The 260,807-nt window shown below is 44.0% G+C and overlaps 1 protein-coding gene across 1 annotated transcript; it reads left to right on the top strand.

Moving 5' to 3' along the window:
• The first annotated feature begins 36,162 nt into the window (after positions 1-36,162).
• Positions 36,163-245,064, top strand: LOC121289235 (procollagen galactosyltransferase 2-like). The gene is made up of 12 exons (XM_041208464.1): positions 36,163-36,506; positions 167,377-167,487; positions 170,478-170,595; positions 176,208-176,342; positions 181,358-181,562; positions 214,188-214,307; positions 221,158-221,234; positions 224,489-224,595; positions 227,179-227,311; positions 229,701-229,828; positions 237,422-237,628; positions 244,190-245,064. Exons 1-12 carry the CDS (start codon positions 36,277-36,279, stop codon positions 244,461-244,463), a joined length of 1,845 nt encoding a protein of 614 aa, XP_041064398.1. The 5' UTR covers positions 36,163-36,276; the 3' UTR covers positions 244,464-245,064.
• Positions 245,065-260,807: the final 15,743 nt, after the last annotated feature.

Here is a 260,807-nt window from a genome sequence, read left to right as displayed (position 1 = left end):
CCTCAAGACGTCCCAAGCTATCCTGCAGCCTCTGAAGTACTTTGGAAGTATAGCCATCGTCGCAATAGCAAATGAGGCAGCCAATTAGCACACTGCAATGTGGAACAAACTAATGAGAGGATTGACCAGATAATCCACTTCACTGAGTTTTTTTTTCGCAGAAATTGGTCAGGACACTGGGGAGAATCTCCCTGCTCCTTTCTAGGCACCATGGGATCGATTACAACGCCTGAAAGAACTGTCAAGGCCTTTGTTTAAAACCTCATCCGAAAGATGGCACCTCCAACATTGAGGCAATCCCTCAATGTTGTATTGAAATGTTAGCTTGTTCATATTCTCACCTCACTGGAATAGGAATGTGAACATATAAACTTCTGTCTTAAAAGCATGATGCTACCACTGGGCCAATGCCAACTATAAGTGACCATCTTAAAGAAATCACGCAAGATTTCTAGTTTTAAGACTTTTACTGGGAAAAAACAAATTAAAGGCAACATCTACTAAACATTACTTAGTCAACGCCTCGTAACGTAAACTACAGAAATGATAACCCTTACTGCCTTAACTACCAATAACAACCCCCCACCCACCACATATATATCCTTTCCAGCACACTCTCTACAGGACTACACTCTTTAATGGACATGGTACAAAATCATTCCCAGCTTCCAATGGGTTCACATCTTCCCGTTTTGCCAAGTAGTAACATCAAAAGACAATTGAAAGGTGCTTTCCTCAGTTTCCAGTGAATTTCCAAACTGAATGCCAACATTAAAGTCCAGCCCAGCAATTTCTCCTCCCAGCCTCACAAGGTCAAATTCCTTTGCCTCTTTGACCACAGGTTGTTCTCCCTCCCCCATTCTGCCTTGTAGTTCACAGAAAGTCAACACACTCCTCTCTACTAACCACACTAGCTGCAGCCTTCTGTCTTTCTAAGAGACCTTTCTCACTCTCTGTCTAAAAAAAGCTCTGAGACAAAAAAATCTGTCCACGGTTAGCTCACCTGTTCTTGTCTTAGTTTCAGGTATGATCATTTTGCACCTTACTTTTGGTGAGTTTCAGTCTGAGAGTGAAGGTGGACTGTGTCCTTTAAAGACAGTAATAAGGGTTACCTTTTCTGTAGTGTAGAGTACCCTGGGCCCATGTTACAAGTTACCAAGGTTTGTTGTCGGGAGAATTCAGAACAGATCACATGTCTCTCTTCACTATCCCATTTTATTTTGAATGAAAGAGACAGTCCCGAAACATAATCATCTTAAAAAAGTTTTCAATCATAACACCTCCCCCATAAAAGATGAAAATTATTGTGATAATTTTCTACAACTCTACCAAAATATAACTTACTCCATACAGTACAAGCAATATCCTGTCATAGAAGCCAATTACAGCCACGAATTACTTATAGGCATATTGAACATTTTAAGGAATGTGTGTACATTTTTGAAGAAATACAAGCAAGGACACTTGGCTGATAATGTAAAGTGACCACTTTCTGGAAAAATTCCTCTGTGGATTATACTGACAGACCCGTCTTGAGAGAACATGGAATGTCGCAGCTGAAAAGTTATCCTGGCCTTCTTCAAGCAGAGACGCTTAAATGGGAGATAGTAAGAAGCAAAAGACTGAACTTTAATCTCCTGCAGTTGTAGAGACAAAAGGCTGATTACCACATCTCAGCAGTCATCTAAAATCCATCTCCTGTTGATTTATATCTCAATGTGTAAAATGAGGTCAAAGAAAACAGACTCTGGGCGCAAGACATGTTTTTTTTCCCTTACGAAAAAGTTTCCCTCACAGGAATACACAGGGAAAAATGAATTAAAAAGCTATCTGCAGAGCAATGCAGCTCGTGCTACTGTGCTGGGGTGTTGTATGTGTGACAGGAAGTTAACAAATTGGGGGACCTCACCCGGGTGCTGGTTATAACAATCCTCTTCCTTGTTACCATATTTCACACTAAAAAGTCCATCTTGGCAGCCTGACAAGGCTTAACCATCACATCCAATCTGATGTGACAGTTAGGATTTAAAGTTCAGTTCAGATGAGTCCATTAAAAATCCAATTTGATTCTGAACGAGAATTCATTTTACTACTAGTGGCTTCACTTTCCATCATCCATCATAGCAAAACACCTTTGAAATGACTTAGGTAAGGGAGCAAAGGCATCCAAATGATTTAGCTGAGGGGAGCGAAGGCATGGTAGCTAAATTTGAAGATAATACAAAGATAGGTAGGAAACTATGTTGTGAAGAGTACATAAGGGTGTTGCAGACAGATACAGATAGGTTGAGTGAGTGGAAAAAAATCTGGCAGATGGTGTATAATGTGGGAAAATATGAAGTTGTTTACTTTGGCAGGAAGAATAAAAAAGCGGAGTATTACTTAAGCGGAAAGCAACTGCAGAATTCTGAAGTGCAGAGGGATCTAGGTGTTGTAGTGCATGTGTCACAAAAGCTAGTATACAGGTAATTAAGGAGGCTAGTGGAATGCTATCCTTTATTACAAGAGGAATTGAATGTAAGTTTCAGTTATACAGGGCATCGGTGAGACCATATCATTTTTTTTTACATTTGTTCATGGGATGTGGGCATCACTGGCTAAGCCAGCATTTATTGCCCATCCTTAACGGCACACAGGGCATTTTTAAGAGTCAACCACATTACTGTGGGTCTGGAGTCACATGTAGACCAGACCAGGTAAGTACAGCATATTTTCTTCCCTAAAGGACATTAGTGAACCAGATGGGTTTTTACAACAATTGGCAATGGTTTTGTGGTCATCATTGAACTTTTAATCCCAGATTTTTATTGAATTCAAATTTCACCATTTGCCATGGTGGAATTTGAACCTAGGTCCCCAGAGGATTACCCTGGGTTTTGGGACTACTAGCCCAGTGACAATATCATAATGCCACCACCTCCCCCCAAGTGTGTGCAATTTTGGTCTCCTTATTTAAGGAAGGATGTAAATGCATTAGAGGAGTTTTACTAGATTGATACCTGAAATGAATGGGTTGTCTTGTGAGGAAAGTTTAGACAGACTGGGCTTGTTTCCACTGGAGTTTAGGAAAGTGAGGGGTGACTTGAAGTATGAGTTCAGAACTAGGGGATACTGTTTTAAAATTAGGGGTTGCCCTTTTAGGACAGAGATGAGGAAATTCTTTTTCACTCAGAGAGTTATGCAGCTTTGGAACTTTCTGCCTCAGTAGACAGTGAGGGTGGGGTCATTGAATATTTTTTAGGCAGAGGTAGATAGATCGTTGTTAGGCAAGGGAATCAAAGGTTATTGAGGGTAGATGGGAATGTGGAATTTGAAACACAAACAGATCAGCCATGATCTTATTGAATGTCGGAGCAGGCTCGAGGGGCTGAATGGCCTACTTCTGCTACTATTTCATATGTTCATATGTCCGTATGTCCTTTCTCATTTCAACTGGGCTTTACAGCATTCCCATTTCCCATGTTAGAAAGTTGTATACTATACCTGGTTTGGTCTGGTTAACTTTGTCAAGAACAATGTTGTCATCAGGGTGTTAACCATTTAAAACTGTCTTTGAACAATGCCGATCAGGGTTTAACTCCGGATCTCCATTCTTTCATGGCTGCAGATTTTTTAAAGTCCAAGTCTATAAAGAAAGTCTCAACCAGCCATACAGCTAAATTGTCCTCCTCTTGTTTAAATGCAAGATTACCTTTATCTTTATGATTCTTCCAATGATTTAAACTTTCAATGTTTTTCTTCAGGAGATGTAGGTTTAACACTTCCTCCTTAGCTGCTTAAGAACCTCATTAATATTACATCAATGGTCAGTCAAAGAATCCTGATACTCTTTTTCCATCAGTTCATGAATTCTTTAAAATGCGTTTTGTTTTTTGTTTTCCGGCTCAGCACAAACTTCCTCCAATATTTCTCTTGCAAGTGCAATAGCTTCATCATTCTGAAGTTTTAATTTATGTTCAAGAATACAAACCCTTCCTCCTCGCTCCACGGTATCAGTATTAGTTACAACAGAGCCATCTGGTTTTAAAGCATTGCTTTACTTTGTTCCATCATCTACTTTAAGTGCAGCTGTTATCTGCTTTGATACTTTTTGCTTAGAGTCTGCATGAGCTTTAATTTAGCCAGCTTTAATTCATTTCCAGCCACTATTAACTCTTTGTTGTAAATCTGATATTCCAGTGTCTCTGTAACCTCAGAAGTCTGAGCTTTTGACTCTTTGGTGATGGTGAGTGCGAGTTTTATTTACACACTACTCGGTGATGGTGAGTTGCTACAGTAAATCTTGTAGCTGGTACACACTGCGTCGGTGGTGGAGGGAGTGAATGTTTAAGGAGATGGTTGGAGTGCTAATCCAGTGGACTTTTCTATCCTGAATGGTGATGAGCTTCTTGAGCATCATTGAGCAGCACTCATCCAGCAAGTGGAGAGTGCAGGGTAAAGGGTTAACTCCAAAGATATCGACTGAGCATGTGCATAAGGAACTAGGTCACAGTGATGTCACTCACTGAGAGGAGATGAGTGTGAAGCATCTCAGAGAGTAGCTCCAGCTATGTCTTGCTAATTATTTACGAGGGTTCAATAAGACCAACCAAATAAATATGTTTGAACAAAAGATCATTGCCTCTAGCAAGATCTCTTCTGGAGTAAGAAGTGAATAAATCCTGTGATAAACCCACAATAACAGAAGGTGACCACAGAGACTGCAATCACAGAGAACAGTAGAAAACGGTGGGAAAAGCCTCAAGTGAAACCCAGTAATAGTACAGAGCAGCGGGTGAAGGACTTCAAGGCCAACCCAGCAACCACACTAGAGATGACCAAATAACAAGGGCAGCCCAGCAACTGATAGACAAGCAGTGTGGGAAAAGATAACCTCAAACCCGGATGAGAAACTACTTTGCCCCTACCAGAATCCTTTCAAAATATAGAGGGCCCCAGACAGGATGAGCAATGGCAAAATTGGTGAAGATATTTTACCCAGTACCATAACGCTTCAGTTATTGCGAGTGAAGAGGACAAAGATAAAATTAACACTTTGTTAAACGCTATTGAGAGCATAGCAGATGACGTGCTGGCCAGACAGACGGTGAACAAAGAGATAGCCTCCAACAAGGATGTTCTTGGAGCCTTTGATTCATACTTCAGTCTTTGTAAAAATATTTTCATAGGACAAAATTAATCAGCTCAGCTAAAAAAGGAAATGGATTCACTCATACATCAATGAATCGGACCGCCTAGCCAAAAAATGAGCATGGAACACTAAACAATCACCTAATCGGGGTTAGAATAGCCGTTGGCGTTTTAGATGAGACTCTCTCTGACTTCTTACCATCTCGGGAAGACTTAAATGTAAGCAAAACTGTACAACTGGCCACACAGACCAAAGAGTGGAAGCAGAATAAGGCTTTCATCAGAGATGTGAGGGAAATTTCTCAAGAACAGCCTGATGAAGTCATTCAATTTGTGGGTTGTAAAATTGAAAGTACAGCAAGGCAGCAACCAGGAAAATGCCCTGAAAAGGCCCTGACCACCATTTTCCAATGTCCCGGCTGTGGAAGATTAAGGTTCACACATGCGAAGAATGCCCCACCAGAGTTGTTCAGTGCCATGGCTGTGGCAAGGAGCCCATTTTAAAGTAGTCTGCATTCCAGGAAACCTGTATTTACCAGACAGAAGGAGAAGACTGTTATAGGAGCTTCCATTCAAGAAATTCTATTCGACTTAGAATGCTGTGAATTAGTCTTCACAGACAAATCTCCATCCTTACAACCACAGGAGGACATTGTAGATCTTTCATTTTTCTTTGAGAGGCTAGATGCAATGGGAGACTTGTGCACCAACGATGAAGGTGACCGGCCACAAGATGACATTCTAAATGTTAATTTGCTCTTTCGGGCAAGATTGGAAAAGGATGAAAGCCATAATGCTTCTGATGAAGATCCAGAGATGTTCAGGCTTGCTGAGGAGCAAACTCATACCAAAGAGAGTGTGCAAGCTAAACCACTGCCTACAGAAAAATAAATTCCTCCCAGTATTAGCAGGACAATCATCATTTTTCTTGGGAATATTCTTTGTCCTCCTCTTCATCTATTGATGCATTCATGGACATGGACTTATATTACACTTTGTTTGTTGCAGCAGTAAAAGTCTGTAGACTCTCTGCAGCTGTACAAATCTTCACAGGAGCTGAACAAGCTGCATTCTTTCAAACAAGAACAGTCAGCAATCCAACTTTTCCCCAAAGTACCAAGAATAAGGGAAGGAAAAAAGAGAAGCATAGGCAAATCTCGGTTCATTGCCTCTACACTGTGCACCATGCGAACACACGCCTACTCCGATAACCTTTCACCCCTTTGTTTATCAAGAATCTATCTGCTTCTGCCTGAAAAATATTCAAAGTCCCTGCTTCCACTGCCTTTTCAGGAGACCCTCTGAGAGAAAAATTTTCTCCCCAGCACTGTCTTAAATGAGCAAATCCTTTATTTTTAAACAGTGACCCCTAGTTCTAGATTCTCCCAAAGAGGAAACATCCTCTCCACAGCCACTTTGACAAGACCCTTCAGGATCTCATACATTCAATCAAGTCACCTCTTACTCTTCCAAACTCCAGTGGATACAGGCCTAGCCTGTTCAAGCTTTCCTCCTAAGACAGCCTGCCCATTCCAGGTATCAATCTAGTAAACTTTCTCTGAACTGCTTTCAGTGTATTTACATCCTTCCTTAAATAAGGAAACCAGTACTATACATGGTACTACATCACATGAATTCACCAATGCCCTATATAACTGAAGCATAACCTCCCTACTTCTGCATTCAATTCCCCTCGTAAATAATAATAACATTCCATTTGCTTTCCTAATTACCTGCTGTACCCGCATACTAACCTTTTGTGATTCATGTACGGGAACACACAGATCCCTCTGCACCTCAGAGCTCTGCAATCTTTCACCATTTAGATAATATGCAGCTTTTTTATTCTTCCTATCAAAATGGACAATTAACATTTGCCCACATTATACTCCATTTTCCAGATCTTTGCCCATCCACTTAACCTATCCATATCCCTTTGTAGCCTTCTTATGTCCTCTTCACAACTTACTTTCCTATCTATCTTTGTGCCATCAGAAAATGTAGCAATCATACCTTCGGTCCCTTCATCCAAGCCATTTATATAAATTGTAAAAATTTGGGATCCCAGCGCTGATCCCTGTGGCACACGACTCATCACATCTTGCCAACCAGAAAATTATCCATTTATGCCTGCTTTCTGTTGCCTATTAGCTAGCCAATTTTCTTTCCATGCCAATATGTTACCCTCTACACCATGAGTTTTTATTTTCTGCAATAACCTTTGATGTGGCACTTTATCAAATGCCTTCTGGAAATCTAAGTACAGTACCTCCACCGGTTCCCCTTTATCCACAGCACATATGACTCCTTCAGAGAACTCCAATAAATTGGTTAAATATGATTTCCCTTTCACAAAACCATGTAGACTCTGCCTGATTGCCTTGAATATTTCTAAGTGCCCTCCTATAATATCTTTAATAATAGCTTCTAACATTTTCCTTATGACAGATGTTAAGCTAACTGGCCTGTAGTTTCCTGCTTTCTGTCTGCCTCCTTTTTTGAATAAAGGAGTTACATTTGCAATTTTGCAGTCGAATGGAACCTACCCCAAATCTAGGGAATACAGAAGCAGAGATCACTGTCCAAGGATGTTGGTGCCTTCCAAGGAGAAGATTCTGGAGAGCACACATCCTATATGTCCTCAAAGAAAGCTGAGAACACAGTGGGAGATTGACACCACCAGCGTAAGAGACTGTGAGGGCGAAGTATGGGATAGTATGCATATAACAGAATGGGGATAAAGACTTGGGAGATGTAGAGTAAAGGGTTATCTCTAATGATAGCTATTGACCATGTGCATAAGGAGCTATATCACAGTGATGTCACTCACTGAGAGGAGATGAGTATGAAGTACCTCAGAGTAGCTCCAGTTATGTCTTGGTCTTATTTAACATTTGCAAATAGTTAGCATGTATATAAATGTTTTTGAAGAAAAGACCATTGCCTACAGCAAGATCCCTTCCAAAGTAAGAAGCCAATGAATCCTGAGAAAAAAACCATAATAACAGAGTATTCCATCACACACCTGACTTATGACTTGTGGACAGGCTCTGGGGAGTCAGGAACTGAGTTACGTGCCTCAGAATTCCCAGTCTCTGACCTGCTTTGTAGCCACAGTACTTATGTAGCTGGCCCATTCAGTTTCTTGTCAATGGTAATCTCCAGGATGTTGATAGTGGGGTATTCCGTGGTGGTAATCCCATTGAGTATCAAGGAGGGATGGTTAGATTCCCTTTTGCTGGATATGGTCCTTGCGTGACTGCTACAACTGCAACTTATGTTTCTGAAAAGAGTCATAGTCATCAGTCATAATTGCAGCAGCCGTTATCTTAGAAACTTTATGGTACTTTATGTGGGACCTTATTCCTAAAGGAACATTATTTTTAAATTCTTTCATTAGCATTATCCTTCTAAGGTTTTCAAATCTGGCTCAATCTTCATAGCCCAATCGTGACATTGGAAAAGCTGAAGTGGTTGTTGTGGAACTTGCTAGAGAAAAGGAAATGATAGTTGACAGAAGGAAGGGTTATAGACCTTCAAATGTGTCCAAGAGTCCCACTGAAGCTTACTCAGCATATCGGAAACATTTCCCAGCACAGCGTTCTCACTGGTTCAGTCTACAGATAATGTCTCCAGTGCTGTTCTCTCAAGTCTCAGAGTTTGTTCATCAGCCATGAGGTAGGGCAATTGCCTTCAGCACAGTGGCAGGGTTACATGAGCCGATGGCAGTGTGTCAGCCACCTTGATGTTCTGATGTTTAAATTTAGTACCATTTATTAGAGTCACTCACCCTTCAGCTACAACACAGGAAATATATGGGCCAATGGCAGGGTGTTTGGCTGAGGGTATATTCACTTTGTGATTGATTCTCCTCCCTGGTTACATAATCACAGTTTTCTTTCACCTGGAGTCTTCCCTCCATGAAACAACTACCTTTTTTGCCTGAAATCTACCTCATAACTTAGATGGTTGATGGTAGATCCAAGTCAGTACCTCTTCAATGTCTTAAAAAAAACACTTGTTGAACAGAGTCATTTTCTTGTGAATCTCTCCCTTGAGCCGTGTAGCTTTTAGTAATGCAATATTGACTTCTGCCATTAAGAGAGGAGCACACACAATGAAACATTGATTCCACACGTATGAATTGGATAAAATCAGCCAACAGGTCCTGACAGAGAGTCCTTTGATTGCATATCTATGAGTACAGAGATCCCCACCTTGATCAAATTGTTGCTCAGCAGCAGCAACAAGTTTCACGTTAAAGGATCAAACAAAAATAATAATGAATATATATGTTGAATTGTATGACTTATTTTTAGAGATTAAAATTGGGCTACAAGTGTCGGTGGAATTTTTATAGCGTGGGGTGAGAACTCATGCCCTACACTGCCCCTTTGAGAACTGGGTCAGGCCTGCAATGGCTGCATTTTACTGAGTTCACTGCTTAAGATATTCATGGTCACTGAGGTGAGGTGTTAGATGAGTGCCCAGTGCAATGAAACCTTACTGTAGCAAGAGTCTTAAGGGAGAGGGAGAAAAGTTGGAGGTTAGAGAAGAAACATGGAAACTGATGTTCCCTCTAGTTTCTCTTTGCAGAACACGGTCTGCCTGCAGCCCTGTACAGTCCCTTTAAGATTGTTGTGCGGTTGGGCATATGTGCATCTTAAAGGGGACATTGATTATGTGAGACTTAGTTACTCACTGAGCAGTAAGATCCAGATTCCTGGACAGCTGCGCATCCGTGCAGCTTAGAGGGAACATGGATGTGGTCCCTTTAATACTTGCATATGGTATGCAGTCTATATTTATCAAAATCTTCTGGTGTTTGTTGACAATGTATTTTGCTTCCCTAAGCACATCAGAAGTTGCACAAGCAACAGCATAACATAATGGGCCCATAATCTGCTGTAGTAGGACTTCTAACAACGCCTCTTGTTAGTTAGACTTGCCTTTGCATGTTTATATTTTTAATTTTTTTACGTGGAATTTTGCTGACTACAAGCTAATAATGTCGCTATGAGCGAGACAGGGAATCCTGAAGCTCACTGAATAGGGAGGGCACACAATTGTGCAACTCCTTAATCAATCATATTGAAGGATCATGAAATTCAGAGTGCAAGGTTTGAACAAGGACGTGTGAATGAGAGTGGGGGAATTCAATGTTAATTCAGGTGCAGAAAGAAAAATGAGAAGATAAGATACACTGGGTTAAAAGAGAAAGAAAAAAGAGACAGGAAAATTGAAAAACATAATTAAAATTTGACACTTTTAAAATCCCCAACAACAAAACCCAAAGGACAATTGTAATAGTCAAATTTCTTTGCCAGAGAGGTTGATTGACAGTAGCAAACCTTTTGTTAAAAGGATCCTTCAGTTTATAACGATAAGAGTTAATTTTCTGTGGAGAGGTTAGTTAATATCGACCACCCAAATGCAACAATTTCACACCATTGAATGCATTTCAAAGGTGAGGCAGACAGCCATTTTTGAAAATCCAATGGAGACGTGGCACAACTTAGGCTGGAATTTTCCGGACCCCCCCCCCCCCACAGGTAGTGCGTTCCCCTGTGGCGGTGTCAATGTATAAATAATCACACTGCATGGCAATCACCTGGTTAAACATAATTGCTAGTTAAACAGGTGATGGGCATTGATTATCCAACAGATAATCTAAACAGAATAAAAGGATACAGCTGGAGCATTTTGTGGGGAAGTCAGTAGTGCTGAGGAGTTGTCTTGAAAAATAAACAAGCTTGAACCAAAAGGCCAGCCTGGATTGATCCTTCTACTACAACCTCTTATTGTGAATAACATGGTAGCAGAGGATGAACTATAAGCTTTGGTGATTGATTGCTGTATATGATAAATTATTGTCTCAGTCCTCTGAGGGAAAAGAAGTGTGCTGTGGCTGACAATTTAAGTTACAGAATGGTGGAAGGATGGTGCAAAATTGCAAGCTATGACTACCCACCGATTTTTTCTGACTCTGAACCTTATCAGCAATGGAAGGCTGAAGTTGAAATGTGGACCCGGGTTACTTCCATACCCTGGAAAAAGCAAGGTATGGCTATGGCATCATCTTCACCAGCCAAAAGTCAGATAAGGAGTAAAGTATTTTCAGAGTGGAAAGTGGATGATTTGGATCATGAAAAGGGATTAAACCTTCTGTTATAATTTTTGGATAAGTTTTACTAAAAAGATGTTATTGGAAGCATATGAAGCTTGGATGATCTTTGATAAGTTTAGGAAATCAGATGATCAGTCCATGGAAGAATATATCATGGATTTTGATAAATGGTACAGGAGACGACAGAGATTTGAACTTGAATTTCCGGAATCGGTATTGGCATGTAAATTACTGGACTGTTCTCGTATTTCCCTGTTTGATAGTCTTTTAGTGCTAACAGGGGCTCAGTTCTGGGGGAAGGAACCTCTCCTAGATCAAATGGCTGTGACCCTGAAAAAATTTCTGGGGAAACAGTCATTCCCTGCCACTTTCTTAGCAAATGTGAATAGCTATGTTATGAAACCAAGGATAGAGGATTCAATGGTGGCCAAATTTCGAGGTCACCCAAATATTAGGCCAAGATTCCAATACAAAGATGGGGTTAATGACAAGAGGTCTGAAATGGTCGTAACCCTTTGAGCCAATTTGAGAGTCGGGACAAAAAGCGTGTCTTGGATGGTGACCATAGGCGTTTAAACACAAAAAATGCACAGGGAATGGTTAATCGGTGTTTTTGGCATAATTCCAAGTATCATTACATGATGAACTGCCCACAGGGAAGGAATCGCATTTTTGAAGTGACCCACAAGACGGATTCATCTGAAACTGAAAATGATGATGGTGACTGCTAACTGGAGTCTTTCGATGAGGCAGACCAGCAGAAGGTCAATGAGTATGAAAGCTCTATCTGCTTCAGATTCGGAGATAACAATACATTAATATCCTCCAAATGAGTGGTCCTTCCTTGAAAGATAGCAGGGATCAATCTGTTTATCAGTACTGATGTGGTTTCTAGTGAGATACCGCTATTGGTAAGTCAATCTGCGATGAAGAAGGCTCAGATGACACTAGATATGAAGAATGATAGAGCAGTCATGTTTGGAAAAAATGTGGATCTACATTTTAGTCGGTCAGGCCATTACTGCTTGCCAATAAGGAAGCCAGAGATTTCTCATCAAAAAGTTCCTGACGTATTGTTAACTGCTGAGAAGTTTGATTGGGCAGTTGAACTGGTTGTGCACTCAGACTAGGCCTAATGCTATTTATGGTGTGTTGGAGTGGAGTACCAGGTTGAAACCTGCCACAGTTCAGAAAGTTCTAAGAGCAAATAAAGTACTAAAATAATTAAATTTGGAGAGATATGCGCTCAGGTTTCCAGCCTTGGGTGATCCTGAAGATATAGTTTGGTCATTTTTGGTGATGCTTCACATGCCAATCTTCCAGATGGGTACTCTGGCGCAGCAGAGTTTATCATATCCTTGGTGGGAAAGAATGATAAATGTTGACTGCTGGCTTGGGAGGCCACAAAAAGAAAAAGGGTAGTGAAAAGCACCTTAGCTGCTGAAACGCTGCCCTTAGTTGAAGCATTAGATCTGGGGGTTTGCTTATCCAATATCATATAAGGGATAATGTGAGAAGTTTGCCCTTAGAATGTGGTGTTGATAACAGGTCTCTTTGGGATAATGTTCATTTGATGAAAAATATCACTGAGAAAAGGCTAAGAATAGACCTAGCCAGCATAAAAGAAATGTTAGGGAGAAGAGAGATCTCTAAGATAAAATGGATTGACACAAGTCACCAACTATCAGACTGCTTTACAAAAGGAAGTGCCTGCTCTAAGAAATTATTAAATGTATTGGAAGTGGGGTGTCTTATGTTATTATGAAATGAAAAAAAAATATTTTTTTTGTTTTATTGCTTATATATATATATATATACTTGATAAGTAAAATATGGGATCTATAAATGTGGAAATACATGACATTATTTCCTTCTGTTTGTTTCCAAAAGAATGTTCATTAACTTTTTTTCAAAGCTTTAATTAATAAAGAAAAGAGGGAAATCTGTCAATGTATAAATAATCACAATGCATGGCAATCACCTTGTTAAAGACAATTGCTAGTTAAACAGGTGATGGGCACCCGATTATCCCATCTAAACATACACAGCTGGAGCACTTTGTGGGGAAGCTACTTGGAAGTCAGTAGCATTGAGGCGTTATCTTGAAAAATAAACCAGCTTGAACCAAAAGACCAGCCTGAACTAATTCTTCTACTACAACGTCTGATTCTGAGTAACAGCGGGGCCATTGAAATCTCCATTCACATTGATGGGATCGGAAGATCATGCTGGCATGAGGGCTAGAAAATTTGGCTCCAGACAGCAACTTCTGGATTTCTGCATTTTACTGTGCATTTGCCTCGTATTTTCACTTAAGTATTGGTGAGTGCTATGAGCTTCACCATTATTGTCGGCAGCAAATTAAGGGGTAATGTGGTTTTAAGTGAGTAAAAAAAGCACAGGAATAAGCTGGAAATTTCAACAAGATGTTGAAGCAAACAGATTTCTACAAACCTTTTGCTAGATAGAAATAACTGATCCTTGGCTAGCGATTTATAGAATCTGTACTTACAATTACAAGAATCACAAACACGTTTTGAATTGGTGAACACTCTGGGTGAATGTCCTCACAATGGAAAATAATGGACGCCTGTAGTTAGTGAAAAGCTGGAAAAGTGAAATCCACAATTTGCTTGGTCCCGTGATTTTTTTAGAAGGTTTTGAAACAGTAGAAGGATTCATAGACTGACAGGCTGCAATGTGAACATTTCTTCCAAACCCGCAGGCATGTTTTTTATATCAGCTGATGGGGTGGTTATCAGATACAGTAGGCTTATTTAACAGGATCCCACAACTCACCAGATGCAACTATCCTGCTGGATGTCAGCCCAGAATGTGACCAGATGTTGATTGAGGAATAAATATTGGTCAGGGCACCAGGGAGAACTCCCTTACCCATCTCTGAAATAGTGCCATGGGATACTTTACATTCACCTGAAAGGACAGACCGTGCCTTAGCTTAATTTTTCATGCAAAAAAACAAACCTCAGATAATCCAGGACTCCCTCAGCATTCCCTCAGCACCAGAGTGTCAGCATAGGATTTGTGCTCAACTCTCTGGAGTGGTGGGTTGAACCCAGGACCTCACTCAGAGGCAAGACTGAGACATGACTGACGTATCATTTTTCAGGAACTGCAGATGGCCCTGATAAACAGATAGCATTCACATCTCCTCCTACTCCATTCCCCAAAAGATTTTGCAGCAAAGCTCCCTTAAGACCTACAGTGCTTTCTCCTCGTGTAAGGTCTTGTGTTGGGAGAGTCACCACCTGTGGCTTGAGTTCTGAGCCATCTTTTCCTTTAAGTGAAATAAAAAAGACATGATTATAGAAGTGCAGGCTGGTTGGAGTCTCTTGTAATAATATTTTGATAAATAAGGCTGTAATGAAGGGCTTGCAGCAGGAAAAGGCAGCTGTATCCAATTAAGAAGATTTGCTCTGTGTTACACAGGTTTTATTTTTCATTCCTGGGGTGTGAGTGTTGCTGGCAATTCCAACATTTGTTGCTCAACCCTAGTTGCCCTTTGAGTAGGTGGTGGTGAGCCACCTTCTTGAGTTGCTGCAGTCCGTGTGGTGTAGGTATACCCACAGTGCTGTTAGGGAGGGAGTTCCAGGATTTTGAACCAGCGACAGTGAAGGAGCAGCAATATAGTTCCATGTCAGGATGGTGAGCGGCTTGGAGGGGAACTTGCAGGCGGTGGTGTTCCCATGTATTTGTGGTTCTTATTCTTCTTGGTAGTAGAGGTCATGGACAGAATTTTTCAGTCGGCATGTGGGAGTGGGCCGACATGCCGATGCGTAAAATGACGCGCAATGACATCGGGCATGAGTCCCGACGTCACCACGTGCCATTACGATATTTTGTTCAGTGGGCGTGCGCCAGAGTCGGCTGTGCGCCCGCCAAAATGTAAACGGCCTATTAAGGCCATTAAGAAATGTCCCCTCAATCACATGAGGGGTCATGTTTAAATACATTTTTAAATCATTTAATTATTTTAATATCCATTCAATCTCATTGAGGCGTGCTGTGCTCTTTTGCGCGCATGCCCGAAAGAGCGCTGGCCCCGACTCTCCCATCTCCCCCCGCCCGCACAGGTAGTGCTAAGCGCTACCTGACGCGTATTATTGGCCCGCCTGTGTAAAATGGTGGCGCGGAGTCGATCGCAAGCAGCCCGCCCACCATATGAAAAATCCTGTCCCATGGGTTTGGAAGATGCTGTCAAAGGAGTCGGAGTACATCTTGTAGGTGGCACATATTTTGCAGATAGCCAGTGAAGTAGTGACAGGAGCAGGGGTCAGTGGTTGAGAGTCCAATCCTAAAGCACCATGAGGGTGATGACTGAAGGAATGTCACACACCTATAAGCAGAAGAAAAGAGAAAACTTGAATTTTTTAAAAGTTTCAAAATATGCAAATTACGACATTTCAGTGCAATTAGGCAGTAGGTATACCATAACAAAGCTTTAAGTGACACACTTCTGACCATTTGCTTCAATAAAATGTCTCATCCTGATGTATTTATTCACAAGAACATTATCTGTTTTTTTGACCTTTATCTTTCTCTTGCTAGGCTATCTTTCAGCAGGCACCAATGGCCTTTGCTGACTTGACCTAATGTGTATCTAAACAAGACATAGAAGCAGAAATTAGGCCAATTGGCCCATCGAGTCTGCTCCCCCATTCAATCATGGCTGATAAGTTTCTCAACCTCATTCTCCCGCCTTCTCCCCGTAACCTTTGATCCCCTTACCAATCAAGAACCTATCTATCTCGGTCTTAAATACATTAAATGACCTGGCCTCCAATGCCTTCTGTGGCAATGAATTCCACCGATTCACCACTCTCTGGCTAAAGAAGTTTCTCCTCATCTCTGTTCTAAAAGGTCTTCCCTTTAATCTGAAGCTGTGCCCTCGGGTCCTAGTCTCTCCTACTAATGGAAACATCTTCCTCACGTCCACTCTATCTAGGTCTTTCAGTATTCTGTAAGTTTCAATCAGATCCCCCCCCATCCTTCTAAACTCCATCGAGTATAGACCCAGAGTTCTCAAACGTTCCTCATATGTTAAGCCTTTCATTCCTGGGATCATTCTCGTGAACCTCCTCTAGACCCTCTCCAGGGCCGGCATATCCTTCCTGAGATACGGGCTCAAAATTGCTCACAATATACTAAATGTGGACTGACCAGAGCCTTATAAAGCCTCAGCAGCACATCCCTGCTTTTATATTCTAGTCCTCTCGAAATAAATGCCAACATTGCATTTGCATTCCTAACTACAGACTCAACCTGCAAGTTAACCTTAAGAGAATCCTGGACTAGGGCTCCCAAGTCCCTTTGCACTCCAGATTTCTGAATTCTCTCCCCATTCAGAAAATAGTCCATGCTTCTATTCTTCCTACCAAAGTGCATGACCTCACACTTCCCCACGTTGTATTCCATCTTGCCCATTCTCCTAACCTGTCCAAATCCTTCTGCAGCCTCTCCGCCTCATCAATACTACCCGTCCCTCCACCTATCTTTGTATCATCTGCAAACTTAGCCAGGATGCCCTCAGTTCCTTCATCTAGATCTTAATATATAAGGTGAAAAGTTGTGGTTCCAACACTGACCCCTGCGGAACTCCACTAGTCACCGGCCGCCATCCTGAGAGGGACCCCCTTATCCCCACTCTCTGCCTCCTGCCAGACAGCCAATCTTCTATCCATGCTATGACTTGCCTCTAACACCATGGGCTCTTATCTTACTGAGCAGCCTCCTGTGCGGCACCTTGTCAAAGGCCTTCTGGAAGTCCAAGTAGATAACATCCATTGGCTCTCCTTTGTCTAACCTACTTGTTACCTCCTCAAATAATTCTAACAGATTTGTCAGGCATGACCTCCCCTTGATGAAACCATGCTGACTTTGCCCGATTTTACCATGCACTTCCAAGTATTCTGAAATCTCATCCTAAATAATGGACTCTAAAATCTTACCAACGACCGATGTCATTTCTTATTTCCTTATTTCTTTTTTAGTTTTCCTCTGTTGGTCTTTGTAGGCTTCCCAATCCCCTGGTTTCCCACTGCTCTTCATCGCAAAGTATGCTTTCTATTTAGCTTTTCTGCTGTCCCTGACTTCCCTTGTCAGCCATGGTTGCCTCGTCCTCCCTTTAGTATGTTTCTTCTTCCTGGGGATGAATTTTTGCTGTGTCTCCCAAATTACTCCCAGAAGCTCCTGCCATTGCTGTTCCACTGTCTTTCCTGCTAGGCTCATCTCCCAGTCAATTCTGGCCAGCTCCTCCCTCATGCTTCTGTAGTTGCCATTATTCAACTGTAATACTGTTACATCTGATTCCAGCTTTTGCCTCTCAAATTGCAAGGTAAATTCTATCATATTATGGTCACTTCCTCCTAAGGGTTCCTTCACCTTAAGCTCCTTTATCAAATCTGCCTCACTACACATCACTAAATCTAGAATTGCCTGTTCCCTAGCGGGCTCCACCACAAGCTGCTCCAAAAAGCCATCTCGTAGACATTCCACAAATTCCTTTTCTTGGGATCCACTACCAACATGATTTTCCCAGTCTACCTGCATATTGAAATTCCCCATGATCACTGTAACCTTGCCTTTCTTACACACCTTTTCTAACTCCTGGTGTATCTTGTGCCCCACATCCTGACTACTGTTCGGAGGCCTGTACATATCACCCATTATGTTTTTTTCACCCTTGCGGTTCCTCAACTCTACCCACACAGATTCTACATCATCTGACTCTACATCATTTCTTGCTATCGATTTAATTTTATTTATTACTAACAAAGCAACCCACTCCCTCTGCCAACCTGCCTATCTTTTCGATAGGATGTAAATCCTTGGATATTTAGCTCCCAGTCCTGATCCCTTTGCAGCCATGTCTCCGCAATGCCCACCACATCATACCTGCCAATTTCAATCTGCGCCACAAGCTCATTTACCTCATTTCTTTTACTGCGTGCATTCAGATACAACACCTTCAGTCCTGTATTTGCCATGCCCTTTCTCATTGTCATCCCTTTATCTGATGTGCTTGAAGTTAGATTCCTAGCCCTTTCCAAACACTCTGTCCTATTTTGTGTTCTGGAGACTTTAATAGCCTCTCCTGGGCTCTCCTTTCTTTTCAGTTTTTTCATAATTTTCCATGAAGTTGAATCCACCCCCCGACACACTAACCTGCTGCTTTGTTTCCCATTAGTCATACTTCTTGGGGTTTTACCCTTCCCCAACCCCTCCCAACTTTCTAGTTTAAAGTCCTGTTGACCACCCTATTTACCCTTTTCGCTGGAACATTGGTCCCAGATTGGTTCAGGTGGAGACCGTCCCAACGGTACAGATCCCTCCTGTTCCAATACTGATGCCAGTGCCCCACGAAATGGAACGCCTCTTTCCCGCACCACTTCTTTAGCCACGTGTTTACTTCCCTTATTCTCGCATCCCTATGCCAATTTGCACGTGGCTCGGGTAGTAATCTAGAGATTGTAACCCTTGAGGACCTGTTCTTTAATTTAGTTCCTAGTTCCTGATAATCCCCAAACAGGTCCTCTTTCCTAGTCTTACCTATGTTATTTGTCCTGATGTGGACCACAACAACTGGATCCTCCCCCTTCCTCTCCAATATCCTTTCAAGCCGGTCAGAGATGTCCCTCACCCTGGTACTGGGCAGGCAACATACCATGCGGGACTCTCGATCCTGTTTACAAAGGAAGCTATCAATTACCCTAATTACAGAATCCCCTACAACTACCACTTGTCTTTTTGCTCCCCCCTCTCGAATGGCCTTCTGTGCCATGGTGCCGTGGTCAGCTGGCTCATCCTCCCTACAGCCCTCTTCCTCAGCTACACAGGGAGCAAGTACCTCGTAACTGTTGGACAAGGTCAAGAGCTGATGTTCCTCTGTTCCTGAACACAGGATCCCTCTACCTGCCTCAATTGCAGACACACCCTGCTGACCCTGACCACTGACCGGACTTGAGATATTTAATCTACTACCTCCTGATACAAAGCGTCCAGGTAACTCTCCCCGTCCCGGATGTGCTGCAGCATCTGGAGCTCAGAGTCCAGCTATTCAATTCTGAGCTGGAGTTCTTCCAGCAACCAACACTTGCTGCAGATGTGGTCACTGCGGCTCACAATGGGATCTGCCAGGTCCCACGTCATGCAGCTACAACACATCAGCTGCCCAGCCATCTCAACTTAGATAATTAATTTATTAATTAGCTTTGCAGTGTTTTTTTTTCAAATTTGGTGCAGATTTCCTACCAACCAATCAGGTCACAGCTTTCCTGTGATGTCACTTTTTCAGTTTTGGCTTCAGTTACTCTGTGCCCCGAGGTCACCGCTCTGGTGCTCCTCCCTCTGAGTCTACTCCCTAGAGAAAAGGCCGCGAATCCCCGAGGTGAGCTAGATTTATACTCACTGCTCCGGTGCTCCTCCCTGGAGACAAGGCCGCGTATCCCCAAGGTAAGCTAGATTTATCCTCACTGCTCCGGTGCTCCTCCCTCCGAGTCTGCTCCCAGGATTACTCACCAATCAGCTGCTTTATCCTTAAAATCCACTTTCAGAAGAATGTCCCTCGCAGGTCTGGTGCACTCCTGAAGGCACTGCCTCTTCCTCTCTTTTTTTTTAGATTTGACGCGGATATATAAGTGAGTGTCAGGAGGTTGCATGACCATTGAAGGACACTTCACTGAGCTTAATCTTCCTCTTATCCAATGTCCATACACACAATTGCTTCTCGGCCTTTTGGCTAAGATCAAGTGTGTTCGTGAAGCGATGGCTATAACCAGTCGAGCCCCATACCATGGGGTACCTAACACTGTCTGAGTCATGGTGAAGGACAGTGAAGGAGGAGCACCCATGGATTGAGCCTTCTTCATCAAGCAGATCCTGTTGACGGCGTGCGGATTTGAAGGGGAGGAAATCTACTCCCTACAAGACTTCCCCAGCGCTGGATGTTTCGACGTGACTTTCAAACATATGGCAGCTTGCGTCAAGCTCCTGAAGGTGTTCGAGAAGAAGAGAGACCAGCCGGAGATGAAGATCCTGATGGTGGAGCCGCTCTTTGCTCTGCTGTTGCAACGGGACCGTGTGGTGACGGTGCATCTCTTCAACCCCTACGTCCCTGTCGCCGACGTTTTCACCTTCCTTGCCAGGTACATTGACAAGGTTGGGAGTTGCACCGAGGTTAGAGATGCCTTCGGGATTTGGACATGCAAACGCCAGGTTAAGGTCACACTCAAGACCAATGGTAAGGGAGCCATCTTCTACCCTCCTTCCAGCTTCGCTATCGGGGGAAGCCGTGGCTACCTTGTCTACGCTGGGCAGCGCAAACCTTGTCGCTTATGCGGCAAGTCTGGTCATGTGGCGGCCAACTGCAGTGCCGCCCTCTGCAAGAACTGCAAACAGGAAGGGCACCAGACAAAGGACTGCAAACAGACTAAGTGCTGCAACCTGTGTGGAGAGGCAGGTCACCTCTACAGGACCTGCCCCAAGTGCTGCCGTACTTATGCACGGGCAGCCAAAGCCAACGAGGGGGAAGCAGAAGAAATGCATCGTGTCACTACTACCAAGGACTTGCAACACTCCAACCACCATGGCCCCCAGTGAGAACAACGGGACAAAGGAGGGCACAGAGAGAGACAAGGTGGAGGAAAACATTGAGGCAGCAGACAGCCAATCAACAGCACTGCCCCCTGAACCTCTCTCTCCTCAGGAGAGCGAATCAATGGAGGAGGAGGAAGCAGCGGAAAATCAGCAGGGGGAGTGGCAGCTGGTGAAGACAGTCAAAAGGAAGAAGGGGCTAAGAAGGGACCAAGCCACTTCCCAGACAAGTGGCAAGAGGCGTCTCCCATCCGACACGGATGAGAAGGGCAGCTGCTCTTCGGACGAAGAAGTGCAAGGTTGGCACCTACAGAAGAAGCGGCAAAGCTCTAAGGAGTTGGGGGATGAGACACCCAAGCTCCAGAACATTGGAGACAACCAGCGCACCCCAACTTTGCCCACAACCTGAAGAGGCCAGCGCACCCTAGCCCCAGGAATCTAGGAGCAGTGAAGCGCTCAGCGCACCCCAGCTCCCAGAAACCGGGAGCAGCAACATCCCAGAGGGGAAGAGGATTGGAGAAGCTTCTCCAACAGAGGACATTTCAAATCCCATTCTCTACACGAGCCCCCAGATGCCACCTGAGCAGAACATCTCCAATGGGGAGGTTCAGGACAGTTTCCTCAGCCTATCCAAAGTGAGGCAATTTGTGAACACTATGGGTATGGTATGCAGGAGCATACCAAAGGTCTGGGACTTTCAGAGACAACAGGTTTGGTAAGAGACTAAATGCTTTAAAATGGGTGTAAAGATTGTATCCATAAATGTGCGTAGCATTAAATCTACTACGCGATGTGTTGGAGCAGGATGAGACGTGCTCACGTTTCTTCTTCCAAAAGGTACACAGAGAGAGCTCTGTGATCAGCAGCCTGAAGGAAGAAGATAGCTCAGTAAAGTCATCACAGTCCGACCTTTTGAGGGTCAGCAAATCGTTTTATGCCGGATTGTATGACGTGAAGCCCACAGACAGCACAGCCTCTCAATCCTACCTGTCCTCTATCGCAGAGGTCTTAGACGACAGTACACAGGAGAGCCTGGACAAACCGCTAACTCCCAACGAACTGACTAAGGCCCTTGAGTCCTTCGAGAAGAGTAAAACTCCTGGAAGCAACGGCTTGCCGGCGGAGTTGTATTCGGCTCTGTGGGACTGGATCGGCCCAGACCTGCTAGAAGTGTACGAGAGTATGCTCCTGGCTGACAGTATGTCAGACTCCATGAGGAAAGGCATCATCACCCTCATCTACAAGCACAAGGGGGAAAGGGAGGAAATTAGAAATTGGCGGCCCATTTCACTGTTGAATGTGGACTATAAGATTCTGTCCAAGGTCATCGCCAATCGGCTCAAGTCCGCTCTGGAATTGGTGATTCACCCTTACCAGACCTGCACTGTGCCGGGCAGGAAGATCACTGACAGCCTTGCGCTGCTCAGGGATACAGTTGCCTATGTACAGGACAGGGGTGTGGACACCTGCCTCATCAGCCTGGATCAGGAGAAGGCCTTTGACAGAATATCGCACACCTACATGGTGGATGTGCTCTCCAAAATGGGATTTGGGGAGGGAATTCGCAATTGGATCCAACTGCTCCACACTAACATCAGTAGCGCAGTCTCAATCAATGGGTGGGAATCAGAAAGCTTTCCTATTAAATCTGGAGTCAGGCAGGGCTGCCATCTCTCCCCTGTCCTTTTTGTGTGTTGCATAGAACCCTTTGCTGAGTCCATCAGGAAGGATCCGGGAATAAGAGGAGTGATGATCCCAGGCAGTGGAGGCACTCAGTTCAAAGCCTCCCTGTACATGGACAATCTCGCCGTCTTCTGCTCGGATCCGCTGTCGATGCGCAGACTGATCCACATCTGTGACCAGTTCAAACTGGCCTCGGGAGCCAAGGTAAATCGTGGGAAGAGTGAGGCCATGTTCTTTGGAACTGGACTGACCGATCTTTTGTCCCCTTCACCGTCAGGGCTGACGGCCTGAAGGTGCTGGGGATGTGGTTCGGAGGGACCGGGGCACGCGTTAGAAACTGGAAGGAGCGAGTGTCTATGGTGCAAAGGAAACTGGGCATGTGGGGGCGACACTCCCTCTCCATTGCGGGTAAGAATCTGGTCATCAGGTGTGAGGCACTCTCGCTGTTGCTGTACGTGGCGTAGGTCTGGCCCATTCCAGACTCCTGTGCGATGGTGATCACCCGAGCCATCTTCCGCTTTATCTGGAGGTCGAAAATGGATCGACACGACGCGATGTACAAGCCTCTAGATAAAGGGGGAAAAAATGTGCCCAACATCACCCTCATACTGATGCCCACCTTTGTGTGTGGCTGCATCAAGCTGTGTGTAGACCCTCGGTACGCAAACACCAAGTGTCACTACGTGCTGAGGTTCTACCTGTCTCCGGTGTTGGGAAGGATGGGTCTGGCCACGATGCCGCGGAACGCTCCAAGTAGTTGGACTGTGCCGTACCACCTGTCCCTCGTGGAAAAATTTATGCAGAGAAACACCTTTGACCACAAGTGCATCAGGCAGTGGTCAGCACATAATGTCTTAGAGGCCCTGAGGGAAAAGGAGAGGGTGGATCCCATGGGATGGTTCCCCAAGCAGACCGTCAAAGTCATTTGGCAGAATGTCTCATCGCCAGAGCTTTCCAGCAAGCACCAAGATGTAGCTTGGCTGGTGGTGAGAAAGGCCCTCCCTGTAAGATCCTTCCAACACGCCAGGAGTCTCATCCTTGAGGTGCCCTTGAGGTGGCTGTGGTGGGGACGAGACCGTTGTTCACCTCCTTGTGGATTGTGCCTTTGCAAAGAAGGTCTGGAGAGAGATGCAGGGGTTTCTGTCGAGGTTCATCCCGAGCAGTTCTGTGACACAGGACTCTGTGCTCTGCAGGCTGTTCCCAGGGACACACACCAAGATAAACATCAACTGCAGCTGGAGGATCATCAACTCGGTGAAGGATGCTCTTTGGTCTGCCCGAAACTTGTTGGTCTTCCAGTGCAAAGAGTTGTCCCCGAACGAGTGTTGCAGACTGGCACATTCCAAAGTCCAGAACTACGTGCAGAGGGACGCACTAAAGCTTGGGGCAGCTGCCGCAAAGGCGCAATGGGGAAGGGTTGCTGTCTAAGACCTTTCTGCTACAGTGCACTGAGGGGCTGGGAACTGTTGAGAGCCCCTCGGGCTGTACAGCTCAAAATGAATGTGTGCAGTGAATACTAATTGTATTATAAATGTATTGAAGCACCTCAGATTGCAACATGATGTATGTTCATAACTCCAATACCATTGTCTGATTGTCTGCATTGACCATATTGAAATGATTGTAATATCCATTGACTGTATTGATGTACCTCGTGATCCATGTGTGAAAGTTGAATCTGATTGTACTTATATGATGGTGGTTTTGAAATGGTTTGGAATGTTCTTCCAGATATTTTATGAATAAAGTATATTTTTCAAAAAAAATGTCCATGCACACAATCACATTCTGACAGGGGTCTTTGGACAGTGATCGGGTGTGGAGGCAATTTCCCAGTCACTGTCCTGGCTGGCATCAGCCAACTCAACACAAGCCGGGAATTTTGAGTCTTTGCCTCAGCACCATTCTGGGACATGAACTGTGCAATGGATGCTACCAGAGGCGCTCAGAAAGCACTTCAGTAAAAGATCATTGTCGTCGATCTTTGGAGCTCTCTGTTCAGGCGGCCCAGTATTTAGTTACATCTTGCCAGATTCATTTGTTGGAGGCTATGCTTGAAATAAATCATAGAAACTGTTCCATAAAAGTGACTGAACAAAAAAGGGCTGGCTAAGGACTGGGCTGAAACTTCTTGCGGAGGTTTGGTGATGACTGTGTGTCTGTTTGGTTGGAAGTACAGGAATGTCGCCTTTAGAATGTGGTTGGTCATGCATGAATAATGTAGATCATAATATTAAACTGATATGACTCAATGATGATGTGAGAAACATGTGTTTATTTGTGATTATGGATCTCCCCCAGGATATTAATACACTCATCGCACTGTGATTTTTACTCCAAAATAGCCTCACAACAGCATAGATCCTTCTTGAAAATCATACTATTCATCTATACTACTGATGGCTTTATCCATCAAAACACATTCAATTTCAGCTGTACTGCCTTCATTGAGACCCACTCAAAGGGTGGAGAGTGGGAGGGACTGAGAGTTAGCAGGGTATTTGATATTGAGGATATCATGATTCTCACCCGATTATTTTCCTGTTCTTTATGCAAAGTGCTTTATTATGTTTGTGTTCTTATTGTGATAGCAAATCAACTCCTCCAATAGCTCAATAAGTATTGCTGAGAATCTGAGTAATATTAATTGGAAACCTCCCAGGTCTGCGTCAGACTGAGTCAATGATCTTAGGCTACAGAAGGAAGAAAATCAGTCAGGATCTCTGCTTCTACTCGCTATTTAGTGGTTCATTTACACAATTGATATGGGATTGGGCGTACAATATCAATTTCTGTGATTGGCTCTAAATTTGGGGCTTGGTTGGGGGGAAGTTGGTGTACTAGTTAGTGAATTAGTTAGTTAGTGAATTTCGGTGTAGTTAATACAGAGGAGGATTGCCACAGGAAGACATTAATAAACTTGCAGAATGGGTATGTAATTGGCAAATAAACTTCTACAAAGATAGGTATAAGGTAGAACATTTTGGTAGGAAGAATAAGGGGTTAGAAAATAAGTGTGTGCGTCAAGTAGTGGACAGCAGGATCTGGGGTGTGATTACATGAATCACTAAAAGAAGTGACACATTTTAATAAGGCCATTTAAAAAAGTAAAGAACTAACTTGGGTTCATTTCGAAACAAATAGAATTGAAAAGTTAAGTTAACTCTGTATAGAAACTTGGTTGGACATTTCGAGTACTGTGAACAGTTCTGATCGCTACATCATAAACAGGATACTGAGGCAAAATGCTATATGAACTGAGAGGTTATTCCGATCAGGAAAGATTGAACTGCCTGGGGATCTTTTCTCTAGAAAAAAAAAGATTGAGGGGTGGCATGATCGAGGTGTTTAAGATTGAGTGTTTCATAGGGTAGGCATAGAAAGATGTTTCTGCTTATGGGTGAGAACAGAATTAGGGGCCATCAATATAAGATAGCTACTAATAAATCCAATAGGGAATTCAGGAGAATCTTCTTTACCCAATGAGTGGTTAGAATGTGGTATTTGCTACCACAGGGAGAAATTCAGATGAATAGTATCAATGATTTCAAGGGGAAACTAGACAAGTAGATAAGGGAGAAAGGAATTTTATGGAGTTAGTTCAAAAGAGGTTGGGAGGAAGCTTTTGTGGAGCATAAACACCAATATTGACCAAAAGGCCTGTTTCCGTGTTGTAAATAAGTTGTTTTTTTCATTCGTTCATGGGATGTGAGCATCGCTGGCTAGGCAAGCATTTATTGCCCATCCCTAATTATTCCCTTGTTTAGAGGGCATTTAAGAGAAAACCACATTGCTGTGGGCCTGGAGTTACATGTAGGCCAGACCAGGTCAGGACGGCAGATTTCCTTCCCCCTACAGGGCCTGTAAGTGTGGGTGGTGAATGAGGGGAGGCTTGGTCTTAACCGTGACAATCCCCACTGGTAAACCTTCATTGTCCAGACTCACACATGAAAACTTGGGTATGATAGCAGAGAGCTGCTGCTGACCACATGCTAGTACATCCAAAAGAGAAGGTGAAAGTTTGAAGAGCAGCCTGTAAGAACATAGGTGTTCATGCTGTCGCCATACTGTGGATAGTAGGTTCTGAGGTTGGTGTCAATAAATGTTTCATAAGAGAGGAGGTTCACTTTCAAGGTTTTTTTGGATGACAAATATTTTGGCTGGCTTTGTGAACCCTAAACCCATAGCAAAGCTCAGCCCCTTATACCTCAAATTTGAACATAAAATTGGAAAACGTATTTATATTGTCACTGGATAACTCGGTGAAAACCCATGCGGCTGTGTCTACCCCATAGTCTCATTTAGATTTCCAAATGGCAAACAATTAACACAGCTTCAAGTGGAAATGGAACCACACCTGCTTCTCTGTGGTATAATAAAGCAATGTTGTAAACATTGTGGTGCAGACATTGATGTAATTGCCATTCTCCTAATCATTGCCCTTTGATTCTGATTTTAGTTGTGCAATCTGCTTGATCCAGCCTCTCATGTTTTTCTTTTGACTTATGCCAGAATTGGAGGAGTGCACAGTTCTGAGAGTTGAGCAAGCAGATGCAGCTACAAGAGGAAGGGAAGGTCAAGTCCATAGGGAAAAGTTAAACCAAGATTGAAAATTTTAAAATTTGATAAACTCTCTATATACATCACTCTATGCACTCACCTTGACTGAACTGCTTCACGTGTGGGCTGCAATATAAAAGCAACATGGGTAGTGCCTTTCAAAAGGAATTGCCTCACACTCACTTCCTTGCCTGGTCTTTACTATCAAATGGACACATGAAAAGGGGACATTGTCCAAGAAAGTCAATGGAGTAACCTGAAACGTGTCCTGAGCTTCCAGTTGTGTGTAAAAGTAGGGCAGCTAATAAACATTAGACAAGGCGTGATTGTTCAATGTAATGGCTAACCTACAAAAAGAACAATGTTCTGGAAAATCCTTCCATCTGTTCATTATACTCATCTTTTTACATCCATGGCATGGTTGAAGAGTCAATAACATGGTAGTTCTGGGTTAACTGAATGGACTCAGAAAGGAAAGATAAAAACAAAAAACTGTGGATGCTGGAAATCCAAAACATAAACAGAAACAGAAATACCTGGAAAAACTCAGCAGGTCTGGCAGCATCGGCGGAGAAGAAAAGAGTTGACATTTCGAGTCCTCATGACCCTTCAACAGAACTAGGTGAATCCAAGGAAAGGGGTGAAATATAAGCTGGTTTAAAGGGGGGGGGGTGGGGAGAAGGGGTGGGGTGGGGTGGGGGGGGGGTTGTTAAGATAAGCAGCCAGTGATAGGAGGAGATAACCAAAAGATGTCACAGACAAAAGAACAAAGAGATGTTGAAGGTGGTGATATTACCTAAAGGAATGTGCTAATTAAGAGTGAATGGCAGGACAAGCAAGGTACAGATAGCTCTAGTGGGGGTGGGGTGAAATAAGACTAAAAGGGCATAAAAGGTACAGATAAATGATGGGTGGAAATACATTTAAAAATGATGGAAATCAGTGGGAAAAGAAAAATCTATATAAATTATTGGTATGAACAAAAAGGAGGCGGAAGAAACGGAAAGGGGGTGGGGATGAAGGAGAGAGTTCAAGATCTAAAATTGTTGAACTCAATATTCAGTCCAGAAGGCTATAAAGTGCCTAAATGGAAGATGAGGTGCTGTTCCTCCGTTTGCATTGAGCTTCACTAGAACAATGTAGCAAGTCATGGACAGACGTGGGCAAGAGCGCAGGGTGGAGTGTTAAAATGGCAAGCGACAGGGAGGTCTGCGTAATGCTTGCGGACAGACTGAAGGTATTCTGCAAAGCAGTCACCCAGTCTGTGTTTGGTCTCTTTAATGTAGAGGAAACCACATTGGGAGCAACAAATGCAGTTGACTAAATTGAGGGAAGTGCAAGTGAAATGCTGCTTCACTTGAAAGGAATGTTTTCCCCCCCTGGCGGCATTCCGTAGGGATTGTTCCCTCCGTGACACCCTGGTCCACTCCTCCATCACCCCCTACTCCTCAACCCCCCACGGCACCTTCCCATGCAACCGCAGAAGATGCAACACCTGCCCCTTCACTTCCTCTCTCCTCACCGTCCCTAGGGCCCAAACATTCCTTTCAAGTGAAGCAGCATTTCACTTGCATTTCCTCCAACTTAGTCTATTGTATTCGTTGCTCCCAATGCAGTCTCCTCTACATTGGAGAGACCAAACGTAAACTGGGAGACCGTCTTGCAGAACACCTGCAGTCTGTCCGCAAGAATGACCCAAACCTCCCTGTCGCTTGCCATCTTAACACTCCACCCTGCTCTCTTGCCCACATGTCTGTCCTTGGCTTGCTGCATTGTTCCAGTGAAGCTCAACGCAAACTGGAGGAACAGCACCTCATCTTCCAACCAGGCACTTTATAGCCTTCCAGAATGGATATTGAGTTCAACAATTTTAGATCTTGAACTCTCTCCTCCATCCCCACCGCCTTTCCATTTCTTCTCCCTCCTTTTTGTTTTTTCCAATAATTTATATAGATTTTTCTTTTCCCACCTATTTCCATTATTTTTAAATGTACTTCCACCCATCGTTTATCTATACCTTTTATGCCCATTTAGTCTTATTTCACCTCATCCCACCCCCACTGGAGCTATCTGTACCTTGCTTGTCCTGCTCTCCACTCTTAATTAGCATATTCCTTTAGATAATATCACCACCTTCAACACCTCTTTATTCTTTTGTCTGTGACATCTTTTGGTTATCTCCTCCTATCACTGGCTGCTTGTCCCAACAACCCCCCCCCCCCCCCCGACTTCTCCCCCCTCCCCCTTAAACCAGCTTATATTTCACCCCTTTCCTATTTTTATTTAGTTCTGTTGAAGGGTCATGAGGACTCGAAACGTCAACTGTGCTCTCCTCCACCGATGCTGCCAGACCTGCTGAGTTTTTCCAGGTATTTCTGTTTCTGTTTCAGAAAGGAAAGAGATATGCAGTGATAATTACTTGACAACACTCTCCACTTCTTCTCAAGTTGCCTCTGTTCCTGAAATCCACCTAATTCCTGGTTCCACTTCACCTCTGTTCCTTTCCCTCTTGTTCTGTCTCATGTCAACTCTATCATTTCCATTTAGCTCTCCCTTTCTCTTTTTGTCTTGCTTATAGTTGCTGAAATAAACTGAATTTTAAAAAGGGTCTTATTCCTGACCATATACATGGCACACCTAAGGGGGAAATGAAACACTTTGAGAATCTAGAGATCTAATAGATTTGGCTATTTTTGAATTCACTCTCAATTTATGGGTGCCATCGGGTATTATGTAAATATATGTAAATTACATGACTAAATTCACGATTGTAATTTGTGACGCATTAGCATCATGGCATCTACCTGCACAATATTTACGTATGCTTAGGAATGAACATCACTTTATTTTTGTGCAATTTTATTTGGTTTAATTATGCATAGGAAAGATCATAAATGAAAGGTCAGGTAACTGCTGCAAAGCAGACTGTGCATGGAGAGCTTCTGAAAGAGAAAGCCAACTTAACCATTTAGGAGAGAACACTTAACTGATGGAGGATTCCACTCCCTTAGTGTTTCCATAAGATACTATCTGACCTTTGCAAAAGGTCATTACCTAAAGCCAAAAAAGGCTCCAAAAATGTATAAAATGTTACTCTCTCTTCATTTCACTCCAGCTCTATTTCCCAATTCTTCGTCTTGTTCGGCCTTCATTCTACCTGACTTATGTTTAACTTTATAAACCTCCTTTACTTAAGCAAATACAACCTGTTCACTGCATGACAAATTTTGGCCACTGCTGCAAGAACTGCATATACCAGTAACTCTGCAATGTCTATTACGATCTGTCCACAAAGCTTAGTATGAGCACAAAAATACAAAAGTACATGGTGTATTCGAAGAAACATATGTTTGTATTTTGGTTTTCTGATTATTAAAAATAAATCCCACAGGTCTTTACCCGTATTTTGTGGAGGTGAGTACAGGGATTACAACTTCACCTCAATAAAAGTCTACAGATTTTTATCCTGCCATGGTCAGAAATGTAGATTATTTTCATCTGGTGTGCAGTACGTCTTCTATTTCACTTTTTAGAAACAATCGCCTATCAGTACAAGATCCTGCCTTTGTATTTTGATTTTAAAAATTGGGCTGCTTTTGCAATGTTCTAACTTTACTGTCCTGAGGGTGCTAATTTATGCTAGGTCATAATTCTCTCTGACCTTATGGCACTCAGTTCTCTCAAGTCTAACTCTAACATTGCCATTAATCCTGCTGACAAGGATGGCACTATTGTTGTTTGGTGCTCTGACCTTGAGGAGGGTGACCACCAACTCCACGACACCTCCCCCTGTTGACCTAGGGTCTGGCCTATTCAGACCCTTCCCTCACCACTTTGTCCAACACATTGATGACTGTATCAGTGCCACTTCCTGCTCTCATTCCAACCTGGAAGATCAATTTTGCTTGCATTTCCTACCCCTCCATAGCTTTCTTGTGATCCATCTCTGACTCTTCCCTTACCTTCCTCAATTTCTCTCTCTCCATTTCTGGTGATAGGTTGTCCAATTTTTACCATAAGCTCAGTGACTGCCACAGCTAACTCGAATGCCCTTCCTTGCACCCATGGGGTGCATTTTCCTAGTTTCTCTGTTTCTGTTATATCTGTTCCGACGATGCAACCTTCCATACTAATACTTCCAATATATTTTCCTTTCTCCTCAGCCAGACGTTCCCCTCCACTGTGATTGACAGGGTTTTCGAATGTGTCCATCCCATTTCCCATACCTTTGCCTGCACTAATTCCTCTCCACCTCCGAACAATGATAGCATTCCCCTCATTCTCACCTTACCCCCCATCCCCATCAGCATTCACAATCAATGGATCATCCTCCATCATCTCCAATTTGATGCCACCACAAATCAAACCTTCCCCTACATCTGTCCCCCACCCCACCCACCCACACACCCCTCCCCTCCTCCGCCCCCCCACCCCAACTCCTCCCTTTCAGCATTCCAAAAGGACCATTCCCTTCATGACACCCTGGTCCATAACTCAGCCACCCCCAGCAATACTTTCCATTCCCTGACACCTATCTGCACAAGCACAGGGACACCCGGCCTTTTATCTCAGCCCTTCACATTGTCCCCAGTCCCAAACATTCAAGGTGAAACTGCAATTTACTTGTACTGCTTTTAATTTAGCAAGCTCACAGTTGAATCTTTTCTACATTTGCAGAGACCAAACGCAGATTTGGTGATTGCTTTCCATTTAGTTCACAAGCGTGAACTGCCAGTTGTCATTTTAATTCTACCCTACTCTCACTCTGACCTCTCTGCCCTTGGTCTCGTATCCTGTTCCAATAAAGTTCAGTGTAAGCTTGAGCAACAGCACCTCTGTTTTGATTAGACACCATACAGCTTTTCAGATTCAACATTGAGTTCAACAATTTCAAGTTATAACCTCTGCCCCCATTTCTTTTCCCAGACAGCAGCTGTTGGTGATGGTTCTGCTATCTCCCATTCATGCCTCTTTTAGGCCCATCTTTTGGTTCTTGACTTATTCTATTACCATCCCCTTTTGCCTTGCACATCATTATTTTTTTATTTGATCACTCTTGCTTTGCAAACTAGCATATTTTTGTTCTTTCCTCAGATGTCTCACTATCACCTTGTCAAGGGCAACCAGGGATCAGCAATAAAAGCTTGTCTGGCCAGTGATGAAAATGAATAACTAAACTAAATAACATTCAAAAATAGTATCCCTGTCTGATTGTTTTCTCCTTCCATTGCCCACAGGCACCGAGGAAGACTTTAGCATCCTCTTTGATAAGGCACCCCACAATAAACTAATGAATAAGGTCAGAAAATGTGGAGTCAGGGGGCCAAGTGGTAGAATAAGTTTCTAGCTGGCTTCAAGATAGAAAGCAGAGAGTGGGAGTAAAGGGTAGTTATTCAGGCTGGCAGAAGGTGGGAGGAGATGTTCCACAAGGATCACTGCTGGCAATGTTCACAATTTACAACAATGGTTTGGACTTGGAATCAAAAACACAATTTTCTAAATTTGCAAATAACACCAAATTGGGGGACGGGAATAGATGATACTGAGGACAACTGCAAGAAGTTACAGGAGGACATTAATAAACATGCAGAATGGGAAAATAATTGGCAAATGAAGTTTAACACAGATAAATTCGAGGAAGTACATTTTGGTAAGAAGAATAGGGAGGTCACTTATTTCTTGGAAGGTGCAAGTCTAGTGGGGGCAGAGGAACAAAGGGATCTCAGAGCACAAATACATCAATATCTAAATGTTATGCCACAGGTTAGCAAGGCCATAAAAAAGCAAACAAAGTTACACTACACCTGTATATAACTTAGGTTAGACCACACTTACAGTACTGTATAGTGCTATCAAGCTGCACTTGCTTAGTTTGTTCACTGACACTCAGTTTGGGTTCCGCCAGGGCCACTCAGCTCCTGACATCATTACAGCCCTGGTTCAAATGTGGACAAAAGAGCTGAACTCCAGAGGTGAGGTGAGAGTAACTGCCCTTGACATCAAGGCAGCATTTGACTGAGTGTGGCATCAAGGAACGCTAGCAAAAATGGTGTCAATGGAAATCAGGGGGAAAACTCTCCACTGATTGGAGTCATGCCTAGCACAAAGGAAGATGATTGTGGTTGTTGGAGGTCAATCATCTTAGTTTCAGGATATCACTGCAGGAGCTCCTCAGGGTAATGTCCTTGGCCCAACAGCTTCAGCTGCTTCATCAATGACATTCCTTCCATCATAGGGTCAGAAGTGGGGATGTTCGCTGTTGATTGCACAATGTTCAGCACCATTCGAAACTCCTCAGATACTGAAACAGTCCATGTCCAAATGCATCAAGACATGGACAATATCCAGGCTTGGGCTGACAAGTGGCAAGTAACATTTGCACTACACAAGTGTCAGGCAGTGACCATCTCCAACAAGAGAGAATCTAACCATTGCCCCTTGATGTCCAATAGCATTACCATCACTGAATCCCCCACTATCAACATCCTGGGGGTTACCATTGATTAGAAACTGACCTGCACCAGCCATATAAATACTGTGGCTACAAGAGCGGGTCAGAGGCTAGGAATCCTGCGACAAGTAACTCACCTTCTGACCTCCCCCTACCCCGCACACACACACAGCCCCCCACCCCCGGCCAACACCCAAAACTTGTCCACCATCTAGAAGGCACAAGTCTGGAGTTTGATGGATACTCCCCACTTGCCTGCATAAGTACAGCTCCAACAACACTCAAAAAGCTTGACACTATCCAGGACAAAGCAGCCCACTTGATTGTCACCCCACCCACAAATATTCACTCCCTCCACCACCGACACACAGTAGCAGCAGTGTGTACCATCTACAAGATGCACTGCAGCAACTCACCAAGATTTCTGAGACAGCAACTTCCAAACCTGCACCCTGTACCATCTAGGAGGACAAGGGCAGCAGATACATGGGAACACCACCACCTGGAAGTTCCCTTCCAAGCCACATACCAGCCTGCCTTGGAAATATATTGCTGTTCCTTCACTGTTGCTGGGTCAAAATCCTGAAATTCCCTCCCTAACAGCACTGTGGGTGTACCTACACCACTTGGACTGTAGCAGTTGAAGAAGGCAGCTCACCATTACCTTCTCAAGGGAAATTAGAGATGGGCAATAAATGTTGTCCTAGCAAGCGACGCCCACACCCCACGAACAAATATAAAAAAAATCTGGTCACCACGTTATAAAAAGGATATAGAGATGGGGAGAGAATGCAGAAAAGATTTACAAGAATAACAGCATAAATGCTTGGAATTACAGATCAGGAAAGGATTGACAGCTGGGTCTCTTTTCTTTTGATAAAAGAAGGTGGAGTGTGAACTAATGGAGGTTTTTAAAAGTGTGAAAGATTTTGATAAAGCGGATACAGAGAGAATGTTTCCCCTTGTGGGGAAGGGCATAACTAAAGGCCATCAATATAAAATAGTCACCAAGAAATCCAAGAGGGAATTCAGAAGAAGCTTCTTTATCAAGAGAGAGGTGAGAATTCCCACATTGAGTGATTGAAACAAATAGTATTGATGAAAATTGAGGGGAAGCTAGACAAACATCCAAGGGAAAGGGAATAGGGAATTGTGATGATAGATTTAGATAAAGAAAGATGGGAGGAGGCTTGAGCAGAGCATAAACATTGGTGTAGACTGTTGGGCTGAATGGTCTGTTTCTGTGCCGTATGTCCTATGTAAACCTATATATTTGCCACCCTGGATTAGGTCAGCTAATTTATCACAACTCAGGGATCGAATGTGGGATCTTGCTAAACAGCATGTCTCAGTACCACACTCTGTAATGCAATTAATCAGTGAACTAATTAAAAAAGACAACCCTTCTCCCATCATCTTTTTTTTTGAATACAAACTAGCAGCTTGTATTAGAAATACAATAAAACAACAAATTTAGTTGTATTCATGTATTTGATGCCCTTGTGGTTTCTAACTCCACAGTGGTGCATATAGCAGTATACCTGTGATTATAAATTTAATACCAGCATTGCCTATCTAATTAACACATTGGATCAGACACTGTTTGCATCAGACTAACATCTGTGGTAATCTCTAGTAATAAAAGAGAAAATGGGTGGACGATGAAGGCAGCATGGAATTCAAGAAGAGTGTAAGAAAGCACAGCACCGGGGAAGGATGGACAGAAATGAAACAGGACATCAGAAAGGAGAGAAACAATGATAGTGGCAGATAGTGGCCAAACTGATACCAAAAGCCAAAGATGAAAAAGAAAGTGTAAACAGGAATCAAATTATCAGGTAGAACATTGACAAAGTCAGCTAAAAAGATGAAAATATAATTACTATATATATCACACAAAAAGATAGTTTCCGTGAGGGGGGGTGGGGAACAGAGCATTTAATTTGTAACCGTGTTTGCCGTTACAGAACTAAATCAAAATTCAATCCAATTGAACGCCAGGTGTAACAGAGGGCAGGGGCGATTCATGACAGCAACAATGCCGGCTCGAAGGAGCGAACCACTTGATCCATAAAAAGTCAGACATCACACTATTTAAGTTAATTCTAACCGCCCCCCCCCCCCCACCCCCTGCCATGTGTAATGTTTCAGGACAGTCCTTTTTCACAGCACATTGTTCAAACTTCATTCGCCTCCGAGCGAATTGCTGTCCCCGTCACTCACTTCAGTGACTGAATTCACTTTGATGGGTCCCGAGCAAATCGAAATTCATTTGGCAGCTTAAAACACTGGCGTCCAAAACAATGTCACTCAGTCGACATAAATTCACGAAAAAAATGATCAGCTGGGAGTTTGAGGTGATCATTTTAGGGGGGTTGGGTGGCTAAGTGCAAGAAAGAAGACACATGAATAAACACATTGTCATCTGAGTGTGAGATTTATTCTGCATTTGGAGTTCAGAAGTAAATAGCTCGACTTGGAATGCAAATTCGCCAGGTACTTAAATACAAGCAGCAGATTCTAGCAGAGTTGGGTTCCCTGTGGCAGGTTTGACTGCTGGGTGCCTTTATAGTGTATGCAGATCGCCGGGTGATAAAAGTCAAGAGAGAGAGAGAGAGAGCCGGCAAGGCGACTCTTACCTAACAGCCAGCAGCAGCACATTGCCAGTCGAGACAGGACAGAGAGCCTCGCTTTAAGAGCGCTTAACTACAACATGGCTGCGTGCACACATCTCCCCAGACCTCTCATCTGCCTGCTGCTCTCACTGACAGCGATTGCAGGCGATGGGGCTAATTTTCCAGAGGAGATACTGGCGGCGGAGTCGGCCTTGCTGAGACCCAAGGTTTTGCTCGCCATCATTGCCCGGAACGCGGCGCGCACACTGCCCCATTATCTGGGCTGTATCGAGAGGTTAGACTACCCCAAGGACAGGATCGCTCTCTGGTGAGCAAGTGATTTACTTCAGTCAAAGATTCATTATTATTACTATTATTATTTTTTTTAAAAAAACAGCCGCATTCATTTGATTGACTACCGTAGCCAGGCGTCACATTTGTTGGGTTATTATTTTGATGACATCCATGTCCATTGTGAGGCAGGGCACTGGGTGAATTGTTGATTCACACCCGAGGGATTTATTTTTTCGTGCAGTTACTGTGTCGGTGGTGAACTCTGCTGATGTTCGTACCGACAGCTCAGCCGCTTCCAAATCTCTTTAACATACGGCTTAGCCCCCTATCAGGCGTGCATTTTACGCGAAAGGACGATCCGTCGGTGTTATTTTATTCTGGCGCTGCCAGAAGTCTTTCTCGACAAGACACCTGTGTGGACGTATTTTCAGCGGTTGTAGCGCCAGGGAGCAGACGGGATGGTTTTATTTACGTGGCGGGGGTCCGATGAAAGTGTGAATTGCTGGCGGACGTTCGGGGAGATGCCCCTTTTGTTGGAAGTGTCCCCGCGCCTTCTCTTTCCCATTATTGTCATTCATTCAGATATCACACCACCACACACACACCCCACCCTCCCACCCTCTCCCCAGTCAGTCTCCGAGTGGGATTGGCGCAAGGCTTTGCTGCCTCCGTTAACAGCAGGCGAGATGCTCATTAGACAGGGGCGGAAAAGCCGCCCGAGTTTCACATCAGGCCCTAGTTTCAAGCTGGGGAGTGAATATAAGCCAGTGTGGGGGGGGGGGGGGGGAGACGGATACCGCTTTCGTGTATCTAAGCGGTGGGGCTCTACTGGGCTGTGCAAGCGCCGCCTCCGCTGTTACAGGCGGGTTTAGGGGGCGGATTTAAAATCCTCCTCTCTTCCCGCCCCACTTTGTGTACAAATACCCCAAACCCCTATCCAGCTCACACTTTGGATGGTGAATGTGATGTTATACAATAACCCAGACTTCTTTCAGAGAGAAAGAAAAAGTGTCTGGGGTTAATGTGGAAGGGGAAACCAGTCACTGCTGCTCTGTATCGCAATGAAGTGTGTGTGTGTGTGAGAAAAAATTCCCAGGGCAGTACTAAACCAGGCTGACTGATTGACTGAGCTCAGAGCTCTGCAGTGAGGGGTCAGTGCATGAGGTAGTTCCAGAGCCGGGAGCAATGCTTGGGAGTTTCCCCCATTACTTACCCCAGCACCATTGTTTGAGCTGCTCCTCTCGTATTTCAGTGAAGTGTGCGTGTGTGTGTTTGTTGGAGGGTTTCCAGGTCTCCGCTATTGTCCTGCGAATCTCGTGTACGAACTGCGAACAACGCAGGAGAGGAAGAGAAATTACAGTCACACCAGAGGTGTGCACATTTTGCGCTTATCTTAGGCAGGAACGCTTGTTTATTAAGCAATTGCTGGCCAGAGAGAATGGGCGGTTGGAGGTGATGTGCAGAAACCTCCACAGGTATACCTCCAGGCGGCAAACTTAACAGTCCTGGTTTTGATTTTTCTCCCCAGCGCTTCCCAATACAAATGATCAAATACGATTGAAATGCGCTATATGGAGAGGGCTGTTTCGTCCGGAGCACGGGAGGCCGTGCTAATTTGTTTACTGTCATTGGGAGCCGCTCACCATCGCGGCAACAACCCACCCCACACACACACATACACACGCACAACCCCCGCCCCCCCCCCCCCCGCAACACACACACACAAACAGACACACATTCTCTCTCACACACACACTCCCACTCACTCTCTCACACACAGACACTCTCACACACAAATAGTCACACTCTCACAAACACACCCACACCCATTCTCTCACAAACACACCCACACACATACCTACCCATACACACACTGTCACACACACACCCCACACACACATACACACGCACAAACTCCCCCCCCCCACACACACACAGACACTCTCACTCACACACACACCCACACACACACACTCACACGCACCCACACATACTCACACACACATACACCCACACATACTCTCACACACACACACCCACATCCCCCCAACACACTCACACGCACACACTGTCGCGCGCGCACACACAAAGACTCACACACACATTCACGCACACTGTCTCTCACACACCCTCATACACACATTCTCTCACACACATACCCACACACACTCTCACACACTCATACACACATACACGCACAAAGACGCACACTCTCTCTCTCACACACTCTCTTACATACACACCATCTTACACACATACATTCTCACTCACACATACTCACACATACACTCTCTTTCACACACAAACAATGAAAGTAAGCCGTAAACTCCTAATGATATTTAGAGTTCATCAGCTGAGAGCTGGAGGCTGTTTAGCAGGAGGGCACTATGTTTGGGTGTGTGTCTCTGTGTCTCTCTCGCTACTTGCAGATGGATCTTGGACATGTGATTTTTATTCGGCTTTTCCTTGAGACTTGCTATTTAAATCAAGCTGAGGGTCTTGTAGTTTGTTAAGGGAGCAACTACGCTGGTGGTGTGTGCAGTCAGAGGCTGACAGCGGGGTGTGTGGGCGGGGTTTATAACATATTCAACATTTTGCATCAACGGGTTTGGGGTGGTGGAGATGTGTCTTTTTTTAATTTAAGTCCCCGGCTTGCTGCATTAAATACGCCAACTTCATTCATTCAATGGTAACAATCGGGTTCTGTTGAGCAATGACTTCGATGACCCCGTGTTCCCTGGGCCGAATCTTCGCAGCCCAGCAAGCAATTATTTTAACGGGTTAATGACTTAAATTTGTCCCAGTTTGTAAACATCACGCTCCCAGAGTCTCCAGGGCCGAAGGAAGAGACATGCACAGTGTGTGCCTAAAGTATAGTAGCAACTTGTCACCGGTTCCAATTGTAGTGACCGAGGGCTCCGGGTTATGGTGAACATGTCCCAGTGTAAGCGTGGATCACACTGCACTCAGCTTCAGTGAGCAGGAGCACCGCAGAAACCCTGCTTGGCTCTGGGCGGCCGATGAATGTGCTCTATGTTAGCTGTTAAAACTCATGCGATGCACACCCCTCTTCGGCGTGCGTCTTGCGGTTCTCAGCATGTTCGGCAGCCGCGTCCTTAGCACCCAACTCAGCCCATCCCCATCTGGGTAACGGTGTGGAGCACTCGCCATCCATTCAAACGGTGCCTGGGTGTCCAGGCGGACTCTCGAGGTTACTACCTACTGCCAGTCGGCGTGGAGACCCCGTTCATTGGGCAGTCGGGGGAGAGGGGGAACACACCATTAACAGCAAACCCCCCACCCCGCATCCCCCGGGGGTGTTACCCCCCAGCAGGCGCGATGGTTATTAAACAGGGGCTGCAATCCCCTCTCGCCCCCAGCTCTAGTTTTACCTGTAGAGAATGTAAGCCGGTGGGAGACAGACACCGCTTTCCTGGACCGAGTGGCGGGGCTGATTTAGCGCCGCCCCCGCGGATACACGCGGGTTTGGAGGCCGGATTTAATCCTTTAAAATCGCCCAAACCGACAGTTCACACTCCCAATCCTGCTGGCTCTCACTATGGATGGCGAACGTGACGTTAGAATAACCCAGAGGTTTTATTTTAGGGAAAAAAGATGTCTGGGGTTATTATGTGGGAGGGGAGACCATGCTCTATATTTCAATAAAGTGCGGACGTGAAAAGCTTCCCAGTGCAGTATTAAAGCAAGCTGAATAACTGAGCTCAGAGCCATGCAGTTTTAGGCAGTGAGAGGCCAGTGCATCAGGCAGCTCCCGGAGCCGAGAGCAATGCTCAGGGGTTGCACATGTACCTCCTACATTCTTTTTAAAACACATTTACTGGACTGAACGGCCCATGAGGCTTCCCCCTTCTCGCAGGGTTTTACATCCAGCAGACCCTGGCTTGTTTCTGTAGAGGGGTGTCTGATTCAGGTAGACTGGTGCTTAGCCTGACCTGTAGCTCCTTACCCAGAGAACACCCTTAGATACGGCGAAGTCATCCCTGCCCATTAGGGTTGGGAGCACTCCTTGAGGTTTGATCAGGCAACATTTTGGTCACTTGAAAAATGTTTTGGGGTCTCCCTGTCGACTCCGGTCTCATTGGAGTCTGGTCCAGACTCAGGTTTTGCATGAAGGTGAAAGCTTTGAACAGGGATCCTCAGTCAGAACCAACCTGAATTTGACTTCTGGGTGGCACACTGACCTGAACCAAACAGAGGGGAAAGGGATGGTGTTTGGATAAATTTTCACAGGACATGTCATCCTAAACTCAGTTTTGCATCAATGTTGCTAAACCACACCCTGGGCCGGTACTCAATAATTGGGATAAAAACAAAAATAAACACAAAAAACTGCGGATGCTGGAAATCCAAAACAAAAACAGAATTACCTGGAAAAAACTCAGCAGGACTGGCAGCATCGGCGGAGAAGAAAAGAGTTGACGTTTCGAGTCCTCATGACCCTTCAACAGAACTAGGTGAATCCAAGGAAGAGGTGAAATATAAGCTGGTTTAAGGTGTGTGTGTGTGTGTGTGTGTGTGTTTGGGGGGGGGGGGGCGGTGTTGGGTTGGGGGAGAGAAGTGGAGGGGGGTGGTGTGGTTGTAGGGACAAGCAAGCAGTGATAGAAGCAGATCATCAAAAGATGTCACAGACAAAAGAACAAAAGAACACAAAGGTGTTGAAGTTGGTGATATTATCTAAACGAATGTGCTAATTAAGAATGGATGGTAGGGCACTCAAGGTATAGCTCTAGTGGGGGTGGGGGGAGCATAAAAGATTTAAAAATATTTAAAAATAGTGGAAATTGATGGGAAAAGAAAAATCTATATCACTTATTGGAAAAAACAAAAGGAAGGGGGAAGAAACAGAAAGGGGTGGGGATGGAGGAGGGAGTTCAAGACCTAAAGTTGTTGAATTCAATATTCAGTCCGGAAGGCTGTAAAGTGCCTGGTCAGAAGATGAGGTGCTGTTCCTCCACTTTGCGTTGGGCTTCACTGGAACAATGCAGCAAGCCAAGGACAGACATGTGGGCAAGAGAGCAGAGTGGAGTGTTAAAATGGCAAGCGACAGGGAGGTTTGGGTCATTCTTGTGGACAGACCGCAGGTGTTCTGCAAGACGGTCTCCCAGTTTACGTTTGGTCTCTCCAATGTAGAGGAGACTGCATTGGGAGCAACGAATACAGTAGACTAAGTTGGAGGAAATGCAAGTGAAATGCTGCTTCACTTGAAAGGAATGTTTGGGCCCTAGGGACGGTGAGGAGAGAGGAAGTGAAGGGGCAGGTGTTGCATCTTTTACGTGGGCATGGGGAGGTGCCATAGGTGGGGGTTGAGGAGTAGGGGGTGGTGGAGGAGTGGACCAGGGTGTCCCGGAGGGAACGATCCCTATGGAATGCCGACAGTGGGGGTGAAGGGAAGATGTGTTTGGTGGTGGCATCATGCTGGAGTTGGCGGAAATGGCGGAGGATGATCCTTTGAATGCGGAGGCTAGTGGGGTGATAAGTGAGGACAAGGGGGACCCTATCATGTTTCTGGGAGGGAGGAGAAGGCGTGAGGGCGGATGCGGGGGAGATGGGTCGGACATGGTTGAGGGCCCTGTCAACGACCGTGGGTGGAAAACCTTGGTTAAGGAAGAAGGAGGACATGTCAGAGGAACTGTTTTTGAAAGTGGCATCATCAGAACAGATGCGACGGAGGCGAAGGAACTGAGAGAATGGGATGGAGTCCTTACAGGAAGCGGGGTGTGAGGAGCTGTAGTCGAGGTAGCTGTGGGAGTCGGTAGGCTTGTAATGGATATTGGTGGACAGTCTATCACCAGAGATTGAGACAGAGAGGTCAAGGAAGGGAAGTGTCAGAGATGGACCACGTGAAAATGATGGAGGGGTGGAGATTGGAAGCAAAATTAATAAATTTTTCCAAGTCCCGACGAGAGCATGAAGCAGCACCGAAGTAATCATCGATGTACCGGAGAAAGAGTTGTGGAAGGGGGCAGGAGTAGGACTGGAACAAGCATCGATGATTACTTCGGTGCTGCTTCATGCTCTCGTCGGGACTTGGAAAAATTTATTAATTTTGCTTCCAATCTCCACACCTCCATCATTTTCACGTGGTCCATCTCTGACACTTCCTTTCCCTTCCTTGACCTCTCTGTCTCAATCCCTGGTGATAGACTGTCCGCCAATATCCATTACAAGCCTACCGACTCCCACAGCTACCTCGACTACAGCTCCTCACACCCCGCTTCCTGTAAGGACTCCATCCCATTCTCTCAGTTCCTTCGCCTCCGTCGCATCTGTTCTGATGATGCCACTTTCAAAAACAGTTCCTCTGACATGTCCTCCTTCTTCCTTAACCGAGGTTTTCCACCCACGGTCGTTGACAGGGCCCTCAACAGTGTCCGGCCCATCTCCCCCGCATCCGCCCTCACACCTTCTCCTCCCTCCTAGAAACATGATAGGGCCCCCCTTGTCCTCACTTATCACCCCACTAGCCTCTGCATTCAAAGGATCATCCTCCGCCATTTCCGCCAAATCCAGCATGTTGCCACCTCCAAACACATCTTCCCTTCACCCCCACTGTCGGCATTTCATAGGGATCGTTCCCTCCGGGACACCCTGGTCCACTCCTCCATCACCCCCTACTCCTCAACTCCCACCTATGGCACCTCCCCATGCCCAGGCAAAAGATGCAACACCTGCCCCTTCACTTCCTCTCTCCTCACCATGCAAGGGCCCAAACACTCCTTTCAAATGAAGCAGCATTTCACTTGCATTTCCCCCAACTTAGTCTACTGTATTCGTTGCTCCCAATGCGGTCTCCTCTACGTTGGAGAGACCAAACGTAAACTGGGAGACCGTCTTGCAGAACACCTGCGGTCTGTCTGCAAGAGTGACCCAAACCTCCCTGTCGCTTGCCATTTTAACACTCCACTCTGCTCTCTTGCCCACATGTCTGTCCTTGGCTTGCTGCATTGTTCCAGTGAAGCCCAACGCAAAGTGGAGGAACAGCACCTCATCTTCTGACTAGGTACTTCACAGCCTTCTAGACTGAATATTGAATTCAACAACTTTAGGTCTTGAACTCCCTCCTCCATCCCCACCCCCTTTCTGTTTCTTCCCCCTTCCTTTTGCTTTTTCCAATAAGTTATATAGATTTTTCTTTTCCCATCAATTTCCACTATTTTTAAATATTTTTAAATCTTTTATGCTCCCCCCACCCCCACCCCCACTAGAGCTATAGTTTGAGTGCCCTACCATCCATTCTTAATTAGCACATTTGTTTAGATAATATCACCAACTTCAACACCTATGTGTTCTTTTGTTCTTTTGTCTGTGACATCTTTTGATGATCTGCTTCTATCACTGCTTGCTTGTCCCTACAACCACACCCCCCCTCCACTTATCTCCCCCAACCCAACTACCCCCTCCCCCCGCACCCCCCCCCCCCCCCACCCCTACACACACACACACACACACACACACACACCTTAAACCAGCTTATATTTCACCCCTTCCTTGGATTCACCTAGTTCTGTTGAAGGGTCATGAGGACTCGAAACGTCAACTCTTTTCTTCTCCACCGATGCTGCCAGACCTGCTGAGTTTTTCCAGGTAATTCTGTCTCAATAATTGGGAGTTTCATAGAACAATCAAAACTACAGCACAGGAGGAGGCTAGTCAGCTCCGAGTGCCTGTGACATACTGACTGTCTCTCCTGTAATCCCAGAATTGAGCCTGCAGAATTGTGGTTTTTAAGGTGAATAATGAAGATATCTTGGACAGGTCACACTGCCAATGAAGAGATACAAGTGAAATCTGAGACTGAAAGAACTCTGCTGACCAAGATCAGGAAGAAAGAGTTGGAGTTTCTTGGGCAAGTAATAAGAAATAAGATTTAGAAAGTCTGATGCTGATGGGAAAGATTGATGGTAAGAGAGATCGAGATCGACAAAGAATTATCTTTCTAAAGAGCCTTGCAACCTGGATGAATGTATCACCAGCAAAGAGGACCCAGAGCAAGATTAACATGGAGATCCGTGGTCACCAACGTCCTTTTATGGCATGGTACCTGAAGATAGAGAGAGAGATTCCCTATGCATGTACTTCATATCTGAATAAGTTACTACTGAATCTGAGATTGATGCATTCAGTTTCGGTAACATTCCATTAATGTATTATGACTCTGCATATTTCCTGTCAACTTTTTCTTCATAAATTCTCATGCTCAACATGGTGCGGATTTTGCAATCAGTGGAGAAGCAATAGCACTCACTGCTGATCTCAAAGAAAGCTGCTCATAAAGATTGAATAATCTCTATGTCATGGATTTCTTCTTTTCTAATGTTAGTTTGAATTTGGCACCAAGTCAAGGCGTCCAGCAGCAATGATATCATCAAGCAGGCTAAATAGCCAATCATTTTGAAATATTCTCATAGACAGCAAACCAGGAAGTAAAATGCTTTGATCATCCTTAACTTATTTTTAAACTAGCAGGGACCTGCAAAATATTTGCGGTCAGATTGGCATCTTTATTGAAGCAGGACTTCTTTAGAACAGGATTTCCAGGTATTCCTTCACTAAAGACTTTAACAGAATCAAAACTTCTTACTACGTAAAGCTGTTTTGTGTGAAAAGAAATGTAGGAATATAAATATAGATTTTGGTCAAGATAGTTTCTTCAGCAATGGTTATGACTTAGTTCTCTGTTAAAACCCAGTTACAGCTCACCAATAAAGTGTAACATTTTCAGGTAGATTTTAACATTGAAATTACAGAGTAAAAGGGAAAGTTTTCATCAGTTTAGTGATTTCTAATTGATTGCTGTGCACTTCAACAGTGCACCCCACTGGATTTCCATGTGTAACTGTACATGTGCTCACTACAGAAGTTGCTGCCAGTTTTAGAGAAGCAATCATTCCGATTGCTGACAGTTTTGCCTCATAACTACCACAAAATCCAGTACATTAAAAATGAATATTTTCATGTAAACCTGCCATGCTGCAACAATTCTCACCCAACAGTGGAAGCAGTGCAACACAGGAGGATGTAGTTACATTTTGAAAAGTTTACATCCACAAATTTGAGCATAGGAGTTTAAACTGGAAATTGATAAAAGTAAGAACAGAATGTATGAATTTAAAACAGGAACTGAATGATGTTTGCATGTCCTGGCCTAATTATCCCGCATCACATAACTGTGCTTCGTCTGAAGGTCCCACATGATCTTGACTTCCCAATGCATTGGTATGGGGGTGTTGGGTTGCTGGGAACAGTAACACAAATGTTAGCGAATGTAAATGTTCCATACATTTACACAGAATGTACAACAAAGAGGCATTTCATTCAGCCCAAGTAGTACATGCCAGTCTTCATCTAATCCTATCAGCATATCCTTTTCTTCCATCCTCCTTCATGCTTACCCACATCTAATTTTCCCTTAAGTGGATCTATGTTAGTCACTTCATCTACTCTCTTTTTTTGGAAGGTTCCACATTCTAATCGGTCGCTGAGTAAAAAAACATAACAACATAAGAAATAGGAAGAAGCCTGTGCTTCAGATGTGGTCTTATTCAATCGCAGCAAGACTTCTTTACTCTTAAATTCTAACCCCTTGCTGGCAAACTATTTGCCTTCCTAATTGCTTGCTGAAACTGCATGGTAACTTCTGTGATTTAAGGACAAGGACACACAAATCCCTTTGAATCCCAAGCTTTACAAGTCTCTCACCTTTTAAAAATATTCTATTTTTCCATTCGTCCTACCAAAGTAGATAATTTCATTCTTTCCTGCATTATACTCCACCTGCCACCTTCTTGCCCAATCACTTAACTGCTCTATAACCTCTTACAGCTTACTTTCCCACCTAGCTTTGTATATTCAGCAAACTTGGATATATTACACTTAGTCCCCTCATCTAAGCCATTGATATAGACTGTAAATAGTTGAGGCCCAACTATTTGCGGTACCCCACTAATTACAGCCTGCCAACCTGAAACTGACATGTTTATTAGTACTCTCTGTTTTCTGCCCTTTAATCAATCCTCAATCCACATTAATGTATTACCCCTAACCCCATAGGAAGTTTTTCCTAAATTTCCTATTGGATTTATTAGTGACTGTCTTGTATTTATGGACCTTGTTTTGGCCTGCCTGGCATGAAAACATCTTCCCTGCACCTACCCTATCAAACCCTCTCATAATCTTAAAGATCTCTATCATGTTATCCCCAATGCCTTCTCTTTTCTGAATTAAAGAGGACCAGTTTGTTCAACCTTTGCTGGTAGGTATAACTTCTCACTTCTGGCATCACCCCAGTATATCTTTTTTGCACCAGTGCCTCTATATCCATCATATAAAATGGAGACCAAAACTGTTCTGGTCTAACCAAGGTTTTATACAAGGTTAAAATGATTTCTCTGTTTTTCAATTCTATCCCTCGAGAAATGAACCCCAATTAATTTGCTTGCTTTCTTTAATGGCCTTATTAACCTGCAAAGGTACCTTTATACAAAAGCAAAATGCTGGAAATCTGAAATAAAAACAGAAAATGCTGCAAAAACTCAGCAGGTCTGGCAGCATCTGTGGAGAAAGAAACAAACCTAACATTTCAGGTCTGTGACCTTTCATCTGAACAGTTGAAATACTCAACATTGAGCATTTTCTGTTTTTATTTTTCTACGTTTAGTGATTTGTGTTTTAATGCTGCAAAAGTTGTTTGACCTTTACTATCACGGTTCCGTGTGATTCTACTCAGGATGTCACCTCTTCTATTTTTCAAAGGCTTTACAACTCACTGTGTGCCTTGGAACAGTACACATTGTATACCTCAACAGTACATCTTGTATGATGACAGCATGCTATTATAGTACCTGTGTGTGATTGTGTATGCCGTGTGGGGCAAAATTAACAGGCCAGTTGGCATAATTAAAATGGGTGAGAGTTAGGTTAACTGCAGAGGCCAGTTCTGGCAATCCACTGAATCATTAGAAGAGGAGAGAAATTAGAGGACTATTTCTTTTTAAACATATGGAGATAATTTGCATTTCTTAACTCGGGTAAAAACACATTATCTTTGGAAGTTACTTTAGGATAGAGAATTTAAGAGTAATATGCAAATAAAATCTGCTACATATACATAATTTAGCTCATTACCTGAAAAATTGCTTTAAAAACATTAAGCACATTTGAATGTTAACCAGTGTTCAGATTCAGGCAAGTAAACCTGATACTTTAAATGAATACTGAGCCTTAACTGTGTAGTTTATTAATTTAACACTACACACAAGGAAACTCATGACTGAGGGCCCCTTATTCAGTTGCAATTCTGGTCAAATGCTTGCTTGTGCTCAAAATGCCCATATGCAGTCTCAAGTTTGAAAGATATCGAATTGTCACTTGGGTAAGGCATTTAACAGCTTCTATGCTGACAGAATAATTCACAGTTTGGAGTAATGTAGTTTCTTGTACATTTTAAGCATTATAGTAGAAAAGTGTTAGGATAACGTGACATGAGTGAAAAGCATCATGGGCTAACCAGTTCTACACTGGTACAGCACACGTCTGAAACACCTGGTATAAGCAAACTGAGCAAGATAAGGTGGAGGATTTAATTGTATTCATGTAATCAATAGACCCCAGATGACAAATTGTATCATATGACTTCTTCATCAGTGTATAAGTTTAAAATAATTAAGTGGGTTTACTATGGACATGGATGCATTATGAAGAAAGTACTTTTTTATTCTTTCATATGATGTGGGCATTGCTGACTTGGTGGACATTTGTTAACCATCTCTAATTTCTCTAGAGAAGGTGGTGGTGAGCCACCTTCTTAAACCGCTATGATTTACATGCTGTGGGTACGTTCACGGTACTGTTAGGAAGTGAGTTCTAGGATCTTGACACAATGACGGTGAAGGAATGGCAATATAGTTCCAAGTCAGGATGATGTGTGGCTTGGAGGGGGCCTTGCAGGTGGTGGTGTTCCCATGCTTCTCCTGCTCTGTCCTTCTAGGTGGTAGAGCCCACAGGTTTGGAAAGTGCTGTTGAAGGAGTCATGGTGAGTTGCTGCAGCGAATCTTGCGGTTGGTAAACACTGCTGCCACAATGCCTCGGTGGTGGAGGGAGTGAATGTTTAAGGTGCTGGATGGTAACCCGTAAATTATAACATACGTTTGAAAGTTAATTTAAAGAAATCATTAAATTGAATGTTTCATTCATTCATGGCATGTGGGCACCGCTGACAAGGCCAGCATTTAGTGCCCATCCCTAATTGCCCTTGAGAAGGTGATGGCGGGCTACCTTCTTGAACCACTGCAGTCCATGCGGTGTAGGTGCACCCACGGTACTGCTGGTAAGGGAGTTCCAGGATTCTGACTCAGCCAAAGTGCAGGTACAGCGATACAGTTCTATGTCAGGATAATGTGTGTCTTGGAGGGTGGTGTTCCCATGCATCTGCCGCTTTTGTCCTTCTCAATGGTAGAGGTCATGAGTTAGGAGGATGCTGTCACTTCCTGCATCAGATCCACTCAGATAAGTTTATTATGTGTAACTCAGTCCCCTTGGATGCCCTTCTAGATTTAATAATGTGTAAGCCTTTCTTTTGAAATAATTTTATTTTTATTTTAAGGGACTTGGGCACTGCCACTTACTTTGGTTACATCTGACTTCTGATAATCCAACCACACAGATGTCTGCCATCGCTTATGCGGTTATGTTTGGTCAGAATTAGACAACAGCAACCTGAATTTCTTATAATGCCTTCAACTTTGTAGTGTCCAAATGTGCTTCACAGGAGTGTTAATTAGGCAAGATTTCCCGCTGAGCCACTAAAGGAAATATTAAGACAATTGACCAAAAGCTTGGTTAAAGAGTTAGATTTTAAGGAGCATCTTATAGTAGGAGACAGGGGTAAAAAGGGCTTTTCAGAGTCTAGACAGCTGAAGATACAGATGCCCATGGAGGGTCAGAAAAAAACCTACAAGAGAATCAGAGAAATGCAGATTTCTTGGAGAGTTGTAGGGCTGGAGGATGTTACAGAGACAGGGAAAGGAGAGGCTTAGGAGGAATATTCAATTTCAATTTTCAAGTTAAAACTGGAATTAGAAAGCTCACAGTCAGTTTTAATAAGCTACTGATTATGAAGAATAAAGGTTTGAAAGCGTATTGAGTGATGTTATAATCTGTTTGAAGTGGCATTCATAAACTGCTTGAACTTCACTGCCACGGTTTACAATGTCACCTGAACTGCTCCAGTATTTTATCTCTGGTAATCCATTTAAGTATTGAGTTAGTTAATCATCATCTTCTGCACATATATTAATAAAACACATTAAAAACTGGCATTAAAAACATGATCCGACAAGTTGGATGGCCCATAAAGAGAAAAGGAACACCTTATTTTGTTATGTTAAACATCCTGTGTGCAGTGCTTCCCAGATTTTTTTTAACATTGAGGCTATATTATTTGGAAAATATACAGAAGGAGGATCATGCGAACTGTCTGTATGGTTCATTCAAGGAGGTTGGTTACTAGAACAGCTATTACTGTTTAAGAGCTGACCAACCTTCCGAATATTGGCATTAAATGCACTTGCCATTCTATTTGTAACTTTCATTTTCAGGAGGGCAGGGGAGACACCAGTTTCTCCCTCACAAGAGTCAGCCAGAAGACAACAAGGGTGTGATATGTGGTGTGACACCTACACTTTAGAGCATGGCTTAGTGAGCTCATCTTCACTTCCTATCCATGCTACTGAAACTGTATAAAATAAATGGATTGACCATAAACACCTACCCACACAGATCAGGACTGACTGTCTTTTGGCAATCTGCCTCAAGTGAAATAGCTGTGAGGGGGTTACTGCAGGACATCCAAGGCTCCAGCAGGATGAACTGGCCAAGCTTTACACTCCTGATTGTTATTCTCTGGGAAGTGGATGTTCTTGAATGCTGACTGAGGGATATGACAGGTCTAATAGTCTGCCACACCTGCTGCCCAAATTTGCACTAAAAGGGTGGCAGTTTGGACCAGTTAGCCAAGAACTGCTGGCACCTCATATTCCAACACAAGCCATCACTTCTAAAATAGAACTTCCAGTAGAAGTAATAAATGTAAAAACTCCAAACTGCTGACAGAACAATTACATGAATTAGTGCTGGAGACTATGGGATCTGTCTGAATGGGTGGATCAAGAGGCCTTACCCTCATTTACCTTTGAGGAGTGGAGAAAAAGTGAAGAAGGTTTAGGCAGAGGTCGGGTTAGTGAAAGAGTGGGGATCGATTCCTGGTAAAGTAATAATTAAAGGATCTTTAATAATGTTGAATAATCTGTGCATATTGAAATGAATGAAACGTGGCAGCACAACGAGGTCCCACAGACACCAGTGACCAAATACTTTGTTTTTATATGATGTTGTTTCAGGGATAAAAATTGTCCAAGACATCATGGAGAAATCCCCTGCCCTTTAAAATAGCGTCATGTGTTCTTTTGGGATCTGCAGTTTGCCTGTGTCATTTAAGTAAGATCTGAGGCCCAATATTGGACGCACCTTGGGCCTACCCATTCAAGTGCAGAGTTCCTAGGCTATGGTCTTTGGGAACTAAAATTAAAAGGGTTCTCTGAATATGAAATAACAAATAGCCAGTGGTGAATGATACATATGGCTCCCTTTTGATAATGGGATCAGCTTCAAAGTCACTGGATTATATGGCTTTGTAATCCTCTCTTGATGCTCTGTTCTTCCACCTTACATATAACAGCTTCCGCAAATGAGAAACAGGCCAAGCTAATCAAAAGGTATTACAGATGTCACCGCCTTCTCAAGGGCAACTAGGATGGGCAATAAATGCTGCTCCAGCCAGTGAAGCCCACATCCCATGAATGAATAAAAAAAAATAGAATTTGTATACTGCAAGACAAATTGAACCAATTCTGACTTGGGAGTTTAATTCCTTCTTGCACTTTAGAGCATAGCTTAGTGTGTTCATCATCACTGCTCAAACTAAAAAGATAAATGGATCAACAATTACATTAAAATAGCACAGATAGGAATTGACCATAAAAAAGAATAATAAAAAAGGGCAAAAAGAAAGAAACTTGGGACTTGTAAGGTGTTTTCTTACATCAGGATTGTATACTCATACATTCAGTTGTATTTTGAATACCCTGGGGTCTCCATGTGGATAGTATAATTAATCAACCTAAGCCTTGTCTGTATACAGCTGTGCAAAACATGGATTTTCAGAATGCAGCATTCCTGTAAACTATTGTGGAATCAGATTGCAAAGCACCAGCAGTCAAGGTTTAAGGTGCTCTGTTGGAATGTAAATCTGGCCAAGCTGATCCTCAATACCATCCTTTAGGCCCAAACTAATATCTTGTGATGAAAGTTAGCATAGCTGAAGTGCAATGCTGCCAGACGTTGTGAAGGAACACTGGTGCTGGCTGAATATATAGGAAAGGTAATTTACTGGGAATATGTTGTCAACTCAAAAATAAAAAATGGGCAGCTCTGTTTAAAAATTAAAACAGGCAAGTTTAGCAATCTGCTGTGAGCTCCTTCTCTGCTTCAGTTGCTCAGTGAACTTGTCAACACATTTTCCTTCAACTTACTTTATTTCTGCAAAGAACACAATGACTAAAGTTCTAATTGGAATGATTTATGCTCAAGAACTTGGGTCTTTTATTTACGATTCATTTCAGCCATGCGTAATTTATAATGCACAAGCATTACCTGCAATAGTTACCATGGTAACGTGACTGGAGTGCAGTCCTGTGATCTAGGGTCATCGTTGTTCCGGGATAAATCTTTTGTATTCCCATCAATAACCTACAGTCACGTGAACTGGCATGAAGATCAGAAGAATTTCTTTCCTGGTTTTCTGCCTAGAAGCAGTCACTCGATGCAGCTTTCACAGTAGCATACGTAGCTAACTAGTTATTCTTCATATTGAAAGTGGGTATCAGCAGGCAGCTTGATTGTAGAGGTCACAACAAACCAAGGCTGAGCCTGCCTTTTAGCTGATACCCACACTTCTCAGCAGGGCATTGGATGAGGCTTGGATGATTTATCTCCTCTCTCATCCAGGGGAAGTAAGCCATTTGTAGAATCCCTACTTTTATAAGCTAGTCTAACACAAAATGGAGATTGAACCTGGAAACATTATGGTCCAGGCGATTCCTAAGCACACTAAACATTGCACTTATAAGCCATTGGAGGAACTCAAAACAAGGCAAAGCTTTGTCTTTACCGTGCTTTGGTTGGAAGAAATTGCAGCTCGGTACAGAGGGATAGTGCACCATAGTCAGTCACAGAGGATATCATTTGTGACTTTGTTTCGAGCCATTGCTCGAGCGTGTGGTGGGGGCAGAAATCTGTTTGGAGAGATGCAAGCAAGAATTTACAGAGAAGATGGGCATAGATTTGGGGGGAGATGACAACATGTTCAGGGTGATTGGAGATTAGTTTGTAAGGACAGAAGGGTCAGGGGTCAATTTTTTGGAGGAGGGGGTGGATGATGGTAAAAGCAAAATACTGCAGATGCTGGAAATCTGAAATAGAAACAGAAAAGGCTGGAAAAACTCAGCAGGCCTAGCAGCATCTGTGGAGGGAGACACAGAGTTTACGTTTTGTGTCCATATGACTCTCCTTCAGAGGATGGTGTCTGCTTTGATAGAGAGGAGACAGTGCTTGTGGAAAGAGAACCATTTGTAGTCAGCTAACATGGAGTGGAGCGGAAAGGAAAAACTGAGTGGGAATGGGATGCAGGTGGTGGTTCACATGGACAAGGTGAGCTTGAACAGGACATGAGGGGAAATGGTAGAGAAACCAGTGGGAAGGGAGTTCAAGAGCAGGGCAGGGGAGACTGGGGGCAGGTCTGATGGCCAGGAGAAAAGAGAGAAGCAGCAGATTCAGCTAAACAATGGTCTCAACCTCAGTGCCACTGGAGATGAATGTGGAGGAGGGAAAGGGGTTTAATGAAGAGGTTGGTAGTGGGGTTATCTTTTGGTTTTGGAGTGGTTGGTGATTTTGTCAGAGGTGGTAAGGCCTTATGGCTTGTAATATTGTTCTGTTAGATCTGATGACTGTTCAAGTCAGTAAAATTTATTTTATTCTTTCCACATGTTCATCTCCAGGACATTTTGATATATAGCAGATGTGTCATCTAAAACAAGGTGTGCTACTTAACATTAAGTTCTGCATGACAAGTTTAAACATCAGACATTGTTTTTTCAATTCACTAGTCAAAGACCTTTGGATCAAGAGATGGCTATTAACTTACTAACAATGTAACAATGTAACTTACTTGGAATCTAAGGTCATCTTGTACCTATTCTATATCAGGCTCCATGAAACTTTCTGCCCCATTAAACCGCACCTGTAAAAATTAACATGACTGAAGAAAACTTTGCAATTGGAAAAGACAATTTTCCCATATATTAGTAGACTGTAGAATAGAGCCACAGAAATACAGTTAAGGCTGTTATTCACAAAATTGGCTGTATGTCAAACTTATTGCATTTGGAGACGAATTACAATAAATTTGACAAACTGTTCTGATTTTCTACACAATGACCATATCTGAAAGGAATAAATCAGCACAAAAAGCTGGAATAGTGCTTAGAAAATATAACAATGTGAAAAAGTACTGTCCAAAGTTCAACGTGAACCAAAACATGATAGTGATCACTCATCCCAATGGTTTGTGCAGGAGCAAAATATTGTTTCATCTTCAAAGTTTTACTTCAATAGAGTCGAGTTTCACTGAACTGTTCATTGATACACCTGATTTTGGATTTTGTAGTTTAATGGATACATTAAAGTCCCAATTGTCCTCGATTGTTTTGTGGTCTATTATGGTTGGCGGACGGGCAAATCTGCCAGGCGGACTTTGCATTTTTTATGAAAGCTCATCCAAGGACAGAATGAGGTTTCTGGTATTAAATTTTTAAAAAAATGTTTGGTCAGAATTTTCATCACGTATAGGTTCAGGTGACTGATTCTGATGCGTGGACATTTTTTTCCGGATTTTAAAATCTTTATTTGTTGCTTTTAAATTCTTCAGTTCCCCGAGGCAGCTCTCTGCTTTCAGCGTGCCTTACACGCTGGCTGGCTGTTAATTGCCCAGCCAGCTTGAAATCGTGGGTGAGGGTTGACCGTGGCCAGCGGTCTGTTCGCTGGACGCTCCTGGGCCTGCCAATCACGCCCGCACACTGACCTAAAAACCCGCCCATGGATTACATATTTTTACGTCTTTGTTGTCTCCTTGCTTTTATCTTTTCATTTAATCACTGTTCCTGTTTTTCAAAGTTGGTATTTTTATTTTTCAGCACATCTTTGGTGAGGTGAGAGTGACTGTGTTTGACACCAAGGCAGCACTTGACTGAGTATGTCATCAAAGAGCCCTGGCAAAACTGGAGTCAATGGGAATCAGGGGGAAAGCTCTCCGCTGGTTGGAATCATACCGAGCACAAAGGAAGATGGTTGTGGCTGTTGGAGGCCAATTATTTCAGCTCCAGGACATCACTGCAGGAGTTCCTCAGGGTAGTGTCCTAGGCCCAACCATCTTCAGCTGCTTCATCAATGACCTTCCCTCCATTATAAGATCAGAAGTGGGGCTGTTCGCTGATGATTGCACAATGTTCAGCACCATTCATGACTCCTCAGATACTGAAGCAGTCCATGTCACATGAGGAAAAACCTGGGCAATATTCAGGCTTGGGCTGACAAGTGGCAAATAGCATTCGCACCACACAAATGTCAAGCAATGACCATCTCCAACAAGAGAGAATCCAACCATCTCTCTTTAATGTTCGACGGTATTGCCATCACAGAATCCCCCATGTAAACATCATGGGGGCTACCATTGACCAGATACTTTGCTGAACTAGCCATATAAATATTGTGGTTACAAGAGAAGTTCAATGCTGCGTGTAACTCACCCTGTAACTCCCCAAAGCCTGTCCACCGTCTACAAGACACAAGTAATAATAAGTCAGGCATGTGATAGAATACTCTCCACTTACATGGATGAGTGCAGCACCAACATCACTCAACAAGTTCAACACCTTCCAGGACAAAGCAGGATGCATGATTGGCATCCCATCCACCACTTTAAGCATCCACTCCCTCTGCCACCATGGCACAGTAGCAGCAGTGTGTACCACCTACAAGATGCGCTGCAGTAGCTCGCCAAGCCTGCTTTGACAGCATCTTCCAAACCTGTGACCTCCGTCACCTAGAAGGACAAGGGCAGTAGAAGCATGGGAACACCACCACCTGGAAGTTCCCCTCCAAGCTACACACTATCCTGATTTGGAACAGTATCCCTGTTCCTTCACAGTCGCTGGGTCAAAATCCTGGAACTCCTCTCCCAACAGTACTGTGGGTGTACCTACACCGCATGGACTGCAGCAGCTCAAGAAGGCAGCTCACCACCACCACCTCAAGGGCAATTAGGGGTGGACAACAGATACTCCTTTATTCATGAAAGACTAAAACAAAATTACTTATGCTGTTACCTTTCTCTCTTTTCCCATCTTTCCATGTTTCTGCCTCTTTTTAAAAGATCAGAGTATTAAGCTGCACTTGGTACAATATTGACCAGGGATACTGCATGGCAATATCTGTGGAGTCACCTCTAGCTCCTGATTCTGCTTTCCCTTTGCAACAAGGCTAACATTGAGATTGATGGACTTGAGAACTGAAATATCCTGTCCACCCAATATCATGGCAGGAGAGCAGTGGGATTGCCTCTTATTTCGCTTTCTACCTTTCCTGTAAATATGTTTTATCCGTAACAGATGCAGGATGCTTGTACGAAATATGTTTCTTTTTTTCTATCATTCTATTTTCCATCCATCTGTGAGGACTGACTTGATTTAATGTCTCACCCAAAAGATGTCATCTCTGCCAATGCAGCACTTTCTCTGCACAGGAATAAGTGTTAGCCTAGATTTTGTGCTCAAGTTCCTGTAGTGGGTCTTGAACTCACACTCTTCAGCTGCAGGTCAGAATGCTACCACTGATCCCTAGCTGTGCACCTGAGCTCAGGATATCAAGTGCATGGAAGAACAGAAGGTTTGAACTTTGCTGTAGGTCAGTTAGAGATATTTATTAATCATTGCTAAGGTAAGCAAAAGTGTCAGCTGCAAGTGTAAAACAAGGAAATTCATTCCATACTCTAATGCATATGCTAAAATTAGTAATCAGAGAGAAAGACACACTTAGAAGTCAGCGTAGTGATTTAAGAATCGTGTGACTATCTCTTGGACAGCTAACAATGGAAAGTGATATATCTTTGAGAGCGTAGTGCAAACCACAGCAGAGTAAGTCTGTTCATATCAGGTGTTGTTTTGCTTAACAATTGAGTTTGAACTATGGTCACCTCTTTCTATTTATTTTAGTGGCACAAAATGCACGTCAGAAACTTCTGGTTTTCTGTATGTATCGCTTGATTTAACTCCAGTGTAATCATCTGATCTAAGGCCTCCTTGTGAATATTCTTTATCATCTTAAAACAGGCACCTTGAATCTCCAGAAATTTGAAAGTCCTCAAATGTAACTAGAGATTAGAAGGAAATTTTATTCTCACAAAATAGAAGCTATCAACAAAACTCTCAGCAAAGGTGGTTATTACATATTATTTCATAGCTCTTACAAATTTACGCTCTCATCTCAGATCTTCTCTTGATTAGAGCATTGCAGGTCATTGCAGTAAGCACACTGAATGTATTGGGGGAGTGCTGTACTTCCTAGTACTTAAGCCTGCACTAGCTAGCTCAGCTGCATGATAATATTTGTAGTGCAAAAAGGCTAATTTTGTCTTTTTCACGTATACATCCTTGATCTCTTTGAAGACGGATCAAGAAAGTTCTTGCTAAGACTGGACCCAGTCAGGAATACAAGCATACAAATTAGGAGCAGGAATGGGCCAATCAGCTGCTTGAGCCTGCTCTGCCATTTCAATAAGATTATGGCTGATCGGAATATAACCTCAACCCCACATTCCTGCCTGCCCCCGATAACCTTTCACCCCCTTGTTAATCAAGAATCTATCTAGCTCTGCCTTAATCATCAAGTCAGGTTAGTTCACAGCAAGTGAATGTACAGAGCAAATCATGATCTGATCTATTTAATTCAAGTTGCAACTTGTCTTTGTGTAGTAATACGTAATAATGAATGCACAATATCCCCCACAGCACTGGATCATTTTATTTGACCGCTTCAAAATAACAGGTTTCTTCTTGAGAACCTGACTATCCTTGCAGTTTTCTTGCAAAAGCTTGCCCAGTTTTGCAGCATTTGCTGGACCTCACTATCCTTTATAGAATTCTGTTTTCTTAAAAATAAGGACATAGCTTCCTATGTCACTGCCTCTCTCTGGTTACAGCCAGAAGATGTTGAAAGATTTCCCAATGGAAATCCTAGTGAATCCTTGTTTATTTGCCACTAACATGGGCTGACAATGAATATTATTTAAAGTCTACAGGCTGATATTATCAAAAGCTTAGCTCATTTGTATTTTAAACACTGAGCACACTGTGCCATTTTTTTATTTCAATAAATAAGAATTTGGAGATAATTCGCCATCCCTATCGCACACCCCTGCCCTACCCCCAATCTGAATCCTTTTATGAAAAGTGAGCCAAAAATCAAAAACCATGGTAGTTGGTTATTCTATTGTGTTGAAGCCAAAGTGATTGTTCTTAACTAAAAAATGTCTAAAGGGAATATTTTCAGTTTGATTCCCTCCTCTGTATTTATTCCTGAAGAGAGACAGTGACATGAAATGTATAAGGTGACAAAGTTGATGATCTATATTGTAGCTGAGAGAAGTTGCTATTATTTTCCCGAACTTTTTCTCAGACAGATGGGATTAGTTGAACAGAATGGACTCCACTTAGCAATTCCTTCCCTTTTAATATTATTAACACAACATTGATTCAAAAGCATAAACCATCATAAAAATGTCATAAGAGACATAATGAAAACCACCACAAAGACTTTAAGTGCCTTCAGCGAGAGAAAGTACTCTCACCCCATCAGCAGTTAATTAGATGTTAGGCAGTGATTGATAGCATGGGGGGTTAAATCCGAGACTTTTGATGGATTGAGCTTGGAAGATGGTCAAAGTAAAGTTTATTTCAAAGCACCTACTGCAGTTGAATATCTTGTTTTTTAGTGGTGTATTATCTACTCAGTTTTACTGGTTAAAGTTAAACTGCAACTCCCAGTATAAATGAGCATTGTGAAGTTATTTCTCATCTCCCCGCCGCTTGCTGTTGGTTCCTACATTCACCATATAGAGAATGATCAACAGCTGGAAGAGGTTGTCATGAAGGGTTAAGACAATGGAGTTACTTAAGAAGCTGTTAGATGCTGTCACGGGATGCTGGTTGGTATTTGGAGGTCAAATGGGTGGGAAGGCCTTTTTCACCTGACCTTATCGTGTGATCTCTAAGTATGTTTTATGTGTAACAGATGCAAAGCGGCACAGCAAGTATTAGATCTAAGAACTGTATTCAATTTTCTTTGCTGATGTTCTTTTCTTCCAACCCATTAATCTTTGGTGTGAATTGGGCAGTGACGGGGGTGGGTACAAGAGGTTAAATCCTGAACTGGAAAATAGCAAGATGGCTTTGATCAAAGAGGCTTCTGTGAGAATTCTACACTCTCCATTTTCGATCTGTAGGTTTGCAATGAGCCATGATCCTGTATATCTACCTGCACATATTTACAATACCAAGACAAATGTAATATCTAGACTAAAACTCCCAACATTCCTGGGATATTTAAGTAAATACAAATATACCAGAAAAGTAATTGTAGTTCTGCATCAGTAATTCCTCAAGCACCATTTTTTAAAATTGCTACTGATAGATACATTTGGAAAATAATTTTACTCCCCATCTTTCAGGAAGGATTTTGATCGGTGGGGTTAAATGTTCAATCCAGCTGATAGAAAACGTGTACAAAAACAAACCACATACCACAGCAATCGCTGTAAACCTCCTGGTTTCAATAGTCAGATGTTCAAAGTGCTAATATTATCCCTTCTGTCTTGCCATATGGAAACACCAAGGAAGGCTGATTATCCATGTGGCAGATTATTTAAGGTCTATTGCAAAGCACCTCATTGAAGAATAAATCATATTCCAACAAGTTCTGCTCAACAACAAGCTTGAACCAATGTCATTTTTCCTCTTGCAGTTAATTGAGCTGCAGTATTACCTGGTGATCTAAGGTCACCTTGTACCTATTGTCCTGAATCCGCAACTTGAATCCATTATCTTATGAGCTGTGGACCCTTAAATTAGAGCGCAGCTGAAGATTAGGAGCGATTTTTGCTGCAATGATAGATTTGTGAAAACAACTCACTTCATAAGTGAGTGCTACTCATACCAGTTACCTCCTTTTAAAAGTAACCTAAGTCAAAAATCTGGTTAGGAAAATGATGAAGGGTTGTAGCAGAGATGATATAATGGTTTACAAACGTTTCCGGTGGTGTTCCACAGGACCCGGTGTTGGGGCCCTTGCTGTTTGTTGTATATATTAATAATTTAGATTTAACTGTGGGGGGCATGATTGGGAAATTTGCAGATTACACAAAAATTGGCCATGTAGTTGATAGTGAAGAGGATAGTTGTTGATTCCAGAACGATATCAGTGGTTTGGTTAAGTAGGTGGAGAAGCGGCAAATGGAATTCAGTCTGGAAAATTACGAGGTAATGCATTTGGGGAGGGCATAGCAAGGAGTACTCAATAAATGGGAAGTTATTGAGAGGGGTTGAGAAAGTGAGAGATCTTGGAGTGTCCACAGGTCCTTGAAGGTGGCAGGACAGCTGGACGAGGTAGTCAAGAAAGTGGTAAAGAACGCTTTCTTATTGGGAGAGGTATTGAATATAAAAGCAGGATGTAATGATGGAATTTGAAACACAAACAGATCAGCCATGATCTTGATGAATGGCAGAACAGGCTTGAGGGGCCGAATGGCCTGTTTCTACTCCTATTTTGTATATTTGTTCGTATGAAAAGGCATGATGCAGATAAGGTTCAACTGGAAGTGAATTCCTGAGGCTCTTGCAACCACAGGAATGGAGAGGAGACCTGGGAAGGATCTCCCTCATCTTTCACTCTTACCTGGAGGTCCTACTGGAGGATCTGAAGAACTGCAGTGAGTTGAGCCCTCCCAAGGATAGGAGGAAGAGGACAACTTCTCTAATCAAGAAGGTGTGAATGGAGGCCAAGGAAGTCAGCAGCAGGAGTGTGGTCCCTCCAACCTGGAGACGATGCACCAAGAGGATCCAGGTCCTCAGGAGGGCAGGGCGGGACTGACGAATGGCAAAACACTTTCAGGTACCAAACTCCACACTCCGACTTTCCAACCATTCTACTGTACAGCATTCCACAAGACAACACGTCTTGCAGCTCCACTCATTCCTCCCTCTCTGCAGGCACCTCACACCCTCATCACCTCACTCAGGCTCCTTAGGCAGGCATCTTCTAAACCCACGACCACGTAGAAGGACAAGGGCTGCAGACACATTGGGGGGAGGATTTTCCCCTCAGGGCGGGCCTGGGAGTGGCCGTGTTACTGTCCGCCGTCCGCGATCAGGCCCCGGCCGCGATTTCACACTGGCTGGCCAATTAACAGCCAGCCAGCGTGAAACGCACACTGATAACCTCGGTGCTGCCGGGGTGGGGGCAGGAGGAGTGGGAGTGCTGAAGTGTGCACATGGTGCGCTCAGTGAAAGCTCCCCAAAGGCAGCTGAAGATTTTTAACATTAAAAATAAAGATTTCAAAAATGAGGAAAACGTGTTCCGTCGAGTGACTCTGTCACATGAATAGGGACATGTTAAAAATGAGGTTTAAAAACTTTTATTGTTTTGTTCAATCGCTGTTTGAAGCCTCATCCTACCCATGGATGAGGTTTTGCAGAAAATGCAAAAGCCGCTTGGCATATTCGCTCGCCCACCAACCATAAGACTGGACGAGCAGGGAAAATTTCACCTTCATTAATTGATTAATGGGCTTAACAGCCCTCTTAATTGTCAACTGGCGTGTGCTGCCGACTCCCATGCGTGTGTGCCTGCCAACTGAAATATCGCACGAGTGCGCGATGACATCGGGACGCTCGCCTGACGCCATCATGTGCTATTTCACGCTCGTGCTTGTCAGGCGTGCACCCACACGCTGAGCTGAAAATCCTGCCCATGGGAACACCACCACCTGGAAGTTCCCCTCCAAGTCACTCGCCGTCCTGACTTGGAAATATATCGCTGCTCCTTCACTGCCGCTGGGTCAAAATCCTGGAACACCCTCCCTAACAGCACTGTGGGTGTACCTACACCACATGGACTGCAGCGGTTCAAGAAGGCAGATCACCACCGCCTTCTCAAGGACAATTAGGGACGGGCAATAAATGCTGGCCCAGCCAGTGATGCCCACATCCCGTAAACAAATAAAAAAATCTGAGCAGCCAAAGCTCACATTCACCCTCATCTTATTGCCCTCTCAAGTCCTTAAGCCACAATCACTCTCACCCAAATGCCGTCCTAGCCTCCTCTCTACACTATCCATTTCTAATACCCATAACTCTCTGCCTTCTCTCCTTGCAGGAAAGGAGAGCACAGAACCTCAGGGAGAGACAGAGACGTGGGGAGGATGGCCCTCCAGTGACAGACTCCTCAACAGCCACTGCCAATGCGTGCCCACTTACTCCGCTGGGAAGGAGGTCTTGTTCCAGGAGGCTGCAGATGCCAGTGATAACCTGCCATGAGAGCTGCAATGATGCTGCTTGGATATGTTGAGGGAATTGATCCTCTCCCTGTATACCCTGCATTGGGTGTGGGTAGTGGTGGGGGTCCTCACCTTCTTCCAGCTGGATTTGAGTGCCCATGCCCTCTACCTTGTGGAGGCACATGTGGTTGAGGAGAAAGCAGTTGCTGCTGCTTCTGGTGGCCATAAAACCTGGGCCACAATCACAATGTTCCAAATAGAAATACATTTCTTAATGTAGATATACATTTCCAAATGTCTGCTGATAAACTTTTCGTTTGACCAGTTACTTTGAGCTGTGAGCGGTGACACAATTCCACTGTAACGGCATTATTACATTGAAACCACATGCAGAAGCTCGTGTTGACTATAATTAAAATTTTGTGGACAGTTTTACATAATGCTATTGAGTGGGACAAGACCACAAGGCAGATCTTCCAAAGCTTTCAGTAATTAAGAACAGTTGCAGAAAGAGCGATGCACTACATTATGGAAATTGTTCGCCTGGTTTAATTTTTGTTCCCATTGCAATGATGATAATTTGCATTTATATAGCACCTTTAACATAATAAAACATTCCAAGGTGCTTCACAGGAGCCTTATCAAACAAAATTTAACACTGAACTACATTAAACCTAACAGGACAAGTGACCAAAAGCTTGGTCACAGAGCAGGATTTTAAGAAGCGTTTTAAAGCAGGAGAGATGTAGAGCGGTTTAGGTAGTGAAACCAGAATTTAGGCGCGAGGAAGCTGAAGGCTTGGTCACCAGTGCTGGAGTGAAGGGAAGCTCAGGGAAGTGTTGGAGGAGATGCAAATATCTGGGAGGGTTGTATAGATGGAGAAGATTACAGAGATGGGGAGGGGTGAGGCCAGGCCACAAACAGTGTGAACAAATAGAACTGGACACCAAAAATGTTAGTCTGTGTTTTCTATTTTTATAACATATTGACAAACGCACAGTAATTGCAGCATTTTCTGATTTTGCTTCATGTTTCTAGGTTTCTTATCCTTTTGCGTGGTTGAAATTTTATCAATACTGTGGAATAAGAAAGCCACTGGTTACAATGAGGGAAGGTCAATTCCATTGTTATGAACCAGGGAGGGCGGGGTTCAGAAATGTTGTTCCTTATGAAGGGCACTCTGTCGAAAATATTCCCTCACATTTGTTAATTCCGAACGGATTTCACTGAATCAGCTGGATTAACACACAGCACTGCAATTGACTTGAGCATGGTTCTTTGGTACGATGTGGTAATGAAATTCCACTCCCAAACACAACTTGTTTCAATGATTCCTTTAAATGAACATCAGAGTGCCAAATTCCAAGCCTCTTCATAATATGTGCTATGTATTGATTCCCCAGCTTAAAATGGGTTAGTTGCCTCTGTTGTGCCACAAACAAATACGATTTTAATTATTGTCTGTATTAGTAACTGAGATTTCTAATTGAATTACATGGAAATGACAATACAGAGGTTATTAAGCCCAACCACTCTGTGTTGGTATTTACCCTCCATATTCCTTTTTCCCTCTTATCCCCCCTCTCTCTCCACCAACCTGTTCTTAAATGTTGATATCAACCATTTACTCTCATGGTGCATTCCACAATCTCACAACCCTTTGTGTAAAATATTTCTCCTGCAAACTGTCATAAATCTCTTACGTTTAATTTTATATCTGTCCCTTTGTTCCCTTAACAACAGGAAGGAATTTGTTATTTTTCACCTTGGTCTGTCCTTTCTCATTTTAAAAAAATTAAATCACTCTAATCTCCTCTGTTCTAATGAAAGCAGCCCAAAATTTTCCAAATCAATCTTTGGTATCTGCACTTCCTGATAGAATAAAGACCAATGATGTCACAGATTTAGAGCAGCTGGAACAATGAAGAGGTTGAGATCAAATGAGCTGGATAACTCGAACATTGACTTAATGGCTCCAAAATCTGGTTAAATTGACTGAACAGGGTCAAAGAAGCCATTTGTTCTTTATTTCTGGATAATTTCTGTTGGGCAACAGTAACATATTGCTGTTTGAAGAAGAGCAAGGGAACTTTCCTTGTGTCCTGGCCAATATTTCATTCCTTAGGCCACGCCATTAGCGGATTTGCAGGCCATTCCACTTGTCTGCTATTCCTGGGGTTGCACTGTGCTTGAATCAGCTGTTTGCCGACAAAGTAACAGTGACTGCACTTTAAGTGAAAAATAACTCAATGGCTGTGGAGCATTTGGGCCACCCTGAGGACATGAAAACGGATGTACAACGACAAGATCCTTTTCCTTCCCTTTACGTCTATCACCTTCTGTGTATTATGGATAACGAAAAATATTTTCAGAATTTGTACGTGGATTTTTGAAATCTTGTAACTCCCTGTTAATGTATTTCAAGATTTATTGAGCAGTTGGAATCATCCTTAGTGAGCACAACACTGCATCAAAAGAATCCAAGCCTAAAATTAACCTTTTATTGGAAAGGGAGATGGCTATAATGTGTTGGAGCCATGAAAGTCATTTAATACAGTACATGCAACCTCTCTACCAAAAGCTGCCAAATAATTACAATATTGATGTTGCAAGACCTTTAAAATTCATGCCCTGACTACAACCCACCTGTCACCATACTTGTTTGAGAGTAGGGTTTAAAACGAGGATAAAATCACATCAGGGAGCTACTTATCTTCTTCATGCCTCATTGAGCCCGGTGTCATTTTGAAAGGTCTGTTTTGGACAACGTCCATCTGACAGGCTGGAGTCTCACTGAGATAAGGGTCCACTAACTCTAACATAATTTAACCCCCACCCCCTCCCAGCTAGGTGACTCAAGCACAGCATCACCGGCACCCAGCGAACCTGCTGTAAGCAAGTTCCATGACCAGAAGGGGCCCAGGTATGTTAAATATGTATGTGCTCCTTTAAGTTCCACAAGGAATCCTTGGGTATTCCCTGTCCTGGTCTTCCTTCTTTTTTTCCAAGACTGTCATTGGTTCAGGCTCCAACCATCAGTAACCTCGGCCAGCCCCTCACGCCAGAGGGATCTTCCGGTCCCGCCGATGTGAGCAGAGATTTCAATGGCGGTGGGGCTGGGAAATTCCAGCCCTTAAGTCAGGGGGATGTCCTTCAGTACATGGCGGTGGTATACTGCTACTTGATTCCACACTCCTGCCTGCCCGCTGGTCTCAACATCATTTCCGCTGGCTTTGGTCAGGATAAAGGTCTCAAAAGCAGCAATGAGTTAATGGTCAGACAATCTGTTTAAATGATGTTGGTTAAGAGATAAATATTGGCCAGGATACCCAAATAAAAATCACCAGCTCATCTTTAAATAGTACCATGGATCTTTTGTATTCACCTGAGCAGGAAGAGCAGACCTCAGTTTAACGTCTGATCTGAAAGATAGCACCTCCGACAGTGCAGCACCCAAATGTCACCCTAGATTTTGTTCTCAAGTCTCTGGAGTAGTGTCTAAATCCATAAACTTCTGACTCCGAGGCATGAGTGTGATCCACTGGATGACAACCATCCTTGTCCAAATGGCTGTTCTCCATGCATGAGCTGGGCAAATGAGCAATGTCGGTACTCACTGGGCAACCGAGTGAAGTACAGATGTTTTGTTTAAGCACGGGCAAGTTCCAATTGCTGTTATTCTCTTTAAAGTTATTCCAGCACCGTGAACAGGCCCCATACGTCTTTACCCATCACCCCATCTCAGTCTCTCTTCTAAAGGTGGCAAATGGGGAAAATTGAAACTTGTCCCCAGTGTTCTGAACGAGCTTTGGAACAGAATTCGAAATATTTGTGAACAGCTGGAGCAAGTTGAACCAGTTAGCAAGGCCTGGGGGCAAAGTTCCTGCACCTATTAATAAACTGCTGCAGATAGTCACTTGAAAGGATCGCTGTAGAAATGGTATGCACAACTGTAAATAAATGATTATAAACATATGTGAACCTTGTGAGTGCAGACAGATTGTCTGGGAGTGTGGTGGACATCGCCACCAAACGCAGCCCTGCTTCCGACCAATGTCCACACGCACGCACTCTCCAGTTGGAGCCACTGGCAGCTTTCAGCAGGGAAATCCAGGTCGATTCCCTTCTTTCCTCATTGATGGCGAGGGAAGTTTAAACAGCCAAGCTGTCCCATTTACTGCTTTATAATCAAGGGTGTTGTAATGCTGTTCGATCTTGCCCTTAATATGGACTCCTCATACATGCATTTTCCAGAATGGATCACCAAACAATGAATACTCCAGCTGATTTCTTCCCCTACCTCTGTAACCCAGAGTCAGTGCTGCTGATTGTAGTACACATACTAGAGATGGACACAAGAACACAAGAGATAGGAGCAAGAGCAGAGCCATCCTTTATGATCACGGCTGATCTGGCGCTTCAACTCCACTTTCCTGCTCACTCCCTATATCCCTTGATTCCCTGAGAGACCAAAGCTCTGTCTATCCCAACCTTAAATGTATGCAGCAATGGAACATCTACAACCCTCTGCAGTAAAGAATTCCACAACCCTTTGACTGAAGAAATTTCTCCTCATCTCTTTCCTAAATGATCATCCGCTTATCCTGAGACTGTGCCCCCATGTTCTAGATTCCCCAGCCAGGGGAAATGACCTCTCAGTGTCTACCCTGTCAAGCCCCTTCAGAATCTTGTATGTTTCCATGAGGTCATCTTCTAAATTCCAGAGTGTATAAAGCCAATTTACTCAGCCTCTCATCATAGGAAAACCCTCTTATCCCAGGGACCAATCTAGTGAACCTTCACTTTACTGCCTCCAATGCAAGTATATCCTTCCTTAAATATGGAGACCAATACTACACACAGTCCTCCAGGTGTGGCCTCACCAAAGTCATATACAATTGTAACAAGCCTTCCTAATTCTTGTACTCTAATCCCCTTGTACATACCATTTGCCTTCCTATTTGCTTGCTGTACCTTGTGATGAAATGTTAACAAGACAGATCAGCTCAAGGGTCAGTTCGTCAGGAGCAGGCAAAGAGGAAGGTCAGCTTCACACAGTTGAAATGCTGCCATTAGCTCTGCATTGCTGATGGGGCTGCAGCTCAGAGAAGTCCAGGAGTCATTGGTAGCTTCATGCTGCTGAGAGTTGGAGCTCAGGGAGGCCTAGGGGCAGTGGTGTTCTGCTCAGAGCAGCTAGAGTTATGCAGGAATTATGTTGATCAATTTGCTGATAGTTCTGTGAAACTAGCAGCTGGGGGAAAGAAAAGCCTGTAAACATCAGCTGTCTGCAAGAGAGCTGGAATTGTTCCACTGATTAAATGCTGGAGTGCAACCTTAGGAATCCAGTGGAATGCAGTCTCAGGAGAAGAGATTGAGCAACCGGGAGGCAGGCAGTCACTGGGGCAGTCTGAGTTGGAGTTCCTGTTGAGGGAAATCAGGGGCCAGATCCTCGAAAAATAGGAAGTGAAATCCCTCGCAAGGAAGACAGCGGACGGAATTGTCAGCTCCCGTTTGCGGTGGGCGTCATAGCAGGCGGGAGCAGAAAATGTCGCGAGAGCGCAAAAATCGGCTGCCTGTCAGCGTAAAACCAGTTTGCAGTCACCCACTCCACCCATCAATGGCGGGCCACGATTCCCGCCGCCACACGTCGGGAACCTAACTTCAATACCTTAGCATCTCATTATAAGCCCTTGTCGGAATCATCCCCCCATGCTGGGTCATCTGGGTACGTTGGTGTGATTGTATGCTGACATTTTTCACAACTGTACATAAGCGCGGGGCACTTGGCAAACAGTGCTTCGCTCGGGACTTCAATGTTTGTTTGCCTATCTTGCATTGGGAAGCACTCGTGGTCATCAGCACCAGACTTTACAGGCAGCACTGCATCATTTTTAGGGTAGCTCACAGGTAGATCTCTACCTACCAGACCAGCTGTAAGGCAGTGGTGGCTTTTCAATGGCTGCAGGGCTAGGGCTTTCTTGGGGAAGGGGGAGAAGTGGCCTCAGGCAAGGGAAGAGACTACAAGGCAAAGGCTGCACTGGGGAAGGGAGTATCCCAGGGTGTTTGTGTGGCACATGTTGATCTGCGCAAGTGGTCTCAAGATGGTGTGGGCTGAGGAGGCAGCCTCCAGAGGAGATGCAGCCAGATGGAGATGTGAGCGTTTGTGTGAGAGAGTGAATAGTGATGTTCCTTGAGCTGGCGGTGAATGAGGTGCCAGTGGATGTGTTAAAGCCTTGTGAATGTGTGAGTTTATAGTGATGAGATGGTTGCCTTACCCTGGTGGCACGGATGAGATCATTCATTCTCTTTCTACGTTGGATGGCCGATCTCTTCTGTGCAGCATTGGCACTGATCGCCACTACCATCGCATACCAAGCTGGAGTGGTGAGATTGCTGGACCTCCTGCAGCCAGAGCGGAGGTGGAGATAAGCCTCCAAAAGGCATTCCAGTGACGGGTCACTGAACTCTTCTTGGCTTTCAGGGCCATGTCTTCACTGGAGCAGTGCTGGGCTGTAAGCATTGAGAACTGTGTGCACGGCTGCAGTTTAAATATGGTGCCCGGAGTGAGGAAACGGTGAGGTAATGGCATGGAGGGTGATTCAGAGGCCGCCCACCAGCAAGACGGTGTGTTTCCTGTGGCTGCATAATTAATGAAGCAGGAAGCAGATGATACGGTGTGAAAACCCCCATTGTGGCCGGTAGGTAAAATGTCGTTTCTCACACCTGCTACCATACTTAATGCAATTCTGGGACAATTCCGCCCAGCATTTTAAAGGATGTTTGTGGACCACAGTGATTACTGACATCTGGGTGGGTTGCCAATAAAATTCGTGAGATCTGTCTTGGTTATGTCTGTCATTTAGTATGCAGATTGTGGGGTATTTGACCACAGTTTGTCTGTTAATTCATGTTTACCTCACGTTAACTCTGTATGTTAGAGTATATTATATATAGAATGGGCTGTTTGCTTTGTTGACTCTTGAATAATAACATTTCTTCTGTTTGTTCAAAACTATAGATTCTTGAGGCTTTATTCTCTTAGTAAGTAACTGAGATTTCAAATTTCAAAAAGTTACTGGTCCCCAAACAGATTATAACAAAATTTGGGGGTCTCGCCTGGGACCAGAACAAAACTGGGGTCTGGTCTAGGATCGTAACAACCTGAATATTAACTTTCTGAGTTCTTTTAATGAACATGCCCAAATCTCTCTGATCATCCACATTTACATGTTTCACTCCTTTTAAAAAATATTCTGCTTATTTATTACATTGCGTATGGGACCTTCCCGATTTATACGGTGTTGTTCTTCACTATAGAGTGTTCTTATTTGATAGACCTGAGGTTCTCAAACTGGTGGAACAATCAGGTTATTACAGAGAGCATGCCGGACATAATGGTCAGGGAGTTCCTTAATCTGCTCCTGCTTTGCCTATGTTACTTGACGGGACATGGAGTAGGAGCCCCATTTATGGCAGCCCGGGAACATATTAGAAGCATTTCCATGTCAGTAAGTTCTAATATGGATGCACGTCATGTTGAAACCCAGAAGTGTAAGGGCAAAGAATTAAAACAGACAAAGTGACAAAACTAGCACGGTCTTGTGGGTTATGAACTATGTCTACACGAACACTGCAAAAAACAGTTTCTTAAAAGGAGGGCTTCTTAAAAGGTCCATCAACCTCAAACATTAACCCTGTTTCTCTCACCACAGATGTTGCCATAGATCTGCTGAGTATTTCCAGTATTCACTCATTCTTCCAGAACCACTTCAATGTCATTGGAAGTCAGAGCCTTTCCCAACAGGCAATGGGCACAGTGGCACACCAGTCCATCACAGGGCACACACACACACTGGGGGATAGTTTACCGTAGCCAATCCACCTAGTCTTTGAATGGTGGGTGGAAACCAGAGCACCCAGCGGAAACCCACACAGACACAGGGAGAATGTGCAAACTCCACACAGACTTGAGGTCAGGATCGAACCTGGGTCCCTAGAGCTGTGAGGCAGCAGCGCTAACCACTGCGTCACCATGTCGCCCTATTTCCAATTTTTTCTGTTTTTATTTTAGATTTCCAACTTCTGCATTAGTTTGCTTTTGTTGTTAAAAGGAGTTGTGCTCAGTTCATGAATCTCCAAGGATGAGCTCAGAGCAGAAGAGGCTTGGGTGCCTCTGCTCTAAGCCATTGAGATGGTTCAACCTCCTTTCTTCCAGCTCTTGTCTGCTTGTAAATGTGGCGAGCCTTTCAAAAGTCCATTGAATTCAGCGTGACTGGAAAATCCTGCCAGCGTAAAACCCGCCCCAGGAATTGAAAAGCTAGAGGCGGTAAAAAGTGTCCCTGACTCTGTCAGATTGTTGTAGAATGCAACTTGTTCACGCATGTTACTTAGGGAAGGAAACCTGCCAATCAGCCCACTCAAGCTTTGTAGAGACCAGACAGGGTCCTCGCAAGCCATTCAACTGTATCAGAGTTTTTACCAGCTGTTCAAGGGGGAGTCCCACCTTCTTCCCAGGACAGCAAGGGCTCAGCAAGAATTGACAGCCTTGCCAGTGATGCCTACATCCTTCTCAAGGGCAATCAACATCTTTGGGGTTACCATTGACCAGAAACTGGATCACCCATAATAAACGCTGTGGCTTGAAGAGCATGTTAGTGACTGAATGAATTCTGCAGCAAGTAACTCCACCTTTTGACTCCCCGAATTGTCCACCATCTACAGCGCACAAGTCAGGAGTGTGATTGGAATACTCTCCATTTGCCTGGGTGAGTGCAGCTCCAACAACACTCAAGAAGCTCAACACCATCCAAGACAAAACTAATCACCTGATCTGTACCACATCCACCACCTTAAACATTCACTCCCTCCACCTCAGGCACACCGTAGCAGCAGTCTACATCATCTGCAAGATGCACTGCAGGAACTCACCAAGGCTCCATCAACAGTACCTTTCAAACCTGCACTCTCTACCCCATTGAGGGACATGTGCAGCAGACACACACGGGGGAAAATTTTTCCTATGCCAGGAGGAGGCAGGCACGGAGCTGATCACCGCCCGCGATCGGCTGCGCGCCACCATTTTACGCAGGCGGGCCAATTAAGGCCCACCCAGTGTAATGTGCAGCCGGTAGCGCACAGCGCTACCTGTGTGGGCGGGGTGGGGTGGAGGGGGAGTCTTTAGCATGCTAAAGAGCACTTCAACCCCCCCGAGGCACAGAGCTGCCTCAGGGTGATGGAATAGACAATAAAAAACTTTAATAAATGAAGTAAAATTTATTTAAACATGTCCCCTCATGTGACAGTGTCACATGAGCTGGGGCATGTTTTTAAGGGTGGGGAAATTAATTTATTGATTTCATAAAAGCTTCAGGAAACCTCACCCCGCCAGTGGATGAGGTTTCCTGAAAAACATGAAGGCCGCTTGCGCCTTTCACCTGCCCGCCATCCTTAAAGTTGGACGGGCAGCGTTCTTATCTACCTTAATAATTTCCTTAATGGCTTTAATAGGCTGCTGACATTTCGGCGGGTGTACAGCCGCCTCCGGCATGCGCCCGACAAACAAAATATCGAGATGACGCGCAATAACGTGCCTGTCACACGCCCGACATCATCACACATCATTTTACACGTCGGCATGTTGGGCCCGCCCTAACATGCCAACCGGAAGATTCAGCCCATGGGAACACCACCATCTGGAAGTTCCCCTCCAAACCACACACCATTCAGATTTGGAACTATATCACCGTTCCTTCACTGGTGCTGGGTCAAAACCCTGCCTCCCTAACAGCACTGTCTGTTGTACTTACACTAAAGGACTGCAGCAGTTCAGGAAGGCGGCTCACCACCACCTTCTCAAGGGCAATTAGGGATGGGCAATAAATGTTGGCCCAGCCAGCGACACCCACATCTCAAGAACAAACAAAAAAAATGAGCGATGAGCAATAAGTGCTGGCCTTGCCCATCGATGCTCACATCTCTTGAATGAATAATTAAAAAGTCTGGACTCTTCATTAGAAAATTCGAAGAATATTTGCATTGACGTAAAACCAGAGGAAGAAAAGTTAAGATGAATGAGATTAAAATCTTGAAACAGTGTTGTGGTCTGCAGGGAATCTAATGCCTCCCACATTTCTTTGAAGTTCTTCTCCCTGCTTTAAATCATAGGTGTTAATGCATTTATTTTAAACCAGTTGTCAACTCAGATAAAAGAACAAAGGTGTTCAGATCCACATGTTATGCGTAAGTACTCTGGTATCATCTGGTATAATTTCAGGGCCTAAATGAGTTAATAAACACAAATTTGGCTAAAATTTCCTCCCAAACCATTACATCGATTTCTATTCCCCACTGTTAATTTATTTTGAGTAAACTAAGTGTAACTATTGTAAATTAGAAACTGAAATTGAAGTACCTGATAGCCGGAAACACACCTATTTAAAAAAAAAATTTAAATTCATTCATGGGATGTTGCTGGTTGGGCCAGCATTTATTGCCCATCCCTAGTTGCCCTTGAGAAGGTGGTGCTGGGCTGCCTTCTTGAACCGCTGCAGTCCATGTGATGTAGGTACACCCACAGTGCTGTTAGGGAGTTCCAGGATTTTGACCCGGCGACACTGAAGGAACGGTGATATATTTCCAAGTCAGGATGGTGAGTGACTTGGAGGGGAACTTACAGGTAGTGGTGTTCCCATCTACCTGCTACCCTTGTCCTTCTAGATGGTAGTAGTCGTGGGTTTGGGAGGTGCTGTCGAAGAAGCCTTGCTGAATTCTTGCAGTGCATCTTGTAGATGGTACACACTGCTGCTACTGTGCGTCAGTGGTGGAGGGAGTGAATGTTTGTGGATGTGTTACCAATCAAGTGGGCTGCTTTTCCCTGGACAGTGTCAAGTCTCTTGACTGTTATGGGAGCTGCGCTCATCCAGGCAAGTGGGAAGTATTCCATCACACTCCTGACTTGTGCCTTGTTGATGGTGGACAGGCTTTGGGGAGTCAGGCACTGAGTTACTCATCACACTATTCGTAGCTTCTGACCTGCTTTTGTAGCCACAGTATTTATATGGTAAGTCCAGTTCAGTTCATGATCAATGGTGACCCCCCAGGATGTTGATAGTGGGGGATTCAGTGATGACAATGCAATTGAACATCAAGAGGCAATGGTTGGATTCTCTCTTGTTGGAGATGGTCACTGCCTGACACTTGTGTGGTGTGAATGTTACTTGCCACGTGTCAGCCCAAGCCTGGATATAGTCCAGGTCTTGCTGCATTTGGATATGGACTGTTTCAGTATCTGAGGAGTCGTGAATGGTGCTGAACATTGTGCAATCATCAGCGAACATCTCCACTTCTCACCTTATGATGGAAGGAAGGTCATTGATGAAGCAGTTGAAGATGGTTGGGCCGAGGACACTACCCTGGGGAAATCCTGCAGTGATGCCCTGGAGCTGAGATGACTGACCTGCAACAACCACAACCATCTTCCTTTGTGCTAGGTATGGCTCCAACCAGCAGAGAATTTTCTCCCTGATTCCCATTGACTCCAGCTTTGCTAGGGCTCCTTGATGCCGCACACAGTCAAATGCGGCCTTGATGTCAAGGGCAGTCACTCTCACCTTACCTTGGGAGTTCAGCTCTTTTATCCATGCTTGAACCAAGGCTATAATGAGGTTAGGAGCTGAGTGGCCCTGGCGGAACCCAAACTGGGTGTCAGTGAGCAGGTTATTGCTAGCAAGTGCTGCTTGATAGCACTGTTGATGAACTGTTCCATCATTTTACTGATGATGGAGAGTAGATTGATGGGACAGTAATTGGCTGGATTGGATGTCCTGCTTTTTGGGGAAAAGGACATAACTGGGCAATTTTCCACATAGCTGGGTAGATGCCAGTGTTGTAGCTGTACTGGAACAGCTTGGTTAGGGGCGCAGCAAGTTCTGGAGCACAAGTCTTCAGTACTATTGCCGGAATATTGTCAGGGCCCATATCCCTTGCAAGTTGTGTTCAACATGGAGGAGCATTGATTCATCAGCTGAGGGAGAGCAGTACATGGTAATCAGCACGAGGTGGGACAGGACATACCCAGGGATGGTGATGTCTGCGATATTATCTGGAATGTATGATTTTGTGAGGATGACTATGTCAGGCTGTTGCTTGACTAGTCTGTGAGACAGCTCTAACAATTTTGGCACTAGCTCCCAGATGTTAGCAAGGAGGACTTTGCAGGATCGACAGGGCCGAGATTGCCATTGTTGTTTCGGTACCTAGGTCGATGTCAGGCGGTCTGCCCAGTTTAATTCCTTTTTCGTGACTTTGTTGCAGTTTGAGTGGCTTACTAGGCCATTTCAGAGTCAACCACATAGCTGAGGGTCTGGAGTCACATGTAGGCCGCACCAGGTAAGGACAACAGATTTCCTTCCCTCGGAGGGATTAGTGAACCTGATAGGTTTTTACAACAAATGACAATGGTTTCATAGTCATCATTAGACTTTTAATTCCAGATTTTTATTGAATTCAAATTCCACCGTCTGCCGTGGCAGGATTCAAACCTGGATCCCCAGAGAATTACCCTGGGTCACTAGTCCAGCGACAATACCACTACACCATCGCCTCCCCAATTTTTTCTTTCCTGCCCAGTTTTCCTTCATTGTTTTCCCCATGACCACATACCTCCTTTCTTACATATGAAAGGCAGCAGAGTCCCCAAGCCAACAGCACTGGTGTAGCTTTGAAGAGAACAATCTGCCCTTCATCCATTCTGCCTTTCTCCCCCGCCATTCCAAATCCCAGAATTGCACTTGATGTCCTCCCTCCTCTCTCCCCCACCACCCCCTCACCCCACATTATGGTTGCATTTCTGTTCAGTGGAGTGTGTATCATTGTCATTTACGGTAAGGCAATTCAGGGATCAACACGAAATCACAGAAGCATGCAGCAAAGAAGGAAGCCATTCGACCCATTATGGCCGTGCCGGCTCTGTGAACGATCTCTCCAATTAATCCCGCTCCTCAGCTCTTTCTCCGCAGCTTTGCCTTTTTTTTAACCCCTTCAGTTAGATATCTGATTTCTTTTTGCAAGCTACTATTGAATTTGCTTCCATCACTCTTTCAGGCAGGGCGTTCCAGGTCACAACAACTCGCTATACTATAAGAATATCTCCTCTTGCCTCCTAACAAATCATATTTCAGTATGATTTTTCTATCCGTACATTTTCACTTCCAAGCTTTCCATATATTGTTCAAATTATCCAAGCAAGAGAAGGGAGGAAATGGCCTGAGCCAGTTTTAATGAGTAGCTTTCCCATATAAAAAGGAATAAAGCAATCGGCATGTTGCCTAAGATCAGGTGCTCTGTGCTGCACTATAGCTCCTCCTCCCAAAGTAACATGTGTAGGCCAGCTGTAATACACTTCACCTTAATCAAATGCAAGTTTAGAAAGCCAGGATCCTTACAGGAACAATAAAATGGCATTCAAAAAAAAAAATCGGCAATTGGTGGTTGCCAAGAAAATCATTTAGTACTTGGGCCCACAAGGGGGTTTGGAGTTTACTTTTGGAGTTAACCGTTTCTGTACTGTACATTGATGCGGCCACCAGGAAGCTCCTAGATGAGATGGGGAGGTGGCGTTCTCCCAGTCCGTTCTTGTGACTTCGGTGAAAAATTGTCATAGACCAGCTGTTTGTCAGGGCTTCCACCAACGCTCCATGAGGGATTGGGAAACCTGCGGACACCTTAGACCCAGAGGCATAACATTTCCCTCAGTAAAAGAGTTCAAAATTTACAAATCCCAGATCTAGAAATAATTAAGTTTTACTGTTTGCTGCCCTCCCCACTTATTTATTAACTGTGTTCCACTAGATTAAATAACATTGTGTTACGCAGAATTGTATAGGATTTACAGCACAGAAACAAGCCACTTGTTCCAACCTGTCTGGTCTCTACACAAGCCTCCTCCCACCTGGTGTCATCTTGCCCTATCAACATATTCTCTTTTCCTTTCTCCCTCATGTATTTATTTATCTAGTTTCCCCTTAAAAGGCCTCCACGCAAGTTGCCTAAACCACTCCATGTGGTAGCGAGTTTCACAGTGTCACAACTCCCTGAGTAAATATTACAAAGGATATGGCAGAAGTTTCAGCTTCCCACTTCCCTGTTTTTGAGCATCAACAGGAGTCAATAGCAGGATGAAAATAGCCGGAGACCCATTTGACAGGATTTCAAATAGGCCTCAATTTATGTGGCCAGTGTGTGTGCCAGATACCTACTAAATATATTTAAATTAGGGGCCACTGTCCAGATTTAGAATACGATTTTTGGATATGATACAATGCTTGCACCCACTGCATCCAAAACCCACCCATAAATCTGTGTATGACAAGAATTTCAAGAGCTATCTCAGGGGTTATGGCGTACCAGTTATATTACTGGGCCTAGTCAATCTAAAATGAAAGTAATAAGAGTCTGTGGCAAGCCAGTTTGTATAAACAGGCAGTACGTATAAATGCTTTCACATATATTTCAATATGGTACCAGTTACATATTGGAATTTAAAGCATCTCCCATTAACTCTTTGATGGCGAAAATATTCCTTCTCCACAAGTATGTATACCTGGCTACACATTTTAAAATAATGTAAATGAAAAGCTTCCGGGACATTTCCGTCCTTGCATTCCATAGTTTTTCAGACTGATGTTACGTAAATATTCATAGGCCTGAATCTTACATCGGCCGTGCGGGCGCGCGATGGCCGCCACACATGGCGAAATGGGGGTATGATGACATCATGGGGTGGGGGGTGGGGGTGTTGTGGGGTCTTCCTGACGTCATCGCATCGTCTCGTGATGTCTCGGTTGGTGGGTGCGCATGAATATCGGACGCCTGCCCTCTGGCAATTAATGTGCGAATTAAGGCTGCTAAAAGCTCACTGGCTCCGATTTTGAGTGGCCCGAGGCGCTTTTACGCTTAGATAAAAGCAAAAAACTGCAGATGCTGGAAATCCAAAACAAAAATAAATATAAAATAAATATAAATAATAATAAAAATAAAAATAAATAATAATAAAAATTAAAATAAATATAAACGAACACCTTCACCCCCCACCCCGGCGGCATTCCGTAGGGACCGTTCTCTCCAGGACACCCTGGTCCACTCCTCCATCACCCCCTACACCTCAACCCCCTCCCATGGCACCTTCCCATGCAACCGTAGAAGGTGCAACACCTGCCCCTTTACTTCCCCTCTCCTCACCAAGGGCCCAAACACTCCTTTCAAGTGAAGCAGCATTTCACTTGCACTTCCCTCAATTTAGTCTACTGCATTCGTTGCTCCCAATGCGGTTTCCTCTACATTGGAGAGACCAAATGCAGACTGGGTGACCGCTTTGCAGAACACCTTCAGTATGTCCGCAAGCATGACCCAGACCTCCCTGTCGCTTGCCATTTCAACACTCCACCCTGCTCTCATGCCCACATGTCTGTCCTTGGCTTGCTGCATTGTTCCAGTGAAGCTCAACGCAAACTGGAGGAACAGCACCTCATCTTCTGACTAGGCACTTTACAGCTTTCTGGACTGAATATCGAGTTCAACAATTTTAGATCATGAACTCGCTCCTCTATCCCCACCCCCTTTCCGACCCCCCTTTTTTTTCCAATAATTGACATAGATTTTTCTTTTCCCACCTATTTCCATTATTTTTAAATGTATTTCCATCCATTGTTTTATCTCTACCTTTTAGCCTATTTTGATCCCTTCACTCCACCCCATCCCCACTAGGGCTATCTGTACCTTGCTTGTCCTGCTTTCTACCCTTAATTAGCACATTCCTTGGATAATATCACCACCTTCAACACCTCTTTGTCCTTTTGTCTGTGACATCTTTTGATTATCTCCACCTATCACTGGCCCTCTATCCAGCTCTACCGCACCCCCCCCCCCATCCCGTAAACCAGCTTATATTTCACCTCTTTTCTATTTTTACTTAGTTCTATTGAAGAGTCATATGGACTCGAAACGTTAACTGTGTTCCTCTCCGCAGATGCTGCCAGACCTGCTGAGTTCTTCCAGGTATTTTTATTTTTGTTTCCGCTTTTATGCTTGGCGCACTGGCCAATCGGGCGGACAGATAGGCTTCACGTTTTTTAATCATTCTAGATCCAGGGTGGGATAAAAGGCCCAGAAGGTTTTGGAGAGGTGGGGAGTTAGCAGTCTTGAAGTGAGTTGGGAGTATGTGGATTATAGTTTGTTTTTGGAATAATTTTGTTGGTTTGGATAATTCTAGGAGGGTTAAATCTTTGCAGAGGTTTTCTGCAGACAGTTCCCCTTCATTGTTCAAACCTGTGCAAACACCAGGTCTGACATGGGGATTGTGCGCTCTGCTGGAGGGACCTCCTCAGAAGAGGAGGAGAAGACAAGAAGAGACAGGGAGCCAGTTGTCCACAGGCACTGTAATAGCATCTAGCCTCAGGACCGAGAGGCACAGCCGGAAGGGGTCGAGGGCCAGCAGGTGTTACAAGGGAGAAGGGTCAGGAGAAGGTGCCAATACCCAGCTGGTAGAGCATACAGGCTGTGATCCAGCTCCCTGTGCGTGGCAGAGATACAGTGCCTAAGAAGGCTCTGCCATTCCAGAGAAACAGTCATCTCTCCGTGTGACAGGGTCGGCCCTGAGATAGCCTCAAACTGCCCGTGGCTCTGAAGGTGACAGTAGCCCTGAACTTTTATGCCTTGGGTTCGTTCCAGGGGTCTGCGGGAGATCTCTACAGAGTGTTGCAATCCACAGCGCACAGCTGTATCAAACTGGTGATATTGGCACTGTTCCGAAGGGTGACCACCTTCATTCGGTACAAGGCAGACGAGGCCAGCCAGGCAGAGCGAGCCAGACGTTTTGCTGCAATAGCAGGATTCCCAAGAATCCCGGGAACCATTGACTGCACACACATGCCCATCGAGGCACCAGCAATGGAGTCGGGTACTTTTGTGAATAGAAAGGGTTTCCACTCTTTGAACATTCAGATTGTGTGTGACCACAAGCATGAGATCCTGCAGGTTTGTGCGAGGTATCCTGGAAGCTGCCTATGATGTGTACATGTTGGGTCACTCCCAGGTGCCAAGGCTCTTCCTTGCACCAGTACACTTGGATGGCTGGCTGCTGGGGGACAAAGGTTTCAAAAGGTCGCTGATGACACTGCTCAGACACCCAAGGACTGCAGCCAAGTGGAGCCACAACTGCAGTCATGCCTCCACAAAGGAAATAATTGAGAGGATCATAGGCCTTCTCAAGATGAGGTTTCGCTGCCTGACTCGCTCGGGGAATCACTGCAATATCCTCCTGAACACGAATCCCTTATTGCTACACCCTACACAATCTGGTTCTCTCAAGGGGAGAGCTTATGGAGGATGAAGAGGGCGATGTGGTTCCAGAGGCTGCAGGCGATGAATCCAGTGCTGATCCTGAGGAGGAACCTAATCAGCCCCAGGGTGATGAGTAAGATCCAGCAATGAGAATGCTTATGGGAGCAGGGGAGGCCCCAATTCAGAGGACTTTCCGGTAGGACTCCCAAGCCAGGAGTAGAAATGATTGCTAACAGGCAGCCACCTTACTGCTCGGTGCTGATGAGGCCCTCCTGGCACCATCCTCTCCTGTCCTTCCCTCTGAAATACACTTTGCAGCCCAGTCAATGTGTTACACACCAATTTCAGGCCTCCTCCCTAACAATTACATAAGCACAATAAGGCCTTTTGACATGATGTCACATTTTAATAGTGATTAGAGAGATATACATACATCATCATACAAGTGTCAGTGAGAAATGATTCACCTGTGAAACTCCTCTGTAATCACAGTGACTTCAATTTCTGCTTTCGAGTGCTACATCTTGGCGCTTCCCCCTGGCCGGCAGCTGCCATTGGAGGCTGCCTGCTGACTCTGATGTCCCTTCGGCCTCGATGACCTTGGTGGCTGACCTCTGGTCGCCAGAACCTATGTGGGCTCTGTCTGGGCGGGAGAGTCCAGTGCCATGGCTGGGCACTCCCCAGTCATCACGGTCTCCTTAGATGCGATGGTCATTGGCAAAGGTGCAAAGGAACTGCTGCCATCATCAAAGAGTCCCTGAGAGCAGCCCCCAGATATTTTTTAAAAATTCATTCATGGGATGTGGGCATCGCTGGCTGGGCCAGTATTTATTGCCCATCCTTAGTTGCCCTTAAGAAGGTGGTGGTGAGCTGCCTTCTTGAACCGCTGCAGTCCATGTGGTGTAGGTACACCCACAGTGCTGTTAGGGAGGGAGTTCCGGGATTTTGACCCAGCAACAGTGAAGGAACGGCGATACATTTCCAAGTCAGCATAGCAAGTGACTTGGAGGGGAACTTCTAGGTGGTGGTGTCCCCATCTATCTGCTGCCCTTGTCCTTCTAGATGGTAGTGGGCATGGGTTTGGAAGGTGCTGTCCAAGGAGCCTTGCTGAATTCCTGCAGTGCATCTTGTAGGTGGTACACACTGCTGCGTCGGTGGTGGAGGGAGTGAATGTTTGTGGATGTGGTGCAAATCAAGCGGGCTGCTTTGTCCTGGATGGTGTCAAGCTTCTTGAGTGTTGTGGGAGCTGCACTCATTCAGGCAAGTGGGGAGTATTCTACCACACTCCTGACTTGTGCCTTGTTGATGGTGGACAGGCTTTGGAGAGTCAGGCGATGAGTTACTCGTCACAGGATTCCTAGCCTCTGACCTGCTCTTGTAGCCACAGCATTTATATGGCCAGTCCAGTTCAGGTTCTGGTCAATGGTAACACCCAGGATGTTGATAGTGGGGGATTCAGTGATGGTAATTCCATTGAACATCAAGGGGCATGGACTCGTCCAATACATAGCCCATGGCACGCAGTCCCTTAAGAATCTCTGCCAGATCCTCCAGCGCATTCCACTGGATATCCAGCATCTGTCACCTGATGGACATCTCCAGATGCTCATCATCTGCCTCAGGCTCAGCATCATCCTGGTCTCCAGCAGTCCCGCGGCTGCGGGTGCACCAGCTCCTCAAGCTAGTGTGACGTGCCATCCCTGGCGTGCACTAAAATCTGCTCTGGAATGCTCATGCCCACCAGTGTCCCTGTATCTGCGCTGGTGCATGATGCACAGAGAGGATGTGAGGTGCTTGCATCTGGCTGCAGACCATCCACTGTTGTCAAGGGAGAGTCCTCGGGGTCCTTCTGCAGTCTGGAGGATGTTGCATCTGAGGGAGGGAAAACATATGTAAGTCTTGAGCAGCATTAATGACAGAGGGTATGCAATCTGGTAGCTTCTCAGACTGGACATCTGGCTGAGCAAAGACTCCTGAATGGACGAGCAATGGGAATTAGTGGATTTCACCTGTCAGTCTTACAACCACTGCCCGACATCTCTCATCCCCTCCCCCAATTGAATCCTTGTCCACTGGACTGTTACCCTCCTCCGAAATCCCTGCGTCTCTGCGACCAGTGGACCTCACTCCACGTTCACAAGCCACCTCCAGGACCTGCTCCTCCGCCTGACTTGGCAACAACAGATTAGAGACACCAGCACCCGTCCATGCTCGCTCCTGTGCATTGTGACTTCTCTTCCCCTGTAAGGACAAAAGTGCTTTCATTAGTCCCCCCCACTACATGCCAGAATGTACCAGCCTACCCCCATAGTCGCAAGATTAGGTGCCCACCACATTGCGGCACTTCACCCTTACGTACATGGCAACCATCCTGTCCAGTCACGTGCAGTCTTTCAGGGCACAGGAAGATGTGCTAAATTTAGGTCAGGGCTTCACACCTGGGGGCCCCAGCAAGTGCTGTCACACAGATGTACACATCTCTCCATGGTTACATGTGGACTCAAAACTCACCCTGGCAGAGCGCAGAAGGTCATTGACCTTCTTCCTGCACTACATCCAGGTCCTTCTGACCACATCATGGCTTCTGACCAGGGATGCCATCTCCATCCATGCCTCCTTGGTTAAGTGTGGTGGTCTCCTTTTGCCACCTCGCGGCAGCAATATCTCCCGACGTGCACTAGCAGCCAATATTAGAACCCGCAGGCACTCATCCGAAAAGCGAGGGGGGCTGATTGGCTCCGGCCATTTCCATCCCGCCTGGCATGGGCTCCAGGCCCAGAAGACACTGCTCGTGTGTTTCAGCCACACTTTCCTGCGCAGTCTATCGAAACAATTGTCTGCCCCTTTAAAGATTACAACACCGCTCTGAAGCAGATCCTCAACATGTATCAGCCCTGAGGGAGCTCCTTGTAAATCCTCCACCTGCAGCTACATTCATTCCAGCGTCCTCCCTCTTCCCACACCTTCACCTCCCCCCAGCCCCCTCTGCCAGCGCTGAGCTTCTCTCAGTGCGCATTTCATGCTGGCCAGCAGTTAGTTAGCCAACCAGTGCATTATCGCGGGTGGGAGCAGATCTCACATCTGCTTCCGGTCCTGTTGATTGCGCTTGCCTGCGACCCTAAAGTTTAGGCCACAGAGGAACTGTGGAGGAAAATATTAAATATTAGAATGACCTACACATACTGTATTGTTGGTTTGGTTTAATTTTGATTTTCATAGAAAAGTTCACTGTAGATAGAGGGCATTCGACCCATGCTGGCTCCTTGTTAGGTCAATCCAGTTAGTGCCAGTCCCCTGCTCTTTTCCCACACACCCCTTTCATAAGAACATAAGAAATAGGAACAGGACTAGGCCATTCAGCCCCTCAAGACTGCCCTGCCATTCAAAAAGATCATGGCTGATCTGCCCCAGGCCTCAACTCCTCTTTCATGCCAGCTCCTCATAGCCCTCAACTCCCTGATATTTCAAAAATCTATCTACCTCCTCTTTAAATACTTTCTGTGATCTAGCCTCCACAACTCTCTGTGGTAGAGAATTCCAGACATTCTCTACCCTCTGAGAGAAGAAATTCCTTCACATCTCAGTTTTAAATGAGTGTCCCCTTATTCTGTAACTATGTCCCCCAATCATATATTCAATTCTCTTTTGAAATTTACGATGAATCTGCTTCCGCCACCTTTTTATGCAGTTCATTCCAGATCATAATAAAAATTCTCCTCATCTTCCCTCTGCTCCTTCTGCCAATGACCTTTAAATCTGTGTTCCCTGGTTACTGATCGTCCTGTGCTGGAAACAGTTTCCCCCTTGTCTATGAAAGCCCCTCACACCCACTGCCCAGCAAGTGTCACTGTGCCACGAACAGGAGCTGAACCCTCCTCTTTGATCAGAGTGTCACACAGAACTCCAGGAGTGAGGTGAAGACATGTTTTCATTTCCGCCTTGCTCTTGTATCCTCCAACAACTACAAAAGTCAGGTCCAGGATCTTTTGGCAGGCTGCACAGATTTCAGTTTCTCTTGTTTTTCCTTTCAGCCTTCATTTAACCTATTTGGAAATCTGTAATCTAATCCACACAAATGGGTCCAATGTGGTCATTTTGAAGTTTATGTGATCATTACTTTTAATCTGTCCACTGTTTGCCTCACCTTCCCTACTATTTGACTTTAAACTTCCGATACAAAAAGTTACCCCTTTCACAGAACAAAAATAGTTTTATTTGTTTGCAAACATACAATGAGTAGATCATATGGAAACGCAGCTTGTTACTTGTGTGTTGGATAATGTGGAAATGAATGTATATGTCGACCCAATTACTGGCTACATTCCTGGGAATGCCGACAATTGAAGGACCACACAGTAAATTCAGATTTGCTTTATTATGTAGTACTGAGCCTTTTCCTGATGGGCTCTCTTAGCTGATCGATCGTCATTGCATTATGAAAGGTATCTTCCTATTAGTCTAAATGATCACATTTTGCCTGTGCATTGACCTCGTCTTCACTGTAGAATTTAATTATATAACCACCTGATTTGACTGAGTATAGCATCAAAAGGACAGGAAACGTTTTCCACAGCTTCATTATTAGAACATAAAGTCTTATAATGGAAAGTAAAGGCCATTAGGTCCTATAAGCCAGCGCCAAGTACCTGTTTTCTCATCATACCCTTCAATCATTCCTGCAGCCAACTGCCTCTTGAATCCGCTTGTACTGCCAACCTGGTAACTTCTTCGAAAAGTCCATTAGATTAATTACATCATCTCAAAGTCTCTTCTCAAAGAGGCCAACTCATTCAACATTTCATTTAAATCCATAATGCTCACTATCTGCTTAGCAGTTCTGAGCATCTCAAGTCTATTATACCTATACCCATCAGATCCGCACAAGCTCCTCTTCTGACCTTCCATCAGTCCTCAAATTGCTGCACCTACTTTATCTTTAGCTTCTCTTTCACTTTGTATGATTGCCACCCCGTCACCCTACCAGTGTGGATTTTTCTTTCAATGCCCTCTCACTTGAAGTGCGTTGGAACATTTAACTGTGATCAAGGCACTATATAAATGCAAGTTGGGACTGTTGTTAATCAAAGTAATTTTGGAGAAAAAGCAGTGTTTGGCCCATTTAGAAACATTGCTTTGGATGGTCTTTCTGTTTATAAAGCAAATGGCAGTGTACATTAGAGCCTCAAGGTTGTGGAAAAGTGACAAGCTAATGCACCCATGTAACTGTGCATCCACACTTTGTGGTAAAGAAAATGGTCAGCTTTCAACAGGGTTTGATGCTAGACAACACAAAGCTCACTGGGGAGGCTGATTGATCCTTTGTTAACCATTCTTTGAGGTTGTATCAAACTGCTGTCTGTAATGGTTAAAGAATAAGGACTATCAGTGACTTCTCAATCTTGGGATGGGCAATAAACGCCAGCCTGGCCAGTGATACCTATATCCTGAGAATGAATCAAATTAAAAAGGCGGCTCGGATCTTGGACCAGGATCCGAGGTGGATGTTGCATTTACGTTACAGTACTGCTACCGGTAGCAGCTCAGACTTCCGATCACATGGAGGGACAGCCCCAGAGGTGGCTTCCCCCCACCAAACTGATGGTACAGAGCAGCTGTCCCTGGGCCATTAACTGTGGCTCTTTTCGCCTGCGTTACTCTCCTGCACAGACTTTCCCCAGGCGGCAATGAAGGGCCGATGCCAAAAAATTAAAGCGCATGCTCGTGACTTAGGAACAGCTGCTCGTGCAGAAGCGTTCTGGTGCACATCTGGTTTAGCAGGGGGCGTGGGGCTGCTGAGCCTCTGGAATGGGTCTGCAATATTAAGGGCATGGATTGCAGAACCATAATCATGGTGACCAGAAGCGCTTTGTTTTGAAGTGGTTCTGTGCAATGTAAATGCACTGGAATCCTGCCCAGAAATCTGGTAGAGGGGCCGAGCTCAGGCCCCTTCACATCCTAAAATGAATATCAGATTCATCAGACACAGTGCAAGGGGTTAAAAGAGGCATTTTCTTCCACCACTGATAGGGCACACCGTCAAATTTAAACCATGGAATCGGCATCAGTTAACGTATTATTACAACTAGGTCCTAATAGTCACCTACGATAATTGGTATTTAGTATGATGTTTATAATCAGCAATGAAAACAACCCCTTAGTCATGTAATGAAGTCAGTTGTGTTCTTTGGACACTAATTTTCTCACATTATTGAATGCCAGACTCCCAAGGCCCATTAGTATAGTATCACCATTGTACTAACAGCTGTGACAGTGTCCTGTCATGTAAGCTGTTTCTAGTATCTGTTTGTCTATGAACACAGTCATTTAGCTTCTGTACAGAATGATGAAGTGGTTTGACTGTTCTGTTTAAATCAGCCTTAGAGGTAAGGAAAGAGAAAATCTGTTAGCTGCTCCCACAGACTCCTATCATTGACCTAACACAGACAAGTTGGCTCGGCTTCCCCATGTCTCATACTCTGTCTCTTTTTCTGACAAGTAAACGACTTTGTGGGTCCCACTGTCACCTCTGGTTCAGAAAGTAGTGAGTGGGTTTAAGCCTCCACTCCAAAGCACAAGATCTGGACTGACACTCTGATGCAGTACTGAGGGGGTGCTGCACTGTTGGAGGTGCTGTCTTTCAGCTGGGATGTTAAAACGAGGAGCTGTTTGTGCTTTCAGATGAATGTGAAAGATCCTCTGGTACTATTTCAAAGACGAGCAGGGGAGTTACCCCTGGCAATTATTTATCCCTTATCCACTGTCGCTGAAATAAATTATCTGTTAATTGTTTTGTAGATGCAAATTGGCTGCGGTTTTCCTGCATTTCATCGGGGATTACAATTAAACATTGGTTGTAAAGTGGTTTGGATGTCTTACGGTTGTGAGAGGTGCTATATAAATGCGAATCCTTTCCTTTCTATCTCTCATCTCCAGAAAATTCCTTCCTGGTCTAATCATAGTCCCAATCAATCCCTAGCATTGGACCTGACCATTACCAATCCTTGGGGAACAGTGTCCACTATTCATCTCTATTGCAACTCCTAACTTTCGCTCTATTTGTATCACTGCTGTCTGATAAGATATTGCTAAGTTATTAATTTTGAGCTTGCAGGAATCTTTGCAATTGCTACAAAATGTCCGTCTACTGAATTGGAAGTGCTCCTCTGTGGTTACCTCTCAGTCCTCAGTTCCACTGCCAAGCAAGTGCATCACAGCTGTCACTGTTTCCCATAGCTTTGCCCGGCTGTTTGCACGGACACCAGTGCAGACGTGAGAAAGCCAAACACATGGCCAGTCTATTTTATATCTTGGTCATTGGTTTATTAGTGCTTGCACCTGCCCCTTTCAAAATTTTGATGGATTTTAAAAGGCTCTGTTGCAAACAGGTTTTTTTTTTAAGTGTATATTTTATAAAGCCACTTTTGATATTAAAAATGTTTGGAAAGTTTTGATTTCTGTCCCTGCCCATGATCTCATATTAGCTTACAATTGGCAAGCGGCACAGTCCATCTAGATGAGATTTAAATTAAATAACCAAACTAAAAAAAGAATTCCGTTTGCAGTGATTCAGGTTCCAGGTTACATGCCTTTTTAAACAGACAGAATGTAAAATAACTGCATGTGGTCCAGGCAAAGGAGTTGATAGATTCTGATACTTAATGTGACATTAGTTTAGAAGGGCAGTTTTTTTTAGGGATGGGCAATAAAAATGCTGGCCTAGCCAGCGAAGCCAATGTCCCGTGAAAGAATAAAAAAGTTGGATATGGTGACTGTTATTCCAGAGTTTCATCAGTTACCCTCACAATCAGGTTGCAATTAGTTAAGAAATATGGCGACAAGCACATGATTTCAAAGGGCCTGGCCTTCTTCTACATGAAGTGCTCTCACACTTGAAAGATACTTGGACCCCCGATTTATTCCTTTGCAAGCCCAAAGATTTTAAGCAATGGAAGCAGGAAATTATGAAAGTTCTCCGCAGGTCAAGCAGGTCCATGGAAGTCAGGTTCCCCCGCAAGCTGTGGAGATTTAAATTCCACAGTGTACGAGTGACATCACTGGGTGGCTCCTTACCTGGAAGCCAGGTTGATTGACTGGATTGGATTCCAGTTGGGTGGGAGCAGTTTGGTAGAGGGTGCAGGACAAGGTAGGTCCACAATCTCAAGGTCGGACGATCTGAGGTATAGGCAGGAGGGGTCAGTTCTGGGGAGCGGATGAATCATGGTGAGTTGGGGGGGGGTGGGTGGGGCAGCAGGTGTTGGGGGTCGATCCTGGGGGAGCTGCCAATCCTGGGGTTGGGGAGGAAGGGGTTGGAAGCCTTGAGCAGGGGGATGGGGTGATCTGAGTCTTAAGTGGTGGGAGGGGGGTGTTGGAGGTCTAGTGGGGAGGAGAGTGTGGCAAAAGCTTGTGTGGGGTGGGTGCAAGTTCAAGGTCTGGGAAGGAAATTGGATGTCTGTGGGGAGGGGAAGTCAGAGGCCACTTGACAGGAGAGCTGCCCAGGTAGACATGCTTGATCCAGCAGTTGGGTGTCAAGACACTTATCTCCTCAATCTCAGTCTTCGTCAGAGTATAGCTGCTGGAATCTGGCCAGCCAAAGTTAAATTCAAAATGTTGAAAAATTCGAAGGGGAGAGTTTTCCCCCCATCGGTTGTGGGGGGGGGGGGGAGGTTGTGCCAGGGCGGGCGCAAACCTGATCAACGCCGCCCGATTGGGTCCGTGCCACCATTTTACATGGGCAGACCAATTAAGGCCCGCCCAGCGTAACGCACACTCGGAAGTGCTGTACACCCCCTGTGCGGGTGGGGGAGGCGGCGTGGGCACAGGGTTCATGCATGCGTGTGAAAGAGCGCAGAAGTCTCCCTGAGGCACTAAGTTCTAAAAATTTTAATAAAGAAGAAAAAAAATTTTAAGACATGTTCCCTCGTGACAGTGTCATGTGACCGGGACATGTCAATGAACTTTAATGAAAAACTTTATTTAATTTATAAACCCTTCATGATACCTCATCCTGCCCGTGGACGAGGTTCCATGCGAAAAGTGCAGGCCACCTGGGCTCTTCGCCTGCCCACCCGCCAACCATAAGGTTGGACGGGCAGCTTTCTCAATAGGTTTAATTAGTTAATTAATGGTCTTAACAGGCCTTTGGCCGTCCGCCGAACTGAAAATCTAAATGACGGGCGGTGACGTTGGGATGCATGCCCGATGTCACTCCAGGTCATTTTACACCTTGGCGAGCGGGCCCCACCCCCACTCGCTGAGCCGAAAATTCTCCCCTAAGGCTCCCATCTTCACTTTATTAAAGTGCCAATTTTGCCTCAGAATGGTTAATTGTCTGCCCACCATCCTGCTTCCTTTAAAACTGATCGTGGCAGGTTGATGTTAAGGTCCTGATTTGTATAACTTGATTCTCCCCCCCAACACATCTGACCCACCCTTCTCCTCCCTCCAATTGGTGTAGCAGGTTAATGAACTCGCATCAGAACTGGAAGAAGTTACAGATGTACCAGGTTTTAAGCAAGGACAGAGGCAGGGAAAGAGGGGGGGGGGGAATGAAAGGGAAGGTCTGTGTTAGGATTGAAGGCAGGAGAGATTAAATAACAAAAGCGACGATGATGCAAAAGCCTTTTGTGTAAGGGTTTTAAGTATTGGATTTTAAGTATTGTGTGTTTTGCAAACTGTTCTTGCAGTGGCTCAGCAAGTTTATCTAATGAATAGCCCAAAGCACAAATTCTGTAGACTTTGCTGAGTTAGCTGATCTCAGCCAGGGTAGAAGCTACAATTGGCCCTTTGGGAGAGGAAGGCAAAAACTGGCCTGTGGCAGCCACTTCTTATTGCCATCCAGCTACCCGCTCCTGGAAGTGCACAAATCTGTGCAAGACTAAGTGAGGGCTCCTCACTGGTGTAATTTCCACAGACACCAATCATCAGACTGGTGCCCATTGAAACACACTGCAGCAAAGCAGCACTGCATCAGGGAAGGAAGAATGGGGCAAATCATTGCGGGGCAAATAGATGAGGGAAGTGAATGAAGAGGGAGCATCACAGAACATTAACTACATCAGCTGTGGTTCACCTGGTAGTACGTGTTGCCTTTGGATTGTGGGATCGAGACCAATAACCTCTCTAAGCTGCATGTCTCCGACCCAAAAATTCCCACACAAGCTGTGCAAGCCAACTTCTTTTAAGTCGCTGTGTGTCTTCGACCATGCAGTAAAATTGAAATGGCCTGCACACTTACACGGATCGGTTGTGCACCTGCAAAAATAAAAATGAGGGGGTATGTTGATCAAGTCTCAATTCGGGAACTTGTGCACAACATCCACCTTGACATTTTCATGCAGTACTAAAGGTGTGTTGCACTGTCAGAAGTGCCGTCTTTCAGATGAAATGTTAAACTGAGGCCCCATTTTGGACGTAAAAGGTCCCATTGTACAATCTGAATAAGGGCAAGGGAGTTATCCCAACCTTTAGCCCACAACCAACATCACTAAACAGATCATCTTGTTATTAATTCATTGCTGTTTGTGGGATCTTGCTGTGCTCAAATTAGCTGCTGTCTTTTGTATATTGCCACGGTTCAGAAGTATTTCCTTGGCTACAAAGCGCTTTGAGACATCCTGAGGTCGTGAAAGGTGCTATATAAATGCAAGTCTTTCTTTTAAATGATTAATCCCTTTTTTTTTTAGCGGGACTTTAGAGCAGGAAGTAAACCAGTCAGTGCTATTTATTTACTCATGAGCAGGTTGAGCTTGCCCCTTGTGAACATTGGTAATATTTTTCCCAGAAGAGTGGATATGTGTGGTACTGATTCAGTGCAAAGGATCTTTGGAAAGAGCTTAGCTGTAAGGAGCTACTGGTTGCAAGCCAAAGAGTCTGATTCATCCCACATTGGCACTGCTGACATTAGACCAATTAGAAAGTAGTCAGATTTATTGGATGAAACAAGGGTGGCAGCATAAGCTGCAAATGTTTTACAATGGTTTTAAAGCCAGGATTGTTAAACCACTTTTATCCAGGTTGTATTTCCTTTTGTATAAACCGGCTCCTTTAGGGCTTAGTTCAGTGATACACCATGCCATAAGATACATAGGATGCAGCCAGCATCTAATATCAGTGCACAGCATCTGTACAATTAATGAAGTGACACATTTTTGGATTACCATTTAGATATATATTTATTTTATTCATTAGATTTGAATATACGTGAGATTTAACCCATGTCCTTGTGTACAGGAAGATTTAACCATTCCCTCAAGTAGATTTAACCCACCACCCGCCCCCTGAGTACATGGACATTTAAAGTAGATTATCGTTGAACATGGAAATTTAACCATTCTCGCCGGTGCATGGAGATTTAACCCATTTCCTCTGAGTATGTGGAGATTTAACTCATTTCACCAAGGACATTGAGATTTAACCCATCCTTCCAAGTACAAGAAGATTTAATCCATTTTCTTCAAGCATATGGAAATTTAACCCATTCCCTGAGTACCAGCACATTTAACCCATTTCCCCCTTTATGGAGATTTGACCCATTCACTGAACTTTAAATCGGTATTCAGTTTGAATGGGTTCACTGTTCTTATACTGAAGAAATCTCTATGTACTTAGTGAATAGGTTCAATCTCTCAGTTCTCAGTTAGAATAGCTTGAATCTTAAGGGTTAAATACTGATGTACTCAGATGAAATCCTAAAGAGCCATTTTAGTGGAATTTGTTAAATAGCATGAACAATTAAATCTCAAATTCTTTCCTTTCTTTAACCCCTGGATTTCTCACAGAATGATGAACACAACCAGTGCATTTAAGATTCTTCTGATTTAATAGGATCACGTTTGGACAAGTTTTGCTAGTTTATCTATTTTAAAATGGATATTTTACATTTTTACTTCTTCATATGAAAGTGAGTTCATTTTATGCCAAACAAAGATGATTTACTCAGAAAGATTGAAACCCCACCATTCATCAGTGCCTGTTCATCCCCATTACTTTATCAAAAGGGAAGTTTTTTTAATTCATTTGTGGGATGTGGGCATCGGTGGCTAGACTAGCATTTATTGCCCATCTATAATTACCCTTGAGAAGATGGTGGTGAGCTGCCTTCTTGAATCGCTGCCATCCACAGTGCTATTAGGAAGGGAGTTCCAGGATTTTGGCCCAGCATTAGTGAAGGAACGGCAATATATTTCCAAGTCAGGATGATAAGTGCCTTGGAGGGGAACTTCCAGGTGGTGGTGTTCCCAACAATCTGCTGCCCTTGTCCTTTTAGATGGTAGTGGTCATGGGTTTGGATTGCTGTCTAAGGAGCCTTGTTGAGTTGCTGCAGTGCATCTTATAGATGGTACATACTGCTGCAACTGTGCATTGGTGGTGGAGGGAGTGAATGTTTGTGGATGTGGTGCCAATCAAGCAGGCTGCTTTGTTCTGGATGGTGTCGAGCATTGTGAGTGTTGTTGGAGCTGCACCCATCCAGGCAAGTGGAGAGTATTCCATCACACTCCTGACTTGTGCCTTATAGATGGTGGACAGGCTTTGGGGAGTCAGGAGGTGAGTCACTCACTGCAGGATTCCCAGCCTCTGACCTGCTCTTGTAGCCACAGCATTTATATGGCTAGTCCAGTTCAGTTTCTGGTCAATGGTAACCCCCAGAATGTTGATAGTGGGGAATTCAGCTATGGTAATGCCCTTTAATGTCAAGAGTTGATGGTTAGAAGCTCTTTTGTTGGAGATGGTCATTGCCTGGCACCTGTGTGGCATGAATGTTACCACTTGTCAGCCCAAGCCTGGATGTTGTCCAGGTCTTGCTGCATTTGGACATGGACTTTTTCTGTATCTGATGAGTTGTGAATGGTGCTGAACATTGTGCAATCATCAGTGACTATCCCCACTCCTGACCTTATGATGGAAGGAAGGTCATTGATGAAGCAGCTGAAGATGGTTGGACCTAGGACACTATCCTGAGGAACTCCTGCAGTGACCTCCCACAACCACAGCCATTTACCTTTGTACATTTTATTGAATTGCCTCAATTAGCAGATAGGGTTGTTAAGTTCTACCTGAATATATAGAGATTTATCTCACTCCCCCTGATTAGGGGGAGATGTATCCTATTTCTCTGAACATTTACAGACATATCCTATTTCCCTTGAGTAAAATTATTATTGACCATCCCCCGCTAGTGAGAAAGATTGTCTTCCATGGGTCCAAAGATGGCTGATGAGGCCAATTCAGGATCTGTGGACTTTATGGCATGTGGAGCATTTGTTGTCATGCGGGATGCCTGGTTATATATTATCAGTTCGGGTCATGGCATGATCTTTTCACTGAACCCGCTTTTCCTCTTCATTTTGTTGTCATTGGCTCTCAGAATGCTGGGATCCTTCTCACAGACTCTGTCACCATCTGGTTCGATCCAGGGAGATGGCTCCCCAGCAGTTAATGTCAATGTTGCATTTCTTCAGGTTGGCTCTCAGCACATCCTTGAAGTGCTTCTTCTGTCATCCTCTGGTGTGTCTGCCCTGACTGAGCTGGGAGAGGAAGACCTCCATTGGCAGCCCAGTGTCTGCATGACCAACCCAACGAAGCTGATGGCGGACGATCATAGCCTCGATGCTTGTGGTGCCTGCTTGTGAGAGGACACTGATGTTGGTGCATCTGTCCTCCCACTAAATATGTAAGATCTTCCGCAGGCAGCGTTGATTGTATGACTCCAGTGCTTTAATGTACCTCCTATACATTGGCCATGTTTCAGCGCCGTACAGTAAGGGAGGGCTCATGGCCGTATGGTAAACCATGAGCTTGATTTCAGTTCCAATATCATGATCTTCAATCACTCGCTTCCTCATGTGGCCAAAAGCTGCACCAGCAGGTGATGCTGGATTTCTTCATCAATGTCACCTTTCTGTGAAGGATAATTTCCAAGGTGCTGGAAGTGTTCTACATTTTCCAGGCATTCATCATGCACCCTAATCGACGGGGCTGGGGGGTATGTGCATTTGGGGCTTGCTGATGGTCTCCTGAATGTTGAGTGTAAGTCCCATCTTCTCATATGCCTCAGTAAATATGTGAATGATTCTCTGGAAATCTGTTTCTGGCAGAGTACTTACTGCAGCATCATCAGTGTATTGGAACTCAATGACTGAGGTCGGGGTGGTCTTAGATTTTGATTGGAGTCATCAGAGATTAAATAGTTTACTTCCATCTGATAGGTGAGCTGCACTCCAGCAAGGAATTTGACTCTAGTCAGATGGGGTATGGCAGCAAGGCAGATTGACAAAAGAGTTGGAGGGATGTCACAGCCTTGTTGAATTCCTGTCTTAACCTCAAAAGGGTCTGTAATGGATCTATTGTTAAGGATCAATGCTTGCATAATCACCACGACACAGGCGGAGGATGGTAATGAATTTTGGAGGACATCCTTGTTTCATCAGAGTCTTCCAGAGTGCCTCACAATTTACAGAGTAGAAGGCCTTTGTCAAACCAAGGAATGCTATATAGAGAGGTTGATGTTGTTGGTGAAATTTTTCTTGCAGTTGGCAAGCTGTAAAAAGTATATCGGCCTTGCCTCTTGATGGCCTAAAGTCCCATTGAGGTTCAGGATGTAGCTCTTCAGCAAATGTAATAAGTGATCCAGAAGGATTCTTGTAATATCTTTCCTGTAATAGAGAGCAGGGCGATGCCTCCATAATTTCCACAGTTGAATTTGTTACATTTCTTGATGATTGTCACAGCCATGGAGTCCTTGAGATCAGTCAGGGCTTCCTCTTCATTCCAGATCCATAGGTTGAAGGAATAGAGTTGGAATGATAGTCCCTCTCCTCTGTGCTTAAAGATTTCAGTGGGAATTCCATCACCTTTTGCTGCTTTGTTGTTCTTCATTTGTGTGTTGGCTTTCATCATCTCCACAGGTGTTGTCGGAGTTCCGAGCTCATCTCTAACTGGGTGTTGTGGGATGGGGTTGGAAACACTCTAGTCAACAATTGATTCTTGATTGAAAAGGTCTTCAAAATGCTCCCTACAACGGTCATTGAGAGTTACCCTTTCTTTGATCAAATCTCCCCTGACCTCCTCTGGAACCCCACAGAGAACGTGGTCAAGTTTGGCATAGAAATCTTGCTTGGTGTTCAGAGTTGGGGCATATGCACTGATCATGGTGGCATATTGGCTCCTTGCCAGTTTGAGACAAAGAGCCATGAGGTACTGGTTTCTTCCAAGAGGGAATTCATATAGCTAGTTCACAAATTTATTCTTCTTCTGATTTCCCTTTCCAGAAGAAAGCATAGCCACCTCGGAGTTCCTTGAGCTGTCCCTCTCCAGCTCGCTGCATCTAACTCAGAGTGGCGATGTCGAGGCATATTGCTGGAGTCCTGAGGCGACAAACACAGTGCTCTGGGCATTCACTGAGAGTCCTGATGTCCCAGGTCCCAGACTTTAATATTTGTATCATTTGTGCTTTTCTCCCACAAAAGTTGATCCCTCTGAACATGGCTGTCCAGTTGGGAGAGGTGAGGCCGACTATGTTTAGGGCAAAAATAAAAACAAAAAAACTGCGGATGCTGGAAATCCAAAACAAAAACAGAATTACCTGGAAAAACTCAGCAGGTCTGGCAGCATCGGCGGAGAGGAAAAGAGTTGACATTTCGAGTCCTCATGACCCTTCGACAGAACTTCGACAGAGTTCTGTCGAAGGGTCATGAGGACTCGAAACGTCATCTCTTTTCTTCTCCGCCGATGCTGCCAGACCTGCTGAGTTTTTCCAGGTAATTCTGTTTTTGTTTTATGTTTAGGGCACCTTTTCTAGCCCCTCCCCGATAAATGGTGAGAAGATTGGACCCTAAAGAGGGCAGCTCACTCACAGTTACAGCTACTGAAAGGGATCCTCTGCCCTGTCTGAGTGCTGGGCGATCATCTTGTGACTGTCGCCTCCGTGCCATATCATGACCAGAAGCTTCCAGACAGCACAATCCTGCTCCTGTTGCTACTTGCAGGTCGCTGGAGGGCTTGGGATGTGCTCAAGATGTGCTCGGGAAGAAAGACACCTTTTAACATGGAGAAGCTGTTGCACACCAGATTCCACACATGTCTTGAGAGAACTTGATCCAACGGCAAGGAAACCAAGACAAGCGAGAATAAAATAGTGCACGATGAGGTCGGGCGAGCGTCCTGATGTCATCACGCACTCTTATGACATTCTACTTGGGCGCGCACGAGAGGTGGCAGTGCGCCCGCCGACAATTCACAGAATCACAGAATCACAGAGTGCAGAAGAGGCCCTTCGGCCCATCGAGTCTGCACCGACACGTGAGAAACACCTGACCCACCTACCTAATCACACTTACCAGTACTTGGCCCATAGCCTTGAATGTTATGACGTGCCAAGTGCTCATCCAGGTACTTTTTAAACGATGTGAGGCAACCCACCTCCACCACCCTCCCAGTTAAGAGAATCAATTAATTAAATTGGAATTTTCGCTGCCCATCCAACTGTTCAGTTGGCAGGCGGGCAAAAATGCCAAGCGGCCTTTGGATTTTTTATGAAACCTCATCCACGGGCGGGATGAGGTTTCTGACAGGAACTAACAGTAAAATAAAATGTTTAAATCTCATTTATAACATGTCCCTGCTCATGTGACACAGTCACATGAGGGGATATGTTCACCTTATTTTTTTCAATCTTTATTTATACTGTTATATGTTTTCAGCTCTGTGCCTTCAGGGAGCTTTCAGTGTGGGCACCTGCGAACGTCCGCACTCGCCCTCCTCCAGGCCCCAAGCTGGCAGCACTCAGGGTTGAACTGCGCAATTCACGCTGGCTGGCTGTTAATTGGGGCCTGATCGCGGGCGGTAGTCGGTCTCGTAACTGCTCCGATGCCCGCCCACTGTGCCCACCCGACAAGGTAAAAATCTTGCCTAGGACAAAGTTTTAAAGTGCTCAGTCCATTCGTCACCCTGAACAGATTAGAGAAGCACCGGGCCAATAAGGAGTTCAGGAACAGGGGACTACCTTTTTCATTCATGGGATGTGGGTGTCACTGGCTAGGCCAGCATTTATTGCCCATCCCTAATTGCCCCTGTTCAGGCATTTTTTTAAGAGTCAACCACATTGCTGTGGGTCTGGAATCACATGTAGGCCCGACCAGGTAAGGACAGCAGACTTCCTTCCCTAAAGGAAGGCCATTAGTGAACCAGATAGATTTTTATAACAATGGTTTCATGGTCATCATCAGACTTTTAATTCCAGATTTTTTATTGGATTCAAATTTCACCATCTGCTGTGGTGGGATTTGAACTTCAATCCCTTATTACTTTGAGTTTCTGGAATACTAGGATAATGATAATACCATTATGCTGTTGCCTCCCCATCGAAACACAGAACAGACACATGAGCACTAGAAGAGAAGAACCATAAGGTGATTCCTGGTTTTGGAGATCAAAAGATATGAGGAAGGGATGAAAAACTTGAGCATTTCTGCTTTGAAAGGAAGCATTTAAGAGGTGAGATTGTTGAGAGTATTTAAGACAGTTAATGGTATGAAAAAGATAAGTGCAGAAAATATCTTAGAACTAATATTAATAGAAAGTGGATGTTGGTCCAAACAGGTGAAAGATAAAAATTAGGGTCGATATCAAGAAGTTCACACAGAATGATCAACACTCGGAATGGACGTTCAGAGGAGCACTGACTGAGACTTGAATCATTTTAAGAAATACAGTGAGGGGATTTGAGACTTTCTGGTTAGATGAACTGAGATGAGTTGAATGCTCTTCCTCATTTGTGAGGATCTTGTGCCCATGTCCCCTTCAGGTCCTGCAGCCTCTGCAGTTACTGTCATCGGCCTTTTCATGTTCAACTGCTTGAAAATAAAACTGCACATTCTGATGTAAGCACACATTATACTTGGGAGTGGCATGTCTGCAATATGCACAAACTTGGAGCTGGAGATCAGGCAATGTAAATAAAACATGGCTGATTTAAGCTCCCTGATGATCATGTCACACGATTGGCTGAATCACTAAAGTCCCTTTTGATCCCTAGCTGCCAGATGTCTGGATTGGTCAAAGGAACATTTGAGGTCCAGGTGGCAAGACTGAGCTAGCAGGAATGCTGAGACAGCAGGAATGACCTGGACTGTGTGGAAGAGTCTGTTCACAACTGGCTACATTCTCACAGTTATCCACTTCCAGATATTACTGAATGGTCAGCTATATTGCAGTGAGCATGCACGGTTCTGCCAAGCAGCACCCCCACCCCCCCCAAAAAAAAATGCCACCTTCTCTAGTTTGAATTGAAGGTACATGTTTGTCCTATAAAATTACCCAGAAAGCTTTTCCCCATCCATCTACAACCGAGTGACATGATAATGTTCCAGTCATGCTAAAGGCACCATTCATGTTCCAAAATATTGTTCCATATTTTTGGCAATATTGTACTGCGCTCATGACAAAAATTAAGCTGCATTCACCTAAGCCCTTTCCTTTCCTAAATTAGGGAATATAATAATGTTTCTGCTTAGGCCCATTTGATGTGGTTCAGCTTATTGGCCCAATTGCCTGTCCTTACTCTTGTGCGGAAGGTGCTCACCTGTGTTTCCTGTAAGTTGTGCAGCAACCTATCGGCCCCTTTAAGATACCATGTGTGTACAGCTGTACAAACAAAAATTAAAGGAGCCATGCACTTAAATAAATCACCCACATACTCCAAAACAAAAGAGGGAATATTTGTGCAAGTAGTATATTACAAGTTGTTTTTTTAAAGTGGGGAAGAAATGTAGTTTATTGCAAGATCTGAGCATTTTGTTATAGCACACTCTCTGCTGCCCTCTCTGTTAGGGAGGTGTAAAGTTAGTTCAATCATGGCTGTCTGCTGTGTGTCCACATTTCGTTTTACCCAGTGCAATACACATCGGTGCAGACTCATGCGAAGCTACAGCAGCAACCTTGCAATACCAAGTGTCCATTGTTTAGGCATGAGCATGGTCAATGAGTGCAAGCAAGCTATTTGGCTATAGAGGATTCACAGCGTAACCCAATCCCTTGTCCTCAGCCAGTACACACATATGAACTTCATAGAATGAACCATTGGAAATTCAGGAATAGGAGTTCTGGCTGTTTCTTTCTTTCCTTGAGACTGATTATGTCCCCAGCACATCACCCTGAGTGATTCAGCTGAAGCCAAGAATTAGATCTGACAATGTTTGTGACACTTTCAGTTGTAGGATGTAGCTAAAGTGGACCTACTTTTCACGCTAAAAATCTCAAGCAAACATTTCTTATGTGTGTTCTGGCTGAGGACAAGGGATTGGGTTATGCTCTGAATCCCCTGTAGCCAAATAGCTTGTTGTGTAAAATGGTGTGAATTTTCAACTCTGTTAAAGATTTTAGCATTCAGCAACAACTTGCATTATATAGCACCTTTAACATAGTAAAATTTCCCAAGGCACCTCACAGGAGCAATATCAAGTAAGATTTGACACTGAATATTAGGGCAAATTATTGATAAATAGCCTGTTAAACAAACAACTCAAATTCAAATTAGATGTAAAATTTTCTGTCAGTATGGCTCTGTCACTGTAGATACACATTTGTTTGTGTAATTCCCTCAAAGTTACGCCTTCAAAGCTTCGTATCCATCTCTTAGATATAAAGATCAGCTGGTTGTTTTGAGAAAAGAGTAAAACCCATGTGACATTTTAACTGAGTTTGCCACTTGCAAGTAAATACGGAACATTTTGCATTATATGGTGATACCTTTTCATCCAAATTACGTTGCTGCATCCTGCAAACAATAATAAAACATTCAAACCTCCTTTCTTATCATTTACAGTTTCCCTTTTGGGGGTATTCCACCCCTGTCTCCCTGCACTTGTGTTGTTCCTAAGGCAGGGTTTCTGCCTCAGACTGCATAAGCATGCAGCATGTCAATGTCCTGGAGTTAACCAGCCTGCACTGGGCTGCCAACCCTAATTGGTAACTTCTTACCATGAAGTTAAACAGCTTTTTGAAGAAAACTTACATTTATAGGTACCTTTCATGATCTACAAGCAGTGGAGCATTTTTGTAGTGTAGTCACTGTTGGAATGTAGGAAATGAGGCAGCCAATTTGCACACAGCAAGATCCCACCAACAGTGATGTAATAATGACCAATTAAACAGCTTTAGTGATGTTAGTTGGGGGATGAATACAGGGCAGGACATTGGATAGAACAAAAACAGAATTACCTGGAAAAACTCAGCAGGTCTGGCAGCATCAGCGGAGAAGAAAAGAGTTGACGTTTCGAGTCCTCATGACCCTTCAACAGAACTTGAGTTTGAGTCCAAGAAAGGGTTGAAATATAAGCTGGTTTAAGATGTGTGTGTGGGAGGAGAGAGAGAGATAGAGAGAGAAGTGGAGGGGGGTGGTGTGGTTGTAGGGACAAACAAGCAGTGATAGAAGCAGATCATCAAAAGATGTCACCAATTGGATTAGAACACCCTTTTCTTCAAATCGTGGCCTATTATGTCTAGCTGAGAGTTCAGACAGGGCCAGCTGAAAGACGGCACCTCCAACAGTGCAACATCCACTCAGTACGGTACTGCACTGTAGTGTCAGCCTAGATTATGCATTTAAGTCTCTGGATTAGGACTTGCCCACAACCTTCTGACTGGAAGGTGAGAGTGCTATCAACTGAAAAAGTGCTAATGCTATTTATACTGATTATAATTTTTTTTAACCAATTATATTCATTTAATTTTAATCCAGAAGCCTCTTGGTACTGCACGTGTCTGTTTTCTGAACATCATTGCAACTATTTAAAATGCTTTCAGTAGGTATAGGGGCATTTCCGTTGACTAGCTGCTGTATTGTGAGGGATTTGCCATGGAATGCAGTCTGAGTGGCCTCCACTGCTCCATAGGTGGGGTTGAACTTGCATTGGGTGATGATCGTAAAAAATAAGTTAATATACCCATACAAAATTCCTTTCACTTGAACTGATGCCAATCCATTTGATTTTAAAGGAGAGTGTTTTTGTTAAAATATCTTTAGAAGGGATTTTATAAAAATATGTTAATATGTTTGTTCTTGATGTTGCACGGCATGGCTTCAGTCCAACAGAGAGTACTGTGTGGCTAGAGAATACTTAAGCAATCTCTGTAGAACACAGTTACCTCTAATGGGTTGAAAGGATGGTGAGACTGATGAGCGATGAAGTCACTGTTTTTGTTTGGTTTTTAAAATGTATTTATTCGCGGGATTGTGGCATTGCTGGAAATGCCAACACTTACTGCCTGCCCTGCTGTGTAAAGGCCAATGGGGTGCTCACGTGTGAACATTGGTAGTCGTGAGGTCTATTGTTTAATGAAACAGAGCAACACAGATGATCATTTAACAAAACAAGTTTTCAAACTGATCCAAGTCCCCAGGCTGACCCGAAAGATGAGATTTGAAACTTACTGACTGTGAAACATAGAAAAATAGAAAGTAGGAGCAGGAGTAGGTCATTTAGCCCTTTGAGCCTTCTCCGCCAGTCAATATGATCATGGCTGATCTTCTCTTTCAATGCTGTACTCCCGCTCTCTCACAATACGCCTTCACACCCTTAGTGTCTAGAAATCTATTTATTTCCTTCTTATGTTTATTCAGTGACTTAGCCTGGACAGCTTTCTGTGGTAGAGAATTTCATACGTTCACCACCCTCTGAGTGGAGAATTTTCTCTTTATCTCAGTCCTGAATGGCCTACCCCGTATCCTCAGACTGTGACCCCTTGTTCTAGACCCCCCCGCCAGCCAGGGGAAATATCATCCCTATATCCAGTCTGTCCAGCCCTGTCAGAATGTTATATGTTTCCATGAGATCCCCTCTCATTCTTCTAAACTCCAGTGAATTCAGGCCTAGTCGACCCAATCTCTCCTCATATGACAATCCTGCCATCCCAGGAATCAGTATGGTGAACGTTTGCTGCACTCCCTCTATGGCAAGTGTATCCTTCCTTAAGTAAAGAGACCAGAACTGCACACAATACTCCAGGTGTGGTCTCACTAAGACCCCGTACAGCTGCAGGAAAACACCCTTGCTCCTGTACTCAAGTCCTCTCCCAATGAAGGCCAACATACCATTTGCTTGCTTTCGGTGACTGGTGTACAATGACACCCAGGTCCCTTTGAACATCAACATTTCCCAACCTATCACCATTTAATTAATACTCTGCCATTCTGTTTTTCCTACTGAAGTGGATAACTTCATACTTATCCATGTTGTACTGCATCTGCCATGTATTTGCCCACTCACTCAACTTTTCTAAATGGTCTTGAAGCCCCTTTACATCCTCCCCACTACTCATATTCCCATGTAGTTTTGTGTCGTCAGCAAACTTGGAAATATTATATTTGGTTCCCTCATCTCTCATCTAAATCACTGATATATATTGTGAATAGTTGAGGCCCAAACACCATCCCTGTGGTACTCCTGTAGTTACTGCCTGCCACTCTGAAAAAGACTCATTTATTCCTACTCTCTGTTTCCTGTCTGTTAACCAATTTTCCACCCATGTTAATATATTACCCCCAATCCCATGTGCTTTAATTTTGCACACTAACCTCTTATGTTGGACTTTATCAAAAGTTTTCTGAAAATCCAGATACACCTCATCCACTGGTTCTCCCTTATCTATTCTACTAGTTATGTCCTCAAAAAACTCCAGCAGGTTTGTCAATCATGATTTCCCTTTCATAAATCCATATTAACTTTATCTAATCCTGTTGATATCTAAGTGTCCTGTTATCACATCCTTAATAATAGACCCTAGCATTTTCCCTTGTACTGATATTAGGCTAACCTGTAATTCCCTGTTTTCTCCCTCCCTCTTTTTTTAAATAGTGGGATTACACTTGCAACCCTCCAATCTGCCGGGAATGTTCCAGAATCTACAGGATTTTGGAAGATGACAACCAACACATCTACTATTTCCATGGCCACCTCATTTAGTACCCTGGGATGTAAATTATTGGGCTCTGGGGATTTATTGGCTTTCAGTTCCATTAATTTCTCCAGCGTTTTTTTTTACTAATGGTAATTTCCTTCAATTCCTCCTTCTCACTAGACCCTTGGTCCCCTAGCATTTCTGGGAAGTTATTTATGTCTTCCTCCATGAAGACAGAACTAAAGTAGTTGTTTAATTGCTCTGCCATTTCCTTGTCTCCATTATAAGTTCTCTTGTTTCAGACTGTATGGGCCCTACATTTGCCTTCACTAATCTTTTTCTTTTTACATACTTATAGAAATTTTTACAGTTCACTTTTATGTTCCTTGCAAGTTTACTCTCATACTCTGTTTTTCCTCTCATAATCAATCTCTTGGTCCTCAGCATGAAAGAAAGTCTATTCCTACCCACTTGCTGGGTATTAGACCTGATAGAATCCATCCATGTGTTGTAGTGCACTGTGAAGCTATGGAGATTACAATGCTACAACTTGACCAGTCATGGACCCACTTTTACAGTGAGGAAAATGAGGCACCTGAATTATAAATTAAATGGAATGAATGAATGTATAAAATTAACAATTACTTCAGCTTTGGCTCCATAGTGTCTACATTTCTGGTGCTACAGGTGCTGTTTTGCCATCTACAATGAGCGTGAACACTTCTGGTGTGGACCTTGCTGGATACCATTTTGGGAGGTTGTTGCATTGGTATTAGACAGGGATGTACTGAAATTAGGCAAAGTGGCAGATTGTGACATTGTCAGCGTGTAACGTAGGTTTGACTCAGATGGTGCCAATTTCAACACCAACACTCCAGCTAATGGTCTCTCATAACCTCGCACAGCTGAAAAGCAGTAAGAAGGACTCCCCATGAGCACTATTTAAAAGGCTCATCAACTAGTTACAGCTTAGTTGCTGACAGATTCTTAATGGCTGTTGCTGAATTTGTTGAAGTGCTTAGCACTTTGTATTGTCATTTAAAGTTGGTGAAGTCCACAGGGAATGATGTAGCACATGTTAAAGGCCTTGGTTTTCAGTTCAAGGCTTTTGCTCAGAGCACCTTCTCTCAGTCATGAGTGTTATAGTTTCCATTCCCCTTGGCCTGAAATGGAGAATAAGCAGAGGTGACACAGAAGAGGACAAGCTGCTCAAAGAGGGAGGAGGAGGATGAGAGGGAGCAGGGGTCTCAGCAGGAGGCCAAATCTGCCCAGGGTCTCCAGGGCAATTCTCATATCTCAACCTCAACAAGGAACAGTGTTAGATGCCTCAATTTCACTAATAATGTGCTGATAGAAATCTACTGTCAGTCACAAGCATACCTGTAGCTTCAGAGCAAGGTAAGGATGGCAATGTCAGTGGCTGTGAAAGTGATGTGACTGCCCATGTTGAAATGGTGCAGTCCAAAGCCGGGCCTTCTAGGGCGAGAGCTGCTCGAGGCCCTTCGGCAAGGCCATCCATCAAGGCCAGTCTCCCCAGTGGACTGTAAGGGACCTACTTTTACCAGCTACGTTGCAGCTGCAAGCGTAGCACTCCATAGGAGCGCAAAGCCAAGCAAAGGTACATGGAAGACAGGCACTAAGTGAAAGCACAAGGGTCATTAGCTGTCTTTTGTTTGGAATATTGGATGATTTGTTTGATAAAGTTGGTTTGGAACATGTGTTTTCTGGTGGTTTTTATTTCAGCATTGTGGCCAAGAGGACACTGTGGTGGTCAGTGACAGGGGGAAGGTTAGTGTGGAACTTTTATTGAATGGGGAATTGGCGTTGTGTTCACTGGTACTGTAGTTGGATGAGCCACTCACAGACAGCCCAGCCAGAAGGGGGTTAGGTTAGTTGCCTCATTCCTTCTTTCTCCTTAGCTGCTCACCATATACCTGGTGGTGAGTGCTGTGCCATGATGATAGCAGGGTGGTGCAGGATGCAGTCGGCTGTGACAAATTGTGACACACGCTCTGCAGAGTACTGCAGGGCTCTTCCAGAATGGTCCAGGCTGCTGAAGCATTGCTTCATCGTCGCAATGGCTGACATTCTGTCTGTGAAGATGCGATAAAGCTACGATTCTGAGGTATAAGTCATGGTTGATAGAGATTGTTGGTAATTGAGTGAAAAGGATGCAATTAATTAAACAGTGTGTGTGAGCCTAGTGGTTGGGATATAAGGATATGACATTCGAGGATGAATTCACTGACCTTGACCATTACACTTCTTCCTGCACTGCATCCAGGTCCTCGGGGCTACACTATTGCACTGACAGCGATGGCTGTCTGCTCCCACTGCCTTCACAAAGTTTGTCTGGAGGGCGTCTTGTGGGTAGAGGAACTCCCACCTCTGCTCCATCTCCTGAACCAAGGCCTCCAGCGCTGCATCAGAGAACTTTGAAGCATGCTCTCTACCTTCCCAGAAGCAAAAAGCAATAAAAGCTGGGAAGCAAAAAGACTGGCCCAGCCTGGTCTTGTGCACTTTAAAATGGAACGCCAGTAAAAACTGGGAAATGAGAGTACTGGTCTGAACTGGTCTTGTATGCCTCAAAATGGTAAAAACTGGGATAAGAGTACTGCACCGAACTGTTTTTATTTCCTTCTGGGCTCTTGCATCGTATTCACTCTTCTTGCAGGTTAGGCATTTTCCACAGTCACTTCCAGCAGCTTCTGCAGCCAGCCTGCATCTCCCTTTAAGAAGTGAAGGCTGACTTTAAGTAGTGTTGTCTAGCTTTAAATGGCGCTAACCTGGCACGAACTTTGGCCCCTAGTTGAGGCGTGCAGCCACTCAACAGCATGTTTAGTATTAGCCTGCACACGATGACCATTTAAACTAGCAGACAGTATGAAGGAATGGTTAATCCTGTGATCTGCCTGCTCGTTTTTGGGGGCTCTTGAGCTTCTCCCCCGGAATGTTTTGGGGTCCCTTCAGTTTGCGCTGTTGTGATTCCAGGTTAGGAATTGCTGAATTGATGGTGAGGGAGAGGAAGGAGGTTCAAATTGTTTGCAGATGCAAATGATATTTGTATTCAAACATCGTTTTGAGTAGCCAGCGGAAGCTGAGATGCAAATTCATATCCTGTAAAGAGATCTGTATTGGCATGGGAAATGCTTCCTGAGTCTGTACATCAAGGAAATGAGATTTATTTGTTTTGTGTCACATACCTTCTCTTTGTCTTTGAAAGCTTATAGAAATTCTATATTTTGTACACAAGAGGGTTAACCATAGCTCACAGTAAAATGATGGAAATTTAATGCAGTGAGCTCTTATTTACCATCCCTATGGTGACTGCTGAGGTTAGAAAATGCTTCATGGATTCAGATTTCGGGGGCATCCAAAATGGCTGTGGGATCCAAAGACTAACATTTCAGTGCAGTCCTGAGCTAACGCTGCATTGCTGAGACACCATCTTTTAAGTTCAGAACAGGGAGTTCTCCTCAATGTCCCGTCCAACATTCCTTCCTCAATCATCGCCACACAAAAAAATAGATTAACTGGTTACTCATCTCATTTTGCCTTACATGGGGAGTTGTTGTGTACAAATTGGATTTTGCATTGGGTAACATTACAACAAATGTCTCAAAAAGTAATTGATTTGTTGTGCAACATAATAAGATGTCCTGGGTACATGCTACAACGTAAACTCCTTCCTTCCTCACTCCCCCTCCCTCCTCTCCTCCACATTAGTTGTGTCGTTAATGCTTTGCCAAAAGCAGGCATGCCCAATTCTTCTTTGTTCATGGGATTTCAGTGTCGCTGGCTAGGCCAGCATTTATTGCCCAACCCTAATTGTCCTTGAACAGGTGGTGGTGAGCTGTGTTTCTTGAGCCAGTGTTTTGTGTACATACACCCACAGTGCTGATAAGGAGGAAGTTCCAGGATTTTGACCCAATGACAGTGAAGGAATGGTGATATATTTCCAAGTCAGGATGACATGTGACTTGGAGGAAAACTTATGGGGTTCCCATGTGTCTGCTGCCCTTGTCCTTCTAGATGGTAGCGGCCGCGGGTTTGGAAGGTGCTGTCTAAGGAGGCTTGGTGAGTTGCTGCAATGCATCTTGTAGATGGTACACACTGCTGCCACTGTGCATCAGGTGGTGGAGGGAGTGAATGTTTAAGGTAGTGGATGGGTTTCCAATCAAGCGGGCTGCTTTGTCCTGGATAGTGTCAAGCTTCTTGGATGTTGTTGGAGCTGCACTCATCCAGGCAAGTGGAAAGTATTCCATCACACTCCTGACTTATGGCCTTGTAGATAGTGGACAGGCTTTGGGGAGCAGGAGGTGAGTTACTCACCGCAGGATTCCTAGCCTCTGACCTGCTCTTGAGCCACAGTATTTATATGGCTAGCCCAGTTCAACTGATGATCAATGGTAACCCCACAATATTGATGATGGAGGATTCAGAGGCCATGGAATTCATGGGGAAATGGTTAGATTCTCCCTTGTTGGCAATAGTCATTGCCTCGCACTTCTGTGATGCAAATATTACTTGCTTTTTATCAGCCCAATTCAGTTGTGATAAATGATGTACTACCTTTTACCTGGAGGCTCTGTGCATGACTCAGACAAGAATGATAACAGTCCTCTCAATCACACCTCTGACAGATTAGACAGTGCAAAGAAAGCTGCAGACATAATTATGTGAAATTAATCATCTCACGCCTGGCAGTAAAATTATCTGTAGGCCTACAACTAAGGTTACCAATCCTCCAGGGTTGGCTTGGAGTCTCCAGGAATTCAGATCAGTCTCCAGGATCCTGCTGTGTGCAAACCTGAAAAAAAATCATCAGGACATTAAAAAATGTTATTTTTTCTTTGAAAATTTCTCTTTATCGGATATAAAAATATTGAAAATTGGAAAAAAAAAGGCTGTTTGGTTGACAGTCAAGCATCATCCAATTGCTATTGCGCCTTTTTGCTTTCAATTGGTGTAGGAAGGCAGTGCATCACAAGGATGGATGGGTGCGTTGGCTGGTGAATGGCAAGAGTTTGGAGGCAAGTTATGTGATGAAACCTCCAGGAATACATTTAATCACAGTTGACAGCCCTATAAAAGGCACAAATAAATAGGCAAAAAGAATATTTAAACCTCACATTACTAATAAACCAAGTCAATATCGCCTAAATGAAACTGAACCATGATTGCAGCTTTTCTGCACTATGTTAGTTTAAAATCAATAGACTTTTAAAAATTGAAACCAGGTCAAGAAAGTAAGTATTCCAAAATGTGCTTATCTCCCTAATTCTTTGGCCATTCACAGATTTTTGGAAATGCCCCAAATCAGGAATAAACAAAAAAAATTACCATTTGGGAGTAACTGTTACTCATTTCCATTTAAACGTCCACTAAGAAAATGAAGGGAATAACACTTGTAATTTGCAAGAGTGACAGATAATGGGAAGTCAGCAAAATGAGTGTGGAGGAGAATTCCTCTGTGCACTGTGTTACAGTGAATTTGCTTAAACATGGTTCACGGAGAAAATAAGAAGGGAGGGAAGGAGAAACCCAGTAACTATAGACCTGTCAACTTGGCATCAATTGTGGGAAGTTGACTGGAGTTTATCTATCATCAGAGACAGTGACTGATCACTTGGAAAAATACCAGTTGATCAAAGAGAGTCACAGTGGACTTGTGAAGATTAGGTTATGCCTGACTAATCTAGCTGTATTTTAGATTTGGAGGTAACTTTGTAACATGCTGCTAATAGATTGGGGAGGTCGGAGACAGAGAATATGGATGAAGGGAACATTCTCTGATGAACGGAATGTGACAAGTGGTATTCTCCAGAGATCTGTACTGGGGCCTCAGCTTTTCACCCTGCATGTTGATGACTTGCAAGGAGGAATAGAGAGTTACACATTCAACTCTTCAAATTATATTAAGTGTTAAGGTAGGAAACTCAACAGTAATATAGATGTGAACGGGAGTTTACAAATGAACAGAGATGAAGTGAGTGGGTAAAAGTGTGGCAGAGTTCATTGTTGAGATGTCTGAGGATCTGGGATCTAAAAAAAAAGAAATCAAAATATTTTCTTAATGAGTAATGGGCTGGAATTAGCAACGAGATTTAAGACTCTGTTGGGTACAGGTGTTAGGGGCTTTGGGATAAAGGCAAGAAGATTGAGTTCGGGTACATTTGAATGTAGGTGCAGGCTCGAGAGGCTGAATGGTACATTCGTAATACTGTGTAAGATCTTTTGACCAGAAAGCTGTTTTTAAGATTGAGATGCGTGAAATAATTTATATTTTAAAAGTAAAATGATTGGCTGTCACTGATAAGAAATTGAGATTAGCACACCTGGGAATGGAGTGAGAGACCTCCTAGGTCCTTCCATTTAATTTTTTCTGAACAACTCCGCTGTTTCAGTGCCCTGTAGCTAGGAGGCCTATTAAAGCATTCTGCAACATACTGTTCCACTCTAGCTAATCAAGGTTTTTCAGTAATCAAATTTTCTTCTAACAAGGTACCATCTTAACAGATGCTAAATTTCACACACTGTTCTGAATGCATTTTAATCCCAACAAGTTTGCCTTTCAGAGCAGAAGCCTTGTTTTAAGGCTGGGACTGGTCCTGACAGGGGGTGTAGCATTGTGGATAGAGTTTGTCAAAATCCATTAAGACTGCAGTCTGAGGAGGAGCCAGTAATTATCCATCAGACTGTGATGCATTTCAGGAATGATGGGTCAAAGTAGGTCACTGGCCCAGGGGTTGTAATGTAAATTGCCGAAGTTCTGCAAATCAGTTGCATGTAAGCCCAAATGAATTTTCATAGTTCTACAAATGATCCAACACTGTTAGTAATATCTGTGTGAGAAGTGATGTTGCCATAAGCAACATGAACTATTAATGGCACCGAAGATTACCTGAATTTTGCTAATCCTCTGTTGGGGTTCCTCCAAATGTGTAAGGGCTCAATGGATGGAATCTTGAGCTGCTACCCGTAGTGGGAAATGAGGTGGGTGGGTGCAGTTAATTGTGCAGGAGGCAAAAGGTTAGGTTCCTGACAGTGGGATGAAAATAAGGAATTAAGGTTGTGGTGGATTGAAGGCGGACTGAGCTACCTGACGGCAAATGCCGGGAACCTATTTTAAATGCATTAGCATGTCGTGCATACTCATTAGAACACCATTTCGTCAGGTTAAATGGTACCTTAGCAATTAACACTACAGCAAACGATAATCACTTGCCTTCAAATTCATGACTGGTTAAAGGTGGTGTGCAGCAGGCAAGGTAGTCTTCCTGGTGAACTTGGACTGAGTAGGAGTTGCTTTTCTTTCATGGGGGGGCTGCGTTGGACCATGGGAGAGAAGGCATTCATGCATTGAGACCAGGTGGTGGCTGTGCAAGGGAATTGGGACATGGCTGACCAAGGGGGAAGGGTGAGTTATGGCAGAACTATTAATGCTCATGGGCAACAGAGGAAGAAAGCTGGACTACACAGGGAAGGTAAATATCTACTTGACTGTTACATCCTCACTTGCTTTCAAGTTCCACAACTCTGTGCAGAACCCACAAAACCCAGCAGAAGAGAGGTATACTGCTGCCCATATCTCAACAAGGGCAACAATAGAATAGACCATCACACTGCTTAAGATGAGGTTCCATTGCCTGAATCGCTTAGGTGGAGCTCTGCAGTACACACCTCACATTGTCTCCAGGATCATTGTGGTTTGTCCTACACAGCCTCATATAGAAAAGGGGTGAGGAATTTGCAGATGAGGAAATATCGGAGCTGGAGGCCTCCTCAGATGAGGAAGAAGGGGAAGAAGCTGACATTTACAAGGGAGTGGAAGGTGTGGCTGCAGCTGCAGATGTCAGGGTGATGGAGCAAAGGGCCAGACAGGCCCGTGACACCCTCATTGAAACCCAACAAGAGTGAGGCCCCTGCAAGACCTCTTGATTTCCTCTTCAATAAATGTCGTGGTGGAAATGCCAGCAGACCCAGCACACTCCTTCTAGACCAACCTACATTCCCGTGACCTCTGGCACCTAGAAGGAAAAATGTTGCAGGCCCTTGACCGCTGCAGGCCCTTGGCCTGACCAAGCCTACATGCATACTTTCATCAAAGCCCCACATACTTCTGATTTGCAAGGAAGTTACACATGGCTCAGTGACACAGGGTCCAATGTTGCCAAAGCCTTGCTAAGAGCTCTATGCGTTCACCTGCAATATATGGAATGCCTCGGCTCCAGGTGCTGTTTAGCCAACAGCTTCTGATGGATTATAGGCCGGTGCGGGGTCAGTGAGAACCACATGCTGGCTTGCTAGCCAGGTTCCAGACCCCCAGCTTTCTAAAGACTGCCTGAAATAGAAACCTGCACCTGTCAAGAGACTCAGAGGTTCCACTACTTCCGAGACCACAAAAGAAACGGTGCTTCCATTGGCCCACATTACATAGCAGTGATCATCAATGAAGTGCCATTCCATTAAATGCATCATAAGTTTGTACAACTCCCAATATGATGACCATTCAACACACATGAATAAAGCGATTATTGGATTCTTATGACATGTAAAGAAACCCAACACTGTATCATTTTTTTATCCTTTATCCTATTGCTATTTTATTTTAAATGACATTTTCTGCTGAATGTGAAAATTAAGATGGCTGCCATAAGTCACCCGATCACAGGGTTGACCCTTTTTCTGGGCGTTATCCCCAGCAGTTTCAAGAACAAAACATTATTTTCTCAGTTTCTGGAATTTCACACTTCATTGTACAAACCCCTTGTAATTAACAGAAGGAGAGGAAGTGCAGACAAACTCGTTCCCCACCCTGAGCTATCACAAAGGAGAAGGATTGAACCACATTATTGGAAGAGATGCTAATCACCAAGTTGCCTCTCTCCTAAGGAGGAACAATGGAATCCTGCCCAGGAGCATTAATTGTTAGGCTGCAATTAGCCTTTAATAGGCTATGTCACATCTCCAGCCTCTGGCCTTTTGGACAGTTTAATGTTACATAATTGGGCATACACATTCAGACCACTGTTTTTAACATCAACCGGACAGAACTCCAGCAGCCAGGCTGGGTAAGCAGTCTCAGCTCTAAGCATATTCCAAGAATCTCTGATCAACATCTGCCAAGTGGTCAAACACAGAAAATCCCATCATGCAGCAGCATCATTCATTTCAAGGACTTTCGTATCATTTAACCAGCCAGAAACACATCAGAATGGAACCCCATCATGAAGGAAACACCATCTGGGCTCTGACTTTGAACCCTGGAACTCATGTGAATTAATATTCACCTTCTATGGTCCGTGTACTGCAAAAGTCCTTCCCTCTATCCCTCCCTTTACTGTGTGTATGTGCGGAGTGGGACATTGCAGACACTCCCTTTTTCCCTGGGTTGAATGTGTTAAATAAACTAACCTCCTGAATTAACCCTAACTCAAGTTTGCTGCGGATTATTAGTAAAATTGGACCACACAAAAAAAAATGAGGGATTGGGAAAACATGGCACCTCCTATTCTTTTAGAAACTAATTCAAGGCATCTCCTGCTTGTGGTCAGGTGGTAAGAGGAAATCAGTACAGGCTGTCTGCCCCTCTTCTGTCCATAACAGTGATCCAAACCATACATTTACACATGACTTAGGCCAGGATTTTCACCTTGTCAGGCGGGCACAGCAGGTGGGCCTGAAACCGACCGCTGCCCGTGATTGAGCCCCGATACCGATTTCACGCTGGTTGGCCAATTAACGGCCAGCCAGTGTGAATCACGCGCTGCAGTGCTCTGCGCTGCTGGGGTGGGGAGGGGGGGCAGGAGGAGGGCCAGCGTGGACGTTTGCGCAGTGAAAGCTCCCTGAGGCTCAGAGCTGCCCCAGGGAGCTGAAGATTTATAACATGAAAAATAAAAATGTTAACAAGGTTAAAAACTCTTGTCGCATGAGTGGGGACATGTTATGCATGAATTTTTAAAAGTTTTTATTTAAGTTTAAATTGCTGTTGGAAACCTCCTCCCGTCCATCGATGAGAGCTTTCCTGAAAAATCCAAAGGCCGCTTGACCTTCTCCCCTGCCTGCCACCCGTAAGGTTGGATGGGCAGTGAAAGATTTCATTCAGTTAGAACTTTAATGGCCTTAATAGGCCTGTTAATCGTCGGTGGGTGTGCTGCCAACTCCCACGTGAGTGCACGATGATGTCGGGATGCTCGCTCGACATCATCGCACATCATTTTACACTTGAGCAAGTCAGGAGCATGCCCATCCACTCAGTGCAAATTTCTGCTCATAGAATGAATAGATACTCGTGCCACCTTTGTGCCATTGGAATTTTTGGATTTACGTCTCCTAACACTTGGCTTTGGTGCAACCCCGACATCCGCAGCTGAGGTGGAGGTAGCCTGCTGAGTGCTATACCCCTTCGCCTGAGACAAACTTGGCAGCCGTCCTCTGGTGATCCGAGGCCTAGAGGGCTCCGGCCTGCTGAGGGTCTCCTGCACAGGTGCAGTTGCACCCTCTTTGGACTCACCTACTGGAGTCACTTGGACAGGGGAGAGGGGAGAGGGGTTGGCGGCGCACCCTTGGAGTGCCCTGAGATGGTGCACCGAAGTGGCTTGCTGGCAATCCTCCCTGTCAATACACAATGTCATCTCCCTGAATCCAGGAACAGAAGGGACACCTGGAGGGAGATTGAGGTGCCTCGTTCCCTTCTTGCCTAGCCACCGCTGTATAAAGCCCATGGCCAGAGCGGCAAAATGTAGGTCTGAGAGCATGTCCGGCAGCCACTGAGTGATCTGCTGGACCTGGCTCTCCATGGAAATCACCAACCTCTCAATGGAGGAAACCATGTGCTCTCATGATGGGGCCATGGCAGAACACAGACTCGGATGGACTCCTCCACCTTTTGGCTCAAGGCTGCGTGTGGCCTCAGGTATCTCTGTCAGATGTTCCCCTGCCTGTCCCTGCATCTCAATCAGGTTTCTTATAGCTGTTTCCAGAGACACATCATCAGCTTGGGGCTCAATATGGGCCTGGTCTCCAACTGTCCTCTGACTGTCAGGGATCTCATCAGTCACATCCTCCATCAGCGGCTGTGACATGTCTGTGATGTACTCACCAGATTGTGACCCTGAGCCTAATCACGAACACTTAACCATCAAGATGAATGTCTCTGCGCTGGTGGAGAGTGCAGAGGAATAATGTGACAGTGCACCCTCTGACTGTTCTGTGTCATCATCCTTAGAGGTGGCATTCAGCTTGCTTTGCCATCTGTCATGTCTGTGAGTACCTGTAGCAGCAAACACAAAGAATTAGCTGACGGTTATGCACATTCCCTTTCCTCTTCAATGTACGCCCAGTTCTGAACACCGGGCTGGAGGAATCCTCACTCTGATGCCCTGGAACTCCAACCTCTCCATCGGCACAGGGTTGGCCATGTGCCAGTTCCACAGCCTCCTCTTCTGTGAGGGTCAGGATTCTTATTTCTGTGGCGCCTCCCCCTGTCTTTGCCCGCTACATGGTATTTTGTACTCTTTTGTCCTGCAGGCAGAGAGAAGGATTGAATGTCTTTTACTGGGCTCCTAACCTCTTAATGAGAATCCAGGCCTCTGAAAGCTATTGTCACCTCCCTAGTCGATGTCCCACACATACACTCTCCTGCAACTTTCGCTGCATGAACTGGCCCCCACATTTTCAGTCCATATGTTTTATCTGGTAATAATGGCTAGAACCCAACCTCCTGTCCGCCATACCTCTCCACTCGCATGTTTACATTGCTCGATTCCCTCTGTAGTGACTACAGTGTGCCACTTACCCTGCTTAAGCGCAGAAGGGCACTGACCCTTTTTCTTCACTGGAGCCACGGCTACTAACCACTGCTGCCATCCCTCTCCAGGCAATTTGGGTCAGACAGGAGGGCCTCCAGCTGCCTGTTTAATGTGCACCAGTCAGCAATTTAATTATCAATCAGCTCCTGAAGAATCCTTCAAGTGAGAAGCTTCACCTCCTTCACTAAGTTGAAGCCTCACATGAAATTTGGGCTAAACCAGCTGAAGACATTTTGAGGGTATGATTTCTGTGGTGATTGAGTAGATGCCCTAGTTCTCTGTGTAATGCCCCTGATTGGTTTTTCCTGCACACTTGTCTTGCACACAATAACAGTTGGGTTTTCTGTGATTTTTTCTGTATGATTTCTGCTATTTAGAAATGTTTCTCAGTCACTATTACAGACGGCTTAAATGTGTGTACTATCAAATTGCATTCACCCAAATTTTGGGGCAATTGAAACCTGTCACTGGTCTTTCTCTGCAGCTTCTGAAAGCTGCTTTGCCCTTATCTATTACATCCCCTTCCATACCTGGGACCTCTACTAGAAAGACAAGAGCAGCAGATGCATGGGAAATCACCATCCGCAAGTTCCCCTCCAAGACACTCACCATCCTGACTTGGAACTATACCACTGTTCCTTCACTGTCACTGGGTCAAAATCCTGGAACTCTCTCACTAACAGCACTGTGAGTGTACCTATACCACACTACAGCTCACCCCCACCTTCGCAAAAGCAGCTAGGGAAGGGCAATAAATGCTGGCCTAGCCAGCAACACCCACATCCCATGAATAAATATATATTTTTAAAAATGAGGCTCAGTTGGCAGCTTGGATTGCCAGTTAAGTTATTTTTCCATCATGCCACCTGCTCTTGTTTCTCAAAACAGTTGGCAGGTCTGGCAGCTGTGGGTGTATGTTAACTCCTAATACAAAACAAAGTGGATGGATCCTCATAAAGTCAATACAGTGACTGGGGATTTAAACAATATGTAGGTCAAGCCTTTGGTGAGCTGGTGAAAGTTTCCTAAAGGGCCAATAGGGGAGGTAATATTCATCTCATAATAATGGATCTAAAGTTGAGTGCTGTACACAAAAGAATACATATATAGTGTGCAATCCAGTTCAAAATTACATTCAAGTTTGGACAAGTTCGAATTTTGCAACATCCTAATATATTGTTCTAAATGTATTATGTATATGTAACTGTATATAACTATTTAATACTAATATAATTCATTTTTTTCAAAAATGTACTTTATTCATAAAATCTGTAAATGTACATTACAAAACTTCCTGACTTAAAAATTACAGAAAGTGCAATACAATTCAACTGTCTCCATACAGCATGTTGTACTGTGAGGTGCCTCAATACAATTGTAGTATCCTTGGTATATGCAATATACATTCCTTGTCAGACTACAGTCTGAGTGCAAAATGTTTCAAATTGAAGATTACAGAAAGTGTGATAGAATTCAACTTGTCTCCATGCAGCTTGTTCGACTGTGAGGTGCCTCAATACAATTGTAATACTCTTGATATTTACAATATACGTTCCTTGTCAGGCATACAGTCAAGGGGTTTAACACAATTTCTAGCCTGTCGATGCAGTATGGTTGAAAGACCTTAGGCAGCGACCTTTCCCCATTGCGCATCTGCGGCAGCTGACCCAGACTTTAATGCGTCCCTCAGCACATAGTCCAGGACCTTGCAATTGAACTATTCATGCGTACTAGCATGCATTACATTCTCTGACCGGTGTTTTGATCCAAGGCTATCATATGAGAAGGTGTACAGTGTTTCCACACATGACTATAGAACTACCTGCAAAAGGAATGCATTTTTAATACAGCAGCAAAGGTGGGTACAGATTAGATTGCGTCAAACATTTTTATTTTTATTTTCAATCTTCCCAAAGGCTCATTGGTTAAGTGCAATGAATGAATTCATTCAGTACAGAACAGGGAAGTTTCAACATTCAGCTCCTGGCCTGTAGGAGTTAACTGCTGTCTGACAGGGTGATGACCAGAATGGAGATATGTTGATATTCCTGACCACTATTCAATTACCCCTGAGGGTAACCCTGAGTGCGTGAATGTCAGATGAAGGCAAGATCAGATCTCTGTAATGGAGTCAGAGGTGAAGAAGGCTCTTCTACTCTCCACTATAAAATCAGCTGTTTCCACATTTATATTCTTGGACAAAAACAGAATTACCTGGAAAAACTCAGCAGGTCTGGCAGCATCGGCGGAGAAGAAAAGAGTTGACGTTTCGAGTCCTCATGACCCTTCGACAGAACTTGAGTTCGAGTCCAGGAAAGAGCTGAAATATAAGCTGGTTTAAGGTGTGTGTGTGGGGGGCGGAGAGATAGAGAGACAGAGAGGTGGAGGGGGTTGGTGTGGTTGTAGCGACAAACAAGCAGTGATACAAGTTCTGTCGAAGGGTCATGAGGACTCGAAACGTCAACTCTTTTCTTCTCCGCCGATGCTGCCAGACCTGCTGAGTTTTTCCAGGTAATTCTGTTTTTGTTTTGGATTTCCAGCATCCGCAGTTTTTTTGTTTTTATCTCAGTGATAGAAGCAGATCATCAAAAGATGTCAACAACAATAGTACAATAGAACACATAGGTGTTAAAGTTAAAGTTTATCTAAACGAATGTGCTAATTAAGAATGGATGGTAGGGCACTCAAGGTATAGCTCTAGTGGGTTTTTTTTTTATATAATGGAAATAGGTGGGAAAAGGAAAATCTTTATAATTTATTGGGAAAAAAAAAAGAAGGGGGAAACAGAAAGGGGGTGGGGATGGGGGAGGGGACTCACGACCTAAAGTTGTTGAATTCAATATTCAGTCCGGAAGGCTGTAAAGTCCCTAGTCGGAAGATGAGGTGTTGTTCCTCCAGTTTGCGTTGGGCTTCACTGGAACAATGCAGCAAGCCAAGGACAGACATGTGGGCAAGAGAGCAGGGTGGAGTGTTAAAATGGCAAGCGACAGGGAGGTTTGGGTCATTCTTGCGGACAGACCGCAGGTGTTCTGCAAAGCGGTCGCCCAGTTTACGTTTGGTCTCTCCAATGTAGAGGAGACCACATTGGGAGCAACGAATGCAGTAGACTAAGTTGGGGGAAATGCAAGTGAAATGCTGCTTCACTTGAAAGGAGTGTTTGGGTCCTTGGACGGTGTGGAGAGAGGAAGTGAAGGGGCAGGTGTTGCATCTTTTGCGTGGGCAAGGGGTTGTGCCATAGGAGGGGGTTGAGGAGTAGGGGGTGATGGAGGAGTGGACCAGGGTGTCCCGGAGGGAGCGATCCCTACGGAATGCCGATAAGGGGGGTGAAGGGAAGATGTGTTTGGTAGTGGCATCATGCTGGAGTTGGCGGAAATGGCGGAGGATGATCCTTTGAATGCGGAGGCTGGTGGGGTGATAAGTGAGGACAAGGGGGACCCTATCATGTTTCTGGGAGGGAGGAGAAGGAGTGAGGGCGGATGCGCGGGAGATGGGCCGGACACGGTTGAGGGCCCTGTCAACGACCGTGGGTGGAAAACCTCGGTTAAGGAAGAAGGAGGACATGTCAGAGGAACTGTTTTTGAATGTAGCATCATCGGAACAGATGCGACGGAGGCGAAGGAACTGAGAGAATGGGATGGAGTCCTTACAGGAAGTGGGGTGTGAGGAGCTGTAGTCGAGATAGCTGTGGGTGTCGGTGGGTTTGTAATGGATATTGGTGGACAGTCTATCACCAGAGATTGAGACAGAGAGGTCAAGGAAGGGAAGGCAAGTGTCAGAGATGGACCACGTGAAAATGATGGAGGGGTGGAGATTGGAAGCAAAATTAATAAATTTTTCCAAGTCCTGACGAGAGCATGAAGCAGCACCGAAATAATCATCGATGTACCGGAGAAAGAGTTGTGGAAGGGGGCCGGAGTAGGACTGCAACAAGGAATGTTCCACATACCCCATAAAGAGACAGGCATAGCTGGGGCCCATGCGGGTACCCATAGCCACACCTTTTATTTGGAGGAAGTGAGAGGAGTTGAAGGAGAAATTGTTCAGCGTGAGAACAAGTTCAGCCAGACGGAGGAGAGTAGTGGTGGATGGGGATTGTTCGGGCCTCTGTTCGAGGAAGAAGCTAAGGGCCCTCAGACCATCCTGGTGGGGGATGGAGGTGTAGAGGGATTGGACGTCCATGGTGAAGAGGAAGCGGTAGGGGCCAGGGAACTGGAAATTGTTGATGTGACGTAAGGTGTCAGAGGAATCACGGATGTAGGTGGGAAGGGACTGGACAAGGGGAGAGAGAAGGGAGTCAAGATAACGAGAAATGAGTTCTGTGGGGCAGGAGCAAGCTGAGACGATCGGTCTACCGGGGCAGTTCTGTTTGTGGATTTTGGGTAGGAGATAGAAGCGGGCCGTCCGAGGTTGGGCAACTATCAGGTTGGAAGCTGTGGGAGGGAGATCCCCAGAGGAGATGAGGTCAGTGACAGTCCTGGAAACAATGGCTTGATGTTCAGTGGTGAGGTCATGGTCCAGGGAGAGGTAGGAGGAAGTGTCTGCGAGTTGACGCTCAGCCTCCGCGTGGTAGAGGTCAGTGCGCCAGACAACAACAGCACCACCCTTGTCAGCGGGTTTGATGACAATGTCAGGGTTGGACCTGAGAGAATGGAGTGCAGTAAGTTCAGAGAGAGACAGGTTAGAATGGGTGAGAGGAGCAGAGAAATTGAGACGACTAATGTCGCGCCGACAGTTCTCAATGAAAAGATCGAGAGAAGGTAAGAATCCAGAGGGAGGGGTCCAGGTGGAGGGAGAATATTGAAGATGGGTAAAAGGATCCGTTGAACTGGGAGAGGACTCCTGCCCAAAGAAGTGAGCCCGGAGACGAAGACGGCGGAAGAAGAGTTCAGTATCATGCCGAGCCCGAAATTCATTGAGGTGAGGGCGTAAGGGTATGAAACTAAGTCCTTTGCTGAGCACTGAACGTTCAGCATCGGAGAGGGGAAGGTCAGGGGGTATAGTGAATACACGGCTGGGGTTGGGATTGGAAGATGGGGTGGGGACGGAGGGACGGGCAGGGGTGGAGGGTCCTAGATGGGTGTTGGTGTCGATGAGTTGTTGGAGCTTGCGTTCCTTAGCACTTGAAAGAAAGAGAAAAAGTTTCTTGTTGAGGCGTCGGATGAGCCGAAGGATAAAATGAAACTGGGGGCACGCGCAGCTTTGAAAAAGGGTACGGCGGTGCTGCTGGAGGGAGAGGTCGAGTGTGTTCATATGGCGGCGCATGGCACTGAGAGTGGATTTCAGAATGTGACGGGAACAGCAGTCCGAGAAACGTTTTATGTCCCGGAGATACCTGTAATCCTGGGTGGGTTCGAAACATGAGGGGTGGAATTTCAGTTGAAATCCATGTGGGGTAAGTCGGAGACGGAGACAGTCACTGAGAAAGGAGATATGGCTGTGAAAGCAGGTTTTAGTAAACACCTTGTCAAACACTAGGAGAGAAATGGAAAGCAATGAAGGTGAACAAGGCAACAGAGAAATCCGGAAATCTTGTCGCAGAGAGGAACAGAACTTCTTCAAGGAGGTAGGCATTTCTTGAAGAGCAGTGGCAGTCAATTAAACACAGAGATAAAAACAAAAAAACTGCGGATGCTGGAAATCCAAAACAAAAACAGAATTACCTGGAAAAACTCAGCAGGTCTGGCTGAGCGTCAACTCGCAGACACTTCCTCCTACCTCTCCCTGGACCATGACCCCACCACTGAACATCAAGCCATTGTTTCCAGGACTGTCACTGACCTCATCTCCTCTGGGGATCTCCCTCCCACAGCTTCCAACCTGATAGTTGCCCAACCTCGGACGGCCCGCTTCTATCTCCTACCCAAAATCCACAAACAGAACTGCCCCGGTAGACCGATCGTCTCAGCTTGCTCCTGCCCCACAGAACTCATTTCTCGTTATCTTGACTCCCTTCTCTCTCCCCTTGTCCAGTCCCTTCCCACCTACATCCGTGATTCCTCTGACACCTTACGTCACATCAACAATTTCCAGTTCCCTGGCCCCTACCGCTTCCTCTTCACCATGGACGTCCAATCCCTCTACACCTCCATCCCCCACCAGGATGGTCTGAGGGCCCTTAGCTTCTTCCTCGAACAGAGGCCCGAACAATCCCCATCCACCACTACTCTCCTCCGTCTGGCTGAACTTGTTCTCACGCTGAACAATTTCTCCTTCAACTCCTCTCACTTCCTCCAAATAAAAGGTGTGGCTATGGGTACCCGCATGGGCCCCAGCTATGCCTGTCTCTTTATGGGGTATGTGGAACATTCCTTGTTGCAGTCCTACTCCGGCCCCCTTCCACAACTCTTTCTCCGGTACATCGATGATTATTTCGGTGCTGCTTCATGCTCTCGTCAGGACTTGGAAAAATTTATTAATTTTGCTTCCAATCTCCACCCCTCCATCATTTTCACGTGGTCCATCTCTGACACTTCCCTTCCCTTCCTTGACCTCTCTGTCTCAATCTCTGGTGATAGACTGTCCACCAATATCCATTACAAACCCACCGACACCCACAGCTATCTCGACTACAGCTCCTCACACCCCACTTCCTGTAAGGACTCCATCCCATTCTCTCAGTTCCTTCGCCTCCGTCGCATCTGTTCCGATGATGCTACATTCAAAAACAGTTCCTCTGACATGTCCTCCTTCTTCCTTAACCGAGGTTTTCCACCCACGGTCGTTGACAGGGCCCTCAACCGTGTCCGGCCCATCTCCCGCGCATCCGCCCTCACTCCTTCTCCTCCCTCCCAGAAACATGATAGGGTCCCCCTTGTCCTCACTTATCACCCCACCAGCCTCCGCATTCAAAGGATCATCCTCCGCCATTTCCGCCAACTCCAGCATGATGCCACTACCAAACACATCTTCCCTTCACCCCCCTTATCGGCATTCCGTAGGGATCGCTCCCTCCGGGACACCCTGGTCCACTCCTCCATCACCCCCTACTCCTCAACCCCCTCCTATGGCACAACCCCTTGCCCACGCAAAAGATGCAACACCTGCCCCTTCACTTCCTCTCTCCTCACCGTCCAAGGACCCAAACACTCCTTTCAAGTGAAGCAGCATTTCACTTGCATTTCCCCCAACTTAGTCTACTGCATTCGTTGCTCCCAATGTGGTCTCCTCTACATTGGAGAGACCAAACGTAAACTGGGCGACCGCTTTGCAGAACACCTGCGGTCTGTCCGCAAGAATGACCCAAACCTCCCTGTCGCTTGCCATTTTAACACTCCACCCTGCTCTCTTGCCCACATGTCTGTCCTTGGCTTGCTGCATTGTTCCAGTGAAGCCCAACGCAAACTGGAGGAACAACACCTCATCTTCCGACTAGGGACTTTACAGCCTTCCGGACTGAATATTGAATTCAACAACTTTAGGTCGTGAGTCCCCTCCCCCATCCCCACCCCCTTTCTGTTTCCCCCTTCTTTTTTTTTTCCCAATAAATTATAAAGATTTTCCTTTTCCCACCTATTTCCATTATATAAAAAAAAAACCCACTAGAGCTATACCTTGAGTGCCCTACCATCCATTCTTAATTAGCACATTCGTTTAGATAAACTTTAACTTTAACACCTATGTGTTCTATTGTACTATTGTTGTTGACATCTTTTGATGATCTGCTTCTATCACTGCTTGTTTGTCGCTACAACCACACCAACCCCCTCCACCTCTCTGTCTCTCTATCTCTCCGCCCCCCACACACACACCTTAAACCAGCTTATATTTCAGCTCTTTCCTGGACTCGAACTCAAGTTCTGTCGAAGGGTCATGAGGACTCGAAACGTCAACTCTTTTCTTCTCCGCCGATGCTGCCAGACCTGCTGAGTTTTTCCAGGTAATTCTGTTTTTGTTTTGGATTTCCAGCATCCGCAGTTTTTTTGTTTTTATCTCTGTGTTTATATTCTTGGAGCTATTTCAACATCCTTTTCAGTATGTAGGACTCTGTGTCACTCAGTTAGACAAGGGCATCAGCCAGGTGCAGGTAAAGCAACCAGCATTGATTTCATCAAGGATTTTTTTTATATATAGTGAGGACCAAGCATAATAAAAGTTATCAAAAGATTGAAACTAATCAGTATCTTTTTTTAATCAAATAAATCCCCAACTTTAATTACTAATTAGGCTCCTACTAATTACCACTACTTATGTAACACATTTAAGGCAGATTTAAAGGTTCCCAAGGTGCTGTTATGAAGAAGAGCAAGGGGGTTATCACTGGTATTTATCAAGGTCATTAACGAAAACAAATTGATTGGTTGCTATTAGATTGCTGTTGTGGGAGCTTACGATATACAACTTGGTTGGCATGTTTCCTACATTGCAACAGTGGCCACACTTCAGAAGTAATTCACTGGCTATAAAGTGCTTTGGGTCATCCTGAAGTTGTGAGAAGTGCTGCATAAATGCACCAATTTAATTTAAGATTTTATTCACAACACCCTTTGCAAATTTGAATATTGGTGCAGTTCTTCCAGAACTTCCCTCCTTCAAGTTAAAGCTTTTTCTACTCTTCTTGTTATGTGTTCTGTCAGTTGAGATAAAATAAAACAGGTGCAAGTGCCCCAACCATTCAGAATAAATGACAAATAAAACAAACTAGGCTTGAAATTCCCCAATAAGAAAAACAATGAAATTTCATTTATATAGTACCTTTCAGTAGTCAGCCCCTATCATCCTGCACCATCTTTTGAACTCTCTTATCATCCCATTGTACCAACTGGGACAAGTTATAATGAGCCCTGTTGTGTGTAAGTGGGCGATACCTCTTATGGTCTGAAATTTGTCTCTCCCATGTATGTTATGGAACTTTGGCTGGGGAAGGAATTGGCTGTAATTCCCACCAATTAGTGACAGGATAGGCAAGCAACATTTCTTGTGATGCTTTTATCAGTTAGAAAAATGTTGTATTTGGGGAAGTAAAGGATGTTTGACTGACATTCAGGAATTAGCCAATCAGGTAAGAAATGTCTGTTTGCAGTTTACAAATGGTGCAAGAGGGTGGGATGCTGGAAAGATAGGCATGTTGGTAACCAATTGCAGGAGGGCGGGGCTGGGGCACGTAGAGGGAAGAGATCATGTGATGAAACATGCAGGGATGCATCTACCCAGGGTACACAGCCTTGGCTTAGAGAAGGTACAAGAGGTACCCTGCATCTAATAGAACCCTACCCACTGGAGAAAACACCTTCAGGGTTCCCATGCCTACTAAATTACAGTGTAGTAAATTCCTTTTAAGTGAAAAAACTATTATCTACAATATGTGAATCTTTCTGTCATCCCTCAAGGATAATGGGCATAGTTTCAAGCTTGATAAGGATTAGTTGCTCCTGACTCCCTTATCTCTTAAGTGGATCTTTGCTTTTCTAATTTAACCCTTCCAGAGTGTGGGACAACACATGGCCTTCAGGCCATAGCTAACCAGGAAATAATTGTTTATAACCAACAGATAGGAGTTTCAAATAAAACTTTCACCTGTTGGGAGAACCATCAATGGCGAAGATTTCAACAATTTTCCAGTAGTTTGTGTTTGCATTCTTGATGTTTGCCCTCTGACTCTACATTCTGTCTTTGTGATCCTGGAATTTACTTTAATAGTTATGCTATGCTTTGATGTTGTAATAGATACACATACCAGGCCTCTACCAGTCATGGGATGATTTATAGACTAGGCCCAGATCCACAATAGCATGAACGGCTCTCAAATGCAGATCCATCTGAATTACCAGTACTTCATTGAAGAATCTAAAAGTTTAATTGTCCTTTGGTAGATCCACTTCATGGTACTCTGAGATCCATACCGATATGTTAAGGCTGCTATATGTTTGGGTTATGATGTAAGGTTACATAGATTTACATAAAATTTGTGGCACAAAAACAGATCATTCAGCATAATTGGTCTGTTCTGGTGCTAAGGCCACACAGGAGCCTCTTCTCATCCCAACATTACTTAACCCTATCTACATATCCTCTTATCCTTTTTCCTTCATGTAACTTCCCCTGAAAGCATCAAGCTGTTTGCCTCAACCACTCACTGTAGCAAATTCTAGATTCTAAACGTACTCCGAGGAAAAGAAATTTCTCCCAAATTCCCTGCTGGAGGAGGCGGTGGTGTAGCGGTATTGTCGCTGGACTAGTAATCCAGACACCAAGGGTAATGCTCTGGGGACCTGGATTCAAATCCTACCTTGGTAGATGGTGAAATGTGAATTCAATAAAAATCTGGAATTAAAAGCCTAATGATGAACTGTTGACTGTTGTAAAAACCCATCACTTCTAATGTCCTTTAGGGAAGGAAATCTGCTGTCCTTGCATGGTCTGGCCTACATGTGACTCCAGACCCAATGTCATTGCCTCTTAAATGCCCTCTGAACAGGGCAATTAGGATGGACAATAAATGCTGGCCCAGCAATGCCCACATCCCATGAATGAATGACAAAAAAAAATTTATGACCTAGTTTTGAGCTCTCCCGCAAGTGGAAACATCTCTGCATTTACCCCTTTATAATTTGAAAGGCCTCAATTAAGTCACCTATCATTGTCCTTTAAAATGAAACAACTTACCCCACCTCTTGTAATTTAATTTGACTGAAATTAATGATGAAATTACTAAACATTCTATTTTAGTAGATAAATGTTTCACATTTGACAACTGTCTGGCTATCAGATCAAAAGTGTTTTTAAAAATGACGGTGGAAAATGTGAGCAACAAATGTGGCTTATTGGTAATCTTGGGTTCGTCCCTTTAAGTCACAGAGGCATCAAGGGTTGGATTGAATTCAGCTCAGCCCTTGTAATCCATGCCTAATCTTCCCAGGGTTTATATTACACTCTTGTACTGAAGGACTATACAAGCTATCGGATACATGCATGCTGGTGAAATGAGTGGTCTGCAGCCAGACTACTTACAGGACCCTGGATGAAGCAAATTTGTGCATTCAAGCTAGCTTCTAGAAGGAAGAATTTTGTATTTTATGAAATATGTCGTTGGTGTTTTGGCAGGCTTCTGACTTGACTGGTATCTCATTTCACTTTCAATGTAACTGCAAGGTTACAGGACACTTTCAGTTGGTAGATTTTTGTGTGTATTTTATTTTTTTGTTTTCCAATGATGAACAGCCAAAGCACCCTGTGTAGGAAAGCTTTGCTTTAAAAGGCCAAATAGAACTTACATTTGGATCTTTCAGATATGGTCCCATCTGTCCTTTCAGGTGGACCTCAAAGATCACACAGCACTATTTTGAAGAAGAGCAGGGGAGTTCTCCCCAGTGTCCTGGCCAAAGTTTATTCTTCAGCGAACGTTGCTAAAACAGATCATCTACTCGTTGCCATTTGCGGGACCTTATTGTATGCAAATTAGCTGTCACATTTCTTACATTAAAGCATTGACTGTCATTGGCTATAAAGCACCTTGGGACGTTCAGCATTCATGAAAGGTGCTAAATAAATGCAAATTCTTCCTTTTTCTTTTAACCCATGACCAATGTCAAAGAGAAGCAAAAACATTTTCTATACTTGCTAAGAGTTTTAAAATACTGAAAACAGCACTCCCATTGTTACACATGAATTAGCCAGTCAACCAAGATTCAGTGGAAGGAACAGATGTTGTCTCTCTCTCTCTCCCCAGTCAGGAAGGAGTGTGATCTGTTCTGGGCACCAGAAATTTCCACACCAGCCAGCAGTGTGGCTCCATGAACCACAGCAGGAGGCATGATTCAAGTGAGGTCATCTGGCAAGAACAGGAGTTGAGTTCTACACTTTTGAGACAGGACATTTCTTCTTCCTACACGCCAATTTGGAAACATGGCCAAAGCTGACCAACCACTTGACAAGAACTAACACCATCCCAATAAAACTGAGAAACAACCTTGAACTTTGTGCAATCTGTAGACAACAAATGCACTGAAAGCTTAACGAGGCTTACCAGGTCATGGCTTAAGCTGTAGGCCTGTCTAACACATGGGGGCGAGTTTTCAGGCCCATTGCGGTCAGGCACAGAGGTGGGCAGGTGCAGAACTTTTGCGCCACTGGCCAATATGCCAGTTTCCTGGCTCCGGTCCACCCTAGGGCCATTTTCTTGGAGGTCGAATCAGGTGTGATAGGGCTAACCGTCTTGAAGTGACAGGTAGCCAATTAAGTTGGTTAAGAGCCTATTCAGGCCAACTTTCGGAGTGTAGCTGCTGGAGGTGGCCTCCATCTTGGGGCACCCTTTCTTTCATTTACCTTGGAAAGTCAGCCTCTGCTTCTTCAATGCTTAGGCCCTCCAGCTTCGAGAACCTGCTCACCATCCTTAATTGGATGGCAAGCCTGGTCTCTTGCCTCTAATTGGCTAATCCGGGGAATATCGCAGCCGAGTCCACACTGACCCCCATTTCAACTTGTCAGCAGGGTCCTGAAGCCTGCAGGGAAAATTCTGCCCATGACCTCTCTTATTGTAGTGGAAATACCCATAATAGTACAAAAGCAAAACACTGCGGCTGCTGGAAATCTGAAACAAAAAGAGTGGGGAAGCTCAGCAGGTCAGGCAGCATCTGTGGAGGGAGAAACAGTGTTAACGTTTCAGGATTGGAAGAGGTTAGAAGTTAAGCATTTTAATTATGAACGTAAAAGTATTGCAGGGACGTGAGTACATCTTTGCAGAGGTGATAGAATAAACGTGTTAATACCTCCCTGTTATGACATCGGAAAGAAGACAGAAGTAATAGGCTCGAATAAAGAATGTCAAATAAATATAGTAAATGTTTGCCTACTATTGTCATCCAGTTTGTCTTGCTGTTTCAGACATGGCAGACAGGTTTGATTATTTCTATTGGATGGAAAAATAATTACACACACTGAATCATGTTTTAACAAGCAATACACACTACAATTGTAGATTTCAGAGATAAGCATGTGGCCTTTGTGCTCTCTGATACACCTAACTGATTGCCTACAGTTTAGGCAGGACAATCTCTCTATTCTTCTATATATTACCCCTCCCCCACCGTATATCCCTGCCAACATTGACCATTCTAGGGTATAAGATATGGACTCACTGCAGTTATTCCATGGAACAAAGGGACTTCAACTATCAGAAATGTGTATGCAAAACAATCTAAAAACAGTTAAGATAGAGCTGCCAACTTTCCAGGATTATCCTGAAGCCTCCAAAACACCATTAGGGGAAACCAGAAAAGAAAAATACATAGGGACAATTAAAGAAAGTTGATGTTTTTTTTCATTTTCTTTAGCTTATCAGTTATGAAAGTATTGGAGATAGGACAAAAAGATTCTTTGACTGACAGTCAAGCATCATCTAATTGGGGTAATTAAGAGCCTGTTTGCTTTCGGATTGGCATGGGAATATGATACGTGGATGGATATGGAGGTCGAGCAATGGGGGTGGGGCAGTTGGAGGTTGATGGAAACCTATGGAAATGCGTCCAATCATTGGTGATCCTAATTACAGAACCAAACCACAAACTCTGATTCACAGAGGTATACATGGTACAGCACATCAGTCGACCTGCTACAAAACAGTCAATATGGGATCTCAGTACATTTGGCTTAAATTAACTGAAGCTCATCATATTTCTACATCAACTTTATTTCCAAAGCTGGTAATGCCACCGGTGCAAGTGACAGGAATGCTCAATCAAGCAGTTAATTATTTGGCTCAATTTTGAGCTAAATTGTAGCTCGTGGATTTCTGGTTAAGAACATAAGAAATAGGCGCAGAAGTAGGCCATTTGGCCGCTCGAGCCTCCTCCACCATTCAATAAGATCATGGCTGACCTTCTTGTGATTCAATTTCCACATTCCCGCCACCCTTAATAACCTTTGATTCCCTTGCCTAACAAGAATCTATCCAGCTTCACCTTAAAAATATTCAATAACTCGACCTCCACTGCCTTCTGAGGCAGAGAGTTCCAAAGTCACACAACCCTCCGAGAGAAAAAAATTCTCCTCATCTCTGTCCTATAAGGGCGACCCCTAATTTTAAAACAGTGCCCCCTAGTTCAGGACTCACCCACAAGAGGAAACATCCTTTCCATGTCCACCTTGTCAAGACCATTCAGGTCTTGACAATCAGATCACCCCTCACTCTTCTAAACTCCAGTGGAAACAAGCCTAGTCTGCCTAACCTTTTCTTCAAGTTAGTTGCCATTGAGGACTAACTGCAGAAATCTCTTGGATGAGGCATTAGACTAAAGCCTTGTAGGTGCAAAAATTTCAATGATCAAATACCTGGTGGTCATATCCCTCAACCAGACACTGTCAAGATGAATTTATTGATCATTTATTTCATTCCTGTGTTCTTATCTTGACTATCACCTATTGTCAAAGTTTAGTAATGCTTTTGTGATGCCAGGATGTAATGCCTAAAGTGTGAGAGCAACACCTGCTTCTTTTAATAGGTGACACTGTAATGCCTGTTTACAGGAGGGCTGCTGTGATCTCAGCCACCAGGTTTCTCCACAATTTTGGCCTGTTACAACCACAGTGAAAGGCTGACTTTTCCCAGCTCTGGACGACTTTCTCAGGTGTGAGCTACCACCCGGACATTGCTATGCTTCTTCCTATTGGGCCTCCCACTTCTCTCTGATCCGCCCAGCGTCCTTATTTAGATGACAAACGTGGAGGTGGCCAATTACAAGGTCGCCTCATGTAAAGTTACCACGGCAGATGCACTGGGACCATTCACGGGCTCAGGACCCACGTAAGGTCCCGACATCAGGTCCCCAAGGAATACTTTGAAGGAGGCAGCCCTCGGAGCTGCGTCCAGTTAAGGACGATGGGTGGGTGCCCGAGTCTGGAGGACCAAAACAGGCCATTCAGCCCCAGCGTTGGAGGTAGGCACTACTGAAGCAGGTGGGAAGGCAGGAAGGTACATTCATTCAGCCACAAATGGGGGAATATAAGAAGGATAAAAAGGATTAGGGCCATCGGACGGGAGGAGCAATATCTCCCACAGTAATGGGCACAGCTGCCCATTAGCGAGGTGCCTTCCCCAATGAATGGAGCCTCTGGCTTGGATGGCACACCAGGCTGGCATTGAGGGTCCTTTCAAGGACCGCCTCCTGACGTGATGGGTGCCCTCTGTGCCAGCTGGTGAAGACAGTCAGCATCGGGAGAGTGGCCTTATTAATCCCCTCCAGGGGGTTAATCGACTACCTGCCACAGCTGGGTGAGTACCCATTCCAATGTCATCCCCAACGCCTGCAGAATCCCCTGGAGGCAGGGTCATGTCGTGGATCATGTCCGATGGGATTTTGTTCCCATTTTCAAGGCTCCCCCCTCATCCTGCCCGCCCTCACGGGCCTTTGAAAATTCTGCCCATTCCATCAGATTTGATGGTTACTCTGAAATAAAATTAGAAAATGCAGGAAATATTCAGCAGGTCTGGCAGCATCTATGGAGAGAGAAACAGAGTTAACAGGCGGAATCGTCCTAGATTTGTACTAAGTGTGGTAGTGGGCGTGAAAATAGTTATCTTACCCACCGGCCAAAACGCCGGCGTTTTGTGCAGTATCATCCCATTCCCGGCGTATCCCGCCTCCTTAATAAGGCATTCACGTGAAACACGCCGGATCGCTGGTGGGGCGGCCTCTGTTTTGCCTGCCTCGCCATCACCTCCGCCCTTCAATAATTGCAGCACCTGGTCGTGGCATGAGCCCTGTCACAGTCGCTCGGCGGCAGTCTGAGGCCGCCGCATGGGCGGCATCACTACGTCCTCTGCGGGTAGCCCTTGTGCCCTTGTCCCCGAGGAGCCCGCCCTGCAGCCTCTGCGGACCCTGGATCCGGGTCAGGGATCTGTGATCTGCTAAGGATGTAGGATTTGTGGATGCTTCCTGGGAATCGTGCGCCGACCTGTAGGATGTGTTTGCGGTGGTCGCACGTCAGCTAAACATTCAGCCCTTGTAGCTGACTGCTTGTTGCCAGGGAGATCTAAGCGCCGCACAAGTGCAGCCGATGGCACCCTGCGCCTGTCGAAAACCTGAGATTTGCACCAATCCCAGCGCTCTTGCTTCCTGGCTTTCCTGATCCTGGACAAAATGCACAAAGTTCTGTGCCTTCGGGAAGATGGCATCCGTGATCTCCTTGTGCTTGGGGGCTTGCAAGATCCTGCATAAGTCACCTGAAAGGAGCCACTGGCATAAAAATTGAGCGCCGCGATCACTTTCACGGCCATTGGCAGTGGATGCCCTCCATGTCTCTGTGACGCCAAATCCTGCAGCAGGTGGCATATGTGACCGACCAGTCCCCTGGACATGAGCAGTCTTCAGCGACACCAGCTCTCAGTCATCTGCAGGAGTGAAAGGCGGCATCTATAGACCCTGGGTTTATAGACCCTGGGTCTCCCTGTAAGCCATGAGGTGTACCACTAAATCAGCAGGCTCCATGATCATGATGTTCTCCTCCTGCGGGATCAAAGAGAGAGGTGCGTGGGTTAGCACAAGTATCCTAAGAAGCTCTCTTGGTTAGGTCTGAAGGCCTTTCATGTATGCAGGAGAATGCTGGCCACCACTTGGTTGGCCAGTGTGTAATGCACTCGGCTGTACAAAACCCTACCCACCTCCGCCCCACTCCACTCGACCGATTGGTGGCAGCCTTGTCCACTGGACTGCATGCTACGCTCTCAGCTCAGGCACATCATTCTCCTAACCTGCACTGCAAGACTGCGCTGTTAGCTTGAACCATTATAATGGTCCAAATCTTAATAAAGACATTGCGAGGGGCTATGAGCGCCTCCGCCAGTGAATGTACCATGGCCACCTTTTGCAAGGGGACTGCGCGAGGTGGGTGAAAGGTTCTGGAGCATTTGGTGGCACTTTCATGCTTTTGCGTTGCTTGAGTGGGCAGAAAAGCTTCAGAGGCCCAACTCCAAGCATGTCAATGGAGCTCTGCACAGTCTCAGCTGTGGAAGAATGCTTTGACAAGCTTTTCCAAGTGCATGGCTGCTGCCCTCACCCCACCATCCTCCCCACCCCACCACTACCTCCACTCCACCCCCCACAGCATGTGCTTGTGTACTTCCTTCAGTCCATGCTGCCTTGCCCCCCAACTCCTCGCCTGACCTGCACTGGAGCCTTTGCCCCGGCACCGCACTGAATGTCAGCCGGGAAAAAGCTACTTGCCTGTGCCCCCCTCCCCCACCATGATGCCTGTCTCCAATGGGGCCGGACAATTCTGGCGAATGCTTCAGGTCGATGACCTTTTCTTAGAGCCAGTGGGTTACTCTGTCTGTCATGGCTGGATCTGGTTAATATCATTGTGCTGCACTCCTTTTATCCAAACTTTAATGAGTATTTGCTTATGAAATTGGTGGGCGTTTGGCCTATATCAGAATCTGCAAAGAACATGTTGCGCAATCGGATTCAGGAAAACACGGATGGTTTTGGGAGAAATCAACTTGGAGCACTTATTTGTTGGGGAAAGAAAGTAACAGTCTGAACACATTCTGTAGTTATTTTCCGTAGAATAAGTAAGGTTAGCAGATTTTGTTCTCTAAACATTGAGTTTCCAGGTAAATAGTCAAACGGTGAAAAACATCCTTCACACTCCTGTTGGCTCCTGGTACACATTTTAACAGCAGCTGCTAGTGTAGGGCCAGAGGTCTGATGGAATGTTTCCTGCTCCTTCTGACTCAGTGAGACAAGCAACTCTTATGCAGCTCCTAGACATTCAGTCAACTTAAAAGGAAGCGTTGTTTAGCTCCAGATACAGCGCTGTTTGTCCACACTGGGGATCCTTGAAAGGGTTGCCTGTGTCATAAAGTTCCCAACATTTACCTCAGACCAGCGACTGCTCAGGTCACCCTGCATACCCAGAACCGATTCTCACCCAATCTTCAGGGTGATAATAACCACAAAGTGCAGTCAGTGGACCTGCAACTCTGTTATAAGCAACACGCCCACCACTGCTACTTTTAAAGGGGCCTTTGCCTTGGGAGGCTGCAGTGCCCTTTTGTTTCAGGAGGTAGGCTTTTGATTCTGAGCCGCTGGACACTATGGCCTGACCTTTTCGGCCGTCAGGCATGTGTCAGGAGCGGCCGGGAAACGGACGCCTGACCGTGATTAGCCCCCAACTGCAATTTCATGCTAACTGGCCAATCAACAGGCAGCCAGCGTGAAACGTGTGCTGAAAAGCACTCAGCACTGCCAAAGTGAGGGCGGGAAGAGGGCGGGCGACGATGTCACCGTGGGCGCGGGCGAGCACTGCGAGAGAGCTCACCGAAGGCAGACAGCTGCCTCAGGGAGCTAGAGACCTGCAAATAATGAAATAAAGCTCTAAAAAGCTTCAAAAATAAAATGTCCATGCATCACAATCGAGCACCTGAAAGCGCGCCTCATAAAAATGGAAATTCCATCCTGCCCTTGGATGAGGTTTGATGAAAAATGTAAAGGCCGCCTGGCTGATGTGCCCATCCACCGCCAACCGTAAGTTGGACGGGCCTCGGAAAATTGCAGACAATTTGCACCATTAATGGGCTCCATTGCCCACTTAATTGTCGGCAGGTGCGCTTCCAACTTTTGCACGCGCCTGCTGAGCGAATTATCGTGCAAGTGCGCGATGACATCAGGATGCTCGCCTGGTCGTACACCTGATTGGGTCGGGCGGGCACCTGCCTGCGGGACACATAATTCTTCCCTGCGATCCAGTTCGGAACATGGGCTCTGCCGTGGTCTCACCTGTGCCCTTTAAATGGACCAAAAACAGCCCAGAGAAGTTTCTGAGTCGTACTTTTGTGCTTCTCCTGGTTCCACAAAAGGTCACTGATGGCACAGCCTCCACAGTTAAAATTGGCTCTCTTGTGTCACCGTAGCCTTTTATTCTGCATCATTGGCAAATGTCATTGGTGCTATGCTAAAGACTGCGCTGACAACAGGGGTAATAAGGCCATAAGATGTAGGAGCAGGAGTAGGCCATTCAGCCCATTGAGTCTGCTCCGCCATTCAATGAGATCATGGCTGATCTGATAATCCTAAACTCCATTTTCCTGCCTTTTCCCAATAAACCTTGATTCCCTTACTGATTAAAAATCTGTCTCTCTCAGCCTTCAATATACTTAACAACCCAGCCTTTACAGCCCTTTGTGGCAAAGAATTCCACAGATTTACTTCCCTCAGAGGAGAAATTCCTCCTCATCTCTGTTTTAAATGGGTGACCCGTTACTCTGAGATTATGCCCTCTGGTCCTAGACTCTCCCACAAGGGGAAGCAACCTCTCAGCATCTACCCTGTCAAGCCCCCTAAGAATCTTATATGTTTTAATAAGGTTGCCTTTCATTCTTCTAAATTCCAATGAGTACAGGCCCAAGCTACTCAACCTCTCCTTATAAGAAAACCTCTCCATCCCTGGGATCAAACTAGTGAACATTCCCTGGACTGCCTCCAATGCCAGTATATCTTTCCTTGGATATGGGGGACCAAAATTGTTCACAGTATTCTAGGTGTGGTCTAACTAGTGCCTTGTATAGTTTTAGCAAGACTTTATTATTTTTATACTCCATTCCCTTTGAAATAAAGGCCAACATTCCATTTGCCTTCCCTATCACCTGTTCAACTTGTATGTTAGCTTTTTGTGATTCATGCACAAGGATTCCCAAATCCCTCTGTGCTCCAGCCTTCTGCAGTCTTTCTTCATTTAAATAATATTCAGTCCCTCTATTCTTCCTGCCAAAGTGCATAAACTCACATTTTCCCACATTATATTCCATCTGCCAAGTTTTTGCCCACTCAGTTAACCTGTCTATATCCCTCTGTAGACTCCTTGTGTCACCCTCACCACTTGCCTTCCCACCTATTTTTGTGTCATCCGCAAACTTCACGATAGTACATTCACTTCCCTCATCTAAGTCATCAATACATATTGTAAATAATTGAGGCCCCCACACTGATCCCTGTGGCACTCCACTAGTTACAGGTTACCATCCCGAAAATGGCTCCCTTATCCCAACTCTCTGTCTTCTATTATTTAGCCAATCCTCTATCCATGCTAATATACTACCCCCATAAGTAGCCTTATGTGCGGTAACTTATCGAATGCCTTTTGGAAATCCAAATATATTCCGTCTACTGGTTCCCCTTTATCTATCCTGCTTGTTTCCTCCTCAAAGAATTCTAATAAATTTGTTAGGCATGATTTCCCCTTCATGAAGCCATGCTGACTCTGCTTGATTAGATTATGTATTTCCAAATGCTCTGCTATTGCATCCTTTATAATAGACTCCAACATTTTCCCAATGACAGATGTTGAGTTAACTGGCCTATAGTTAGCATAGTGGTTGCGTTTTTGGACTAATAATCAAGAACATATACTTTCAAAGCCCGCCACGGAAGTTTGAGAATTAAAGTCCTTTTTAAAAATAAATTGAAACAATAAAGCTGATAACAGTAATAGTGACCACAAAGCCATAAAAACTCAGGGAAGGGAATCTGCCACCCTTACCAGATCTGGCTGATATGTGACACCAATCCCACACCAACATGGTTGATTCTTAAGTTAACTGTTGTCCCAAGTGGGCAATCGAACCACACAGCTATATCAAAACCACTCAGGTAGTTAGGCAATAAAAACTGGTATTGCCAGCATGCTCCCATCCCGAGAATGCATTATTTAAACATCTATAACTAGGATCTGGTACTTGAAAGGTTTTTTGAATATTAATCTGGTATCTCCACAGCATCAGCATTCCTGAGTGTTGAAATGACAAAGAAACCACAAGCTTGGCCAGTGTGGGAATTAGAAAGATGCCATACTTATGAGGAGAGATTGAATAGGTTGGGCCTGTACTCATTGGAATTTAGAAGAATGAAAGGCAACCTTATTAAAACATATAAGATTCTTAGGGGGCTTGACAGGGTAGATGCTGAGAGGTTGCTTCCCCTTGTTGGAGAGTCTAGGACCAGCGGGCATAATCTCAGAGTAAGGGGGTGCCCATTTAAAACAGAGATGAGGAGGAATTTCTCCTCTGAGGGTAGTAAATCCCACAGTGAATGCTGGGACAAAGGCACATTGTTGGGGCAGCGCAAAGGCATTTTTACTCTGTTTTCAGTGGATATCATCTCTCAGTGCTTGGTGCTGATATGAGATTCTAACAGGGAAAAAAATGTTTGATTTACATGCCAACAATGGAAATAGGAGCAGAAGTAGGCCATTCGGCCCCTCGAGCCTGCTCCGCCATTCAATGAGATCACGGCTGATCTGTTTGTGTTTCAAATTCTACATTCCCGTCTACCTCCAATAACCTTTGATTCCCTTTGCCGAACAAGAGTCTATCTACCACTGCATTAAAAATATTCATTGACCCCGTCTCCATTGCCTCCTGAGGCAGAGAGTTCCAAAGTCGCACAACCCTCCAAGAGAAAAAAAATTCTCCTTATCTCTATGCTAAAAGGGTGGCACCTAACGTTAAAACAGTGCCCCCTAGTTCTGGGATCACCCACGAAAGAAAACATCCTTTCCACGTTCACCTTATCTATACCATTCAGGGTCTTATATACTTCAATTAAGTCACCCCTCACTCTTCTAAATTCCAGTGGAAACAAGCTGTCTGTCCAACCTTTCCTCATAAGACCGCCCGCTCATTCCAGGTATCAATCTAGTAAACCTTCTCTCAACCGCCTCCAATGCATTTACATCCTTTTTTAAATAAGGAGACAAAAACTGCACACAATATTCGGGATACAGTCTCACCAATGCCCTGTATAACGGAAGCATAACATCCTTACTTTTATGTTCAATTCTACTAAAGGATAGTTTTCTAATTACTTGCTGTACCTGCATGCTAACGTTTTGTGACTCGTGCACAAGAACACCTAGATCCCTCGGTACCTCAGAATTCTGCCATCATTCTCTATTTAAATAATACTCTGCTTTTTTATTCTTCCTGTCAAAGTGAACAACTTCACATTTTCTCACATTATTGTCCATCTCCATTATACTCCAGATTTTTATCCACTCACTCAGCCTACCAATATCCGTCTGTAAACTCCTTATGTCCTCTTCACAATCTATCTTTGTGTCTTCTGCAAATTTAGCTACCATGTCTTCACTCCCTTCTTCTAAGTCATTGATACAAATTGTAAAATGTTGAGGCCCCAGCACAGAACCCTGCGGGACTCTACTCGTCACATCCTGCCTATCAGAAAAATACCTATTTTAGTATACTCTCTGTTTTCTGTCAGCCAGCCAATCATCTATCCATGCTAATATGTTACTCCCTACACCATGAACTTTTATTTTCCACAATAACTTTTGATGTGGCACCTTATCAAATGCTTTCTGGAAATCCAAGTAGAGCATGTCTACAGGCTCCTTTCTGTCCACAGCACATGTTACTCCTTCACAGAACTCCAATAATTTGGTTAAACGTGATTTCCCTTTCACCAAACCATGCTGATTCTTTCCAGTTACCTTGAGTTTCTCTAAGTGCCCAACTATAGCTGCCTTAATGCTCGGCTCTAACACCTTCCCCATGACAGAAGTCAAACTAATTGGCCTATAGTTTCCTGGTTTCTGCCTCCCTCCCATCTTAAATATTTGCTAATTTCCAGTCTGATGGATCCTTTCCAGAATCTAGTGAATTTTGGAAAATTAACACCAACGCATCTACTGCCTCATTAGCCACCTCTTTTAAGACCCCAGGATGAAGTCCATCAGGATCTGGAGATTTGTCAGCTCGCAGCTCCATCAGTTTGCTCTGTACTGCTTCCCTAGTGATTGTGATTTCACCAAGTTCCCCTCTCCCTTCCACCTCTTAATTTGCAGTTATTCCTGGAATGTTTTTTATATCTTCTCTTGTGAAGACAGAATATGTGTTCATTTCATCTGCCATTTCCTTATTGTGTACTATTAATTTCTCATTCTCAATCTCTGGAGGACCAACACTCACTTTACTTGATGAAAGCAAAATACTGTGGATGCTGGAAATCTGAAATAAAAACAGAACATTCTGGAAAAACACAGCAGATCTGGCAGCATCTATGGAGAGAGAAACAGAGTTAACATTTTGAGTCTATATGACTTCTTCAGAGCTTTACTTTACTCACTCTTTACTTAGTTTACTTACTTATTTTACTCTTTTCCTTTTTAAATACCTATAGAAACTCTTGCTATCCGTTTTTACATTTCTAGCTAGCTTCCTCATACTCTGATTTCTTCCTCCTGATTAACCTTTCAGTCGTTCTGTGCTGTTCTTTATATTCTGTCCAATCATCTGACCTGCCACTGATCTTTCTGCAGTTGTATGCTTTTTCCTTAAGTTTGATACATTCCTTAACTTTTTAGTTCACCACAGATGGCGGGTCTCCCCTTAGAATTTTTCTTTATTGTAGGAATATCCTGAGTTTTTTAAAATATCCTCTTAAATGCCTGCCACTGCTTCTCTATTGATTTATCCCTTAGCCTAGTCTTCTACTTCACTTCAGCTAGCTCAGCTTTCACACCCACATAACTGTCCTTATTTAGGTTTAAAATACTAGTCTTAGACCCATTCTTCTCCCTTTCAAACTGGATATAAAATTCAATCATAGTGTGATCGTTGTTACCTAGGGTTACTTTTATCCTAAAGTCATTAATTGATCCAGTCACATTACACAATACCAAGTCTAATATAACCTGCTCTTTGGTTGAACTCCTGATTCAGGCTACTACTGCCAGTCTATTTATACATAGATTAAAGCACCCATGATTATTGCCATTCCTTTATCACAAGCACCCAATAATTCTTTTTGCATACTTTGTACTACATTGCTATCACAGTTAGGGGCCCTGTGGACCACTCCCACTAGTGACTTCTTTACCTTACTATTCCTCATCTCCACCCAAATTGATTCTATATCCTGATCTCCTGACCTGTCATCTCTAACCATTGCACCAATGCCATCCTTGATTAATAGCGCTACCCCTCCACCTTTACCTAGCTTCCTATTCTTCTTGAATGTCAAATACCTCTCAATATTCAAGACCCAACCCTTGTCACCCTTTAGCCATGTCTCCGTAATGGCTATCAGATCACATTTATCTACTTCAATGTGTGTTATCAATTCATTTACTTTGTTATGAATGCTAGGTGCATTCAGATACAGACGCTTTAGTTATGTCTTTTTGTTATCTTTGTAACATCTAATCTTGATTATTGGTGTATTCTTAGGTTTTATCTCTCTGTCTCTTCCTGCTATTCTATGACCCTTATTTCCCATATTCCTATTATGCTTTCCTGCTATGAATCCACCATTTGAATTGCTACATCTACCCAAGCTTGATCCCTCACCGGCCCCCTCCCATTTAGTTTAAAGCCCCCGCTACTTCCCTAGTTATGCAATTCACAAGAACACTCGTCCCAGCACTGTTCAAGTGTAGACTGTACCAACAATGCAGCCCTCACTTTCCCCTGTACAGGTGCCAGTGCCCCACGAACTGGAACCCACTTCTCCCACACCAGTCTTAGAGCCACACATTCATCTCTCTAATCTTATTTGCCCCACGACAATTTGCATGTGGCTCGGTTAATAATACAGAGATTATTACCTTTGTGGTTCTGCTTCTTAATTTGGTGCCTAGCTCTTCATACTGACAATGCAGAACCTCTTTCCTTGTCCTGTCTATGTCATTGGTGCCTACACAGACAACAACGTTTGGGTCCTCCTCCTCCCACTGCAAGTTCCTCTCCAGCCCTGAGCAGATGTCCCGAACCCTGGCACTGGGTAAGCAACACAGCCTTTTGGACTCTCACTATTTGCTTCAGAGAACAGTGTCAATCCCCCTCACTGTACTGTCCCCTACTACCACTACATTCCTATTCGCTCCCGTCACATGAAAGGCTTCCTGTACCATGGTGCCATGGCCAACCTTACAGACTTCACTTTTGTCCACACAGGTTGCGAGCACCTCAAACCTGTTTGCAAAGTCTGATGCTCCTCCATTACTGTCTGCTCGGCCCCTTTACCTGCCTCGCTCACAGTCACATCCTCGTGTCCCTGACCACTGACCAAAACAGATAACCATATTCAAAGAGGCGTAACTGAGTTCTGGATCAAAGTGTCCTTCACTTCGATTAAATAAAAGAAAGGCTTACATTTGTTTAGCCTCTTACTACAGTGCAGAAAGGCCTCAAAGAGTTAACTCATAGGAGACATAGCAGATGTAGGCAAGCAAAATGTCATAGTGCAATAAGATTAATGACCAGTTAATCTCATACAAACATATGAGAAATGATGGGCAGTAAAAGACCAACTCACCTATTCAACCTGTCCCACATAAATCTCTTGCTTTGCGCATCATAAAAATTTATGTATTCTCCTGGGTGAGGTGGAAATCCAGATGGAAACCCAGACCCATTGGGGGAAATCTGTGGGAAATTCCTCTCTGACTCCCTTAGGCAAACAAGGCTTGTCCAGGCCCTGGATAACATTACCAAGATATCTCCACTCCAGCTCTCACTTGAAGGAATTTTACGAATCAGTGTTCAATGCACTTTTGACTGGGAAAAGAAGAATCTCCTAGTTCTGTCTTTACACAATTACAGATGTGACCCCTGATCTCGCCGAATCTATTTAATTTTAACAAAGGCCAATGAGCTCTTCTGAGGTGTGCTAGTGAACTACCTCAACCAACCCTAAATAAACAAAATTAACTGGTCATTCATCTCATTGTTGTATGTAGAGTCTTATTGTGCACAAAATGGCAACTGCACTTGATTGCTTATCAACAGTTGCTGTACTTCAAAATAATTAATTGCGTGGAAATCATTTTGTTGTGATCCTTGATCAGACCCCAGGTTGAGGGTGAGATTCAGTTTGGGACTAACAACCTTTTGTTTAAAGTAGATAAAGTTTGAGATTCAAGATGCTTACTAAGTAAATAAAGCCCAAGATCCCATGGGTTTGAAAAGTTCAGAAAGATAAAACAATTTACAATATCTATTATATACTCTAACATTCAGGATAAGTATGTGGTATATGTGAATTAACAGGAGAACCGTGGTTGGCCGCACCCCACTATATGACAGATAACAGATGTGACCAAAACAGATTCCATGGATTTCTCAAAAACCCAACCAGACATTTGTCACATTGTGAGCCAACCAATCTCACTGAAACCTTGTCTTTCTCATGAGAGTTACCAATCCCCACGTTTGAAGATCTCGCCTTGGAATTCTCCCCAAAAGTCGCTCCCACTCAGATGACTTCAACAACGACTCACTTCGTAGGGTTTCAGCCTCGCCTTCCAAGATTCCTTTCCCCTGGATCTCCTAGTACACTCAAGCTTCACCTTCTAAGCGCAATTTCAGATCTTTGGCCGTGCCAAGCAGAACATCACTTCTCCAAAGGGGTACCTTTGCCCCAGTGGCCCGCAGCCTGGAGTCACCAACCATCAGCTGCCTACTCAACCTTAAGGGCTTTTCTCATGCCCACTTTGCTTAAAGTTTGCTCCTTTTAATTTTAAGCCTATCTCTCTACTCCTTTCTTTTAACTTAACTTAACTGGACCTATTTCTGCCCACTGTCTTTTATCCCTTACCTGGGACTTCCTTTTGGGACCTCTCCCTGTCTTCCTCCCTGGTTTGGGACCTCTCTCTGTCCCATTCCCTGGGACACTCACTCCACCATGATGCTCTGTTCCAGGTCATCTGACCTGCACATTCCCGCCGTTCTGCTTTTCTCCTTCTGTGCAGGCACACAGGGCCATAGCTTGGCCAGAAGAGAATAAAATAACTGAATTGCGCACATGCAGCCATTTCCCGGCCAGCGCATGCACAGAAGGCCTAAGGTTTGTCGGGAATCAGAGTTCCCAACTCTAAAGGTAAGTATGGGTTTCTTAACAATTTTGAGGCAATCCTCAGAGATGGGAAACCAAATAATGCGAGTTCCTTTTCTGTTCATCGACCTAGTTAAATAATTCAGGCTGCTTTGTGCAATTCTCAGAAATCATGGCTGTCAAAGAGAGATTTAGGTTATTTATTAAGAGCTGAACACAGCAGTGGCCCAATATCAAACCTGTTGCAACAGGCCTGCTTTTGATCTCTCGCAGGGCAAGGGAATAGTTGATAAATAGTCATTTGTTGGTACAGAATTTAAGTATTGCTGAAAAAATACACATGTTGTCGAAGCTTTTCATCTTGTACTCATCAGGCCAATTTGTGAGAATGCCGAATGTAAAGGGAACAGCAATTTACACTTCATGAGAAGAGAGTGCTGATTGGTTGGCAAGTGGACTCTGGTTGATATTTGAATGGTTGACATTTGGAAACCATATCTCTGGCCATCAATTCAATAAGCAAATTGTCCGACGTGTTCTATAAGTCTCTTGATGTTAAGAGTTTGGCATAATTTTAACGTGCTGTTGTTAGATCTTCTATTCAGGTTTACTTTTGATGAACTTTCAATTACATTTTAAGGTGAAATAAGAAAAGGACTTGAAGAAGGATGTAAAACTGCTAGTGACGGACAACTTGATAGCTGTTGTTTGTGTTGAATTCTGCCACTTCATATCATCAACAAGTTTCTCACCAATGGCAACATATACTTGGATTTCTATCCAGGTTGTCTTGTCTCCAAACATGCTCTTAATGGAAAGGAAGAGCTGCTGTGAGAGAGACACATAGGGCTGAATTTTACCAGCCCTTTGGGGATGGGCTGGCTAAATGGCAAGGGAGTGCATCATGAAGGGGGTGCCCGGCACCTTCTCACCATCATGCCCTTTAGCCACCAACGGGGGGAAGGTGGGATGAGGTGCCCACTGAGAGCCTAACTGAGCCACACAATCAGCCAATTAAGGGCCTCTTCCCAACTTCACATGCCAGAAGGGCCCATCGCTTCTCGGGGTGAGGGGTCGCCAAGTAGGTTTTGTTGGCCTCCCAGTGGGCTCTGGGGTCAGGGGCCTCTTTTGTGGGCACCGCATGGTTCATGGAGACATGCAGCAATGTGCCACCTGCCCTCATCGGGCACCCCTCACAAACCCGAGCCTGCCTGTCTCGCCCAGGCACCCCTAGGGCCCACTTTCCCGATGCTGAGGGCGCACAACTATCAACATGCTCTCATCCTCCAGGCACAGCACCCCCCCCCCCGCCCCCCCATAATGGCCAGTGCTGAGGCTGCTGAGCTGTCAGCCTTCTGATTGGGTCAGCAGCTCTTTTGGGCGGGGAACAGTCCTTAACAGGACTCACTCGGCTGCTTCTAGGAAAATACAGCCCCAGGTGATGCTGGCCACAGAAATGAGGTCGCTGCCCACTTTCGGCCCCAGCACCAGGACTCCTGAACTCCACCCCCAGGAACACGGAAAGGTGAGGATGAATACAAATATAACTTTCCTTTACAACAATTAGGACTGTACAGCAATTCGTATTGTTACGTGTAACATGGCTGCTGGATGAAAGAGAGAATATTTTAAGGTGAATTAAAGCTCAAGGAATTAAAGGCAGATTATTGATCCCTTTAGGAGATGGGTTAGGCAAATTTGGGAGAATAGTTCTGTACCTGAATTGGGAAGAAGTATTCCACTAAGATTTGTACAAGTGTTTCTATTTATTAATGACTTAGGTAATGAAATGGAGAGCCATAAATCCAAGTCTGCTGATAACACAAAGATTAGTGGCATAGTAAGTGGTATAGATGGAAGAATAAAATTACAGAACAACATTAAGTGAGTGGGCAAAACTGTGGGAGATGGATTTCAATGCAGGGAGATGTGAGGTCAGCCATTTTGGATAGAGAAAGTTAGATCTGAGTATTATTTAAATGGTGAAAAGTTAGAAACAGTGGCGATCCAAAAAGATTTAGGGATTCAAGCACATTGATCACCAAAATGTAATAGTCAGCTACCAAAATAAAATCAGAAATACTGATGGAATGTTAGCCATGTGGAGGGCTGGAATATAAAGGTGAGGAAGTTTTTGTACAACTATAGAAAGCCCTAATTAAACCTTATCTGGAAAACTGTGTACAGTTCTGGGCATAACATTTTAGAAAGAACATATTGGCCTTGGAAGGAGTGCAGCACAAATTCACCCAGAACGTTACCAAGGCTCCAAGGGTTAGATTATGAGAAACAATAACAAAAACTTGGGCTTGTAGTTCCTGGACTGTTAAAATGTAAGGGATGATTTAATTGAGGTCTTGAGGATTTTGAAATTAATTGATAGGGTAGATAGAGAGATATAACCTTAAAATCCGAGTCAGATCATTCAAGGGAGAAGTTAAGAAACACTTCTTCATGCAAAGGTAGAAGGGTGAAAGTGTCTCCCACAAAAACCAGTCGATGCTTTTCGATTAATAATTTTAAATCTGCAGTTGATTGTTTTTTGCTAGCCTAGGGTATTGAGGCTTATGGGGACAAGTCAGTCAGATGGAGATGAGATACAGATCAGCCTTGATCTCACTGAAAGGCAGAACAGGTTCAAGAGGTTGAATGGCCTATGGCCTATTCTTGTTCTGATGAGACAGTGTTGTAAGGTGACTGAATGAGAGGGTGCGATAAGATGAATGAGGGGGCTTTGTAAAGTGAATGAGATAGCATTGTACAGTGAATGTATGTAGCTGGTGCACATCATCGGCTATTGATTGTGCCCCTGTGATTAATATTTGTCAATGATGTTACAGACGTTTAATTTAAACAGCACAATTTCTCCTCTCACCACCCTTCCTTAAACAGAAAGGGGTTTTTGATTTGCTTCCCCTTTGAAAAGCAGTGGCATATTTCCCAACCCGTCAGTATTGATACAATTTCTATTAATAACCTCACAGCAAACTCCAGTCAGGATGAACTCAAGGGGTTAGTTTATTTGTACACACTCAAAACATGAGCAGGGGGTTGGGGCGTTGGGGGGGGGGGGGGGGGGGGGGGGGGGGGGGGTGGTGGGGGGGTAGGGAGGTGGGGGGTGGTGGTGGGGGGGGGGGGTGCAGGGGTAGTGTGGGGATTGGCATTCACATAGTAAATGAGAGATAGAGAAAAGAAAGATTTATAGTGCAGAGACCACAGAGTAAAGAAATGGTATTTCACATGGGCTCAAGAATCCAGAATCAAAGTTCAATGAGGTATTCCTTCACCAAGGCCAGCAGGTTAAAAACTGATGCTGTATAATTCACTTTTCCCGTGGTGTTGACTTCACATGATGAGATAGGCATGCACAGATGAATTAGTCTTCTACTGGATGCAGAATTCCCAGTAGTAACAATGTAGATGGGGGCCAGGTATCCAAACCTGCACAGAGCCCCGTTTTTGTGAGGCTGCTATAGGAAGGTAAATGTCAGACTGCCTTTGCAGTTCCACAAGGCAAATTACCGGTTTCACAAACTAGGGGTTTATGTCACATGGCTCCCAGCTCTCCACATTGTCTTTGACCAGGGATATGTATCCCTCATCTGGTTCTCTAAGATGGTTAAATGTCTCATCCATTAAGAATTGAAAGGAAGGTTTGCAGGGCCCTTTGTCTTAGCAGATGAGTACACTCTGGTTGGCCAAACTCAATTATGAAATGCAAATGGCCTTTATATAACTGTCTTTGAATTTGCTCTCTGCAGCCCACAGGGCTTCATTAGTGGGTCTTCAGAGATAACGAGGTGCAAGTTTCTTTGATACTGCCAAGTAGCTCCTTTTGTTCGAGGGTCACAGACAGACATGGATTCAGCCATTTTAAAAGGTCTTTGTCCAGTTTTAAAATTTTACAAATAGCCAGGAGGATTTCTATATATGTTTTATTAAAAAAACAGTGTGAGCTCTTAGTCCCTTCACAATGATCATTATGTTGAACTCTTTTGTGTGATCAATTGAAGAGACAACCAGACTGCAGCAAGGCTGAGGAACTGATCTCAAACTTTGTTTAAACAGAGCATTTCAGATCATTAGAGGTCCCAAGGTCTGAGGAGAAGAAAAAGTTTTTGTCGCTTTGGTTTATCAAAATTGATGTAATTTATATGCTGAAAACTGCCAGAAAGTTATTAATAAAGAACAGCTTTTGAGGAAAACGTAGTTAACTGAAGCTGTAACAGTGGTTACTGAAGCTTGGAAGAATGATTCTAAGAATAGCTCGCAATGCCTCTCAGGTTTGATTCTGCTCATTGTGTGACCTTGATCAAATTAACTCATGGGCTGGGTCTGATCCCTTAGTTTCAAACTCGACCCCATGAAATGATAGGCAGCATCTAGATTCAAGTATTTTCGTAGCTCTAGTTTACAAGGTGGCTCATGCGGGCGTTCACAAGCTTGCCTTGGAAGCTTGCAACCACCAGCAAAGTTACTTAGAGATCCAATATCTATACTGTAAATATTTAGGAATTAATGAGCATGCTTCAGGCCTGTCACAGATAGGAACAAGCCCTGGGGATTTAGAAAATGCCTTAACACCTAGAAAGGAAAATTCTAACTGTTGTTACTGGAAGTTGTAAATTGCTGCAGTGACATTTTGTGCAGCCTTGGTGCCTAAGGACTTAGAGCCAATGGTGCTTCTGGAAAATTCCACGCTGTTTAAAACCTATCATTGTTCTATTATGGGTGGTGTTACTCAATTTGACTATTGCAGAGATTCACCACACGGGCCTTAACTACAGTAGTAATTTCATTTCATTTCATCTGCTGCCAATCCTCAGTAACCAATCAGGCTGCCAACCCACTTAGCAATGACAAAAGCAAAATACTGCAGATGCTGGAAATCTGAAATAAGATTGGAACATGCTGGGAATACTCAGCAGGCCTGGCATCATCTGCAGAGAAAGAAACAGAGACAATGGGCTGAAGTTTCATCTCCAAATGCTGAGCAAACCCAAGCCAGGAGGTCAAAACAGGAGGCGCAAGCAGCCGCATTTTTAAATTCCTCCTGCAATTCCCGCCACCCGCCATTTTCATCAGGCCGAGAGATGTGGCGCTTCCATGACCTGATGCTCACTTAAAGTGACCTTAGGTTCGTTATTTGCCTGCTGCAAATTCACGTTTCCCTGTCATCGCCTTTTTCATGTAGGTGGGTGGGTTCCTGAACGCTGTGGGGACCACCGGGTAATTCAATTCATGACCCTCAGGAGAAAGCTGCCATGGAATTGGGAACCTTTTGACGGGAAAGCTTAAAAGCTCTTGCCAATTTCAAGTGCAATAAGGTATGGTTATGACGATTTAAGTATGTTTTCAATGCAGTGATTGATCATAGGGCTCAGTCCATAAAAGAGGAGAGACCATTAAATTTACCAGCACTGTGTAATAATTCAGACCCATCAGAATACTTTTCTCCAATGTTTAAAGGTCTTTTTTACAGTATAGAGAATCAGATGTGAATGTATTTAGGGCACTCTGTGATTTGATTTTCACATTGATTTAATATCCTGACATTTGCTGAGCCTTTGAAGCACTCTTCCAGTCTCCACTAGGTACCCTGGCAAGTCTTTGAAATGCTCATTGAAATGCTCATGAAATAAAATTAAAAATACACTCAGGCAGTCAATATTCCCTTTGGAAAAAATCCTCTCTAGCTTTGTCATAAAACTGTTAGTCAAATGTAGCCAGTGAAAGTCCCATTGAAGAAACCTTTAGTCCTGTCTAAATAAACACACAGGCATTGAAAACTACTTCAAAGAAAGATGAAGTTATTATAAGGTAGTAAAACTGTCAAGCAAAGGTAGCAGTCCACTTTTACAACTATGTAAACAACCTCTACTGGGCTCAATACATTAGTCATTCTTGGAGCTCAGCCAAGCATTCATAATGAGGCCATCTGGTAACTGTAAAAACAGAGGTAAACTGAACAGATGGCCAGATATCTGTTTTGCCAGATTGTCTCATTATGAATGCTTGATTGAAATGCTTATGAAATAAAAACAAAGAATCACCAGTGTTATTACATGGCTCCTGTGTTCTGTACCTAGTGGATACTGGATGAATGTGAATGAAGGATGCAAGGGGTATTGGGGTCATCAGCACCAGGCTTCACAGACAGCACCACATCACTTTCAGGTGCTCATAGACAGATCTCTGCCCACCAGACCAGCCAGAAGGCGGGGGTGGCTTTTCAACGGCTGCAGGATTAGGGCTTGGTTGAGGCAGGGGAAGAAGTGGCCTCAGGCAAGGGAAGAGGCTGCAGGACAAGAGCTGTACTCGGGGAGAGAGCGTAACCCAGGGTTTGTGTGGGGGCACAAGTTGATCTGTGCAAGTGGCCTCAAGATGGTGAGGGCTGAGATGGTAGTCTCCAGAGGAGATGAGGCTAGATGGAGATGTAAAGGTGTGTGTGAGAGAGTGAGATGTGATGTCCCTTGAGCAGGCAGTGAGTGAGATGCCAGTGATGGGCTTGAGTGTGTGAGTTTAGAGTGATGAGATGGTTGTCCTACCCTGGTGGCATGGATGAGATCATTCATCCTCTATCTGCACTGGATGGCCAACCTCTTCTGTGCCGCATTGGAACTGATCACCACTGTCATCACCTACCAAGCTGGAGTGGTAATGTAGCTGCCCCTCCTGCAGCCACAGAGGGGGCAGGGGTCATCACGGCGGGCCTCCACGGCACCCAAAAAGCACCGGGGCTGCAGTCTTCTTGGCTTTTGGGGCCATGTCTTCTGTGCAACAGTCCTGGCCTGGAAGCACTGAGAGGTGTGCGCAACATGGCACTCGGAGTAAGGGGAAGCAGTGGGGTGATTGCGTGGCAGGTGAATGAGAGCCTGCCCGCCATGGAAACAGCGTGTTTCCTGGGAATGCACGATTAATGAGACAGGATCGGGACAATACGGCGTGAAAAGCCACCATTGCGGCTGGCGGGTAGAACATTCTATTTCCTGCCCAGTTCCGCACTTAGTGCAAATCTGGGATGATTCCGCCCAATGTTTCAGTGCTGTAACCTTTGTCTAAGATCTAAGACTAAGGAATAAATTATTTTGGTGTGATTTGGTCTTTTTTAACATTGTGAGTATTCTGCTGCATGATGCTGGCGTTCTAAACCTTTGATCTGAAGTGAATATTGACACCAGCATATAAGACGGTGAGTTGTACTCTGTCAGTCAATAAGTGGTGAGACTTACAGCAAACTGAGTTGATTTATAAAGAATCTCTATGTACTACAACAAACTGAACATATGTGACTGGAACAAAATCTCTCAGCAAAAGTAAGGCTATTCCTCCAGCAAAGTGCAGTAAGTGAAGAATTGTAACATAATACAACTTAAATGTGTAAAATCAATCCCGTCACTTACAGCAGTGTGGCCTCCAGGTCTTATCGATGGGGAGAGTTGCTTAATTATCTCCATTCTGTCTGGGAATAGTGTGTCACTATCTGCAGCCCCATTTAAGCTCAGGGTGGTCTGGGAGCTGACTTTAGGTACTTCTCGATTGGTAAGATGCTGTCAATGGGATCTGTGATTCTACTAACACTGGCACCCTTTCATGTAAAGGGATGTCATCATAAGCCACACTGTGTCAGGGACGCACAAGCTAGATTCTGCTCCACATGCATTCGCTTATGAATGCATGAGGCCAATTGCATTGCAGTGAATTTACAATTCCCGCTTTGTCCATGTGCGGTAGCAAACTGGGATTTGCATAAAGCTTGGGTCTTCCTTTGCCAACTGGCCTCCAAATAGAGCATTAGTAAATAGTTCAGGGAGGTGCAGGAAGGTTCAGGGTGTCCACTTCAGTGCCTCTCTCCCTGTACTTTAACTGGAATATAATATGTCTTTTGTCCTGTGTGAAAAATACAAAAGCAATTTCCCTATTGCTCTTGTCCTTGCTGGTGGTAATATCTGACTCTAAATGGTCATGCTTTGGATTTTAAAAATATACCACAGCAGTCAACTATGTCCAAAGCCAGTGGAACAATCAGCAGGCTTCTTCCAGCATTATAAATGCTACCCTAGTGACTTATGAGTTGAGAGGCGCCTCCATTAGTTTCCATTATAGACATAATGGAAATTGGCAGCTAACCAAGAGCCCCAAACATTATTCTTAAAAGTGCATTTTTATACAGCAACTCCCCAGGCAAGGAAATATGAAACAAAAACAGAAAATGCTGGAAAAACTCAGCAGGTCTGACAGCATCTGTGGAGACAGAAACAAAGTTAACGTTTCGAATCCGTCCGGCCCTTCTTCAGAGCAGAAGGAAATAGGAATATCAAGTGGAAAATTAAAAATAAATGCAGAAAATGCTGGAAATACTCAGCTGCTCAGGCAGAATCAGTACAGAGACGGACAGAGTTAACATTTCAGTTCGATTTAGAGTGATGCTGAACATGGAGAACTGTTCAGCAGCAGATTCGCTGGAGCCTTAAAACTTCACGGAATCGTGAGTCAATGTTGAGGTCTCCAAAGGTCACTCACACTCATTTAGATGCCATTCCGGACAGTGGGAGAGCACATGGGCAGAGATGGTGAAAACAGGGTTATCGTTTGAAAGATACCACTCTGTGAGAACAGCATTATTAGGCTATTGCTTAACCAGTTTGAGTAACAGTGCCAGATGTTAGTGAGAATGGTTCTGCAGCATCAACTGGGCTGAGACTGTTTTACTCTTGTCCCGATCATTGGCACTTCCCAACACCCCCACCGTTATTACCGAATGTTGTAGTGATTTGTTTACAACTGATTGACTTGCAAAGGTGAATTCACAGAACATCAAGATTCAACCATCTAGTGTGGGGCTGGAGTCACATATGGAGCAGAGGGGATGAAGGTGGATGACAGGCTCCCTTCGACTGAAGTGACCCACGTGGAATTTTATGGCAGTCCATCAGCGTTCAAGGTCATTTTTGCGGAGGTTTCACTGATAGACCGGGAAAGGCTGTTGCAGGTGCTGGGGTTGGAGAAGGGAGGGGCAAAAATCATTGCTGCCTTTGCAAAGCTCAGCTGTGTTTTAGTAAAGATCAGTCAGGGAAAATTCCCAACATAACATCAAAGAATGTTGGACAGCATGCATCCTGACTGAAGTGCGCAAAATCTCAACACTATAATAACCCAGAGCAACAGCTCTGCTAATTGAAATCATCTGTGACATAATATCTGAAACAAAACGACACTAAGGCTAGAGATTAAAAGGCAAGATAACCCAGTTGCTTTGGACTGTGACAATTACTGTAACAAACACGCAGGCACAGACAGATTGCTTCTCATTACGACTTTATTAAAATTTTGTTTTCTTTGTTGATTATCGTACAGTCGAATTTCCTTTATCCCTACATCCAAAAGCCAAACATTTTTTTGAACAGCTATGCAGTTAATTTGTATGTTATTAAAGCAATGTAACATTATTTTACGGGAGTATTAAGTGTTAACAGGTAAGAAGTAAGATGTGTGAGAGTTGGCAAATGGAGGAGCAACCTAGTATTGTAAACTATAGCTAGCCTAGGCTTAGGCTACTGTAATGTAAGTAGGCCTAGGCTGACGTTATATATGGTAGCTATATTATATCCGAAAACCAAAAATATCTGAATACTGAAACGCAATCAGCCCCAAGCGTTTTGGATTAAGTATACTCGACCTGTAGGCATACAACTGAAGCCTAGTGTTAAAGAAGATTGTTCTGACAGATTATGTCAGACTGTACTTGTTGCTTTATGTTTGTCAGCAAGGCAATCAAGCAATTCATCATTAACCTGGGTAAAACCCATTAACCATCGTAGCATTGATCATAGCATGTTTATAACTTGGCATATAAGCCATTTTTCATCTAATAAATGCATGTTTAGGGCTATGCTCCCAATTGGAGTCAGCCTTAATCTTTCAGTTTAGAAATATATGTTTAGAGTTATAAACACCTTAGAAGTCAGTGTCAGGGACCAAGCAGGCTGGTTGCCAAGAAGGTGTGCGGGAGTTTAAGACACGCCCACACAGAGCAGATCGTGGATGGTGAACGACGAATAGAAATTTTTTGCACATTTCAAAATGGTGATCACCTACACCAACACAGGTGGTTCACACTTTACGCTTGGCGTACAAGTCAACCCTTGTTTCTGGAAGAAGGATTTTTTAAAGCTTCAAGCATAAAGCAACAAGTACAGTCAGACATAATCTGTCAGAACGATCTTCTTTAACACTAGGCTTCAGCTGTATGCCTACAGGTCGAGTATACTTAATATACTTAATATGCCACTATCTATGGCTAGGCAATCAATAAAATCCATCCCCCTGGGGAGAAAAGAGTGCTTCAATCTCAAAAACTTTGTAAAGGTTGAGCTCCATGGAGACTTCTTGTATTGAGTCTGTTATCTGGAAACTGGCTAACTGGCTTAGCCCATAGATTTGTTCTCTTGTTCAGCTCCCCTGAGCTAAATAAGAAATTTCCTGATGCTGGAATGCAACTTAAAAACTGAATGCGATCTGATTTGAAATTCGGGCAGGCACTGGCCTTTCGATTATGTTCCAACCGCAGCCCTTTTACTGAAAAAGATGCTGCTCCTCAGTTTGCTCAGTGATAGTCTACCAGAGATGGGCCTGTCGCCTGTACAATCATCTAAGGAGCTCTGCCATGAATCTGACCTTTTTTCAGGAAAATATGAACATTTCCAGAGAACCATTTTCTACAATTTCTTATCTGCCAGACCTTCTAATTCAGTTTAACATTCTAAATCCTTACACCCACATTGCTCCAGTCTAAATCTATTCTCAGTCCAATCCTTCAAAGTAAAATGAAATTGATCAAATCTTGCATCTATCCAAAACCCTTGAGGCCAATTATGTTACAGTATTCAGATATTTTCAATTTTCGGATGTGATATCGCTAAAAGGTGCATTTACATAGCACCTTTAATACAGAAAGGTGCCCCAAGCTGCTCCCCAGAGGCATGTTCAGATGCAAATGGATACTGAGCCAAAGGAGATGTTGGGAAGGGTGATCAAATATTTGGTCAAAAAGGTTGGATTTAACGAGGCTCGATAAAAAGGAGAGGGAAGTGGAGAAACTTCAGAGATTATGGCCCAGACATTTGAAGACATTGTCACCAATTGTGGTGTGAAGGAAGGACAGGATGTATAAGAAGCCAGAATTGGAGGAAGAGAGATGCAGGGACTTTAAAGGGTGGAGATTCAGGGAAGGCAAAGGCCATGAAGAGATTTAAACACAAGAATCAGGATTTTATGTTGGACCAGGCACAAGAATATGGATTTATAGGAGTACTTTGAAAGAAGAAAAGAAAGACATTTATATTACCACCACACGTCTCAAAGTGCTTCATAGCCAATGAAGTACTTTTACCTCAAAAGTAGTCACTGTTTCCTTGCGCTCAACAAGCCCCGCCAAACAGCAGTGTGATAATGACTGGATAGCCTGGTTTTGTGATGTTGATTGAAGGATAAAAATTGGCCAGGGCACCAGGGATAACTCCCCTGCTCTTCAAAATGGTGCCATGGGATCTTTTACATCTACCCAGTGAGGCAGATGGGGCCTCAGCCCAACATCTCATCCGAAAGACAGCACCTCCAACAGTGAAGCACTCCCTCAGTACTATACTGGAGTTTCGGCTTTAATTTTTGAGCTCAAAACCTGGAGTGGGACTTGGAACCCAGAACCTTGTGCGTTAGAGGTGAGAGTGCTACCAACTGAGACATGGCTGTCACATTTTGAGGGATTAGACATCGCAAGAGTTAAAGCTTTTCTCTAAAGTTACTGTTCTGTAAAAATACACTGTCTTAGACAAGTCTGCTGACTTGTGGCTACTGTAGCTTCACCTGGGTATTGGCTTGTTATTGCTAGATGGAAGAAAAAAAGAACTGAGTGAAACCATGAGCCTTACCTCTTACCACTTGCTATGTATGTGTGAATGAGAAATTTGTTGAAATATAATTAAATATAATTAGCTTTTCCTATTTGCAGCAATAAGCTTTGCTAAATTGCAGTCTAATATTAAAGTTGTCGGTCTACAGATTTATATTTATTTCTCATCTGTTATAATCAAGGAAAAATATATGTTAAAATCTAGATTCCATTTACAGTTATAACTCTAGTTGTCCTCGAAATCCTGTCTTATGTCATCAACCATAGACAAGCACAAACATCGCTTGTGCTAAGGCTAAAAGGCAGATAAGGGAAGCCCCAAGGCCTGTGTGTAATCGTAGGCCATACCTATGACACAAAAATACCTACGTACGATGGGATGGAGTTTTCCGCAATTCTGATTTTTGGATATATCCGAGTGGGTTTGGGACATTCTGAGGGTGGCAGGATGCCACCTAGGTGTAGATGCTTGTGTGAATAGAAAGTATGAGGAATAGGCCACACCTTCTGCGCAAAGGGCCTGAGAGGCACTCGCTTTCTCAATTGTACTTTGTAAACTGATATTCAATTACTATGTAATGTATTAAGTCTCACATAGGCTTAAATAGAAATTGTGACCATTTCAATATGAAGTCAACTTCAAACTATTGAACAAACAATCTAAAAGAGTGTCAATTTACACATGAGCCAATATAGATTAGGAAGGACTCTAATGATGGGTGTGTGGGACTTGTAGGATAGGACAGGGGAAACGGAGATTTGGATGAGTTGAAACTTAGAGTATTGAGGTTTGGACCCCAGCCAGGAGCATATCGGAATAATCAAGTCTAGAGGTGAACATACTAAACAATTAAGAATTACAGGAAGGTAAAGACCCACAGGTTCATCTAGCCCGTCCCACACAATTATGATACTTTATGTAACACAACATATACAATCTCCTATATACACTCTGCTCCCCACCTGAAACCAGGTGACCGTCTGAGAGAGATAAAAGCAAAAAACTGCAGATGCTGGAAATCCAAAACAAAAACAAAAACAAAAATGCCTGGATAAACTCAGCAGGTCTGGCAGCATCTGCGGAGAGAGGAGCACAGTTAACGTTTCGAGTCCGAATAACCCTTCAACAGAACTAAGTAAAAATAGAAGAGAGGTGAAATATAAGCTGGTTTAAGGGGGGGGTGGGACAAGTAGAGCTGGATAGAGGGCCAGTGGTAGGAGTGGTAGGTGGAGATAACCAACAGATGTCACAGACAAAAGGTCAAAGAGGTGTCGAAGGTGTTGAGATTATCTAAGGAATGTGCTAATTAAAGGTAGAAAGCAGGACAAGCAAGGTACAGATAGCCCTAGTGGGGGTGGGGTGAAGGAATCAAAAAAGGCTAAAAGGTAGAGATAAAACAATGGATGGAAATACATTTAAAAATCATGGAAGTAGGTGGGAAAAGAAAAATCTGTATAAATTATTGGAAAAAAGTTGGGGGGGTGGTGGGGAAATCGGAAAAGGGGGTGGGGATGGAGGAGAGAGTTCATGATCTAAAATTGTTGAACTCAATATTCAGTCTGGAAGGCTGTAAAGTGCCTAGTCGAAAGATGAGGTGCTGCTCCTCCAGTTTGCGTTGAGCTTCGCTGGAACATTGCAGCAGGCCAAGGACAGACATGTGGGCAAGAGAGCAGGGTGAAGTGTTGAAATGGCAAGTGACAGGAAAGTCTGGGTAATGGTTGCAGACAGACCTTCTGAGAGAGATTAGAAACTGGGTAAAATCCCAGGACAATTTGGGGGAAAAAATCTGGTCAATTATTCACCTGCCTATCGAGATGATTGAAACTAGTCCAGAAGATCACTCTGGCCCTGAGCTCCCTACATTTTAAAAGAGGTGATGTTTGCCCCAGCCAAAAACAGGTCCAGCTCTTGCTTAAAGGAGTTCAGTGAGTTAGTGTCCACCTCACAAGATGGTGGCCAGTTCTAGAGGTCCATTAATTTGCTGGAAAAAAAGCGTTTCCTTTCATCTTAACCTAGAGTTGGCCTTACACAATCAAATATTGTCCTGGTCCTCACTAATCTATTTACTTAGGACAAATCGTCAGCTGGAACCTAATCTATTCTGTGCATCATCTTATAAACATTTATCAGATTACCTCTCTTCTATACCCGTATCCCACACTGACGAGAATATGCAGAGCCTGAAATGGGGCCATGAGTTCCACTTCCGTGTCCCACGCGCCATTTTTTTCCATTCGCCATCTCCATTCTGACATGGATGGATCTGACACAGACAGATGCACGAAAAACTGGGCCAGTGACTAGGGAAGCAGGTAGAATGGATGAAGTTATGCTGGGGTTGGAAAACAATGGCTGCAGTCTTCCCAATATATAACCGGAGGATTTTCCAGGCCATCCAGGATTGCATGCCGGAGAAGTCGTGCAGGAGAAGTGGAGGTTTGGAGAGATAGAGCTGTATATCAACAGCATCCTTGTAGAAACTGACCCTATATCATCGGCTGATATCACCAAAAGGCTGCATGATGTAGATGAGGGCTAGACGGAGCCAACCATTCCTGGTGGGGGGGGTTGGGACTCAGAACTAACACAGGGGAGGCAGAAAAAGAAGCTGTTGCTGGAAATGCAGTGGCTACAATTGGATAGGTAAGAGTTGAACTAAGCGAACTAAGCCACTGAGCTGGGTAATGGAGGAGAGGCATTGGAGGAAAAAGATACGGCCAATCTTGTCAATGGTGACAGGCCAGTCAATGTGTGGATATGTACCATGGTCACTGTCACAGATAATGTCAATGCTACAGCAGGGGTGAAATCTGATTGGAGGGATCCAAACATGGAGTTGCAGGAAAGATGGGAATGGGTTTGGGAGGAGATAACAAGGAGTCTGGAGAGAAAAAGAAGGTTGGTGATGGGCAGTAGTTTCCAAGGACAGAGGGATCAAGGGTTGATTTTTTTTTTAAATGTGTGAAAAATGTGAGAAGAAGAGACAATTTTTAATGGCAGGTAGAATGAGGACCACAAAGGAAGTTGAGCGGTCAGCAGTTTACTGGGAATTGGTTTAAAGGGGTCAGGAAGTGCATGTCGTGGAGAGGATGAGCTTGTAGAGAGAATTAAGGGTGATAAGAGAGAAACTAGCAAAAGGTGCACTTTTTGTCCTAAGGAAGGGGAGAATCTGTTGGGGGTGGAGTTTGGTGTGCTCCACAACGGGAAAGGAGGGAATCTTCAAAGGCAGCTTATTACATATCTCAATTTGAGTGATAAAGTCCCTGAGCTCCTTGCACTAGTTGCTGGAAGTGAGAGTGGAGGGGCAGAGTTAAGGAGACCGTTTACATATAAGCTTATCTTAACTCTGCAGCATAATCCTGGAGTAGAGGGATGTTTTAGCAAAAAAGAGCACTTAATGTCATCCAGTCAGATTTTGACAATTGATGACAAAACCAATTGTGTGTCAGATACACCCAATTTTCCCCTCTTGACATGAGGGAGTAAGGATAAGGGTTAAGACTAGAGAGAGCGATGGATGGGAGAGAGTAGGGGTTTTTACTGGGGACAAAGTTGGAGGTGAGGGTATGATTGAGTGGATAGACAGCTGCAGAAGTTTTGTGATAAATGCAAGGTCAGTTTTTCCAGGTGGATGCAAAACAAAGTGGAGTTGAAGTGGGGAGGGAAATGTGGGTATTGTGAAGTGCACAAAAGGGTCAGAGATAGACTTGTCTACAATCAAGACCAGAGGGGCACGTGAGATGACATCACTGGAGGAGAGGACGTGAATATGAGTGCTGAAGTTTATAATGGAAAGTACTAAAATAACTATTATGTTAGACGGTGTGTTGGCTTCAGTAAAAGTACAATTGTATATCCAAGAATGGTTCAACATCAACAAAGCGTCTTAATTCAGTTTTCTCACATGCTTCTCCTCTGTAGTCTTTCCAAATTAATGTCTCTGATTTGATCTGTTGTAACAAAGACTTTTAGTATTAATCGTAAATAATTTTGTGCGTGTTCAAACTTTTAAAAAAAGAACAAAGATCAAAAAATTAAAACAGAAAACGGAGAAAGGCTGGACATACTCAGCAGGTCAGGGAGCCAGCATCTGTGGAAAAGGGAAGAAAAGAACATAAGGAACAGGAACAGGAGTAGGTAATTCAGCCCTTTGAGCCCGCTCCGCCATTTAATGAGATCTTGGCTGATCTTCTACTTCAACACCATTTGCCTGCACTATCCCCTATCCCTTGATGTTTTTGAAGAAATTCCTCCTCATCTCAGGGTTCCTCCTAAATTCTAAGTTCCTCCTAAATACTCTGCCCCTTATTCTGAGACTGTGTCCCCTGGTTCTAGACCACCACCCCCCCTTCTCTCTCTCCCCCACACTACCACCCACCACCCCCCCCCCCCCCCCCACCCCCCCCACCCCCCCCCACCCCAGCCAAGAGAAACATCCTTCCTGCATCTACCCTGGCGAGCCATGTAAGAATTTTTATGTTTGAATGAGATCACTTCTCAATTCTTCTAAACTCCAGATAATAAGGGCCCCATCGATCAAATATTTGCACCCAGGGGTTTATTTAGTGAGCCTTCATTGCATTCCCTCTATGGCAAGTATACCTTTCCTTAACCAAAACTGCACACAATACTCCAGGTGCAGTCTCACCAAGTCTCTATATAATTGCAGCAAGACATCTTTACTTCTGTACTCAAAACCCCTCGTAATAAAGGCCAACATACCATTTACCTTCTTAATTGCTTGCTGTACCTGCATGTTAGTTCTTTCAGTGACCCATGAACAAGGACACCCAAGTTCAACATTTCCCAGCCTCTCACCATTTGAGACATCTATATTTCTGGTTTTCCTACCAAAATGGATAACCTCACATTTCTCCATATTGTACTCTATCTGACAATTTTTTGCCCACTCGCTGCCCTCTCCAAATCTCCTTGAACCATCTTTGCATCCTCCTCACAACTCACATTTCTACCTAGTTTTGCGCCATCTGCAAACTTGGAAATATTAAATTTAATCCCTAGTGCCTTGCTCCTCCTACTCTCTATGCAGAACCTCTTTCCTAATCTTGCCTATGTCGTTGGTACCTACATGGACTACGAACACTGGATCCTCCCCGCACCCACTGCAATTTCCTCTACAGCCCTGAGTAGATATCCGGAACCCTGGCATTGGGCAGGCAACAAAGCCTTCTGGACTCATGCTCTCGGCTGAACAGTATCTTTCCCCCTTAATAATGCAGCCTCCTATCACTACCACATTCCTCTTTGCTTCCCCCACTTGAATGGTATCCTTCGCCATGGTGCCATGGTCAATCAGCTCATCCACCTTGCAGAACTTCTCCCCATCCACATAGGTAGCAAGCACCTCGTACCTGTTGGACAAAGTCAGAGGCTGAGGCCCCTCCATTACTATATGCTGGTTCCCCTTACCCGCCTGACTGTCAGTCGCATCCTCCTGTCCCTGACCACTGACCAACTCTAAGGTTCTGCCTAACCTAAGGGGAGTACCTGCCTCTTGGAAGGAAGTGTCCGGGTAACTCTCTCCCTCCCCGATGCTCCGCAGTGTCTGCAAACCCAGACTCCAGCTCGGCAACTCAGAGCAGAAGTTGCCTAAGCTGCAGCCATTTTCTGTAGATATGGTTGTGCAGGATTGCAGTGCATTCCACACATTGCCAAATGCTGCAGTCACAGCACACCACCAGCCCTGCCATTTCTGTCCAACCTTATTTATTTAATTAATCAGTTAGTTAATAACTTACACAGATAAAGTAATAGAAAGTTGTGCTCGCCTAGCTTGGGGACAAAGGCGGAAACTCACCAACCACTGGAGGCTGAAAAAAGTGAAAAAAAAGGAGTACCTCTATCCCCCGTGCACCGAGTTCCCACCTGAGCCAAATTCCCAACCAAAAATTCAGGGAAATGTTCCTGAAGCCACCTGAACTGCAAGTTCCAAGCCTTCCAAGGCTCAGGTGTTCACATATTGGGCGACCCCATCATCTGGGTATAGAACATGAAGAGAGAAGTTAGATGCAATATTTTCAATATATTGCATGCATAATTCTCTTTTAATTGTGTTCTATGACTACCAAATACCCCCAATTTATACTGTGTGTGAAGCTCGCCATTATCACAATACATTGGCTCCAACAGCCTCTTACATTCTTTGATCTCAATGTAACTTCAGTGCTACCTTGAACCATAATTAGCATTGCTTTAATCTCATTGAGACTGCGGTATGAAAATATAGATAGTAATGGGTATCATTTAGTCTTTGTTGCTTTGAGATCTGCAAACAAGTTGAGCTTTGCTCTTGTGGCTCATCCTGTAATTATTTTCAGGGGCTCAAGCTGTTCACCTGCACTCAAGATCTGAAATATCAGTATGGTTTAGTCTTTGTACTGGAGCCTCTAAAGTTCTGACGGCTACAAATTTTGCATGGTTTCACAATATGCGTATTGTCACATGGCATAGTGGCGTTGAGTGGCCAGTTTGCTTATGTCAGGGATTTCTGCCCTACAAGCCAGGAATTCTCCACTACCAAGTCCACTTGGTAGCGGCTTTGGGGATTTGCTGTAGAACATGCAGTCGCTGCGTTCTAAACTTCTCCCTAAAGATTGAACTTCCCCTTTCACAGGGAAGCGTTGTGGTTTTAGGTAAGTGTGGAGTTTTACTTCATTTCTCTGGCTGGTCTTTGGGCCAAGGAGTGGGACAGAGAAACAGGTTCTGGCCTTGCCGTTTACTCCTGTGAGGACTCTTTAAAGCTCAGAGAGTTGAAGAGGTGAAGTGATGTGTAACTTTACAGGACAGTATGTTCACAGAGTAATGTCTGGCATTCCTGGTTGCTGACAAACATGTGACTCCTTCGGAATCAGTCCTTCGATCGAAGTGCAAAATGGAACCCTAAATCCCTTTGCAGGGAGAATAAAAATCAATAGCTGCAAAGTTTGTCCTTGTGATCATGGGCAGAATTTTCTGTGCCCACTGGCGCGGGTGTGTTTGGCGGCGTGAGCAGACAATATGACAAGAAGGCCAAAAATTGGTTTCACGGCGCTGTGAAACCAGTTTGCAATCATCTGCTCTGCCCGTCAGTGGCAGGACGCGTTTCCACCTTTGGACGTGGGGAACCTCATTGTAATACATGTGCATATCATTATAAGCCCAGCCCACCAGAATCGTTCCCCCCTACGCTGCATCATCCGAGCACACGCTGACGTGTTTCACAACTGAACATAAGCCACGTGCACCTGGTGAGCTGCACTTTGCTCAGGACTTCGAGGTTTGTTTGCCTAGCTTGCTTCGGGCAGCACTTGTAGTCATCAGCACCAGGCTTCGCAGACAGCACCACATTGCTTTCAGTGGGGGCTCACGGGCAGGTCTCTACCTACCAGACCAGCCATCGGCGGGGGTGGCTTTTCAATGGCTGCAGGGCTAGGGCTTGCTTGAGGAAGGGGGTGAAGTGGCCTCGGGCAAGGGGAGAGGCTGCAGGGCGGGGGCTGTACTGGGGAAGGGGGGTATCGCAGGGCGTGTGTGGGGGCACATGGTGATCTGTGCAAGTGGCCTCAAGATGGTGAGGGCTGAGGAGGCGGTCTCCAGAGGAGATGAGGCCAGATGGAGATGCGAGGGTGTGTGTCAGAGAGTGAGTGGTGATGTCCCTTGAGCTGGCAGTGAGATGCCTATGAATGTGTGATGGGCTTGTGAGTGAGTTGAGAGCGATGAGATGGTTTCCTTACCCTGGCGGCACAGATGAGATCATTCATCCTCTATCTCTATTGGATGACAGACCTCTTCTGTGCAGCATTGGCACTGATCACAACTGCCATCGCCTACCAAGCTGGAGTGGTAAAGTTGCTGCCCTTTCTGCGGTCAGAGCTGGGTGTAGAGGACATCATGGCGGGGCCTCCACGGCGTCCCAAAAACCCTTGAGGAGCGCATCACGAAACCGGAGGGCTGCAGTCTTCTTGCCTTTTGGGGCCATGTCTTCTTTGTAGCAACCCTGGGCTGGAAGCGCTGAGGGGTGAGCGCACGGCTGCACTTTAAATGTGGCGCCCGGCATAACGAAGCAGCAGCGTGGTGACGGCGTGGCGAGGGAATTGGAGCCCACCCTCCACCGAAGCGGCGTGTTTCCAGGGAACACATGATTAATGAGGCGGGATTGGGATGTTACGGCGTGAAAAGCCGCCATTGATGATTCCACCCCATGTGTTTGTAACTGGTTTTTGTATTTGACACGCCAAACCTGTGTGTCAAACAGTTTCTCCAACTGAACGAGTAAATACTCTGGTTCGCCTGGTGAGAATTCAATCCCTGGCCATTGTTAAATTAGCTGCTCCAATAGTGCAACAATAGATGATTGTATCTCAGTGCAAGCCAGTACAGTCCTGAGAGGACATGGGAAGAATTGTAAATTTTAATTTGGCACTTCCACCAATTACTGCTTTTATTTCCAGCGTTTGCAGTTTTCTTTCTATCGGTACAGTTGAACATTTAGAAAGCGACAGCGTAAGCCAAGTTAATGTTTCAAGTTACCACGCTCACAGGAGGCATGATACTTACTGGCCTGGATTTTGCAGTCAGCAGTGAAGGAGTGGCACTTACCATGCACTATGCTGATAGCTGCCCGCAGATCTTTTTGTGTGCTTTTGGGCAGACTTGTTACCATTGGGCATATAATCTAGCAGAGCGCCTCCTACAGGTTATCTCTGGCGTGAGCAGGACAAACAAAAGGGATGCTTTTCAACCAATCAGATTAAAGAATTCTCTGAGACACACAGACTCCAAATCCAGAAGTATGAACCAGCAATTATAGATTAGGATTTAAATTATGTACCAAAAGAGAACTAAAAAATGGGAAAAGAAAGGTTGGGATGAAAAGAGGGATATACTGAGTATTCTCACCTTCAGTGTCATCATTTTTTCTTTGTGCCTCGGACACCAAGGGAAAAAATGATTCAAACTTACGCTATTCCTTTCATCCCAGCAATACCCCTACAGACCCAATACTCCAGTGAAGAGATAGCACTATTTTCACACCAAGGCTAGAGTTGGTTCAGTTGCAAAGAGGTTTCTTTTCCACTAGGCTTCCGAACATTCACTAAATGTCCTTCCACGATTAGTATCTCCCTTGAGCTATCCAGAAAACTCACTCTAAATTCATTATTACTTTAACTTTTGAGCAATACATATGAGTTCCTTAAACTCAATTCCTCAGCAGTCTGGCATCATTTCCTGCTAGAAAGTCTTAGGTCTTTTCTGTCTTCACTCTGTGGTACATACATACATACCAACTGAACTAAAATCTGCCCCTCTGTCTCTCCCTGCGTCCCTGTGGGTCCCTCTCGCTCTGATCCCCTGTTGCTAAGCAACAGCACAGTTTTTTTTCCACTTGTGTTTGTTTTAACTTCCCTAAACCACTAACGCCTTTGTGACCTCTTCAGGTCAAGCATCATAAAACCTCATTAAAAATGCATGTTTACAAAAAGGGCCTGAGACTTGCCAGCTCCATCTCAAAAAAACAACCTCTAAAATGATACCAAACCCAGGTTCCACCTTTTTAAACACACAAATAAAAAAAGGATAAATTAAACTTAAAGCTATAGTTTGCTCCTAACCCCACAAATACTTACTTAAAATTATATCTGGTTCCTAACAATTCAAAAATGTTTAATCGGTTGTGAGGTGCTTTGGAACAAGGCACTATACAATTGCAGGTTATGCATCTTTCTTCTGAATTCCCTGTTGGATTTATTAGTGACTATTTTATAGTTATGGCCCCTAATTCTGGTCTCCCCACATGTGGAAACGTCTTCTCTGTGACCAGGATTTTCCAGCCCCGTCACGGACAAGACCAGCCAGAAGTCCATTGATTTGTGGTGGGACCGGAAGATCATGGCAGTGGGCGGGTGTGGAAAATCCGGCCAAACGTCTTCCCTATCAAACCCCTTTATAATGTTTAAAGTCCTTTATCAGGTTGCCCCTCAGTTTCAGCTGAGGATTACCCAGTGAGCAACTCTAACCTCTGAACTTAACCCTATGCAGGGAGCAATGAACTCCTATAAAAGGTCCTGAAACCTGGTTGTTAACAATTGTTAACTCTATATATCATGAAGAGATTGAAGGGATATTAATGTCTATAATGTTATTGGAAATTATTTTTAAATTGGAATTGTAGTTGGGTCTGTGTCTATGTGTGCGTCCATGTGGGTGTCTGTAGGTGTCATAACTGGATTAAAGTCAGCTAGTCTGGGTGCTTTGATGTATAGTAGTTTTGAGATGTTAATTAGATAAAGGAAATGAGTAGAAGGTAAAGTGTAAATTTGCATTTGTTGAATAAACCATTAAAAGGAATGGGTAAAATCTTGCACCTAGCTGGGAGACACCAGTGTGTTTATATTACGAATAAAATTGATGGAATGAAAGGATTATTGTTAGGAGAGGTAAATTTTAAAAACCTGGTAATACACTGGAACATTTACATTCAGAGGGGAAGCTAGGTATAAACAGAAAGGAGTTTGTGTGTGTCAGTCAGAGGAATTTAAGATCTAACCAGCCTGTAAGCCAACAACTGTGTCCACAAAGGGACCATATTGCAAGGAACCTCATTTTGAATTCATAAGATCCAATGTGCTTTGACTGGTGTCTGTTTAAAGTCTATGGGTTATTGTTGCCTTGGTGAAGATTTACCTGGGAGTGATTAATTTGGGGATTTGTTTAAAAGTTATTATGATAGTAATTTGTAGACATGTGTATGTGTTTAAATTTGTTGTTAAATTAATAAATGTTTAATTTAGTTTTACATAAAAAAACCTCTTCAGGTTTAGTGGTATTATTGCAGAATTCAAAGCTGCATCTCAAACATACCAATTGAAAATATAAGTTATGACAATTGTTCATGTTTCCCTCTGGGATTTAAACAACTCAGTCTTTACCAACTGCTGTCTTATAATACTTCATTGAGAATGAGTTGGCTCCCTCCCTCCTCAAAATAAAACAAATTCCAGGGGCAAAAAAACAATAAAGTTATTCTTATAACAGCCGTATCATAATATGGTGCCACACAGGAGACTGGGTAACAGCACCCAATTGACAATCTGAAGGAGTGGGTATAAAATAAACTGCAGGACATTTGTCAACAAATTACCGTCACTCTGACTGTCACTCTTACTGTCATTACTGACTCAAACAGATACTGAAGAGGCTGAAATTTCAATACATCTGATAAATTATCAAGTAACGGTGGTTAGTAAATAATGAATTTACTAACGTTTACAACAGTGGTTTAATTTATTTTAGAAATGATTTTCTGGCTGGTTCTATAACAATGCCAATATGTTAGAGAACCATATCACTATTATTTGTGAATTTCTTCAAATTCTTTTTTCCTGGCCAGCTAAAGTTGCTGGGGTTGATTCTGAGAGTCCTGCCCCACTTAATATGAACAGGGTGGCAAGGCCCTAAAAATAGAATGGGAAATCTTACTGCCCCATTAACACAGTGACCCAAGCAGCTGCAGTTTTGGAAGAGATCTACCTCTGGGTGTTCACAGTCCTGATTCAGGCGATAGGCATCTTATAATATGGAAACTGAGGTGCTATGATGTGAATAGGATTCTGACTGCCATTTCAGTAAGAGCTATCGGAGCTGCCACTATGTCCAATCAGCTCTATGAATGATGGAACAGAAGAGTCCCTCGAAAGATAAACCTTGAATTATTTGTGAATACTGGAGGGGCAGAAGTACCCCTGTGGAGCCCATGAAATATGGTGGCCATTGCTACCCCAGACCACCCCTCTCTGCAATTGCAGCCTCCCCCTGCTGTGATTTACATTCCCAAAGGTAAGTGGCAGCTCCTGTCCCATTTCCAGGAATCAGTCCAGCGAGCTGCCTCAGTTTGACTGTTGGGCACCCTGCAGCTCACTCTTGAATTAGAGTGGAGCCTCAAAATCACAGGAAACTCACAAACTCACTCCGCTGGTACAACTCCCAATGTGTAGCAGACCTTTCTGCGCTTTGTGCTCCTGCTACCATGTGTGAGCCAGGGTAGTGAGCATCAACAGGCAACGTGTCCCCTGGGGCATCACTGCAGAGCCTGATCCTGGCCTTAAGCAGGATTCACTGGTGCACTTTGAGACTGGGTTCACCGGATAGTGATCAGAATTGGGACCACGGGCTGCTTTCCTTTCCCTGGCCCAGTGTTGTTGATGTCAATTCCAGCTCCCCTATTGCCATCCTGGTTGAGGTCAGCTAACTTAATAGAGAGCTAGTATCAGGAAGCCGTCAGATCGATGCAAAACCTCACCTGATTCACTCATATCTTTCTGGGAAGAAAGTCTGCCATCTTCACCCAGTCTGGCCTATATGTGACACCAGTTCCCACACCAATGTGGTTGACTCTTAACCACAATCCTGCAAGCCACGGCAACTAGCAATGGGCAATAACACCCCTGTTCAAGAAGGGAGGGAGACAAAAAGCAGGAAACTATCGGCCAGCCAGCCTAACGTCTGTCATTGGGAAAATGCTAGAGTCCATTATTAAGGAAGAAATAGCAGGATATTTAGAAAAGCTTAATTCAATCAAACAGAGTCAACATGGTTTTGAGAAAGGGAAATCATGTTTGACAAATTTGCTATGTTCTTTGAGGATATAAAAAGCACAGTTGATAAAGGGGAACCAGTAGATGTATTGTATTTGGATTTCCAAAAAGCATTCGATAAGATGCCACATAAAAGGCTATTGCACAAGATAGGAGCTCACGGCACTGGGGGTAATGTATTAGCATAGATTGAGGATTGGTCAACACACAGAAGACAGAGAGTTGGAATTAATGGGTCTTTTTCAGGTTGGAAAGACATAACTAGTGGAGTGCCACAAGAATCAGTCCTAGGACCTCAGTTATTTACTCTCTATATTAATGACTTGGAGGAGGGGGCAGAGTGCAATGTATCCAAATTTGTGATGATACAAAAATAGGTGGGAAGGCATGTTTTGATGAGGAGATAAGGAATCTGCAAGGGGTTATAGATAGGTTGAGTGAGTGGGCAAAAACTTGGCAGGTGGAATTTAATGTAGGAAAGTGTGAGGTAATGCACTTTGGTAGGAAGACTCAAAAGGGAGACTATTATTTAAATAGAGAGAGACTCCAAAAAAGTGCATCACAGAGGGATCTGGGCGTTCTTGTGCATGAAACATAAAAAGTTACATGCAGGTGCAGCAATTAATTAAGAAAGCAATTGAAATTTTGGCTTGTACTGCTAGGGGGTTGGGGTTTAAAAATAAGGAAGTCTTCTTACAACTGTGCAGAGTGTTAGTGAGGCCCCACCTGGAGTACTGTGCACAGTTTTGGTCCCATATTTAAGAAAGGATATACTGGAATTGGAGGCAGTTCAAAAGAGATTCACTGGGCTGACTCCTGGGATGAAGGGGTTGACTTATTAAGAACGGCTAAACAGGTTAGGCCTTTACTCATTAGAGTTTAGAAGAATGGGGGGTGATCTTATTGAAATAGACAAGATTCTGAGGGGGCTTGACAGGGTAGATGTTGAGAAGATGTTTCCACTGGTGGGGGAATCTCAAACTAGGGGACATAGTTACAGAATAAGGGGATGCTCATTTAAAACTGATATGTGAAGGAATTTCTTCTCTCAGAGGGTAGTGAATGTCTGGAATTCTCTACCCCAGAGACTTGTGGAGGTTAGATCACTGAAAGTATTTAAAGAGGCGGTAGATAGATTTTTGAAATATCGGGGAGTTGAGGGCTATGAGGAGCTGGCACAAAAGAGGAATTGAGGCCTGGGGCAGATCAGCCATGATCTTATTGAATGGTGGGGCAGGCTTGAGGAGCCGAATGGCCTACTCCTGCTCCTATTTCTTATGTTCTTATAAATGCCGGCCTTGCCAGGAATACTCATGTCCTGAGAATGAAAAATAGTGCTTGGTTAAAATCTTACAGTGCAGAAGGAGGCCATTCAGTCCACTGTCTGTGCTGGTTCTCTGAAAGAGCTATTGAAATAGCCCCATTCCTTCCACAGAGAGTTCGGGAATTTCTCTGCTTATTTTAAGTGATGTAGGAATAATTTGAGGAAATGTCAATATTTCTCTTCTATCTGAACAATTCCTTTGGCAACAGATCATCAATTCAATAGCCGTCAGCATGAGGCATTAGAGGACAAGAAACCTGTGAGAATAAACTGTTAATTAAAATGGGGCTGATGATAGTATCTGTCAAGGTGATATTTTAAATTACTCTCTTCCCTAAACAACAGTCCAACGCCAAGCTGATTTGTAAACTGTCCGCCTTTAGTTTACTGCTGACAGGAAAGCAACACATTTTTGCATTTAAAGTAAGATCAAGTTGTTTACTAATCTACTGATTTTAAGTGCTAATTCAATTCAGCTTTGTTTATCAATGATGATTTTATCTGCATCTTTCCACAGGGTTGCTACAGACCACAACATTGACAACACAACAGCAATACTGCGGGAATGGTTAAAGAATGTTCAGAAAGCTTACCACTACGTGGAGTGGAGGCCGCTGGATCATCCCAAGTGAGTAGCCTCGTTTGCACAGCCATCTCAGTTCATTCTCATCTGCTCATTCGGATCTTTGAAGACATTTTAGATGGCTTCCAAATATTTTCACAGTAACTTTGTTCAACGAAGCATTGGTGCAATTGATGTAGGAAAATGCACCCTGAAAATAGAATTAGAGCAACTAAAGCAGCACTGCCTCATCCAATAAAGTGTGGGGGGAGCCTTATTTTAACACATTAAGATCGATTAAATCAGCACTGTGCCAGAAACATGCAGCGTTGTCATCACATTACAATCACATTTCCTCTTCAAATATTGATCAGGAATCTTCTTTTTATTTAAGGGGGAGTACCTTTCAGCTGTACTGTGCCAGACACCAATGTATCCTCTGAATTTTTTTTCTGGAGTACACAGAACAATTTGCTTTAGTGCATAGCCTCTTTAAATTTGGTTGCATGACCATGAATGCCTGGTAATTTAAAGGGGCCAACTTTTGCACAGTTGCTACATGGCCGCACAGCTCACAGGGAACATTCCCAGACGTGGGTGCCACCGACCTGCGAAATGTCACTTGTTGAGGCGTGAGTAATGCTCGATTCACTTCTAAATCTAAACTATCTGTATTTGCATGCCAAAGATAAACACAAGGGAGGGGTTGGCGCACCCTTTATTCAGAATCAATGGTAAGTGGCCAAACCCAACAATCTCCAGCAAGGGTCAGCAGAAAAGGCCAAGATAAGTATTTTTATTTAAGTTTTCTGTGGAATCTTTGTGGGCCAGAGGAGCTGGGCCTCTGCCAAATGCTGATCAGGTGATAGAGCAACCAGGCCCAGCATGCAGGCAATTCTAGGCTGTCTCTTGAGTTAAGCAGGGCCTTGAAAACTGCATTAAAAGGATGTGTTAGAAGTAGGAAATGATAACAGTTTCTCTCACATGGGCACCATTAGAATTTACTTACAGGTGTTATGTCATTTACAATATTGGCTGGCTAAATTTTCGATGCTCATTGCCTCCCTATAGTTAGCGTCGAACTCCACTTCCACGACAGTGATTCATCATGACAAGCACTGTTCCTCTGAATCCTCCATTACGTGAAGACCTTTCTTGCCTGAATTGTATTAGACCGTCAAGATTCTGGAACAATGGTTGTCAAGCAACAGGAAAATGTCAGGGGGCAAACAGCTCGCGACCTGTTCAAACGTTTGGAGCTCAGTTCGTTTTAGAAGAGTAGCCGAGTTCAAAATCGCTGATGGGGTGAATTTTACGCTCCTCCAGCCGGCGTGTTTCTAGCAGGGGTGGGGGAAGGCGGAGCATGTAAAATATGACAGTTAACAAGCCCACCACCTTCCTGCCCACCATGACCCATTTTCCTTAATTCGGTGGGTGGGTAAGGCGCCCACTAGCCCACCTGCCCTTAGGCCTATCGAGGCCCTTAACTACCCAGTTAAAGGGCAACTCACTCCTCATTCAGCCTCCACTGTCATAATAAGCTGGGCTATGGAAGGCAGGCGAGAATGGGCAGCCCCCTTTCTCACCACCTGAGGTAAAAGGAAGGGCCGGAATATCTCCTTTGGGGTTGTGCCCTGTGCACATTGGTGGCATCCACACTGCACCCTGCCAAAAGGTGATGGCCTCCTCTTTAACTCTCTACCTAAGCCTCCAAAACTTGAGGCTAACCCCTTCTGCCCCTCCCTCGGATGCCAATCCCTCACTGCTCAAAAATCTCAGACTTACCTCAGTCCAGCATCCATCATGTCCTCTTCCTGGGCCTGCTTGCAGTCCCAGTAGTGCCCACTACTGAGTTCTGGCACTGCTGAGACAGCAAGAGCTGCCAGCCTGGGGAATAAATTAAAGAAAACTAACCATTGGCATCAAACTGTTTGCACATTTCTGTGCAGTATTACTTACCACTGATGTTCTTTATAATGTTTAGATCAACATAGCTTAAAGAGGGTGAATAGGCATGACGCTGACTGAACGAATGCCCCATTTATCCAGAACAGAAGTTCTGTTTATTGCTGAAAAAAGAGACATGTTGTTGAAGCTTTTCATCTTGCACTATTCAGGATAGATGCAAGAATACCAAATTTCAAAGGCAGCCAACAGCTCAGGTATTGACACAGTGGACACAGCCAATAGCAATCAGTCAGCAACTAAACTTAGCAGAGTCGACGATCATTTTAAATAGCATTGGTCAGGGGCCCTCCTGCTGAACACATGTTCAACTGTGTGTGTTTGAGAGAGGGCATCAGCCCAAGAGGCAAGTTTAAAAATGAGAATGCTGGCATCAAATCAGCACCACACACTGACTGAAGCTTGATTTACCTAGTCTGCATACTTCTGGCACATGCTTCCATTTGTCTCACCAAAACAGCACCCGGCAAATGAGTGTACTTGGCACTCACCTGTTTGGCACCAAAATAGCAAATGTGGTCACGAAACTACACGTGCTTTGAGCCAGATTTAGTGATCAGTGTGAGCTAGTAGCAGATTGATGGGGAAGACAGTACAATAAGGAGCATGAATGAGTAGCATGCACAATCTACTGGAGCCCCTTTAAAAACAAGAGACATCCTGCAAGTTTCAGTCACTTCAAGCAGGAAGCTATAACCTCCGCACAGCTTACCAAGTGTCATTCATTGGCAGTGACGAGCTTTCATTTTGGCTTAAAAATATGGGAGTGAATTTAAGGGCGGTGGCGTATTGTAGCAGCACTTGGTTTTACCGGAATGCTTCCTAAGAGTTCTTAATAAGTTTCTTTAATGACAGGTTGCCTTGGTTCAGGAGCTCACCTTCTCCTTTGTGAGGGAGGAGGATTAATTCAACATCAGCAGTAGTGAATCCATCCCCCATTATACAGCCCACCTTGTCATTAACACACCTCTGCCAAAGTTGACGTTCAGCAGCCCCTGCGTCAAAACATCAGCACAAGCTCTGTTATTGTGTCCTGCCAAGATGGCTTTTGATGTTCCCACTGACCCAACAGACTTTGTTTGGTTCCCCAGGCACTATTCTGATGAAATAGGACCAAAACACTGGAGCAATTCCAGGTTCTCACATGTGATGAAACTCAGGCAAACAGCACTGAAAACAGCGAGGGAAAAGTGGGCTGACTACATACTGGTGAGTAACGTTTCAGGTTGCAGTCTCTCTCAAAGCAATCAGCAGCCTTGTTAGCCAATTATTAATTGGGATGGCTAAAAATACTTTCCCACTCAATGGCTTACCATCTCCATTGTTGGATGGAAAATATGAAAAACCTTTCCGTAGATTCTCGATTTACTACCACATTTGTGAGATCTTTCAAATGAATTTGACCACATCAGGTGGGATTAGTACCGAGGCAGTCAGACACCAAGTTGGAAGCATAATTCTGAAAAGTATTGGGAACAAAATAAATATTGTAGTATACAGGTTTTTAATTTCCTGTACAAACTGCAGGCCGATATTGCAATTCATCAATATCTGTTGATAGGGTGAGTTGAAGGAGGATGGGAGGAGCATAAAGACTAGTATAGACCTATTGGGCCAGATGGCTTATTTCCATGCTGTAAATTCTATGTAATTCTATGCAATTTTTTTCAGCCTGTCTGAAGTTCTGTTGTGCTAGTAAGTCGTCTCAAAAAGGTTATCATTAGGAGACATATGAAAGAAAGCTATGTTGAAAAGCTGGGTAAATGTAGTAGAGTTTTAGTCATATGTAATAAATTAAAAACAATGAGCGGAATTGTCCCAGATTTGCACTAAGGGCGGTACCCGGCGGGATAAAGAACGTTTTACCTGCCGGCCCCAATGGCGACGTTTCATGCCATATTGTCCCAATCCTGCCTCCTTAATCATGCATTCCCGGGAAACACACCAAGTCGCTGGCAGGGCGGCCACTCATTCACCCACCCCACCATCACCTGAGGCCTTTTGTAAACTAGGCACCACATTTAAAGGTCGCCCCTGTGATGAGCTAGCCCTCTTCAAGGGATAGGAAGCTGTTGCAAAGTCATGGCTGCCAAAGGGAGGAAACATGCTGCCCCCAGATTTGGTGAAGCCTCCCTCAAGCACCTACTGGATACAGTGGAGGCCCGCCGTGAAGTTCTCTGCCCCTGCTCTGAGCAAAGGCCAGCAAGCAAGATCACCAATCCAGCAAGCGAACTGGTGGCAGCGGTGATCAGCACCAACGCCCTGCAAAAGAGGACAGCCACCCAGCGCAGGAAGAGAATGAATTCTCCCATCCATTCATCCAGGGTAAGTCATTCTTCTTATCATTCTCAACTCACACACATCCACAGGGATCTCACACCTCAAGGGACAACACCACTAACTCTCACACACACCTTCACATCTCCATCAGACTCATATCCTCTGGAGCTCGTGTCCTCATCCCGTCCATGGCTCCGCTCACCACACAAACATTCCATGTAGTACCATGCATCCTGCTCACACTCTCTCCACCTGTTTTCATGCAGGAGAAGCTGGCTCACAACAGCAGGGAGAGGCCCCAGACCGGGGGTGGAGTGGCCCACATTAGGCCCCTCACCCACTATAAGGTGCGTGCCATTGTGCTGACTGGTGAGGATGTGGACCCTGCCTGTGGTGACGGTGAGGTCAGCAGCGAACACCCACATGAGGATCTTGCACCGCATCAGCTCTGTCAACACAACTGTGAGTGCTCTCTCTCCTGCTTTGACTCACTGCCATACACTAATTGTCTTTATTTTGGCTCACAGGGAGCACATTGACACCCTCAGTCGCTCAGCTCCATTCAGGTCCTCAACTCCAGCCAAGAGGACACCTCCTCCATTGAAGAGCTGGAAATAAGCAGCCTGGGAGACCCGTCACAGCGCTTACCCACACCCTCCACCAGCACAGAGACACACACCTCAGTGGGACACAGATCTAGAGCAGGCTCAATCTGGTGGTCACCGCACAGACTTGTGCCGGCAGCAGGTTGAGACAGGCTCAGCTGAGCGCCCCAGCACTTGGAGGGCTGCTGGGGAAGAGGTATCTGTGGGGTACGAGTCAGGTGACAAGCCTCTGGATTCGGCCTTCCAACTCATCGTGGTGAGTCAGCAGAAGGCAGGGGAACATTACACAGAGCTGTTGAACAGAGTGGCACGTGAGTCAGAGTAGTGCTTCCATCTGCTCTATGATGGTGGTGCCCATATGTGCAAGTATGGAGGTCTCCATGAAGAGGATGACGGATGCCATGGAGAGCCTGGTCCAGCAGAACACGGAGATGCGTGTGGACCTGGACTCCATTGTGGCAGCCAGGGGTGAGTTCCTACAGTGACAATGTGAGAGGGAAACAGGGCACCTCGATATCCCTCCAGGTGCCCCTTCCCCTCAAGGGGTCAGGCCGGGGCCCTTGGGCACCCAAAGGGAGGCGGAGCAGCAGCTGGACACCCCTGGGTTATCCACTTAGGAATCTCAAAGGCTGTCCTCTCCCTCCGAGTCCCCTTTGCCTACAACCCCCTCAACCTCGTCCTCTGTCTGCAGAGGGAGCAACAGGACCACTGGAGGACAGCCAAAGCAAGCCGGGGCCCTCAAGTCATCAGAGGCAACAGGGCCGACCATTACACAGGCCAAGTCCGCCCCTCCTGCGGGTGGAGCACCTGGAGGGAGTGTTAGGCTGAGAAAAGTTAAGAATTTCTGATCACAAGTGGTTGCACGGGTGAACACCTTTTGTCACTTTATAATCTGAAAATATATTCACTTTCACCGAGTAATGTGTAATGGTGTCTTTCTGCTTCATTGACAAGCTTTGCGAGTGCTCGCCCTGCAACCCCACCCCGCAACTGAATGTTCAACTGCACGCAGCCAGACCATGGGTGATCCTTGAAGGGGAAGTTTGTGTGTGGCAGGGCCTTTCAGAGCCTCATACAAACAGTCTCACACACATCCATTACACTCATCACAATGATCTGAGCACTCTCATTGCTGCCCACTGCGGTTCACTTTCAGTTGTCCATCTGAGCTGACCTGCATCTCCAGCCACTGATCACACTCCCATGCAACACCTGTTCCCACCCAACATGAGGCTCTTTTCACTTTCGAGTTCAGAAGCATGGTGGTAGCTATGTTTGTTTTCAGCTTCCCTGTTCTCTGCACCCCCACCACCCACCACCACCCCCCCACACCCCACCTCCCCAGTCACCCTAGTGCCTTTCCCCATCACTGTCAAATGCCCTAGAATCACCTTCCACCTCCCCACTGTCACCTACCAACCTGAAACCTTTTCCTTTGGGGACGTCCAGGTGAATGTACATGTTCCCTGCCTTCCCGAGAATCCTACCCCCATCCGCATTGACCTCCCTGGCTTCCGACTTCCCAACCCCAGGGAAGTCTGTCTCCGAGTTCCTACCAACCACCCTCGCTGTCCCTTCTACCATCACCCTCCCACCCTGCCAGCTCACTCTGCTCTCTCTCTCATTCTCACCATTCCCTCCTACCATGCTCACCCTCGTTTCACTCCCCAGGAGGCAGTCATTGACTCCACAGACCCCTCACTAGCATGTTCACCTGGACATCATCCCACTTACTCCTTCCTCTACCCTTACTCCTTCCTCCACTCTTACTCTACCCTCCACCCCTACTCCTTCCTCCCCCTGAACTCCTTCCTCCCCTGGACTCCTTCCTCCCCATAGACTCCTTCCCCCCTCCAAACTCATTCCCATACACATTCCTTCCCCACTTACACCTATATCCCCCAGTTGCCGCATTCTCCCCAGTTACACCCTCCTCCCACCATACTCCCTACCCACCTCTCCCAACCACACACGCCCTGGCACCATTGTTCCCCCTCTCCCAACCTCACCCCCCACTGACACTATCATCCTCCCTCTCAAAACCGCAACCCCCACCCCGGTACACCTTCCACTCCCAATCAAACCTACACCTTCATCTCCACCGCCTCGATGATCATCCAGAACAGACCATGGCCAAGACACTGATGTCCCAAAGCAGACCCTCAACGGTAACCTTCCACCTTCCGTAATCTGCTTTATGGCAGAGCCATGTCCATATAAGTCCATGCAGCATGCGATGGGTGTTCCTCCAGGGTCCCATTGCTGTAGACCTTCAGCATCTTCTGCCCCCCCCCCCCCCCCCCCCCCCGCCCGATGTCCGCGATGTGAGCAAGGCCCTGACACTAGGCCCTGATTTGTCAAGGTGAGTTCTGCACCGGTGTGTTTTCCCACCGACGTGGACGGTAACTTTGATGTGGGCGATGATTTCGGCGAGCGGGGCTTCTAATGAAAATGAAGCTCCCGCTGTGCGACGCAGGGAACATGACCCGCCATTGACTGGGTGGAGCGGACAGTCGCAAACTGGTTTCGCGCAATTTTCGGCCTTCCCGCCCATATTGCCCACTCACACCCGCCATGACGCCCGACGCCAATGGGCACAGAAAACTCCGCCCAATGTGCCTTACATCAGCGCTGATGGGGAGATTACAGCAAAACCCTTCTCCGCCTAATATTCACCAAGTTCAAATTTCCCGGGTCGCAGCATTCTCATTGACAGAAACATGCCTGAGGTTAGCAGCTTGGCCAAGGGAGAGGCCCACCCCAGAGTGGCTATGGCCTCTACATTGCTTTCCAAGTCAGTCTGAACATTGTACAGATGGCGATTATGGGCTCCTATACAGGTAGCCCCAAACTCTTCAGGCTGCTCGGCACGCTGAAAGTGCTTCAGCAACAACCAGGGCCATTTTGTTCCACCACCTTCCAAAACAGTTAAGCACATTGCAACACTGCTGCACTCCCTCCCCATGCCCCCATTCCCTCGACACTCCCCCATTCATTCTCCACTGCCCTATTCTCTCCTCACACCCCCATTCCCTCAACACTCCCCCATTCATTCCCCATTGCCCCCTTCCCTCCCCACACACCCATTCCCTCGACACACCCCCATTCGTTCCCCATTGCCCCATTCCCTCCCCGCACACCCATTCCCTCCCCCACCCCCGCCATGGTGGCTGGAATCAGCTACTTCAGCTGAGAGCAGCGAGGATTGACAGCCCCCCAGAATTGGTCTGGACCCCCCAGGAAGTCGAAGTTACTCTCCTGAGCATCTCTTACAGCAACTTTAGCAAATAGTCTTTCGGGCTTTAAAAAGACTATTGGTGATTTTTGACTTTCTTACAATCTGGGGCCGAGGGTGGGGGTGGCTTAGATGTGGGAGGGTCCTGTGATGATACCGTCATCTAGTGTTTACTAAATCACTGTGTTTGCCTGATATGTATGGTTCTGTGCCACGCTGAGCATTAACTCTCAGCCTCCATTTTTTCACGATCTTGGACAAATTAAATTTCTCTCACAGTGCCCGAAGTTTTAAGGTCAGTATTTCTAAAGAAGGTACGCCTGGCAAGTTGGAATGGTTATTTGAAATAAAATTGCAATGCTGCAAAACAGTTTATGTATTCAGGACATTGTACTTAATCACAGATCTTTACTCAAAGCTAAATTGGATTTTTTTTTCTCCAGTTCCTGTTGTGTGGAATGGGTTAGGTCAGACTATGAAAGACGGGATTTTCCGGCCCCGACACTGGCGGGAGAGATGGGAAAACTTGGAGAGCAGGTGTGAGGGCTGGAAAATCCCGCTCTTAAAAGTTTTATGCATCTAGATCAGAGGGAACTAATCATTTTCATATGGGGAAAAACTAACACCATTGAGCAGCACAAGGTAGTTTTCCTTTAATTGTAAGTGACTGGATGTTGTTCCTCATCTTGTTTTTCTTCCAGTTTGTAGATACAGACAACGTTCTAACAAATGAGCAGACACTGAATTTGATGATAGCTGAAAACTTGACTGTGTCTGCACCCATGCTGGACTCTCACACCTTGTACTCAAATTTCTGGTGTGGCATGACACCTCAGGTGAGTTGTTTTAAAAACAGCCTTCCGAAACCAGTTATCAGCAGGAGAAGTTGTCGATTTTAACAATTTGCAACCAAAAGTCAATAAAGCACAAGGTAGTGTTTTTATTCCCCGGTGTCCCCTCCCCACCCCCCACCCTATTAAATACAGTTCTGCTTCATGAGGTTCAGCACCTGGGAACCATGACAATATTGCTATTTGAGGCTATTTCCAGTACTCAACATGAAAGTCAATCTAATGACAATCCCCACCCTTCCTATGAGCTGAAACTCAGTCTTGAGTGTTAAAAATCTGGATTGGCATTGTCACCGAGCGAGCAGTATATCTTCTGCCATTACAGCAAGCACTGAAAATATTATAGTCTGCGAACCATTTACTTTAATGCTTTCGACAGAAGACATCATGCATACAATCCATGATTTATTCACTAAAAAAAACCCCATTCCATCAGCGCAAGATTAAAGCAGCAAATTACCAGGAAATAGAGATTAATTCTCGTTATTAACTTAAAAGGGTGCTTCTTTAATCAAATTAACATTTTGAGATAGAAACAAAAAATGCTGGAAATACTTAGGTCAGGCAACATCTGTGGAGAGAGGAGCAGAGGGTGGGATTTTCTGGCCCCAGCACCAGCGTGCATTGTCATGGGTGGGATAGGAAAATTTGGAGAGCTGTTGACTTTTAATAGCTCTCCATATTTTCCCGTCCCATCCACGACAATGCCCGTCGGCGTCAGGACTGGAAAATTCCATCCTATGTTAATCGATGATCCCCCGTCAGAACTCGAGAATTTTTTCATCTGAGTGCAGGCCTTTGCACTCAGTGTCCTGTGTCAGCATTGTGACTGGTACAGGTAATGGACCTGTGAGACCAACCAAAGCACTAGAGAGATCTTTCCACATTTATCCCTAGATTTGGGTGCCTTCCGGCTACAGAAGTGGTGAGAAACATTCAGAATGATGACCCAGTGGCAGGGTTGGTTTGTCAATCATGTTAAATCCTACACTTGGTTTCACTAAGAGAATCTAAGGGCATCATAAGTCCTTCACAGCACATTCAGGTTGAACTATTAAAGTTGTTCCTCAGCAGGTTAGTCACTTCACTGTTGGCTCATACACACACAGCATTTTGTAATCTTTTATTATTCTAAGTTGCTGATGAACAAGAACAGTTGACATGTCACAACAATTGCTATTCCTCTTTAATCACATGTTCCAGAAAAACCTTTCTCTGTGAGGTTAGACTTGTGAAAAACAAGAGACGTATAATTTATAATGTGCATGGCAATCATTCAACATTTCCCAGTCAGCATTTTGGGGCAGTATTGATCAGTCTACATTTATCGATGAAAATCAGCAGCAATCCCAGCTCCACCTTTCAATGGGGTAGCTTGTTCCCACCCTCAGCAGCAGTCCTGGTTAATACTTCCTGATGGAATGGATTGAAAGCTGCTGGGTGGCAATTTCTGCAATATCTTCCATTTTGCAAATGGTAAAATGTTGAATATACCTACAGCTTAATTGTGGTGATCTCAGCCCAGACCAGTAACTTCTTTTTGACAAAAGAAATCTGAAATCCCAATTATTTATAGAAAGAATGAAGCCACAGACTCCACGGTTTGAAACAAAAGGACTTTTACTATACAGGGGTCAAACAAAGTAATCCACCCCTACTGTTAAGCCCAGAATTAACATAAATTAAACATGAATTAACAGGAAAGCTACAGTTGAATATAAATTATTAATTGCAGATTAAATGGCAGATTAAGATGGATCTTGCAAACAGTTCGGCAGTCAACTCAACATATACATCATCAATCTCAGTCGCAAAGTCCTTCAAACTCTGTCTTCCTCACAGAATTTCAGTTCCTCGTCTTCTAGGACTTAGCTTGATCCCTTGCTGACACCAGCACACAACCTGCCTCAGTTCCACTGTCTTCACCAAAAATGGCACGCACCTGCAGAGCCTCCTCAGCTCTACCATTTAAGATGGAGATGAGGAGAAATTTTTTTTTCTCTCAAAGGGTCGTTAGTATTTTCTGGAATTTTCTTCCCCAGAGAGCAGTGGAGGCTGGGTCATTGAATTTATTCAAGGCAGAGTTAGACAGAATTTTGATAGACAAGGGAGTCAAAGGTTATGGGGGGTTGACTGGAAAGTGGAGTTGAGGCCACAATCAGATCAGCCATGATCTTATTGAATGGCGGAGCAGGCTCGAAGGACTAAATGGCCTACTCCTGCTCCTAAATCCTATGTCCTATGTTCTTACATTCAGTTTCAGACTGCCCAGAAGTTTTGGTTTCTGACCTCAGTTTCAGGTTTAGTTTCCTTGGAAACTGGAAAGGCCACTTTCCTTTCTTAGTTTCCCTTTGCAGTTAAGGTCTGTTTCAAAAAATACAAGCTTTGAAACTACAGATTCCCACTCACATAATGTATGACACAATCACCACCACTACCCTGTGCTATTACATAACATAGGCCTAAATTCAAGACTAGTTTAGGTGTCATATGTTGCACAATTTACAAGGAGTATGTGTGATATAATTGCATGCATGTCACGATACGTTTTTACTTTAGCTTTAACACTCACACTACCCTAGCCTATAACCCTTACATAGCCATATGAAACCAATGTTAGAACCATAGAAAAGTTACGGCACAGAAAGAGGCCATTCAGCTGAAAATACTAGCCACCCATTCCAATCCTACCTTCCAGCATCTGGTCTGTAGCCTTGCAGGTTACAGCACTTCAGATGCCAATGCAAGTACCTTTTAAGTAAGTTGAGGGTTTCTGCCTCACCCACCAATCCAGGGTGAATTACAGACCCCTACCACACGCAGGGAGAAAAAGATTTTCGTAATATCCCCTCTAATCCTTCTAACAATCACCTTAAATCTGTGCCCCTTTGTAATTGACCTCTCCTCTATAGGAAACAGATCTTTCCACCCTCACGTCTTCTCCTCCCTCCCAGAAACATGATAGGGTCCCCCTTGTCCTCACATATCACCCCACCAGCCTCTGCATTCAAAGGATCATCCTCCGCCATTTCCGCCAAATCCAGCATGATGCCACCACCAAACATATCTTCCCTTTACCCCCCCGGCGACATTCCGTAGGGATCGTTCCCTCTGGGACACCCTGGTCCACTCCTCCATCACCCCTTACTCCTCAAATTCTACCTATGGCACCTCCCCATGCCCACGCAAAAGATGCAACACCTGCCCCTTCACTTCCTCTCTCCTCACCGTCCAAGGGCCAAAACACTCCTTTCAAGTAAAGCAGCATTTCACTTGCATTTCCCCCAACTTAGTCTACTGCATTCGTTGCTCCCGATGTGGTCACCTCTACATTGGAGAGACCAAACATAAACTGGGCGACCGCTTTGCAGAACACCTGCGGTCTGTCCGCAAGAAAGACCCAACCCTCCCTGTTGCTTGCCATTTTAACACTCCACCCTGCTCTCTTGCCCACATGTCTGTCCTTGGCTTGCTGCATTGTTCCAGTGAAGCTCAACGCAAACTGGAGGAACAGCACCTCATCTTCCGACTAGGCACTTTACAGCCTTCCGGACTGAATATTGAATTCAACAACTTTAGATCTTGAACTCTCTCCTCCATCTCCAACCCCTTTCCATTTCTTCCCCTTTCCTTTTGTTTTTTCCAATAATTTATAGAGATTTTTCTTTTCCCACCTATTTCCATTACTTTTAATTCTTGTATGCCCTGCTAGTCTTTCCACCCCACCCTCACTAGAGCTGTACCTTGAGTGCCCTGCCATCCATTCTTGATTAGCACATTCGTTTAGATAATATCACCACCTTCAACACCTCTTTGTTCCTTTGTCTGTGACATCTTTTAGTTATCTGCTCCTATCACTGCTTGCTTGTCCCTACAACCACACCATCCCCCACCAATTCTCCCCCCCCCCCCCCCCCCCCCCCCCCCCCGCCGCCCACCACCACCTTAAACCAGCTTATATTTCACCCCTCTTCTAATATTCACTCAGTTCTGTTGAAGGGTCATGAGGACTCGAAACGTCAACTCTTTTCTTCTCCGCCGATGCTGCCAGACCTGCTGAGTTTTTCCAGGTAATTCTGTTTTTGTTTTCTTTCCTGTCTACTCTCTCTAGAGCCATCATAATCTTCTATACTTCAATCAGCCTCCCCTGTTCTAAGAAAACAGCCCCAGCCTACACAATCTTTCTTCCTAGCTGCAATGTTCAAGCCCTGGCAACATTGATATAAATCTCCTCTGTACTCTCTCCAGAGTAATTATGCCCTTCCTGTAATGTGGTGACCAAAACTGTACAAAAAACTCCAGCTGTGGCTGAACCAGTGTTTTATACAGTTCCAGCATTACATCCTGCTTTTGTATTTTATACCTCGTCCAATAAAGGGAAGCATTCCATATGCCTTCTTTACCAACTGATCTACCTGTCCTGCCACCTTCATGCACTCCAAGATCTCTTACTTCCCTTACTCCTCTCAATAGCCTCCCGTTCATTGAGTATTCCCTTGCTTTGCTTACCCTCCCAAAAAGCATTACTTCTCACTTCCCCAGATTGAATTTAATTTGCAACTTTTCCGCCCACTCAACCAAATCATTGATAACATCCTGGAGTCCACAGCTATCCTCTTCACTATCAACTACATGGCAGACTTTTGCGTCATCTGCAAATTTCCCAATCACGCCTCCCACATTTAAGTCCAAATAATAAATATATATCGCAAACAGCAAGGGCCCCAACACTAAGCCCTATGGAATGCCACTGGAAACCGCTTTCCATTGTAAAAACATCCATCAACCATTAACCTTTGTTTCCTGTCGCTGAGCCCTGTCATTAATCCCCAAAGGCTAAGGTATACCAAGCTTTGCACTGGGCTCACTCCATTCTCATGCCAGTATGAAATTATTAGTGAAGGGGTTACAATGACACCCTTATACCCACCATAGCAATCATTTTATTCCTTATTTCTTTGCTTAATCAGAGATCAGTTTTGTGTTCTATTTTCACCCAGGGATACTACAGAAGGACACCTGATTACATTCCAATCCGGGAGTGGAAGCGTACGGGTTGTTATCCCGTCCCTATGGTGCACTCAACGTTCCTCATTGACCTGCGTAGGGAAGCTACGAGAAACCTGGCGTTCTATCCTCCTCACCCAGACTACACCTGGGCATTCGATGACATCATCGTCTTTGCATTTTCCTGCAAAGTGGCCGGTAATTGTTAACGTCTAGTCACTCCTAAGCTTTAAGATAAAGGGTCCTTACAAACAGTAAATGTCACAAATGTTGAACACAAGAGCTGCTCTAAATATTTAACATGGAGCATACTCCCTCGCACATTTATTGTTCCATCAATAAACTGCTTCATTAGTGGAAAATGAACGTGTAGAAATCCTACAATTGCCAATTTGTTTTCCCAGATGATGATCACAAAATACTAATTTTACTTTGTGGCTTGTGGTTCTCTTTGTGTCCTGTTTAACCGACAGATATCTTGCTGTGTCCAGACTAAATAGCTGTGTTAATGTGTAAGTTGCATGACATGCAACTTCAATTTTCATTTCGCCAGTAATAATTAAAATAACAAGCTTCTGGAGGAATAAACACAAGCAGAGATTGTTTGGAAAATCCATATTTCTTTGGTTCCTCTTTCTCTTTCCACCGACTCTTCTGAGGGTACAGACTGTTTGTGAGGTACTGCTCCAGGACCCCCAGCTGGAGAAGTAGCCATTCTTTCAGTGCAAGCTTGTGCACTATTAGAATCTGGAGACATCATTGCTGAACCTGTTGTTGCCTTTACCTGTTTCACACAAGTGTGCATTCCCCAGGTGAGGTCACCGAATAGTGCTAAGAAGCAGGAACATGGCTTTTCAACAGGTGACAGACCTCATCATGTCTGTTTCCCATTGGAAGGTTAGGTTAGCAATATTCCCACTGTCTGATAGGATAGGTAAAGATGATCCCCGTTGTCTGATTTTCTATATCTTTAACCCAGGATTGTCAAATTTAATTACAGAGTAACAATTACCTTCTGACTTAAGATGAAAAGAAAGTCTTGCATTTATATAGTGCTTTTCAAACCCTTAGAATGCCCCAAAGTACATTTCAGCACCTCCTAAACCCATGACCTCCACAAGTGCAGTAAGTACATGGAAACGCCAAATCACATGCTACTCTGACTTGGATGTACGGCTGGGATTTTCCGGTTCCGCCCACCAGGGGAATCAGAAATTCCGGCTCAAAGCCAATGGACCTTTGGCTTTTTCCATCCCACCTGCGACGATTCCTGCTGTAGGCAGAAACAGAAACTCCGGGCCTGCATCTCTGTTCCTTCACCATTGCTGGGTCAAAATCCTGGAACTTCCTATCCAACAACACTCTGACAATACCTTCCACCTCATGCATTCCAACTGTTTAATAAGAAGGCCAATTCTCAGCTTCTCAAGAACAACCAGGGATAGGCAATAACTATTGGCCTCGTCATTGAAGCCTATATCCCAAATGAAATTTTAAAGATAGCAATGGATATTAGGACCAGGCTCAGCTATGACCTGGTGGTGACTGGATGGTCTGCAGGCTTTCGGCTGTGAGAGTTCACATATGAAGAATGCAGAGCCAAGCTTTTATTTGTGGACTGCTTGGTCCTGGTGCAACAGCTGAAAGTCTAACCATGTGTCCGCACTCGTACAATGATTGGATGACTTTTTAGAAAATGCCTCCTCTACTCCATCAGCTTTTGCTCCGTGCCTTACCAGAATACATAATATAAAGCTGGTCTCCTACAATTTGCAGGACCAGCAGCTTTTACCTTCTACCACACGATTAATAAATCTTTAGTTAGTTAAACAAGCAGACGGCACCAGGAAGAGGTGAACAAGGAAGAAGCAAGGAATGCTGTTTGATCATTCCTCTGCCTGCTAAAAAGTTGACCAGACACCAGCTGAGCTGTTAATTTTAGAAATCTTCAGAAAACTCTTAACTGGAAGTGTGCGGAAATTGAAAGTCGGCAATGTTATTAAACCAACTAGCAGCTGATTAAAGCAGATTAATGGAACAAGAGGAAATTCCAACATCATGCATAATTTATGTATGGATAAATCTTACAGAGAATGTTAATTATTATCCTGCAAAAGTGCTTATTTGGATCATGCTAAAGAGAAGATAAAGCTCACCGAGAGATTAGTTACCATCTCATTTCGATTCAGATGTTAATGCTACCTCCCAATGTTCTAAAAATAACAACTTGTTATCAATGGTCTGGTGTCTTTCAAACATCGTGAAGCACAGTGTACTTCACACATTGGAGAATTGCAAACAGTGGTGGGGTGTTACAGTTCACTCAGATAATCCAAGTGCTGTAGCAACAGCTACTATTGCATGCTTGTTGTAGTTTGGAGCTATGGATGGTGATGGCAGATGCTCCAACTTTCTTTCCATCACATGGCTCATCAGGATTCTCTCCCACTCTTACCACTCACCATTGCCGTACATTGGAAGGATTTGCAGGTTGATAATCAACCTGTCTAGCAGTGTTTTGAATGCACCTATTCCTTAACCATTAAGTCCGGGAGTGGGAGTTGAACCCAGAGCTTCCGGCTGAGGGACAGGGATGCTACCCACTGCACCACAAGACCTCCTTGGGTAAACAGTACAGTGTTGAATTCGTTCTATGTCTTTTGAAAATGATACTTATCAAATGATGGCAAAGACTCTACAGGAAAAGAGCTATACCACTCTACTGCTGCAAGACCAGGCTTGAAAGCTGCAACAATCATTTCCCTGGTGGCTTTCCCAATCTCCCCTCTGTAGCCTCCATGAAAGATTGATTGGATCCCTGGAAGGTTGATGTAGACTGCAGTTATAGTGGGACATCAGGGACCCCAGTCCAAGAAGATTCTCCCCTCATTTTAGGGTTCCCAACCCTCTCAGATTGTCCTGAGGTCACCAGGAATTAAAGATTAATCTCCAGGACACAGCTACAATAAAACTAGGGGAAAAAAATGAAAGTTTTTTTTTCATTTTCTTTAAACGTTTCTGTTTATGATTATAATAATATTGGAGAAGATTGTCTGATAAATCATTTGGAGGCAGGATGACCCATGATGAAGACTCTTGGAATACGTTCAAGACTGGACAACCAGTGACTAACACAATAATTCTAACAAAATTACTGGAATTTTATGAACATAGAAAAATCAATGAATGGATTAGAGCATGAAATTTTCATGACATAACTTAATTTTTTAGAAAATATTTAATAAAGTTCTTCATGAATGTGATGGTTAAACTGAGATGACAGGAGATCAAAGTTGAAGTTCTAAATTGGACTATTAATTGGTTCTAAATCAAGAAGTTTTACCTTCTTGCTAATTGTATTAGATCTACTTAAGTCCTTGTAACCACCAAGTCCCTCTGGGATAAGTGGTGAAATTCTCACCATTCATTATATTCGCCATGACCTTGGTGAAGGTGCTGCTGGTAGAAGGTTTACGTTTGCACCATTTTTCCGGCATTTACCATGGATTTTCCACCATCTGGTAAACCACTGCAGACATTTAACCTTTTAATGTTTACCACTGTTATGAGTTGGCAGATGATGTGTGCCAGGTGGACCAAATCCACGAGGGAAACTTGGTTGCGCTATCGCAAGAGTTTTTCAATTTTATTTATTACAAGATGTGTGCACTGAATTCAGAAGTAATGAGTCCACCATGGCCTTTCCAGAATTAAAAAATTAAGTTAAAATATTCATTAACAAAATATAAAATATTTCAAGCATATGCATAAGATTACAATTGCTACTATAATAACTCCTAAAATTCCCAATTAACCTGACCCCCAGTTACACCTCCTTTAAGGCTATGGTCCAAAATAGATTTTAGATTTAAAACAAACTCAGCAAGTTAACACAATATCCTGGACAGTGGAACTCCAAATGGCTTTTCTCCCAACTTCAGTTTTGTTATATAACAGACTTAAGCACAAATGTTGGAGGTTTCATTAAGACTATTTCACACACTCCTGTTAGATCCTACATGGCCTTCTCACACAGAGCCTTTCATTCTCCATTATATACATTTCTCTCCTTATAATATGTAAATTCTATTGTTCCTTATATCTTTGAAACTGTATCTTCCTCATAATATAAAAACTTTAATGTTGTCACTATTTGTTGTTAGTAACCTTTGGAAAAAATAAACTCATTCCTTATCCTTGCTTATCTGGCTAGTTGTAAATAGGCTAAGATCCGTCTACAATCCAAATATCCCTTCATTTATCTAAATATACAAATTCCCTTCATAGTTTACAGGCTAAGCCAGCATCCATGTTTACACCTTAGCATGCCAAGCACCTCGCTTCTATTGATGATTTCAAACTTGCAGTCTACTTGACTATGAAATGTATTTAGATCACACACAGACCCAACTATACTTACCCCATACACCTACTTCACAATAAACCAGAAAAATATTATGAAAATGATTATACTTTCATTACATCACATCATGGATGAATTTACATATCCTGCCCCAATCTTGTTCTCCAAACCATCATTGAGCTCACTGGTCCATTGGCAAATCTGACACATTTTATGCAGAAGATTCACTGGTGATGTTGCCATGACAACCTTCAGTGTTTAGATTTCTACTTGGCTTGGTACTCAAGCTTTTGTCTGTACTCACCAGTGTTGGTGCTGTGTGTTGTCTGCACTGGAGATTGTAGATGCTGTGTGTTGTCTGCATTGGGGAGTGTAGGTGCTGTGTATTGTCTGCACTGGGGAGGGTAAGCACTGTGTGTTGTCTGCACTGGGGAGTGTAGGTGCTGTGTATTGTCTGCACTGGGGAGGGTAAGCACTGTGTGTTGTCTGCACTGGGGAGTGTAGGTGCTGTGTATTGTCTGCACTGGGAAGTGTTGGTGCTGTGTGTTGTCTGCACTGGGAAGTGTTGGTGCTGTGTGTTGTCTGCACTGGGGAGTGTTGGTGCTGTGTGTTGTCTGCACTGGTGAGTGTAGGTGCTGTGTGTTGCCTGCACTGGGGAGTGTTGGTGCTGTGTGTTGCCTGCACTGGGGAGTGTTGGTGCTGTGTGTTGCCTGCACTGGGGAGTGTTGGTGCTGTGTGTTGCCTGCACTGGGGAGTGTTGGTTCAGTGTGTTGCCTGCACTGGGGAGTGTTGGTTCAGTGTGTTGCCTGCACTGGGGAATGTTGGTTCAGTGTGTTGCCTGCACTGGGGAGTGTTGGTTCAGTGTGTTGCCTGCACTGGGGAGTGTTGGTGCTGTGTGTTGCCTGCACTGGGGAGTGTACATGCTGTGTGTTTTTTGAACTGGCCTCCTGTAAGTTTCTATATGATTCAATTGATGCATTATTAATTTGCATCATATTATAAAAGATTACCTGTTAATGCTATTTTAATATATTGTTTTATAAATATCCATATTGTGTGAAAACTGTTCCTATTTTAAAAACTCCCTCATTTAGCTTATTCAAAGAATCATTTCATTGATAATGGAATATTAAACTTAAACATTTTGCCTTGAAGCATATGGCTTCTTCTGGGGGAGGACATTTGTATATCTTTACATAAAATGCTTTGAAGGTATACTCATTATACGTGTTTCTCAGTGGATAAAGGCTGAGTAAGTATAATGTGAATATTATAAAGATCTATTAAACAAGCCCTCCCTCCTACTTCTCCCTTGAGCTTTGCATATGTACATAGATTTGTTAAGTCACTATATACCTTATTCACACTTTATTTAGAAGCATAGAATGTTACTGCAGTTTCTGTCCATTCAGCCCATTGTGCCTGTGTTGGCTCTTTGGCAGAGTTATCGAATTAGTCCCACTCTTCTGTTCTTTCCTCATAGCCCTGCAAATTTTTCCCTGTCAACTTTTCAACTAATCCCCTTTTGAAGGTTACCGTTGAATCTTCTTCTACCACTTTTCAGGCGGCGCATTCCAGATCATACCTCATTATATAAGATGTTTGCAACTGCCACCTCAAGTTCTTTTGCCAGTCACTTTAGATCTGTGCCCTCTGGTCACCAACCCTTTCTATGTCTGGAAAACATTTTTCTTTATTTACTCTATCAAAACCCTTCATAATTTTGAACACAAAATCTTCCCTTGACATTTTTTGCCCTAAGGAGAATAACTGCAGTTCCTCTAATCTTTCCACATAATTGTAGTCTTTCATCCCTAGTACCATTCTAGTAAATCTGATCTGCACCTTATCCAAGGCCTTCCTAAAGTGTGGTGCTGCTAGCCGGCCACAATATTCCAGCTGGGGCCTCACCTGCATTGGAAACAGGTTTAGCACAACTTCCTTGACTTTGTGTTCTGCACCTCTCTTTACAAAGCCAGGGATCCTGGATAGCTTTGTTTGCAATATGTACGCTGTGCGGATATGGTCATACATGCTTAAGGGTCATAATTGAATTGTGCTGCATGTTTGGGGATCATGGTATGTCATTGTTAGTAGATATGAGGAGCTGGGGTATCTGGAATCATCTCCATCCTATTGGGAATGGTGAAATCCAATACCTTGGATTTGTGTGTCAATTTTTGTTTTGACGTTAGGGTTGCAAAATATTAGCTGCTATGTTTAGATCCATTGTGTGTGTTTGTAAGTTTTTTATTACTTTGTGTAAGGCAACAGATTTTCTTTTCTCTGCTGCTTATTAAAAGTACAGTGGAGGCCTGCTAATGGAAGCTCTCCTATAGAGTGAGCAACATTAAAAATATACAAGCTGATTACCACTTAGCATTGATATGCCCAGTAAGTACTCAAGAACTAAAGTCATTAATCCATGGCCGACGGCAGCTATTCATTAGATCATGACGGGGTTGCAAAGAAAATCATTACACTCCCTAGGAATAGGTCTATAACATGGTAACAATCGGAGGTCGTTAAAAATCCACTCAATACAATCATGCTGGCTATACTTAAACTCTGACAGAAAATTTAGCGCAGAGGGATACAGTACCTGATTAACTGCAAACAAATGATGTATTATTTTTGTGGAATGTACTTCTCTGTGCGAATCCAGTATGGATCAATTGTAGCACTTCATTACAACACCATTTCACGGTTTAAAATAAAACCATGATAATGCCATGGCACATGTAATGAACAAGGAAAGGTCATTTTATCCATCTCTTCCAAGCCATTTTCAAATTTTCAACTCTCTCACCTTTGGCCCTCCATTCATCACATTTCTGTAGCTATTGATCTGAGCAATCATCCCCTCATCTCCATCCTTGATGCCTTGTCCCCATTACCCTTTCCCACCCTGACCAGCCCCCAACTACGCCCTCATCTTTGTTCCCTTAAATCCATGGGACTCAGACATGAACAGATATGGTCGACAACTAATTTAGCCAGATCAGGCCGCACCACATAAAGGCACACCAGGTTCTGCCAAAACCGTTCACTAGGCCAGTGACATCCTGAAATACAAAGATAACCCCCGGCTTCTTTTCTCCACTACAAATTGTCTTCTTAAACTCCTGTCCCCTGTCCCCTTAACCCTCACCTCCAACAACAAGTGCAAAGAGCTCGTGGACATATTTGTCAGTATGACTCAGACCATCCATTCAGCGACCTCTGCCTCTTCCCTCTGTTCCGCTCTGTCCTAATATCTCCTTATTTGCCATGGTGACAAATTTTATTTGACAATGCTCCTGTGAAGTACTTTGTTAAAGATACTTTATAAATAGCACAGTCTCACTGCCATTTTTGAGTTATCACCATTTCTGATGCATGTCACCATTCTCAGTTTTGGGCAGATTTCAGCTCTAATGCCGCTTGTCAAAATGGGGGGCGGTGAGGTGGGGGGGGGGCGCGATGATAATCAACATGGTGACATGATTTAAAACAAGGAAACTAAAAGATTATAATTTAGGCAGGAGTTTCTTCACACTTGCAGCTGGAATAGACTGCCATTTATGACCATGATTACTTTATTCAGAGCGATTCAATTTCCTTAGTATTTTGGAAAAGGAGGTCTTGTGTGTAGTGCCCCTACTTTTGAGCCGGAAGCTCTGGGTTTAAGTCCCACTCCTGGACTTGACGGCCAAGGAAGGTATGTTCATAACGTAGCCAGACAAGTTGATTCTCAACTTGTAAATCCTTCCAACACTTGCCAGTGGTGAGTGGAGATTCCTGGTCAGCTATGTGATGGAAAGAAATTGGGGCTTCTACCATCACTATCCGTAGCTCCTGACTACAACATGCATATAAAAGTGTATGTTGCCACAGCAGCTCAGATTGGTTGGCTCAGTTGACTGAAGAGTCATTGTGGATCAGATTGGAACCAATTGTACAGGGCTTGATCCTTGTTCTGGCTGGGGTGGATTCGGGACCTGCCTTCTTGCCCTACCTGTGGTGGAGGCTGTGGTGCTGTGGGTTGGACCTGCCCTCAGGCAGAGAACTCAACAAGAAATATTTTGAAAATAGGATTCTTTTTTAAAAATTGTGCATTTGCATTTGTAGGGTTTATAAAAGTTGTTTAAGGTTTAATAAGGTGAGCTTAGTGTTCCCTCGGCTCAATTCAAGAGGATGTGGTGGATGCCCCAGCACACAATTGCTCAGAGTTGTCACACTAGTCTCACACAGGGAAACATTACAGCTTGCATTTATTTGATAACTGAAGCATAAAAAGCGTCTCAAGACAATTCACGGAAGGAGAGAAAATGAAATAGATACAAAAGGAGAGACAGAAATGGAGAGGTAGTTGTGGAGAAGCTAGGAGATGTAGGGAAAAGCTTGGTTGATGTTGGGTTTTAAGAATTTGCATAGAATTATATAGAAATTGTAATGTTGAAAAGAGACCATTTGGATCAGCTAGTCCTAGTCGGATTTTACCTTCCATGCAAGCTATAGTCCTAATCCCATTTGCTTGCCATGTTCCTATATCCATTTTATTCCATCTTTTCCTTCAATCGCCTTTCCAATCTGTTCTTAAATGTTGACAGAGCTTCTATTTCGGTCACAAACTCCAGCAATACATTGCACAGCCTCATAGCCATTTGTGTAAAAATATTTGTCATGCTCTTTGCCTTAAAATTCTTACATTTAATTGTATATCCTTGTCCCCTGATTCAAAACCTCTTATTCACCTGGTTTTTCAGCCTCACCATAAACTCCATTCACTTGCCACTGATTCCATCTCCTCCTTGGCCACTTGCCTCGATTGAGTCTGACTGTATAACAACTTGACTGAGTTATTTCCATGTTTTTTTTTTTGCTATGATGCACAGGAAAGGCACAGCCATACTCAGTTAAGTCTGAATCAATTTTTGACCCTAATTTGTAGTAGAATTGCTCAAAGCCTATGCCCAAACTACTACATGCGCTACTCAAAATTGAAAAGATGTCCTGTCTACTCCTCACACTAATATAAATGCTCTGATCATCGGATAGTTGTGCTCCCACCCCTTGTCTTTCTTGCTTCTGAAGATGAACTAGCACTCCATGACTCAGCACCTCCCCATCACCTATGGGCAGCTGTTAAGTCCAGCAACCCTTTGAGCTAGAGAGGGAGGCGGCTCCCCAGTTGGATTGCTGGAAAGTGTGTGTGGGGGGGGATGTCAAGTCTGGATAAGATCAGACTCGGACTGCTGTGTATTTCATGGCCGAATGTAGAGGGTGACTATGAGATACAAAGGAACCACTGCCAGCCACAAAAAATTGTGTCAATGAAAGTAAAGAAAAAATGAAGATGGGGTTTGGAGTGTGTAAAGATTTAAATTTTCTTCAAATTCCCTGAGTAACGTGTGAACAAGTGGCCCTTGCAGGATAGCCCACACTTGTGTTACTCTTTCTTTCTCTGGGTTTTCAATTCAACCCAGCCTCAACTCTCAATTCAACGCTTGTGTGCATTTTACTTTTAGGTTTGCAAAGGTTCAACTCACTCATTGAAAAGAAAAGACTTGCATTTATATAGTGCCTTTCACATCCACAGGACATCACAGAGGAAGTACCTTTGAAGTGTAGTCCCTTGTCATGCAAGAAACATGGCAGCCAATTACTGCAGACCAAGTTCCAGCAAATAGCAGTGAGATAATGACCAGATAACCAGTTTTTAGTGATGTTAATTGAGGGCTAACTATTGGCTAGGATACCAGGAAGAAATCTCCCGTGCTTCTTCAAAGTAGTCCCATAGCTTTTGTTGTATTTTTGTGGACAGGCTCTCATTTGACGGACAGCACTCCCTCAGTAATGCACTGAAGCATTGGGCTATATTTTGTGGCTGCAGTGGCATTTTAACCCACAAACATCTAGTTTAAAGGTGAAAGTACTACCCCTGCACCACACAAAATCAGAGATCTCTGTCTCACCTCCCTAAACTGAAACATTGAGTTATGTAACCCCAATGCTTGTTCAATTTTCTCAGGGACAACAATGCTGACATACTGAGAGCCTAGCCAGCATCTATTCCTCATGGTCCTAATGCTCTAATAGAACAAGTGTGGATGAACAGTTCACCACACACAATGCTAATTTTTATTCATTCACGGGATGTGGGCATCCTTAATTGCCCTTGTTCAGAGGGTATTTAAGAGTCAACCACATTGCTGTAGGCCAGACCAGGTAAGGGTGGCAGATATCCTTCCCTATGGTTTCATGGTCACCACCATCAGGCTTTCTAATTCCAGATTTTTATTTAACTTAAGTTTCACCATCTGCTGTGGCAGGATTTAAACCTGGGCTCCCAGAGCATTAAGATAAAAACAAAAAACTGCGGATGCTGGAAATCCAAAACAAAAACAAAAATAAAAATACCTGGAAAAACTCAGCAGGTCTGACAGCATCTGCGGAGAGGAACACAGTTAACGTTTCGAGTCCGTATGATTCTTCTGTTTGAAGAGTCAGACGGACTCGAAACATTAACTGTGTTCCTCTCCGCAGATGCTGTCAGACCTGCTGAGTTTTTCCAGGTATTTTTATTTTTGTTTTTGTCTCCCAGAACATTACCCTGGGTTTCAGGAACACTAGTCCACTGACAATACCCCTTTGCCACCACCACTCCACCGCAAACAATGTCATTTCAAAATAATGTTTCTGTCTTCTCTGGACACACCTGTCTGCAAGCCTGAAGGGCAGTAACAATGATTAAACTCCCAGCACTGTTCAAACTAACTGTATTACACTTGTTGGTCACAGGGAATTTGATCAGCCAGTTGTCCCTTAAGATCACTTCCAGAATTCTCAACCAACATCACTGAGAGCATTATCTGATCATTATCACATTGCTCTTTGTGGGATCTTACTGTGTGCAAATCGGCTGCCCTGTTTTCAATATTACAATATTGAAATATTATAATATTTATATTACAATATTGACTACACTTCAGAAATCCTGTAAACTGCTTCAGCATGCCCTGAGGTTCTGAAGGGTCCTAGTTAAATGCATGATTTTCTATATTTCTGTAGTATTTTCCCAAGAAGTGTGAATTATGACCAATTCAATTAGCTAAAGTCACAGAACAAAAAGCACAGACCTAGCACAAAACCGGGGCGGGTATGGAGGTGTGGAAAAGGATCCTGTATTTCAGTGACAAGAATTATCTACAGAAAAGACGAGATTCATTTCCCAAATCTTTTCATTATTTATGTGTAAAATTATTTCCACATTCCATCACGATTGATTCAATTTCTTCAATCCTAACTACATCCTAAAGTTACTATTGGGCCGCACAGTGCACAATGGATATTAATCCAACGTTAATTTCTTGTTCTCGAACGATTTGCTAAAAAAAAAGCAATATTAGTTTTCAGCACAAGTATCCAAAAGTCCCCCCAAAGGATAGATTCTGGAAGAGCAATCGGGCAATCTAACTTTAGCAGTGAGGAGAACTGGACTTCCATCTAGCAAATTCCTAGACCGATAGTCAGACAATCTCCGAGTCTCTTTTTGCTAATTCTCTGACTGGCCACGAGAGAGGGAGTTCATGGACAGCGGAGTGTTACATCTGGAAAACCGAGAAGACGGAGCTTGGTCGGATCACTCGCCGAGACTAGTAGCAATTTGGCACTCCTTCCATCTGAGGAAAGGAGTCTGGCAACAGATGGACAAAAGGGTATTCAAACCACCCCAACAAGTTTCTATGATTTGCTCAAAGAAGTTGCCTTAGATGAATTGATACAACACCATCAACCCTTAGTCAGTGCACTGGTCACTTTTACATTTCGAGCAGTGAAATACTAGGCTTGCCCTCACCAGTATTTAGCACTGAATACGTTATTGAGATTGGCTGACGGCACATTGAGCTATTGTCCCACAATCAAAGAAGTAATAACGTTTCTGTTTGAACTTTATTTCAAAATTCATGTTTCGAAACCCTCCAGCCCCCCCAAAAGTAAACTTCTGTCGGCCACTGTTGATGGTAACGGCAAGGATTATAACCTGCCAAATGAAGGCGGTCAATAGAGGGGAGGGGTAGACAAAGATTTCTCAAGGACCTCACTTAGCGACCTCTGTTTTACACTTTGATCCCTAGCGCTTGTGTGAACAAAATAATTCTACATTCTACTCCATTGATAATGATGTAAACAGTAAACTGAGCCACTAAAACAGAATGAGGATCAGTTGGGTGATAATAGACATTGACTGATCCCAAGGCTATCAACCTTGGCAACGTTTAAGTCGTAGCCAATGATATTTAAACGAATCTGGTTATACAGACTGACAGTAATAATTTAATGCACTTTCCTGCGGCCGAGCGATGAATGAGTTAATACAGAAATTATATTGGTTCTTCTGTCCCTGACAATAGGCAAGAAGTGAAAGTTCAGAGCGCAGTCCAGTGCAGACTGCACATATTTTAACCTCTACTTTTCTTGTTTGACGCTAATCGCTCCGGTGCACTTTTAAATTACAAGTAAGGACTGCAGCCACTAGATGATGCTGCTGCATTAACTTATGATCCGCAGCAAAGACATTTAGGATAAAAGCAAAATTCTGTGGATGCTGGAAATAAATTACTAGGTGAAAAAAGACCATCTAGTTCGCCATCTAGCATCCTATTGGTTGCATGATACAATAATGGAGTTGGCCTATTCCTGCTCCTAATTTTTGTGCTCCTGTTGATTAATGGCAACAATCAACCTTTAACAATTAGTCCACAACAGACCTAGACACCGTATGAGGAAAACCCCAATGGTGGGGAGCTTGTAGTCAAGGTTCCCTTTAGCTCCTAGTTTGAGATGTTCCTTTCCCCATTTAAGTACTTGCAGATTTAAGTGTTGTTCCAAGTGGTCATTATTAAATATTAATTTTTCACAGCCAGATGTTAAACGACTGCTATTGGGCGAGAGGCTTTGGGGAGGAGGGTGTGGGTGGGGGCGGAGAAGAACAAAATACATTTGCAGAACAGACATACAATTGATTTTAAACTAGCCTTCTCAATCCAGAGCGCTAGCCATTGCATCAAATTTGTTCTGTCGCAGCTGCTTACACTTGGTTTCCATGACAATCTTTTTAATGCATCTTATTTTTAACGTCTGTTTGAAATTAAAAATTGAAGACTTTCTTTATGGGATGTGAGTGCAATTGGGCAGCTTCCTGTTTGTACTAGTTAAAATGAGAGGCCTGGGAATGCACCTATTCTGGATGCAGACTCTGCAATACTCATTTGAGAGTAAGCTCCATGCATTTTTTCCTGGAAAGTTAATATTCCCAAGAAATATTAGAGCCAACTAGTTCCCTCTCACTGATGAAGATATCCACTGGGAAATCAGGTATAAATGAACGATGTCTGCGATTAAATAAGCCACTCATAAAAGACTCCTGATTTTTTAAAAAATCCTTTCATGGGATGTGGGCATCACTAGCAAGGTCATCGTTTGTTGCCCATCCCTAATTGCCCTTGAACTGAATGGCTTGTTCAGCCATTTCAGAGGGCAGTTAAGAGACAACCAGATTGCTATGGAGTCACATGTAGGCTAGAACAGATAAGGAGGGCAGATTTCCTCTGCTAAAAGACAGATAGTTTTTTACAGCAATCAATGATAGTTTCATGGTCACCATTACTGAGACTAGCTTTCAATTGCAGATTTTTCATTAATTGAATTTAAATTCCACCAGCTGCCATGGTGGGATTTGAACCCATGTCCCCAGAGGATTAGCCTGGACCTCGGGATTACTAGTCTGGTGACATTACAACTATCTCACCACCTCCCCCCCCCCACCCATCTCTACTGACCAGTGACTTGTGGCTTCAATAATGTAATTTCTACAAATTACAGTAAATCCTTTTCCCAGTACTGTGGTCACTGAAAAGCTCTCATCACTATGGGGCACCGGTTGCTGATTTGAACATAAATGCTTCAGTAAGATTGGTCCCATGAAATGGGTTGTACATTGTCAATGGGCATGATCATGAATTTTATTATATTTGCAAGAGAGAAATTCTGAAACAAGAAACGTTATGGGCAATAGCACAAAATGGGTGAAAATCACACAGACAGAGTTTGTATTCCCTGGACTTCAGTAGGTTAATGGGTAATTTGATTAAAGTTTTCAAGATAATAAGGACACCAGATGGGGTAGATGGAGAGAAACTGGGCTGAATTTTCTCAGCCCAATGGAGGTGGGCTGGGAGGCAGGGTGGGTGACAATATGGCAGGGGGGAAGGGATAGGGAGGGGAGCCTGACATCGCCACTCCATCCAGACTTATTGCCAGCTGGAGACATGGTAGTCAATTGAGGCACTTAAGTCACTAATTAATGGTCACTTCTCACCTCTGAGGGAATTTTCCCCACATTAGAAGGGCCGGCTGCCATGTTGTGTAAACTGGCAGCTTTTCCCTGTACCCGGGGGGGGGGCATCATTTCTGGGCACTCCATGGCACACAGAGTACCTCCTCAGCAACAATAGCAGCCCCCCAGTCTGACGGCACCACCAAAGGACCACAATCTACCCCATCCTCTGTCCCGATTGACAGGACTTGCCTGCTTGGCACCAGGGTCCCCCAACTCCACTCACCAGTCTTCAAGCGAGCTCCGCCCATTGAGGCTGCCTCTCCCCAGAGCTGGAGCCTCAGCACTGTCCACTGCGGGTGCTGATCCTGCTGTGACTACCAAGCTGCCAGCCCTCTGACAGCAGCCTCTTAATCGGCCAGAGCCAGCAACATACCAGGCAGAGACACCCCCACACCCCCCCAGCCCCGGTTAAAGCTGAGTCCGCTCCCAATCTTAGTCCAGGAAGTGGGACTTGACCATCAATAAGAACATTCAGCCATTTCCACCATTTGGGGAGCTTAGCACTAGGAGGCAAAGATTAAAACTTACAACTAGATCTTTTAGGAGTGAAATTGGAAAACACTTCTAGGCAAAGGCTGGCTGGTAGAAGTTTGGAATTCTCTTATGCCAGATCAATAGCTAATTTTAAAACAGATTGATGAATTTTTATTATCCAAGGATATTAAGGGACATGGGACAAAGGCACATGTATTAGGTTGTAGGTCAGCCACGGAAGTACCTGTAAGCAAAACTATTCCCTTTTCCCAGTCCAAGAAAATGACACAAATTTGAGAACTTCATTTGGGATGTGGAGGCACAGACAGGAAAACAGTTTTCTTAAATGTTAAGATGAAATCTTAGATGAGATATAGCAGAGATATCAGAGTGGATATGGATTCACAGAAGAAATTCTGGTCAAAACTTGTGGCATTTTTAAGACTGCAATCTTGTTTTTTTTTACGGGATTTGGCTGTCACTGGCTGGGCCAGCATTAATTGCTCATCCCTAATTACCATTGAGAAGGTGGTGGTGAGCAGCTGCAATCCATGCGGTGTAGATACACCCACAGTGCTGTCAGGGAGGGAGTTCCAGGATTTTGTAAGATACAACATTATGTCAGCAGTGTTTTTACAGTGGTTCAGGAAGATGTTTTCAACAAGAATTCAATGTAAGATGTATAAAAATGACACTGGAAAAGTGATTGATCTGGAACAGTTAGATCATTTGCCAAGATCTCTTCTTAGTGGCTCCAGGTTCCCCAAGAGTGGGAGCCAAACACCTGCCGGTTGACCAGATGTTCAACAGCTGGTATGCTGAAAACCAGCTGGAAGGAAGACCCCTTTTTGACTGTCCTCTTGGGTTGTGCATTGTCAGCTTGAATCACAAACAATTTTTGTGCACAGCAAAAACAAAAGCTGCCTGTAAAACATGACAATGTGAAAATGCAGACCATTTAATATAACAACCTAAGACAAAAGTTGTATAACATTGGAATATTGTGTTGTCACATTGGAGCAGGAATGTTTATGAATACGTATCTGACATCAGTATTCAGGGTCTATGTCTCCCTCACTGTGATCACACACCTGTTGTTTCTCTCCCTCCCCGTTTACTCATGTTTTTTTTGCCCCTAAATCTTACTAAAAATGTTTGCCCGCCTTTTAGTTTTAAGGTCCAGTGAAGGGTTCTCATTCAAAATGAAACATTAGCTTGTCTTCTTTCTCTACATATGCAGAGTTGGTGTGTATCTTCAACATCTTCTGTTTATTTGTTTGCACAAGTTAGTGACTGTATAGTTTTTCTGCCTGTTGGATTGTCCTAATAATAAGTGTCCCTTGCTGTTTTTTAGATTAAAAAGTAACTGTGAGTGTAAAGTAGTTTGTCTCACTTTATGCACTGGAGGTTTGGAAGAGTTTTGGTTGGGTCAGTGGAGAGAGAGAAGAACCTCTGTTTGGGGAGTCAGTGACCAGATGGTCATCAATTTAACATTGCCACTGAGAGTGAGGTGTGAACTTAGGAAACATGTCTTTACAGAGAATTGTTGGAGCAAGGAATGCTTTGCCACAGGCAGTGGTTGAGGCAAAAAAAAACCAAATTGCATTCTTTAAAGGACAGATGGATTAAAAAATTGAAACAGAGGAATATGCAGAGGTCAGAGAACAGAGCAGGGCAGTAGGATTACATTTGGAATGCCTCAAGCAAAGAGCCGACACAAACACAATAAGCCAAATGGCCTCTTTTTGTGCCGTGCACAAATACACTCTCCTGTACTTTCTAGCACCATGAAAATTGGAGCCTATAAGTGCACATACCCAAACTTGCGTTGGAGTTTTCTGTAATTAGGACTACTCTTAGGCCCCCAGGTCTATTCTTAAAAATAAACCTCATTTCCTTGTAAAATGCATTCTCAATACCTGGAACCATTTTGTCGCTCGCAGTTTGCTAATGAATGACAATAATATTCTCCAGTATTAAATGGCTAGAATGAGGCTTGACAAACACATCTGTGACAACAATATAACGTCATTTGATTTATATTTTTAGCTAATTTGATTTCCTTATTTATCTTATTCCTGCTATTTACCACAAAAATACTCTGGGATTTATTCAGTATAACCCTTAAATCGTTTATCCATTCAGCATGCTGTACCATGGGATTGACTACAGCTTTTGTTAACTTACTGGTCTCTCTTCCTGAGCATGGCTGGAGCTAATTTTAAGCAACATAGTATATATGAACAGTACTCACAATCTGTTTATTTACAAATAGAAGAACGTTCTATGTCTCCCATTCATTTCCAGGCAGGATTAAGTAATTAGATTCACAGCTGTAAACAATATTCTCTTTGCTTAATTTTTTCCCCATATATCAAATTTGTTTAAATATATACGGTATATTTATATGTGTTCTGGGCTTTCTGTTAAATATTTGTGTTCCGGGCAACACATGTTGCTTGTATCCTTGTGAGAATCTGCTGGTGATGAGTAAACCTTTTATGTGGCACTAGACTTGGATATCTGTGAGAGCAGGACACATAGCAAGCTGCCCTGTGTACATCCTTCCAGGGCATTGAAGGCAGGTATCTTCATATAGATCATAGGGAAACTCTGGAGCTTTGGGACTGCAGCTGCTTGGTATAGCCACTGCTGGAAGGTCTCCCCAAGAATGCAAATATGAGAACATCTCCAGGGTTTTGATGTATATCATGGCTGGGTGCAGAGAGACAAGCAGCAGCTAAAGGACTGCTCCACCTCCAACTGGTGAAGTCACCATCTGATGGAATATGATATGTGGCCATGCTGTGCTCAGGTGGGTAACAATAATGTACGGTTCTCTATGTTACTTGTGATGACCTCCTAATTCCTGCTGTATGTCCCAAGCACATGCTTGCAAGTTTTCCAATCAGGAATAGTTGACTACCCTTCCTAGGGGGATGTGGAGACAAATAGGGACAAAGTGTATCCAAGGTGATACTCCAGGTCATGGAGATTTGGAACCAAGTCAACAATTCGCACCAGGCTGACCGATTGAATACTAGGAAGTTAATACTGCACATCACAGCAATGCTGCCTGACCAGCTATCTTGGTACCTTAATAGCATTTGGATGAGTAGTCATGTCAACAGGGGCTGGCATTCTTCCCACTTTAACTGATTGAAAGAAAAGAAAGAACTTGCATTTATACAGCACCTTTTACATCCCCAGGACATCCCAAACTTTCTTGCAGTCAATTGCTTACTTTATTAATAACACCAGCACTATTAAGAACTCTTGGTTAAAAGCATTTGCTGATCAGCTTTTTTTCAGAAAACAGATCAGCGAAAGCTGTCTTAATGAAGCGCAAACTAATATCAGGCTGACAAATGAATGGACTTATCTGTCACTATCTAACAAAAACAAAACATCACCCATGGTTTGTTGGGTAGCATTCTCACCTCAGAGATTACAGCACAAAGTCTAAGCTGTCAATTCAATGTAGTATTGAGGGAGTGCTGCACTATTAGAGGTGTCCTCATTCTGGTGAGACGTGAAACCAAGGTCCCATCTGCTCTTTCAGGTGAGCGTTAAAATTCCCAATGGCATTATTCCAGAGAAGAATATGGGAGATCTCACACAATACTTAAAATCAAATTATGTGGATATTTTCCCATTTCTATTTGAGGGAGTTTGCTGTGCACTAATTGGCTAACACATTTCCTACATTCAACAGTGACTGCATTTCAAAAAAGTACTGTATTTGTTGTAAAGGGCACCTTGAGGTTGTGAACAGCGTTACATAAATGAAAGTCTTTTTTTTTTCTGTTTATTGTGCCGGGGGTAATATATGTAGTAAGGATGGACATTATAATGTTTTACAAAATCGGATCACTAGCATCATTTCTATTAGACAGACACCATGATAGATTGAAGCATAGATAGTCCTCCAGTCTATAGTGGAAATTCTTTGACCATTGCCTCATTAGGCATCACTTTCCTTGAGCATGGATTGGAATGCCAATGTATTTACTTTTATCTTGTCTACATTCAGAAGATAACAATGCCCAAGAACATATGTTGCCATTCCTTCCTTGTCGCTGAGTCAATATCTAGGAATTTGCCACCTAACACCTTTGTGGGATCGCAATCACCATGAGGGTTACAATGGCTCAAGGATAAACCTATCACCATTTTCTTAGGGCATTTCAGGATGGACAATAAATTCAGCCTCACCTTTGTGACCCACATCCTGGGAACAATTTTTTAAAATTTAAAATAAAGATAATTCGCCTCGTGGTGTGTTACAATCCTGGGCCTATTTTTGGGGCTATTTGAGATCAGACATAGCACCCTATTAACTCCCCTCAACTTCAGCCAGAGGGATTCAGGCTCAAAGACATGTAACTGGGTCCGCTGAGTCTAAACAGCCTCCACACAAAGGGAGGGAATCAGTTTAGATTATTACCCTCTTCCTGATAGCCTTATTTTCAAATAGATTTTAGCTAGATTGTAATAAGGATCCGGGTGAAACTTTTCAGTAAATGTTTCCCCACCCCATATGGGGATGGCAATAAGGTTCTTGGATCTTTGATACAAAAGACTAAATAAGACAATTTATGTTTTAAGTACACAAAAATTTATTATAAGAAGACAGCAGGCAGTTTCCAAAGAACCCAAGCTTTAGACTTTGCTTGTTACAGATATAAGATTTTAAAAGAAAGTTAGGATATCCATCAAATTTGAATGTAAGATTACCTTCGCCACCAAGGGTGTAAAACTCATCCGGTTTGGAACAGGTCTGAAGCCAATCTAAACTGTTTAGTAAATCTGAAATCATTCGAGTTTGGATTGAGATACTTTTAATGAAATTTGGGGTTGTATAATTAATGGTTAGGTAGAAGATGTTAATTTGATCAATAATAGATGACCCCTAATTAATATCTCATATTTAATGAAAGGACCACCTATTAAAATGAGGGTGCAGTTCAATTTCTAGGAAATATTATTTTGAATTTATTCTTGAAAACTGGACCTTGGGTAACAGTCATGTTGGTCAATTTTACTTTGTCAAAGTACAGGTTCCAGCAACATAATAGGGCTTGAGGTCAGGTATTCTTTTATCTGACTGTGGATTTAATTATCAGAGCCAGCATTGTGTGCTTACTGTTTTTTCTTCATTCACGGGGTGTGGGCTTCGCTGGTTGGGCCAACATTTATTGCCCATCCCTAATTGCCCTTGAGAAGGTGGTGGTGAACTGCCTTCTTGAACTGCTGCAGTCTATGTGGTGTAGGTACACCCACAGTGCTGTTAGGAAGGGAGATCCAGGATTTTGACCCAGTGTCAATGAATGAACAGCGATATATTTCCAAGTCAGGATGGTGAGTGACTTGGCAGGGAACTTCCAGGTGGTGGTGTTTCCATTTATCTGCTGTCCTTGTCCTTTTAGGTGGTAGTGGTCATGGGTTTGGAAGGTGCTGTCTAAGGAGCCTTGGTGAATTTCTGCAGTGCATCTTGTAGTTGGTACACACTGCTGCTACTGTGCGTCGTTGGTAGAGGGAGTGAATGTTTGTGGCTGTGGTGCCAGTCATGGGCGGTTGTTTTGTCTTGGATGGTGTCAAGCTTCTTGAGTGTTGTTGGAGCTGCATTCATCCAGGCAGGTGGGGAGTATTCCATCATGCTCCTGACTTGTGCCTTGTAGATGGTGGGAAGGCTTTGGGAGTCAGGAGGTGAGTTATTCATCACAGAGTTCCTAGCCTCTGACTTGCCCTTGTAGCCACAGTATTTATATGGCTAGTCCAGTTCAGTTTTTGGTCAATGGTAACCCCCAGGATGTTGATAGTGAGGGATTCAGTAATGGTAATGCCATTGAACATCAAGGGGTGATGGTAAGATTCTCTCTTTTGAAGATGGTCATTGCCTGACACTTGTGTGGCACAAATGTTACTTGCCACTTGTCAGCCCAAGCCTGGATATTGTCCAGGTCTTGCTGCATTTGGACATGGACGGCTTCAGTATCTGAGGAGTCACGAATATGCTGAACATTGTGCAATCATCAGCGAATATCCTCATTTCTGACCTTACAATGGAAGGAAGGTCATTGATGAAGCAGCTGAAAATGATTGGGCCGAGGATGTGCTAGTGTAATAACTAGAACCATTTGGTATTTCTTATTTGTGAATTCACATTATGAAGGGAGTTAACCATGCTGCTTTGCAAGCTCATTTTGACTCCTGTTAAAATATGATTTACCCTGAGTTTACCCAAGTAACTTTTAACCTAATATTCCTACATTCATTCTATATATTTTTGACCTTTATTCCTTCTCACCCCACTCTTGACCAACATGAGCGTGAGCAAGGAAAAGCGAGCCAAAGCAAGTGATGTCACAAAGCCAGACATTCCTCAGAGTGCCAGGATCCATCACTTGAGATGCCAAATGTACTAGAAACAATTTTAATATTATGAGATTGGCAATAATCTAATTATGCACCACAGTAGCCCATAACCCAATCCTTAGGGTCATTACAAAGTGCACAGATGACCCTGCAGTGATGAGTAGGGATGCAATTTCTAAGGTTGAGCCATTCAGGTGAGTCAAAGAGAAGTCGCAGAGTCTGAGGAGCTGGCTGAAGCTTGACATGGAGCCATGTTCTTAAAAACATGATAGTCGGGGGTGGTCGGTGAGGTGGAGGGTGCAGTTGGAATGCAGTTGCAGAAGGCAACCTTTGAATGCTGAATTGTAGGGAACAGCAAGTTGTGTCAATGTTGTGATGCAATGCCATGCTAAAAAAATCACTTGAGAAAGAAGTTATGATCTGACAACAAACATGAGGTTCACAAGGCCAATTGAGAGGCGTACTAGAATAATGCAAGAGAAGTCCAAAATACACCCGAAATAGTATCTGTGATCAAATCAATAGCAGATTTATTGACAGGAGCTAACCCTGGCATCGCCTCTATGATACTGTGTCCTACAGCCTGAAGCCAATCTGGAGCTTGCCAAATTTTACTCAGTTCAATTTGTGACAGCAAGTGTTGTGATCTTTGAACACTTTCTTCTACCGAGGAATTGGTAAAAGTAAGAATCAGCTCTCTGCCCTATTACTGGCTTAGAGCTGTACTGTTTACTAATTGAATAGATTTACAGGAATAGGCATTTCTAGGTCTAGAGGATTCAATAGTGTGTCCACAACAGGAGACATCTTCAGAGGGCGTTATTATCCAGGTGCCTATGTCCAGACCACAGTCAGGACACCTGGGATGCCGTAATGACCATGTAGGACCCATTTCCCAAAGAGAAATGTCGCCTGTAATCTAGAGAGACAGAGAGAGAGAGAGACAAAGAGAGACACAGGGAGAGACAATGAAAGAGAAAGACGGATAGAGAGGCAGAGCGAGAGAGAGAGAGATCAAGGGACAGACTGAGAGAGGGAGAGGGACTGAAAGAGAGAGGGAGGGAAAGAGAGAGACAGGTAGAGACAGAGATAGAGTGACAGAGAGAGACAGACAGAGAGAAGACAGAGAGAGGCAGAGAGAGAGAGGCAGAGAGAGAGAGAGAGACAGATAGACAGAGAATGACTGAGAGACAGAGAGAGTGAGAGAGGCAGACAGAGACAGAGAGACAAAGCGATACAGAGAGAGGGAGAGACAGAGAGATGACAGAGAGGAAGAGAGGGAAAGAGAGATAGACAAAGAAATACAGAGAGAGGGAGAGACAGAGACAGACAGAGAAATAAAGAGACAGAGAGAGAGATAGAGACAATGAGAGAGAGACAGAGAAAGAGGCAGAGCGAGAGGGAGAGACAGTAAGAGTCAGGCAGAGAGAGTGAGGGAGAGAGTGAGAGAGACTGAGAGATAGAGACAGAGAGAGGGAGAGGGACAGAGAGAGAGAATCACTGAGAGAGACATAAAATGAGAGAGAAAGAGAAAGAGACAGGGAGACACCAAGATACAGGGAGAGAGAGGGAGAGTCAGAGACAGAGAGAGGGGGAGGCAGAGAGAGAAAGAGGGAGAGAGACAGACCAGGAGATACAGAGAGAGAGGGAGAGACAGAGACAGAGGGGGAGAGACAGAGAAAGAGAGAGAGACACAGGGAGCAACAGAGAGTGAGAGAGAGAGAGAGACAGAGAGAGAGGCAGAGCATGTGTGAGAGAGAGAGATCAAGAGACAGACTGAGATACGGAGAGAGACTGAAAAACAGAGGGAGAGTGAGAAAGAGAGGGAGATGGAGAAAGAGAGAGTGTGAGAGAGAGAGAGATAGAGGGACAGAGAGAGAGAGATAGACCGACAGACAGACAGAGAGACACAAGGAGAGAGGCGTTGCCAAGGTCTGTGTCGAGGAGATGGCACTGTCGTTGTTAGCTCGATCACTTCCATTCCTGATGTCCAAGCTGGATCACAGACGGCAGTGCACATTGCACTGCTCCTCCATTCTTGTATCCTTCAGGACACCTTTTCAAATCATCTATGGGGACAGTTTTGAGAGATTGCTTACCATGCAGCTGATTAGTGAATAGTTGTACAGTTTGTTCATTAATAATCGAATGTATTTGAACAAGTTTGTCTTCCCACTTAGGCCTTAAGCCAGGTGCTTATTTGAACTTTTGTTCCTGAACCCACTCTCCTGCTAGGGGTTGCCATGCTTTTTTACTCAATTGTTTTTGCCCAATTGTCTCCCGTATTCTCTGATCAATTTTATGCATTGCATCTGTAATTTCTTGTTTTAAGTTTAACTGTTGCTATGGGACATGGAGTCAGAATGTGTAGAGACTGTATAGGAACCTTGGGTAAATGTCGTATGCATCTTAACACCATACATTAAATACCTTGGAGCTTTGGGGGATACAGTTCCTGATTTGGTTACATGAGTGGGCAACAAGATGGCAGATGGAATATCATGTGGAGAAGTGTGAAATTATTCACTTTGGCCATAAGAATAGGAAAGCAGGATATTTTTTAAAAGGTGAGAAACTTGTAAGTGTTGATGTTCAAAGTGACTTGGCTCTCATACAAGGAACACAAGAAGCTAGCCTGCAGGTACAGCAAACAATTAGGAAGGCAAATGGCATGTTAGCCTTTATTGCAAGGGGGTGGGAGTACAGGAATAAAGAAGTCCTGCTACAGTTGTACGGGGCTTTAGTGAGACCACATCTGGAGTACTGTGTGCAGTTTTACTCTCCATATTTAAGTAAATATATACTTGCGTTGGCATTGAAGGCAGTACAGTGAAGGTTCACCAAATTGGACCCTGGAATGCGAGGGTTGACCTACGATGAGAGGCTGAATAACTGGGCCTATAATTCTCTGGAGTTTGAAAGAATGAGAGATGATCTCATTGAAACCTACAAAATTCTGAAGGGGCTTGATAGGGTGGACGCTGAGAGATTGTTTTAGCTGGTTGGGGAATCTAAAACAGGTGGCACTGTCTCAGGATAAGGGGCCGATCATTTTGGACTGAGATAAGGAGAATTTACTTCACTCAAAGGGTTGTGAATCTTTGGAATTCTCTACCCCAGAGGGTTGTGGATGCTCCATTGTTGAATCGATTTAAGGCTGGGATAGACAGAGTTTTGGTGGCCCAGGGAATTAAGGGATATGGGGAGTTGCTGGAAAAATGGAGTTGAAATCCAAAATCAGCCATGATCTTATTGAATGGCGGGGTAGGCTTGATGGGCCATATGGTCAATTCCTGCTCCTATTTCTTGTGCTCTTGAGTTCTTTTGATGCATATGAGGGATTATTATTATCATTATTAAATGATAGCTGCACTTCCAGTATGATAGCTGACCACTGATTCTCAGTAGTTTTACCAAAAAATGTTTTAATTTTTGATTTTTTGTGTTCCACTAGCCCAGCCAAATGCAGATGGCATGGTGTATTGCGTTCTAGCCCAATCCCCACCCCCCCCCCCCCACCCTCTCCGTACTCGCAGTAGTCTCTGAAGACTCTGGAGACAAATGCTCCACCTTGATCAGAATGCAGGATTTTGGGCGATTCAGCTATAGCAATTATGTAGGTAATGGCATTGACAAGTGCATTTTCCAAACCAGATTTTGTGGGGACCAGCCAGCAGAAGGAAGTGCATCCATCAACACAAACAAAAAACATGTTTAAATCCCATAGGTGGGGGAGGCAGGCCAGAGATATCAATAAATAATTTTTGTATTGGCTCCTTTGTCTTCAAAGGAGCCAATGGTGGCGGTTTAGTAAGTGATAAGGGCTCACAATTAACCACATATGTTTTACGTGCTTGAAGCAGTCCTGGCCACCAATATAGAGAAGTCAGTTGACAGAATGTTGTTCTGGAACCACAGTGTGCTTGTCCTATACTCATGTGAGCTCCCTTAGCAAGCGGTTCTTGTTCGTGACTCAGGGTTGCCTCCCTGCTTCCCTTGGGCATCTGTACCAGCACAATGCTAGAGGTCTCCCAGTAAGAGCACTTTGATGGATATCCTCATGGATTCGCTTTTGTTGGATCTAATAACTGAATCAGCTCCTCATCCTGATTCGCTGCCCTTTCTGCTCTAGTTGTAACGCTAACCTTCACAGACCCCTTACAGGAGGGGCAAACCGAGCTCGCCTGTTCATCTGCGAGACTGTTGCCCTTTGAGTGTACAGTCCCAGTACGGTCCCAGTAGTATGCCTATTTACATAAATAACCAGACAGTTTTGTTTTTGTGTCACCCGATTGAGAATTGGTTCCCACAATGACATACGTTTAATGGGCTTACTCGTGTGATTTAAATACCCTGTATCTATTCCCAGAACACTCTGCCCTTTTACCATAGTCACTATCAGTACAAATTAATGTGGATTTAATAGGACCTGACTGCTCCAAAGCACATTTAAGTGCTGCTGCTTCTTCATCATAATGTGTTGTTTTTTTGGCCAAGGGGCATGGATAGTAATTCTTCTGGAATAAAAGAATAGGAATAGTCGCTTGTTAGTACAGAACCTGAGTATTGCTGAAAAAAGAGACATTGTTTGTCAAAGCTTTTCATCTTGCACTCATCAGGACAATTTGCAAGAAAGTGCCAACATCAGGGGAAGTAACAAATTTATACTGTATGAGAAGAGTGCTAATTTCCATGGCAACCCTTTTACCAATCAGAGTCCACTTGCCAACCAATCAGCACTCTCTTTTCATACAGCATAAATATGTTGTTTCCCCTGATGTTGGTATTTTCTCGCGAATTGTCCTGATGAGTGCAAGACGAAAAGCTTTGACAAAAAATGTCCCTCTTTTACAGCAATACAAAAGAATAAGAGCCTCAAAGTTCCTGCTACAATCCCCATCCCAACTGAGGATTGTAGGGATGTCCCCTTGTTTTATAGCTGGAATTGAAGACCTGTCACAGTAAACAACCTGATGGTATACTGGAAATGGTCTGATAGGCATTGTTTAATTCCCTCCTCTCTATCATTGTCTTCCAGGACAGGACGATGGTCTAAATCCATGCTTTAAAATTTGTGTAAGATCATTCGAAGATGATGCCAATTTATCACATCAAATTTGTGTGGCTTTCTCCTCATTAGAAGCCATCTGAGCACGATCTTAAGTCAGAGACCTCAGTGTGGATTGTAATAGGGTGGGTCCCCTGTAGTATCCTTGCTTTAATAAGGCATTGAACTACCATAGTCATAACTCTCTTTCTTTGAATATGACAATATTATTCAGTAATATTATCTCAATATTATTGAAATTGTAAGAGTGAAATTGGACAGGGACAATGCTTTTTTTCATGGTAGAGTATAGCAGCTGCTACTTTTGATGATATCCAAATGTGAATATTATGCAGGACTTGTGTATCTTGCTGTCTAAGGTTCATGACTTTCTGCATTCCTCGGCATAATTGTTACAGCTTCAGCTAGTCGTCTAGGGAAAAGATACCAACTGTCCTTTCACAGCTACCCACACCCCCCCCACCCCCCACCCCAGCATAGAGAGGTGCTGATAGAGATGCAAAGTTTGGTGTAAGGGACCTTGCAAAATTCAAAATCCTCAAAGTGAAATGGAAACTCTTTAAGGTTTTAGGATATTGCACTGTGGCCAGTTTTTCTTTATGAGTCAGTTAGTCCTCTACCCTTTCCTGTTATTCACAGTTCTAAGAAACCTACCTCTTGTCTAAGCAACTGACTTTGTTTTAATGTTGACCAGATAGCCAGAAGCAGAAAGAAAACCGTGTCAATGTGCTCTACATGATCTTGGGGGTTATCGCGTGACACGTAAATACCGCCTACATAAGAGTTAACATTTTTAATGTCTTTTAAAACGTCCAATGCAGGGGTAGATAAAAAAAGGACAGGGCTATTTTGAAATCCCAAGCTTGTCCAACAATACTGAGAGCTGTGTTTTTTTTGCCGGCCAGTGTATTTAATCAGTTGTGATCAAAAGTCATTTGCAAGGTTGCTACAGGATTCTGTTCTCGCTTGATACCAGATAGCAGGGCTCTGGAATTCTGCTGCTGTGCAGTACCCAGGGCTGTAACTTTAATTAAGGCCCTATAATCAATCACTAACCTCCATCTCCCATCCGATTTAACAGTGGTGAATTAGTTTGAGATGGCATCTTGATTAGAACATCTCGTTCATTCAATTCTTTGATGGTGTTAAGAAGATACAATTTCCCTTTATGATCCTGTGTCAGCACTGATTTTTAGTTTTGTGCCAGCCTGTATCAAGTGAGTGAGGCTCAATATCTACCTTGCCACTTTGATTTGGGTGGCATTGTCAGTGAGGATAGTTGGTCAGTGAGGGTAGTATTTATTAATAAGCTGCTCCAGAAGCCCTTTCTCTCCTCCACCACCCCCCGCCCCACACTTTGTAGACAGGTTTTATCCAGCTGTGCCCAAAATGTACTTTTGTCTGTCGTCCTGGTCAGTGGACAGACCTGGTTGAGATTTTGAGGTTGAGCTTTCTGTCTGTCTTATATAATGAAGGAACAGGTTAAATCTGGTACTAATCCTACCTCTGGAGTGACCATGATCCTGTACACCACAACAGGTATGTTTTATAATTCAACTGACTGTGTCTGAGGCACGTCATAAATTGGACTTCCCAAATCTATCCACTTATTTTTAATAACTTTAGGGCTATTAACAGTGTAAGCAGCTCCTGTATTAAAGGGGGTTTGCTCCTGTTTGTCAGTGGGCAAAGTTGCCAGGGCATAGAGGAGCTCAAGATGCCAGGTAGTTAGCCCTGAGTGCGGTAATCCTCAGAATCTCAAGTTTTATTTCTGGTCTGACTTCGGATCCTTCTGTTTTTCCCTCTTGGGCGCACTCTCCTATCCCGGTCCCTTTGAGTGTCATTCAGGCTGCTTATCTTGACAGGTTGGGGATGACCTTCCTCCCGCCTGGAATCTCTCTGATCCCTATTCCGGCCATCCAGGTGTGCTACCATGCCTCTAAGGCAGAGTTATCCGACCTTTTTTGGGTGAGGACCCACATTTCAACTTTTTTCTCCCTCAAGGGGCTGACGAGAACATTTCGGAAAGTTAGGGCAGAATTTCACGCTGTTCGGGCGGGCACGCGACCCACCCAATCCAACGTGAAATCGCGCAAGGTGACGTCAGGCAAGTGTCCCAATGTCATCCTGCGCCCACGCGATATTCCAGCCAGTGGGTGCGCGCAAAAGTCGGAAGTGCGCCCGCCAACAATTAAGATGCCAATTAAGGTGATTAAGGCCTTTAATTTGATGTTGCCCATCCAACCTTACGGTTGGCGGATGAGTGAATCGGCCAGGCGGCCTTTACATTTTTCATGAAACCTCAGCCAAGAGGCTTCCGTGATGAAATAAAATAAAAATAAAAATCGGTGGGTCAGCATTTTCATCGCTGCCTCTTCGGGATTCTTGGTCACTTCCTTTCTGCTTTTCAAAACTTTATTTCTGATTCTTCAGGCCTTCAGCTCCCTGAGGCAGCTCTTTGCCTTCATGGAGCTTCCTGTCAGTGCTCGCCTCGCACCCGCCTTGATGTCAGCGTCGGCCTTCCTCCCCCCCTCCCCCCCACCCTGGTGGCGCTCAGCTTCTCCATGCACCAGCTGGTGCCAAATTGCGGTCAGGGGCCCATCGCGGTCGACAGCCTGTTCCCCAGCCAACCCCAGGCCCACCGATCGCGCTGGTCTGCCGACCTAAAAGTTCTGCCCTCAAGGTTTGGCACAGCATTAAACGTAAATTTCAAAGAAAGTAGTTGAGGTATGAGGAACAAAAACAACTTGCTGAGCAAAAAAAATGACAATGTCAAAGCAGTACATTGATCATTTTTTAAAATTAAGTAATTAATGCAGATGACTAATAGATTCAGTGTGTGAGAGGGTGAGTGTCTGTATGCGTCTGGCTCACTCCCAGTCTCACGGTGCTCGCTCACTCACCCTCACCTACACCCTCTGTGTGAGTGGGTGAGAGTGTGTGTTGGTGTGCATGAGTGAAGGTGAGAACCCCAGGACTGGAGTGAGCCAGACACACACACATACTCTCACACTCACTCACTCTCTCTCTCTCTCTCTCTTTCACACATGCTCGCTCAATTTCTCTCTCTCACTCTTTCTCTCTCTCTTTCTCTCACATACTCAATCACTCTTTCTCACGCATGCTCACTCATTCACTATCTCTCACACTCATTCACTCTCACTCACACGCACACTCACTCACTCTCTCTCCCTCACATACCACTCATCCACTGTCTCACACACACACACTCTCTCTCTCTTTCACACACTCTCTCACACTGCACATGTTTTTAATTCAAGTATAAAATTTTTATGTGATTTTTATTTGCTTTGGGAAACCTCATCCCGCCCATGGATGAAGTTTCCAAAAAAATGTAAAGGCCGCTTGGTGTTTTTGCCTGCCCGTCAACCGTTAGGTTGGATGGGCAGCGTAAATTTGAATATCTTTAACTTTTTAATGGCCTTAATAGGCCTTTTAATTGTCGGCGGGTGCGCTGCCGACTATGGCACGCGCCAGCTGAACGAAATATCACAGAACTATGCGATGACATCAGGACGCTCGCCCGATGTCATCGCGCGTCATTTTACGTTTGGCCGGGTTGTGCGTACGCACGCCCATCGAGCGTAATGTTCTGCTCATAGTCTTGGTTTAAATATAGAATCCAGTGAAAAATAATTTTAAATACAACGTTACAGCTTTAAAAATCTTCATGGAAATCGATTAAATATTTTAAGCAAAGTGTTACCTTAAATCCCCGAGTGTTGCAGTTGCCTGTACCGCAGGACACAAGAAACTCTCTGTTTTAAAATGTCCAGCTTTTCGATAACTCAAGAAGCATTGGAGAGCTCTCAACACTTGAACCCTCCTACAATATTTCTGCTTTCCTGGAAAGAAACTTATCTGTTAATACCCTCCTATCCTAAATTACATCATGTTTAGCAACTATGGGTGCTGCCTCCTTCATTAAACTCCTCCCTTTCGATTAGCCCTTTTAATTCGCTATTATTTCATCGTTAAGAATGGTCATTTTATATGAACACTCCGCCCACATTTATGCTAATATCGATCCTAATTAATTTCACTTGCTTCTATATTTTCATAAAGTGATTTTAAACTTTTAATAGAGAAATAGTGACTTTTAAAATAGTGCTTTTCTCTGGCTTAGTGAAAATTACATTCTTACAGCATCTGTCTTTCGTACCGGTGTCTAGTAATGTTCAGTTCTGACATTTAGAATTCTTACTAATCTCTCGTGATATACTGAGCCAAATGTTAAGAATTCCTTCTTGATAGATAATGCCGCCAATCCCAGGCTGAATCACCATTAATGTGTTATCACCTTTTTTTTATAAATTCCTTTGTTCGTGAATAAGGCACTTAAACTAATATCTATTTCCAGAAAAAAAAGCACTCGTGAAACACAGTGGATGTTACCACATGAGTTCAAAATCAGAGCTGCTTGTAATTTCAGATTTCCAGCATCCGCAGTATTTTGCTTTCATCTTAGTGTTTCATTCACTGCCACTTCTCTTCCAGGAATGCCTATCTTGAAGAAGTACAGGTCTTCTCTCTGACAGGATTTCCATTTGTCTCTCTCACCCTGTTCACCTTTGTTGCTTTCCATTCCTCTCCTGATGTTTGCCACCTATCGCTGACTTTCTATCTTGCTTCACCTGCTCCACCGCGCAACCCCCCATAAACAGTATAACTTCCATCACATTTCCACTTCTCTGTAGCTCTGAAGAAGAGTCACACAGACTCGAAACGTTAACTCTGTTTCTCTCTCCACGGATGCTGCAAGACCTGCTGAGCTTTTCCAGCATTTTCTGCTGTTGTTTCAGATGTCCGGCATCAGCAGTACTTTGCTTTTATCTGCTTGTACTTAAGGTTGGTGCTGCCTATGTATGCGTGAGTGTTTCTGGGTAAAAATGACTATTGGTTAGCCTGTCACCATTTTCTCAGTCCTAAAGTATAATGTTCTAATTATATATGACTTCTGCCTAATACTTACATTCTACCTAACTATTCATGTATATCTGTCACAAGACCACTCCTAATTATTATCCCATAATAGGCATAAGGGCCACCTATTATAATGAGGGTGCTTGTTTAATATTGGGCAGGAATTTTAGGTCAGCAGGCGAGCGCGATAAGCAGGCCCAGGATTGGCTGGGGAACGGACCAACGTCCACAATCAGCCCCTGACCGCAATTTCACACAGGCTGGCCAATTAGCGGCCAGCCAGCAGGAAGCGCGTGCTGAAATGCTCAGCGCTGCCAGAGTTGGGGCAGGAGGAGGGCTGGCGCTGAGTGAAAGCTCTCTGAAGGCAGAAGGATGCCTCAGGGAGCTGAAGGCTTTAAGACCAATAAATAAAGCTTTTAAAATCAGGAAAAAAAATGCCCACACATCGCAATCAGTCACCCGAATACCTACGGGACAAAAATGCTGTCCATAGATAGATTTTTATTTTTCTTATTTAATAATGGAAACCTCATCATGGCCTTGGATGAGGTTTGATGGAAAATGCAAAGTCCGCCTGGCCGATTTGCCTGTCCGCCAACCGTGAGGTTGGACAAACCACGAAAAATTGGAGGCAGTTACAATTTTAATTACCTTAGTAGGCCTCTTAATTGTCAGCGGGCCGCTTCCGACTTGTGTGCACGCCTGCTGACCAAAATAACCTGCGAGCGCGGGATGACGTTGGGGCGCTCGCCCGAGGTCCATCCCACGCGATTTTGCGTCCGAACACTGCTGACCTAAAAATTCTGCACATTGTTTTAAGTTTGTTCTCGAAAACTGGACCTTGGTCAGCTTTGCGCAGTTAAAGTTATAGGTTCCAGCAAGATAATAGGGCTCGAGGCCTGGTATTCTTTTATCTGATTGTGGTTTTAATTTTCAGGGCTAGCATTATATGCTTACACGCCAGTGTAATAGCAGCCATGGAATACTAATTTAGATGTGTGTATCTTATTGGCGAATTCACATTATGGAGGGAGTTAACCATGTTGCTTTGCAAACTAGTTTTGACCCCTGTTAGAATATGCTTTACCGTGAGTTTACCTAAGTAATTTTTAACCTAATATTCCTGCATTAGTTCCATATTATTTGACCCTTATTTCTTCCTATCCTAACAGAACAAATGCTGAGCATTTTCTGTTTTCTGTTTTGTTTTAGAGATCCAGATGCACATATGCAACAGAGAGCACTACGGCTACCTTCCAGTGCCCCTAAAGGCCCAGCAGTCCTTACAGGAGGATGTTGAAAGCTTTGTCCACGTTCTCATTGAAAGAATGAGTAAGTTTACTGACAAAGACAGAAAAAAAAGACTTTGTATCTGCCACAAAGCATTTTCTGACAAATAGTGTTTAAATCCTCCAAGTACTATGGAACATTCCAGAAGAAAGAATCACCAAAACATGGTCAAGGTGTGAAATGCTGGCTTTTTATTAGAGAAATCATTCGGACACCATGTTATTTCTTCACCTACTTTCCTTCATTAAGTTAAACAGTTAGGAAATCCATGAAGAATTAATGTAACTTCATGATTATAGACTGGTTCAGTAGGAATCAATGGTCCATTAAATTAAAAACCCAGATGTGCTTCCTTCCAGGTTCTCTTTTGTTCCAAATAACATTCTAAGCTCCCACCATCACAATGACAAGTGTTTGGCATCTGGGATTCCTTTGAACCCAAAATTTGTTTGTTTATTTTTGTGAGTGATGAAAATGTAAAAGTTAATAAGCTTACATCACACAGTTCCATCCAGCTGTCATCATACAATTATGAGTTCATGGAACTAAGGAAGATGGTCTGGACTCTCCATTAGAAGTTACTGTAAAAGTACTACACCAGAGCAGAAGATTGTGAACCAGAGTCTGGGGTTTTTGAGTACAATGTGACATGGGAACCTCAGCTTAGCCCCACAGTAAGAAAATAAGAACTACAATCCCAACACGTAATGTTGCGGAAAGACACATTTATGTTGTTCCTTTGTTCTAGAGTAATAGAATTCAAAAGCAGAGCAGTTATGTTATACTTATAGAAGCTTGGTTAGCTAGCACTTTAGAGTACTTTGCACAATTCTGTTCTCCACATTCCAAAAGGGAGGTGGAGCAGTGGAGAAAGTGCAAGAAAAATTTACAGTGATGATACCAGAACTGAGGGGTCATACCTGAACAGACTGGGGCTATTTTCTCTAAGTAAGACAAAGCTAAGAGGTGGTGTGACAGAGGTCTTTAAAATGATAGAAATGTTTGATAGGGTTGCTGCAGAGAACATGTATTCACTTGCAAGGGAATCTAAAATTGGGGTTATAAATATAAGATTGTCATTAATCCTATAAAGAAATCAGGAGAAACTCCTTTGTTTGGTGAGTGGTTAGAATATGGAACTTGCCACAACATGGGGTGTTTGAGGCAATTAGCATAGAGGCATATATGCTAGGTAAGTACATGAAGTTAAAAGGAATGGAAAGATATGTGATAGGGTGAGGTGAAGTTGGGTGGGAGCAGACTTTTGTGGAGCAATAACTCCAGCAAAGACCCACTGGGCCAAATGGTCTGTTTCTGTGCTGTAAAATTCTGTCATTATATGTACTTGTTCGGGGCCTAAACCCAAATGTAGATTTGGAAACATAGGAACAGGTTTAGGCCATTTGATGCCACAAACCCGCTGTACCATTCAGCTAGGTCATGACTAATCTGTATGTCAACGCCGTATAGTTGCCTTCGCTACATATCCTTTGATACTCTTAACTAACAACATTTTATCAATCTCAATCTTGAAAGTTTCAGTTGTCCTTGTGAATTTAATACACGTCATTGATGTAAAAAGACAGCCAATATTTTTCGTCACCGTTTATATCATGAAGCAACCTAACACGTTGATCTTCAGTTTAAGTTGCAGCTTTTGTTAAATATTGTTACTTAGAATCTTTTCTTTTCCAATGAAGGTGAAATTGTATTTTCTAAAGGTATATTGACACTGCACCTATAGTATCAGTGCTAAGCCGCCTGACTTCACACCAACTATGCACTTACAGTCTAAATGTGTTCTGGATCTGAATGTGCAACACATGATGATGAAAGTTAGCATTGCAGTCTATGACATGAAGCAAAACAGTGAAGAAGAGATTGGGGAGAGGTAGATTAGGATCTATGAAAACTATTGGTTTTCCAGCGGCTATTTTAAAGTCCTTATGGCAAACTAATGGCTCCTCCCACGGGTACTATTTAAAGTTGTAGAAAAATGTAAATGTTTGCTCACAAAAGCTGAAACCACTTTGCCGCAGTATGACATTGCAGCCTAACTGGCCTAGTTAACAGTCACTTAAATTCAGGATGTTGGACTTGGTCAGGAAAAATAATGATTGTACAATGAGAGTTAAACATCTATCCCTTGGACATACAAATCGCACCAATAGTTTATTGAAAACTACCTGATGTAGAGTTGACTTTTAAGTTAGTTTGAGACCATTCTGGCTGAAAAGAACTTAAAAATGTGGAAACTGTTTTACTTACCCAGATGTCCAATTGACTTAAAGTTATTTAAGCTTGGGCTGTTGGGGGTGGGGTCAGTGGTATGGCAAGGCGTGGGTAGGCAAGAAAGTGCAACAATGATGACAAATAGACCTGTTGACCTGCTGATAAAACAGTGAGGAGAATCATGTCCATAAAATGCAGTGAACTGATAGGAAAGGAGGTGTGAGCAAAGCAGCTGTAAGTTCATGAGTCTCAATCTTTATGAATGATGAGAGAAACAGAAAGCAAGCAGCGAATTTGATTTGTATGGACAGTCATCTGGAGAAAAAAAGCTGAGTACAATTTGCCAGCAGTTTAGTTCAGCAATAGTGTCCCAATGAAGATTATGTTGCTCTGCGACCATTTTTACCTGCGCAACAAGGATACAGGAATCATTCGGTGGGCAGGATTTTACCGTCGGCAAGCAGGGGGCGGGACCCGCTTGCCGACACGTAAAATGACGTGGGGCGGAACTCCCGATGTCACTCCTCCCCATTTAAATTTTCAGGAAGGAGGGGGCGCAGCAAAATCAGCTGCGGGCCCTCCGACCTGTCAATGGCCAATTGAGGCCATAGGCAGAGCAGTTAAAGTAATTAGTGGACCTGCCCGTCCAACCTTAAGGCCGGGAGCCCCGGCGGGAATTAGAAAATATATGAAACCTCATCCACGGGCGGGATGAGGTTTCATGTAGGGTTTGAAAAATTTTAATAAAGTTTTGTTGGAAATTATGAACATGTCCCAACTCATGTGACATTGTCACATGAGGGGACATGTAAGGGAAATTTTTTTTCTATGTTTAACATTTTTGCATGTAGAGACTGCACTTAGCCTCAGGGGGATGAGTGTGCTCTTTCGTGCGCATGCCTGAAAGAGCGCACTCTTGATTTTAGGGGTTCCTCCCCACCCGCACAGAGAGTGTGTGGTGCTTCCCTGCCCACCCACATAAAATGGCGCCACGCCTTCGATCGGGGGCGCCAATCGGAAGCACGCCCACACGCGCCTGCCCATCAACGTCCCCCCCAACAGGGGGGAAAATTCAGCCCAGTGAGCTTCCAGTTGACTCACGTTGTTGAAGAGTAACATTCAGAGTGATCAGAGTGATTTTTAACCCAGCAAAATACATATGAAAAGGGCAGTAGCAAGCTTGAAAATAGGGTTCTTGGACAACTCTACCATGGGGGTTGTACCAGAGCTAATTTTGTATATGCCGTCAACCAGTTGACCTGGCACACTGTCACCAGTGGTCACTGTGCACAGCAAGCCTGGACCCTGTCACTTTTCCATTCTGTAGCTTGGAGCTGCTGAGGCCAATTATAGCACTTACGCCCACCATAGCTGAAGTTAGTCAATTTGGTAGAAAACAGAGATCAAACCAGGAACTCTTGATCTGAATGATACAGTACCACCTGCTACATTGTGCACATTGAGCTACTGAGGACAGTCTTGTGACTTATCAATTTTACAATTTATTAAGGAACCTTTGACCCTTCACTTGTTAGCTTGGCCGATAGGAATCCCTGACAAATTTGCTGAAGGCTGGAAATCGAGATGAAGATTTCAATCAATAGTGTTCTGCTTCTTTCATGCCAATGGGAATGGCATTGAGCCTGGCGCCACTCGGACAGCTACAAGCCTCCTCCTTCCCTCTACACCTTTCCCCTGACACGGAGCAGGGAAAGGCACCTCCTAATCAAAAATAGGTTTCCAGTTCACCTTAAAATTTTTTTTAAGTAAGTTTTCAAATGAAAATTTGGCAGAATGAAGCAGTTAATGTTCTGCAGCACCGGCCAATCAGGGAAAGCTGCAGGTGAACCGGGCAGCTTAACAGTGTCTTGTTTGTCATTCTAAGCAATTAATTTTGCTTGCAGGAAAAGTCTATGACCCTTGCAATGTCAGCATGGTTCTGGCTCCACAGAAACATTCCCTGTTCCCCCTCTAGCTCAGCTGAATACATGACAAATAGAAAGACTCAAATGTGCACCGGTGCATTTTATTGTCAATTTTGCTTGGCTTCAATGCCCCTCCCTGCCCCCCGCCCTGACTGAAGGGTCTAATAGGCTACCAAAACCCACTGTCGAGGCCCACACAAAATACTAGCCACCTGAGCAAGGTGATGGAGGGAAGCCCAAGGATCCATGCTGAAGATATTGTTGTCTTCAAGATCAGAAGGAAGCTGGGAAAGTTGATATGAAAAAGATCAAATCCAGCCTTGAAGAAACATAGTGTGAAAGCATGTTCGCAAATGCACGCTTAGCACTTTCAACACTGCCACCTCATTAATCTACGGTAATCACCAAGATGTGCCAAAAGCTGCTATAAATGTGAAATATGAACCTCTCTGGGTTTATATTGTGAGTTTGCTGCATCTTTTATTTGCAGCTTCTGAAGTAGAGATGAAAATTGTAATTTGTTGCTAAATCTTCATCATGATTTTCAGCCTTCAGCAAATTTGTCAGGGATTCCTAATAGCCAAGCTAACAGTAAAGGGTCAAAGGCTCCTCAATAAATTGTAAAATTGATAAGTCACAAGATTGTCCTTAGTATCTCAATATGTGTACAATGTAGCAGGTGGTACTGCATCATTTGGATCAAGAGTTCTTGGTTTGATCCCTGTTTTCTACCAAGTTGACTAACTTCAGCTATTGTGGGCGTAAGTGCTATGATTGGCAATTGTACTGGCTCTGTCGTATGGCATTGGAAGAAAGCCAACAAACAGATCTACTCACACGTATTATAAAGAACCACAATGCAGTCTTGTTTATGGCCATTTGTGGTTGGGTTATTTTTGTGCTAAATCATCATATGAATTAAGCAAAATGTGAATTTAATGAATTACATAGACTTTACAGCACAGAAACAGGCCATTCTAACCAACTGGTATGCCAATGTTTGTGCTGCACATGGACCCCCTCATCTTCTTCATCTAACCCTATCTGCATGCCCTCCTACTATTTTCTTCCTCACGTATTTATCTAACTTCCCCTTAAATGTATCTATGCTAGTTGCCTCAACAACTCCTGGTGGTAGGAAGTCTCACATTCTAACAATTCACTGAGTAAAGAATTTTCTCCTGAACTCCCTACTGGATTTATTAGTGACTATCTTATATTTATGGTCCTTAGTTTTGGACTGCTCCGATAAGTGGAAATAAGTGGAGTTACCAGATAATTTAAATGAAGCAACTTAAGTGTGTAGATGGCAGTTAATTATATGGAAGTGAAGTTGTTATTTACTTTTGTTTCAAGTGTTTCTACCTCTTTATACCTACTTTGCTGATGCAACTCACTCCCCTTCTCAGTGGAATACTGCAGGATTACCAGATAAAGTACAAAGAACATTTTAACAAATTGTCTCCAATTTAAGTGGAAATGCTTTTACCAGCCTGTGCCTCATGATGTTGAGAGCATTGTCCTCCAAGCATGGAAAGGATATATGCCAACTTAATATACATCAATATTCTGACAAATTGCTTTAAAAAAGTTGGCAATGCCTCAAAAAATATACAACTGGAAAGCGGCTCTGAATCAGGCCTGTGATTTCAAGACAACTGTTTAAGTGATATTGAGGCAAACAAGAGGGCGTCAAGTGATTATTTAAATAGAAACAAGGTGCAGGGGTACAGGGGAAAAGGGCTTGGCCTAAATAGCCAAGTGGTTATGGTACTGGGCTTGTAACCCCAAGATCAAGAGTTCAAATCTCACAATGGCAAACTATGAACCAATGTAACTTCATCTGAATAGGAACAGATAGAAACATGTTTGTACTCAAAGGAGTTACAGGGGAAAAGGCAGGGCAATGGCACCAGGTCATAATGCTCATTCAAAGAGCCAGTGCAGACACAAAGAGCTAAATGGCCTCCTTCTGTGCTGTTAAAATTGTATGATTCTGTGATATTACTTTTTTATTCAATGGATATGACACAAAGTATTAGTTAAGTTGGGAGTGCAGTTATTCATTTTTTGAAGGGAGATGTGAGCACTGTTAATGCAACATTTATCTCTGGATTTTTTTTTGTAACAATTTGTTTTGAATATATTTTCCAGTCCCCCCATCAGATTTGTAACATGTTTCTGCATGTTTTCAGGACAGTGAGCCCCCTCCTCCTTTCTCCCTGCACGGTGTGTAGTTGGTAACCTAATACAAAGGGTAGACAGAGACCACAATAAAGGCCCCACATGCAGGGAATGAATGAATGACCAGTTGACCTGTCTTTTGGTAGCAGAGGCTGAAGGAGGATCTTCCATTTTCAAATCATGCCTGGCCAAGTCTCCTGATTCAGCTTCATAATGTCCATCTGTCCATCATTTTTGACCCCAAATTGTCCACATTGTCAAAAAAGGTGGGGCAAACTGTTAACCAAGATAATTTCTTTTTATTTATTCATTCACGGGATATAGATGGTGTTGGCTAGGCCAGCAATTATCATCCGTCCCTAATTGCCCTTGAGAAGGTGGTGATGAGCTGCCTTCTTGAGCTGCTGCAGCCCATGTGGTATAGGTACACCCTCAGTGCTGATAGGGAGGGAGTTCCAGGATTTTGACCCAGGAACTGTGATATGTTTCCAAGTACGTTATATAAACCACAGTTAAATGCGTACACTGTTAATTGTCCCTTTGTTTTCCAGTTGACCATCCTCCCATGGAGCCTTCAAATAACGTTTCTGTACCTGTCAGACATGCAGACAAGATGGGATTTGATGAGGTAAGAGAAAGGGCAATTGCTGAACATCTAGTCAGAAGCAACTGCTGACATATGAAAGAATTAAGACCGAAGACTGCCAGTTTTTAAGATTGATCTTTGCTGTACCAAGCTGGAAATCCAATCAGTAGAATTTGTGTCCAAATGAGGTTCAGCAGGCACAGGCTTTTGTTCAGGATTAAATTAGGTAGTAAACTGACTATTCCACAAGGACAACAATCTTCCAGGAGTGCAATAGGATATCAATTTGACTTCCCATTGCATTGGTTAAACTCATTCACTACTGATTTAGTAATGTAGTTACAATAGCATAAAATTCTATGTTAACGTAAGTAGAATTTTTTTATATTACATTGATTTGAAAAGTTTATTTATAAGAAGGGACGGCCATCTTTAAAAGCATTGATATTGCATCAAAATGAACATATTGATATCTGTTATTAGATATAATTATGTTGGAATTGATTTAACTTTGAAAAGTCCTAGAAACAATAACAAGGAAAGTTCAGGGCAATGGCGTAATAGAAACTTGCTCTTTAATTAGAAAGGGCTAGGATATGACATAACTGAACTTTGAGAAGGTTTGAGAATCACTGCTAATAGATCTCTCACTCTAAGTGGATCAGCTCCTTGCTGGGGTGAAACCTAGAGATTACATTTTTTTGACTCCTTCATGGGATGTGAGCGTCGCTGGCTGGGCCAGCATTTATTGCCCATCCTAATTGCCCTTGAGAAGGTGGTGATGAGCTGCCTTCTTGAACCCCTGCTGCTGCAACACCTTTCGGCTAATCCTGCTCTTCAGTTCAACTGTTCCTTTAATTCTCACGGCAGCCCTTCTAAAATATCCTAGATCATTACTATGCAAATAATTAAAGGATAGCATTATTATAAATACTTCTTTTTGGGCAATCCCTCAGGATCAAGGATGACTTGTTTCCACTCTGGTTTGATGGGTTCTGAGATAACGGATAAGTCCAATGCGTGATCTGCAGACTCTGCCATGTGTGGGGCAGTTAATGCTTGAAGGATCGGGTAGATGGGGTGTTTGGATGTTTGTGTGCTCTCTCCGATGCCTTGACTAGGGCCTCTGTGTGTTCCTGAAGAAGTCACTCAATGCATTTTGTGCCTTGTCGAATAAACTTTATCATTTTGGCCAGTCCATAAGCCAGGTTCTCTCATGAGCCAGCGGAGATGTTTGGCCTCTTCAGGGATGCTTTGAAGACATCCCTAAATTGCTTCTGCTCTCCTCCTGGGAGTCTCCTGTTGCAACAGAGTTCGAGTAGAGTAATTGCTTCGGGAATCTGTTGTCAGGCGTACGAATGATGTGTTGCGAGCGAGTAGTGACTCAATGCTGGGCACGTTGGCTTGGGAGAGGACCGTCCTGTTGGGCCAACTTTCTTGTCACTGGATTTGAAAGATTTGCAAAGCCATGGCTTTATAAATAGAACAGTGCGTGAAGCATTAGATTAGCCCCTAATTGAATTGTTTCTGGAAATGAGTTTGATAAATTTTGTAATCAAATCAGTCCATTAATCTGAAAAGACCTGACTAATGAGCTGGTTAATTAATGAATACAATCCATGTTGTTGGTTTAACAGCAGTTAATTCAGATTGTATCTAAATCGACCCCTTATCTTCCTGTAAATGTCTTGGCTAATGAAGCACTTTTCTTTCATTGCCACCTGACCGAGCTCATGATATCACCTCAATAAAGTCAGTGTGTGGAAAAGGCTATCACATCAGTCACAATTGAAAGTGTCACCTATGCCAAACCTGCAAAACACGCAAACTTAATTGACTCTCACCTAAACAACAACAAACAAGAATTAGATGAGCAATTTAGGAATGTGTTAAATAACAAGTAGCATCTGATTGAATAGTGCCTGGCTTTTATAAACCTGATGTGGGCTTTAAAAATAATTTGTCAATCCGCAACCTTTCTTCAGGGAAAGCTGCTTTTCACTTCAGGATGTACCCTTTTACAACAATTAGGTTCCGTGGCCTTATAAAGGCAGCCTGATTAAATCCTGTCTTCCTAGCTGCTACCAAGTGGTGTAAGTGCACCCCAGGGAGACCTGCCTCCTGACCTGCTCTTGCACCCTCGGCATTTCCGGCAGCAGTATGACAGAGATGGGGAAATAAGGTATAGGGAGAACTGCAACTAGAAACCCATATCTGACCACTCTGTGGCACAGCAGCTATGAGTTTAAACACATTGTATCACTCTCCATTACCTTTCCTGCGGAATCCCATGTATTCACTTATCTACCATAACTGAAGCCATTCCCAAACATGGCTGGGGTGTTGTGAATTCATTGCTCATTCTGTCCATCTAAATGAGCTCCCACTGGTCATGATTGGAGACTTACATATGGCATTGAGCTCAGGAATTGTACATGCACCAGCTATTCTGTTTGTCGCACGCCATCACTACACCAGGGCCTATCGTCAATGGGACTTCGGCACAGGAATCAAACTTGTCATAAGTGATGCTTCCTGAATAAGGATAAAATATTGGGTGCCACCAACAATAAAATGAGCAACGGGTTGAACTGATTTCTCAAGGCTCTGGAGAATAACTTTGTTTGTGATTGCATATATTATGTATAGCATCCCACATCCGACCACAAAAACTGCAGAGCTGGGTCAATTGACAGGCTAGTGCAATAATCCTATTGACTCATCAAACGATGGAATATTGCCATAATCCAATTCACTCATTAATTCACAGGGTCACCAATTGACAGACTAGTGCAATAATCCTATTGACTCATCAAACGATGGAATATTGCCATAATCCAATTCACTCATTAACTCACGGGGTCACCAATTGACGGACTATTGCAATAATCCCATTAAATCTTCAGTTGATGGAGTACGGCCAACGGGATGAACTCCTGGCTCCTCTTTGAATGGTACCAGACAATCTTTTACATCCACCTAAAAGAATAAAATTCTTTGATTTAGAATCATTATTTCTTAGTCTTTTGCTGGAAAGTAGACAATGGAGGTGTGAATGTTGTGAGAACTGTAGACTTAGTCATTAGCTGTTGACCCACAACCATTTCCTAAAGACTAGTTCTAAAGAAAGCATAGCAAATATTCAAAGCAGATGGTTTAACTTGCCTGTTGAGAACAAGTTCCCAGTGTGCGTCATTGAAGAGATAAGACATCAGCGGTACATAAAAGCCTTTAAAACAGAATGTAATCGCTGCCAAGTCAGCAGTGGTAACCAGTTAATGTGAACTTGCATTTAGATCTTCATGATAAATCTCAAGCGCAGGACAGACAGGAGGAAACGAATGCTCCGCACACTTTATGAGCTGAACATTGAAGTCAAAGTGGTAGATGCTGTAGATGGGAAGTAAGTACCGACCCTGAAGAAGATAACATACAATAACCCCATATAGATTGTATTTACCCATCAAACTGTGAAATTCTATTGCTTTTCTTCAGTGTACACTTTTTTTGGTAAAATGTTATCTGTTGAAGAAAATTGGGGCAAAAAATTCTGGCATCTTTTACACTTGATTTGGGTTACTACTTTTTTGCCATTTGGATGAGTTTTAATGTGGCTAGCTGTTAAAATGGGCCAGCTTCCCACTGAAACTCATGGCGCATGGGCTGCTTGCTGGCAGTTGAAATTAACTTAAGGTTTCCAATACTATTATACTTGCTTGATAAATAGACCCTACTTTGGCTTTGCGGTACTAATTTTATGGGCTGAATTTTCCTGCAGGCATTTAGGACTCTGGCCAGGTCTGTGCGTGGCTTCAGTGTGCCTGCTGGAGCAACTTTACGTGAGAGGGCCTACTAATTGGCGCCTCCACATCCGATGTCCAATTAAGGGTGACAGGTGGATCCGGGATGCAGGAGAGGCCCAATAGGAAGGAAATCAGTAATGCCCAGATGGTAACCCTGCTGGGAGAGGTGAGCGCTGATGGAGAAGAGGGAAATCAAGTTGCACCTCAAAATGGAGGCGCTCATGATGGCCTCCCTCTTCAACGCTAAACAAGACGATAAAGTACTGTCCGGGGCCTCAGGGTGGAAGGGTGGCCCCTCCAGAAGAATGCCTTTGGCTGCCCCTGAATCCTGTGTGCACTGCGGTTCCCCTAGAACTGCCAATTAAGTCAGCCACCCATGGCCCACAGACCTCCCAGCGACAGGCTGCCTCCAACAGAATCAGTGGGCTCCCGATGCAGCTTGGGGCCCCAGGAAAGTTGCAGAGGCTCCCACTGCTTTTCTGGGGTCCGCCACCTCCCCCCCCACCCCAATCACCCTCCCCACTTCCAATCCTTCTCTCCATGAGGCTGGGAAAACTCAGCCCTAAATCTCTGCAATGGTGCGCAAATAAATATTTTAAGGTGCTGCTTAATTTTGGGTAATTATTTATCAAGCACCAGTGTTTATTTTTCCATTAATTTCATTTTCAGCACAGGGTTCCAGGAACAAGCAGAGAGAGAAAAAAAGGGAATTCTCACCAGGAGATAAAATGCAGTCACACAAACCAGCTGGAATATGGATAGAAAGAGATTGCTGAAGAAGAGTCAGGTTCAGGTTGTGACCAGCTGGGAATGGGGATGAAAGAATCATGGAATCATAGAATGGTTACAACACAGAAGAAGGCCTTTCAGCCCATCGGATCCATGCTGACCCTCTGCAAGAGCAACAAAAGAGCAAAACATTCCCCCACCTTTTCCCTGCAGTCCTGCATTTTTTTTCTCTTGTCCGATAATGATTTGAAAGCCGCAATTGAATCTGCCTCCACCACACTGTCAGGCAGTGCGTTCCAGCCCCTAACCACTCACTGTGTAAAAAGGTTTTCCTCATGTCCCCATTGCTTTTTTTGCCATTCATCTTAAATCAGCGTCCTCTGGTCCTTGGCCCTTCCCCCAACGGGAACAGTTTTTCCCTATATCCGGACTCCTCGTCATTTTGAAACCTCTATCAAATCTCCTCTTAATCTTCTATTCTCCAAGGAGAACAGGCCCAGCTTCTCATCTATCCACATAACTGAAGTTCCTTGTCCCTGGAACCATTCTTGTGAACCCTTTCTGATGCCTGCACATTTTTCCTGAAGTGTGATGACCAGAATTGGACAAAGTACTCCAAAGCAGTATTTTATATAAGTCCATCATAACTCCTTGTTTTTGTATTCTATGCCCATACTTATAAAGCCCAGGATCCTGTATGTTTTAACTGCTTTTTTAACCTGCCCTGCCACCTTCAATGATGTGTACACATATACCTCCAGGTTCCTCTACTCCTGTACCCCCTTTAGAATTGCATCCTTTAATTTATATTGCCTCTCCTTGTTCTTCATGAATCAGTTCACACTTCTCAGCTTTGCATTCCACCTGCCACCTGTCCTTCCAATGCATTAGCCTGTCTGTGTCCTCTTGGAGTTAAACACTCTCCTCCTCACAGTTCATAAATCTTCCAAGTTTTATATCATCTGCAAATTTTGAAGTTGTGCCCTGTAGACCCAAGTCCAGGTCACTAATATATAGTGTACCAAGAAACGGGATCCCAACGCCAACCCCTGGGGAACCCCACTGTACACCTTCCTCCAGTCCAAAATCAGAAGCATTGGAGCTAAACCTAGCAGAATAGCTTTAGTCTTGCCAAGGTTCAGATGACTTGATATTGGACAAGCAGGGTTGAGGTTTACACTGCAACCAGTATATATCACTATCAGCTCAGAACAGATTTTCAAACCATGATCCACGTGCCACCAAACAGCATGTTTAAAAAAGATTGACAGGCTTACATTCCAATCCTTCCATTTGATCTGATGCAGTAGAACTGGGGATTGATAATGACAGGAAAAACTGCAGGCTCTGGTCATTTCAGGTCATTTCACGCCTTGGAGGGCTAATTTCCTAATGTGTCTTAACCCTGCTCAGAAATAGGGTACCATAATGTGACAGATGTTTTGTATTGACAGAGCCCTCAACACAAGCCACCTGAAAGCTCTCAACATTGAAATGTTGCCAGGGTATCATGACCCTTACTCAGGAAGAATACTAACACGGGGAGAAATAGGCTGCTTCCTGAGTCATTATTACATCTGGAAAGAGGTAGGATGATTGACCCTCATGTACACGTTCACTTATTTCAGGTATTTCTAGATGTGTTGTCACTTAAAGTGTGTTCATCTACCTCCAGAGATTCCATTAGAGCTCCCTGTGCTTTAGAAATGGTCTGTCAATTGAGGTAAATGCATCTGAGTATCTTGTATTGCTGATGGAGAAGCATAAAATCAGAAACACATCCTTGCTTGGTGTTTATTTTGTTGAGAGTGAGACTGTCAATGTTTTCTATAAAGAGTATTCCCCCTCTCCTCCTATGATGGAGATGGGGAGCTGACCTGCTCAGGTTATAACGTTTCAATTACATCATGACCTGCGTTATACCCAGAATGATGCAGGGTAAAAAGGCTTGACTGATAGCCCTGAGGCATGTGCATCCCTTTCATTATTTGTGTAAAATTAAATTTTGCTTCGCAAGAGGCATGGGCCTGTTTATGAAGCTGCCTCTTGAGGCGAGCATGAGTGAAGAGTTTTGGGAGACAATCCAATCTGTAACATCAACCTCCATCTCAGCCAGAGTGGGCTTGGTAGATGACCTGGACCTAGTCTTCTGCTAACTTCTCTCTGAAATTGTTTCTTTAGGAAATGGTACAAGGTTGCTGTGGGAAATAATTCATCTTTGATCATTTCTATCACTTCTAGAAGGAATAGTGGACTTCTGTATGGGAGCATTCCCATGGGGGTAGAGCAGTAATAAGGTGTGTGGGTGTGGATCATAGTCGTGAATCCACACCTCAGCAACACCAGCTGTAAATGCTCACCAATCTTTTGAATGGCAACCTTCCTCCCTGTTGTGAAACTGATTGTAACTTTACAACTGTCATGTGCATACCAAGAGTCAAGTGTTTAGTCTCTTTATAAAACTAACCAAGGTGCAACGCTATTCAATAGCACAATCTGTCTATACAATTCTGCAGTGCAACTCAGGCCTTTCTTACATAACTCATTGTGGAAGCTTTTTGGATGAACAGAAAAATGAACATTGATGCTACAAGATCACTTGTTTGGTTTGCAGCTGTTAGCCATTTTATAGAGCTGCTTTTCAACTGATCTAATCTTTTCAATCTCAGCCTGAATCTCTAAGCTGGAATCTAATGTGTATTTAATTTGGATACCAGGACAGTGCAACGATTGGACAAGAGCCAAAACAGAACCTGATACTAATTCTCCTGAGGATAAAATCATTTCGCTTGGTTGATTTATATCATTTATACATTGCCTGTGGATTTATTGAGGAATGCTGGTCAAATCTACCAGCCCCTCCAGCAGTACCACTTGTGACCTTAGATAGTAGTTCCTCAGTCATGGTAACTTTTCCTAACGTACATGTACAGACCTGACAACAAGACATGGCATGAGTAATGCATCACCCGATGCAAATGAAGCAGCAATTTTTTCCTCCAATGTCTATTAGCTCGCTGTTTTGACAGTGTTGGACAAAATATCTATTTTCACACACTTTCAAAATTGATGGGTTGAGAATTTAGTCCATCACGTTTACGATCACAAGTCTGGACACCCAGACAAATTGTCATTGCCCTCAGTCATTAAAATAGCTGAGAATTGCAGCTATGTGACAAAGAAGAGGGTGCCACCTATGCCGAGACCAAGGAACTGCAAGTAACCGCGGCAGGGGTTATTAATTAGAGTTTAAAGTTTGATCCTGACAAATGATTTGAAAGACAGTTATTGAAATAAATAAATGTCAATCATAACTTTCAAAAGGAAATTGGATAACTATCTGAAGAGAAAAAAGTTGCAAGACTCCGAGGAAAGGGGGATGTAGTGGGGCTGGATGAGCTGTTCTTGCAGAGAGCTGGCACAGACATGAAGGGCCGAATGATCTCATTCTGTGCTGCAGCCATCCTATGATCCAATGATTTTAAGGATGCCACTTGAGTTATTTAATTACACTAACCAGATTAAAAAGAGTTCTTACTTTAGTAATTCTGCTCATCAGTTTATGGCTGATTTGTAGCTTACCTTCATCTACCCACCTTGGTTCTGTAACCCATAATACCTTTGCCGAACAAAAATCTATCAAACTCTGTTTTGAAATTTTCAATTAACCCCAGCTTCAACAGATTTTTAGAGGAGAGGGTTTCAGATTTCCATAACCCCTTTGTGTGAGGTTGTGTTTCCCGATTTCACCTCTGAATGGCCCAGCTTCAATTTTAACACCTGGATGTGCCCCTCAACCCACCACTGTCCTGGACTCGCCCACCAGAGGGAATGGTTTCTCTCTATCTATCCCACCAAATCCTTTAACTATCTTAAACACCTCAACTTGATCTGCCCTTAATCTTCCATACTCAAGGCAATATAAGCCTAGTCTGTGCAGCAAAACGCTTTTAAATGTTCTGTCTCCATCATTCAGGTCATTGACCGAGGACTAAAGAAGGTCCTTGTCCTAGAAGATGACAATAGGTTTCAGCCACATTTTCGAAGAAGAATAACAAAGCTAATGGATGATATCAAGGAGAACCAGCTGGACTGGGACCTGATGTAAGTCTAAACGTACAATAACTGATTAAATACTGAAGGTTGAACAATGCAGGACCTTTCCGTTTTACTACTGCTCTGTAAATTAGATTTCCTCAGAACCTGTAGCGATGGACCATATAAACAGTGTGCTGACTATACATCGCAGTATGACTAGAACAGTTCTCTCCTGACGCAGAAACAAAAAAATGCTGGTAAACTCAGTGTGGAGGGAAAAACAGAGTATATGTTTCAGGTCAATGATCTTTCATCAGAATGAGAAGTTGGAAATGTAACAGTTTTTAATTGAGTACAGAGCCAGGAAAGGGATAGGGAGGAGGAGGAAAAAAATCAAGGCAAAAGCCTGAGCTGTGTGTTCCAGTTGTCTTTTGGTTCCCAGGTGTTGTTAATAATCACACTTTAAAGTTGGAAAGATCAAAAACTCTTTAAGTTTAATTTTGCCATGCTGTCTGGTACAGTAGAAGGACTGGTTTGAACTGGTTCTGTTATACTTCACATGAGTCTCTAATACAGCTGTGAAAAGTTGCCCCCCAGAACACTTACACATGACAATTAGTTCCTAGCTCTTTACAGATAGTTACAGATAATTCAACAATATATAACTGTGTTTGATAGGGTGAAGGGCAGGAGAGATTAAATCAATCGAAGCAGGGCTAGGATCAGAAAAAGGATCAGAAAGAGCATCTCTATCTCAGAGTTATCTCAGAAGCTTGCAATCCTTGACACCTGGAAGGAAGAAATATGTGCTTTATTGGTGCTGGATGCATAAAATGATTAAATGAACTGTGAACCAGGAGAACTCTGTAATAGAGTGAGTTGGCGCTGCTGAAATCTCTTCTATTCAGCCATTGGGGTTTTGGGGTGTGTGCGTATGTGCATGTATGTTTTTAAATTGCCCAGTGCGAGCAGAAGCTACTAGCTTAACAAGATATTTATTTTCTTGCACACAAAATGTTGAGCACGCATCATCTGCTTGTGAAGAATCATTTGCACGTTTCAATTGCAGGCTGTGTGCATTAGTACAAATTTGCAGCAAACCGCTTTGGGCTGGGCATTGGAGCACACCTTCTGTATGAGACTCTTCATAACTGGCAACCTCAAATATAATGGCCTTATCAGTGATCCAAAACCTTCTATGCAAGGCAAAGCACTCTATAGGTCCCAAATACGGACTCAATTTACTGACCACAATCTCAGACTACACTGGTTGCCTGAGGCCTACCCAGCCTGATTGTCAAGAGGGCCTTGAAATAGGCAGCCAGTGCACCTGCTTGCTACAGTATTTCTATGCTATTTGTAGGATCCGGCACAATTTTCTAATACCGGTGGGCAGACACACATGGAATGATTTTCTGCCCACTACTATTGGACATAGGGCACCAGGCATTTTTAAAGGAACCGCCCAAGGCTGCTCCAAACACATGAATGAAAAGGAGGTAACTTTGATTTTTGATGGGCTTAGAGGTGCAATTTTACAGTTTTAGAGGATCTATATAGGTGCTCAACATCAATCCCCATGCTTTCATAATTTTAAGAAATGCTCTTGGATATGGCTTTTTATTTGAATATTTGTTTAAAACTGTCCCTTCCAAACTTAAATCTAAAAAAAACCCTTCAACTTCTGTGGATAATCTGATGTGGCAGGCTAAAGATTGGTTTATCGGCTTTGACTGTTGATTCCAAACCAGCCTAGGCTACTGGGACGAATGTCTGCTCTGTTGACTATAATGGTATGAAGGGAAGTCAGTGTGGGTAGTCTCAGTTTAGCACTAGAAGAAATGGGCTCACAGTGGAATTCCCCCCCTTAAATCAGGAATATTGCTCAGTGGGACGATAGGATGGTGCAGGAGATGTTGCCCTTCTGATTTTGGATGGAAGCACTTGTTGGGAATCCATATCTCCAGCAGTGATCTTTTTTTAAATTGGAAGGACATTGAATTATTTGGACACTTTCTCGGGAATTCACACAATCACAGAATCACAGTGCAGAAGAGGCACTTCGGCCCATCGAGTCTGCACCGACACATGAGAAACACCTCACCTATCTACCTAATCCCATTTACCAGCACTTGGCCCATAGCCTTGAATGTTATGACGTGCCAAGTGCTCATCCAGATACTTTTTTAGAGGATGTGAAGCAACCTGCCTCCACCACCCTCCCAGGCAGTGCTTTCCAGACCGTCACCACCCTCTGGGTAAAAAAGCTTTTCCTCACATCCCCCCTAAACCTCCTGCCCCTCACCTTGAACTTATGTCCTCTCGTGACTGACCCTTCAACTAAGGGGAACAGCTGCCCCCTATCCACCCTGTTCATGCCCCTCATAATCTTGTACACCTCGATCAGGTCACCCCTCAGTCTTCTCTGCTCCAACGAAAACAACCCAAGTCTATCCAACCTCTCTTTATAACTTAAATGTTTCATCCCAGGCAACATCCTGGTGAATCTCATCTGCACGCCCTCCAGTGCAATCGCATCCTTCCTATAATGTGGCGACCAGAACTGCACACAGTACTCCGGCTGTGGCCTTACCAAGGTTCTATACAACTCCAACATGATCTCCCTACTTTTGTTATCTATGTCTAGATTGATAAAGACAAGTGTCCCATTTACCTTTTTCACCACCCCACTAACATGCCCCTCCGCCTTCAGAGATCTATGGACACACATGCCAAGATCCCTTTGTTCCTCAGAACTTCCTAGTGTCATGCCATTCATTGAATACTTCCCTGTCAAATTACTCCTTCCAAAGTGTATCACCTCACACTTTTCAAGGTTAAATTCCATCTGCCACTTAGCTGCCCATTTGACCATCCCGTCTATAGCTTCCTTTAGCCCAAGACACTCAACCTCACTGTTAACCACCCCGCCAATCTTTGTGTCAACCACAAACTTCCTAATCCTACCCCCCACATAGTCATCTATGTTGTTTATATGAATGATAAATAATAGGGGACCGAGCACAGCTCCCTGTGTACGCCACTGGACAGTGGCTTCCAGTCACTAAAGCATCCTCATCACCCTCTGTCTCCTACAACTAAGCCAATTTTGAATCCACATTATCGTTACCCTGTATCTCATGTGCATTTGCCTTCTTTATAAGTCTCCCATGTGAGATCTTTTCGAAGTCTTTGCTGAAATCCATATAAACTACATCAACTGCACTACCCTCATCTACACACCTAATCACCTGCTCAAAAAATACAATCAAATTTGTTAGGCATGACCTCCCCCTGACAAATCGATGCTGACTATTCCTGATCAAATCTTGCCTCTCCAAATGGAGATAGATTCTCTCCTTCAGAATTTTCTCTAAGTTTCCCTATCACTGACGTGAGACTCACTGGCCTATTGTTCCCTGGCTTATCTCTACAATCTTTCTTAAATAGCAGAACCACATTAGCTGTTCTCCAGTCCTCTGACACCTTCCCCCGTGGCCAGAGAGTAATTAAAAATTTGGGTCAGAGCCCCTGCGATCTCCTCTCTTGCCTCCCTCAGCAGCCTGGGGCACAAATCATCCAGACCTGGAGATTTGTCCACTTTTAAGCCTGCCAACACCTCCAATACCTTGTCACTCCCTATATCAATTTGCTCAAGAACTTGGCAGTCTCTCTCCCCAAGTTCGATACCTTCATCCTCATTCTCTTGGTGAAGACAGATGTTAAGTATTCATTCAACACTCTACCGATGTCCTCTGGCTCCACCCATAGATTGTCCCCTTGCTCCCTAATGGGCCCTACTCTTTCCCTTGTTATCCTCTTCCCATTGATATACTTATAGAATATCTTGGGATTTTCCCTACTTTTACCAGCCAGGGCTTTCTCATATTCCCTCTTTATTCTCCTAATTGCTTTCTTAAGCTCCACCCTGCACTTTTGGACATCCGGGGGGAGTGGGGTGGGTCAGACATCGGAGGCCTGGGCAGACATCAAGGGGTTGTGGGGGGTGTCAGACATCAGGGGGTGGGACATCGGGGGAAGTGGGCGGGGTCAGACGTTGTCGGGGTGTTTGGGGGGCGGGGGGGGGGGGTCAGACCTCATGGTGGGGTGCCGGAGGTCAGGAGAGAGGTCCAAATGGGTCAGAAGGGGAGCTGGGTCTGCGTTGGGGTGGGGAAGGCGGGTGTCCACTTAGACCAGTAGAGGTGGAGGTGTCGGTACTGCAGAGGGAGTTCGGTACTGCCAGGGGTTTCGGTACTGCGGCGGGGGTTGGGTTGGTGGGGAATCCATGGGGAGGTGTGGTGGGGGGTGGGGAATACCACGTGGGCGATGCCGTCAGGGGTGGAGAGGAGACCCCTGGGGGGTTGGGGTTTCGGGGGGAGAGGAGTTCCGTGGGGGGCAGGGGTGTCCCACAAGGGGGTCCATCTGGGTCTTTACAACAGTTACCCAAAAGTTAGAAGTGGTTTTAATTCTTATAACATTTTCTAAGTAACTATTTGTTTAGCACAGCCAGAACCATCTGAAATTTGCGATTTAACTCGCATTTTCGGATGGTGCCCAGAGGAAGTCTGCAGTTCTGGGCAATTGCCATGCAAACCCTGCTGGGGAGTTTGGAATTTGCAGCCCAATATTATGGCCTGTTCCCGAGTATTCCTTTAGTAATGCTGAAAAAAGAGACATGCCTGAGCTTTTTGTCTTGCACTCATCAGGACACTCGCAAGAACACCAAAATACGGGGACATATTAGTTGAGAAAATCTGATGGGGGGGGTGTAGTCTACCTCAAGAATACCTTCACTGGTCAATATATGCATTGGGATTCTTAGGGCAGAATTTTGCCCTTGGCGTGCAGGATCGGCCGGTGTGGGCAGCGGCGATGAGGAAGCTGACCACCGTCTGCAATCAACAGCGCACCCCGATTACACGCTGGTGGGCCCATTAAGGCCTGTCCAACATGATGCACGAGCGGCAGCGCTGAGCGCTGCCTACACAGGCAGGGGTGAGTGGGGTAAGCACAAACTGGGCGCAGAAGAGCGCTGAATAATCTCCCTGAGGCATGGAGCTGCCTCAGGGAAATGAAGAATATATTGAAAAGATTATTAAACAACGGAAAAATTTTAATGAAACACGTCCCCTCATGTGACTCTGTCGCATGAGCAGGGACATGTTTTTAATGAAAAAATTGAAATTTTAATTTTATTTTTATTTGCTTTTGGAAACTTCATCCCGCCCATGGATGAGGTTTCCAAAAAAACGCAAAGGCCGCTTGACTTTTTCGCCTGCCCGCCAGCCATTAGGTTGAACGGGCAGTGAAAAATTAAGCACAATTGATAACTTAATGGCCTTAATAGGCCTTTTAATTGGCGGCGGGTGCACTGGAGTCCGGCCGCCGAGCAGACTATCGTGTGACTGCGCGTGACCGTTGGCACACTTGGCCAACATCATTGCGCGTTATTTTACACTCGGTCGGGTTAGGCGCACGCCCACCCGCCGAGCCAGCAATCCTGCCTTACAGCTCCACACGCTATAAAATTGGTCTCATTGGCAACCTTGTAAATAGGGCCTGAGCCATTTGCTCACCATGCAAGCTTGATGCTGAAATAGGGTGCATCAAAGACATCCTGCAGGATAATGGTTATCCTAGTGAGATCCATTCGCGCTGTCGTAGAGTCATAGTCATAGAGACCTACAGCACAGAAAAAGGCCCTTCGGCCCATTGAGTCTCTGCCGGTCAAACAAGTACCTAATATTCTAATCCCGTTTTCCAGCACTAGGCCCATAGCCTTGTATGCCATGGCATCGCAAGTGCACATCCAAATACTTCTTAAATGTTATGAGGGTTTCTGCCTCTACTACTCTTTTAGGCAGGGAGTTCCAGATTCCCACCATCCTCTGGGTGAAAAAAATTCCTCCTCACATCCCCTCTAAACCTCCTGCCCCTTACTTTAAATCTATGCCCCCTGGTTATTGATCCCTCCACCATGGGGAAAAGTTCCTTCCTGTCTACCCTATTTATGTCCCTCATAATTTTATACACCTCAATCATATCCCCCCTCATTCTCCTCTGCTCCAGGGAAAATAATCCCAGTCTATCCAATCTCTCTTCATAACTAAAACTCTCCAGCCCAGGCAAGGTTCTGGTAAATTTCCTCTGCACTCTCTCTAGTGCAATCACATCCTTCCTATAATGCGGATTCCAGAACTGCACGCAATACTCTAGCTGTGGCCCAACCAGTGTTTTGTACAGTTCCAGCATAACCTCCCCGCTCTTATATTCTGTGCCTCGGCTAATAACGGCAAGTATCCCATATGCCTTCTTAATCACCTTATCTACATGTCCCGCAACTTAAGGGACCTTTGGACATGCACACTAAGGTCCCCCTGATCCTTGGTACTTCCCAGGGTCCTACCATTCATTCCTGTGCTTAGTTTGTCCTGCCTAAGTGCATCACCTCACACTTATCCAGATTAAATACCATTTACCACTGATCAGCCCTTCTGACCTGCCCATCTATATCCTCCTGTAACTTCTGTATATCACACAAACTCATGAACAGGCCTAAAACCGTCATTTTCGGTACTGAAAAGTGCCTAGTCCACCTCAGATTACCCTGGAAGGGCAAGGTATCGCAAAACGTTGAGCAACAGGTGAAGCTAGCTGTTTCATGCTGCTACTATGCAGTAGCAACACGAATGGTATTCACCACTAACATGATGCTGCCTTCAAGCCAAAAAGACGTACTGCCTATCACACAAATGAGTAATGTGGTATATGAATTTCAGTGCTAGTGTGATGCTAGGTATGTAGGCCGTATGTCCCAAAGACTGGCGGATTGTATCAAACAGCATGCCCCAGGCGCTGTTCACAACGAGCAAGGTACAGACCATACCCAACCAGCCCGTGCTTGCAAAACTCAAAACACAAAACACAGTGTGCAACATTAGATGTGGTCCCGTGATTGACAACATTTGCTAAATAATCCTCAGTGTGCCAAGAATTACTCTGACAACCAATTTAAACTGTCAGTCAGGTTTGCTGTGTGGCACATTTGTGTGTACTGGCAGCTACATATATTAATACACAGAGCCCTGTTCTTTGCAGACAGAAAGAACACTGTGTCTGTTTCAGCTAAACAAAATAAGTGACAGCCATTTGCTGATTCATTCCTCAGAGCAATGCCTTGACCAATCAAGATTAAGCTGCCTGGTTTAAATTTCAAACAATGCTTGGCAGTTAACTGTCAGTCACCATCACTGGTACATTCTCCGGGGCCACGCCACTTGCCAACCAATCAGCACTCTTCTCACGTACAGTATAAATTGTTGTTTTCCACCTCAGTGTCCTGCTGGTGTCCTGATGGGTGCCAGACGAAAAGCTTTGACATGTCTCTTTTTTCAGCAATACTCAAGTTTGTACTACCAAACAACTATTAGTATTCCTTTAAGTTAACATTGCTGCCATTACTTTATGTTATGTCAATCGTCTTGAAGATTTTGTCCAATTACACCTTGGAAGTACTTTTTTCTTAACACTCTTGTTCAGTTATCTAAGCAGCACACAGAGTTTAGCATCTGGAGGAGATGCAGGACTATGTTTAACCTGTGTCAGTCTACTCCTTTCCCACAAAGTCAATTACATTTTCCATTGTTGTTTTCACTTCAGCTATGTTGGTCGGAAACGGATGCAAGTGGAACATCCGGAAAAGTCTGTGCCTGGCGTTATGAACCTAGTAGAAGCAGATTATTCCTACTGGACATTGGCCTATGTCATATCTCAACAAGGGGCCAAAAAATTGGTGGGAGCTGAACCTCTGGGGAAGATGTTGCCAGTGGATGAATTTTTACCCATCATGTACAATAAACATCCAGTGTAAGTAACTAATGTACATCTGGGCAGTGGAAAGGGAGGGGAACTGTGGAGCAGAGAGCATACTAGCTTTTTACCGTAAGTAGCACCTATCAATAAAAATAGTATTAAAGATGGATTTGTCTGGCGATTTCCATAGTAAAGAGCCAGGCATGTAGGCCATACATCCCAAAGACTGGTGGATTGTATCAAACAGAATGTGCTGTTCACAACGGGCAGTGGATACAAACCATACCCAACCAGCCTCTGTTTGCAAAACTCAAAACACAGTGTCCAACATTAGATGTGATTCCGTGATCAGACAACATTTGCTAAATAATCCTCAGTGTGCTAATAATTACGCTGACAACCAATTTAAGATTATCAGTCAGGCTTGCACTGTAGCTCATTTGCGAGTACTGGAAGCTACATATATTAATACACAGGGCCCCGTTCTTTGCAGATAGAAAGAACGTGAATGTACATTGTGTCCGTTTCAGCTAAACAAAATAAGTGACAGCCATTCGCTGACTCATTCCTCAGAGCAATGCCTTGACCAATCAGGGTCAAGGTGCCTGGTTTAAATTTTGAACACTGCTTGGCAGTTAACTGTCAGTCACCGACACTGGTGCATTCTCTATAGCAATGCTATGATGGGTGGTAGAATTGGTCCAGCCTGTAATAGCAGTAGGTTACTGGATCTAGTAGACCTGACCTATCAATGAATGATTGACTGATAGTTCACACCAGGTAAGCTCACTTGCCATCAACCTCACTGTTTGACAGGACATTTTCCATCCATTGAGGGGGAAGGGTGCCAAGAGGAAGGACGTATGCATCCTTGTTACTATCTCAATTTGGCCTTGACAAGACTGCTGGTAAATAAAGCTCAGATCCCATCCTACCACCACTAGATTGCCAGTGATTCAAAAATATAACCCTTCCCTTTAGACTGCCATAGATAGCATACCTTCAGAGTAAGAGGAAACGTGGAACACTCTCCCTCAAAAAGCTGATGAGACTGGAGGTCAATTTAAAATTTCAAAACTGGGATTGATCATTTTTTTGTTGGGCAAGAATACTAAGGGTTATAAAACTAAGGCAGGTGGATGGTGTTGGGTTACATATTGGCCAGGATCTCAGTGAATGGTAGAACAGGCTCAAGGAGCTAAATGGCCTAATCCTGTCCCTGTGTTACAGCTCACATTCCAAAATAGCTGCTCTTCCTTATATTCCTGCTCTTTCAAGTGTGTCAACCCCAGTGACTGAGTGAGCACAGCACCACATGCTGTGGCTCCAAATCACTTACATTTTGCAAGTTCCAGATTTAAGTGTTGACTTGTGCTGGGTCTCGTGATCTCCACTGGGGTCAAACAAGGAGGTTAGAGTTGGCCTCAGCATCCTCATGCCAAGGAGGTACAAAATCAGCCGTGACTCCTGTTGCTGATAGCTAGCTAACAATCGATTACTAGAAGGGTGAGCTTGTGGATGCTGGGTAAGAATGAGATATGTCTTCGTGCTCACTGTTTGTGTTCAGAAGGGAAATGACTAACTGAGGAGAGATACTCTGTTACTGGGCCCTCACGGGAATCACTGGCTTCCAGAGAACAGGCAGAAAAATCAAGGAAGGAAATCAAAGTGCTGATTCAAAGAGCGGTGTTTACAGGAAGTGAAGGGCTGGCTGTCACAGTTCTCACTGTGGACAGAAAATGGTGGACTGCAGGCTCTCAATTTCTAAACTGTGTTCTCCATGATTGCTGGTCTAATCATGGGATCAGCCCTAAAATATTCCCACCCATGCAATGGGTTGAGTCCATGCTCCTGATGCACCTTACAGCCACAGGCTGTTGGAGCAAAAACTTCCTGGGCAGTCAACGCTGCCTGCTGCCAGGTTTATTAGAAAATGAGCTATAAGAGAATAAGGCATTTTTGTAACAAAAGTGGAACTAATCCAGGATAAACACTCTGAGAATTTTACATTTTACAGTGCAATACCAGGCCATTCAGCCCTATGCTACTATTCACACTCCACATGAGCCTCCTCCTATCTTAGATAATCTAACCCTGTCAGCATATCATTCTATTGCTTTCTTCCTCATCTACCTTTCTAGTTTCCCCTTAACTGCACCAATGTGACTCACCTCAAAATTACCATGTGATAAGCAATTTTCATATTCGAACCACCCATTGGGTAAAGAGGCTTCTTCTAACTTCTTCACTGGATTTATTGGTGACTCCCTTATAGTTATGCTCCCTAGTTTTCATCTTCCCCACAAGTGGAAACACATTGGCAACATTTATTTCATCAAATCCTTTCATAATTTTAAAGACCTATAACAGGTTCCCCCCCTCAGTCTTCTGTTTTATAGACACAAGAGCCCCAATCTGCTTAGTCTTTCCTGATGGTTTTGCCATCATACTTGTTCAATCTTTTGTGTGTTTCGACATCCTGTGCTCCAACCAAGGTTCTGGACAGCTTTAATAATAATGTCTCTGTTTTCCAATTCTATCCCTCTAGAAATAACCCCATTTCTTGCTTTGATTGAATTTTTGATTGTTTTAAAAACCAGCATTGCTAATTTTAATGTTATCCCATGATCTTGGATCCCTTTGCCCTGCTATGCCATTTAGAAGCTTGTTTTCCACAGTGTATGTGGTCTACTTCTGCATCCAAAATGCATCGCCTCACATTTATTTTGCACATTATATTGGATCGATGCAATTCCTCTTAATTAATTGCTTAATTAATCACTAACATCAAATAGAAGGTCACCTGCCAAGAGTCCCACTTCAGGGACTTGAGTAACCAAACTCTAGGCTGGCACTGCAATGCAGTGTGCAGGAAGTGCTGTTCTTTGGGTAGGGAGATTAAACCAAGGCTATCTTTGCCCTCTCAGGTGGTGTAAAAGATCCCATAGCACTATGTTGAAGAGAAGTAAGGGAGGTACCTCAGCCAATATTCCTCAATCTGTATTCACTAAAAACAGATGATCTGGGCTTTATCCCTTTGCTGCTTTTGGATCTTGCTGTGCCCAAATTAGCTGTCACATTTCCTACATTACAACAGTGACTACGGGCAGGATTTTCCACACCTGCCCGCTGCCTGGGTCCCGCCGCAAGTCAATGGACTCCTGGCTGGGGGGTGCCACCTCACCCGCAGCGGGTCCCACCAGTGACAGGGCCAGAAAATCCCTGCCCACATTTCAAAAAGCATTTCCTTGGTTGTCAATTGTTTCATGACGCCTTGGGATAACATTATACTCCATCTCTGACAGCAAATTCACATTCTGCACATATTGTTTGGTATTATTTCTCCCTAGCTCTTAGTCCTCTGATTGGGAAAGTCCTGAGGGAGAATGGGACAAAGCTCAGCCTTGTAACATTTCATTTCATACCAACAATCCACAACTCGCATTTCACCCCTTGTAACAGGGTGAATCCCCTAGAAGTTGCCTCATGGTTTCCCTGGTATCTGTCTCCACTCAGAAGTGCACAGAGCCGCTGATGGGCCTTCGGGGCCTTGTAGTGTGCTGTAGCCAAGGGAGGGGAATAAAAGGGAACATCCTACACAGGCCTGGTCAGCTCACAGCCCTCCGACACCAGCAGATTAAATGTAATTTGATTTGTAATTATATGGACCCCGCTACTAACGTTGTTGCCAAGTTGCAAGTTTTGGGTGGGTCATAGATTTTTGAGACTGCCATTGATAAATCCTCCTTTGTGCTAGGAGTGATTACAAATTCATTTTAATGAAGATGTCAAAAATCCCAGGAAATTTAAATAGTGCTTTATCACTTCTTTCGAACAGCATCCCAAATCCCATGAACACATGATGAATTATGCCCGACGTTATTATTAAACAAAGCAGCCAGTGTGCTTACAGCAAAGCCCCATAACTATTCTTTCTTTTCTCTTCCCTCACCTAGCGGTGCAAGAGGCAGACAGAGCTCGTGCACACTTTTGCTTCCATCGTTAATATTTCCTGGAGCAGGTCACTGGCCTGTCACCAAAGGCCATGGCTTGAGGGCTACCACTCCACATGAAGCATGGCTTGACCAGGAGACTCTCCCTCTCTTACCGCCTGCCATAGGCATATTGGAAGGATTTTTCTTTGGCCACGTTATGAACACTGTGGCCATCAGGCCCTGAAGTGGGATTCAAACCCAGAGCTTCTGGCTCAGAGGTAATGATGCTACCCACTGCGCCGCAAGGCCTCCCTACCCATAAATATTAGGGAGCTATATATTTGCTTCTTCTGATGTTAACTAAGAGAAGGAATTTTGGCCAAAACATCAGGAGAACATCGTGCTCTTCTTCAGATTATGCGTGGCATCGTTAACAATGACAGTGCAGCAATCCCTCTGTACTGCACTGAATCAACACAGACTATTGGCAGAATTTTAATTGTCAAGGGAAAGGGGACTGAATTCCCAAAAAAGCTGAAGTTTTGGAAATCCAGCCAACCCGCCCACTACAAAGTCACTGGGGCATGTTCCCAGGTGAGTTAGAAGCCCCCTTGGAGCTGGCTGGTCAGTCATTTAAGTATGCAAACAAGCAATTAATTGTGGATTTAACGCATGATTCTATCTTTAGCATCCAGCAGGAACTTTTCCGGAACTGTCTGCAATTTTCCAGCATAAACAAGGCTATAGCAAACTGATGGGGGAGGAGTGGTGGGGGGGGAGAGATAATTGATTGATGAAACTGACAGGCTCGAAAGCCATTAAATAGGTTGTTGCTGTTGTCTCCGCCCTCCTGGAACAAGGCTTCCTTCCCAGTGGACCTCGTGGGAAGGAATTACCAGCGTCTGTCAAAGTGTCTATTGCTGGAGGACCCTCCCTCAACCTTTGCTTTCCCCTAGCATTTTGCGCTCTTTCCTGCAAGGGGAGAAAGCAGAGTCGTGATGGGAGAAATGGATTGTGTGAAGAAGAGGGAATGACACCAATTGTGGAGGGTCAGTGTGAGGGATGTATGCGAGTTGAAGATGCCAGTGGGTCTGTTGTATTAAAATTCCAACTGACGCACTTAGGTTCCGCAAAGGACTTTAACCTGCATCTGCTGACTCTAATGATACCTGTCTACTGCATAGCACATGTAGTTTGATCAAATCAGATCTCATGTGAGCTAGCTGTGTTCAAAGGCTTGCACTCTCACCTCTAAGTTTAAAGGTCATAGATTAAAGTCGCTGTTCAGAGACCTGAGTGCATAATCCTATCTGCCTTCCCGGGTAGATGTGAAAGATCCCATGGCATTATTTAAAAGAAGAATTATCCCTCAATGAAGATCACTAAAACAGTTTGTCTGGGCTTTGTCAGTGTTGGGATAATGTTTATGGGACCTTGCTGTGCACAAACAGCTATCGTGTTTCTCTATATAGCAACAGTGACTACAGGTCAAAGAGCCGTAATGTGCTTTGGAATATCCTGAGGTTGTTAAAGATGCTATGTAAATGCAAGTCTTTCTTTCTTAATGTAGTTTCACTGTGGTTTCTGTAGGATGAAAAGTTATGATTGGTAGCACCAATGCCCATTTGTAAAGCAGCAATGACAGTGAAAAAGGTTTCGATAAAGAAGCACAGAGAAACTAAAATAAAATGAGAATAAATCATTTTTTTAAGAGGGGTGTCGTGTTGTTTCACCACAAGCCCCTTTTTGAATTTAATTTTTGAAAGCCCAATCCAAGTAGTAGGAGGCTTTAATCTATAATACAAATAAAATCACTCAGAATGCCACAGTCATTAATAGTGTCGGGAAAATGTATGTCATCTTGGTTCACTGCAACATGCTGTTCTTGGATTTTATTGTTAGGGATTTGAGTGTGTGTGATCCAGGTGTCAGTGGTAGCTCGGTTGATGGCATACTCCCCTCCTAAGTCAGTAAGCTGAATATTCAAGTCCCAGTCCAGAGACTTGATCACCAGAAATTACGCTACTGGTGCAAGGAGGTACTGAGAGAATGCACTGTCTGAGATGCTGCCTTCCAGACGGCATGTTAAATTTGAGAATGTTAAATTCTGAAGAAGAGTCATATGGATTTAAAATGTTATCTCCACAGATGCTGCCAGAGTATTTCCAGCACTGTCTGCTTTTACTTCAGATTTCCAGCATGCGCAGTATTTTGCTTTTATGTTAAATTTGGGCCTTTTCTGTTCTCTCATGTGAGTGTAAAAGATTTTTTTGGCAATACTTGAAGAAGGACAGGGAAGTTCTGGTGCGCCGGCCAATACTCATTTCTCAAATAACATCACTTGTAAAAAAAATACCTGAGCATGCTGCTTGTGGGAATTTGCTCTGTACAATTTAGCTGCCGTGAATTCAACATTACAACAATGCCTACAATTCAAAGGTACTTTATTGGCTGTAAAGAACTTTAGGATATCCTCAATATGCTTTCCCTTTGTACATTTTTTGTGTGAAGTTTATTCTGTTAAATCAGTAGTCTGGACAGCAACTTGGCCAAGAGTTTAAAAGGCTTCTACTAACTGGTGAGATTCCAAGTCCCATGAGGTAGATTTATAGCATTCAGTAATGGAAAATGGAGCATATCAGATATAATTTTGTTAATTATTCATTCCATTTCTTAACAGAGAAGATTATATGCTATTCTATGAACCTCGCGATTTGAAAGCCTTTTCAGTGGAGCCACTGCTGATTTACCCGACACACTACACTGGAGATCCAGGCTACATCAGTGATACCGAGACCTCTATAATCTGGGACAATGATAACATACCAACGGACTGGAACCGCAAGTTATCCAGAAAAACTAAGGAGCAGGGAGAGATCGGGGCAGAAGCCCAGAATACGGAGGCACTGCAACCCCAAACCCCCATCAACACCGCCTCTCGAGATGAATTATGATGTGGCTCTGCACTACTCGGCTCTGATCTGTGATCAGAACCAATGCCTCTCTGTCAAACTGATGTGGTTTGTGAAAAAAATGTCTGCTGGAAGGCAACTACAAAAAAATCCCTTGGGATAATGTGGCATAGAATCAACTGAAAGCTATAGTTTCTCTCTTTGTTGGACTTCTTGCACTCTTTCAAATGGTGGTACAACTGCAGCTGATTTTGCTGACCAATTATCAATTACGGTTGGATTAGTTGATATTTTGAAAGTATTTATTTCCATTTCCCTATCTCTGCATTGGCTTTCACCTGTTACATATCGCCCGCTAATTTTAATAAAGAGCTCACGGGTGTGGGATCTCCTTAGTGCTATCCAAAGGATAGCCGTGCTTCTGCCACTGTGCAATATTACATTGATATCTGCCTCACAAAGGGTATGAATCTATAGCCACATACTGGTGTTGGAAGTGAGCAGGGCTCATGACAGAATGGCTAGCTGTTCGACTGCTGCAAAACCAACGAGGGCTTATATTTTCAATCTGCTGTTATCACAGAGGGCATTTGTTGATGCTGCAGTCAATATTCAGAATAACTCTTAATATTTCTGCTAGTACAGAATTTCTGCAAGTGGTACTGTTTTCAAATTTGTTACTTTAAATAATGATATTGTGTGTGTTCGTGTGTGTGTGTGTGTGTGTGTGTGTGTGTGTGTGTGTGTGTGTGTGTGTGTGTGTGTGTGTATAGTTTGTTTCTATTTATTTTTGTTCTTCAGTGGCTTGCAATTCTTGCCCTGTTAGGCAGAGGTTACAAGTGACCACCCCCCCACCCCCCCCAACCCACCACCTTACTCCCTACTCCCTCCCTCCACCTCTCTGGAGGAACATTGATGCTGGTTTTCTTCTGACGCTCATGCAAAACTCTTCAAGTTCATTGTAGACCCACACTCATGTAGATGGTCAATTGCCACCCCTCCATTTTGGTACAATATGGCAATCCTTTGCTGATAAGATAGCCAAAATAGTGCTGATATTATTGGAATGAGATCTAGCTATCAATGCTTAAAATAGTTTAACCTGTTCATGTAGATCTCCTGGGATATTAAATCAGTCTTGCTGTTGGAAGATAGTTTCCTTAAGTTGACCAGTTCTGTTGATTGCTATTTGTTAAATTGCTGAAACTGTACAGAATTCTATCCATTTCATTCACAAAACTGTGGAATTTTATGGTGCTAAGTGAAGGGTACAGTGCAAATGGAAATCCAGTTTGATTCTGCCTGGATAGGATTGTAAACTTAAATTTGTGTTTACAGAGAAAGGGCTGAGATCTCCACTAACTCACTGTCACCTAGCGTATTGAATTTAAAATCGTCCTCATTTCCAAATTCTTCCATGGCTTTGTTCCATGCTCTGTCTGTAACCTCTTCATACCCATTCTGTATTCTCCTATCCTCTGACAGCAGCACTACTTCCTTTCCTCCATGTTTGTGCCACAGTCAGCTTGGCTGTACTCTCTGGTAAACTTTCTCTAAGGCCTTCTTGCCTCTCTTTTGCTCTCTTTCTCTCTCTCTTTGAAAGCCTTTTCAAAAGCCCTGCTTTCAACCAAGCTTTTAGTCATCCCTCCTAACTCTTCTGACATGCCACAGCATTTTTCCTCTATTTGGCATTTGATACATCCTTCTCCATTAAAGTGCCATATAAGTGTGAGTTTTTCATATCCACTTTGACATATTTAATTGATCCTAATTGGAATTAATTTAGCCAAATCTTTAGCAAAACCAAAGCAGGAAACAGCTCCAAAGTCACACTGTACTCACGGCCAACAGAAAACATTACTCCTCATTAACCTTTCAAGTGCACTGATCCATTCTAAGTAATGGACCACACGTTGCCCATTAATAGAGATTTTTTTTTTTAACCAACAAAGCTGGGTGTTTCTGCATTTCTGCCATTTTCATTGAACTTGGCCCAGGCGACAGTTTTGAATTTCACAGTCAGATCAAGGCTGCTTTTGTTGAACTTGATAAATTTTCAACAGTTTGCACCCCTCACATATACTGTAACATTTGAGCCAAATTTACGCCAGTGGCACTGGATTTTACAAGCCCTCGAGAAATGGGTTGGAAGTGGGGATGGCCTGTAAAACGATACGAGTGGGTGGGGGGGGAGGGGGCGGTGTTGTGTGTGCGCGTGTGTGTGTGTGTGTGTGTGTGTGTGTTCGTCATTTCCCCATTGCCGTGATATTTTATCAGGAAGTGGGGAAGGTGAGGGATGGCCTTCCCACCCAGAGAGGACTTCAGTCACTTAAGTGGCCAAATAAGGGCTGCTTCCCACCGCTGCTGGCATTTCGCCAGTGCCCTCCGCTACATGAGCAGACTGCCCAGTGAACCCTAGTGCACGATACGGCCAGAATTGTTCCCTCATCAGGCGGGCTCAGCGGGAGCGGGTTGGGGGCAGATGGGAAGCCAGCCCCCCCCCCCGCGCGATCGGCTCCGCTCAGCGATTTCACGCAGGTGGGCCAATTAAGGCGCTGAGCGCTACCTGTGCGGGTGGAGGGAGGAGGGAGAGTGGGCCTAGTGCGCAGTTCATGCATGCGCACGAAAGAGCACTTCAATCTCCCTTATTGAAGCGCTTTTTAAAAAAAAACAAATACAATAAAAATTTAATAAAACACGTCCCCTCATGGGACTATGTCCCTTTAAAAGATGGAAGCCCATCCCCAACATGAGATGGGACATGTTTTTAATTTCAAACTAAAGCTTTTATTTAACGTGTATTAGCTTCAGGAAACCTCATCCCGCTCGTGGATGAGTTTTCCGAAAGACTGCAGAGGTCGCTTGGCCTTTTCGCCTGCCCGCCCAACCGTTAGGATGGATGCTCAGCGTAAATTTCAAGTCAATTACCTTCTCAGTGGCCTTAACAGGCCTTTCAATTATCGGCGGGCGCGCAGCTGACTCCGGCGCAAGTGCACGAAGACGCCAGGACGCACACCCGACATCATCACGTGTCATATTACGCTCGGGTGTGTCGGGCGCGTGCCCAACACGCCAAACCTAAGATTCTGGCCTATGGTTCACCATGGGCACAACCACCCCACCCATCCTCAGCAACACCCTAACTCCCACCCATCTTCGCCAGGGCCTAAATAGCCCTGGTGCTCTCAGACCCACTCACTTGGTCGGGAGGAAAGCCTGCTTCCAAGACGTCCTCTCCGCCAGACACAGTGCAAGCCGTGGCCGCCACTTCCGATGGTGCTGCTGAGCTGCCACCCCTCCGATTTGGCCAGCTGCTCTTGGGCGCGGGCATCCACCTTTTAAAGGGATGGGAGCACCGATGGCAACTAATTAGTTGTCGGACGGGTGGGAAAATGTGGCCTGCGATCCCACGTTCGACCCCCCCCGTCTTTCTGGCCTGTTATGGAGACCCCCGTCATGGCAACAAAAGTTTGGAAATGGGGTTTCAATTTGGCATGACAATGTGGTACATAACAGGCGAGCCTCCCTCTGACTGAGCGACTTCTGAAGAGACATCTTCAAAGTAGTAGCCTGACAGCAGACTAAATGTAGGTCACAGATGTAGCTGACACAACACTCAAGCCCATTACATGTGATGGCATCACAGTGTCATTAAAAGAGATCCTGATGGTGGGGTGACTTGTTTATGTGACAGGAGCATTTTTAAAAAAAAGATCCTTTGAATAATTATAGATTTGAGTTTACCGTTGACAATGTGCACTTTAGACAGAGAAGGCATAAGTCTGACCTAAACCCAGAAATAAAGGCTGGGATTTTATCCTTGGTCAGTGTCCCCACCCTCCCAATCTGGTGCAAATACTGGGGACAAGTCCACCCCACTCTGGTAGATTGCCCCATGGCGGCCATTTAACTGTTGGCGAATTGTTATTTGATTTGAGGTGAGGCTTCTGGGGAATAAGCCCCACCTCCAAGAGCTGCTGACCAATCAAACGGCTGACAGCTTGCTGATCCCAGCAGCGCCACCTGGAGAGATGGCCACTGCTGGGACTGCATGCAGTCCACCACGCTGATTGTCACTGGAGTTGGACATTGAGGTAAGTGGTGGTAGGTGGGGCGGTATCGCTAGGGCCAGGTTGGCAGACCCCAGTGAGGGTATTGATTGCTCACTTAAGGGCCGCGGTTGGCTCATGGACAGATGGGTAGCCTGACGCCTCCTCTGTGACGTGTAAAATTGCAGTGGGGTCAGGGGCAGGAATTAGGTGCTGGGAATAGCACCCATGGCATAGCACTCAATATTGTAACCTCCGGCTACTTGCTAACCCCCACCCCCACAGGGGAGTGCAAAATTCAACCCAAAACCTTAAAAAATTACTAATCTTTTTTAATGGGTAGAAGCCACCATGAAAGGTTCTGCATGTGAGGTGTATATTATAGTGAATATCTTACTATTCTGCTGCCTGGATTATGAGTACTTTCTGCTGGTTTAAGTGCGATCAAGCGAGTATTAAGGGGTGGCCATTTCATAATTTTAAAGATCTCTATAGATCACCCCTCGGCCTTCTTCTTTTCAAGAGAGAAGAGACCCAGCCTATAATTCCTTTCCCGTCATGTGTACCCATGCACTACTCATGTCATTCTTGTGAATCTTCTCTGCACGCTCTCCAGTGCCTCTGTATCCTCTTTAGAATATGGCAACTAGAACTGCACACAGTGTTCGGCCCAAGTGAGGTTTAATACCGATTTAACATAACGCCCCTACTTTTCAAATCTATCCCCTAGAAATAAAGCCTCGTGCTTTGTTTGCATTTTATTTTATGGCCTTGCTGACTTGTGCCGCAACTTTTAGTGATTGGTGTATCTGCACTCTGAGATCCTTTTGTTCCTCTATCCCACCCTAGACTTGCATCCTCCAAATAATAAGTAACCTCCCTATTCTTTCTACCAAAATGTACTGCCTCACATTAATCTGCGTTGAGCTTCATTTGCAAATTATTTGACCATCTGCAAGTTTATTAATGTCCTCTTGTAATTTGTTGCAGTCCTCCTTAATATTGACTATCCCCCTCTGCACGACCCCAGCCCCCATGCCCAACCACCCACCCCCCCTCCCCCCAGCCATATTTGGTGCCATTAAATTGTTAACGAGGTTTTTTTGTTAAAAAAAGGAGGCAATATTTAATTTGCAATTTTATTCTATTTTTGCTCTGGATTGGGTTGAATATTTAGATGGAGAGGGTGCCTTTGTTGCAATCTACATAGTAACAGTGTTTCTCAAATGCTAATTTGCGTTAATCGTACAGTGTAACAACTAAATATCGAATAATGGATTGTTGAAAATGATTACAAACTCATAAAACTAATTAATAAGCTCAATTGTCTTTAGAAGCTACAAGTTCAAAACTGGAACAGTTAATTTCTGTGCGAATCATGTGGTGAAATTATTCTAAGTGATTATGCTTGTCCATTTTTAGGTTGCAGTTTATTTCTCCAAGTCTTTCTTTGCTACTAGTATATCACACTGAAAAAGCACCTGCCCTCGATGTTAAACCAATAGAAATTAAAAAGGAAATTGAAAAAGAAAGATTTGTATTTATATAAAATGCATTGGTTTTTGTTTTGGAGACCTCCCTCTAGTGTTAACATGTTAGCAGTTACATGCAGTGAGCTACCAGGAAATAACATTGCTTTCTCTGTGTATATATTATTTATAGATATTATAATAATTTATTCATATTGCTAGCAATTATTTCATAGTTCAGTAACGTTTTTGATGTTGAATGCGAAAGTGTAGGTTCTAAACATAGCCCACAGTAGGCCTCCAGTTAAGTGGTATAACATGGGACAGCAAGTAACTGGGACTGAAGAATATAAAATTTAAGTAGTAATATTGGAAAATATCATGTAAAAGTTACCATTTGGGAAAGTTACTTGTTTTGCACCATTTCAGTAGAATGACACATTGAACATAGAAACATTAGCCTGTTTTAGTTAGATCATTCCTGAACTGTAACTCCATTTAGTCACCTTTAATCTATGTCCCTTTACTTGACTAAAATTGATCAGTCTTTAAACTTTGAAAGTTTTATTTGTCCCAGCATCCGTAGCCCTTATGGGGGGTAAGTTCCAGATTTCCATTTATGCTTTATGTGTAAAAAATGCTTCCTGATTTCACTATTGAGTGACCTAGCTCTAAGTTTAAGATTGTGTCCCATTGTTCTCAATGCCCCCGCCAGAGGAAATAGTTTCTCTGTATATGCCCTGTCAGATCACTGTCTCTGATGATTTATGATGCCTGTATATGCATATGTACACATTCTATATGCAACTTTTAAAGTGTAGAACATAATTACTTCCCTTTTCCAAACCTAACACTATAGGGCAGAATGTTATTCCCTTTGTGGCACTGTTAAATGTGCCAAGGTGTGATACCAGAGCTAAATAGCAGCATAAAAATGAACCAGGTTGATCCTTCCTCAGTAACTGGAAATTGATTCCCGAATACATTCAGGAAGAGAAATTCAACTGTGTTTATTTTTGAAACTCTGGGGCTGGATGTTTAAAGGGGCATGGGGTCGAGAACCGGTGCAGTTGGGGTCCCAAAGTGTCTGAGACAGTTTTGAATTTTTGAAGGGCCTGCAGTGGTAGAAGGAGCTGGTGCCAGGTAGGCAGCTCCCACCTCCTCATGGCGCTGAGTGCCAGCTAGGCCATTTGCATTTAAAAATAGCATTGCATTGGGCATGGGGGTCAGGACCCAGAATCCATCCAGGTATGGGGGTCCCAACCCCGTATTGAAATTCCAACTCCGGCTCTCTGTTCAATGCTCTATGACGAATCAACTCTGGGTTTCTCTGAGTACATACAAACACAGGCCTAATTTCACAGTCACTTCACCTCTCAGGGCCTACCCATTTTAATTCTTCCATCTAATTCAATCAGCATGACTTTGTCCATCTGGGGTGTGCACAATGCAAGTGACACAAAGAGTGCAGGAAAATTTCTGTCTGGTACAGGAAACCATCTTCATCAGTCACTGTCACACGGGACTTTGCCTGATGTTGCAGTTGGAGAGCTGCACCATGGTCATCAAGCCTATTGTTGCTGATGATCCATTGGCCCTGAATGGAAATTGTGGTGATTTAGTAAAAAGAGTCTTTCAGTTAATATTTTTCACTTTGTTTTGCATAATAGTCTCATAATTGTTCCACTGTACTCTTGTACATTTAATAGATTAGCAGCATGTTTATCTTATGTGTATCTAAAACAACAACTTGCATTTAATGTGTTGTCCAACAAAATTTGACACTGAACCACATAAAAAGGTTCCGGAAAATAGAACCAATGGTAACCCCATCTCCTCACGAATTTATGAAAAGTGTCAAAGAAAAAAAATACTGAAAGCGCCAGCATCCATTTTGCATTTCTACAGTTTTTGTAGATAAAAAGTGTGTGAGAGGTAAGACAGGCTGCCGACTCGCTATCACCCATTTTAGACTATCAAACAAAATCAATATTATCCCCACACAGAGTAGGAGGGCTTCTTAAGTGAGGGTGGAGGAAGGGGACGGGCTTTGAGCAGTGTATGTAAAGTTCACTGTACTTAGTGTTTGTAGGAGTAATTATTGGGAGCTTCATAGACTGTGCAATAACTCTGCTAAATGCTGCATCATTTTTTTCTGAGATGGAATAACTGCACAAGAGAATACTAGGTTTTACTGGTCTGCAAGACTTAAACCAGGAGCAGTTCACCAATGATCGTGTATGGGCACAGGATGCTGAAATGTGCTGAACTAGCTTTCAAGGTTTACTCAAATTGGTCATTGAAGCCTTATTTAATTGCATTACCCCTTAGGTATAGAGTCAAAGAAATTGTTAATATAAAATATTGTTCTCGGGGCTGAATCTTCCGGTCGGTGTGAGGAGGTGGGCCTGACACACCGACGCGTGAAATGACGCGGAATGACATCAGGCGTGCGCCCCAACATCATCGCGCGTCATCTCGATATTTTGTTTGGCGGGTGCACGCCAGAGGCGGCTGCGCGCCCGCCGAAATTTCAACAGCCTATTATGGCCATTAAGAAACTAAATGAACTAGTTAAAAACGTTACCCGTCCAACCTTAAGGCTGGCGGGTAGGCGAAGAGCCCAAGCGGCCTTCGTGTTTTTCAGGAAACCTCATCCACGGGCGGGACGAGGTTTCCTGAAGCTTTTATAAAATAAAAAAATAAATTTTCCAAACTTCACAAGCGTGTCCCCCTAGCTCACTGTCACATGAGGGGACCTGTTTAAATAAATTTATACTTCATTGATTTAAATGTTTCATAATCTACTCAATCTCCCCGAGGCAGCTCTGTGCCTCAGGGAGATTGCTGCGTTCTTTTGCACACATGCCCCAACTCTCCCTCCTCCCCCTGCCTGCACAGGTAGCGCTGAGCGCTACCGGCCGTGCATTACGCGGCAATTGGCTCTGCGTTCTCCCCTGCCCAGCCCGCCAGCCATAGGAAATGTTATCCCCTCGTTGTGTACAATATATTAACAGGATCATATCAAACAATTTAAAGCAGCTTGATGTAGGACAATGAAAAGTAAGAGCATTCCAATTGGAGCACACAGCAAAGTGGGTGAAATTAAATGCTTTTAGGTGCTTTGTGGTTATTTGGCATGAAAGACATAACCGTTTTACTATTTCTGTCTGTAATTGGTTACGCCTTAACTTGGGCAGATAACAGCAAAGTTTCAGATGCTGAACTTTCAGGCAGCCCTGACGCAATTGCTGGTTTAGTTTTCTATAGCACAGTATTTTAGATGAGTTCTCTTTTTAAATATTCCAATGAGTGCTTTTGAACTGAGTGATCCCAGGCCCTTGGTGTCACAGAAGAAATGTTATCTACCTCTTCCATTCCTGTCTTGCTTTTCTCTCCTTGCTTAAGTTGCATACTGTACACCAGTCAAATCAATGTGTTTTTTTTCTAAGCATTAAGCTATATTAATATATAACGCTACTTCTTTTTCTTTTGATTGTTTAATTTATAAAAGTACATTACCAGTATGAAGATGCAGTTTTAAATTATTTTAGATTAAGATGTAAATACAAAAATTTACCAGTGTAAAATCAATGAGTTCTTCAACTCTCAGTCTGAGCAATGGAATGTTCTTACTTTTCATAATATATCACCTTTAATTATTTCTGCATTTCCCCTGGCAAAGCATTATGCATACATTAAGTGTAAAAGATGAACAATGCTTTCACTTTTTTGTTTGGTATGATTTAGACGTATATTACGGATAAATTTAAGTGAACAAAGACTATCCTTTCCACACTCAGTTAAGATGCTACCTGAAGTTTATTTGAATTCTTTTCTTTTATTTTTAAATCTTGCTTATCATTGTGTGTGGAAATTGGATATTCAGTGTTTTCTAAAGTGTATTTTGTGTTGTTTATTTCTCTGTATTAACCTTCTTCTTCAAATCCTGTATTTCTTAAAATACACACACACACACTCACGTGCACACACACACTCACAATTTGCACAATTATGTATCAAGACTGTCAACAGAGCTTAAGCAATTACATAAAAAGAAAGCTGTTTCACTATGGAACCTTCTCAAATCTCAACCTCAGGTCTCAGCTATCACATTGTTTCCAGTGGGTGACAGGGTCATTCAAACTGGTTCTGCTTCAAATCTGCATTTCTTTCAGTCTGTGATTGTTCTTAAAAAAAATAAATTTTATTCAGAATAAAAGGCTTCACTGTGTTATTGGAAAGGAGACATCATTCTCTCTGTCTGAATGATTTGATGCATGTGTAAATGTATTCTTCTCAATTAATAGTCCGTGCTATTTGGAACTCTCTCCCAAAACCATTTGCTGGAGAATCCCTTAGTTCCTTCAAAAGCTTTTTTAAAAGTCCATCTTTTTGAGGGTGCCTTTTGTTCCATTTCTCCCCAGTCATTCCCATCTTTTGTACAGGACCTATATCATCCCTGTAAAGCACTTTGAGATATGACTCTCAAAACAAGCTGTGGTTTAATTGTAATGTGTGCTTCAATAGGTGGTTGTGTTCATGTTTTTAGTCATTTTGTAAAATAGTTTGTGGTATACTTCCCTCCCACACACAAATCTACAATGCTATTCATTCAATATAGCACTTCTTAATTACATCGCATTACCAATCCATGGACAAATATATATAGATAAAATGTAATGCGCAATGAAAAAACAGAAAACAATTGAAATGTAGAGTAAGTCAATCAGCACCTGAAAGGGAGATACAAATTAATGCTTCAAATGCAACCCTTTAACCTTTCGTTAGAATGGAGTCACATTCAAAATCCCAAAGCTATGTTTCCCTTTCAGATATTGACTGACCCACTGTCTGTTTCCATTAAATTTTCTGTTTATACTTCAGATTTTCGGGGGTAGAATTTCCCATAAGACAAAATTGGCTCACGGTGAAACAACAGCAAATTTTACATTGTGCCTGATTTCCTGTGTAAAAAGTGTTGTTAATTTAGGACTAGCCATATAAATGCTGTAGCTACAAGAGTGGTTCAGACAGGTGAACACTGCAGCAAGTAACTCACCTCCTGACTCCCCAAAGCCTGTCCACCATCTACAAGGCACAAGTCAGGAGTGTGATGGAATACTCTCCACTTGCCTGGATGAGTGTGACTCCAACATCACTCAAGAAGCTCTGCAGCAACTTATCAAGAGCCCTGCAGTACCTTCCAAACCCACGACCTCTACCGCCTCAAAGGACAAGGGCAGCAAATGCATGGGAACACCACTGCCTGCCAGTTTCCCTCCAAGCCACACAGCATCCTGACTTTGACCTATATCGCCGTTCCTTCACTGTCGCTGGGTCAAAATCCTGGAACTCCCTCCCTCAAAACACTGTGTGTGGACCTACACCACATGGACTGCAGTGGTTCAAGAAGGCAGCTCACCACCACCTTCTCAAGGGCAATTAGGGATGGGCAGCAAGTGCTGGCCTAGCCAGCGACACTCACGTCCCATGAAAGAATAAAAAAAGGAGCCCATTTCAAAAATCTGGTGAAGACCCATTTAAGCCCTCCCCATAGCTCTCCGCCCACTCCTATGCAATGTTTGCCTTCTTTCATTCTTTTTTTATCTCCAGTATGTCTTATAAGCAACAGTAAGACTGAAGAAAGAACTGCTACAGTGAAATTGATGGCATGATTCACAAGGAAATTATAATCAGCCTCGTGAGTAGCTAGTTTTTATGGCTGACCATGGTATATTCAATTTAAAACAATTGCAGTGCTCCCTTCAATCAAGGAGGGGTAGAATTCTCTCTGAATTTCATTTGATTAGCTCAAGAAAACATTGCGAGTAACGTCACTCATAAGAATGTAAGAAGGAAGAGCAGGAGTAGGGTTTGAGCTGCTGGAGACATCTCCGCCAGTAGGTCAGGTATCATGGGCAGAATTTTTTGCTTGGCATGCGGGCGTGCACCTTTGATGCTCGAGTGTAAAATAGCACGCGGTGACATCAGGCAAGCGCCCCGACGTCATCGCCCACTCACGTGATATTTTGGTCCAGCAGACGCAGGCTAAACTCGAGAGCGTGCCTGCAGACAACTAAGAGGACTAGTCAGCCCATTATTCGGCAATTAATTGGGATTTTTCGCTGCCTGTTCAATCTTACGGTTGGCGGGCAAGCGAATCAGCTGGGCGGCCTAGGCATTTTTCAGGAAGCCTCATCCAAGGGTGGGAAGAAGTTTCCGTCATAAAATAGAATAAAACTGTTTGGACAAAAATTTTCATGTTGCACGTGTTCAGGTGACTATTTCTGATCTGTGGGCGTTTTTCCCCGGTTTTTAAAATCTTTATTTCTTGTATTTAAATTCTTCAGCTCCCCGAGGCAGCTCTCCGCCTTCAGGGAGCTTTCATTCCGCGCTCCCTCCCCCCGCGCCCGCGCTGACTCCAGCGCTTGCCATTCTCCCGCCCCCAACCCAGGCAGCGCTGATCATATCAGTGCCTGCTTTATGCCGGCCGGCCATTAATTGGCCAGCCAGCGTGAAATCGCGGTTGGCGGTCCGTTTCCCAGCTGCTCCCGGGCCCATTGATTCCACCCACTCACTGAGCTGAAAATTCAGCCCCATGTCTGACCTATTAGCTCAGCTACATCTTTCTGCACTATCTCCATGTGCCTTGGTTTCCTTAAATCTTCAAAAATCTTTCAACCTGTGCCCTGAATACACTTAACTGAAGGTTCACAGCTCTCTGGGGTAAATAAGTGGCAAAAGTTTGCAAGTTTTAAGCGAAGAAATTTCTCCTCAGTTCAGTTTTAAATGGCCGACCACTTATCCTGTGTCTGTGACCCCTATGTCTAGACTCCTCAACCCAGGGAAACATCCTTCCAGCATCTCTTCTTTGGAGTCCCTTAAGAATTTTCTACATTTCAATAAGGTCACCTCTCATCCTTCTAAGCGCTAGGCAATATAACCCCTGACAATTTCATTATCATATTATGCCAAAGGAAGTATAAGCTCTACTTTACTACAATCATTCTTATTCATCCTTGCCTGAATCTCACTCCTTCACAGCTACCTGATTGTGTTACACATACATTTGAGAAACTAAGAGCAGGTTTTGCACCCCGATACAGGGCGAGAACAAAGGCGGGCGAGCGGATAATTGTGTGTCACTGACCCGCTTGTTTGTTTGGCACACCAACTCGCCATCAAGCCACATTCCTGGACGTTGGATTGGGGGTAGAAGGGCTACCAGCCCGCAAGCAGTAGGTAACAATTCAAATGAATAAAAGGCCAAGTAAAGCCAATTATCAGACACAGAATTCACCAAGGCTCCTTCGACAACACCTTCCAAACCCACGACCACCAGCAGCGAGAAAGACAAGGGCAGCAGATAGATGGGAACCTGCAAGCTTCCTGCCAAGTAACTCAACAACCTGACTTGGAAATATATCACCGTTCCTTCACTGTCACTGGGTTAAAATCCTGGAACTCCCTCCCTAACAGCACAGTGTGTGTACCTGCAGCAGTTCAAGAAGGCGGCTCACCACCACCTTCTCAATGAAAACTAGGGATGGTCAATAAAATGCTGGCCCAGCCAGCAACACCCACATCCCGTGAATTAATTTTAAAAAACTGACTGGAATTTTCTAGTCAGCTTGTAGGCTCTCCATGGCAACCACAACACGGCATCAATCTCTAGGCAACAGTCTCGGAGGGGGCAACACTCCAGATGGACACTGACTGACCTGGCTCCAGCTATACCCACAAGCTGCCCTGTGGAGGGGTTTTCCCTCCACAATGGTGGCTTTGCAGCTTTGCCATTTTTTATTTTAGATTTTTTTTGAAGTGGCTGAGATGGTGCCTCAAGATGGGGGTGGCCTCTCTCTCTTTCCCTTAACTGCAACAACAGGATGCAACATCTCCCATGCTGGAGAGCCACCTAATGGCCGTCTTACTTTACATACCCACCTACCATCCTGAATTGGATGGCCAGTGCATCTTGTGGCCACCAATTGGCCAATGCAGGAGAAATCACTGCCGGGTGACAGTTTCCCCCTAAAATGCGGGGTCAGGACCCTCACTTGACCCCAATGTTGGAGTCCCGACACAAAATGCAAAATCGTGTTCCAGGCAGAGTTAAAATAATGGATTTTTCATCTTTTGTCCTCTGTATATGAATCCTGGTCGTATAAGCCCCTGCAAATATTTATATCCTGGCAGCAGAAAGTCATTCCCACTCACAAACCAATGTCTTCCCAATCAGAGGTGCTGGCAATGCCAGGAACTCACCCAGATTGACCTTGCCAATGTTGGTGGGATTGCACAGAGCCCACAGTCAGCTGGGTAACATTCCTGCCTTGCCGCATTGTTTGCAATTATTGAACCAAATGAAAATTCCTGTATTCTAACCCCTTGAATTAAATTATTTGTTAGGAAAAATAGACATAACAGAACAAAATAATGACCCACTTTGTGTCAACATCGGATTTATTGGTTTACCTTGTGAGATCTCTGTAACCTCCATCAGTTCTACAACCCTTTGGAATCTCTGTACCCCTCTAACTCTGCCCCGTTGTGTATTCCTGATTTTAATCACTTCGCCATTCACGGCTGTGCCATCAGCTGCCTCAGCCCTAAGTTCAGGAATTCCTTTCTTACACCTCTCACCCTCTCTCTCCTCCTTTAATAAACTCGTTAAAATCAACTTCTTTGACCAAGCGATGTTGAATTTTGTCTGACATCACTCCTGTGAAGTGCCTTGGGATGCTTTACTACAGTAAAGGCAATAAGGCCCTATATATCAGATATAGTTAATAGCACTATCACAGCTGGGTTCGAAGGTTGTAGGTTCAATTCCCAATCCAGTGATTTGAGCACAAAAATCCAGGCCGAAGCATTGAACAAGTATCCCGGAGCTGTTGTCTTTCAGATGACATGTTAAATCTAGGTTATATAGTGTCCTTACTGCAGTAAAACATCCCAAGGTACTTCACAGGAATGTTGACGGGCTGGGTGGAAGGGGCAGAGCTGGGCCTGAGGGGGTGGGTGGAGCTTGGCACAGGGGATATGATGAGCCTGAGGGAGTGGGTGGAAGGGCAGAACTTGGGATGGGGGACATGGTGGGTGGGGGTATTGAGGTGGCATGGATGGAGCATGTGAAGGGGGTGAGGAACATTGTGTTTTCTTTTTCACTGGGACAAAGTCCCACAGCACTGAGGAGGGCCTTTTAAACAGACCGCCTCTGCACCCAGCAGCCCCTGTGGATGCCTCTGCAGTTCTGCCTGGGTCAGCTGGCCGACTCCAGCCCATACCCGGCCTCCGGCAATGAAGATGCCGCCTTTCTCCTGAGGTGGGAGAGCCAAGCCAGGAATTTCTCCAACACCTGCTTAACCACCTTGAGGATGAAAATGCAGGCCTATGTGTCAGACATGGCTTGGTTAGTAGCACTATTGCTCCTGGGTCAAAAGGCTGTAGGTTCAATTCCCACTGCAGAGATTTGAGCACAAAAATCTAGGTTGACACTCCAATGAAGTACCGGGCGAGTGTCTCGGAGGGCTGTATTTCAGATGGAATATTAAATCTTGCCCCCTCTGCTCTATAAGGTGGACATAAAAAATCCAATAGCATTAAACAAAGAAGTTTAGGGCATTCATCCTGGCCAATATTAATCCCTCCACCAACATCAATAAAACAAATTATCATTACGGACTGTGGGAGTTTGCTGCGTGCATGTTGGTTGCTGAATTTCCTACTTTCAATAAGCACTTCGTTGGCCACAAAGTGCTTTGGATGAGATTGTGAAAGGTGCTACATAAATCAAGTTCTTGCTTCTTCTATATATCGAATTGCGGTTGTTGTTACCCAAATGTAATTTAATCAGTATTGACTTCAGGCCCATGGAGGCACATTCACAGAGAGGAAGGGCTTGGGTTTTTCCTGTTTCGATGACTGCCAATCAGTCCATCCTGCAGCCTTGCACAAGTTGTCAACAATGAGAGAAGAATGTACTATTTCACCATCTGTCCCTGCATTCCTCTCCCCCATGCAGCATTGTCTCTCCTGTCAGTACGAGGTCACTTGTATTCAACTAAGACAAATGTACAAGAACTTTATGTGCATGTGCAAACGGTTTTGCAATAACATTGTACAATCTCAATCCTCAAGTCCACTTGAAAAGAAGACCTAATTTCTAAAAGCTGCTGGCAGAAACCTTGGCCCCGGTATTTGGACGGGGGAGGGGAGTAATGTCAATGGGCAGAATCTTGTGAAGCTCACCTCAGCTTCTCGACCACAGGATGAAAGTTGGGAAGTAAGTTGGCGCCAGATTAAAGGCGGATCGTGGGCTCCTGACGGCAAGCGATAGAAGCCTATTTTTAATGCATTACCATGTCATGCTTACTCATTAAAACACACGGTTGCCAGATTAAATTGTGCCTTTGTGATTAAGTTGACAGTAAATGAGAAACATGTGCCCTCAGATTCATGGCTGGTTAAGGGTGATGTGCAGCAGGCGAGGTAATCTTCCTGATGGATTTGGAGCGAGTAAGAACAGCTTTTCTTGTATGGGGAGCTCTGTTGGAGCAAGGGAGAGGAGGCTAAGCTGTTGCACTGAGCTTGGGTTGCAGCTGTCCAGGAAGGTCAGACCATGACTGTCTGAGGGAGGAAAGTTGTGTTGTAAGAATGGTTGTGGCAGAGAGAGGGAGGGAGCTGAACCACAGAGCGAGGATCAATCTCTACTGAAGGAAGAGGGGAGATTAAGGGTCATTGAGGGCTGGTCAATGATGAGGTTGGGAGAGTCGAGGGTAACCAAGGGCAAGTCAAGGGTGATAGACGGAGGATCAGTGATGATGGACGGCTGGTTGACGGTGAAGGGGAGAGCTCCAGGGTTC

Source organism: Carcharodon carcharias, chromosome 16, assembly GCF_017639515.1.
Source record: "Carcharodon carcharias isolate sCarCar2 chromosome 16, sCarCar2.pri, whole genome shotgun sequence".
NCBI lineage: Eukaryota > Metazoa > Chordata > Chondrichthyes > Lamniformes > Lamnidae > Carcharodon > Carcharodon carcharias.
Note: the sequence above shows the minus strand (reverse complement) of the source record. Positions and strands in the feature narration are given on the sequence as shown.

Bases quoted from the DNA above. Each gene is read 5' to 3' on its own strand.
- LOC121289235 (XM_041208464.1), top strand. From the start codon at position 36,277: ATGGCTGCGTGCACACATCTCCCCAGACCTCTCATCTGCCTGCTGCTC. The intron at 36,507-167,376 runs GTGAGCAAGTGA...ATCTTTCCACAG, and splicing joins AAGGACAGGATCGCTCTCTG to GGTTGCTACAGACCACAACA. The intron at 170,596-176,207 runs GTGAGTAACGTT...TTTTTCTTCCAG, and splicing joins AGTGGGCTGACTACATACTG to TTTGTAGATACAGACAACGT.